At 45.1% G+C, this 284,171-nt stretch overlaps 4 protein-coding genes across 8 annotated transcripts; 1 reads left to right on the top strand and 3 right to left on the bottom strand.

The window, feature by feature from the left end:
• Positions 1 to 1,769: 1,769 nt before the first annotated feature.
• KCTD7 (potassium channel tetramerization domain containing 7) lies at positions 1,770 to 15,496 on the bottom strand. The gene is made up of 4 exons (XM_036767117.1): positions 14,942 to 15,496; positions 10,138 to 10,307; positions 7,595 to 7,773; positions 1,770 to 6,325 (listed from the first exon to the last, which is right to left on the bottom strand). Exons 1-4 carry the CDS (start codon positions 15,083 to 15,085, stop codon positions 5,949 to 5,951), a joined length of 870 nt encoding a protein of 289 aa, XP_036623012.1. The 5' UTR covers positions 15,086 to 15,496; the 3' UTR covers positions 1,770 to 5,948.
• Positions 15,497 to 54,834: 39,338 nt separating this feature from the next.
• TPST1 (tyrosylprotein sulfotransferase 1) lies at positions 54,835 to 172,876 on the bottom strand. 2 transcript variants are annotated; one of them, XM_036765860.1, is made up of 7 exons: positions 172,801 to 172,876; positions 168,327 to 168,369; positions 123,337 to 124,282; positions 98,785 to 98,983; positions 68,972 to 69,022; positions 58,271 to 58,320; positions 54,835 to 55,492 (listed from the first exon to the last, which is right to left on the bottom strand). In XM_036765860.1, the coding sequence occupies exons 3-6, from the start codon at positions 124,179 to 124,181 to the stop codon at positions 58,303 to 58,305; spliced, it is 1,113 nt and encodes a 370-aa protein (XP_036621755.1). In that variant the 5' UTR covers positions 124,182 to 124,282; positions 168,327 to 168,369; positions 172,801 to 172,876; the 3' UTR covers positions 54,835 to 55,492; positions 58,271 to 58,302. The 2 variants fall into 2 exon arrangements, with proteins under 2 accessions (XP_036621755.1, XP_036621756.1); XM_036765861.1 differs by lacking the exon at positions 168,327 to 168,369 and having other exon boundaries at positions 172,801 to 172,874.
• Positions 172,877 to 207,624: 34,748 nt separating this feature from the next.
• LOC118855743 (CGRP receptor component) lies at positions 207,625 to 259,690 on the bottom strand. Of its 3 annotated transcripts, none has more exons than XM_036765759.1 (7): positions 259,543 to 259,665; positions 250,033 to 250,196; positions 246,017 to 246,053; positions 242,196 to 242,294; positions 237,691 to 237,785; positions 216,988 to 217,045; positions 207,625 to 209,773 (listed from the first exon to the last, which is right to left on the bottom strand). In XM_036765759.1, the coding sequence occupies exons 4-7, from the start codon at positions 242,202 to 242,204 to the stop codon at positions 209,633 to 209,635; spliced, it is 303 nt and encodes a 100-aa protein (XP_036621654.1). In that variant the 5' UTR covers positions 242,205 to 242,294; positions 246,017 to 246,053; positions 250,033 to 250,196; positions 259,543 to 259,665; the 3' UTR covers positions 207,625 to 209,632. The 3 variants fall into 3 exon arrangements, with proteins under 3 accessions (XP_036621654.1, XP_036621652.1, XP_036621653.1); XM_036765757.1 differs by having other exon boundaries at positions 250,025 to 250,196; positions 259,543 to 259,663; XM_036765758.1 differs by lacking the exon at positions 250,033 to 250,196 and having other exon boundaries at positions 259,543 to 259,690.
• A 4,776-nt stretch (positions 259,691 to 264,466) lies between these two features.
• Positions 264,467 to 283,325, top strand: ASL (argininosuccinate lyase). Of its 2 annotated transcripts, none has more exons than XM_036766954.1 (17): positions 264,467 to 264,528; positions 264,850 to 264,908; positions 270,845 to 271,039; positions 272,532 to 272,615; positions 273,198 to 273,254; positions 273,400 to 273,497; positions 275,003 to 275,080; positions 275,238 to 275,315; positions 276,049 to 276,101; positions 277,061 to 277,123; positions 277,406 to 277,520; positions 278,049 to 278,133; positions 278,317 to 278,376; positions 280,048 to 280,131; positions 280,801 to 280,881; positions 281,069 to 281,175; positions 282,577 to 283,325. In XM_036766954.1, the coding sequence occupies exons 2-17, from the start codon at positions 264,897 to 264,899 to the stop codon at positions 282,719 to 282,721; spliced, it is 1,395 nt and encodes a 464-aa protein (XP_036622849.1). In that variant the 5' UTR covers positions 264,467 to 264,528; positions 264,850 to 264,896; the 3' UTR covers positions 282,722 to 283,325. The 2 variants fall into 2 exon arrangements, with proteins under 2 accessions (XP_036622849.1, XP_036622850.1); XM_036766955.1 differs by lacking the exon at positions 264,467 to 264,528 and adding an exon at positions 264,622 to 264,709.
• The last annotated feature ends 846 nt before the right edge of the window (positions 283,326 to 284,171 follow it).

Genomic DNA, 284,171 nt, shown 5'->3' with positions numbered 1-284,171 from the left:
CTGAGGTCGAATTTGAACTCAGATCCTCCTGACTCCAAGGCTAGTGCTCTACTCACTGTGGCACCTAGCTGCCCCGAGACACATGAATCTTAAAAATAGGCTTGCTCATGCCACCTGATCTAACCCTCTCTCCTAAGACTGGCTTAAGGATCATTATCCTTACTTTACCAATGGGGCAACTGAGGAGCCAAGAGTTTGTAACTTTAGTCTCCTCTTCTCAGCCCTCGCACACTCTGGGATTCAGACAAATTAGCCTGCTCTCTGTTCCTCATGCACAGCCTTCCATCTCCAGTCTTGGGGCTTTGCACCGGCTGTCCCCCATGCCTGGAATACATTCCCTTCTCACGTCCCTCGTAGACTCCTCTTCTTTCATTTAAGATCCTGTGTCACCTTCACAAAACCTTTCCTCATCCCCTTACTTGCTAACACACTCTCTCGCCTTGTCATCAGCTACTTTGTGTCTCTCCTCTTTATATGTATTCTGTATATACATTTATATATGTACTCACTGTATAAATCTTCCTCGGTAGAACGCAACATTGCACATGGGGATTGTTTTGTTTGTTGTATTTCTATACTCAGCACCTAACCCAGAGCCTGACAATCCGAGGTGCTGTGAGGTCCTCAAGGGCAGGAACAGTCTTCTGCTTTTCTTTGCATACCCAGGATTAGCACTGTACCTGGCGCACAGCAGGCCCTTAATAAATGCTTGCTGAAACACAGACTATACATCTGTTGACTGGTTGATACTGTTTTCTCCACAGGACCCATTTCTATCTGATTCCCAAGACACTGGCCATTTGTTACTTACATGGGTGCATCTCTTTGGAGATGTGGGTGATGAGTGAAATTGTGCCCTGATAGGCCCATCTAGAGCAGGGGTTCTTAACTTGCAAGTCCCTGAACTGGAATTTTTTAAAAATTCTGATACCTTCATTTTCATATGATCAGTTTAACTGGTAATCTTAAGTATTCTATTTTATGCATTTAAAAGCATTATTCTGATAAGGGAGGGGTCCTTAGACTTCCCCTGACTGCCTGAGAGGTCCAGGACACACAAAAAAGGTTAAGAACCCCTGTTCTGGAGCTCCTCATCTCTATCCTTCAATGTTCCCTTCAATAAAGCCTATTATGCAAGCCATCCAACTGTGATCAGTATGCTCATGTCTCAGACTCTGGGAATCCTTTGAACCCCGAAGCAAAGGCTAAGACACCTTGGTTGCCTGCACCATAGGGGAGTATTCAAGAAGGGACCAGGCATGACACCTGGAGATCCTCAGCCAAAGAGCCATTGGCCCCATGGTTTTTACCTGTGGAGACGATGCTCTGTGAAAATCTCCCTAAATATCCATGTTACTCAGTGAAGCTGAGGGTTTTCAAGCCCATGTTACATAAAACAAAATGGAAACCTTTACTCAGGGCCCCAGCGCTGGGAGGTTGGTCTGAGGATATGTAAGGAAGCCCAGTCTGTAGAGCCCTTTGGGGTTATTCAGGGCATGGGCTCCTGGCTTTGGAGGCAAAGAGCATTAGGGCCCAGCTCCAGAAGTCTTCTTATGAGGCCATAGGCCAGGCAGGAAGAGTGTTGGCAGTCCCAATGGTGTCCCAATGGAATGGGCCTTTCTTGGCCTTGGAGTCTTCATCTGTAAAATGAAGAGGTTGGGCCAGATGGGCACAGGGGTCCCTTCTAGCTCTGGACCTTCTGATTCTTTGAAGTTGGGGGTAGGGGAGAGAAGGAAACTAGCTTCAGAGAAGACAAACCACACACCACCTACCTCCTGATACTTCACTTTAATGCCATGATACAGCACAAAGGCTCGTACGGCCATACTGTCACAGACATTGGAATGAATAAAAGCCAACGACACAGGACCCTTTACACATTGACACAGAGCCCTAGATCTAAGGGAAGGAAGACACTGAAGCCCAGGTCAGCACCTGCACTCCACCTGGGGTCTCCGGCCCTTCTTCCTCCTCCCCCATTCCTTTACCCATGCACATTTTCCCAGAATTGCAGAAATGTCTTGCCCCCTTCAGCCTCCTTCCACCAAAGGCAGGGAAGCGGCGTGGAAAGAGCCCTGGCTCTGGAGTCAGAGAACCTGAGTTCAAATCCTATTTCAAATGCTTATTGTCCATGTAACTTTGGGCAAGTCACATGATCTCCTGGGGCCTCAGTTTCCTCATCTGTAAAATGAGGGGGTTGGACTAGCTGGCTTCTGAGGACCCTTCTGGCTCTGGAGTTATGTACGGCCCTAAGAGTTGTACAGAGATCTGTCTTTGGTGAGAACTCTGGTAAATGGGGCCATGAAAAGCAGTTTTATTAAGGACTAAGTCTGGACAGAAGGGGTATGTGTGTGTGTGTGTGTGTGTGTGTGTGTGTGTGTGTGTGTGTGTGTGTGTGTAAGAGCGGTCCTTTCTGGAAACCGAGTGCTTACAGGATGGGAAGATATTTTTAACTCTTTCAAGACGGGTCAGCCCTGTGTACTCTGAGCCCAAGGTCGCATAAGGAATGATGCATGTGCCCAGTGAACTTGACACTTTCTATAGCACTACCACCACCATTACCGGGGGCTTGAGCAGAGCAACAAATCACCCAGGAAGACAAAGAATCACCTGACCCAACCTGAGAAGCATTCCTCAGAAAACCCCTAGCAGAAGTGAAACTGGCTGCCACCCACACGGCTGGCCAATGAGCCAACCCAGAGGGAGCATCTGGATGAACTGCGTGGGAAGAGGATGGCTGCGTGCCTCTCTCTGTGTCAGCTAACAACAATCAGCTCAGCTGGGGAGGGATCCAGCCAACAGCCCAGCCCTCCAACCTTACATTCTTAACCTGCCATGCCAGTGACCCATAGGGAGCCAACCATGGGGGAAGCTCCTGCTCTAGCCAGCCACTTTTCTCCCAATGGTTCTACCTTTGGGCTGATGGGAGTAAAACCCCTTATTGGGGAAATTATTCTTTCCAATTAATTTAAATTAATCTTTGAATTCTATCCTCCAATAACATAGTACAGTGGAGAGAGCAACAGGTTTGGAGATGGAGGACTTGTGCTCAAATCACACCTTTGACAGTTTTATGACTTGGACAAATCCAACTCTGAGCCTGAGGTTTCTCATTTGCAAAATGAGGACACTAGACGAGATGGCCTCTATAAGGCCTCTTCCAGCTCATAATGTCTGATCCAGAAACCAGCCCAATGAGTCTTTTCTCTTGGTCTGTCCTTGAAGAGAACACATCTAGCTTCACTTTTAAAGGGGTGGGGGGAGAACAGTGGGTTTCACGAAGCCACAAGAATTCAAGTAAACTACATTGTTAGCGTCTGGGGAGGAGGTGTTTCTAAGGCTCTCTTGGGACCTTGCCCCCTCTCGGCTTAGATGATTGTAGTTCCAGAAGAGCTGAGGGTTAGGAAAGGTCTTAGCCCCAACAATAATTAGAGGTTCTCCCCGGGGACCAGAATAATTTCCCCCAAGAAGGGGTTTTATTCCCATCAGCCCAAGGGTAGAACCAGAGGCTGATTAACAACACCCACCTTTCTTTCCCTCCTCCCATTTGGTGTGATGGCTATAGACTACAGAATTTTCTACCTGCCTTCCAACTCAACTTCATGTCCTAGACAGAGGGCAGGTCTGTTGCTAGCTCTAGGAAAAGCTCTCTAAATGTAGCCAAGGATGACCCTTCCTGGCAGCCCTAGTCTCCCCAGAAGGACACACAGCGAAACACAGTCATTGAAAGCACGGCACAACAGAGTTAACAGAGTGACCTTCCAGAGAGATGGGGGACACTGTCCTCACCCAGCATCCAGGTTAACCCCCAAGCAGGGCTGCAGTCACTCTGGGTTTCACCCATGTGGATTCTAAATAAACATACTGCGACTGATGCTCTGTGGCAGGAGCAGGAGGGGACAGGGGGAGAGAGGCCAATGTGGGTTACTGCCAGCAATGGTGTTAGTAATCTGCGCTCAACTCACACTGACATCCTCCTCAATAGCTTGGCTCAGTGTCTGTCAAAAAACGAACAGGGATTAGGCAGTAACACCACTCAGAAACGTAAACAAAAGACTTTTCTGCTAAGCTCAAAGCGACTGAACACATGGTTAGCAACACCTGGCACCATGCAGGAACATCAACCCCCAAACAAACATTTCTAGCTGCCTTTTGGATGAAAAAGGGCATCTAAAAAGCCAGAAAAGCAACTGTCCTGCCAACTTAGATGGAAAGCCTCTCTCTGGTCTTGGGTAATGTCTACCACGCATAAGCTCCTCCACTGGACTGCCCTTCACTTCTTGCCCAGTGCTGGTATTCACTCATTCCGCATTTATTACACCTCTCCTATGTGGCAGGCACTCTGCTAGGTGCTGGGCATCCTGTTACTCATTGTCTCAGGGCCACTTCTCCTACAGGGGAGACAGCTTTGCACAGGGACATGTCAAGGACAATGCTCACAGGTTGGGTGCAGGGCGCTAGCTGAGGTTCCTGGTCTCAGATTATGCCATAGTATCAAGATTCAGGCATCTTTAAGATTCCCTAGGCTAAGTCAACCAGTCCTTATATGCATGAGGCCAATAGGGCTGGGCCAACCAGAGGTGACCACATAAGATACCCTCTACAGCCCTTGGATATTGGTTTGAGTACAGATGCGACCACAGGACTGGGACTCTCTCTAAGCAGCCCTGGTTTGTCACACTGAAGAATGAGAGAGAGGTGGAGATGTTGTTGGGGGATCACTGAATGCCACCACTTAGCTGTCTAAGCCTCCAGGAAGGGCATGTCCATAACCCAAACAACTTCCTTAGGGAGAAGGGATCAGCCCAGAGGTATTCTGGTTCTTTTAAAACCTTCAAAATATAGGGACCCAAGTATCCTTGGGAATTATTGCTGGCTTACCTATGAGCCCTTGGGGAGACATTCAGGCCCTCCTTTTATCCTTCAGAACCCAGGGCCTCCCTGAGGGAGAGACTTGAGTAGGTTATGATAACAAGGTCTCATGGTGGTGGACTCTAAGCTGGGTTTGTTCTACAAGTATGAGCTGCATACTTGATACAACAGCCAGGAACATGGAGAGGGATGCTGTGTGACTCAGTGTGGATGGAGGCTCCATATCTATCCCTGCCTCCCATCAGCTTCAGCTGTCTGCATCTCAGCACAGGAAACAACCCCGTGCAGAGTTGGGGAAATGACAGGGAAGGGGCTGAGGAATGAAAGGAGGGATAGCAGGAACCGATGCCCAAATCAGGGCTGTAAACACTGGTTTTTCTAAGGCGAACCGGGCACAGGCCTTTGGCAACTCTGGTCACAGATCCCAAAGGGGATGAGAAACGTGCTTGGTGAGGAAGAAGGGTCTCTCTGGGTCCCAAAAGGAGAATGTGATCAGGGATATTTGGGGGAGGTAACTTGATAAAAGCAGATCCCTCTTCTTCACCAGTGTGGGAAGTTTAGGGAGCTCATTCTGGTAAATCTCCCATATTCTATTCTTTTTTTCCCAGCTGGGCCCTGGGGACATAGGGTTTTATAAGGAATGAAACCAGAATAGGGCTAGGGAGGTTGGGGGAGAGGAAAAGGACGAATGCCCACCAGAGTATGAAACATGGGCTCAGGACCCAGCCCTGACCTCCAAGAAGGGTCACAGCTCTCCCTCAAGGTCAGGGAGACAGTCAGATAACTCTGGGTTTCAATGATGGGCCCCAGCTAGATTCCCTGAGCCACAGGCAAGAAGGTGCTGCTCCCAGAAGAGGGCCCGATGGGGCCACTGTTCCAGCTGGCTAAGGCCTTGGGCCTGGCCCCAGGTGCATCCCTGGAGCTGGGCAGCTATGCCACGGGGCCCCCTGGGCTGGGCTGCTCAGGACTCAGTCCCCATCACAGCATGTCCCTTGGACAGGTGGTCAGCAGCCTCCAGGGGATGTCAAGCAGAGCTGACAGGGCCCCCTCCCACTGGGGCTTCTTGCCAGGGCTACTCACCACCACGTGATCTTGAACTCATAGATGGGCCTCTTGCAGTAATAGTGGTTGACCAGGTGCTTGTCGCAGACCCCAATACACTGGTGATCCACTGTGAGGCCCTGGGCAGAGAGATCTGTGACCAGGCAGTGCAGCAGGTCGTAGACATCGGCCACAGCCTCCCACGGCCCGAAGGACACGTCCACTTCACAGTGGTGTTCGAAGAAGGGGCTGTCGCTCTCGCTGCGCTCAAAGCGTAAGGAGTTGAAGAGGGGACACTCGTAGGGCGTGATGGGCATCTCCTCCTTGAAGACGCAGACCTTCAGCTTGGCAAAACGGGCCTTGCGCTGGACGGCCCGCAGCTGCGCAATCTCCACAATCCGCTCCAAGTGGTCTTGGGGGAACAGAAAACAGCAGTTGTCACAGGGAGGGGGCACAGAGGATGAGGAGTGGGAGGGACAGGACCCAAAGGGAAAAGATGGCCCTGAACGGGCCTGAAATAAGCCAGGAACATCATAGAAGTGTGAATCTAGAACAAGAAGGGACCTTAGAGGCTGCTGAGTTCAGCCCCTTCACTTTACAGAAGAAGAAACTGAGGCTGAGTTAAGTGACTTGCCCAGGGTCATGTTGCTAGGAGATATCTGAGATAGGATTTGAAACCAGGTCATCCTGACACCAGGATGCTTCCTGGAGAAGGAGAGAAATCAGTAATACTCCTGTTTCTAAAAAGGAATGGGCCTCTTGTATTTCAATAGGAATTTCAGTTTAAAATTAAAGGAAGGGGAAAACAACATTTTTTATTTGATCAGTTTGAATGGAAAATTACTTATTTATCAATTTAAAATAAAAAGAAGGGGAAGGCAAAGGGGGAAAATAAACAGGAGGTGGGGGTGGAGGAAGGATGGACTTCCCAAATCAAAGTGACTGAACTCCCTTTCTTGGAAGGTCTGGTTAAGAAATGGCCAGAATTTTCATCTATCTAATCCAGAAAAGTCACAAAGGTACAGTAGAGGCAGGGAAATGGAATGGCGATCCTCCATGCCTTTCTTGGTCTATTTCTCATAATGTTAAACATAGTGAGCCGGCCATGGGGTCAAGGAGACCTGGGTTCTCTAATACACACTGACTGTAGGCAAATCACTTAACTTCTAAGTGAACGACAAAACAAAACAAAACGAAACAAAACAAAACCCAGAAATCAAGGGAAGCAGTAAGTGAGAAAAACCAACATTAGTAAAATAAGTGGGCTGAGGTATGGTAGGGTTTCCTAACTTTTTTTGTGTCCTGGACCTCTTGGGCAGTCTGAAGAAGCCTGCAGAGCCCTTATGTCTTCAAATGCAGAAAATAAAATACATAGGACCAAAAAAAGAAAACAGCTATATTGAAATAAAGATGTCAGTTTTTCCCCATCAAAATTCACTAGCCCCACCCCCACCCCCTCTGAAATCTACCCACAAACCCTTAAGGCACATTCAAATAATAACAGACATTTTCACAATACTTTCAGGCTCATAAGGAATACTGCTTGAAATAACCCTGTGAGGTAGCAAGGATTAAGATCTCCATTTTACAGATGAAAAACTGAGTCTGAGAGCGGGTCAGGGACTTGCTCGCAGTCACACAGCAAGTGAGACTCCACTCAGCTTGGCCCTGCCCTCCTCACCTTTGTAATAGGGCATGAGCCCCAGGAACGCCTGGCGCACCTTCTCCCCTTTCAGGGGCTGCACATCTTCTAGCTGCTCCAGCAGGGGTCCAATGGCATAATATTGGGCCTCCTTGTACACGGCCCGCACGCGGTCCCTTGGGGGCAGGTCACCGGAGCGAAGGAAGTTAAGCACATCTCTAAGTGAGAGGGAAGCAAAGGAGAAATTAAGGGCAGGGCTATGCTGGGGGGATGTGGGGATGTGGGAGGACAGGGAAGGGAAGGAGAAAGCAGGCAGGAATGGATGGAAAGATGGAGGCAGGAAGGGAGAGAAGGCTGTGTGACCCTGGGCAAGTCTCAGAGCCTCTCTGGGCCTCAGTTTCTTCATCTGTAAAATGAGAGGTTGGACATGATGACCTTCTAGCTCTAAGTCTATGGTCCTATGTCTATCCACTCCTCCCCACCCCGGTCCTCTCCTCTCTCCCTTTCCCAGAACATCCTCCCACCTCACCTCTGCCTCAGAGAACCCCTCTCTTCCTTCAAGATATAGCCAAAGTGCCATGGTCTACATGAAGCCCTCTCCTTATCTACCCAACCACCTTCCCCACCCCACCTTGTATTTTATTCAGTATATGCCTATAGTCATCCACCCCATCAATGTAGTCTTGGGGAGGGGAAGGACTGGCTGTCTCATTTTTGTCTTGGTAGGCCCAACACCTGGCATACATAAGGCACTTATTAAATGCTTGTTATTAGACTGGTTGATTCTCCTGACTCAACATACCCACTCTTCCCGCCAGTCTTCATAGGGCACAACATCTCAAGGCCCTTTGCCATCCCTGACACCCTTCATCTTGTTTGTGGCCACTTCTCACTGACCACAACTGAGGAACCTTCCCTACCTGGGGATGGGAGGAAAACTTACCACCTATCTCCCCCGGGTATGTGTTCCAAGCTGGAGCAACATCACAGGCCTCAAACCCTTCCTGTTCTTCCCACGCCTTTGCCAAGCTGTGGCAGCAAGAGGTTAGAGCCAGATAGGGCTGCCATGTTTATTCTCCTACCACCTGGTTCCCATCAGTCTTTGGCAGAGTCCTCAAGGACAGGAAAGGACAGGACACAAGCCAGAGTCCAGCAGCCCTCTCAGGAAAAAAAAAAAACAACCCAAACCTCAATGCCTCACTGGAACCTCAGAGCCCCTCCTTTGGTCAGCCCAGCCCCAGCCCAGGATCCAAGGTCTGTGTGGGACGCCAGCTGCGGTCCAGCGCCTTCCTCCCCCAAAGAGCCCACAAACAAATCTTTTTATAGCTCCAACGAGTGATGTGACACGTTGTTTTCTCAGAGCCAGAGGCAGCTGACAGCCCACTGGGGAGACTAAGATGCTACAGAGTAAATGAATTGGCCACATGTCCCCTCTGTGAAGGTGGAAACCAGCCCTTCATCTGGCCTGGGAATGAGGAAGTCCTGCTTGGAGGTGGAGGGGGTGGGGGACCTGCAATTGATGACTTGCTGAGTTTCCAATGACATGGATTCAGGAGTGGCCTGATTTGGTCATGCCACAGGAGTAGGATGGCATTCCAGCCCTCTTCCTCCCTCCAGAACCAGGATAGAGGAGTCCTTCTCACACTCTCTTTCACCCTGCTATGGTCCTGGACAAAGAAGCCAGTCCAGGAACAAAGGGAATCAGTGTTAATGGAATCACAAATCTTTCAGATCTAGTTAAAAAAGCTTGGAAGTTTGGTGTTTTTTTTTTTTTCTTAAGAAGGGAGGACATAAGTTAAGATCACATCTGGTCAATTCCACACAGATGAGTACTTCTGATTTTTCAAAAGTCTCTGGAGGAGAATCTGCTCCACGATGCCTCTATCACTCAGGAGTATAGCTTTCGAATGTACCTCCCTCTCTTCTTTGCAGAGGAGGGGGGCTTATGGTGTGGCCTTTTGTATATAAAGCCACATATGACTGATGTGTTAGTTGATTTTACTAAACTGCTTTTCCTTCCTCTTCTTTAATCTTTGTCACAGGGTTGGATCATTGAGTAGGCATGGGGAGAAGAAATATGTTCAAAAATGAAGGTGCTATAAACATAAAAGATACCAATAAATGTTAGACTCTTTTAAAGGTGTCCAGAATTTTTTTTAACGTGAATCTTCTGGGAGTTGATGTTGCTTCAGCTTGAGACATGCCCAGTATAGTTAGGCTTAGGACTGGAAAGGAGCTCTGGGGTCATTTTGTCCAATCTTTTCATTTTACAAATGAAGAAACTGAGGCCCAAAAAGGATAAATGACTTGCTGAAAGTTCCAAAGCTAGGATGTGTCAGAGGCAGGTCCAGGTCTTCCTAAGTCCCTGGCCAGCTCCCTCCATCATAACATCTTTCTACTTAGTCAAGCATTTCCTGGGTACCTACAAGACACCACATACTGTGCTAAAGCACTATAAGAGATCTAGGTTCTGTGTCCTCGGAAACATGTTTGACCAACCTGAGCATCAGGAAGTGTTTCCTTGTGTCTAACCAAAGACGCAGCGGTGGAACAAGCCCAGAGAAGCAGCAGACAACACCTACCCAAAGTGAGTCCCATCGCGGTCGATGAAATACCGTCCCTCAGCATCAGTGGGAATGTAGTGGCGCCCGCTGAACATGGCTGCCAGCATGGTGTCCTCATAACGCCGCAAGGTCGACAGACGTGTGGTGAAGTACATTCCTCCAATGTTGAGTGGGACAACCTCAGGGAACTGGAAGAACAATCGTTGGGGTGTTGAAATAGATCGGAAAGCAAGACTAGGAACCTTAACGTCAAAGAGGAATCATGGTGTGACCCTGGGTGTAGTGTCTGACCTCACTAGGTTTCCCTTTTCTTCCCTTCCCTTCCCCACTTAACATACCCTAACCAAACAGGGTGAAGAGTCAGACGTGGCCGAAATGACTAAACAACAACAACCTATAAAATGAAGAGGGGCAGCTAGGTGGTGCAGTGGATAGAGCACCAGCCCTGAAGTCAGGAAGAGCTGAGTTCAAATCCAGCCTCAGACACTTACTAAGCTGTGTGACCCTGGGCAAGTCACTTCACCCTGTTTGCCTCAGTTTTCTCATCTGTAAAATAAGCTGGAGAAGGAAATGGTGAACCGCTCCAGTAACTTTGCCAAGAAGACCCCAAATGGGGTCAAGAAGAGTCAAACATGACTGAAAATGACTGAGCAAGAAAACGAGGAGAGGAAACTCCTAGGTAAATCTACCTGTGACAGGTAACTGAAGACACATAACCCTTGAATTTTCTGGATGTGTATCACTGGGTCAGAGTGCTACCAAAATAAACGTGAAAAAAACGGGGCTAGTTCCCTAGGATGGGAAGTGATTCATAGGCCCTAAGGGCCTTAGAGAAACCTTAGTGACCATTTAGTCATAGGATCAAAGATCGTAGTCTAGGGCTGGAAAGGACCTCAGAGGTTACTTAGTCCAACCCCTCTGTTTGACAGAACAGGAAACTTGTCCAAGTCACTCAGTAAAATGTGAGCTCCTTGATGGCAAGAATTGTCCCACAAGGGTATTTGAGTAGGTGTTTAATAAATGCGCACCCATTGATAGCCCTACTCTAAGCTACATCCCTTCTTTTTTTTCTTTACTTTTTTTTAATTTTTGGGGCCAGACATGATTTCATCAGTGAAGAAATTTTCTCCATGAAGGTAGATCATCACCTGTTCTGCAAACTCTGGTCATTCTTAGACTGTTACCTGAGAGGGTTCAGGGGTTAACCGTCTTGCCCAAGGTTACACGGCTTGTGTCAGAGTTGGGTCTTCCTGACCCCAGGGCTGGCACTGTATCCACGATGCCAAGTCACCTCTCATCCCCTTAATGTCTCCAGCGAAGAATCATTCCCCTTTCAACTCCTCATTAGGACCTGGAGATGCCCCTGGGTTCTCAAAGGCCACGCCGGCTGCAGTGCATAAGCCGCGGCAGGTGCTTCTATTCTGCAAAAGCTTCAAGCATGGGCCAGTGACCAGCATATGTGTCTGTCCTCTTAGGAACGGCCTGGCTCAGCTCAGAGGGGCTAGGCTGGCTACAACATTTTTGCTGCAGTGGGAACTCTAGAAGACCATCCTTTAAATCACAGAGGAGCCAAGATGTGAGGGAGATGGGAGTGCATGTGTGGTGGTGGGGGAGAGTAGCCACCTTAGATGATGTAATAATGTTCAACATGTGCTGGGTTCAGAATATCCCAGTTCTAGACCTGGAAGGAACCTTAGAGGTCATCAGTCCGGCCCCCACATTTGACAGAAGAGGAAACTGAGGCAGGACTTTAGCCCAGGTCCTCTGACTCTGGAGCCAGGGCTCTTTCCACTGTCCTACATCATCTCCCTATTTCCTGTCTTTCTACTTTCAAGCATTGACACTGACATTCTCTTTGGAATAGCAACCCTGAGGGTCTTCCCCTCCAGCTTGATTTTTTTTCTTTTTTTTTTCTAATTAAAGGGGCCATCCCTTGACTTACTTCTTAAAGAGGCCTATTCACTAAATGGGTGTTACCTCCCTCTAAGTGAGTACATGAAAAGGCCTTAGCCTAAAAGGGCCAGGATCTCCCATGGCCCATCCTGGGCCATCTCCAGTCATCCTGATGAATATCAGGCCACTGGACCCAGATGACTCTGGAGGAGAAAGTGAGGCTGGTGACCTTGCACAGCCCTCCCTCACTGAAATCAAAGTCAACTGCAAGTCATCGATTGCCTGATGCCATGGTCCTCTTCAAAAAGGACAAACACAACAACTTTCAATCAATAGACATTAAGCACCTACTGTGAAGCGGCAGCTGGGTATTTCACTAGATAGAACACTGGGACTCAAGTCAGGAAGACCTGAGTGCAAATCCAGTTTCAGACACTTACCAGCTGTGTGACCTTGGGCAAGTCACTTAACCAATTTGCCTCAGTTTCCTCATCTGTAAAACGGGGATGATAATAATAGCATCTACCTCCCAGGGTTGTTGCGAGGATAAAATAGTCTATGTAAAGTGCTTAGCACAGTGCCTAGAACATATTAGGCACTGTATAAATTTTGTCATGGTTGTTATTATTATGTGCTAGGCACTTTCATTCACATAACATCACCTGATCCTCCCCTAAAACCTGTGAGGCAGATGGATTTCGCATCCTCCTCCTCCTCTACTTTTTTATACCCAGAGAAAGGCAATGTGGCATAGACTCTGGAGAGGGGTCTCAGCACTGAGGAAGACTATCCACTTCGCAGCCTGCCTTCTCTCAGGTCCCAGCTAAGATCCTCCTTCCATAAGTTTGTTAGTATCTTCCCTCTGAGATTGTTGCTGTCTCATCCTATCTCTATCTCTTTGCATAGCTCTTTGCATCTTGTCTTCCCCATTAGACCATGAACACTCCTTGAGGTAGGGACCGTTTTTGGTCTTTCTATGGCTCCCTAGTGCCTGGTGCACAGTAGGTCCTTGACAAATGTTTGCTGACTTGACACATACTGGTTGTGTGACCCTGGGCAAGTAATTTCCCCTCTTAGTGTTCTAAACCAGAAGTGTCAAACAGCCTACTGCAATAACACTCTCCATTGCAGCCCAAATCAGATTAAGAGGTAATTGGAAAAAAATATTTAACAAAATAAAATTTAAAATATATTAATACATGTAGTAGACAGAGTGCCAAGCCTAGAGTCAGGAAGACCCATCTTTCTGAGTTCCAATCTGGACTCAGACACGTACTAGCTGTGACCTTGGATAACTCACTTCACCCTGTTTGCCTCAGTTTCCTTATCTGTAAAATGAGCTGGAGAAGGAAATGGCAAGCCTCTCCTGTAGCTTTGCCAAGAAAACCACAAATGGAGTCACAAAGAGTTAGACACAATTGAAACGACTGAACAACAAAATTCATATTAATATGTAAGTTTATTTTAACTAATTGTTATGTGCATTCACATGAATAACTAAAATATAATATTAATATTAAGTCAGTATGAGGTTCGCATCTGAGGGATCTGTATGTATGGGTTAGTGGCTCCCATTCCTATTGGAGCTTGACACCTCTGCTCTAGGCAGCTCTAAGGTTGGACGGTGCTGACCTGCATTGGTGGGGGGAGTTTCCGCATTTGGAAGTTCCCTATACTAATGACTCTAGTCTTTTTCTTGATATGCTTTACACATGAAGAAACTAAGGCACAGAATGTAAGTGTGAGCTTGAAGGAAGCTCAGAGATGAGTTCCAAGTCAGGTAATTTATCAGCGATAAACAAGTATTCTGACTAGGTCCATTACACCTTATAGCCCCAGGCTCAGGGGAAGGTCTCCTGGAAGCCTTTCTTCCAATTCTCCTTTGGTCTCACCAAGAATAAACACCACCTGAGGTTTTCACTAGCCCCTTTTTTCCAACAGCTCAAGGGACTTAGCACCTGCCCTTTTGTTCAGACTCAAAAGTCTCAAACTTCCAGTGACAATCATTCTCTCCATTGTTAAGAACTGGGGGGCCTGTAGAGAACAGACACAAAGTGGATTTGTCCAAGGTCATTCAGGCAGGTCAGTGACTAAACAGGAGAAAGAACCCAAGTGTTCTGCTCCCCAGTCTAGATGACGCTGACTGCGTGACTTCATAGCCAGCCCCTCTCCATCTTGGACTCCCTGGGTGTTGCATCCTTTTCCCTAGGTCACATGCTAGACCAGTGGCTGTCCCCAGTACTTCACCCTCAGGGGCCACCCTAGGAGCTTCCCTCCCTGTCTTTTCCCAGCCTTCTCAGTTCATCTCAGGTAGAGACAGTAAAAAGATGGAGTCGCCCATTCATGAACAACACACAAGCCCCATTACATCAGAGGACAGCAGCTGGGGTGGAGGGGGGGGGAGTGGAAAATGGGAGAGGAAGGCAGCCACAGCTTGGTCTTGTGGATTGAGAGACACACCCCCTAGCTGGTCAGCTTTGGACCAGCGGTTCCCTCTAGGGGATGTCCTCCCCCTGGACATCTGGGCAATGGAGATAAGTTGGGGGAAAATTTGGAAAAGCTTGTGATTCGATTCTCGTGACCTCTAAGATTACCGGGGTCCCAAAGACCTGGCCTTCACACCCCCTCCAGCCAGGGAAAGGGTGGAAATGAGTCTTTGGGGGCTCCCCCAGCTAATATAGGACTCAAGGAAAGGACGCTGGCATCCTGGACAGCTAGGGCTTAAGGGAAGAAAAATAAGATGCACTCCACCCCTTTCGGGGGAAATAGGACGGGGAACGCTCCTCTTCCAGGCCAAAGACACGCAAAGTCGGCTTCTCCCCCACCTCCTGGCTCTGTCCATACTTTCCCCACGCCTCTAGGTGTCTGCCACGGACAGAGAGTTGGGAGTTCCAGGCCCACTCCCCAGCCCCATCCTTTTCCCCGTTACCTCCTGGGGCAGCAGGGGCAGGGCATGCCCAGCCTGGGTGGCTGTGGGGGTGGCAGGCTCCTGAAAGTCGTCTTCAGCGTCCGAGCTGGACATGGCATCATCCGGGCGACGGCTGGCTGGCTCCCGCCCTGTGACTACCACCATCCCTCTGGCTCTGGGCAGCAGGGGGGAGGTGAGGCTGGGGAGGGGGAAGGGCTGGCTAAGGTGGGGTGAGGGTGGGGGGGTGAGTGGGGAGGGTTGGGGTTAGGGGAGAGAACTAGAGCAGGGAGCAGCCCGGCATGATGGGGGAGGGAGGGGCGTGCCTAGGCAGCCTAAGATGGGAGATGAAGGGGCAGCCAGATGTGTGGCGGGGGGGGCAGCCAGATGTGGCTGAGGATAAAGGGGGTGGGGACCCGGGATCCTGCCCTCGCGCCCTCCCTCTCGGGCTCTCCCTCCCAGAGGCAGCGCCAGGACCGAGGCAGGACCACACTGCTTCTCCTCCCTCCCTGCCTGCCAGGGCCAGCCGAGCCTCCGCTTCCCATTGGCCCAGCGCCCCAGCTGGCCCTCTCTCTGATTGGCAGAGACGTTGCCCAGTCCCGGGCCGGACGGAGAGTCCAGCCAGGGCCTGAGTGGCTGCCAGGCTGCTGGGCCGCCTCCCCTGCCAGCCTCTGATTGGCTCTCTGGCTGGCACGCGCCTTCTCCCGACCCTCTGCGTCTCTCCTGGAGCGAGGACATCAGCCCACTGGGCTGGAGCGGGGAGTGCCCCCTCCGCTGGGGGACCTGCAGCCTCCACTGGGCCGACGGGGCCCTTCCTGGCTGGCCCGAGGCTGCCCCTCCCTCCTAGCTAGGAGAGGAAAGCAGGCGGGGCTTCCCGTAACCACGGCAACGGGATCCGTGTCGCATCTGTCCTCCAATTCTCTCCCTTCCCCTAAGAACAGGGAGGGCGCATCTCTCCAATGACGGTGGCCTTGGCCTTGACCTCTGCATCCGCCGGGAGGGAGGAGGGCTGCTGGGCGGATGTCTGAGCAGTCAGGAGGCCTGGGATGGGATCCTAGCTCGACCACTCACTATGTGCGTGACATTGAGGGAGTCACCACCCCTCCCCCCACCCGGGTCTCAGTATCCCAGAGGACTTTGGACCAGAGCGGGTCGGACCACCAAGCTCCACCACGCGTAGCTCTGTGAAGGTCTCCATCATTCCAGGACTTTGTGGTGCAAACAAAGAGGCCGTGACATGTCGTGGCTCTGGAGTCAGGGCACCTGAGTTCAAATCCCACCGTATTACCCACCTCCCGGTACTTTCTATCTGTGTGACTTGGCAAAGTCACTCAACCTCTTTGCGAATGTAAAATGAAGGACTGAGCTTTGATGTCTTTTCCAAGGCCCCTTCCAGTTCTAAAGCTACTGTCTAAGACCTACAGAAGGACAGGGAATTACACCTTGTACATCTCTAGTTATACACCTCCCAAGGCCATATAGAAGGAGCTTAATAAGTATGTCCCTCAATCCTGACAATGATTTTTACATTTTATCGCCATCCTTTGTTTTTCTATCACCATATTTCCCAATATATCCCTCCTTTCAGAAAACCGTTCCGTATAACAAAAGATAAAAAAAATGGGGAAAAAACCAGTTCAGTAAAATTAATCAACACATCAAACACATGCAAATTTATATTCCTGTTCTACACCTCAGTAAATGAAGTAGGGAGGTCCCCTTCCCCTTTCTCTTCTTTGGGAGAGCTTACTCGTAATTTCATGACTTTCAGTTTTGTTTCTTTTCTCATTGTTCTTTGCATTTATATTATTATAGTCATCGTGACTGGCTGGGCAACACTGTGTATTTTGTTTTCCTGTTTCTGCTACTTTCATTCTTCATCTGTTCCTATAAACCTCATGCTTCTCTGAATCTATCATATTTGTTATTTCTTATAGCACAGTAATATTTCTATTTATTCTGCATTCCATTATGTCATAAGGGAGTTTGGCCATCCATCTTTGATGGGCTCCTACTTTATTTCCAGTTTCTTTGTTATCTTAAAAAATGCTGTTATAAATATGTTGATTTATATGGTGGGTTTTTTTTTCTGAAACCATCTGCTTCATCATTTCTTATAGCATCACAGTATTCCAGAACGTTAGAGATTTAAGGTATATCCACAATGTCCCTGTGAATGGCTGAGGGAGAGTAGAGATGAAGGCTATCTATGGACAGGATGTGAGAAAGATGAAGATCTTTGTAGGCCATATACACTTGTATCGAGGGCCCCTCAGTTGCAAGTTCCATATGTCCCATGATATTCAAAGAGTAATGTGGCACCTTAATCCTCAAGGCATGAGCCTTACTGATATTTCTATTTTTTCTTCTTTGATTAAGTCAAAGGACACATTAGTTGAAATCAAAAGGCATTGGATAATAGCAGGAGAAAATAAGAAGGAAAATCACTGCTTGAGCCATACATAAAGCAGCACACTGTCCCACTTTTCTACTGGTGAGAGTGAAAACATGCATAATAAGGAAATTTGTGGCCAGAAACACATATGGAAGAGAGAACAAACATAATAAACATTCATAGCTAGGACAACAAATGATCATCAGATGCATCCCAGCAGGAACCTCTTTCTGCCTCTGAAACTGATTTTTGCTGCTTCCCCAAAGAGTTGCTGATGTCAACTGCTGGGCTGCTTTTTCTATTGAGCTACTAGGGTTATTTGCTAGGCTATTTTTAAAAAAAATTATTTTCATTTATATCTTTTGTTTCTTCCTCACCTTAATTTCTAAAAAATCCCCCACCTCCTTGCCTGTGAGCTCTGTCCTTAATAAAGATTTTAAAAAGATGGGGAAAGCTCTTCCTGCTGAGTGAGTTTTCTCTGCTAGGTTACCACCTTCTGCTTCAGCTGGATTACAGCTACTATGTAATGTCTTCCCTACAGGAGAATAGTCACCACCTTTTTTGTGCATCCGGTCCATGGCATCAAGGTTATTTAAGTTCTTTGGTGAGTCAGACCCAAAGCTAACACCCAGTCATTCAACACAATGCCCTTAGGCCAAGTCTATCTTTTGAGCAACATAATATCCTTCTAGATGTGACTACATCAAGTATGCTCACTATTTGGGTTGAGGTGAGAAAATTCCTTTCAACTCCTCCATTTCTTTCAAACTAGCTAGCACTGGAAACATCCAGATTATCTTAGAACTTAATTTAGTAGACTAATGGGGCATGGTGGATGAAGTGAATTTTGTCCTATATTCCTAATGGAACCAAAATGTGTATGCATACCCAATATAATACAGAGAGGGAGACAGAGAGAAAGAGAGAGAGAGAGAGAGAGAGAGAGAGAGAGAGAGAAATATACAGGGTATCCCAAAAGTCTTAGGCAGTTTTAAACTATTAAAGATCAAAACTGCACTAAGAATTTGGGGACATCCTATATTTTCATATAAGAATTTTTTTTAAAAGTAGTTAAAAACTTCTTTACAGGCCTAGACACAGTGCCAGTTGAAATAAATGGGCTCTGGTTTTGGGATTTAAGAAGGTTGTAGAATTCAGTGTCCAGACTGTTAGAAAGATCACCAATGAGCATAATGATTTCCCTAAGGGTAATGTAGGGAATAGAGTGGAGAGGAAATTGTAAGCTAAGTTTATTGGCTTATCGAATTATTGAAGATGGTAGGAGTATATTCAAGATGTCAGTAGATCATGGTGGCAAGGATTGGGAGAGGGTAGAATAATTGAGTAGTATGAACCGCCTAAGGAGAAAAGGTCGTTGTGTGATGGTGGCCTAACTGGAGTCTGAAAGCAGCTGTGAGGAGGAGTCCTGTCAGGCCGGTGATATAAGAGAAGAGGTCTAGCCCTTAGTGGGGCTGTTGATGGATTCACCATTCTCAGAAGAAAGCCAGATTTCAGTCATTTCCAGAAGGCAGAATGAGTATAAAAGATCAAGGATGAAGGACATTTTATTTACAAAAGAGCAAGGAAAGGAACAGAAGTTTTATAAATTTTTTTATGTCATGAACCCCTCTGCAGTCTGGTGAAACCAATGGCTCCGTTCTTAGAATATTTATGAGTGCATAAAATGATATCAGATTATGAAGGAAATAAGTAATATTGGAATAGTTATAAAAATTTTAAAAAAAAATGTTTCTAGACCCCAGGTTAAGAATCTTTGGTGTGGTGAGAAGAGCTAGACTGAGAATCAAGCGAGATCTAGACTCAAATTCTGCCACTGACATTTACTTGCAGTGGGACCACAGGGAAGTCGTTTTAACTTCTGAGTCTCAGTTTCTGCATCTACAAAATGTGGGTAATAGTACTGATAGCAGCTATTTCACAGGATGGCTGCCAGGCTCAAATGGGGTGACGTGGAAAGGACTTTGGAACCTTAAAATGCCAAGAAAAAGTCAGAAGTCTAAGCCAATAGAGCAGAGATTCAGGAGGACACAGTAGAAGTGGCCTGAGGAAGAGGGGCCGATTGATTTATCATCCTCTGCTTTCCTCTACTCCTTACCTAGGTCTCAAGGAGAACAACGAGGCTACCCCAGCTGAAGTACCTGGACCAGCCCACTCAGGGTCATAGGTGGTACAGTGAAAAGAAGCTCTGAACTTGGGGTCATTGAACCTCAAATCAGCTTCTACCGCTTCCTACCAAGATTACCCTGGGAAGGCCACTTCCACTTCCCTGGGCCCCATTTTCCTCATCTGTAAAATGAAGGGGTGGGCAGTTAGACCACATGATCCCTGAGGTCTCTTCCAGCTCTAGCTCTGCCCCAGGGAGCATGGGAGAATGCCAGGAAGGGAGCAGGGGACCAGGCTGGAGAAGAGCAAAGTTGGAGTCATTCAGCAGAAGCCTGTGCCAGGAAGAAGAAACTAGAGGCAAGACTCCCGGAGGGGTGAGGGGCAGGAAAGGGTCTCAGAGTGGGTCAGATCCAGTGTCAACCCAGATTCAGGGCAGGATGCAGTGGATGGATCACCTTTGCCTATGGGAACTAGGGGCCCCACTATGGTCCATCCCTTAAAGTAGGGGCTCTTCATCTGGGGTCTGTGAGCCTATGCGTGTGTGTGTGTGTGTACATGTATATGTACATGTGAATGTACACATGTTTGTATATGTATATATGTATGTGTGTATGTATATTTATATGTACTTAAATATAAATTTACAAATGTATACATATGTAAATATATGATGTAATACAAATAAAATATAATATGCAATTACTTTATTAGTATATATTAATGCATAATTATATATATAATTTGATAACTATATTTCAATAGAATTGGCTTTCTCTGTAATCCTGTATTTTATTTGATGTGTTTAAAAATATTCTTCTGAGAAGGGGTCTGTTAGCCTTCACCAGACTGCCAAAAAGGCCCATAATACAAAAAGAGGTTAAGAAGCCCTGGCTTAAATGACTATGTGTGAACAAAAGAATTCATCTTTCCTTCCCCTACAAGATGTACTACAGCTCACACATCTAGGATTCTCTCTTGCCCATGTCCCTAGGCTTAGAGCACAACTAGATCCAGGAATAAGAAAACAAATACAGAACAAATCAATTGAAACTAGCACGTATTTAACAAGTGCCCAACTGTGTTAGGTGCCAGGGAATGCAGAGACAAAGATAAAATTGTCCCTGTCCTCAAGGGGCTTACAAGCTACTCAGAAAAGGGGAGGGGCTGATTTCCCGGTGGTCTGCTTTTGGGACACAGGAAAGGGGGTGGTGCTAAGCAGATTGCTGAGCATAGCTAAAGATAGATAAACAATCCGGGGGTGGAATATGACTGCCTAGGTAATGATGTATAGTTGGAAGGAAACTCACAGGGCATGTGGTCCAACAGATTCATTTTACAAATGAGAAAACAGAGACTCAGAGAATTTAAGTGTTTCACACAGGGTCACACATCTAGTAAGTGTCAAAGGAAAGATTTGAACCCAAGGCCAGCACTCTATCCACCAAGCCAGGCTGTCTCTCAACCAATTCAACAGATAGGGAGGGGGAAGGAGGCTCTCTGGGCCTGGGTTTGTTCTAAGATGAGTCTAGGGATAACACCAACAATAAGAATTATTCTTATGATAATAGTATGTCTTCCAGACTTCTAAGACTCTTGATTTCATCAGTGTAGATCTCTTTGCAGAGATTCCAATCATAACCTCAATTTGACAAAGATGGGTTACTGTAACTGAACCAATTCATCAGCTTGATCAACTTCCCAATGAACAGCCCCTTTGAATTCAGCTAGGTTTGAACAAAATCAGGCCAGTCAGTTGCCATCCTCTGCCACCCTCCTCCTGCCCTCCACACACATACACTCAAAGCCTTCCCAGCTTGGTGTAGGACTTGCCAAGGCTCGTGCTCTGAGCACTTTCAAGGGCCCAGTCATCTCTACACAACACCATCTCAAGTGCCCTATGATCCTAGGTTCCCAGGAACTCTGGGGTGGGTGCCACGAAACTTGAAGTGAGGTGTAATGGGAAAAGGTCAGTGGCTCTGGAGCCAGAGGACTCAGGCTTACAACTCACCTGGGTGACCTTGGGCATCCTTTCCTGAGCTCTCAGTTCTCTTCTCTGTAAAAGGAGGAGGCTGCACCAGGTGGCATCTGAGGCCCTTGAAGTTCTATGATCCTAGAAATATGGGGTCATGATGATAATAACTGTCATTTATCTCTCACTTGAAGGTTTGTGTTGGCAGCTAGGTGGCACCATAATGCGTATAGCCCCAGATCTGGAATCAGGAGGACCTGAGTTTGAATCTGACCTCAAACTTATTAGCTGTTTGCCTCAGTTTCCTCATCTGTAAAATGAGCCGGAGAAGGAAATGGCAAACCACCCCAGTATCTCTGCCAAGAAAACCCCAGATGGGGTCATGAAGAGTTGGACACAACTGAAAAATGACTCAACCTCGACAATAATTAAGGTTTGCAAAGCACTTTACAAAGGTTAACTCATTTGGCCCTCATAATGATCCTGGGAAGTAGGAGCTGCTATTACCCCCATTTGAGGCATCCTGGAGGATGCATGATAACAACAAAAATATTATAAATAACAATAATAAAAGGGAATGATAACCATAATTAAATCACGACTTTAGAAATGGGAGGGATCTTAGATGTCATCTCATCCAACACTTTTATTTTGCTGATGAGGGAACTGAGGACCAGAAAAGAGAAGTGACTGGCCCAAGGTCACACGGGTGGGATCAAAGCATGAGCCCTCTGACTCCGGGGCCATCGAACCGTCTCTGTTACACCACACTTCCTGTCTTGTGACACTCAGCCCAGGGCTGCTTAGAACACAAGATCGTGGATCAAATGACCTGATTGTAAAACGCTCAGCACAGTGCTGGGCACACAGCTGACGGTATATAAATGCTAGTTATCATCATCATCTTTATTGTCATTGTTATTGTTGTATTTAGAGCCGGGATAGAACTTGAGACCATCTAGTCCAACCCTCTTGATTTACGTCTATGATGACACTAAAGCTCCAGGAAAGGAAGTGACCTGTCCAAGGTCACACAGGTACTGAGTATCAGAGTAGGGTTTTGGACCCAGGCCCCCTGACTCCACAGTTGGTGGATGAGGAGACATTAGTTAAATACATGGTATAGGAGAAAAAGAGGAGGCAGATGAATGAAGGAGTAAGTGAATGAATGAACGGATTAAAAGGCATTTACTAAACATTGACTATGTGCAGAGGGCCCAAAGGGGGCAAATGACTTTTCCAAGATCATTCAGGTAGTTTTTGTAGCAGAGCTGCAATTTGAACCCAGGTCCTTGGACCTGATCCAGGGTTCTTTTCACTATAGCACAGAGTCAAGGAGAACAGTATAAGTGAAGCTGTCAAAAAGGGGTGAGAAAATGCAACGCATGTTTGGGCAGCGAGAGAGAAATCTGGAAAGGTAGGCTGGGGACAGATTGTAGAAAGTCTTGAATGCCATGCCAGGAAGCTTGGACTTTAGTTTGTGGGCAATGGGAAGCCTACACCTTTTGAACAAGGGAGTCATATAGTTGGAGTTGAATTTTAGTAAAATTAAGTTAGCAGTCAGGGCAGCAGGGTGGCGTAGCGGATTGATTGCTGGCCCTGAAATCAGGAGGACCCAAGTTCAAACCTAACCGCAGACAAGCACAAGCTGCGTGATCCTGGGCAAGTCACTTCCCCCTGTTTGCCTCAGTTTCCTCATCTGTCAAATGAGCTGGAGAAGGAAATGGCAAAACCACTCCAGTATCTCTGCCAAGAAAACCCCAAATGGGGTCACAGAGAATTGGACATGACTGGAACAACTCAACAACAACAACAAAATTAGCAGTGGTGTGAAGGATAGATGGGGTGGGGGGAGAAATTGCAGGTGTAGAGACCAGGTGAAGCCACTACTATAATCTAGGCATGACAGGACAAGGGCCTGGAGTGTGATGCTGTTAGTGGGGATGGCTTTGAGAAGTCACAGAATGTCTCTTTGTGTCTCCAATATTAGCACTATGTCTGGCACATAGTAGGCACTTAACAAATGTTTATTGGATGAATTAATAAATGAGTTAGAAGGAATCTCTAGTCCAACCTGGGTTCATGTAAAGTAGATTGGAAGGTTTTATATAAGCAAGGATTCCTCCCCTACTTGATCAGTATCCTGAAGACAGCGTCAGATATGCACAGCAAGTTATCCAAATAAAGCGCATGATGGGAATTAGCATCCTGGGCATTCAGGGGAAGTCCCACTATTCTCTCAGGCACATCATTTTCCAGGAAGGAAAACTCTTGAGTGGTGTCTTTCAACAGTGAGGATGCCAGCAGCCTCCTAAAACTGCTTCCTTTGGCTATAATAAATCACATTTACGTGGCATTTTGGAGTTTACAAAATGTTTTACATACATTATCTCATTCTACCCTTTTAGTTTGGTCGGATTAGGCCCCTTCCCCTCAGGAGGCAGGCTTGTAGGCAGAAGCAGCTGGATTGATTCATGAGTTCATACATAATTAGTTTAACAGTCAAGGTTCTGTAAATAGTTGGGGCCCTGGAGGGATAATAGAGCTGTCAATCACCCATGACTCCACACTATTACTGTGTTTTGGGTTCTTATCTAGGAGTGTGTACACACACACACACACACACACACACACACACACACATATCACTGCACCAGAAAGTAGCAGAAGAACATAAAAGCACAGAAGCTCAGGTCAGATGTCCTACCTCTCCTCAAAAGTGAGAATAACCGAACACTAACAAGAAAAAAAAAAGGAGCCAACCGTAAAGAGCTACTATCATGACAGGGAAGCTTAAGATGCAAACACAGAAGAAAATGACTCGAAAACATTTATGAACAAAGCCTCAAAGAAAAAAAAATGCAGATTGGACTCAAACTCAATGAGAATTTCTAGAAGATTTAAAGAAAGCCTTAAAAAGGAAACTTTAAAATTATTTTAAAAACCAATTAAGAGCAGTAAAGAATGGGAAAACAGGCAAGAGCTGGGGAAGAAAGATAAAAAAAAGAACTGAAAAAAGAGATACAAAACCTTACTAAAGAAAATAACTCCGGGAATATTAAAATTGGCCTAATGGAAGCTAGTAACTCCATGAGACATCAAGAAATAAAACAAAATAAAAAGACTGGAAAAAGTAGAGGAAAAATGTAAAATACCTCAGAGAAAATAGGTTGAGAGATAACTTAAGAATCACTCAACTACCTGAAACTCATGAAAAAGAAAATTACCTAGATATCATATTTTTAGAAATTATAAAGAAAAACCTGCCCAGATATCTTAGAAAAAGAGGCAAAAATAGAAATTATGAAAGAATGTACTGGTCACCTCCTGAGTGAAGCCCAAGAAAATTTCCAGGAATTTTATAGCCAAAATCCAGAGCTCCTGTCAAGAAGAAAATACTGAAGGCAGCCAGAAAAAAGAATTAGAAAGAAACCACAGTAGAGATCACACAAGCTTTCGCAGCTACCGCTAGCTTGGACTGTGAGGACTTGGAATATGATATTCCAGAAGGCAAAGGATCTAGGATTACAACAAAGAATAACCTGCCCAGTGAATCTGAATATAATCCTAGAAGGGAAAAATGGATATTTAATAAAATAGAGGAATTGCAAAAGACAGAGCTGAACGGAAAACTTGACATTTAAATACAGAACTCAAGAGAAGCATAAAAAGGTAAACATGAGTGAAAACTCAGAAGGAATTAAATAAGGTTAAATTGTTTACATTCTTACATGGGGAGATTATACATGTTAACCTCTCAGAATTGTATTATCATGAAGAGTCTTAGAGGGAGTCTATTCAGAGAGACTTAGGCATGAGACAAAAACGTAAGTTTTAAATAATTTGTCCCTGGGTGTCAGGATTGGGGATTAATAAGTCAAAGAAGGTGAGAAAAGAAAGCCTACCCTACCCCTTGTTAGAGACCAGGTTCCCCACCCCCAAACTAAAACTGGTCAGAATCACATGCCTAGCAAAGCAGAGGGACCCTCAGGGAGAGAAAATGGAGGCAGTGCTCCAGTCCCATGGGACCAGAAGCCGTTCCTTTAATGTTACACCAACAATAAATAACAGTAGTTTGACCACTAAACTGTGGGGCTGTCTATTCCTCAAAGTTCTTCACTGGACCAGAGGAAATAAGCCATATACCTTGGGATATACCATGTGTACTATGGTTAGTATTATCCTTATTTTAGAGATGGAGAAAGTGACTTTTCTGAAGTCACACACAGCTAATGAGGGCCCGAGCCAGGATTTCAAAACAGGTCTCTCCCAGTCTGTTCAGCACTCTCTTTCCACTCTACCACATGACCCCAAATGAGAGCCACATGTCATTTTGGGAGGCCATCTGGGAAAATGATAAAGCCGACAAGAGAGGAAGGTAGTGGCCTCCTTCCTCCCTATCCTCCAACCCCCAAAGTCAGGCTCTTCAAGAATGTGGGGAAAGGATTCCAGAGGTATATGGAGAGGGTGGAGCAAGGTCACCAACAACATGTTTCCAATCATAGTTTGATTTTCCAGCTTTTCCTTTATGTCGTTCATTTCCTTTAGGTATGGAATTTCCCACTTGGTTCTGTTTATATGTTGGCCAGAAATCTGGAGTCTGGCAGCTGGGACATGAGGGCCTATTGAGTGATTGGGAGGAAGAGTTTGAGGAAAAGGATCTGGCAGGCAGCCTTCCCCAGGGACTAAAGGGGGAAGAGCAGAGTGACCCCTTACTGTCCAGCCCACAGTGAGACATTGTGATTTTAGGGGGTGGGGTTGAAGATAGGATGGTATCCAGGCCAGGGTGATTGTGGGCTGTTTAAAGGCTATTCTAAGAGTCCAGACCAAGTACAACAGCAGAACTCTACTGAAATGTCCTGCTTCTAAGAGTAGGCTAACAAATTGTCCTTCTGAAGCTTAAGCCAGTGATCTCCTGGATTAGTGATCTCCAAAGAAGGTGCTGGAACTGAACCCCAAAGGAGTGGTGGTCTGCCCTGAAGGGATGTGTGATCAACCAATCCAAGGGTGGGAGAGTGGGTTGCATCCTTCCCTATGGTAGACAACGGCGGGATTTATCTCTTCATTTTTGTTGTTCAGTCACTTTAGTCAAGTGTGGCCTTTGAAACCTGAAGTATGGATTCAGTCAAAGGGCTGCACTTGAGGACCTAGAGGGCCACATGTGACCTGGAGGCCACAGGTTCTCTCCCCTACCCCTGCCGGGATAGGGGATGGGAGAGTGTAACTGTCACCAATGGGCCACTGAGGCACATCTTCAGATGGAGAATGGGATCTCCAAGGCTTTGGGAACATTCAATGTGACATATGGGAAGAAAAGAAAACCTTGGGTCTTGAAGTTGAGAGAAATGGACTTGAATCCCATGTCTAACACTGACTCACTGAGTGACCTGTACTAGGTGCCCAACCTTCCTGGGACTCGGTCTCTTTAAATGCAGGGTGGGAATGGTAACACTCAAATAACTGTCAAAGAAACAAGCCCTGAGCTATATTTAGGATCAGATCTACCAAAGTCACATTATTAATTTACTTATAAGCTGTCTTCAAGGAGAGTTCTCAAGCTTGACATTCTTGTTTTTTTATAGTATTTCTCTTTTTTTCCCCCAGTTACATGTCAAGAAAAATTTTAGCACTCATTTTTACAAGATTTTGAGTTCCAGATTTTTCTCCCTCCCTCCTCTCCCCTCTTCTAAAAATGGTAGGCAGTTTGGTATAGTTTATACATGTGCTACCATGTAAAAATATTTCCATATTAGTCACAGTTGTGAAAGAGGAAACAGATCAAAAGGGAAGAAAAAAACCATGAGAAAGAATAAAGTAAGTGAAAAAAAATCTGCTTTGACCTGCATTCAGAGTCCATCCATTCTTCATCTGGATGTGGAGGGCTTTTCCTTCTGGAGTCCTTTGTACTTGTCTTGGATCGTTGTGTTGTGGAAAGGAGCCAAGTCATTCACAGTCAATCATTACATGATGTTGTCAAGCTTGGCATTCTTAAGGACTGATCAGTTCAATGACCAACCATAATTCCTGAGGACCAGTAACGTAGCATGCCATGCGGGAGCCAGCTCAAACCCAGTCGCAAGCTGATTGTTAAATGTTTGGCATGGATATTTAGACCTTGAAAGTCAATCAGCAAGTGCTGCAAATCGGGGCTTGACTTATTGTTTTGTTGATTGTCTAGGCTTAAGAAAGCAATGGAAAAAATGTTAAAAATGTGGAGTAAGGTTAAAATGGTGGCATTTGTACATTTTTTCAGAGAGATTGTTATTAAGCATTTACTAGCAGATCCTGGTATATTACCTACTTCTTGATGGAAAGATGGCAGATTCAGCGGGAGAATGAGACATACACTTTCTTATACAGCCGCAATGGAAACTTGTTTTCTTGACTGTGTATATTTGTGACAATGGTTTTATTTTGTTATTCTTTTTTATTAAATGCTATTTTATTTTTCCCCAGTTACATGTAAAGACAATTTTAAACACTTACTTTTGTAAAATTTGAGTTCCAAATTTTATTATTCTTTTTCAACAGGGGGAGGGGTGAACTCTCAACTTGGAGAGAGAGAGAGAGAGAGAGAGAGAGAGAGAGAGAGAGAGAGAGAGAGGAAGAAGAGAGTATCACTGAACATTTTTCTTTTTAACACTAGAAGGACCAGAATTTTAGGAATACCTCCAAGGACCAAGCTACATAAATTGCTGTATTTTTAAAAAATCCATAAGGCAAAAAAAAAAATAGCGATAGTAGGACAAACATTTTTATTTCAAAGTAAAATTATAACATTTTGCAACAATTGACATATATGGACCTTCTAATGTTAGTAATGCACAGAAGAGAAAAGTAGGAAACACAGACAAGCAGGGTGGCTTTGAAAGTTACACAGCGAACTTATTATATACTCAAAAGGAAAAGCAAGATGAACAAAACAGCGATTCGTAGTTTCAGGTACAACTCACTTTTCCCATTCTATCTTGTGTATGGAAATGTTCGTTTTGTTTTGTGATCATTACATTCAGAATTTTAAAAATACAATTAAATCATTTTTTAAAAAGAACTCTGAGAGATGAACAGAATCCAGTAGCTTGTAAAAAATGAATGTTACTCTTGGGAGTTACTTTAGGTTAAAAGCCTGGGAGTGATACCGAACAGAAGACAATACATTTTCCCAGGGCTACTTTGGATATTGACAGAGCTAGATGGAGCACAAGGTCCCCCAGCTATACAAAGTCTAACTAAAGTTACTTTGAGAACAGCTTTTGATTCTTGGATTTGATTCCCTCCTGTTTCTGCTTCAGGTGCACCCTTAGGCTGGCATCATGGAGGCCTGCCTCGTGTTTCTTCTATACTACCTACCTCACAGGCCTGTGGTGAGGAAAGTGTTTTTATAAATCTTAAAGCGTAATTGAAATGTGAAGCTTTTATTGAGGGAAAGGAAGTAAAGTTTCCCATGAGATGGGGGTGGGGGATGTCCCTGGAGGAAAATAGGAATTGCTCACCACGTTGAATGAATGTTTGTTGAATGAAGGCTTGAATTAGGTAAGACGTGGATATTGTCTGTACAGTATAAATGTAATGAGGGCTGTCTTTATTTGTTTCTCAGGGAAGCCAGAAGAGATTTATCTCTAGCGTCTCCTTCTCCCACCCTTTTTCAAGGGCAACTTTTATTCTTGCCAGGAGGAGAAGCAGGAGGTTGGGGACCAAAGAGAAGTGGTAACAGGCTAGGATTGTTTGTATCTGCTCCCTTAAATGTTATTAGTCTAAGGGATGTAATTTTAAGCTTCAAGCTAAACTCCTGATCATTGTTCACTAATGGGGAAAGGAGGACCCCAAGCTCTATAGACAAGGTTTGCCTTCCTTCCTACTAAATATATACCAGGAAATACAGAATGAAAGAGCTCTCCCACTAGAACCAAGGTAACTCAGCTCAACTCAGGTGCATGGAAGGAAAGAAAGAAGGAAGGAAGGAAGGAAGGGAGGAAGGAAGGAAGGAAGGAAGGAAAGAAAGAAGGAAGGAAGGAAGGGAGGGAGGGAGGAGAGACAGAGAGAGAGACAGAGAGAGAGACAGAGAGACAGAGACAGACACAGAGACAGACACAGAGAGAGACAGAGAGAGACAGAGACAGACACAGAGACAGACACAGAGAGAGACAGAGAGAGACAGACACAGAGAGACAGAGAGAGAGAGAGAGAGAGGGAGATTGCAGGAGAGAGAGAGTCACATCTCACCCAAAAGGGGAAATTTCCATGAAGTCTCTAGTGTAGCAATTTGGGGATAGGAACATGATGGAGGCTGCCAGCTCCTCTCACGTTGGCTTCTTCCCTGAGTCTTTTTCTCCCTCAAGCAACCTGAAGAGGGGTTGGCATTGTCCCTCTTCTCTGTGGAAGCTGGAGCCAGAAGAGGCCTGAAGTGATTGAAGAAACCAGATCTCTCTTTTCCCTTCTCAAACACTCTTCCCTTTACCTCACACCAGCATGGGGCATTGATCTCCACCAACGAGGAGAGAGTTCCATACCAATTGGCTTTGGGACTCAGGTTATATATACATAGGATATTCTGAGTCCCAATTCAATGAGCAGGTTTTCATTAAGTATCTACTTAATGTGCGCCTACTATATGTATGAGTTATATATACGAGGTGAAGCAGTGTGCCAGAGTGGTTAGAGTACCAGACTTGAAGTCAGGAAGACCTGTATTCAAAACCTGCCCCCCACATTTATTGGCTATGTAACTATGGGCAAATCCTCTTTGAGCCTCAGGTAATGCTCCAAGACTCTCCTTTCTAGAGAGTCTTCCTTATATTCAAAATCATAGATTCCCTGAAGAATGCAGAAGGCACTGTCCTAGGTGCTAAGAATACAAAGACAGAAGGAAAACTAGATCCTGCCCTGGAGAAGCTTTCATTCTTTCAGTTATGCAGCTAAGTAAATACAAGATAATTTTAGGAAGGAGCAAGCCCTACCAACTAAGGGGATCAGGCTCTTCAGCCAGCTCAACCTTTCTAGCTGAATCCTTCCCAATCTTCAAGGCCAGTCTCAAATCCCAACTCCTCCATGGAGCCTTCCCAGATCCCCTCAGACCACAGAGATCATGGAATTGTGGATTGAGAGCTGGAAAAGACCTTGAAGGCCATTTAATTCCATCTCCTCATTTAATAGATGAAGAAACTGAGGTTCAGGGAGGTTAGTTATTTCACACAGGCGGAAAGTATCGTAGGCAGGATTTGATTCTAGGTCCTCAGCTTCCTAAGCCACCGCTCTTTTAGACAATCAACTGAACAATCAATCAAAAAGATTTATTAAGTATTTACTCTGTGCCAGGCACTGGGGTGCGTCCTTGGGATAGAATTACAGTAAGTGAAATGATGTGTATTTTCAAGGAGCTTTTATTCTAATATGGAAAACATCAAGGACATATATACAGACTAAATATAAAGAGAATAAATGCAAATAAATATGCAGTAGCCAAGGATAAGGTAGTTTGGGAGGCAGAGAAAGGCTTCATGTACTAAATAGAACTAGAGCTGCATCTTGAAGGAATAGAGGAGTTCTATGAAGTGAAAGTGGAGAAGGAATGTTTTCTACATCCGGGAGTTGGTCAGTATGAAGGCATGAAGATAGGAGATGAACAGAGAGAACATCAGTATGGCTGGATTGTAGTGTGCAGTGAGTCAGTAAGCATTTATTAAGAACTTACTGCATTGCAGGCCTTGTTCTAAGGGCTGGGGATCCAAAGAAAGGTTAAAGAAAATAATCTCTGCTCTTAAGGAATGCATGGGAAGTAATGTCTAATGAGAATGGACATATAGGATGGGTTTGGGTTGTGTTGGGCTTTAAAGACCAAACAGGGGCATTACATGTGATTCTAGAAGCAGTAGGAGGTCCCTGAAGTCCTGCCTGGTTGGTGGCTGTTGTCCTTCATCCTCAAAGAGGACCAAAATGACACCACTATGGTAGGGTCAAGGTACATTGTGGTCAGACCTATGTGTTAGAGAAATTACTGTGGCTGCTAAGTAGAGGATGGGGCCGGAGGAGGGATAAACCCCAGATTGGGAGACCCCAGGTAGGCCACTGCAATCACCTAGAGATGAGAAGTGGCTGTGTGAGTGAAGAGAAGGAGTTGGTTACAATAGATGACATGGAGGTAGAAATGGCAAGATGTGGGGTGAGGATGATGAGAAGTTGAGGATGACCCCAAGGTTAGAAAATCAAGAGACTAGAAAGATGATGGTGCCTTCAACAGACACAAGGAAGTTTGGAGCCATGCTGCCTCCTGAGATCACTGGCTTCTCTGTACAGTACCACTGGCCTGCACTGGAAATGCATTGTAGAGGGCAGCTTGGTGGAACAGTGGATAGGGCACTAGACTTGGAATCAGGAAGACTCATCATCCTGAGTTCAAATCCAGCCTCAGACACTTACCACTGTGTGGCCCTGGGCAAGTCACTTTACCCTGTTTGTCTCAGTTCTTTATCTATAAAAATGAGCTGGAGAGGGAAATAGCAAACCACTCCAGTATCTTTGCCAAAAAAAAAAAAACAACAACCCAAAATGGGGTCATGAAGAGTCAGATAGAAGTGAACAACAATAACAACAAACACATTGTAATCCCCTTGTAGAATGTACTTTGCGGGCTGGGACTGTTTCCCTTTTGTCTTCATGTGCCCAGTGCCTGGTGGTTGTTGTCCTTTGTTCTCAGAGGACCTAAATGACATCACTTGGTGCTGTCTTTTGATTCACAAATAAATCGGATTTGAATGATGCAGAGCTGCATGAAGTCGTTGGTCTCACTCTCTCTCCCAGAGTCCATCGGAGTCGTCAAAGTCCAGTGGCAAGACAGAAGTCAGGATGACTGGCAACGGCCTGGGATGCAGTGGATGACCTCGGCGTCTTTGATGTCTGACCAAGCTCCAAGCTCGCTACAGCACCTGCTTCAGCCTCCTTCATGGCCTCATCCACCCATTCCGCTAAGAAAAGTCTTCACGTGCTTGGGGTGGACAGCCTCCAACTCACTAATGGCTTTGAGACCCCCTCGGTTACCCTTAACCTGGTTTAGCCCATCTGCCAAGATCTTGTTACCAGTATGTGGCCACTGCACATGCTCCAGCTTCTTAAAGCCCCAGGTGAGAGCTGCGTGAATCAGGCAGACACCAAAGGTAAACGACCAGCCCTTCACACCAGAGGTACTAGTCTTCCCTGAACACCCACACCCCAGGCCCACGGCTTGGCACATAGCAGGTGCACAGTAAATGTTGATTGATTGATTGATTACTGGCATTATTTATCAGCTCTATCACAGCACTGCCAAGGCATCCATCCAGCAGCAGAGGTTGCCTTTGAGCTTGCTCCTCATCCCCTCCCCCAGTTCTGATGGGAGGTACCACAGCTAAGGAAGTTTCCCAGGGGTCCCTTCCCCATCATATCTGAAATGCTTTCCCTGGTCAGGGATCCCCAGGAGACTCCCGGGGAAGGCAGTTATCCCTGACCCACTTGGCTGCTGCCAGGCTTCTAGGCTGAGGAGGAGGAGAAGGAGGGGGAGGGGAGGGTATGTGTCTCCCTGCAAAGGCTTCAGTATGTTATATGGGGAAGTCGATTTTCCAAAGGAAGAATTTTCCAACTCAGGGCTCTGACCTCTGTACTTTGAGTTTCGGGGCTGAAGAGTGTGGAGGGGGGCTGCTCTTGGCTGGACTGTAACTAGGAAAGGGCCGCTGGGACTTTGGCCCATGATGCCAAATTTAGAGGGTCTTCACAGTTAGCTCTAAGGAACATGATAAGTCATTTTAGCCGAACACCCTCATTTGACAGATGAGAAAACCAAGGCCCAAGGAGCTAAGTGACTTTCCTGAATTCACACATATCGTGAGAGCTGGATTTGGGAATCTGAGCCCAGCTTCACTGATTCTAAAGCCAGCCTGCGCCCTTCTGACTGCTGTCTTCAGCAACCTGGAGACAGCGGAGCTTAGAATCTCATTATCAAGAGCAGTTTCTTAAAATGGGAAGCCACTCCTCACTCTTAGTAGGGAGGTGATAGTCTCAAGCTGCAGAGTGAGACATGGATTTTCACATGTGGCCGCTGAGGGGAGTGTTTGCTTGACCATGAGTATTTGTCAGGGCAGGGTTGGGGTTTGGGGGTGGGGGGAGGGAGAGAGATGAAAGGACTGGAAGGCTGGTGAGAGAGGAAAGTAAGGAACATGAACAAGACCTTTTTTTAAAAAAAATGCTCAGAAGAGTGCAAAAGGGAATCCAGAGAGAGGCAGGCCAGCTTTGAAGTTGATGTGTTGAACTTGCTACATACTTAAAGGAAAAAACAAACTAAACTATAGGTTACAGAGATTTGGGATTTCCCAAAACTCTTTTTCTGCTCTTTATATATGGAAATAATTGTGTTTGTTGATACTTATCACGCTCAGATTAACAAAAAAAGTTGATTAAAATTTTAGGGAAATAAAAGGAAGCTCCCAGATGTTGGGCTGGGCTGGCTACCTCTCACCATCTGTTTCCCCTAGCAGTGGCCATGATGGAGGCCTCAGTTTCCTCATCTGTCAAAGGAAAGAGTTGGATTTGATGGCCTCTGACGTCCTTGTCAACTCTAGATCAAGGATCTTGGGATCATCCCCCTCTACCTTCAGGGAGGAGGAGCTTCATGCCAGTTGCCCTGAGGAAAATCTGGTATTTGACCCTGGCTCAACAATTCCTAGTGCCTGCTCTGTCTCTTTGATCAGTCTGAAACAGCCAATGGGAATCCTTGGGGACCTACCTGGCCCAGATGTGCCAGCAGGCTCTCTTCCTGGATGAGCTGGGGAGCGGAGGAGAGGAGTCAACCCAGGTTTTAGGAAAGGCGGAAAATAAAGGAGGCCCAGGAACAAGAGAAAAAGCAAGGTCAGACAGACAAAGTCTGGACTTTCCAGGCCAGAATCCAGCAGAACAGAGAGTGCCCCACCCCCGCCTCTCCTCCTCTGTGAGCCTAAGTCCTTGAACAGGATCTGGCCACTGTCACTGCTGTGTGCTGACTTGCCTTTTTAGGAGATGGCAACCAATTCCCACAAGGTCAAGGGAACATCGAGAGCAGAGAGAAATGATGAAGCTGCAGAAACACAAAGGACACCAACGCCTCCCCGCAGGGAAGCCTGGGCTGCCTCAAGCTGTCCTTGGCCCGAATTCCTGGGGGATGTTGTTGATTTCACGGAATGCTGATGGCATCGAGTCCCAGCCTTGGGGATGCAGGAGGCCCTAGGTTGTGACATGATGACCAGAGGCTCATCAAGGTGCTTGACCCTGGGCTCTCCAAGGCTGTGCCAGCTGGGCATGGGCTCTAGAGGGTCCTTCAGAGATGCCAAACAGGCTTTGGATGTGGGAGGTAGTGTGAAGTGAGGAGAAGAGCCTTGGGCTTGGAAACAGAGCTGTGCAGGACCAAAGAAGGCATCTAGTGTACCCCACTCCCTTTACTAGTGCCCTCACCCCCACCCTAATTACCTTATTAGTACCTAGTTATTTTTTGGTACATATTGTTTCCTCCAAAAGAATGTAAGCTCCTTGAAGGCAGGAACTCTTCAGTTTTTGCTGTGTGTCCCCAGAGCTTCCCATGTGACTGGAACATAATTAATCAAAGATTAATTATTAATTAATGCCCCTCCCCAGAGTATGTATTATGAATGTATTATGAAGGCAGAATTTATGATTTCAAAGAGAATCATATATATGTCTGAAAGGTTCAGAACCGCAGGATATAAGGAATTCTCTAAGTAGAAGGCAGAAGAATTAAAGCATGTATTTAAGCTCCAAAGTAACAGACCCACGAACCAGCATCCCCATTTTGATATTTTGATCAAAAGCTTCCAGGCCCAATAAGTCCACCTCACAAGAGTAACCAGGAGGCTACAAAGAAGCATGAAGGTATAAAGCAAAATCATGTACATGCTTCCCCTCTATGGTAAGAAGATTACCCACTGGCCTCAAGTCCTTGCTCAGCACTCCTCAGTCCACACGTGGGTCAGCTCTGCTACCGGCAGCTCCTGCTTCAGCTTCGGCCGTAGCTGTCTCTGGCTCCAACGGAAAAGCTCCCTGAGGGCAGGGACGACTTCGTGAGTCGGTTTTGTTTTTGTTTTTTGTCTCCCTATGCGCAGTGCCCGGGCACCTAGTCTGTGCTTAGGACATATTTGGTATTGATTGAGTGCTTTATAAATGAGGAAACTGAAGCCCATGGAGATAAAGTGACAAGATCATAGATTGAGAGCTAGAAGAATGTTAGATATCACCTCGTTCAACCTCCCCTTCTACGACAGATGTGGAAACTGAGGCCCAGAGACTTGCCCAAGGCCACCCAGGTAGAGCCTGGATTCAGAGCCAGGCCCTTTGACTCCAGATCCAGCATTCTTTCCACTGTACCAGGCTGCCTCCCACGGGACCCGAGGTGAATCCTGGCTCTGCTCCATGTTAGTGTGACTCGGGAAGTCATTATCCTTCTCAGGCACTTAGCTTCCTCTCCTGAGGAGGAGGCTGCCTTGGACGATGTCTGAGGTTTCTTCAGAGTCTAACATTCTCTGATTCTGTGAGACCGTGAAATATCCCGTTTCATGCTCACAACGGGGGCTGGGGTGGGGGTGGGGGCGAACTACAGGTCTTTTATTCCCATCTGACAGATGAGGAAACTGAGCGTCAGAGCAGTTAACTGACTTGCCCATGGCCACACAGAGAGTGCGGGAGGAAGGATTTGAGCCCAGATCTTCCCACTAGGCCAAAACTGAATCCACAAAGATAGTGGGAGGACAGGGGAGGGTAGGGAGGTGCAGGCTGCAAAGGTGCAACAGTGTATTTGCACTGCCTGTGCGGGGCTTGGAGCACAGTGTCCCACACATGCCCCTCTATCTAGAGCGAAAGGCCAGGCCCTTGAAGGTCTAATTTGATAAAAACATTGTCACTGCCCAGCTGATCGGGGAGGTCAAGGATGAGCAGGAGACGTCAGCCCTGCAGCAAGAGCGAGCATTTATGCGTCACTCTGTGAGTTATGAAGCACTTCTCAGATGTGATCACAGCCTTTCAGAGTTGGAAGAGACCCCAGCCATAGTCTAGTCCACCATTTACCTGACCACAAATCCCTCGGACAAGATACTCCACAAGTGGCCATCCTGCCTTGGCTTGAAGACCTCCAGTGAGGGAGGGCTTTCTACCTCCCAAGGCAGCCCACTCCCCCTAGGTGAACTCTAAATGTTAGAAAGCTTTTCTTTGCCTCCAGCCTAAATCTGCTACCTCTCTTGGCACCTCTTGGCACCTCTCTCTTTGTTTCTAGTGTTGCCCTGTAGAGCCAAGGAAAATAAGTCTAACTCTTCTTGTATCTGAGTTAGTCCTTCCTATACTCAAAGACATCTGTGGACATGGGATAGAAATTTTTTTCTTCTAGCCTAAACACCCCCAGTTCCTTCACTGGACCTTCACACAGTGTGAACTGATGCCCTTCATCGTCCCTCCACCAACCTCTTTTGGACCCTCTCCAGTTTATCAATATCCTTCTTAAAATGGGATACCTAGAACAGAGTGCAATATTCCAAATAGTGTCTCCCAAAGACAGAGTAGGAAAGGCTTATCGCTTCTGTCATCCTGGAAATGATGACTCTCTTTCATAATCCTTCCTAATCCTTTCATGAGCTGCCATGTCAAAATGGTGACCCTTGTCAAACTTGCAGTCCACTAAGCCCCCCAGATCTTCCTCATTTAAGCTCTCTCTAGACATACTTCCCTCATCAGGTTCTTGTGAAGTTGATTTTTCAAACACAAGTATAAAACTCGACATTTATGCCGACTCCATTTCTTCCTATTCATTTTGGCCCAATGTTCTAACCTGTGGAGACCTTTTTTGGATCCTGACTCTAACCTCCAGCATATTTCCTTTCCCTCTCAGCTTAAGTATGTGACAGGCATGCTCTCTATGCCTCATTCCAAGTCTCCAATTAAAGATGCAATTCTCTTTGTGTGAGGCAGGTGATGTAAATATTGCTGCTCCTATTTTACACATGAAGAAACTGAGGCTGAAAGCAATTCAATAAATAGTCTAAGGTCACACAGCTAGTAAATAATGGAACGGAGGTTTGAACTGCCCCAGCCCAATATTGAGATTGTACTTAATGCTCTCAGTTTGATTATCTGTAAAATGAAAGTCCAGGACTAGATGACCTCTGAAATCCCTTCCAGCTCAAGATCTATGACCCTTTGGCCATAGAACTCCACCCAAGAGGAAGCAACTGCTTCTTTTTCTCTTAAAATAATTCATGAGCTTTTTTGTGGTGGCTCAGAATTAGAAATAAGGGATGCCCATCCATTGGGGAATGACTAAACAAGCTGTGGTACATGATAGTGATGGAATACTACTGCGCTGGAAGAAATGACGAGCAGGATGATTTCAGAAAAACCTGGAAAGACTTACGTGAACTGATGCAAAGCGAAGTGAGCAGAACTGGGAGAACTTTGTACACAGCAACAGCAATAGTGTTTGATGAAGAACTGTGAATGACTTAGCTCTTCTCAGCAAAGCAATGATCCAAGACAATCCCAAAGGACTAGTGATGAAGCATACTGGCCGCCTCCAGAGAAAGAACTGATTCTCTCTGAATACAGACTGAAGCGGGCTGTTTTTCTCTTTCTTTCTTTTTCTTTTTCTTACATTTTTAATATTTATTTTTAGTTTTCAACATTCACTTTCATAAGATTTTTAGTTCTAAATTTTCTCCCCTTCCATGCCTTCCCCCACCCAAGATGGCATGCAATCTGATATAGGCTCTAAATATACATTTATATTAAACATATTTTCACATCAATCATGTTGTAAAGAAGAATTAGAACCAATGGGAGAAACCACATCTTTCTTTTTTTTCCTTCCTCCCTCCCTCCCTTCCTTCCTTCCTTCCTTCCTTCCTTCCTTCCTCCCCCTCCTTTCTTTCTTTCTTTCCTTCTTTCTTTCTTCCTTTCTTTCTCTTTCTTTCTTTCTTTTTCTTTCTTTCTTCCTTTCTTCCTTTCTTTCTCTCTTTCATTTGAGTCTCCTTGTACAAAATGACTAATATGGAAACATTTCACATGATTGCACTGTATAAGAATAAAATAAAATAATGCATGATCCTTGTAGGATAGAGTTGGAATTTTGAGGAGATACGGCTGGGAGAACAATTTTTTTTTCATAGTAGAAAGAAAAAAACCACTTTTCACCCCTATCTCCTCTTTGGCCATGGAGAGGCATTTCCACCAGGAATGTCAAAGCCCTTCTTTTGCATATACTGGTATTCTCTATAAACTTGAGGTCATTTGGCATTTTGCTTGGAATTGGAAGACTTGAGTTCAGGTCTTAGTCTGACCCTCTTGTGTGACCCTAAGCAGTCTGTTTACCTCTCTGGGCCTCAGTTTCCTCATCCATGAAATTGACATGTTAATACCTGCTCATCTCTCTCATGTGCCCATAGGGGATGATGCTGTAGGTATGTGCAGCTCTTTGTAATCTGTGAAGCCCTGTGTGGATATGAGTCACCCTCTCCTGGACCAGAGAGGCTGACATTGGACACGGCAGCACTCTGGTTTGCCAAGTTCTTTTCATCTGTCTCCTTTGATCTTCTTCCTCACCATGATGATTCTGTTCCTGTTCTGCCTGGAGAAAGAGTAAAGTGAAGGTTTCCTCTGAAGGGGCCACTGGCTGCTTTCTGGATCCCATCTACAAGTTCCGGGGGACACTAGGTTGGAATTCCAGCAGTTTTAATGTTTTCCATTAAGACAACATCCTGTCTTCCCAGCTGTGGCTCCTCTGGCTGTAGATCTCATCTCGATTTGTGGTCAGAGGATCTAGGAGGGACATGGGCAACCTCTTGTCCAGTGCCCTCACTTTTCAATAAAGGAAAACGAGGCCCCAGGTGGGGAAGCCACATGCTCAGGTTCACAGAGGTAGCAGTGCTGTCGGTGGCCTTGATCATTTGGAGAGCTCCAAGTTCTTACTTCAGGCCTGTGGTAGGAGTATTAGCCCAACCCTTAACCCAGGCAAATTAAACCAGTTATTTTTCCTTAAAAGATATTGAAACCATCCCTGAGACTTAAGTGACTTGGGGGCCTAAAGTCTTGGGCACTGGACATCCCTCCTTGGTTGCCTGCGTACAGAATAGCCCTGAGAACCTGCTCCAGGTGCGATCGGATGCTTGGCTGGCAAACCTCCACAGGTAACTCAGATTCAGGGAAGCTTTGCTTAGCTATGTCAACTTCCATTGTTCTCAATGCAGATCCTTATTTTTTTTTTACCAGAATTCTTTTTTTAAATTCTATTTTTAATTTTTAATATTCTTTTTCTTAAATTTTGAGGTCCCTCCAGCCCCTCCCCTACCCATTGAGAATAGGACACCCATTGATGTATGTATCCTCACTGAATAGCCTTCCCCTGACATGGTGAAGTAAATCTCTTTTTTTTAACTATAGAATTACCTACAAGTGTCTCATTTCATTCTAATATTGGACTTCAGCTATCAGAGAACTGGCCCAAGTAAGGCCCAGCCCCCAAAGAACAAAGCCTTAGGTCAGAGAACCAAGGGAATGATTACACCCCATGGAGCGACCCATATCAGTTCTCCCCAGCATGCTTGCCCGGTGGAATTGGCTCACTTGCTGGGTCAGTGAACACGTAATGTTGTTATAGCTCCATTGGACTCCTGCATGGGGTCCAAGCAGGACCCTTATTTCATAGCATTCTCTTTCACAAGCTTATATAGTAAGAACAACACCTACCAGTCATGAGTATGGGAGTCATGGTGGCAGTGTGGTCAGAAACTCAAAGCCTTTCTGGTATGAGGAAGGACCTACCAAAGCTGGTGCTCTGAAGGGTCCACCTGTGAGGCCCCAGGGTCACACACCACCAGTCTATCACAAGGCCTTACAGACCTTTAGCTGAGCTTAGTGCGACTCTGGATCTGGACAAAACCTGAGCCAAGTTCAACCACTCATGAACATCAATGAAATGCTAAACCTCGATGTTGACATTTCTGAGTTTTGTTTTGGTCAAGAGGGACTAAACAATGGGGCCTTATAAAACAGGCAGCATGGCACAATGCATAAGCCATTGCCTTGGGCAAGTCTTGGGACCTCAGTTTCCTCATCTGTAAAATGAAGAAGGTGGACTAGATCAGGGGTTTTTAGCTTGTTATTAAAAGATAGATTGATAGGCAGAAAGATACATAGACAGATAGACAGAAAGACAGGCAGATAGACAGACAGACAGACAGATAGATAGAAAGACAGGCAGAAAGATAGACAGATAGATAGATTGGAAGATAGGCAGATAGACAGACAGATAGACAGATAGATAGACAGGCAGAAAGATAGGCAGATACATAGATAGACAGACAGACATATAGATAGACAGATAGATAGATAGACAGAAAGATAGGCAGATAGACAGACAGACAGACAGATAGATAGATAGACAGAAAGACAGGCAGAAAGATAGGCAGATAGATAGACAGACAGATAGACAGACAGACAGATAGATAGATAGACAGACAGAAAGACAGGCAGATAGACAGACAGGCAGACAGACAGACAGATAGATAGATAGATAGATAGATAGACAGGCAGAAAGATAGGCAGATACATAGATAGACAGACAGACATATAGATAGACAGACAGAAAGACAGGCAGACAGACAGACAGATAGATAGATAGATAGATAGACAGGCAGAAAGATAGGCAGATACATAGATAGACAGAAAGACATATAGATAGACAGATAGATAGATAGACAGATATATAGATAGACAGAAAGATAGGCAGATAGCCAGACAGACAGACAGATAGATAGATAGATAGATAGATAGACAGAAAGACAGGCAGAAAGATAGGCAGATAGATAGACAGACAGACAGACAGACAGATAGACAGAAAGACAGGCAGATAGACAGACAGACAGACAGATAGATAGACAGAAAGACAGGCAGACAGACAGACAGATAGATAGATAGACAGAAAGACAGGCAGAAAGATAGGCAGATACATAGACAGACAGTCAGACAGATAGATAGATAGAAAGATAGGCAGATAGACAGACAGACAGATAGATAGACAGGCAGAAAGATAGGCAGATACACAGATAGACAGACAGACATATAGATAGACAGATAGATAGATAGACAGAAAGATAGGCAGATAGACAGACAGACAGATAGATAGATAGATAGATAGATAGATAGATAGACAGAAAGACAGGCAGAAAGATAGGCAGATAGATAGATAGATACATAGACAGAAAGACAAGCAGAAAGATAGGCAGATAGATAGACAGACAGATAGACAGACAGACAGACAGATAGATAGACAGAAAGACAGGCAGAAAGATAGGCAGATAGATAGACAGACAGATAGACAGACAGACAGATAGACAGAAAGACAGGCAGAAAGATAGACAGATACATAGACAGACAGACAGATAGACAGACAGACAGACAGATAGATAGATAGATAGAAAGACAGGCAGATAGACAGACAGATAGACAGAAAGACAGGCAGATAGATAGATAGACAGAAAGACAGGCAGATAGACAGACAGATAGACAGAAAGACAGGCAGAAAGATAGGCAGATAGACAGACAGACAGACAGATAGACAGAAAGACAGGCAGAAAGATAGGCAGATACATAGACAGACAGATAGACAGATAGATAGACAGAAAGATAGGCAGATAGACAGACAGACAGTTAGACAGATAGACAGAAAGATAGGCAGATAGAGAGAGAGAGAGAGAGAGAGAGAGAGAGAGAGGTAGATAACTATTTCAATGCATTATAATCCTGAATATTTTATTTAATGCTTTTAAAAACATTCCTCTCTGAGAAGGTCCAGAGGTTCCACCACTCTGCCAAAGGTGTCCCGGACATGCAGAAAAAGCTAGAGAGGCCCTGAATCAGAAGGACTCTAAGCTCCTTTCTAGAGGAATCCTATGATCTCAATGTAATTCAGTCGCTTCCTGATCAAACATGATTCTTGGGCACTGGGCAGCTATTCCATTGATTGCCCATAGAGGGAGCCCCAGGATCTCTTTTTATAGACAAACCCATGAAGCCTTTTCTACAGGAGCCCAGCGGGAAGGCAGGGTACCACCCTGTGAAAATGGCTCACTTGAAATTGCCCCCAGGCTAAAGGAAAATTTGAGATGGCAAGATATGTCAGCGTTGAAGCTAACAACCAATTACTGACCAGGACTACAACCCCCAGGGATCCAATTTGCTTCCTTTACCCACATTCCCGTAAGAATGAAAACGTGGCTTTCCCTATTTTCATTCAGAAATGTCCAGCCTCATTGGGAGGAAGATTTAGAGCTGGAAGGGTCATCAGAGGCCAGCTAGTCCAACCCTCCCATTTTAGAGACAAGGAAACCGAGGCCCAGAAAGGCGTGTCCCAGGGAGTCATTTCGCAATCCTTAGAAGGTTCACGTTGTGATACTTGGAATTAAGATTGCAGTTTAGATCTATAATAAAGAACCCTGTTTTAGGACAATTGTTGACCCCTCCCTGCATTACAGCACACATCCGTGTACCAAGAAGAAACTGCCGTGCCATACATTCCTGTAATCCCCCAAGGGACCCCCATCTTCTTGCTTCAACCTGAATTAACACAAGACCCTGTCTCAAGACTCAGGCTTTAGGAACAAGGAACTGACCCACACCCGAAGTGAGCAAACAAGTCCTGTTATGGATATGTCCCTCAAGGCCCCTGCCCCCAAACAGCAAAATAATAAGGCAACATGAATGCAGTTAGGCCTCGACGGGCCCCTCGAGGCCTGCTCCTGTCAGCTAAAAGGATAAGGTTATGCAAAGACAGACATTTGCTAACATCTCTGTTCCTTGTATCCAACCCTTGAGCAACAACCCATACAGTTAAGAAAATATCTAACTGCTGAACCTCTGCTTCTGTATAAAAGCTTCCCCTTGAGCTCTGTTCAGGGCCATCTAATTCGGGTTGCTTGTGCTCCAGACGGCCGCCGGCTAATAAATTCTCCATTTAAAACTTACACTCTGTGATGTGTCTTGCCTGCTGCCGGTATAACAACATCTCCCAGTGACATATGGCCATGGAAGCAGGTCCAGTTAGGAGGCAGAATCGAGGAGCCTTGACTGGGGCAAACAGAATGGTCTCCACGTTCGGGGCTTCTTAGAAATGCAGAGCCGAGGAGTGACCAGAGCTGAGGTTTTCAGAATCTATTTTATCGTAGGATCACAGGCTTAGAATCTGAAGGGACTACAGAGGTTACTCTTCATTTTACAGATAAGGAGACCGAGGCTCAGAGAGGGGGGCAAGTGACTCGGTGACGAGTACTAAGTGGCAGAGTCAGGACTCAAACTCAGGACTCTTTATTTCAAACGCTTACTTTTCACTGTACCGTACTTCCTCAAAGATTGTCACCTGAGATCACCTTAAGCTTACTAAAGTGATAATTTGTTGTTCATTCATTTCGGTCATGTCTGACTCTTCATGACCCCATTTGGGATTTTCTTGGCAGAGATATTGGAAGGGTTTTGCCATTTCCTTCTCCAACTCATTTGGCAGATGAGGAAACTGGAGCAAACAGGGTAAAGTGACTTGCCCAGGGTCACACAGCTAGTAACTGAGGCTGGATTTGAACTCATAAAGATGAGTCTTCCTGACTCCAGGCCTGGCACTCTATTCACTATGGCACCACCCAGCTGCCCTAATACAGAACTCTGATTCATTCATTCCTTCTTTCAACAAACACTGATCAAATGATTCATCATAGCAGGCTAAGCATAAGGCATCGAGGGAGAGAAAAAAGAATCCCCTTGGTACAAGAAGTTTCATTAAATGGCACTTGAAATGTCATTTGTTGGAGTGTAGGAGTGGACAGTTTTTAGATTAGAACTTAATGAAATTTGGAGCCTTTATTATTGTCAAACTCAGTTTTCCATCAGTAAAACCAGCGGGATTGGAACCTTTTCCTTAAAAATGGTCTGATTTCATTCAGTTTCTGATAAATAGCCTGAGTCTCTGCTTTGCTGCCCTCCCAACATGAGTGACCACTTACTGTGCATTAGTAGCAGAAGAAACTGGTGGCTTTTCAGCTGATGGTGCTTTTTATCAGGCTTTTGTGGTCCCTGATCCTCTATGGCTCTTTTAAGAAATGTTTGAAGCATTTTTAATTTCATTTTTTAGTTCCCTACAAAGTCATTTATTTAGGTGTATAGTAAGAACAGTTGCTATAAAACATTCACCCTGTGAACCTGGAGTCCACTTTCCTTCAGCAACAGATGGCAGCCATAACAGGAAAGTGAGCTCACACCTAGAGTATGAAGGTAATGAGGCTTAAGTGTGAGAGAGAGGTGGTAAACATGAGGCCACCGTCTGGCCTGAACCAAGTGAAAATGGAGTTGGGAAACATGCTCCCCTTGGGTGCCGCAGCATCTCTGCTGGGAGCCGTAGCTCAGCTGGGCTCCCAAGGTCTGCTCCTCTTCTCACTGCTCAGTGGCCCAACCCTCTTCTCAGATGCCAAAGCTCTTGAAGAACAGGGACTGTCTTTTACCTTCCTAGCACTTAATACAATGGCTGGCACCTTGTGGGAACTTAATAAACGTGTGTTCCCTGGCTATCTCTTCAAATGGCCTGGTTCTGTCCATAGTTCTATTTCGTAGTGGTATTTTTGGTAAGTACTCTTCTGTCCTCAAGTCTATGTGACCAAAGGAAGACCCTTGCTCTATTTCTACGGCCCATATACAAGGAAGTATCTCATGAAGTTGGATTTTCTTGAGTATGACACTCTTTGCACACTCAGGCCATCTCTCAAACAGTTTTGCTCTTTTTGGGGGGCATATGCTCATAATTCTGCTGTTTCCTTTCTCCTTTGGTAGCCATTGGTCCCATGAACAGGTCCCTGTAAATTTTGGTGGCCTCTACTTCTCTTAGGCTGACCCTGTCCCCTTCTCAGTTCACCCTCTGTCATAGATTGTCCATCTGTATCACAGTCAGGGGGCTTTTCACTTTTGCACTGACTTGGCATTCCTAGACTTAACATTCTGATCTTGCTCACTCCAGTTTCAGGAATTTGCTGATCTTAAAACCGGCATGAATAAGAAAGCTTGGCCCCTTTGATGCTTTCCATCAGATTGCCGATTTGTTTCCAGCTCAGGTGCCCACCAGTACTGTAGTAATTCACTTGCATGATTGAATCAAACTTTTACTGGTTGTTCCCCTGGGGGAGATGGGTTCTTTCCAGAGAAGAATCTTAACTTGGGCCCATGATTTTCCCATAAAGTGGGAGATCTGGGACCCAGCACTAACTGTGTAGGGATAAAGCATCTTTCCCAGGTTTAAGCAAACATTTCAGTTTGCCTACTGGCAAACCTTCTCTGCCCATTAAGGTCTGCAATCTTTCAATCAGTTTCTCTTCTTCAGAAGGAAGGCATGATGATCAGTCTCCAAGCACTGTCTCACTATCCCAGCATCAGGAATTTTTGAATGATCAATCGCATCTGGCAATTCACACACAAATATGGGTTGGGTGGTACTTCCTGGTTTGGATGATCGATGTTCTATGATTGCTGCACACCGCTCTTTTCAATGGTTTTTAGCATCCTTACTTTTACATTCTCAGGGGCTACCCTTAGGATTAAAGACCTCTGTGTTTCTATAACCGTTGCTTCATATTGGCACCCCTTTTCTAGAGTTCTAACGTTCTAGTTAAAATTGTATTCTACAAAGAAGCAATTATGCAAATAGCGGACACATAAGCAGGCGGTGCCATTCAACCATTTTGTTAAACATATGCAAATGCAGTCATAGCTGAAGAGCCATCAGTTAGAAGTGAAAAGGCAAGCCATATCAAATAGGTGGATTTAAAGACCCAGGGGAATAGGCAACACTGTTATCAATAACACAGGACTTCCAGCTGGGTTGATCAGCAGTAGGGTGATTCTTCTGTAAGGAAGAAGCACAAGGTATTAATTATCTAGAACAGACACAAGTACAATGCATTGGGAGTCCTATGAGATACAACTATTCTGACTGTTGAGTCAATCATGAGAGAGGAAAATCCCGCTGGTTGAATTTAAATCTTAAAAATGTAAAAATCTAGACCTCTTCCTAATTTTCTTCAAAGTTTAGTTCAAGTATCACCTTATATATGAGGCCTTTCTTGACTCAATTAAAATTACCGGGTATTTACATGTTTTATTTCTATAATATAGAGTCCCCATACACACATGCTAACTCCACCTCCGTACACTTGAAAATCAAATGCCATAAAGGATTTAAATTTTTATTTTTAGAGGTTTTTCCCAAATTTTTTTCTGATTCTAATTTTGAAACATTTTCTTTTTTTTTTTTAGTAGAATTATTTCTTTCCAGTTCCACCAATCAATTAATTAAGTAGCATTTATTAAGCCCTTACTATGTTCCAGACCCTGTCCCAGGTCCTGAGTCTACAAAAAACAAAAATGAAATAGTTCCTGCCTTCAGTAAGTTTACATTCTATCAGGAGAAAACAAAGCCTACACAGATAAGTGTAGTGAGGGAGGCAGGATAGCCTGGGGCAGAGGCTGGGCTCATGAGTTTAACAGAAGGCAATCTACTTGAAGAAATTATAAAATGTTGAAAGCAGGTAGCAGAGAGATTGAGACATAAGGGAGTTTCCCTTTCAGATCTAGGCCTGTTTGTACTTTGTAAAAGATGCAGCGTTTAGTAGGGTAGTTTGCTGATGGGAAACTTCCTCCTTCCCCCACTCTACCGATTGTAGGGGTTCATCCGTAGGCAGCCACGAGCTTGCAATTTCTTCCATTCTCCCAAATTTGAGCTGCTGAAATGCTTAACTATTTAAAGGCCCCCAGTCAATCACACTGTTCCCTTCCTAAACCAACTGGAGAGGTATTTACAACTCATAAAGGGATCAGAACAGAGATGCATTTTTAAAAGTTAGTCTGACACCTCATTAATACCTTGTGATTACAGTCTGGGTCTTCTGGGCCTGGACCCACTGAGGTGGGAAAAGGAACCCCCTCCCTTCTGCCTTACTCTATAAAACTTCTGGGGCCCAAGGTCCCCATAGAGATGAAAAGGCAACATAGAAACACCAATTACATAAGGGGAATTCTTTGAACTTCACAAAGCAGCTGGCTCCTGGGAAAGGGGCATAGGGAGGACATGGAAACTAGAAAATAGACCTATTTTGTTTCTTCTTGGCTGAAGTCTCTCAGGCAACATCTACAGACTTCCGCTGTGTCCTTGAGGGGAACATGTGTTTTTCCATCAAAGGCAGAATTACAGGACCCTAGAATGTCAGGGCTGGTCTGATCTCATTTTCTAGAGTGAAAAAAAAACCAGCATAGAGGGAGATGGAGTGAACTGCCCCCTAAGATCACACTCACTAGGGTGAGACTGGTCACAGCCTCATCAAAGACTACCGTGAGAAACTGCTTTCACCAAATACACGGTAAAAGGTGACTCTTAGGTTAAGCTGTCTCCACTGATGACCATGCTGATAGGCTAAGAATGTGTCACGAAACACACCCCCCATCGGCCTTGCTTTAGACAGAGTATTGGAAGCTGCACGATTGAATTTTTGCCAATCAGCCCAATCTGAATGTGCAGGGAGAGCTGGCCATTTGGAGCAAATTCATGGTAAAATTTTTTATTAGGCAAAGAATTGTTCTATAAAATGTGGAGGGTGTGACCACAAGAGCCCATGGGAGCCTGATTAAATGATAGAGGGGAAGGACTTTGGGACTCGGATTGTCTTCTTTGATTGGGCATGAGACCTGTCTTCCAACAGGTGGGGGTGGCATGATAGGTGGAGGCAGATTTCGCCTTGCTGCTTGTCAGGAACACTTCCTAACAACTGGAGTTGTGCCACAGCGGAATGGGATGCCTTGGGAAGGAGAGGCCACATACCCACCTGTCTGGTGTGTTTTTGCAAGGATTCCTTGTGTGTGTGTGTGTGTGTGTGTGTGTTGGGGGAGGGGAGTTGGACCCTTATAGCACTCAAATTCTTTATCAGGAGAGGCTAGTCAACTAGATGGGAAGGGGATAACTTCTCTAGAAACCCCAAGTATGCAATTCATTTTGGGGGAGCCTCTTAGGGTAGTGCTATATGCTTGGAAGACTGTGTAATTCCCTAAGGGCTGTGGGATGCTCACTGGAAGATGCAGCACTGACTTTATAACAAACCAAAATGTGTCTTAACCATAGAGTATTCTGAGTCTAGAGGACTGTCTAGGTTTGGGATGGTGGTGGAGGAAATTGTGACTTATGACAGGGTGAGATTGTTTGTCTTCATTGATAGGATTCATTCAATGAGTCCTTTGTCTTTAGCATTGTCTGGGTGGATCAAATAAGAACTGTCCTTGTGGGGGGCCTGAGGTTTCTCTTACTCACATCAGAGTGATGATATCTCTTATTCACATCCTCTACAAGCATGAGTCAGTCAGTTAACAAGAATTTATTAAGTACTTACCCCAACTAATTTATTTGGTTTCTAAGTTAAGATCTTTACATGTATCATCTTGTGGGCTGTTGTTTCATGGTTTCCAATTCCCTAACTAGACTGTAATTTCCTAGAGGGTATATCTATTACTTGTCTATAACATACATAGCTTAAACACACAGGAGGTCCTCAAAACCTTGTTGATTGATATGAAGAAGGAATACTATATATATGTATGTATATATATGTGTGTGTGTGCATGTATATACACACATACATATACACACACATATATACATATACATATATGCCAGACAGGTAAGACTATCATGGAATACTGAGAAATGACAAATGTGAAGAATCTGAAGACATGTGAACTGATGAAGAGTGAAGACAACAGAATCAGGAAAACAACTGACACAGTGATTTATGACAATGAAAGTAGAAACAACAACCACAAAAGAAACAGAAAAATGTGTACTTATAATGATCAAACTTGGCTTTGGAGATGAGTTGAGAAAATTCATTTCTCTGGGCCTGTGGGAGGATGGGCACACAGATACACTGCTCATGGAGCTCTGAATTGATTCAATTGTTCTGGAAAACAGTGTGGAACTATGCTCCTGAATACACTGAACTGGGAATACACCGCAAAGAGATCCAAGACAGAGGGAAAGGACTCAGAAATAAGGCATGAAAATATCTATAGCAATAGCTTTTTGATGTAGCAAAGAACTGGGGGAAAAGAGTGGACACATCAGCTGGAGAACAGCTGAGCAAATTATCACAGAGGCAGCTAGGTGACAGGGCTTGGACTCAGGAAGAAAGCCCCAAGTTTAAATTCGGCCTCAGACGCTTATTAGATGTGGGACCCTGGGCAAATCATCTAACTTCTTTTTGCCTCAGTTTCCTCTTCTGTAATACAGGGATAATAATAGCACCTACCTCCCAGGGTGAATGTGAAGTGCAAATGAGATAACTATAAAGTGCTTACCACAGTGCCCGGCACATAGTAAATGCCGCAGAAATGTTAGCTGTTACTATTAGTAACATGGGACATTTTTGCTCTGTAAGACAGGATGAAATGGAGAGATTCAGAGAAGCCTGAGCAGATCTGTGTCGATGCAAAGTAAATCGAGGAGAACCAGGAGAATAATCTATACAGTAACTACAATAGCCTAAGTAAAACAACTTGGAAAGACTCCAGAATTCTGACCACAACAAAGATCACTCATGATTTCTAAAGACTGAGGAGGAACCATGTTTCCCACTTCTTGGCAGAGAGCTAATAGACTTCACCTTGTTTGTGTCGTGGACCTTTTGGGCAGTCCGGGGAAACCTACGGTCCCCTTTCCAGAATCATGTTTTTAAATAAAATAAAACAGATTACAAAGGAAACCAATGAGATTGAATTGTTGCTTTCAAAATTTAAAAAAAGTTCACAGGCCTCAGGTTAAGAGCTCCTGGACTAGAGGTACAGAAAATTGATCGACTGAAAAACATTAGTTGCTCACTGTGTGCAAAACCCTGGGTATACGAAAACGTGCTGGTTTGTTTTGCTTGACTCTGCTATTGGTTTCAAGGGGTGGCTTCTATCTGGGGATAGAGAGCTGGTAAGGAGTGATGGTCTTACAAAGAAGAAAGGACAGAAAAGAGCCTCGATTAAAAATACCCAGAAGAGATCAGAGGGAAGGTCAGAACGGGACACAGACAAGGACAATTTTGTTACTCGTGTTAAACTTAATACACACTTTTTTAAAAATTCCCAACCTCTATGTAATAGATGTTCACAGTTTCATATGCAGCCCCTTTTTCTGTTCTTCAGTTTGGTTTTTAATAGTGTTTCATTTAACCACTCTTTCCTGCTTAAAATAACTAGTTGTCAATCTCACTAGTTGTTGGATTTGGTGCTGGGCTCATCCAACATTTCCCAATTCTTCCATGGGGAAGAAACATCTGTGACCTGGAAGTCACTGAAAGTTGTGTATACATTGGCCTGGTTTGAAGGATCTTGTAACTTACTGGTAAAATTTAACCACCTCTTCTTCATTCTCTCTTTTTTTCCTCCTTGAAATGAATGAGCACACAAGTCCATGCACATGTATTTGTATTCGCTTTGTATATTGAAATGTCCATGATTGCTGATGTTAAGTTCATATTAAAAGACAAATTTTAACTAAACAAGTACACCTCCCTCTGTAGAAAAAGGACTACGGGAGTGAAATATTATTATGCTATTAGAATGCTATTAGAATATTATTATACTATGAGAAACAGCCAATGGGTTGGTGTGCCAGAGTTGCTTTTTTCTCTCTCTCTTTTTTATTCTTTATTATAAGGGATGGTGCATTGGGCAGAGGAAAAAAGAAGAGGTATATTTGGAAATTAATGTGATGTAAAAAAACAAGCAGCACCAATAAAAAGTAAAGATAACTCTTCCAAAAAAAAAGACTATCTCTAATCTCTCTTTCCTAGTGTGTGTGTGTATATTTGTATTTGAATTACCATTAAATTATATGAGCCTGGTATAGAGCTAGACTCATTCTTTCTGCATCATTTCTTATAGGGAAATCATGCTGACTTTAATTCTTTAAACATCTTCTCCAGGCATCTTATCTCACCCACTAGGAAAGGAATGGCTAACTCGATTGGCTCTGTAAGATGTGGTCCGTGTATGGCTTCCTGACTTTACCATCACTCCCTCTGCCATTATGCAATGATTTGGGGCCCTCATTAGGGTCCATAGATTGGAGAGCAGAGACCTTACCCCGCCTTTTCCACAAGGTTCCACCAGTGGGAAGGCACGGTCAAAAAGATGTTCTCGTCTTGTTACCCTGACCTCACAGGGTAGGGTCTATCTCCTCTAGAAGCCCCCAAGTCCAGTCCCTTCCTGGCCCATGAACTCCGTTGTTTATCAGGAACAGCAGAATAAGAATATTTGACTAGAAACCAGGAGACTTGGGTCCTCATTCTGGCTCTGTCACTAATTGTGTGATCTTGGTCAAGTCACTGCCTTTCCCTGATCCTTATGTTCTCCCTTTATAAAAATACAGGATTAGACTATATCAGGAGTTCTTAACCTAGATTTGACAAACTTTAAAAAAATAATAATTTTTAAAAAATACAATCTAAAAATACAATTTTTTCTACATAATGTGTTTCTATGTATTTTGTCTTATGCATTTAAAACATGATTGTGAGATGGGGCCTGGAGGCTTCACCAGACCAAATGCCCAAGGGGTCCAGGACCCCAAAAAGGTGAAGAGCCCCTGGATCAAATGGCCTCTGTGCTCCCTCCTGGCTCTGACATCACATGATCCTGTCACTCTCACCTCTCAGGAGCTGGTTTTCTCCTTTCTAAGATGGAAGGAGATAGGCTGCATCCTTATTTTTCTTAGTGAACCATGGGAACATGGAATGTTAGAGCTGGAAGAGACTACTAGGCAAGGCCCGAGCTCTTTTGGGAGGTGGTATGACATGGGGGGGGGGCAGCGTGGAGAATGCCAGCAGGCCTGGGTTTGAATACAGATGTAGCTGGGTAATAGAAGGGATAGGGCATTGGGCCTGGAGTCAGGAAGACCTGAGTTCAAATCCTGCCTGGTTGAGTCACTTAACCTTCTGTGCCTCTGTTTCCTTATCCTGTATCCTTATCTACCTACCTCCCTCCCAGGGTAGTTATAAGGATCAAATGAGATAACATTTGTAAAGTATTTTACAAACCTTAATCTACTCTAGAAATGCTGGTTATTACACACATATAAATAAATATATTAATATCAGCATTCTATTCATAAGGATAGGCTAAAGGCCAGACCTGGTAGTCGTCGCCGGCACAGGAAATTGCCAGGTGAGGAAGATCCTTCTCCCCATCCAAGCCATCATCATCTCTGCCACCTGTACTTGAGGGGTGCTGCCTGGAGCATTGAGGGATGAAGCAGCCTCCTCAGGGTTTCCTAGCCAGTAAGGGTTAGAGGTGAGGCTTCAACCCTGGTTTCCCTGGCTCTGAGGCTAGCTCTCTAACCATTATGGCAACCAGCCTCTCATTATATCCATGTGACATATTGACATGGCACCAATATTACATTGATATGATATAAAATAAGGTTTACAAAGTGTTTTATATGGTTTATCTTAATTGACCTTCACAACAACCCTGGAGGATATGAATACTCTGGGCAAGGATTACTATTTCCATTTAGAGCTGTGGAAACTGAGCTCACAGAGGTTGGGACTTGTCCATGGTGGTTACACAGCTGGTACACGGCAGAGCTGGGACTCCCTCACAAATTTTCTGACCGATCCAGCTCACTGACCCATCCCAGGGCCATTCTGCCCTGTCATGCTGCCTCTTAATGAGCCAGTATTTATAGGCAGGTTTGGCTCCATAGATGGGAAAACTTCCTGAAAATTAGTGTGGCCGAGGATGGGATGAGCTGCCTTGGAGCTGAGGCTGACCTGAGACAACTCGTTGGGGATTTTCCAGAAAACATCTTGGTCAGGGACAGGTTGGCCCAGAAGGCTCGAGGCATCCCCTCCATTTCTCAGAATCTTTGTGTGGTGGAAAGCACTTGGGGCCTAGAGTCACAAGGCCTGGGTTTGCCACTTCCTGGTCATATGGCCTTGGGCAAGGCCCTTCATTCACTTGCGCCATCGCTCATCTTTTAAATGAGAATCCCCCTTGTACTACTCGCCCCACAGAAGCTGGTGTGGATGGGAACCCAAGTTCTGGACATTTATACCAGAGAAGCATGAGCTCCGGCAGGTCCTGCCAGAGAGGAATGGACTAGGTCTGTTATTGGCGGCCAGCCTCGCCCAGTGTGGAGAAGCTCACTAGGAGAGAGCTGACCACCAACCTTGAATTTCTTTGGTCATACAAAGCTGTTGGTCTACTAAGGTGTGAGAAGCTGAGATCTGCTTCCATGAGAGGAAATAGCAACACAGGTGAAATCCTGGATGTTTAAAAGTTCAAAGTCCTGCCTATCTCCCAGGGTCGCTGGGAGGGTTATAGGATTATAGATTGAGAGCTAGAAAGGATCTCAGGGGCCACAGTCCAACTCATCATTTTACAAAGGAGAAACTGAGGCGCAGGGTGGTCAATGTGACATAGGGTCATAGATTTAGAGTAGCCATCTAATTGAGCCCCCTCAGTTTATAGCTGAGTAAATTAAATGAGAACATTCATAGGAAAGTTCTCTTAATCGGTTAAGCACGGTGTAAATGGAAGCTTCTCATCATTAGGGGGTTCCATGATATATGGGCTATCAGAATTCAGAAAAGCAGCAAGAGATAGTTAGATCAAGAGAACAAATGCTTAATGGAAGAAGTGGAACCAGAGAAGGGCCTGGAGGGATGGATTGAATTTTGATGGATAGATGGATAGTTGGATGGATGGATGGATGGATGGAGGAGAGGTCATTTCAAGTGAAGAACAACATAGGCACAGGCAACGAGGCAGGAATGTGCAGGATGATGGGTAGGGGGGAGATGATTTGGGGACTGGTGGGAAATAAGTTTGGGTGGATAGGGTGGGGCAAGTTGTGAAGGACCTTTAATGCCAAGCAGAGTTTAGACACGGCATGTTCATGGTAGGCATGAACATCGAGCCCTTGAAGTAGAGCGCTAGTATGGTGAAGACAGTGTTCTAGGAAGATTAGCTGGATGCAGTGAAGGGAACAGTCCAGGCTCATGTGGAGTGACCAAAAAAATGAAATAAAATAAAATAAAATGCTGGTCAAAATTAAGTCTTTAAATTTATTTGCCAGACCATGATCTGGCTGATCAAGACTGTTCCTTGATAGCAGCTGGTAAAGGGAAACTTCTCTGGCTGAGAAGAGAGTCGTAGGAAATCGAAGAATAGGAAAAAAGTACACATTGAACCAAGCTATTTGTTTAACAGATGAATACTTGTTGAGGTCAAGATGACAGACTCCTGTGGAACCATCCCAAAGAAACAGAGAGCCACGAAAGGACAGAGACAGAGCTCATGGCCCTGCTCGGCTCAGCACGAAGCAGCTCTGGCATCATACTACGCACCACTGGGAAGCCTCACATTTAAAGCTTTTATTTTGAAAAATAAAATACAAAAGTCATTGAATTGTAAATGTACATGATTCCCCACCCTCTCAGAAATAACACATAATTCTTTAAATAATTAAGCTATTTAACATCATCCACATTAATAAGATTTCAACAGGAACAACTGTTCTACAAAACATTTGGGACGAGCACAGACCACCCATTCCAAAAGCTCCCCAGCCCCCCCGCTTAGATCCTTCAGTCTTCTTTAGAGAAATCCATGTTACAGGTCGAAGGTTTAGAATCAGATTAAGGAAAGATGTGGATCAGAGCAGCTGCAGCAGAGATCTGGCCCAGGTGGGCATCTTTTTCCTCCTGACCTTTTACCCCTGCTAATGTCCTCACTCCACGTAATATCTTACTCTGTTACCACTGAAGTACGTGAGTGTCCTGGCAGAGAAATAATTCATTTGTGACAGCTGCAGCGCACGTGATGGAACCACACACGGGAAGGTGACGGACGAGAGAGAACAGAGAGAAAGAGGCCCGAGACGCAGGTCGGGAAGTCCCAGTCACTGGACGGACAGACGGATGGACGGATGTTGCTAGAGATCACCCATCCCTTGAAAAGGCAGAATTCCTTCCTAGGGTGAGAGGAGAGAGAACATCATTACAGGTATGCCCTCAAGTCACAGCAACCCAGCCAGCCTCAAATTCCCACTCTGAGGCAGGGAAATGGAGGGGAGCCAGAAAGATAATAAAGCAAAATGTACACAGTGCTTTAAGATTTGCAAAGCCCATTGTACATAAATATACATGTATGTATGTATGTGTGTGTATACAAATACATGCACATATATGTACATTCAGAACCTAGCCTAATGCCTGGCATGCAGTAGGCACTTAGGAAATGTTTACTGCATTGGATTCAGACCTCGACATAAAATCTCACTTCAGCCTGTATGTCGCACGCCTGTAGGATGGCTCTGACCCTGAGAGCTGGTAGGGACTGCAGGGCCGCTCTGGAGGCTGTCCATTCTGCTTTGAGACGCTTGGCCTGCGGGGGCAGTGGTGATACTGACAGCTGACGTTTATTTAACGTTCTAAGTGGGTTACAAAGCACTTCATATGACATGTTATCCCATTTGACCCTTACCACAACCCTAGGAGGCAGGCACCATTTTACAGACTAGGGAACATTGCTGCACAAGGTCGTGCAGCTTGAGCGCATTTGAGGCAAGGTTTGAGTCCGAGTCTCGCAGAGTGTTCACCGCCACACAGTTACAAGGTTTGGAGGTGAGACTGGAACCCAAGTGTTTCTTACTGAGAATCCGAGTCCTGCACAGTCTCAGCCCATTTCATGGTCTCTAAGAGTGCTAAGCTCTGAGTTAGCAGAGAGCTGGGTTCGAATTCCACCGCTGACTTCAGCAGTGTGATCTGGGCTGAAACGTGGCGGTGCTGGAAGGGCTGTTGTAAAGAAAGCATCGCTATAACCTTTAGTCGCTAAGTCCACGTGTCATTATCGCCATGTACTGGATGAACTCCCGGGGCGGGGAAGGCAGCTAGAAGGCAGTTCTCCAGGTGATTGGTGGAAACCCTGACAGCCCCCACAAGAACACCCGAAGCCCATCTCCTCTGTCCTTCTGCAGGGCTGGCTATTTAAAGGTCCGGCCTTCAGTGAGGGTGCAACAACCTCCTGAGGATCTCCAAATGAACAGATTATAATCAGAAAATGAAAATGTTCCAGGAGGAGCTGGCAGTACCTCCTGGGGCTCTGTCAGGGCTCTGGCCCTGTGGGCAGGACAGATAAGGCCTATGAAAGGACAGCTTGTGATCTGCCAAAGCTAGCCCATGCCCCTCCAGCTGCTTCACCTAAGGGACCGTTTCCCTGACTGTACTCTTGGATCACGCTAGTTTTTGCATGAGAACGAGCTTCCCAGAGAAGCACCATGGTGGAGTGGGCAGAGGGCTGGCCTTGGATCTAAGAAGTCCTGGGTTCAAGTCTCATCTCTGCCACATACTGATTGGGGGGGCCTTCAGGAGCCATGAGCCCTCTCAGTGGCCTAGGCAACTTTCTAAGATGCTACATTGCAGAGAGGGTGCTGAGCTTCCCTGGTGGAGGGGTCTCCTCACTGGGCATTCCCCTTCAACTCTTCCCAACTCCTTGTGGGATGTCCAGAGAGCCAAGAAGGAAGTCTTGGGCAGAGCACTGCTCTGGGCCCTGTCCACCTCCCTCTCAGTGGGCACGGCTGGGCACCCCAGGGCACTCAGGAAAACAAGAACCAGATGGCTTCAAGCCACAAGTGGGTTTGGGGATCACCTTGTCCAAGCTTCCCATTCTACAGAAAGAAGGTCACTCATTCCAGGTCACCCAGGGATTCAGACGCAGGTCCTCGTATCCCATGCCCAGGGCCCACCTCTCACACCACCATTTTGGACAAAAACATCCCTACTCAATGTGTGGCCCCAAAACTATAAAAAGCCAGCCCTCCAGCCCCTTGGCCCCACTTGGGGATAGACCTAGTACTTGGACAATAAGGGTGAGCACGGACTCCACGGCACAATAACAAGAACCAGCCTGGTGCCTAAAAACACTGCTGCACATACTGACTGCACATGCTCCCTTACAGAAAGTGATGTGTGGACACTGGGTCATCACGTGAGATTCATCAGGACAGCGCAATTCACAAGCCAAAGCTGGGGGAGAAATGATGATTCTGAAAAGCTGAGGCCGAAGCGCGCTGGCCGGCACTCCAGGACAGAGACTGCGGGGCTGAGGCCTTGGGAGCTCCCTTGGAGCTTCAGTCCTGCTCAGAAGTGACAGCACCAATAGGGTATCTCTGCAGGACTCCGGGGGTCTGGCCTTTTCCCGACCTCATCTCACTTGACCCTCACCAGCAGGATGGTCATGATGAAGGAGGAAAGGATGCTGCCCCTGGAGCCAGAGCACCTGGTTCTGATCCCCGGCCCTGGGGTCTGACACCTGTGCAATCTTGGGCCATTACTTAAGCTCCAGAAGCCTCAGCTTCCTGACTAGGTAATCTTATCCAATGATCACCTTAGGAAGCAGGTCTTACAGGTGTTACCCAATACCCATTTTACAGAGGGGTTAACTGAGGCTCTACAGAAATTAAGTGACTTGCCCAGCGTCACACAGCTACCACTGGAGGTGAGATTTGAACCCCAGTATCTTTTGAGTTCAAGTCAGGAGTTGTCTTGCTGTGCCTTGGGCTAGATGTTGTCTAGGTCCCTTCCAGATCTAACATTCTTCAGTGTCTAACCTGGACCTGTCACAAAGGTGGAGGCCCAGCTAGCCCCCAAGTCTGTGAGAGCAGCTCCTGTTGGGTCTCTGCTAACAATTCTCATGTTAAAATAACCCGAATTAGAGAAATACAAGCAACCTTGGGGCCTCTGACCATCACCTTGGGTGTGACGGAGATGTCTCCACTCTTCTCTACTCGCCGGGTTCATTCTGTTAAGGGAAGCAAAGAATAATTTAAACACCTTTCAGTCAATCAGAGCAAGACCCTGGTGTTACTGGCTGAGAGACCCCAGAGAAGCAGCAGCAGCAGAAGCAGCAGCAGCAGCCAAGAAAGCCAGGTACCACGTCTGCCATCTGGCCCTAGGCAAGCTCAAAGGCTCAGAGATTTAGAGCTGGAAGGGACCCTAGAGTTCATCTACTTACTTTAACAAATGGGAAAACTGAGGCCTAGAAGGCTCAAGTGACTTACCCAAGGCCACACAGCTAGTAAGTGGCAGAGCCAGGATTCAAACCCAGGGAAGGCTCCAAGAGGAAGCATCAAACCCCGGTTGGCTAAGCCTAAATAGTCCAAACTTGTAAATGGAGACAGTGGAATTTGCGGGCATTCCAGCCAATTTAGCAAGCATTTACTAAGCCCCTATAACGAAGTCTGAAACAGTCCCTCATCCTCAAAAAGCTGACATCCTACTGGGAGAGACAAAGCAGTAAATAGCCAAGGGGACAAGGGACAGTTTGAAGAGGAAGGTCACAGTAAGAACAAGGAAGCTGGGGACTGTGAGACGTGGAGGGAGGAGGAAATGTTTACTAGACACAGAGACCGGCCAGGCACAGGGGCCAGAGAACCCACAGGCCAGGTGACGGCCACGTTTGGCCGGAGTGTACAGTGTGTGCAGCAGAGATGAATGGGAATTAAGTCTGAAATGACAGGCTGGGATCAGACTGATGGCTTGAGATGCCACGCTGAGGCATGTGGCCTTGGTTAGGCTGACCTTCACTGTGCTGAGTGATGAAGGGTTGGCAGAGCAAATCAACCCCAGAAATACGATTAGATTTGATTGCCAGGAGATGAAGGACCTGTTGTTTACCTAGGGCGGACGCTGCTGCCGTTCCCCCTTCAAGCCCATCCTGAAGGCTCTCTTTGGTGATAGAGCCCAGGTACTGCCCCCAAGTGAGGTAACACACCTCCATTTCCCGGGTATCTCCTCCAGTTCAGACTTTTGGTGTCATTCAAACCGCTCTTTCTCTTTTTGTATCAATAGGAGAAAGGACAGGGGTTAAGTCTGTCAGTTCCTTAGTTTGGTGCATTGGTTCTCCAAGTATGGTCCAAGGAATTCTAGGGGGCCCCAAGGCTCTTTCAGGGGGTCTATGAAGTTAAAGCTATTTTCATAATAATACTAAGATGTTATTTGCTTCTTAAAACACTCCTCCCTCTTCCAACCACATCTCTTTGTGATGCCAGCTTTTCTTAATAGGCTTCAACCAATAAAACACTTTGCAGCAACACATCGATTGCAGGAGCAGATATGAGAATACAGATATTTACTACTGAGCCAGACATTAAAGAGATCTGCAAAAAGTATGTAAAATAATTTGTTTTTTTTAGAAAATGCATATTTTATAAAATAAGTAATTTGTTACCCTATGATAGGTTTATTATTATTATTTTAAAATAAACATTTTAAACATTTATCAGTTCTAATATGGTAAATGTCAAGAGATATTACCCACATCTTTGGGTCCTAAATACTTTTGAAGGCGTAAAAGGGTCCCAAGACCAAAAAGCTTGAGAGCCCCTGAACTCCCAGCTGAGGAAATTCCCTTCACCCATGCAGGTAAACACTTTCTATTCAACTTTCAATCTCTGGGAGTTGCCTGGGGCACTAACGTGACTTGCCCAGGGTCCTATACTCAGGTGTTGCAGGCTCAGAAGCTGCTCTCTCCTATGCCAGGTTTGCTAACATTTCCTCCCAAGGGAAGATGGGCAACTGCACAAACTCTATCCTAACATCTCCTCTAGATCCCTCAAAGATTTGTAAGATGATGTTCAGACTTCAGGATCATCTCAATTAGGGCCACATACGAATACCTGTGTGAACACCTCACCTGGAGCTCACCACCAAAGATGTATTTGATAAGCCAGACCTCCTTAACCCAAATTTCAACTACTTCGTGATAAGCTAAAGATCTTTAGGCAATAAAATTCCATTTCAGCCAGTATTTACTAAGCACTCACAGAGCAGAAAGCACAATTTAGGAGCTGGCAGAGACATAAAATTAAGATGAGACAGTCCCTGCCCTCACAGGGCTTAGTGACTAATGGGGGACAAGATCTATATACAGATAACTGAGACAGATAATTGAGAAGTCCTGAGGGAAGGGGAATTATAAGCAGCTGAGATCAGAGAAGTGGGAGGAGGCGGCTTTAAGGGCTGGGCAGAATTCAACAGGCAGAGTGAGGGCATTCTAGACATGAGCAGAGGGATGGAGGGGGGCAAACTCAGGGCGTGGCATGAATATAACAAGTAGTTCAGTTTGACCAGAATGCAGAGTATGTGGAGGGGAAGAGTGTGAGATTAGTCTGGAAAGACAGGATGCCAGATTATGGACAGTCTTCTATGATGGCTGAAGGAGACTTGATATGATTTGGAAGGGAAGAGGGAACCATTCCAAGAGTGCTGAGCAGAAGAATGGTATGACCAGGTCTACTGCATAGAGTGGATAAGAGAGGGGCAGAGAATGAAGGTGGAATGGCCTGTAAGAAAGCTAACGCAAGATTCCAGATGGGCATAATGAAGGCCTGTAGTAGAATGATAGCCGTGGAAATGGAGAGGTAGGGGAGATGTTGGAGAAATTTTGTAGGTACATTCAACAATATTGGTAATTGATTGACAGGAGATACAAGAGAGACGGAAGAGTCAAGGTCCCAAACATGGGAGACTGGGGAATGGTGGTGCCATTGACACAAAAAATGGAGTCAGAAGAACAGGTTTGAGGCATTTTGGACACAGCGAGTCTGTACTGTTGGCAAGGCCCTGGGGCGGCTATATACTGTAGGTAGCTGGAAATGTCGCTGTGATTTGAGAGTTAGTGGAGCAGAGGTGGTAGCTGAAGAGGTAGGAATGAATGAGATTGCCAAAGAAATATAGAAAGAGAAGGGGGCTGTGGCCTTGGGGGACGCCCTCACTAAAGGGTCAGGAACAGACAGAGTAGGTAATAAAGACGGACCAACTAAGGTTAGAGAGGTAGGAAGAGAACCAAGAGAATGTGGCATTCCCAAAGCCAAGGGAGGCTTTAAGGGCTGGGTAGAATTCAATAGGCAGGGAGAAGACATTCCAGACGTGAACAGAGGGATGGACGTGGGAGGAGGTGGTCCAGAAGATTCTGGAAAGGCAACTAGATCTGGCGATTCGAACACCACTGATGCCTTTGGGAGGGCAATTTCAGCAGAGTGGTACAGATGAAATCAGGATTGCAAAAAAAAAAAAGCATCAGTGGTGAGCCAGTGAAAGCATTAGGGGTAGACAACGTATTCTAGAAATAGGGTACCTTAGAGGAGGAGGGATAGAGCAGTAGAACTAACCCCCCATAAAAATGTCAGCTGCTGTGTCTTATCTGTCTAGCCAGAGTCCCTCTGGCTTTTCTAGACTATTGAAAATTGAGCACAGAACACAGAATTTCCACTGGAATGCAGGCCCTGCTCCCAAGGAGCACTCACGAAATCGGGTTTGTCGTATTCTATTAGCAGAAGCTGGTCTTACTCTTGGGTCCCTGAAGCAATAGCCACCTGGTAGCTGAGTCTGTTTCCTTAAGGAGTCCCTCCAACACCAGATGTTGGCAACACCAGTCGGCAACCAGCCAACTGACTGACAGCAGCTTCTGTAGAGGGGAATGTGGCTGGCTGCTACAGGGAGGGGCTGGAGAGCCAAGTGACATTCCTCCCATCACCCGGGAAGCCCAGGTGTAGCATCATGGGAGCACATAAAAATGAAGGTTCTTAGTGGGAAGACAGATAGGACAGATGGCACCACTACCTCCAGCTTCACCACGTGTGCCTCCTAAGCAATGGGCAGCACCTTTGTTTCCAGGTCTCTACTTTCATAATAAGTGCTGCTATAAATGCGCAGGACTGTCAGGCCCTCTCTTTCCAACCACAACAAGCATTTAACATTGACCCCTTGGGGTAGGGGCCAAGTAGCAGGATCTCGGGGTTACTGTGTATGGGGCATTCTAGTCACCTGCTTAGCACAAATCCAAATGGCTTTACATAAAGGTCAGGCCAATTCATAGCTCCACTGGCTTATCTTTCCATAACCGCCCCCCACCTCCCGTCCCCCACCTCCCACCCCGAAAAACCTATCTTTCATTATCTTTGCCAACTTGTTGGCTGGGAGGTGAAGCCTGAGGGTTGTTCTGATGTGCGTTTCTCTCACTATTAGTGATCTGAAGCCATGTTTGTTGAATGACGATTCATATTAATGACTGATTTTACCCTTTCCTGGGCCTGTTAACATTTTGTGTCGTTTGTTGTCTTAGTGTTTTACAGACACTTTTTAAAAAAGGATGCTTCATTTTCCAATTATGCCTGCCTTATGACAAAGAGGTACAGGTAAGCAGTCCAGTTACTAAATCTAAGGGGACACAGAGACCCTTCTGACAGCACAGGCCTCCTGCCCACCTGAAGTCCCCCCTTCCCTAACAAGAAGAGGAAGTGGGCTTTGCCTTCAGTCATCTAGAGACTCTCAAATTTCCAGAGCTATGTCCTTGCTAAAGGTCAAATGGGTTTTAATGGAAACATAGTGAAAGAGAAAGGAGGGCACCAGGCCTGTGGGGAGAGGACGCATGAAGCCCCCATATGAATGTTAATGTTAAGGTCAAATACCCAGAGATTTCAGGATTCCTCTGAATAGCCCAATCCCTCCCAGGAATAGGGAGGACCAGAGAGCAGGACCTTCAGGCACCCGGGCTCTTGACGGCTCTGAAATCAACTCTGTCTGAAAGAAGTGATAGAAACAAACCATTCTGTAGAAGAATGTAAAGGCGATATGGTATAGTAGTAATGAATGGGGACTCAAAGGGCTGGGCTCAAATCCTTATTCTGTTGCTAAGGAGCTCCCCGTGTGAGTCGCTTTTCTGTGTTGGGCCACAGTCTTCTTATCTGTAAAACGCGAAGGTCAGACCAAATGACCTTTAAGGTCCTTTCCAGCGCTATAATCTTATGAATTAGGCAAGTGACAGTCACCCAAACCGCAGGGAGTATTTCCCTGGGAGAATAGAGGTTTTCAGTGCAACAAGGTCAAAACCCATCCAGGCTTCCCTGTTTAGAAAGGTAAGTTCTGCTCTGAGGGACTCCACTACCTCCAGTGAGGGTCAGCTCAAGGACCTGCATGTCTATATCCTTCTGTGTAAGACCCTGTGATCCGTGCTGGAGATAAAAGGTGAAAAAGGACTCAGTCTCCTGTCCTCAAGAAGCTTACATTCTAATGGAATACTATTGTGCTATAAGAAATGATGAGCAGGCAGACTTCAGAAAAACCTGGAAAGATGTATAAGAACTGAGGCTGAGTGAAGTGAGCAGAACCAGGAGAACATTGTACGCAGTAACAGCCACAGTGTGCGATGACTGACTTTGATAGACTTAGCTCTTCTCAGCAATGCAAGGATCTAAAACAATTCCAAAGGACTCATGATGGAAAATGCCATCCATATCCAGAGAAAGAACTGTGGAGTCTGAATGCAGAGAGAAGCACACTATTTTCTTTTTTTTTTCCTTTCTCATGGTTCTTCCCATTTGTTCTAATTCTGCTATACAACAATGGGAAAACATGTTTAATAGGAATGTATATGTAGAGCCTACATCAGATTGCATGCTGTCTTGGGAAGCGGGGAGGGGAGAGAGGGGGAGAAAATTTAAAACTTATGGAAGTGAATGTTGAAAACTAAAAATAAATAACTTATATAAAAAAAGAAGCAGCTTACATTCTTTTGGGGTTGGGGCATCCAACACACCCACAGCCAAGCCTAGGGTGGACAGAAGGAGGGGAAGAGTCAAAGCCCTTTAGGAAAAGCCGAGGAGGAAGAAAACATTCTCAGTCAGGAGGAAAAGGGAGAGGCTCCATGGAAGGGGCACCTGAGCTGAGCTTTGAAGAAAAATGACAGTTTTAACAGGTGGGGAAGAGGCCCTGGGAAGCAGCTCGTCGTCTGACTCGCCTGGGAGAGTGTATGAAGGGGACCTAAGGTGAAATAAGACTGAAATCCGTTTGTGGGTTCTATCCCAAAGGCACTGGAAAGCTATTGAAGGTTCCTGAGCAATGGAGCGACAAGGTCAAACCAGAGTGTTAGGAAAGTTACTTTGGCCACCATTAATGCCTGATTATTTTAGATGTGGTTGGGGTGTAATACAAAGAAGGAAATACTGCCTCTGAGACTTACTCTTGTCCAGTCACTGAAGCTGGAAGCAGAACTTTCTTGAACGGCTGGCACCTTCCTCTGTCCACATCACCTGGTGAGTCTACACGTCCTACTCAGATCATGTGATGATGAGGTCAAACAGTTGTCCAAAAGATCTCTTGGACATCAAGCATCCTAACTAATGGCAAGGTCTTGGTTCTCAGAAGACAATGGAAGACGAAAATGCTATGTGAACTTTCAACAAGCAGGTACTTCTCAAGAAATTGGAGAGTACCTGCTCTGGGGGGAAACTGAAGGAAGCTCTCTGCCTCTCCCCACCTTCTACGGCCGTTTTTCACCCCTGAGTTTGGAGGGTTTAGAATCCATATACTTTCCTCTTTTGAAGTCCACCATCTTGGATAGAAGCACCCTTCTCCACAGTCAGGAAAAGAAGGAGGAAGAATGCATGTGAAGGCTGGGACCAAACAATGGGCACGGGACTGTTCTCTCTCATTGGCTCTCTTCAAATAACAGCCCCATGAGAGTGATTATATACACTGTCAAGAACAAGTCACAGTACCCAATAACTCCAGTTATTAAGTTATTAAGTTAAGTTATTAAGACTGAACCTTAAGAGTTTCATCAAGAAAAAAAAGAAAAAAATGTTCCTAAATTCATAGTGGGCACGTCCAAGGGAGTAGGGTAAGTCTCTTTCCCTTCCACCACCTGTCTCAGGTACGACTCTCGCCATCCTAGGTTCTCATTGCCCTACACAAGGCCTTTGTTCACAGCTTCAGGTTCACTGCACATGGACGACAAAGTGGATACCCTTGAGCTGGGCCTTTGGTTTGGCTTCTTAAAGGAGAAAGGGCACCCTCCCCCAAAAGAAGAGGTGCAACAGGTGAAGACAGATCAGACCATGAGAAAGAAAAGAGCCTCTGAAGGAGAGGGGATGCTCCAGAGAGCCCTTCCTAAGAGAGATGAGATGTTCAAACCAAGGCTACACCACAGTGGCCAGGCCAAAAGCCTTTGCATTCACGTGGCCTTGAGAAAGAGACAAGTTCACCATCCCCAGGAGCCAGAGACAGATGTGAAAGGGGAGAGAAAAGAAAGAGACTCTTGATAGAAGAAATTAATTTATGGCTTCTATGAGAAAGGGTGGGAGAAGAGAAGGAGAGGTCCGGTCTCACTTGGACTTGAAGAGAGATCACAATACTGCCCAAACAAGGAAGAAGTTATCCCATGTCCAATGTCTTGTTGGCCCAAATGCTTGCAGAAGAACTAAGGGTCCTTAAAGAGAAAGGAGATCAATTCTGCTATTCCAGGGAGAAATATTAAATGGGAACCAGTCATAGAAATTATTGAAAGAAAAGCCCCCAGTGAGAGCCTGGTCCATAATGCTGTGCTAGCGCCCAGATAACAGATGGATTACAGAAAGAAATGGAAATAACCCAGATACCCAGCAGCTGGTGAACAGGTGAACAAACACTAGCATAATGATGTAATAGAAGACTATGATGCCATTAAAATATTACATAGGAAGAAATAAATTATGAAAAGCTTAGATGAAGTTATGTAAAGCAACAAAAACAGCCTCAGAACAGTCCATGCACTGACTGCCACCATATGAAAGGAAGTTCATCATTGCTAGATACAAATACAAAGCTAAATGAACAAAGAGAAAACAGCAGAAACAGAAGGGATAACTCAAGAGTTGTTATAGACATATTAGACAGATTCCTTTTAAGTGTAAAATAGTATTAAATAGATCCACATGTGTTATATAGTTTACAGTTAATTGCATAATTAAAAAAAATTTAAAACAAGACACAGCCAAATCCACCCTTTGCCTCCCAACCAAAAGATTCTAAGGCAAAACTGCAATGGAGCACGATCCCTGGCCCTCTGGCATTCATTAGTCAATCGTGTGGTTGGTGGAGATTTATGTCAAATGTCTTTTTAAAAATCCTCCCAAGAGCTGAAGTGTGAGGCCTTGCACTGCCATGTGGGCTTTGTGAGAAAAGGTGAGTAAAAGTGTTCTGTCCGTGCTAACAAGGGTTGTGTTCACATGGCACCATCATTCTAAGGCCGCCCTGCTCATGGTCCAAAAACATTTCATTAGGGAAGTCTCGAAGCCATTTAGGGCCTTGCCTGTCCATCCTCTGGGAAATAATTTGGATATTGGATCTTGACTCTGCATTTTAAAATTTTTTTAACAGCCTCCAAGATAGGCAGCATTCATTTTTTTTTTTTAGTAGTACCATCCAACCTGGGGGCTGATTAAATTCCAAATTGGCCTGAAGGCACTTTTTTAGGTATAGTCCTGAACAGATAGCCAGCGTACTTCTTTTATCTGGCTTCAGGATGCTTGAAATTCCTTTAATATACCGTTCTTAGTTACTGCAGAAAGTGTAAGGTGAGGCAGCACTAGATTCATTTCATACTAAAGTGTATCAGTGCAATCAGAGCCTTTCCTGAGAAAAGGTTTCTATAAGGGAGGTTAAGAAGAAAGCAGAAAAAAAAAAGAAGAAGAAAGCAGGAGGATTCTGGGTGATTGAAAGATTTGGAGGTAGGGAAGGAAGGGATACAATATATGGGAAAGGAGAGGCAAGGGAATAGGAAGAAATCCTTGGATTTTGGAAAATATGAGCAACGCACAAAATATGGGATGTAGTAGAAATAATGGCTCACATTGACAGGCTACTTTAAGATTTATAAAGTGCTTTATATCCATGATGTTATTTTGTCCTCACAAGAGCCCTGGGAAGTGGGTGCTATATTCTCTCCATTTTACAGATGAGGAAACTGAGGCAAACAGAGGTTCAGCCCACGGCCACATAGCTAGTAAGTGTCTGAGGCTGAATTTGAACTCAGGTCTTCTAGACTCCAGGCCTGGGGCTCTATCCAGGCCTCTATCCAGGTCTAGTGGTGCGCCACTGAGCTGCCCCTGGTGTTGTTATTACTAGAAGTATTTGAAAGAAGTAGGGCAGAAACACAGCCTTTTTCTGCTCAGTGACTAAATCTCAGAAGTTTTTCCTCTTATATCCGTTTAACATTTCAAATGATCCCACAACACAGTGTCCTCATTCAGACCTAAAGAGATTGGGTAAAGTCAAAAATACCTAAAGAGATTAGGTAAAAATACTCCAGACATTTTCTGTGGAAAGGACAGAAGGGGTTGGTAAATGACTGTGTGCCCCTCAGAAAGTACCTGTGGGGGTCACTAGAACGCTGAGACTGGGGTGTTCTTCTTCCTGGCTAAGGAAAAATGGCAAACCTCCTCCTGGGGAACTCTCCTTCCTTGGTGAAGCTGGCTCCTTTGGAAGAGGGCATGGGGTATGCCAGCAAAGAGTGCTGGTGTCAAGCTTCTGCTGTCACTACCTGTGTGACCTTGGGCCAGTCACTTGCCTCCTTTGGCCTCAGTCTCCCCATTGGTAAGATGGGGAAAGAAGGGGCCAGCCCATTTGGCCTGAGTTTCTCTCTGGCTCTCAATCTATGGACCTCTCAATCCTCGCTTTATGTAGGTTGGTTCTCCATGGGGTCCCTGAGGCATAGCCCCTCACTCTACCGATGCCAGCCAGTCTCATGGCCCCCAGGGCCTGTGCATAGAAGCCCAGCTCGATCAACATGGAGCACTGGTTTCCCCCTTCATGGTACCCATTCATGGGGCTGGCCCACCCCAGAGAGGAGAGATGTAACCACACTCCTGAGTTCTGGTTCTGCGGCTAGCGCAGGAGTCAGGACTATGATTTGCAGTGGGTCTGCAGTGACTCATGACAGGAGACAAGCTCTGGCCTCTCTAGCAATGTGGGGTGTGGGGGACAGTGGCTGGGGAAGGAGCAGTAGGAGCAGCAGCTCTCAAGCCTAGGGAGCTGCAATTGTCCCACAGCCACTGTGGGAGGGGAGCAGGGGATATATTGTTCCCCTCTTACAGGCAGGGAAATTGAGTCTTAGAGAAGATTTGTTCAGGGTCACACAGGTAAGAGGTGTCAGAACTCCAAATCCCGAGCTCTTTCCTCTTTTCTACTGCACCAGACCACCCTTCCCAGGGGTGTGTGTGTGTGGAGGGGCGGTGGGGTTTGAACACAGACACTCCCTGCTCAGCACACACAGAGAAGCATCAGAGGGGTGTGGTGTCGATGAAGTCACAGCTCCACTGAAGCACTGACAGTTGGGCCAGGAAGTTTATATAACATGGCTCATCCCAGCTTCCATCTCTCTCCCATCTCAGGGAGGATGGACGTGGGTTTACTCACAGCAGAATCATGCTTCCATAAATCAAATCAAAAATAAGCTCAAACTTCCATTACATCGAGCTCTAGGATAAACCCAAATGATGCTGCTGGCTAGGTCGTGCTACTGCAGTGCTTCCATGCAGATGGCCAGTGTGCACCACCACCATCCAGCATCACCTCTGGTGGGCAATCACAGCGCCCATCTGTCATACATCAAAGAGGGAAAGTGGATACTGTACCTGTGGTTTGTCTTTAAGGAAATCGGGTAGCTGAAATTCTCCTTTATAGACCTGAAAAAAACAAAGTGTGCAACACTTTAAACAATGGCAGGAGGACCATGGGCTGATATTGGGCAGCAGCAGCCCCCTCTGCTTCCCAAGGCCTGCCAAGGTCCATGCTTGGTGCCTAAGGGCCTGAGGGGAACTTGCCAGCCCTAGAGCAGCAGATGGAAAAGGTTGGGCTAGCTTCCCATCAGCTCTAATTCCCTCCCACGCCATCTTTGGCTCCACTTCTGGCTGGGAGAGTTTCCAGTGTCCGAACACCCCACGCTCCCAAACCCAAGTTCCGATCAGGCCAGCCAAGGAAGAAAGTCGGCCTTGGATAATCTTTGCCGTGTAACAAGAACAAATCTTCTATGGCTGAAGGACAGATTTCTAGCAGCTTCTTTCTCTACACTAAGGAACAATGAGACTTAGTTTAAATTCAACTTTACCTTTCTGACAAGGAGGTTTTTTTCCTTCAAAGTCGATTTACCCGACACTTCTATGTCTGCTGAAATCATGGGTGACATGTGTCAGTACTTTAAGGATCTATGACTTCATTTCTGTGGGCATTCTCTGCCTTGACACGGTTCACAACCCTTGAACATCTTAGTACAATGATGCCCCGCCTTTCCATAAAAAAGTTATGCTTTGCTACTTTTCATAAAACCTAGACAAATAATTCTTATCTTGTATTTTCTCCAAATAAAATTAGAAATTTCTTACAATTTTTAAACCACCCAAACAAATTCTAAAGACAATAAAAAATATAAACAAATGTCTATGGATAAAAATCCTTTACAATAAAAATAAAATACCATTTAATTTTAATTACTGTATATTTCTCATAATTATAACCATTCTCATGTTACCTTAATTTTTAAAAAGGTGTAGTTTTTTGAAAATCAGTTTTGGAGAAACAATATAATTATATTTACTTAACCAAAATGAATGATGTCAAGAAACGCAATAGATTGTAAAAGATGATGCTTTTCACCTCCACATAAAAGCTGCTGAACCTAGAGTTTACAAACTTCACATAGCTGAAACAGTTGCCAAGTCATGTGTCTCAAGTCTTCCCAACACCAGTCAGATGTAACCTTCTGCCCATACTGTGTTAAATAATCCCTGAACTGCATTCACTGTCACAGGATCAAACACTTGGGGCTGAAAGGGATCTTAGAGGCCATCTAGTCCAAAAGCCTTTTTTTAACACATGGGGACACTGAGGCACAGAGAGTGACTTGCCCAAGATCACACAGAAAATTAGCAAGAAAGAAAGGATTTGAACCCAGGTCCTCTGATTCCAAGGTCAGTGCTTTTTCCTTTGTACCACTTTACTCAGTTGGACCCCATTTGCTTTGTCAGTTTCATTTTTATTGATTCTAATTTTTTTCCACTGAAAAAGGTAGATTTATTGATGAGGGAGTTAGCAGTACTTGAAAATATCCAGTAATTTTGGCCATTAGAGGGCCTCATGTTGCCAAGGAGGGGGTGTGCTTCACCAGGTGGAAAACTCCACCTTAGGAGACAGCCTTTATGAGTTGCTGTGGCTGATCAAATTTACCACCTGCTGAAGCCTCCTTAAACTTAGCAAGGTGGGTTCCCCAACATCAGCCTAAACCTGCAATCCTTCCTGCTACGGCTTGTGTTTCACTGACCCAAACTTGAAGACCCAGGCTCAACTTCAAATCACGTGTGGTGGGAAAGGGGGACTGTGGAGGATGAAGGAAAGCAATTAAATATGTAACTTACATGATGGTTATTTCCTCAAATTAAACAGTTTTCCCTCATCTGGCAATTAGAAGCCCTCTCCTTCAACATTTACTGGAATATATCATAAATAATTCACAAGACAATGTTCCAAATCTCTGAGGGATTAATTACAGTTTAAAATCAAATACGGCTTTCCAGCCCAATAAAACTTGGAGGCCTTGCTATTTTCATCGGAGCTCAGAAAGCTGGACATGGGCCAGCACAGAAAAGTGGAATACACCAGCTCCAGGCTTCCTGCAGTTTCAGACTCAAACCCTGAGGCCCAGGCCACATTCCCGCTCTGACCAGCCCTTCCCTGATCACTTGTCCTTTAGCACAGACTGCTTTGGGACACTGGTGACCAAACAGTGAGTGTCTGCTGTGTGCAAAGCATTGATAAAAGAGAGGGGATGCATGGAATGTATATGCCAGGGTCCCTGCTACTGATGGGCTTTTTATATCATTCATCTTGTATATAGTTAGTTAACTTTTCGCTTGTGGATGTATTCTCTGGTGCCTTTTTGAGTATACTGGAGCCTCAAGGCAATGTCTAGAGACTTAGACAGTCCCAGTGGAAGATGTGAAGGGAATATACCAGTTTCACCCCAAATCAGGAAATAGGAAAATAGAATTGTCACCTTAACTCAGCTAGATATACAGATGAGGACCCTTTATTGAGTAAGGCAAGTCTGCAGGTCCTGACCACTATCTGTTTGGGCCTTTTTGTGTTGATGTTAACAGAGCTGGAGATGTGTTGACTAGCCCTGAGGTATATTGACCCAGCCAGTCTTATTCTAAGAGTAGAGACACTTCTCCAAGGAAGTGATGAAGGCATTAGCAGCAATCTCACAAGAAGGGGCTTTGGTCAGAGCAGCTGAGAAGTGAGAGAGTTCCTGGACGGTGATCAAGGGTTGTGATAAGTGGAAATGAGGAGCCACCAGGCACAGAACCACAATGTTCAGAGGAGTGAAGCCAGGCTTTTTCCTTCACTGCTATTATGAGTCATGGGCCCTGGTAGGTTCTAAAGGAAGGAGGTCATGAAGGAGGTGAGGGGTCCCAGACGCTCTACCAGCCTTGTTCTTTTCCCTTGGGGAAAGGGCCTCAACCCCTGGGGGACACCTTGAGTCTGGAGGGATGCGACAGGTCTCTGAGGAAGGCGGAGCTCACAAGATGACCACGCTTTCTTGACCTTTCTTAAAGACTCTGGCATGAATTCTTTTTGAATCCTTTGCTATATGTAACTTTGATAGTGTGAAGCCACCTAAATGAGCACAAGAAACGAGCCAAAGCCTAGTGTTCCCAGGTGAAACCCAGGTGGGGGGCCCAAGTTAGAAGAGTGTGATGTCATGATTGATGTCTCCCAAATGGAACTCTGTCTGTCCTCAACTGGCCTACGCTTCGAGGACACTCGGGTGCAGGGATGATCTACCTAGTATGGTGCTTTGAATGCAATAAGCTCCTGCTAAATACCTGCTGACTGAATGCATGATGTGCCTCTTCCCAGAGTGGCCCCGCATCTCACTGAATGTTGATTGGAAGGAACCTTTGAGGTCATGAAGGCCAACTCCTCATTCCATGAAGCAGAGGGAAATGAAATGACTTGTCCCAAATCCCACTGGCAGTCAGTAGCAGAACCAAAAGTCAAGCACGGTCCTCATGTTCAAAGCCGGTACTCTTGTCTCTAGACCAGACTGCCTCCACATATAATAAGAAAACAACAGCAGCCTTGTCCGAAAACCCAGGAAGGAATTCCTGTTCTCAAGAATGAGAATCGAAATACTTTTTCCATATGGTAGATCATAAGATTATAGCTCTGGGGCTGGAAGGGCCCTCAGAGGCCATCTGGGCCAACCCCACAATTTTACAAATAGAGAAACTGAGGCAGAGGAAGGCAAAAAACTTGCTCAAGGTCCCAGGTACAAGGATCTGGACCCAGAGGCAATACTCTTTCCTGCCATCAAACATAGGAGCGCCACCTTCTTTCTGCCTTTTGGTTTCTACCTTTCCTTCTTTTATATCCTTAGCTCAGCCATCCGTTCTAACTGGAACATCTTTCTCGTGCCCATCTCTTGATTTTTTTTTTTAGCTCAAGGAACAGAAGTACTACTTCTAAATGTCATAAAACGCTGTCTAGATTACATTTCGTTATTTCTGTTGTTAATGAATTTAAAAAGAAAAGGCTTTCAAAAATGAAAGACCTAGGAGAATGAAAATGGGTGGATTTGTGATAAAACATCCTGGAAGTAAAGCCTGCTTCTAATCCGTATGTAATCAAGAGCCTTTGAAAGGCAACAGTGTTGATTTAAGAAACAGTTAATGTGTATAATTCTATTCAAAAGAATAGTCCTGGTAGAGGGGAGGGAAAATGCCTAAGTAATTATATCTGGAGACATGGCACTCTGGATAAACTCTGAGATTCCCACATCTGCCTTCCTTAAATGCTGGTCATAGCTTAAGCATGTTATCAAGCGTGGGGCAGGCTACTTGTCTGGAAAGGGACAGAGGAAAGCCCTAAGACAAGAAGTACACATCTTGACAGTCAGAAAAGCTTCTTCCGCATCTCTTGGGCTAGGTTCATTATTCCTCTCACTATGATTTCTGAGGAATAAATTAAATGATTTATCTTGTAGCAGCATATTTTAGTAGTCACTTGACCTTTACCAGCTTAAAACTGCCCTAAGATTTTGGGGATACCCTGTAGAGCCTCCTAAAGAAGAGAAGACTTGAGCGGGGGCAGCACTGCTATCTTGGAAGTATTTAAAAGGTAATGGAGAAGAGAGATTAAATTACTTCTGCTCAGCCCCAGGTCAGAGCTAGAAACAATGAATGAGAAGCTGAGAAATCTGCTGAGGAGCAGATTTCATTGGAAGGGAAGACTTCCTAATGATTGTAACTGTCTAAAAATGGAACAGGCAGCCTCAGGAGGTACTGGACTCCCAACCAAGGGAGGCAAGAGCACCGCAAAAGAGGACACCATTGGCAACATCAAATAGCATAAGCCCCTTTGTGATACTATCGAGAGCTCCCCGTCAGCTCCAACAGGGCAGAGATCCTGGGAGAACAAGACAAATATTTGGTGTCCGACGCATAAGCAAAACAGGCCAAAAGGCTTAGCGAGCTAAGATGCAGGGCCACTCCAGCCTCAAAAGCCAGGGACTGCTCTTCCCACCAAACAAGGATGCATTCCAGTGACAAAGCTGGTGGCTACCACAAGAAACCAGATCCCAGGCTTAAACAAACAGGAAGGCCATGAATGGCATTTCCTCTGGTTAAAAGAATAGCTTGGCTGGACACAGTTTTTTGTGTAGTTGGGCTCTACGTCTGTGGGGTCGGCACCCTAAATCCAGGTGTCTCACAGCAGAAACCCTGCTAACTCCAGTTCCAGGGAAGATAGTGTGGCTCAAATAACATAACATTTAACAGGCTTTCATGTGGGGAGTGAAAAGAAGGCCGGGTTTAGAGTCAGAAGCTAGAGGTCTGAATTCTGGCTTCACCACTTACAACCCTGTGTGACCACAGACAGGGGCCTCTTTGTACCTTACTTACCCAATGGGAGTTGACCGGATGATCTCTAAGGTCCTTTCCAGCTCTAAATCCTAAAGAACTGGACAAAGGCCCTGCCTCCCTCATCTTCCATTTTCCTCATTTCTGAAAGGGGAGAAGCCAAAACCACTTTCTCGAGGTGGGGGAAGGGAGGGAGGAAACAAAACAAAAAACATACTCTAGGCAAGATGGAAAGAGATCTCCTGGTACCACATCCTGGAGTTGAGCCAAGCTAGGAGCATCACGTTCCACATTCCCTCTGCCCCAAGAGTAACCTCTTACAGTAGGCCACAGTGCCCAGAATCTTCAAGATGCTCCTAAATCTCTTGTTTCAACTGATCCTCGCTCCATAGCCATGGGGGAGGCAGAGAAGGGACTGTCATCCTCATCTGAGAGATTCATGTGAATAAGCATGGCTCCACAGAGAGTAAGTCCTGGAGATGGGATTCAGACCCAGATCTTCCTGACCTCACTCTATCCATCGGCACACTGGCTCAAAGGAAGGGAGAGATGAGGGAATGATGTTGATGGACTAACAAGCATCTTTCAGGAATCCTGGAATTCCTTCTTGAGGCTGGAGTGCACCTTCTGCCACATCCACAGGCTTCCAGGGTCCCCTGGGCCACAGCTTGTGGCTAGAGGCCAGCTAAGATCCCTGGAGCAGAATGCATGACCAGGGGCACCAAGGCACTGCTTCTAAAAGGGTTGGTCTAGGCTTTCCATAAAGCACAATAAAACCCAGTAAAGGCCGGCGTTCCATCAATTGGCTTCACTATGAAACGCTGGCAAGAGTCAGATGGAGGGAGAATCTCAGTGCCTGAGCATCAGGAGGGGCACTTTCTTCAGGTCACCCCTCCCTCCTCTCACAGGCTTGCTGGGCTTTTGTCTAAGGAGGTCAGAGAGAGGTTATAGGGTTGCTCTGAATTCTCCCAGGGAGCAGGAGGCCACACTGAATGGCACCATAAAAGAAAAGGCCATAGGAAAAGGAACGCTCCCTCCGGAAGCTTTTGTATGTGGCACTGACCACATGTTTCCATCTGAGAAGCTCTGGCTGGCAACAGATAATATTTGCAAAGAAAGGCCTGATAGAAAAAGCAAATCTGGCTGTTCCCCGGCCTTAAGCTTGGCAGCAGAAACAGCTTGGAGTTCCTGGAGTACAGGGTCATTAACTCCAGCCTTGACCACAGCCCTAAAGCCCAGCTCTGCCCAGGCAACCAGGTCAAGGACTATTCTAATGTTTGTCTAAGGGGCCTCTCTAATTGAGGAGGGGCCTCTAGAAGCGAGCCTGTCAAAGTCCCCCAAATAATGACTTTGGCATTTTCAGTCTCCTTACCGGACTGATTACAAACTCATCAAACACCTCACTCACACAGCACTCAGTTATCTGGTAAGCGATCGTATTTATACAGAGTTTTCCTGTATGTTAGCTCATGTTTGATCCACAACAACTTCATCTTGTGAAGCAGGTCAGCCTCATCATTCCTACTTTATGAATGAGAACAATTTAAGTATTTTCAAACCAAATGCAAGATCTCCTCATCCTGAAGAGGTAGGTTAGACAGCTTCAGTGTCTAGCTCTCAGATCCTTCCCATGAGCTGGTCCAAAATTTTCTCTGATGGCTTCTCTCATAACTTACAACTACAGGAAAATCATGGCTATTGATAGGTGTGTACCACACATGTCCCTAGGGTGTGTAGCCAGGAGACTTTATTTTTTAATGAAAGGCAAATAGTCAATTACGAAGGACATTATTTTTATTCATTAAACTAATGAAACTAAAATGTAACTAAACTGAATTTTTTAAAATTTACAACTAACTTTACTTTAAAAGTACAAACTTTGCAAAAGGCTTCCTCTAAAATACGTAATTTTTCAGCCTTATATTCTTGGCTAAAAAAGCTTCCTTCCAACTGGGCCTTATGCTCCCCCAGCTTGTACTTTGCCATGAAGGGCATGCAGGGAAGTTTAAGGGCTAGTGACCTGAAGAACATCCTTTTTAAATGTAAGTTTTAACTTTTTTGTCTTCTGTACCTGTACCTTACCTGGAACAGCTGGGTGGCACAGTGGATACAGCACTGGACCTGAAGTCAGAAAGAACTGAGTTCAAATACTGCCTGAGGCACTTGCTATCTGTGTGATCCTCTGTAAGTCCCAGCCTCTGCCTGCCTCAGTTTCCTTGTCTAGAAGATATCCCTATCTTAGGGATCATAACGACATCAACTTCACAAGGTTGTTGTCAAGACTGAATGAGCTAGTATATGTAAAGTGCTTAGCCAACCTTAAATACCACATACATGGCCATTGTGTTACTAGTATGATATTACCAACGAGAGTCAGGTACTGCTGGCTAAGCTGTCAGGGGTGGGGGGTGGAGAAGGGGTATGGAGAGATATCCAGTTGATTTTCTTTGATCAGACTGTAGTGCCTGGGTAGGAGAGAGTAGGGAGAGGATTCATAGTAGCAGAAAGGAAGGCAGACTTCCTACCTAACCCCTACCCCTACAGGAAATGGGCTCTGCTGAGAAGCACAACCAGACAGGGCAAGGTGTGCTGCAGAGAGACTATGGAAGTGTGGGAGAAGGGCCCCCCATATGGGCACATTAGGGAGTTCTACACCTGCCCAGGAGAAGGTTAGTGATTTGTCCAAGATCACAAGGCTTATAAGTATAAGTGAAATACAAGTCTTCATGGTCAAAAACCAAGAATAAAGCGCCACCCCACCCCCCCGCCAAAAAAAAAACCCCATTCAACAAACCCAAATCAAAACCCAAAACCCCTCAATATTACTTAATTAGATGTCACGACATGCATGCCTGTACGTTGATCATAGGGGAGGTCCTCCATAGACTCAATCTGTATTTGTTTGTGTAATTCTAACAAACTTGGTTCTCTGCTTTCTGGAAGAGGGAAATTGCTGCTAAGGCTCACATGATGACAGCAGTGAGAGGTGTTGGTCACCAATAAAGGAAGGACATCAGGACGAAGCCATTGAGTGCAGGGGCAAAGGCCTTCATTACACACTCCAGTTAAGGCCCTACACCATGTACTGATGGACTAACGATGACCCTAAATCATCACAAAGTGTTTATACCTTAGGTTCACAGGATCATAGAGCTGGACATAGAAGAGATCTCAGAAATCGTTTAATCCAAACCCATCATTTACTCTAACTCTCCCTGTGGGCTCACTCTAACTTGTACCAGAGGGAAGAACTCTCAGGGTTCTGGGGGTAATCAGCTAACATTTATTCCCTGCAGTTTACGAGCCCTCATCAGTGTGCTTCCCCTTAACAAAAAGCCCATATACTTAGTGTACGCATAAGAGCATTTCCTCAAATTTCACAGTACCAAAAATGGTTATAAAGCATCTCCTTCCTTCTAAACCTGCGGTGCAGTCTCCCACAAAAGCACAGAATGGACAACTCATAATTCCTGCGTGATGTGATGATGTCCTGTCTTTTCCTAGAGGGGCCCCACAAAGTTCCCTCGGGGGTATGGCACCTGTGGTGGTGAGGTCCGAAATTACTCTACTGCTTGGTTGGGTTGGTTGCCCACTGCTGCTGGGCTGGACCAGGAAGGTTGCTAGATTGGTGGCCTCTTTACCTCTTCACAGACCAGTCCACTAGACTCCCTGGGCTCAGGAGAGCAAACCGAAGCCTTCACTGTCTTCCCTACCTGCTCTTTTCAACAAGGCAGACAACTTTTAGCCTAGGATTGGCTAAGGCCCTGAGGTTCATCACATCCAGGCAGGATGTCAGAGAGGTCTGGCTCTTCCAGTGCAATGACACTTCCTAGCTCAGAGGCAGCCTCTCTCCGCGGTTACTTCACTTTTACTTATGGCACTCAGGTCAGTTATACTGCCCTTGGGTTTTGTGCAGATGAGTGGCTGGGCGCAGAGGCCTAGAGCAAGTTCATGGTCCCCCATGCCTTCTTCATATTCGATTGAACTATGGGAGTCTGTGATCCTTTCTTAGGTCCGTAATATTTTCTTTTCAGCCCTCTTACATTTCAACAACTCTGCTCCTTCTGACTGGTATTAGTGTGAACAAGGGCAGCTAGGTGGTTCAGCGCATAGAATATTGGGGCCTGGATCAGAAAGACTTGAGTTCAAATCCAGCATCAGACACTTACTAGCTGCATGATCCTGGGCAAGTCACTTATTCTCTGTTTGCCTCAGTTTCCTGAGCTGTTAAATGGGGATCATAACAGCACCTCCCTCCCAAGGCTGCTGTGAGGATCCAACGAGAGAACAATCGTAATGCGCTTAGCACCGAGCCTGGCGCCGTAATCACTATGTAAATGTCAGTTATTATTATTATTGAACAGAACACACCTTTACATCACTGACGAGACCCAGGAAGGCCCAGTGACTGGCCTGACATCACGAAGATGCCAGAGCTGGCATTCAAACCCAGGTCCTCCAACTTTTTTCATTCCGCCACAGTATGCATGCCTTGTTTAAGTAGCCAAGGAACTGTACAATGGATTTTATAAAGATTCCTACCCAGGACGGTTACATTTTTTTAAAAGTCTTGAAGCATAAAGCAATTTGGAAAATGAGCCTCTCCAGAATGGCTCATTCCCTGGAGATGACAGACAGCCAAGCTCTTACTGTAGTTACCAGTTACATGAGCAACGGACGGAGACATTAGTGGATCCAACCACAGGACCCTAAAACTTCAGAGCTAGGCGGGACCTGGGAGCTCACCTGCTCTAATCTCCTCACTTTGCAGACGAGGATATTGCATTTAGGCCCTTTTGGTCTAGAAGGGTGAAGTCATATAAATTATTCTGATCTTTAAAGGGCGATGTCACCAACCTCTGAGGACTGGCATGTACAACGTAACCCACAAAATCTCTGAGCCTTGTAAACGAAATAGGGATTAAATGCAGTCATACTGCTCATATTTTTAAAAATAAAAACCAAAAAAACCTATCTATCTTCAACATGATAAATGCACCAACACTTCCCAAAGCTTAGTGCAGGAGATTAGCCACACACACACACACACACACACACAATCATGTCATCTGTGAATGGATTGAAACTGGAGCCTTAACTAAAAACCATCCTTCAAAATTATATAAAATTTAAAAGGTTCCAACATGGCCCAATACCCTCAGTTTCCCAAAAACACATATAAAGTTACAGGGGGTAAAAACACTGGGATTTTAACCTGGTGGTCTTGAGTTTGATTGACAATGGGGCCTAGCAGTCATCTGCGACTGGATTAGAAACAGGGCAGGGGCCGTCATAATGCTTTGTTACATTTATATTGTACTTTATGGTTACAAATATTTTATCATTATTATTTCACTTGAGGTTTGCAACAGCCCTGTGACAATTATTTAATATCAATTAAGTAACATAAGGGCCAGAGCCTGAACTGAGTGACCAGAAGAAGAGTGTGAACCTAACAACCTCTTTGTTCTCTGAGTAAACTCAGAGAATACCTCTTCCTATGTCAACAAGCCCAGATCAGGCTGACTTAAGGGCATTCTTTCCTCTGTCTATTAGCCATTAAGGATGAGACCTTTAACCTGAGACACTATCTTTAATAATGTGACTTCTTCTTCTTTTATGGGCATACACTATGTTACGGCAATGTTAACGGTAAATTAAACAGAGTGTAATTTCAATTGATACTTTGTCAACTCTCTTATCTTACTGTATTTACAACCTATTCAACTTAGAAAAGTCCTTTTCTTGTATCATGGCTAAACATACATGCAGATCATAAAATTGAGTAACACAGACATGTTGAGTGGCGACTGTTCTAAAAATGTATTTAAACCTTCTCATTCTTCTGCTCAGGCAGTCAGATTTTGTCTGGCTTCATACATGTATGTATCCGCTAGCTTTAAGGGAACAAACAATACGAATTTACATATCACCTACTTGTTTGCCTCCTTTAACCAAACTTTCAGGTTGACACCTGTGATAGAACTACTTCAAATGCAGGTTGGAATGCCACAAATTACAGGTGAGGAAACGGGCTTTGTGGGATCCAGTGGCTTGCCCAAGGGTCACTGGCCAGTAGGTAAAAGACCTGGGATTTGAACACAAGTCTTGGGAGCTATCCCGTCATCGACGTCAAGCTGGAAGGAACCTTAGAAGCCTCGCATCCAACCCTCTCCTTTACACTGAGGAACCAAGAGGCAGCCACACAGGTAGGAAGCAACTGAGCTGGAGTCTGAACCCAGGACTTTCTGTTTTCTTTCTATCCTCCACTGCTTTTCACTAAGTATCTGCTAAATAAGTGGATGAATCTAGAATCCAGTGTCCAAACTGAGGTCCACTTATCCTGTATACCACCTAATTTGAAACCTGGGCATGTCAGCATCTTTCCTAGGGTTTCTTGTCAAGGTTTAGATGACTTGGTAGTTTCACTGCAGAGAAAACAAGTAAGTCCAACTAGGCTTCATGATGCAGGACGGGATCCAGATTTTGAAACTTTCAGTCCCTTATGGGCCCCAAGAGGCCTGCAGTGACTCACCATCTCCGAGATATAAACATGACTACATCCACTGATAATATGTACCCTTACATAATCTCTCTGGCCTTAACAATGTTTTGGTTGCTTTGCCAGCTTCACTCAGGAGATTTGCATTTACTATGCTGTTTGAGCAAAGACAGGGCAATGAAGACACAAAAAGATACAATTTCACATTTATATGGGGTTATAAAGTCTCCTGATCAATTTGATGAGGCTTCAGGAGGGGTATCTTCAGAAGGGGAGGCGTGGACATACTCTCAGACACTTCACTGAGAGTATTTAAAACTGGCCCTGAGAACTTGTCCGCTCATTCACACCTCATTGAGGAAGTACAACTGAGGATTAGCAGTTGAGGATACATTGTTTGGCTCCAGCTGTTAAGGATGGGGGGTGTAGGGTGGGGATCAGCCTCTGAGCCTGTCCTTTCAGGAGAGATCCAGAGAGAGCCCTGAGTGCAGACCAGAAACCAGAATGCCTGGGTTTGAATGGGGAGGAGGAGGGGCGAGGAGGAAGGGGGCAGGCCTGTGGAGCTGCACGGCCTCTGCTGGGGGCTGATGGTGGCTTGGGGCAGACGGTCATTGCAGTACAGCCACACAGCCCCAGGAAAAGGGAAACGTGGCAGGGAGCTGGGAGTTCCTGAATCTCAGCTTTTTGGAGGAATTACAAAAATTTCTGGACTGAGGATCTAGCATGTGGGCCCCTAGAACTGGAGAAGAAAGGGACCACACCACCACATGGAAGAAACAAATGCTGGATTCTGCCCTCCGCTACTCCTGGGAGTGATTTGGACTGGGCAGGTTTAATGGGCAAGGGGTTGCCAGATTCATTTCTTTCAGAGGACCTGTCGGGGAGCCCTTGGGAGTATCATAAGGCTGGGGGCCTGGAAGGGTCCCTAGGGTGAAGAAGTGATGCCCCAGAATGTCAAGGCCTTGCCTAACAACCCAGGTCTGTTGCCCTTCCAAGGCTGGTTCAAGCCCTTGGGGTAGTGCTCTAAGTCTAGAGACCTCTAGAGGTCCCTGGGGTGAAGGTAGGACACCCTATGGGCTACTATGAGTCCTCTGGGATGTTTTTCATTTTCTGTGGGGTGAAATACAGGCTGGGCCAGACCTGACTATGCACTGTTGCTGTAAGTACCAGGACCCTTTTACTCACATTAGTGCTGAGCCCAGAGCCTGGTGCTGGGTCATGAGTTACAGGAATGACGTTTTCCATTTCTACAGCACTTTAAGGTTCACCACTTCCCTTCACCAACCTTGTGAAGTACAAAGAGTATTCCCATTTTAGGAAACTAAGTAAATTGCCTTTAGGACCACAGTCAGTGTCAGAGCTGGGACACATCTTCTCAAATTCCAAATGCAGCCTCTTTTCTCACTACAGCCTTGCCCCACTATTAATCATATTCCCCAAAGGAAAGCTAGAGATAACATCTAATGCCAGAATAAGCAGCCCAGAAACAGAATGGCCTATTTCAGCAGTGTTTTCTAAGAAAAAAAATTAGAAATCTTTCATGTCCTGGCCCTTGGATGAGGTTTAGACAATGGTATGTTGGAATGTGAATTCCCAATCCAAACTTAGGAATTCTTTAGTTCCTAAAAAGGAAAACCCGCCAACTTGTGGGTCACAGTATAGTTACTGAAGGTAAACATTAAAAACAAAGAGGTCAGGAAGGCTTTCCTTTAAAAATGCCTCATGAGGGGTATGACAAAGAAATCTTTTCCTGTGACCACAGAGCACATAGCTTCTAAAAAGAATGCTGAGTCATCCATTCTTACGAGTATTCAAAGAAAAATCATCTTAGACCAAGCTTTCTTTTCCAAAATACATTTTTTGTTTTGTTTATTTATCGTATGTGGATTTATAATACCCTCCTAAATGAACAACAGCAACAAAAAAAAAAAACCAACCCAAAAACCTCATCTACCTAAAACCCTCATCACTGGCATGAATCCATAGTCCAGCCAAACAAATTCCCACGTTGGTCATTCTCAGCTCACTGCATTTTGAGCTCATCATGTCCTGGCCAGAGGTGAGTGGGTGTCTTAACTGCACTCCTGGTTAATCATTGTACTGACCAGAACTCTGACATCTCACAAAGAGGTTTTTCTTTACAATGTTGTTGTCACTGTATAAATCATTCTCCTAGTTCTGCTCACTTCACCCTGCATCAGTTCACAGAGATCTTCCCAGATTCCCATGAAGCTGTCCGTTTCATTTCTTTTGGAACAATAATATTTCATTATATTTGTGAGAAATGGTGGAAGCAGTTTTGTTTCCACGGAGTTGAAAGAATCTCTCCTCCCTCCCCCAGCTTTAGAGCAGAGACCAGGTTTCTGATCAGGTTAAAGGTTAGAGGCTTGTACACACGCTTAAGGAGATGTTTGAAGAAGGCATGGTGGGCAGTTCAGGGGGTTGCATCTGGCCAATGAAGAGCTAGGCGGGAGATTCGAATTAGGAACCAATAAAAGGTCTGGCATTTGTCTGAGTCCCTTGTACTTTCTCTTGTACTCTGTTCAGAAGATGTAACCATTTATTCAGGAGGAATAAATGTAGGATATAATTAAAACCTTCTTGGTCTTCCAACGATTATTGTTTATTCCTAGACAATGTAAGCATGTTTCTAACCATATTCATATAACCATCCCCAGTAGGAGGTCAGTTCTCTTACTTTACAACTTGGGGCTACTGCCAAAAGGGTTGCTATAAATATTGTTGTATATATAGATCCCTTCTTTCTCTTTTTTTTAAAAAAAAATCTCTTTGGGGTTATGTATAAGCTTGGTGGTGTAGCTACATAAGAGGGTATGTGTGCACAGCCTAGTACCTTTTTGGGAAGTTTCAAGTTTTTTCCCAGAAGGGTTGTACCAGTTCACAGCTCCACGATGCCCGTTTTCTAACAACCCTCCTCATGTTTGTGGTTGGCTTTGCCAGTCTGATGGGCAGGAGGTAAAACCTCAAGACTGCTTTGATTCGCATTTCTCTAATTATTACTGACTTAGTGCACTTTCATACGATTGTTGACAGTTTTGACTTCTTTTGAAAACTGTCGATTCATATCCTTTGACAATTTAATGTAATTTTAAATTCACTGTTATTAGAGCAGTGAATTGGTCCAACCCTAATAGAGAGCATTTTGCTAAGAAAGTAACTAAAATGTCTATACCCTTTGAACCAGAGATGCCTCTGCTAGGCACATACTTCAAGGCAGTTAAAGATAGAAAGGCCTTATACACACCAAAATATTTACAGCAGTATTTCCTATGGTACCAAAGACCTGGAAACTAAGTTCATGTATATCAGTTGCAGAATGGCTAAACAAATTGTGACTGTAATGAAATATTACTATTCTCTAAACTATGAAAATGAGGAATGCAGAGAAGCATGGAAAGACTTCCCTGAATTGATGCAAGGTGAAGTGGGAAAAATCAAGAAAACAGCATACACATTAGTAACAATGTAAACTGAAAGAACAAAAGTAGGACTGAATGCTGGGAAATTATAATGATTAAGCATGGCCTCAGAGAGGACATGGTAAGATACCCTCTTGGCTCAGATTCTGACTTTCCAGGCTTTGCCACCAAACATCAGCCACGGTTTTGCCTTGGAACTTCTCTGACCTCCTCATCCCTCCAGGCTCTCCCCATGCTGACCCCCTTATCCCTCTGGTGAGTTGGGAGGGAGGAAGCCTACATTTGGTGGAGGGCTCAGGCTGACCAACCTGCATTGGCTCCTGGCTCTGGTTCTGGTTCTGACTTTCCAGAGCTTAACACCATGCCCCCTGGGGACTACCTTGCCCCTCTTATTTTTATATTCTAACATGTAAGCTCCTTGAGAGCAGGGCCACCACTTTTGCTATAATATTAGTGTAACTGCATTTTCCCCTGCCTACAATCCTTCTCTGACAACTGAAATCCAAGATCTCTTTATTATTTCTATAAGGAAACCACTGTATTACCCTAAAAACATATACTCTGTCTTGTTCAGTTGTGTTTTTAAATTGCAGAAATAAAAAAGAGCTTGCCCCATTTAAGAAGAACTAATATTTCACCAATTATCTGGAGCAGGTTATAAAAACCTGATGGAAAGCCTGCTTTACAATGGTAACACAGCATGAATCAGGATGGCGGGGGTGGTGAGGAGTGATAATAACTATGGATACTGCAGAGAAAGGAAACCGTCATACAATATTATAGCATCACAGATGGAAAAGATCTGGGAAGCCATCTCATCCAAACAAGGGAACAAGCATTCATGAAAGGATGGGCACAAACAAAAGCAGCTGGAATATGTGAATGTGTGCTTACCATGGACATCAATGGGAGTATGTGAAATGAATTTAAAACTGGCAGATAAGCAACATACCAATGCATATTTATTAAATTAATTGAATCCTCCCATCTTCTCCTGCCCTTCCCTCTAAGGTCACACTTTCCATCGACTCTGTGTCTTGTATGTACCTATTTATGTACATGTTGTCTTCCCCCGTTAGAATGTAAGCTCCCTGAGGACAGGCACTATTTGCACCCCTTTTTGTGTGTGTATATCCCGAACAATCAGCAGCCTGCCTAGCACAAAGCAAGCACATAATAAATACTTGTTGATCGATTGATCCATTTACAGATGAGTCATGCTAAAGACATAAGCCTCCAATTTCTTTCTGTTCTTCCTGAAAGAGCAAATAGAACTGAGGGCTGGAGCTTTGCTTAGCTTGATGATCTCTGGAGGGGTCAGGGGTCACTTCACACCATCATTCTGACAAGTGTCCAAGTGTCTGCAAAACCTTTTATTATGAAATGTCTTTACTTTTATAAACCCATAAATAAAGTGAGTAGAATGATTCTGGGAATTAATTTAGATATCTACTGGACCAGAGAATAGGTTGGGTTGCCAAACACTGGCATAAAACAAGTATGAAGTAGCCTGGAGAAGTAAATAAGTCTTAAGATAGTAACGCTTTTTTGGGGTTTGTGATTTCGTGAGCATTGAGAGCTTCCACTGAGGATATTTCCTCTACCAGTGCGGACTGCACTTTGTGGCCTCAGAGAGTTGGGGCCCTGATGGCTATGTAACTTGTCCATGGTTACACCGCTAGCTAGTATACATCTGGCTCTTCTTGACCCCAAGTCCAGCTCTCTATCTATTAGGCTATGTGGTCTATAATCACGTAAGTAAAAGAAAAAAATAAGTTTCTTTAAAATAGAAAAAAATTAAATAGTGATTGATAGAATTTTAATGAAAAAGTTACCAGTCTGTGTCTAGGAATTTGCATGTCTTTACATTTTGTTCTAATCTCTATACCCCTTCTTTCTCTTTAGCTGTTAGAGATTAATGTTGTCCATGTTTTCCCTCAAGCATGAGTCACTGAAAGCTACACTCAAAATGACAGCTCACAAGCTTTCACCAATATTTCTCTTTTACCAGACAAAAACAGAGAGCAAATCAACTCAAAGCTAGATATTTAATTAAAATAGAATAGCAGGGTAAGTAACAAAGAAAATTCCTCTCAGACACACAGAAGCACGCGAAAGCCCAAGTGTGTTGCCACTCACCTGTTCAGTCAGCTCCACTGATTGCCTACAAGATCAAATCTCAAATCTTCTGCTTGGTTTTTAATGCCCTCTGTCCAATGGCCCTTTCCTACTTTTCAGGTCTTCTTAGACCTTACACCCTGCCCCTCCCCAATGACACTGGCCTCATTGCTGGTCTTGAATCAGAGCCTCCATCTCCTGAGTCCAGGCATTTACACTGCTTTCTCCCATACCCGTAACTCTCTGCCCTCCTTCCTTTCTCGGCTGAAGTCCCAACTTCAGTATGAAGCAATGCTGATGCCTTCCCGCTGCTGATTCTCTCCAACTGATCCCAGATCTTGTTTGTGTGTAGTTGTTTCCCTGTTATCTCCCCCATGAAACTGGGGGCTCCTTGAGAGCCTTTCACCCTTCTTTGTATTCCCAGTGTTCAGCACAGTGTCTGACACACAGCAGGTCCTTAATAAAGGCTTTCTGACTGACAGATTCTGCCACAAATTCCTTGGAGAGAACATATGTAGCCTGGAGGATTCATAGTCCTAGATCTGCATTCCAGCTTGAACACTTCTTTGCCTCGGAAGCAAGGATGTTGAATGCTGGTCTGGCCATATCTGAACAGAGCTGTAAGTGACTGGTGGTCATCTGCCTGGCTGTTTTCCCTGCCCTAGTCACCTGCTGGTTCTTTGCTGAACCAACCACAGCTGCTACGTAGTCTCTTCCCTTTGAAGAGAGGGGTCAGAGCTCTTTTATGAGACAATCCATGGCCTGAGGCTATTTTAGTTCTTTTGTGAATCACATTCACAGTCTCACTCTGCCAGCTAGCCAGTAAAAATCCTTAGGTCAAGTTTGTCTTTTGAGACATTTTAATTCTATGCCAGCAAGTGCTTCCCCAGGAATGGCTGTCTGGTTTAAGGTGAGAAAATTCCTTCCAATACTCATCACGCCTTTAGCACCAGCCATGCATATTACTGGAGAGTTTCAAGTATGTCTGCAGCTGCACCCAAACATAAATAATCTGTGTTGTCATATTAATAAAGAACTATTTTTACAGAAGAAGAACCAGGTTAATTATCTGCTAATTTGTGTACTCTCAGTTATCTATGCCTAAAGAAAAGTTAACTTACACAACCAGACTCAAAAGAACAATACAACAATAACAATCGGGTGCTATGGAATCGAATAACCACAGTAGACTGTCAGAGCTGGAAAGGTCTTAAGAGACCCTTCTAGTGTCACTCTTCTTAAGGAGAAGAATACCAAGGCTGAGAGACCACAGGTGACTAAATGCCACAGCAATGGTCAGTGGCAGAGCCTGGGCTAGAACCCAAATTTCCTGACTCAGTGTCTGGCCCTTTTTCCATTATACCCCAGCCTCTAGACTCCCATTGTAAGGCACTTTTGATGAGGTTTGGGGTTAAGAGGTGCTTGAGACCCCAAAACACTGACATGCTGAGTCCTGCCAAATGAATTCGACTCCAGCCTTCTCAGCCAAGGAAAAACAAAGTTTACTAAGGATTTGCCATATTGGGTTCGATGGGGTTTAGACTGTGGGAACCTCCTTGAATCCCACCCTGAATCTTCCCACTTGATCTGGCTTTTCATGCCCAAATAGCCTAGCCTAGCCTAGCCTTCCATCGTCTGGCCGTATAAGTTTCATCTTGCCTCCATGGATGCGCTCAGACACAATCTAGCTCAACTCAGATTAATCTGGCCCGTTGGCATTAGCATCACAAATGTTCGGGCTCCCTAAGAGTCTACCCAATGTGGTGAATCTTTAATGAATTTTGTTTTTCCTTGGCTGAGAAGGCTTGAGTCAAATTCATTTGACAGGACCCGGCATGTCGGCATTTTGGGGTCTTCAGCACCCCTCAACCCCAAACCTTATCAGGTTGACTCTTAAGGAGCCTGATCATTTGTGCCGCTAATGCCAACGGGCCAGAGTGAATCTGAGCTGAGCTAAATTGAATCTGAGCTTAGCTAGCTAGATTGAATCTGAGTGCCTTCATGGAGGCAAGATGAGACATATGCGGAAAGATTGTGGGAGGGATTGAGGGGTGGTCCAGTAGTCTGGGGTGACTAGAGGAGGGTGGCCTGGGGTGACTGAGGTGAGGTTAGATTCTAGGGTGGGAAATAGCTGAAGGCTACTGCTACCAGTGATGGGGTGCTGGGGTGCTTGTTCTTGGACCCTAATTCTAACATCACGTTTTTCCTCAGCCTCTGCTTGGGTGCCTGTGCCTGGAGCCCAGTTCTAAAATCACATCTCTCCCTAGCTTGAAAGCATTGGCGCTAGCAGATTCTCTCCAGTTCAAGGGCAGCATGCCTTAGCAGAACACTTATCTCTCCTCCTGATACTGTGGCCAGCTGCATCTACAGAATTTATTAGTTTGGACTCCCTGTGTATTGCTAATTGGCTGTGCACTAGGACATAACAATATTTACTACTTACTGACCTTCCTGATATGTATCCTAAACATAGTCATATGTATACTCCCTTACATTCATCTTGTCTAACAAGACATTTGATGGAAGCAACCTGGATATCTTCAGCCAGCCCTGACCGATGGTTGACTAAGTGATGTTTCATGGTCAAAACCACACCCCCAGGTAGCTCCCACCTTGGGCAATTTCCCAGTGAACTCTGGGTAAGATACCTGCGCAGTAGATACAAAAAGTGCATGTTCCTTTAAGAACTATTTTGGTAGGTAAGGAAACTAAGGGTCAGTAAAGTTAAGAAGTATTCCCACTGTCACCCGGCCCTCAACAGCAGAGCTGAGCCCTTCCTCTTCAGATCACCCCTTGAAGAGAGGGGCAGGACAACAGTAGAAATAACACTGGCTCTGGAGTTAACACTTGGCCTCTCTCTGGGCCTTAGTTTCCTCCTCTATAAAATGAAGAGTTGGACTAGATTGGGGTTCTTAACCTGGGGCGCATGAACTTGTTTTTAAAAAATATACATTTTGACAACTCTATTTCAACATAATTTGGTTTTCTTAGTAACCCTATGTATTTTATTTTCTGCATTTAAAAACATTCTTCTGAGAAAGAATCCATAGGCTTTGCCAGTCTGCCCACAAAAAAGGTGAAGACCTTTTGGGACTCAATGGTCTCTGGGATCCCTTCCAGTTCTAGAGCTCTGGGGCCATGATGGCCAATGTTACAAGCAGCCAACTTCCTTTCTGACCCCCTACTAGGAGCAGGGTTCTCTTGTGGAAACTCATCCAGAATGTTCTCCAAAGGGCTGGCTTTTATCATAGAGTAAACAAAGGAGGCCCCCAGATGGAAGAAAAAGACAAACTTACTCACTGGAGACATAAATTAACTATTGTATGCACCCCATGATTGCTCAGTAATTGTTGACTTTTCTCCTAGGAAAACTGCAGTTATCCTTTGCCTGGAAACATCTCTAGAGAAGAAAATGTAGCTACTAACTTAGAAACAGGCATCTGCTGCTGATGTAGCCTAGACTTCTTCTATAATCTATGTGATGATAAAGACATCAGTGGTAGAATTACTGACTAGACCCCTGACTACAATAGTGGCAGATTATCACATTTCTTTTTCATGTCAACTAATGGACCATTTTCCAGACACTAAAGTAACTCTTGGGTGTGTTAAGAGATGGGGGGAAGGGTTTTGTTTCCACAGAGCTGAAGGTATAGGTGTCCTTGACCTGTAGGAATCCGAAACTTGGAGCAGCCTGACCCGCCTTAGCACGAGCCTCACCAAATAAGGATAAAAGTGTTTTTAAGAGTTGGTATTGGCTAAATTAGTGTTTCCTCATTCCTCTTACCTGGGGTAGTAGATTTCTGTTTAGATTGTGAGCCTGAACTCCACCAATGAGAGTTAAAAGGTCAGTGGTGGGGCGGGGGTTGTTTGTGTTAGGAGTATATAGCTGGGTTCTGCCCTCTGGGTGCTGCTTCTCCCTACCCATTGTCTGTGGGTTGGGAGACTGCCCTTTCCCTCGGGATTGTAATAAAATTTATTTCTACTTTCTACTCGAGAAGTCTCTGAGTTTTAAATTTTGGTTGAAGTTGCTGTCCCATACAGGTGGATAACATACAGCACGGAGTTACAGCTGCAGGTCTGTCCTCTTCTCTCTACTCAGAAGTGTTTTCAAATGAAACGGAGAGTTAAAAGAAATGTAAACATATGGAAACTGGAGTCTGTTGTGGGGGGCAAGATCTGGACAGGGAACCTGAAGTCAAAACATGCCTTAAACTGTCTACAGCAAGCACTGGTAATTACATGATTGTGCAAATGGGAAAATCTAATTAGAGGTAATTGACAGACTAGGAGACCATTTAGCCACTAGTTCAAGTTAATGAGGATTATAGCTCATTATGGCAGGAATGACATTGTACAGAATGTGTACATTATTTTACATCATAAAAGGGGGTAGTTTAATTGACATTGTCAGCATTCATGGAATGGTGGTTACTAATTTAAGAGAAATCTTAGATTATAAGGATTTTTCTTCATTCATCCAGCTATTCAACAAAAAACATGCATAGTCTAGACCAGAGGTATCCAGCATGAAGTGAGCAGGCCACATGTGGCCCACAACACCCCGAATGTGGCTCCAAACCAGATGAAAATGTTGTTCCTATCAGATTTTAATGTGTTGATGTATTAATATACAAAAACAAATGTGTAAACATGTGTGGTTTTCTAAGTCAATATGTGGCCCCCAGGAATCTTTATGTACAGTTTTATTTTGAGTTGAGTTTGACACCACTAGTCCAGACTGTAGAGAGAGGGGGCACGTTCAAACAAAGATCAAGAGATTATCAGAGCCTAGAAAAAAGATCGTCTAATCCAACCTCTTCATTTTGCAGATTAGCAACCTGAAGGCCAAAGAGGTTCTCTAGACTTGCCTGAGCTAATACAGCTGACAGAGTCAGCCGAGTGGAATGCACCTTCCCAAGGTCATCTGTGAAGTGGGAAGGCTGGACAGGATTCTCTCTAAGGTCCACCCCAGTTAGCTTTACAAAGGGGCATGGAAGGCCTGGCTGAGTCGATCAGCGAGCTGTCCAATCAAGAGGCATTCGACTGCCGTCCCACTGAGAGGAGGAATGCAGGCTTGACTGAGGCTCCCAACTACTGTTGGGAGTTCTCTTGAGATGTTGAACAGATTGTCTGCTTTTTGACAATTGAAACCTACAGAAATGACATGGGCAGAACACAGAGTGTTTTCTTCAGGCTGTGATGTGTCAGTTGGACCTCTTCTTGGTCTCTTCTAAAGCTTTTATGAATTCACAAGCACAATTATTATTAATTTATGCAAACCCCAAATAGCCACCAAATTCCAGGCACCGGATAACCAAGTTTAAAGCAGCGGCTTTCCTCTCTATCTTACAGTTTCCTGGAAAATACTCTTAAATTCTGACATCCGAAATTGTGGATTCTAAGGTGTTTCATGTTTGCTTTTTGTGTTTTTCTTCTGGGGATGAAGGTGAGAAGGTAATTAAAACTAAACAAATAACATACCTTCCTGAGGTAATTCAGCATCTGGAAAGCAAAGCACTCTCAAGAGCGGGGAGGTAGAGGCCTTGCAAAGCAGCTGGTGTCATGTCTGATCCAGGCTGGCTTTACTATGAGGCACAAATTGTAGCTTGTTTTTAGGGAAAATCACTGAGCAGGCAGACAGCTGGCCTGAGTTCTAGTCTCTTTTCTGCCACTAACTATCTGAGCAACCATGAAGAACAAGTCATTTCTTGCTCTGCACCTCAGTTTTCTCATCTGAGAAATGGCAGCGTGAGGACTACGTGACTTCTAAGAGTTTCGGTAGAGGATCAAAGTCATTTTCTATAATGAGAGATCAGATTTAAGATGCAAATTCCACCAAAAGAACACAACAACATACTCTGTCTCATCAAGTTATAAATGGCTCATGCCAGATACTTTGCTGAGAACAGAGAGAGTCAGGAGCTCTAGGGCACTGGCCGTGCAAAGAGGGATGGTGTGGGTAAGTGAAGGTAATGAGAGATGGCTTGGGACACACCAGTGATAACCCACCTTCTTCACAACTTTGCTTAGGGTTGGGACCAATTCATGTGTGAGAAGATGGAATGGAGAAGTTAAGACGATGTATTCAAAGTTACCCAGGCTGAACAGTCCTGAGTGACTGATCCCAGCCCCATCCCTCATTCCAGATCCAGGACTCTCTTTCACTGCAAGAATAAAAGAATTCAATAAGGAACAAGGAAGCAGGCACATTGACCTGTTTGCTTTTAAGGGAAGAAAAAAACCAATTCTCAGCTGAAGAATGGCTCCTAGTCAAAGGGCAGGCAAGAGGTTCACCATCATGTCTGCTGGATCCAGAATGGAAGACATCCGCACAACTCCTCACTGAGACAGGATGGCACACGCCAAGGGTCTGCCACAAAAAAAGCCAAACTGGAGTGGAGTTGGCCAACATAGGACTTCTTTTTCTGGCTTTTGGAAAACATCTATTTTTTTAAAGCTCTATTAGGAAAAAAAAGTAATCTCCATCAAAACTTTGTTCTGAAAAGCAAAGTAAAGGAATGTGCTTCCTACTTGAAAGCACCACTGTTTGATCCTTGGTCTGCAGAGCAGAGGCTCCCAACTGCTTTTGGAAAGGGGATGAGTTGCCCTGATGAGATTAATGACCGGGCTAAGTACAGTCAGGGCCCAGACAGCCGAGGGAAGCTGGCTGGCCTAGGACCCCTGTGTCATGCCCTGGTCTCAGTGACATCATCTCCTAAGCCTAGTGAAGAGGATGCTTGAGCCTAATGTACAAAGATGGTGAAGCCTCCTCAGGAGTCTTTGCTGCTCCCAAGCATTCACAGTGGGCAAGAGGTTTGTAGCCCACACTGACCTCTGGAGGAGAGTGAATTGGGCCCAGCTGGGACTACTGCTGAAGGGCCCACCAGAGCTGAAATCACACCTCTTTCTTTTTGTCAAAGGTAAACATTGACAGTTAGCGTGTTTAAAATCATTCAACTGAAGTTCCTATTTATGCTGAAAGGCCATGGCCTGAGATAATCCACACAGGGCCCAAGGAGCTCTTTTTAAAGAAGTAGCCCCACCAGGTCCTCACAACTCCAACAAGGATCCCAAAGACCAGGATGTTGACTGAAAGAGTAAAATCCTTCTTTAAAGTGCTACGAATATAAAAATACTCAGATCCCATGAGGAAGATAAGGAAGTATTCCTTCTCTAATCACCTGGTGGTAAATTTAGGCCTGGAGGCATGAACACAGGACACTTCCATCATTTTCTCCCTTGATTCTGCCAATAAAAATTAGGCCCCTCAAAGGAAGGAGTCGCTGGCCAAGTTCACCATGCAAGATCCACCAGTAAAAAGTCGGGGGGACCTTCCAATTTCAGTATTTTTCCACATCCCTCCCGTTCCAAAACCTCCAGTCAAAGTCTCCGCAGAGAATGTTCTTCCTTCAATAAAAGGAAGCCAAAAGAAGCAAAATGAGAAAAATAAGACCTGGTCTGTTAATTCATTCCATCCTGAGCAGGTACCAAAGAAAATCCTGGGGATACATTTATAGATGGGACACCATACTGCAGCTAGCCCACACACTGCTGACATAGGGTAAGCAGCAGAGAACCAGGTTACCAAGGGACCTTCCTTTCTTGCAGTAAAGATGAAGGGGGACTGGGGCATTTGGATAAATTCATCCCATCCATCTCCCAATATCGCATCAAAATTAATCATTCAGAAAACCTTATACACAGGTCTGTTTGCTGCTCCAGCACATATTTCTGCAAAAAATCCCAGTCAAATGGATTTCTACTGAATTTGTAAACCAACAGTGGGCCCTGTTCAGACTGGACCTTAAAATGCCACTGGCCCACTATGAAGGGACTTCACCACAGTGATAGATTCTATTCTATAATCATTGACCAATTTTCAGTTTTCTTCCACCAGAGCCCAAATGACCTACAGCAACAGAGAAGCCAAGCACTGACTAATGGTGTTTGCTAAGGCTAAATGAAAGCAAAGACTGTCTAGGATTAAATCAGAGCCTCCATGCAGGGCTTTAAACTAAATAAACGTAGACATCGTCTTCTCCCTTTCAGTCTCATCACAAGGGCTACACTGATGCCTCCATGGTATCCTGAATCCTGTAATAAATAAACTTGTCCTGGCTGGGATTTGGCAGTCACTTTATTTACACAATAGAGGTGTTCTTGGAAAAGTTGTATGCTCAGTTGTCTTTTAACTCTATTAGAGGAAGATTATGTAAAGGGACCTGAGATCAGTTGTTCTCTTTATAGCAGCCTCTTTGAGTAATGTGAAGAACCACACTGGGCTGAATTAGCTTGGTGTGTTGTGATGCTCACATATCAGGGTTTCTGGGATGCTGTTTCAATGATGTTCTCCTCTTTTAAAATTCCAAAGGAAAATAGAGTGAATTAGAACTCAGTCCCATCCACCACTTGCTTGCCCTCCAAAGGCATCCACGATTAGAAAAGCTCTAAGGAGAATGATGGGGGATGAACAGCTGCTGCAACTGGTCTCTCTCTCTCTGCTTCTAGAAGGGCCTGAATCAGGAAGGGGAGAGGACCTTGGGGCCTACCAAGGGACAACAGCAGGTGTGTTTGTTGAATTTAATGTAGGCTAAGGGGAGGAAATGATCAAAATCTATTAAAAATGAGCATGCCAGAAATCCGAGGACAAAGGGCCCCTTGGAAACCTAGACCAAATAAAAGGAAGCTGTCAGGCACACAGTGAGCTCCTTATCACTGAGGCAGGCCCAGTGAGTTACAGAAGCTGGTCTTCAATTTGTCTATGTGGTCTTGGCCAAGTCACTAACCTCCTGCAGCCTCCATTTCCTTCTCTGCAAAATGAAGGGACTGCATTGGAAGGTTTCTAAGGTTCTCTCTAAAGCTCTACAATCTTATTAGCTAGGCATTAATGGTAGGAAATACAACTACCTTTGAGCATCTGGACAAACTTAGGAATGACAAAGCCTCAGTGGTTCTAGAGAGAAGCTGGGATGTACAGGGAGCCCCAAAAAGCCTTGATGCAGTTTGATGCACTAAAGTTATTAAAGCTTGAAACTGTGGTAAGACTTTTAGGATACCCTATAAGTGGTCTGTAAGAGCCAGCTGACTGACACTGTGGATAGTGGGCTGGCTGGCCTGGGTTCAAGTTCAGCCTTTAACACATAACTAGCTGTATAACTTATTTCTAATTCGATGAGTCCTACACAAGTAGAGGGAGTTTCCACTCTGGCAGTTTCCCAGACCTTCACACTCATGGGCTGAGACCAAAGACAAAGAAAGCTTATTGCTAGAGAGGCTAACCCTACAGCAAACACTTCCCTTGGGGCCTCCGTTGGTAAGAGGGTCTTGGCTTGTATGTAGATCATGGGTCTGACCTGATATGACTACGTCTGTGCTTAAACTTCATTGATCTTACAAAAGGAGAATCAGGCCCAATAATTCAATTATATGCTTGCCTTGTGTGGTTTGCTAACTTCTCATGTGTGTGTTTTATGTTCTCAACTAAGCTGAATTCCCTGAAGTCACCACTGCAGCATCCACAGCACCAGGATGGTGCTAGCCACACAGCAAGCTCTCAGCACATTTGTCACTAAAGATTCAAGGGGCTGATGCTAAAGAGAGGAAGGTGAGATATGTCGAGAAATAGCCAATTTTTCAACTCCAGCATTTCCCAAAGATTCCTTCTCTGTAAATGTGTTAGAGAAACAAACACACACCTCTTATTCAGGATTCTTACAAGTAGTACATGCTTCCAAGCCCGAACATCCTGGACAGAGAGAGTGTCAAAGTCAAAACCCTCAGGTTACTGTAACTAGGATAGGGCTAACACTCTTTCTGACACAACCACTGTTTGTTCCTTGTAAACTATTCTTTGCCCTTGTTTAGCACACCTGGGAAAGATTTCACAATCCAGAGAAGAGCTCAAGTCCTCTTCTCAGACTGGGTGAATTTGAAAGCTCTTCAAAAATGAAAACCAAAAAGCCCAGAGAAAATGAGGGGTTAGCCCAAGACTCACCACATTTTCAGTACATCCAACAAAGAGATGAGTCATATTTAATGGAAGTAACCACTTCTGTCACGATCTTCTGTCAGGGCGTAATGATTAAGCAATAAGGAGGACGTGGGGACATTTCCCAGTTGCTGGATCTAAGGGCTGTTTATTTCTAATGTACCACAATTGTAAGATTCTAAAGTCCTCAGGAGAAAACATGGATTTCAATTCCAATATGCCATGGGAAGATGGGCAGCCATGAAGCACATGGTGGTGTATTCAAAACTCTGGTCCAAGACAGCTGAGGTTTCCAAAAACAATGCGCTGACTCAGACAGCTCCACTTCCAGGCTCACTGTTCAAAGAGTGGGTCTCAAGGCCTGCTGCCCCTGATGCACCAGGAGTGAGCAGAACTGTTCCTCCTGCCCCTTCTGAAGGCAGCACTCCTCGGGCGCCTTGCTTTCACATGTGGCCGCATGAATCCCTGCAGTACTTTCTGAGGCATGCCTGCCAGTGTCTCAATATGGGGGGAGCTCAGAATCAGGAGAGCCAAGGAGGCCCCACCAAGGACAAGAAAGAGCTGGCCAGCACACAGCCCCTTGTTTCTTTCCCTGGAACATTTTATGACATATCTGTCATGGCCAGCCACAGTGCGAGAGAGAAAACCTCTTTGTCTGCACTATGCTTCTGCATTCTGAAACCCTTTCCAAAGCCACGAGGCACGATTGAAGCGAATGCCACCGTCACATGGAGTCAAACCACAGGGTTGTTCCCAAGGAAGCCAAGAACACTGGGACTTGCTTTTCTCTGTTCAGGGGAATGTAGGAAAAATGCAATGTCGACTGCTTGGGGAACCTCAAAATACCATTTGCACACGAACCTAGGTTCACAAAATGCTAACTTGGTTATGGTGCAAAGGAGAAAACTACAAATTACCAATTTTCCTGACATTCACAAGGCTTGGGGGCTAGACAGTTGCAATAAATTATCATACTGTGTCTTTCACATATTAAAGAAAGCCCTTCCACATGCCACTCCTTCACTCTCTCCCACGAGTTTGAGCCATCTCTATTTCCAGAGATTGGCAGACAATGGCTGACTTGGGTACATGGAGGAGGGTGAATAGAAGATCTTTCTTTATTACAAAAGAGATGACATGAAAGAGGAAAATGGAATCAGAATGTCCCCTTCATCCTGAGGTTATAATGAGAAAGTGAAATCAGAGCAACAAGTCTGAGAAAGGCATTCCTGCCAAGCACCAGAGTTAACCTCTCAGAATGGAAATGCATTTGTTGGTTAAAAGGAAGCAATCGGAAGGAAGGGGAACAAAGAGAAACGACAGCATGAGGAAAGGCAAGATGCTGACATGCATATGGAAGAAAACAATATCAAAACCAAGGGTCTTGAATATTTTATTAAGCAGAACTTTGGCAGACCTAGACTGTCGTGGTTACTTTTGGTTTTTTTTTTTTCATTTGAAATTCCATTATGTAAAAAATGGATCTGAGCTAAAATCAACCTCTGGGGTATCCAGCTAAATCCCACTCACTGCTCTACCCCGGGAACTACTGTCTCCTTCCTAAAGTAGGAAATGGTAGCTAGCTAACCAATGGTAGCCAACATTTATATAGTCCCTATTATGTGCCAGGCACTGCGCTAAGTACCTGGTAAATGTCCTTTCTTTTGATCCTCACAACCGCCCTTGGGGAGGTAGGTGCTATTATTATCCCCATTTTACAGATAAGGAAACTGAGGCAAACAGAGGTTCAGTGACTTTCCCAAGGTTGCACAGAAACTAGTAAATGTCTGAGTCTGCATTTGAATTCAAGTCTTCTCAACTCCAAGCCCAGCGCTCTAACCACTGCACCACCTAACTACCTAGAAAAAAGCTGAGAGTATTTTTTTGGGAAGACATGAATATGAATCAGTAAAAGAAAGGGGAGTGGGATTGCAGTTTATAGACATCCCCCTCTCGCCAGGTGTTGATATGAGTGTCTTATACTCCTGCAACCACCAGTTCTTTGCCTGCTGGGAAATCTTGTTTCAGCTAAGTGGGTAGCTGAATTAAGGCAGCGGCCGCACTTGAGAAGGTTGCTCCACAACATGTCACTCACATCCCGGGTGTTTATGCGAACTGCCGATGCATCAGACAGGACACTAACCTCATTGCCTTCAGAGTGAGCCCCCCTGCCAGAAGCTGGACAAAGGTCACTGCAGGTTTTTTCTTTACCAAACTTCTTGGGGCATACAGCCTCTCCAGATGTCTGACAAGATGCAGCCATGGAGTGATGGAAGGCAGACTCTTGGGAAAGTTCTTAAGGGTTCAGAGACCCAGAAGAATTAGCCTCCAAACGAAATAAGAGGTCTCCTGTAAGATGTCATTCTACAAATGTAATATTCTGGTCAAGATAAACTTATGGTTTTACAAAATATAACAGGGAAGAATTCCAAGGCCCACATTAAGACAGAACCTCTCAGAAAACTCTTCAAGTCTCACTTACCCTTCTGGTGTTTTCAAGAATTTTGGGGTCCGGCTTTCCGTAACTGGGTGGATTGGCATGTGGGTCGTACCCGAGCTTGGCCAGCATGGGAGCAATCACTGCCATGTCCTGTAAGACATCAGGGGGTATCTTCCCAACCCACTTTGATAGTGCTGCCACATTGACTGGTTTGATGACTTGGTCTGTCGATCTCTCTACCCTGAAAACAACAGAACACGGACGAATGTTTGTTTGGAACATTCAAAACCAAAGACAAATGGCTGTTTACTGAGCTATGGAGAAAGAAGACACTGAACTAGTCATCTGTGGGCTGTTTTTTTTTGTTATGGGCTGATAGGCAAAGAGTGTAGTGGCTCTGAAAGCGTGGTTTGCGAACCCCTGATGGTCCCTGAGCCCTTTTCAGGGAGATCACTTGGTCAAAGCTGTTTTCATAATGATATTGCTATCTACCTGCTAAAATACTCCTCCCTTTTCCAACCACATAGCTGTATGAGGCCAGATTTTCTTCATATATTCAACCAAAACAGTATATCTCAACAGACCAAATGCAGAAACAGATGTGAGAATCCAGCTGCCTTCTGTTAAGCTATACGCTAAAGAGATTTGCAAAAATATGTAAAACGATGCAACTCAATTTTTTTTGCTTTGGAAAATATAGTTATTTTTCATAAACATTTTATGTTGCTATATAATGGGTTTATTATTAGTCTTTTAAAAATGTATAAATCCATATTTTCAAAATACATCCATTTTATTTTCTAATATCATAATTGTTGATAGAGCTAACCCACATAAACAAAAGCCCTTCGGGGTCCTGAGACCAATAAATTGGAGAACCCTTGGCCTGGTGGAAAGAGAACTCTCTGTGTCAGAACTTCTGGGTTGAAGTCCCATCTCTGACACACACTGACCGTGTGACTCTGCTAACCTCTCAATGCTCCAGGCACCTCCATTAAGATTACCAGTTGCAGAGAAAGGGCCTTTCTCCCCAGAAGCTCCCTACACTGATGAAATCACAGGGCCTGTCAAAAAGTGAAATGAGTGACTCAAACTTCTAGAAACAGGAAAAATGTAACAAGTAAAAACATCTGCACATAATGTGTTGACATTTTACTTTCACCTAGAGAATCAAAACACAATAGGTAAGGTTGCTAATGAAAACCCCAGGTTATCCTGCTGCAAATATAAAACTGCAGGTTCCCTTCCTCCTGCTAGATTTCTGTAGATACATTTCTTTGGGCAATCATTACCTAATGCAGAAAAGTCAGAGCCAATTGGAAGATCCAGAGATGGCTGGTTTCTGCTAATTGGATGTTTCCGTCCTGCCCCGGCCCAACACAATGACTTCCCTTCGCACCCACAGCAGGGCCAGGACTATGGAATTTTATCAAGTAGCTTAGTAACCTAATGACAGAACACTGCCGAGTGTGAAGGAAGGTGGGGGGGGGGGTGTCATGGGCCCCCTACCTGTACCCCCTTGCTTTGGCACACAGTCTGGTCTATGAGCTCATTGACCCCTTCTCAGAATAGGTTTTAAATGCATTAAATAAAATACATAGGATTATAAAAGGAATGCAATTATTTTGAAATATAGTAACCAGATATATTTAATAATAATGAACTAAATTGAATACTTAATTGATATTAATACCAATTTAACAATAATAAAATGCTTAGTAATATATATTTTAAGTTCATGACCCCCAGTCAAAGAACCCTTGATATAGAGGATGTGGCCTATGCCTTCAAAGTACTAAATCTAAATGGGAAGATTAACAGACACAAAAATGCCGGAGAACAAATTGTATTGAACCAGTTGCTTCTGCCAACTGACTCTCTGATTTTATGTATCTTTATGTGTATACAACATTACATTATCACACAGATGTGAATTGTCGTGCAAAGAGCCTCGAGGAGGCTGGTGTAGCTGGATTTCAAAGTACCCAAAGGGAGTAAATGACCAGACTAGAAAAGACTAGAAAGACTAGAAGGAATAGGGAGATAGAAGGGTTTACTGACATGGTCAGTAAACCATGGAATGTCATGGTCAGACCAAATCAATTTCGCAGCCTCTAGACCAGAGTGGAGACAGCCTTGAGAGGCAGGGAGCCCGATTTCAGAAGGCGGAGGCCCTAAATGAGGGTGGTAGCTATGTGAATGAGAAGAAGGGGACAAGATGTGACAACAGACTGGACGTGTGGGCTAAGGGTGAGGAGTCAAGGATGGCACCAGGCCTGCAAACCTGTATTACGAAGAGGCTGGTCATGTCCTCTGTAGGAAGAGCGAAGTTCAGAAGAAGGGAACATTTGGGGGAAAGGTAACGAGTTCTACTTTGGACAGTCCCGATGACTGTGATGAATCCAGAAAAGCACGGGAAAGGAAGATACATGAATTTATGCAGTCGAGTAATCAAAACCAGGAAAATAATCTACACAGCTACAACAAGTCAGACGGAAAGACAACTACAATAAAACAAAGAAAACTAAATGCTGCAAAATTGGAATGACCTCGGCTGGCCCTAAAGAAGAAATCAAATGTTCCTCCCTCCTTTCTTGGCAGAGGGAGGGAACCAAGGGTGTGGAACATGCATGTAACGTCAGACTTTTCTGATATGCTGGTTACTTTTCCTGAACTTTTTTCTTACTTGTTAAAAACCAATACTTCTTATAAAGGATAGTTCTCTGGGAGAGGATAAGAGTATAAGATAATGGGAAATGTAGGTAAAGTGAAAACAAAAGATAGCGATAAAATTTGTGTTAAAATAGCCTGTAATGAATGGACAGGAAGGACAAGAAGAACAACAGTGGTTTAGAGACAAGAGAAATCAGATGGGATGTCATGTCAGTCAGGGACTGAACACTACCAAGAAAAATATCCTGCAGCAAAAATGAGGAAATATCCCCAAGGTGCTTCCTTGGAAGCCTCCGCCTTTGGATTGACAGAGGCCGCCCAGACAGCTCTTCTCAGAATCAGAGCAGGGAAGGACCCCAGAGGCCATCTAGTCCAGCACCTACATGCCTGAACCAAGAATACCCCCTACAATATCCCCAACTGTCATCCATCCCACCCTCTAGTGCCTCTAGTGAGAGGCCACCCAATATCTCCCGAGGCAATCTGGTCCAACTGGGGGAAGTTCTGCTTGTTAAGTGTTTCTTTCCTTGAAGGAAAAAATGCACTTAGATTCAATGAGCATTTACTAAGTATACTGTGTACAACTGCTGGGGATTGAGATCAGGTGAGAAGACTCCTTCCCTTTAAAGGCACATTTATTCCGGATGGTATTTTAAGGACGGCAGCATGCTTTACATGGGTCACTAAGTGTGGTAACAGTCTAGGCAACAAGGGATGAAGATCTAAAATTGGTGGGAGCTGTGGAAGTGAACAGAAAGTGTGGCAGTAGAAATGGCAAGATTTGGCAACTGTCTGGCTCAGTGAATTACACTGAGGCTCTGAACCTGGCAGGCTCATGAGATGCTGATAGCTTTGATAGACGTAAGCAACTGTGATTGAGTGGGAGGTTTGGGCAATGTGACAGATAGGATGAAAATGAGCTATGCTCTGCATGGAGCAAGTGGGAAATGTCTCCAGAACATCCTGAATGGAATGTCTAATAGGTAGTTAGTTGGTGATAGGACTGGATATATAGATGGGTGAGTCATCTGCATAGATATGACAATTAAATCCATGTCAGTTGATTAGATTGCAGAGAGGGAGAGGGAGAGGGAGAAGGAGAAAGGGGGGAAGAGAGAGAGGGAGAGAGAGACAGAGAGAGAGGGAGAGAGAGACAAAGAGAGAGAGAGAGAGAGAGAGAGAGAGAGAGAGAGAGAGAGAGAGAGAGAGAGAGAGAGAAGAGGGCTGATCCAGAATGGAGACTGAGGAGTGATCACACAGAAAGAAGGAGAACCAGGCAAAAAGCAGTGTCATGAAAACTCAGGGAGGAGAGAGCTCTAGGAAAAGAGGGTGATCAACGGTGCCAAGTACAGCAGAGAGGTCACGCAGGATGAGGACTGAGGAAAGACCACAGGATAGGGCAGTTCAGGGATCACTAATTTGGTGGCTCATTGAATGAGTGAAATCTCAATCACTCCTGCTGAAACAATCATGGAGACAACTCTCATTAACCAAGTAAACCCTTCCGGTCTGAGAAGCAGATCTGCGATTAGAGATGAAGACTGAAAAACCCATTTCTCTGGGTGCTCATCATTCTGCCCTATGATCACTGCTTCTCTCTTTTGCTGGATCTCCATCCTCCTTGAATTAAAAACAAGCACCCTATCCACCCTTAATGTTCTGTTCTTGGTCTTCCCTTTCTATACTTGTTCCTTTGAAGGGTCCCAACTACTCCCTTGAGTGAAATGATCGTCTTTATGCAGGTGACTCTCAAATTTTATTTCGACCCCTGACCTTCTCCAGCATTTCTGATTTTTTTTTCTATTTGTCCATTGGAGAGGCAGCATGTAACAGTGCATAGGGCCCAGACTTGGAGTAAGGAACACTTGGCTTCAAATCTTGCCACAGATGCTTTTCAGGTGAGTGATCCTAGACAAATCACTTAATCTTTCAGTGTCTCGTTTCTTCATCTGTAAAATGAGAGGGTTGGGTCCAAAGACCTCTGAAGTCTATTCCAGCTCCCTGAGATCTTATGACCATATTCTCTCTGTGTGGATGTCCTGCCAGCACCTTAAAGTCAATGTGTCCAAGACTAAATCATTTTAATTAAAATACCTGATCATTCCCCACTTCCTTTATTTCTGTTAAAGACCAAGAGTCCAGGGATCTATCATGGTACTGAGGGCATCACCATTCTATCAGTCATCCTGGCTCAAAAGCTCTGATCTAACTTTGACCCTTCCTTCTTCCTCATTCAACACATCCAATCAGCTGCCAAGGTCTGTTGAGTCTATCTCCATGACATATCTTACATTTACTCCAACTGTATCAGGCCCTTGTCTCTAGGTTATTGCAATGGTCTCCTGGCTGATCTTCCTGATTCAAGTTTATCCCTGTGCCAATCTGTCCTTCACTCTGTTGCTATAGTCCTTCCATGTTCTGATCATGCCACTCCCCTGTTCAAACTGCTTCATGGCTTCTTCTTATACAATTATACAATTCATCTTCAGGTGGGCCATGTCCTTGCCAAACTGGGTCACTCTCTCCAACAAGCATTTATTAAGCCCCTGCCATATGCAAGGCACCGTGCCATGTGCTGGGAGTACAAAGCAAAAAGAAAACCAGTCCCTGGCCTCAAGGAGCTTGCTCTTCCTTGTGCCCTGTACTCATTTTGCCGCTGCCCGTGCTTAGAATGGCCTCCTCCTAATCTCTGTCTCCAGAGAGTTGTCCTTTTCTTTTCTTCAAGGCTTCATTCTATCACCTCTTTCTCCATAACATTTTCCCTGAACCTTTGAAAGTGACCTTCCCCTTCTCAGATTTTCTCCAACATTGCCAGGGCCTCCTCTCCTCTGCTCTCACTTCCCTCTCCCTCGGATGATTTGTAGACACGCCTTTTCCTCTTTGACAGGAGGGTCTGCGCCATATCTATCTTTGCATCTGCAGTGTAATAAAGGATGCACTTCATAGCTGTTTGATTAGTTTGAAAAGAAAGACTAAAAGGGAGATGATCTCCTTTAAAGGCATCTATTGTCAAGGTTAATCGACATGGAGCTTATCATATTAGTCAAGAAGTAAATAATGAAATTCTTCTGATTCTATTTCCGCCAAGTCTCACACGGGGCCTTTTCCTCTTACTGCTACCCCTTGTACAGCCCCGCTTTATCTTCTTCTGGATCACTGCTCTTCTCCCCTCAATCCACCCCATACCAACATTCCTTATACAGAGGCCTAATCATGCTACTCCTTTGCTCAAAATCTTTCAGTAGCTTCTCACTGACTCCTCAATAAAATTTAATTTGCTTAACCTGGCTACAGCTTTGCAGCAGACTTCTAGTTAACTATATTTCTAGTCATCCTTAACATTAATCTCCTCTACATGGCCCACAATCCAACCACACTGGACTTGGGGCTGTTCTCTTTATGTAACATTATTCTCCTGTCTCTGTGTCTTTGGGCCCATTATTCATTCTGAAGCCTCCCTTGTCTCTGCCTGTTGGGACCCTGTGCATCTTGAGACACCCAGCTCAAATGAAGCTTTCCCTGATCCCCAGACTTCATGTGTCACTTGTGCTTCTTATGCTCTTATGATGATTTTTATTTTAGGGGTGTGTGTGTGTGTGTGTGTGTGCGCGTGCACATGCGCACACGAGACTCTCCCCTTATAGAAAATGAATTGCCAGGATCATGTCCCCAGCACTTAGCACTAAGCTTGTGGTTATGGTAGACATGGAAAAAAATGCCTACAGTCTCTGACCTCAAGGAGCTTACCATAGAGTTGGGAATCGATCTCTAATTGAGAAGGATAGAGAAGTAACAACCACACGACATCATTGCCTTACTAATAAGGGCGCCAATCCCTCAGTAGAACTCCCAGTCAACAAAATTTCTATCTCCTTTTTTTTCAGCCTTCATAGGCAGGTCAATCTCTTGAGGACTTGCCAGGGAAACAAAGTGTTTCAGTGAGTGGCCCAGAGGGGCAGTTCAGAGCAATCTACTCCCCTAAGTCATCCATTACTCTTACAGACCTCCGATGCATCTTTGCTAAATGCTAAAATCAGTCAGATTACCAAACCACAAGTCTGAGTTATGATAGGGAGAAACTGCCAGAAGAAACCAAAGCCTTCAGAGCTCAAACCAAAGAGCTAGAACATGTATTCAAAAGGGAGAGACTTAAAATTCACCCAACAGAGTAATGGAAGAATTAGCCAGATATGGAGTAGACATTAAACTGTCCAAACACACCAAAAAGGGTTTTGTAGGAACCATTTTAAAAAGTGTTTAAGAACATTTTCTTTAAGATCATGCAAAACATTGAGGAGGATGACAGAAGATTATGAGGTATAATTACTTTGAGAAACCATGAAAAGCAGTTGGAGGAAAAAATCCTGTGAAGGGTTTGATGTGACAGCCAGCTAAGGACGCGTGGATTAAGCTGGAAGGGAACAGATGAAAAAGAAAGGATCTATCCACATTTCTACTCTCGTTCTATTCTGATTATTGACGAGAATGGAGCTGCCATATTTGGACTCTGCCACACTATGGAAGGCGGAGCCGGTAGGAACTTCACAACATGAAGCCTGGAAGAGCAGACGTTTGGTCTTGACCATAGCGACCCAGAAGGAATCTGTGCTGCAGGTGACACAATTTTAAAAGCATTTGGGTATTAATTTTCAAGATATCTGAGACGGTGGAAATTTCCACAAGAACAGACAAGAAAATGAATAACGCTTTTACCAAAAACAGTTGAAAGTTCAGTTCAAGTAAAAGCCAATATCGACCCATTTGCCTGCTCTCTCCTCTCCATTGAATCTTTATAAGGACAGTTGGTGTACACATTAAAGGGATCCTGGATACAAACAGAGAAACTGGAAGGACTTTGCAGGTGATTCTTTTTACAGCAGGCCATGCCTTCACACAAGGGCCTGAGAAATACGAAAATATTTAATAATAATAATTTAATAACAAAAGCTAATATTTGTTAAGAGCTTGCTATGTTCCAGGAACGATGCTAAGTGCTTTACATACACTATCTCACCTGATCATCACAACAACCCTGGGAAGTAGGTGCTATTATTATCCCATTTTACAGTTGAGGAAACTAAGGTAAACAAGCTAAATGACTTGCCCAGGGTCACACAGCTAGTAACTGTCTGAGGCCAGGTTTAAACCCAGGTCTTCCAGACTCCAGGCCTGGTACTCTATCCCCTGTACCACCTCACTGCCCAAGGATATGAGCCAGGTCAAATCAAGCATTTATTAAGTGCCTACTATGTGCCAGGCATTGTGCCAAGTGCTGAGGATACAGCCCCTGCTCTCAAAGAGCTCACCCTCCAATGAGCATGCTGTGTCTCCTGCTGACAGACTGACAGTGAGTTGGGTCCAAAATGAAACAGGAGGAGGAGACAGGGCTAGATCTCTCTTGGAAAAGTGCCTAGTGTTTTTGGTGATCCCAAGCTGCTCCCTACTTCAGATGCCCATCTAATATTCTCCTGGTCAGATGATATGGCTATGAATCACAGCTCCCTACAATCCCAAAAGGCAAAGAGAAAATATGAGCTCTGCATCAGCAGAGGCAGCATGTTACCCGTGGTGATGTGCATTTGAGAAGTGTCAAAAAATATCAAGATCTATGCATGACTGGCAAAGTATACAGCTGGATCAGGCCCAGAGCAAAGGGAAGGATGACCAAAAGACAGCCTTTTAGGGCTAAAAGCACTGGAGGAAGGCTTCCGGAAGGTCAAGGAGAGGCTCAATGCACAGATGGGGGCAGGGAAGGAGGGTGCAGCAAGGTGGGGAGAGAAAAGGGGGTGGCGTTCACCCAAGGGTAAATGCCAACATACCATTACTGCTCTCAAAGAGATGACTATTTCAAACTTCATAATAAAAGTATGAACCAAAATCTATTCATGATCTAATTCATTCTTCTTCCGTGGTATACACATTAGCCTGCTGTACTTTTTAGCTATAACAAGACAGCAGCACGATATAGTTAACAAATCACGAATCTGGAAGTCCCTTGTCTGACAGTCTCAGTGATCTAGCACATAGCAGGGAGCTTGGAAACAAACACGAACGACCCTGGAGCAGTAAAAACACATCATGGAAAGTCCTTACACAAAAGCTCATGCATTCTCCCATTAGACTGTAGGCTCCTTGAGAGCAGAGAGTGATTTTTGCTTTTGTTTGTATCACTGGAACTTAGCACAGTGCCTGGCACACAGCTCGACTTGAATCCACTCAAAGGGGAGCCCCTCAGATCCTCAGAGACATCTTTTCTCCTCTTGCAATTCTAACAGACTTGGGATCTGGTTTCCAAACCCCACAAGATGCTTGAAGCAATAAATCAGAGGGTGAGGACATGCTACCAGAAGAGGGAACATTGACAGCAGCAGCGAGACATCACAGCAGCGTACCACTGTGGGAACCACAGGAAAACCCAAACCTGTCACAGCCAGACATTGTTTCTGGAAAACTTCCCAGGGTCCAAGACCTCATCTGGTGGTACCTTCTCCCCCAACAGGGATCACAACCTACCTGAGTGTACATCTTCACAGGGTGCTGTTAGTGGCAAAGGTGATAAGACTTTCTCCAAAGCTAAGGCCCCAGCTCTTTTGGGAAAACCTTTCTGGAAACATCCTTTCTGCTGACATGATCCTCAAGATCCCAGGGTCAGCTTTACAACACGGTAAGGCACTGGAGCACTTCAGCAGAGGGATATCTCTCTCTCTCTCTCTCTCTCTCTCTCTCTCTCTCTTTCTGTCTCTCTTTCTCTCTCTCTCTCTCTCTCTCTCTCTCTCTCTCTCTCTCTCTCTCTCTCACACACACACACACACACACACACACACACACACACACACCTACAATACTTCAACATAAATTCCAAACGACAGCTTGTGAAGGTGTCCCCTCAGGTGGGTTGTGATCTGCACTGGGGGAAAAGGTGATGAGATCTTGGCTCTTGGGAAGCTTGGTAAAGAGTCACCCAATCCCTTCATTTCCCTGGGACTCAGTTTTCTCTCTGGTAAGATGAAGGGGTTGAACTAGTTGGCCTCTGGTATCCCTTCCAGCTCTAGAGCTATGATTCTATGAGTAATGGTCCTAAAAATATTCTAAAGAGGTCAAAAATAGAGGGAAACGGCTCATATATATAAAAATATTTGGAGCAGCAGTTTTTGTTGAAGCAAAAAACAAAACAAAGGCTCATTTCCTGGGGGTTGGCTGAACAAATTTTAGAATTAGAACAAAATTTAGAATATGAAATGTCATGAATTTCACTGAACTGTAAAAAATGATGAATGGGATGGGATTTGGAAAAATCTCAGAAGACTTGTCTGCACTGATTCAGAGTAAAATTATCACAGCCAGAGGAACAATTTATACAGTGATGATGACGATGAGAATATAAAGGAACTCTGACCAGTTAGATGACAAACCACAGCAACATAAGAATTGATGATGATGCATGGTTCCCACCTCTTGACAGAGGTGATTAACTAGAGGTTAGGGATCAGGCAAACATTTTCAGACATGGTTAATTTGTGAATTTCTTTTGCTTGACTATATTTGTTACAACGGAGGACTTTTATTTGTGAGGGGAGTTGGAGGAGTGAATGGGTAGTGACAATGATGCAAAACTAAAAAAGAGAAGAAAGATAAAAGTGTCAACAAAACATTAAGAAAAATTACATTAGAGAGCAGAAAAAGCTCAGAAGGGGACACAGATAAGCAGGACAGACTGAATACAAGTATATTAGAAGTAATATATACTTTTCAAAATTGTATATAATAGAAGTTCCATTTCATATACTACTTTCCTTTTCCTGTCTTTGTAGAATGAAATGTTCATGTGTATGGATATTTATTGAGTTCATAATAAAAAAGAAATAATAACAATGATGGTCCTGAGTAACTAAGTAAAGATTAAATTGTATCTAGAATATTCTTTTTAAGAAGGGAGGAAGTGTGTAATCAATCCACCTTTGAAAGATTTCTACCAAAAAAAAAGAATAAATGAAAAGTTTTGGTATTTAAAGGGGTACGCTTCAGTTATCCAGAAAATTCACTGATATAAAATCCCCAATTTGCCCAGTATGAGAAAAAGGGAGTGTTACTGCATACCAAATTTAATCTAACTTTCCTTTAAAACAGATGTAGCCATGTGTGAAATTATTCATATGAGTACTGGATGGTCCTGATTTTCTTTCTGATTTGACAGTAGAACCAGAACCATTAGGTTTCTGCTCCTTCATAAGCAGGGAGAGTTAAGATGATGGATTCTTATTTCTTTTTAATTTTCCTTTTCTTCCAGAAGCAATATGAGCTCTAAAACTTTTGTTAAAAAAAAATAGCCAGGCATGATAGAAGGCAGAAAGAGATGTAAAAAAAATAACTGGGTAAAAAGAAAGATACAGAAAACCATCAGTCAGACTGGATAGTGGATGGCAAAAAGTGGGGTGGTGGTTAATACCTCACATCATATATTACCAAAAGCTCTAACTATATTTAGATAAATGATCTAAATATTTTAAATGACAACAAGAAACTAGAAAAAAAAGGAAGAGGCATTTCTCTCAACCGTGGAAGGGAAAAATATATTAACAAATAGAAAATAAATAGAAACAAAAACCAATGGACTTTATTCAACGAGGAAAGATTTTGTGTGATAAAAAGTAATAATATATCAGATAAAATTCTGACATCGAGAATTTATAAGGAATTAATATTGCTAAGAAGATCTATTCCTCAGGGGAGAAAAGGACATATATAGGGCACTACAGCTACATATATATGTATGTACGTACATGTGTATGACAAGTATGGAAAATGTAGGGAAATAGGAAATAACTTTCGTTATAAAGTGATACAAAACAGGTGAACAAAAACTAACACATATGTTGGCTACAACAATATAAAAACTAAACAAAACAAAAACCCAGAAGGCGAGGGAGCTTAATAAACATACAAAGAGCTTCAGATGGAGACGAAGAGCACATTGTTGTGAATTTTTAAATTCAGAATTAAATTTTGAAATTTTAAATGTTAGAATGTGCGCGATATTTGGTCTTTTCTGTATGATCAAGAGACTGCTCCTTGGTATTGGTTATGAATGCTGCCTGTCCTAAAAACAATCAGTTACTAACACCTGTCAATTCTGTCTCCAACACCACCCCCCCCCCACATCTTCGGCCCCCTCCCTGCCTTCTCCCAGGCCCGCACATCTATCACCTGGCCCACCAGTCTCTAGGCTCCTTTCTCTCGCAAGCCATCCTACATATAACTTGCTGTGACACTGACCTTCCTCTTCCTCTCATTGGCTGGTTCCCCCCAGATCCTCCACCAGGTGAGCCCCGTCTTCAGCCCTTTCTGGGCTCTCTCCATGACATCACAGTAGCCTCCTCACCCTGGAGGTTTACTTTGGCCCTAGGCTTCTCATGATGCACAGATGATCTTCCGCTCTAGCCCCTAGTGACTTCCTATGGTGGCTGCTTCTCCAGAACCTCCATGTTGAGGAAAGCACCGAGACCAGCCATGGCTTCAGTCCCTTCTGGACTTTTCCCTGTGCAGGTTCTTTCTCCCACCTGGGCCTTTTTTTTTTTTTTTTTTTTTTACTGATTCCAACCAGGGAATCCGAGGTTCATTCCTCACATTCCAAGGATTCCTGGCTTTCGCCCTTTCATTTCTCATGTTTGATGTCAGATATACTGTGAGCAGATGAAGGGGCACAAATCTCTGGGTACAAAGACCCTGGTAACCCTGTGTCACAAAGGATTTGAAGTGACCAGTTAAGAAACAAGGCCCTTTTCTGAGCAGTCTCTAGTTTGGACGGGGATGCCTCAATCCTAGCTTGAACATGCTTCCCCTGAAGGCCTCCAAACTCTCTCTCAGCACTGTGCCCATAGGAGATTTCTTAAATTTGCTTCTGTGCTGGCCACCGGGCACTCTGCTCAGCTGCCACCTCTTACCAACTTTTCCTCTTTTCCCTTCCTTGACTTGCCACCCAGGAAGCACTCTCTGTTCTCCTACTTCCTTCACACCTCGCCTGGTCTCCCTCAACCCAGTGTCCCTATCCTAGGCATCTACCTCTCCCCCACCCATCAGGAACCCCCATGCCCCATACACATCCCTCATTGAATCTTGGATATCTCAGAATTGTTCCCTTCTCCATAATGTTAACATTCAAAGCGCCCACATGTACTATATATCACTTCTGCTGCAGCCAGACAGAAATCCATGATCCACGTGTTTGGGAGAGATAATGATTTTGCCATAACACAGTTAGTGTCTTTTCTCCATGACAGATGAAGAAAGCATCAAAAATGTGCAGTGTTTCAAGTAGGAGAATGGATGGGGCCAGATATCACACCTGGTTCTAAATGAGGATATGGTGATGAATGAAATGCTAGCAGAGAAAAGGACTTAGGAACAACCAAGATGGCCTTTGAAAAGCTTCCATATCCTTGCCACAAAAGGCAGGCACTGGATAGTCCGTTTCTATGCTACACAGACTGAAGTACCCAAATAGTGGGTACAAAAGATTCAAGAACAGAATTAAAAAGGACAATGATTCCCTAAAGTACTGAGCCCAGGCAGAGGAAGATATAAGGGCAGCCCCTGAAAGAAGTAACTAGGTGAGTTTATATATTTAGTTTACAATAGACCAGGCACAGTCTCACTCAGTGGTAAGCAGAGCTCATTGCAATGGGGAATGCCCAACTAGGGCCCTCGGTGTTAGGTTATTACATTTTGCCCAGTGCCCACCTATGAATGCAGACTAAGAAGCGGGACATCTGGGGTGAGTCATTTAACCTCTCTGGGCCTCAGCTGCCTCATCTGTAAAAACGAGGGGGCTGGATTAGAGGAGTTCCAGGTCCTTATCAGACCTCAAAATCTATGAACTGTTCTCTATTTTAGCTTGTTGGGTTTGGGGATTTTTTGGGTCCTGCTTGTTTTCCGTGTGGCCCTCTGAATCTGCTTCAATCATTTTGGGGGGTTGGGGGGACTCGAGACTTTAATTTTTTTTTCCATTCCAAATCCAGACCTGTGATCATTTTGTCAGTGTGGAAACTCACATTATAGAAACTCTCTACACCAGCGGTGAGTAACCTGCAGCCTCAAGGCCACATGTGGCCCTCTAGGTCCTCAAGTGTGGCCCTTTGACTGAATCCAAACTTCACAGAACAAATCACCGTAATAAAAGGGCTTGTTCTGTGAAACCTGGACTCAGAGAGCCACAGCCGAGGACCTAGAAGGCCACATGTGGTCTCAAGGCTGCAGGTTCCCCACCCCTGCTCTACACCAATGCAGACTGGCAACTCTAGTGACTTGCCCATGGTTGTATACCAAGGATGTGTCAGGGACAGGACTCAAAGCCAGGCCTTCCTGACTGCAAGGCCCACCCTCTATCAAATGAGAGCAAACGAGATAATATGTGTAAAGTGCTTCAAAACCTGCACGTGTTGTTCAAACCTTAGCTGTTATCATTATCACATCCGCCAAACTACGCTGTTGTTGTTGTTCAGTCACGTCCAGCTCTTTGTGACCCTGCGGACCACACCGTCCATAGAGCTTTCTTGGCAAAGACACTGGAGTGGTTTGCCATTTCCGTCTCCACTGGATTAAGGCAAACTGGGTAAAATGATTTGCCCCGGTCACACAGCTAGGAAATGTCTGAGGCTGGATTTGAATTCAGGTCTTCCTGACTCCAAGCCCACTGCTTGTGCACTATGGGCCACCTAGGTGCCCAAACCAAACTATAGTGCCTTCACTCTAATTCCATGCACTAGAATGTATAGCTATCTGATATTTTATATGAATATAAGCATTACTGCCAAACTTGTAAAGTTGAATTCTTTAGTATCGTTGGATTACCACAGGTTAGAGCGCTGTTTGGCTACTAGTGCATGGTGCCTTTTAGGGAAATTTTCATGACAGCTGAAGTCATAAGAAGAAATTCTAGCTTGGAACAGAAAGTCAGGGAAAATAAAAGCTGAAACCAAACACTTGCTGGGTAGAAATGTCCACCTGGATTCCTATTCTTCATCAAAACACCATTAGAATTAGTAAACCAGTAAGAGATAATCTTGTATAAAAGGCTTACCACACTTGACAAATGGCAGGTCAAGTTTATTTTCTAAGGCCTAACCATAAACGTCATTGGAGTGGCAACGAATTGCATGTCTTAGAAATGCAGCTCTTTCCAAAACAGTATCATTTTACAATCTTTCTAGTTATTATTATATTTTCAGGTCAATCTGACATGTTGGATATGAAATAGGATTTAAAACCAAAGGAAATTCATATAAAAATCACAAGTACTAGACAGGAATTTAACTGTATATTTTTAAAAGGAATATTTAGCAATAACGGGCCAGACAAGGACAACACCATGCTCGTAGAAGATGTACAATAAATACTCTTGGAATGAATGAATAAGTAGATGTGAGTAAATCCATACACTAAATTTAACCGGTTGGGACTTGCCTCTGGGAGGCTTCCCACCCTGGATTCGATCTGCAGAATCTTAGCATGGGAGGGGTCTTGGAGGTTCCCCAGGCTGCTCTCTTCCCCGATGCAGGAGTACCCTTGACAGCCCTTCTGCCAAAAGTCCAGGCTTTCCTAGAGCATCTCCGGTCACTGGGAGTTGACTAGTTCATGAGGCAGCTCACGCCACTACTGGACAGCTCCAGCTGCCCAAAGGTTGTTAGAAAGCTCCTTCTATGGAGCCAGAATGGACTTATCTGCAGCTTCTAGACACTGCTTCTAATTCTGCCCTCCAGAACAAGGAAGAGGAAGTGGAATCCACCGCCAGGTGAAAGTCCTGCAAACATCAGTCTCATTCTAACTCAACTACCGATTTTACATAATATCTAATTTGCATCCAAGCCTGCCTCAGATACTTACTAGCCATGTAGTCTTGGGCAAGTCACTAACTTGTGTTTGCCTCAGTTTTCTCTATAGTAAAATAGGGGTGATAATAACAGCACCTGCCTCTCAGGATTGTTGTGAGGACCAAATGAGATAGTATGTGTAAGGTGTTTAACACACAGCACCCGGTGCCTAGGAGGGGCTACATAAAGAGACAGTGATGAGGATGATGACAATGATCACAACTATCATAGTAGGGTACTACCGGAAGTAGTGGGGTAAGGGAGGAAATGGGTTGCACCTACTCCCGTACATTTACTGCTGAAATTCATGGGATTATCTTCAGATTTAACAGAGCAAAACCAAACGGGGGAACATTTTGGAGCAAGCCTCTGAGCTCCATCTCATCGGACAGGTTCTAAAAGAAACCGCACTGCCCTAGATGAATCACCCAGACAGAACATGGACTTTCAGGTTTAGTGGAGACCTCCAGCAGCGAGCCAGTCATAAGGTCACAGATGAGAGCCGGAAGGACCTTCAGATATGGTACAGACCAGAGCTTCTCAACCATTCTGTGTCCTGGAGCCCTTGGACAACCTGCTAAAGCCCGTGGATCCCTGCTTAGAGCCATGCTTTTAAACAATGGAAGGAAATGCAGAAACTTCAGTGGGAGGATGGTGAAAATCAAGATGTCATTTTCTTCCCCATCCAAGTTCACGGACTCCCTGAAATCTGTCCATCAACCCCCAAGTCAAGAACCCTTGATCTAGCACAATTCCTTCACTTCAGAGAAGAAAGAACCAAGGTCCAGAGAAGTTCAACTGTTTGTCACAAAGCCAAACAAACAAACAAACAAGAAGCCCCAAGAATGAGGACTAGGGGCCGAGGCCTCCAGGCCTCCTGGTAGGGCCTAGCGTTCTTTCCACTCCAGCCACTCTTCGCTTCTAAAGGGACTGAAATTTAAGATGCCGAGTCATCTTGAAATGCGATTCAGCATCTCGGCATCATGGGGATAGGACTATGTATAACACAAACAGAAATGTTTCATTTGAAAAGTAACTGATAGAAAGCGTTAATAACAAAATCAACGGAGATTTCATAGAGACTTCAAAATGTGCCCGATTTGCTGGAATGAAAAGGTTTAACATGACAAAGCAATTTGGAATAATGTGCATGAAGCAAGAGAGTGAACTTATTGGTAACCAGCAGCTTAATCAGAGGCCACACCACCCTAGTTTGGTGATTTTTATACCACCCGATAACTAATTGTGACTGGATTGTGAGAACATTTACTAGGGATTTATCCGCTGCTAATGGTCACCGTATCGTTGTTGTTCAGTCATTTCAGTCAGTATCTGACTCTTCGTGAACCCACTTGGGGTTTTCTTGGCAAAGATACTTGGAGGGGTTTGCCATTTCCTTCTCCAGCTCATTTTACAGATGAGGAAACTGAGGCAAACAGGGTGAAGTGACTTGCCCAGGATCACACAGCTAGTAAGTGTCCAAGGCCACATTTGAAATCAGGGCTTCCTTGACTCCAGGCCCGGTGCTCTATCCACTGTGCTACCTAGCTGCCCCACTGGACACTGTAACAAAGTTCGAATTAGAAGACTCTACTCATCCCACAAAATGGCACCATGGGGACAGAGCCAGGGGGTTGAATGTAAAAGTGACTAATCTCTTACTAGGCATTCTCTGACCCAGGTGATTTGGTTCCATCTTAATACTTGGGAATATGGATTTGGGTCTGATTTATTCCAACTCAACCTGGATCACCCCTGGTTTGAGAGATCCCTGGGAAGTCAAAGTAGTTTCAAGGTCATCCCAGAAGTTCAGATCTGACTTGGTATAAACTAGGAGTTCATGACTCAGCTGGATCCCAACCTCTCCCCACTGCTAGTGGAGTTGCCACAGAACCCCCTCTGACTGAGGGATGACCTCAGCCAAGGAGGTATCGGGCCTCATAGGGCAAAATAGAGCCACTGTGGTTTCTACCCATATCTCCAAGGCTAGGCTGACAGGATTAGGGGGTGAGATGCTATTCACCGCAGCACTAGCCTCCCTGCATTCATTACAAAGTCAGCTCTAGAAGAAAAATCAATTCTCGGAGCACAAATCCAGCCTTGGTGCAAAGGGACACTCTGAAAACCAATTACCCAGATAAGAAAGGAAGTGCCTGCATGTGCTTAACTCATTTCTTATCAAGCTAGGAAGATACTGGTTATGATTCATGATGGCTACAGCCGTTAAAATGGAAACAGTTTAGGGAAGGCTCAAAAATGATAACAGGATACAAAAACCCCAGTGATCTAACAATCAAAATAAGATCTGCACAGCTCTACAGATGCCTGGGTTCTTAAAACCCATCGAATCACCTAGGTCTGCTGAATCACCTCAGTCCAAGAAAGTCACAGGAACACTTCCAAAGCCAAGGCTAATGGTTTTTTCATGAGGTATGACTGCTTGCTTTAACAAGCAGAAAGGCAGTCTGGGGTGGTCAGCCCTGGAAATGTCAGCACTGGGGTAGTGTGACATTGATCACAGGATGAAACACGGGCAGCACACAATAAATCCGCCTGGCAGCAGATATACAGTAACAAACAGGAAGTGCCAGTTAACATGTATTTGACGGTACAGTTGGCACATATGGATGATGGCAAGAAAGGACTGCCCTTTAGCATGGACTCGACAAGTGAGAGATCTCCTCCTGTCCCTACAAAAAGGACCACGTTGAGAACATATATTAGACTCTCAAAGAAAATGGAGCAAAGGCATTTGTCGTCAGCACTAGATACGGAATCAAAAGATCTGAGTTCAAATCTTGTTTCTGCTGCCTCCTAATTGCCCTAGCCTTGTGAAAGCCACTTCTGCTTCCAGGGCTCAGTTTCCTGATCTAGAAGATGAGGGCGATTAGATTAGATGGAGGGGAGGGGGACCTGGGGCCCTCTAAGTCCTCAGGTGCAGCCTTCTCCTTCTGACCTGCCTTCGGACTGAGTCCAAGTTTGACAGAACAAATCCTTTTGTTAAGGGGATTTGTTCTGTGAAGCTTGGATTCAGTCAAAGGGCCGCACCCAAGGACCTAGAGGGCCACATGTGGCTTTGAGGCTGCCGGCTCCCCACCCCTGGACTAGATGACCTCAATTTCCCTTCCCACCATAAATCCTATGATGCTATGACAACAACTTTGCAGAAGGCAATCTGGTACCCTAAGCGTCCAAAATTACTGCTCCCTTCTTTCAATGTTACATAATCAGTTACTACATTTTCTTTCTACTTCTAATCCATAATTTTGTTCATTTGGCCTAAGAAGAGAAGAGATTTCTCCAGCTGTGTGCACATAATAGAGTTGTACATCCTGCCAGTCTTTTGGACAGTGTGAAATAGTGAAAGAACTCTGGATTTGGCATCAGATGACCTGGACTCAAAACCTGCCTCTGCTAACTTCCTCCCTGGGAGACCCTGGGCAAGTCCCTTCATCTCTGTGGGACTCAGTTTCCACCTCTGTAAGTTTAAGGAGATTGAGCAAGCTTATTTCCTTAACCTCTAAACCATATGATCCTGTGACCTGTCAAATGAGGGAACTGAATTAAATGAAAGCTCCAGCTCCTTCCTGCCCTATGACTCTGTTCTATTAATCTGTATTCAAATTACAGATAGGGGACCATTTATGGAGAAAAAGATTCATAGACACACATTCCACACTGCACATAACAGCTTTGACAATTCTTGAACATGGACTTTGTAGAATTCAGGGTGCTTCTAATTATTTCAAGAATATTGAAATTTTTTTAATTCTCAAAGTAAACTATTTTTTATATATTTAAAATACAACACAGTACCTTGGTGGGGGTGGGGGTGGGAGACAAAGATGACAGAATTAAACAATGAATCCAGTAAACAGTCAGAATTACTGCTCTAGGCAAGCAAACCTTAACTCAATTTTATAACCTTCCCTGAAGACTTTCTAGATAATAATAGATACTTACTGGCTAAGCAATGCTCTTGGGTTGGGTTAGTGCTTTGTAAACTCCATATTCCTGGCCACTCAACAGCCTTTTCAATAACCTTTTGATCCCTTCAATATTTTAATCAATTGAGTACAATGTGAGTTCAAGCTCACATCTACGCCATGAACAAATGGGTAGAAAATATGCTCTCCTTAATAAAATCAGAAGCAGCATCCTTTGGGAAGGAAAGGGGAGAGATGAGGCAGGAAGAAAAGCGGAATCAGATAGCTAATAGCTTTTGTCTGCACCAACCCTCTGGATTTAACATCACACTATTCAAAAAGTCAAATCATAGAATACTGTGATCTTTAAGGAATCAAAACCAAGAGTCACCCAAAGGACAATGGAGATGTCTGGTAGGCCGTGGCATACCAACGGTGGCAAGTTAGAGTCAACAGAGCAGTAACACAGCATTGGGGTATGGATGATTGGTCATGGAGCAAGAGCAAGGAATAAGGATGAGTATCCCATGTGCCATACTGGTAGCCAAGAAGTGACAAAAAGGCCAAAGGGAGGCCCCCAGAAGGCAAGGGGCGCCCTATGGAGCATTATGGGAGGACAAGGACACAAGTTACACACATACAATAAAAAGGTGTAGACAGGCTGCAACCTGTACCCCTGGAGGGAGAGCCCACATCAAGAAGATCCTGGATCCACTGATATGTTGGATTGGTATATCATGCTACCCTTAGGTGGGTAATTGACATTTTCTTTTCTATCTGGTGCTCGGCGGTATGACAGAGAAACCAAAGCCCCTGGAAACTCCCCTAGAAGAAAATTTTATTGGAAAGGGCAGGCAAGGAAACATTCTTAGTAATTTTACCTGTGAGTAAACAGGTCCTCTTAGAAGTGGTTCATCTACTTCACCAAGATGGCTCCCTTTACCAATATCCAATTAACTTTGTTGCCCTTTCTAAGCCTGTTTCCCATTTCCTCTTCTTTCTTTCCTACAAATTTCTCAAATACTTTATACCTACTACTTCTGATTTGTCACTACTCAACCTCCTCAAGACCCCCAGCATTCTATTAAAACAACTCTCTTAGAGATCACAAATCCAATAGGCTTTCTCAGTCCTCATCCTTCTGGACCTCTCTGTAGTATGTAGCATTGCTGATTCCTCTGCCTTGACTCCCATGATACTGTGTCAGCTGTCCTGGTTCTCCTCCTCCATCCCCAGCTGAGACTTCTCAATCTTTCTTGTCTTCTTTGCTTCTCCTTAACCCTAAAATATGAGTTCCCCAAGGTTCTGTCTTTGACCTCTTCTCCTCTCTCTCTATACTGTCTCCCTTGAGATGTCACTCACTCCCATAGGGCCAACTCTCAACTCCATGTGGATAACACCCCCAATCTTTATCTCTGTCTCTAACCTCTTTCCCAAGCCCCAGTCCCACAATCCCAAGCACTTGCTGGACGACTTTCAGATATATGTCACCTGTCACCTAAGGCTTCAGACATGATGAATTAGACTCATTGTCTTTACCTCACTCCCTCCTTAAGTTCTTCTCTCTGTATTCTCTCTGCTAATGTCTCCATCATTCTCTTCCTTCCCTGTTACCCCATATCTAGTCACCTATTAATTCTTCCTCTTCAATATTTCTGGAATTCATCTCTTTCAATACAATTCAACAAGCATTTATTTAATGCCTATTATATGCTACAAACTGTGTACTAGACAAAGACAAAAAAACAAACAGTTCCTGCCCTTGAGTACAAAGTGTAATCAGAGGAAAAATGTACACAGATTATATACAAAATCTATATGAATAAATAGAAAATAATCCTTGTGGGGAGAGAACCAACCATCAGGAAGACCAGAAGAGGCCGCTTGGAGGAGGTGCCTCTGAGGTGGACTCTGAAGGAAGCTGGGGAATCAACAAGGCAGAGGAGGAAGAGCATTCTAGGAAGGGAGAGCCTGTGCCAAGACATCGCAGAGAGAGCACAGGAGCCTGACTGTAACATATGGACAAGAGCAGGGGAGCCAGTTTGACAGAAATTCAGGATGGAGATAATGGGGACTTAAAAGCCAAATCTGTGGTTTAGGCCCATCCATGGGGCAGCCACATGGAGGATGGAGCAAGAAGGCAAAGACTGAAGACAGACAACCACCATAGCACTACCGTGGCCCCTGGACTAGAACAACAAGCCTCCTCACTAGACTCCATGATTCTCTGCCCCCTTCTTGTACAACCCACATATCCCTGCCAGAGTGATCTTCTCAAAGTACCACATTATCACCCAATTTTCTTCTCAGAACCCTTCTGACTCTGCATCACCTATGGGCTAAAGTCTAAACTCCTCAGCCTCAACCTCATGCTCCACTCCATGATCTGGTCCCTACCCTGCCTAAGGAGGAAATACTGACATAGAGGCAGTATGATGGAACCAAGGAAGAGTGGGACTTGGAGTCAGGAAGGCCTGGATTCCAATCCTACCTGACACAATGACTGGCTGTGCCTTTCTGGGCAAACCACTCAACCTCTGGCCTTCGGAGAATGAGAAGACTGGAGACCATATCAGTTTCCTGGACCTAGTTGACAGGACCAATAACAATGGGTGAAAATCACGGAAAATCTAATTATTACTGTCTGAGAGTGGAACGTAGAGTGGTCTTTAAGAGGAGGCTAAATGTGCACGTATTCTTTGATGGGAAGGGGCTCTCTGCTCAGGTACAGAAGAAATAGATAGTCTCTGTCTTCTCTAGCTCTGACACTGGGCAAGGCCATCTTCCCCTTGGTAGAGCTTCTGTCTTCCCAATCCGAAAAGGGAGGAATCAGGGACTCTACTTTATTATAGGTGCTCAATAAATACAATGACTCGACTGAAGGGTAAGGTGTTTTCCTTCTACTTTCTGCATTTGAACAGGAGCATGTTTCTTACTTCTGCAAGAGAAGTCTGGATTCTACATCTAGATTTTACATGAAGATGAGCAAGTGGGTCTAGGGCAACAATAATCTTTTCCTATTGAGAAAACTTGCCCTCTGAGTGCCCTGTGCTGAAAACCAGGCATGAAGAGTCTGAGTTCTACTTTGTTAGGAAAATACAAAATGCTCTGAATTGCCCTAAAGGCTATGCCTCTGGACAGGTAAATCTCCTTAGTCTGACAATTATGACCTAGATCCACTCAAGTGATGATGTCTAACCATTTCTAACAATCAATAACCCAAAGACAGACGTAAGCAGCCAGCTGTTCCTTTGAGATGATAAACATTAGCAATCAATACTCCCTCTAGGGTTTCTGGCCACTTAAAAACTGAAATTTTGCAACTGCCAACCTTCCTCCCCAAGGGCATTGAGAATGGTTAGAGACACTGTGTACATTTTTTAAATTGCTTCTATTCTTAGGGACTCAACCTAGGGAAGCATAAGTCACCATAACTGACTATCTGAGCAAGCCAAGGATTTTTTGATGGTCACTTCATTAAGAAGGGAGGCAAGATGTCATGACTCTAAGAGGATTTTGACTCTAGTATGTAAAAGACCTCTAAAATCTGGGGCTATCTTTTTAAAAAAGGAATCCTCAAGCATTTCAAAGAATCAATAGCAGAGGATGCTGGATCTTTGAAGGAATCCTTCCAGAAAGATTTTGCAGCACAGAGGAAAGCACCAAGACTGGCAAGACATGAGACCTGGGTTCTAGCCCCAACTTGGTCAAAGTGTGTGACTAGACTCCAGTTTCCTCCCCAGTGAGAGAAATGATTATTAATAACCAATGATTTGGGGAGACCTAGAGTTTCCCCCTTTTCTAAAGTCCTGATTTTTAAAAGTTCAGTCTCTTGAAGGACATCGCTGACAATGAGATTGGACTAACTTTCTTGTTCACACTCCACCATGGTAGAGGAGCCATTGTGTTTCAGGCTTGGGTGGGGCATAAATTTTGTGAATAGATTGCCCAAGGCTGGGGGAATTTAGAAATGGATGATGTAATCAAAGTTCAGTTCCAGCCCCTCAATGTAATATTCTTTCTCTCATTAACTGTTAACCAATCAGGGTTGATTCCCACCCTGGGGAACACCCATTCTTTCAAGGGCATATAAACTGTGGAGCATGTGTGTCAAGTGTCTGAGCCCAGATTTGAACTCAGGTCCTCCTGACTCCAGGGCCAGTGCTCTACTCAGTGCTCCACCTAACTGCCCCTGGTCTTATTAATAAAATGACTAAATTACCTAGAAATTATGTCTCTCAAACCTTTTTCATTGCCTCACCTACTAGTAAAAAAAATAAAGAATTGAACTAAATAATCTCTAAGGTTCTCTCCAGGTACAAAAATTCTCATGGTTCTAATATTAGTAGTATCATATTCTTAGCATTTTCTAGGTATCTTCTAATATGACAACACCAGACTAGGTATATTTCCTGATATTTTAATACTAAAGGACAATAGCTAACAGCTTTAATTCACAAAAATGTTCAGACATGAATGAGATGAACAGAGTCGCCAGTGAGTGCCTTCTTTGGAGTTTGGGAAGACCAGGGTTTAAATCCCCCTTCTGACTCTCACTAGCTACATCACACAGGCGAATCACTTGGTCTTTGATCTCTGGTGTCCTCATCTGTAAAATGGGGCCAGCACTGCCCCACGAGGTGGGACCCACCTCACTTTATTGCGAGGATCAAATGAGATAACGAATGTAAGGCACTCTGTAAACCTTAAAGTGCTATATGTCAGTCATTATTATTATTGTTATTTGAAAAATGACAATCCCTGCCACAAACGTAAGGGAACAATAAATGGCATCCACCATGGGCGGGGATAATAATAATAAGCAGCACCACAAATGGGATATCATTTTACACAAAGCCCTTTGCTATGTCATCTCATTGGATCCCCACTACGACCCTAAGAGGTAGATGTGTGCTACAGACAATATTTGCCCAATTACTAACAATGAGGAAACCAAGGCCCAAAGAGATTTGCCCAAGGTCACAAGTCTGTTAAGTGGGGAGGAGGGGGAGAGATTCATAGTCAGGTTCCAGTGGATGCTGCATTTTTTTTTTCCCAGCAGGTACTCTCAGATTCCCTTCCAATCACTGGTTCCCAGGCCAGGAGGGCCAGCATCACACTCTACTCACTTAGACAGAGACACGCCCCCTGCCTTCCCGATCATCTCTTCATGGTGCAATACTGAGTAGTTCCATGGGATGTGGAGAAACTTTAAGAGCGTTCTCATCCACCGCTCAGGATGCAGGACAAGCTGTTCATAATGGACTAACATGCACCTTTTATACCCAACTTCCATACACTGGTTATACATGGTCTCTATGGCACGGTTCCACTTTGTTAAACAGTCCCTGTAGCTGTTAAGATCAAATCCAGCTATGGTGACTTTTCGGGAAATCATGGAATGTACAGATGCACGCCCATCTCGAACCATAAGAAGAAATTTGGCATTGGGGAATAACCTGGCCAGGTAAGTCAGTGACTTCAGGGCAAAAGGATCTTTGTTACACAGATAAGGGGCTGGTTCCCCATGCTTCACAATAATCTCCAGTAAGAAAGCCTGCATGGCAGAATCCAGCACTTCGTCAGTGACGCCAGCCTCATCCAGCCGGATCTTCTCTTTGCTGGACCGGGACCACATCTGCTTGAGGGCTAGGATTCGAGGGATGACCCTGGTCTCCTCTCCACAACGGATGTCGGGGTGGGCATCCAGCATGGCCCGCATGAGCGTGGTCCCGCTCCGAGGCACTCCCCCGATAAAGATTAAAGGCATGTCCTTGTGGTAGGTGACAGTCTTGTTGGCTTGAAGGCTCAAACCGGTTCTGGGGGTGGCCTTGACGTTCTCCAGTCTGACTGGCTGACTGCGCTCCTCTATTCGGTGATGACACTCCATGGCATGCTGCCCCAAGTAAAACACAGTCACCGAGCTGATCACCAGACATGCCAATAATAAATTCTGCTTTAGTTTTCCCACCATCTTGATGCTGTGATCACGTTACTCAACGGATCTTTTACTCAAAATGATTTTTAGATAACGTCCGGGCCATGGAGACTCTAATTTGTGTAGATGATCAACATCTGGTAGGAAGAAACAGGAAAAAAAATTCAGTTTTACCACCTAGTTAAGAATCAACATGCATCAATTAATCACCAATAAACACTTATTAAATGCCAATTGTGTTCCAAGTACTGTGCTAAGCACTGGTCCATTTGTCACCAGCATTATTTCAGGCGGAGAACCGAAACAGTGTTGAATGCTGTGATATTCTTGGCTCCACATAAAATACACAAAGACAAACCTTTGTGTAAAAAAAAAAAAAACTTGCCATAATCAGAAGCTGTTTTCATGTGACAAATCAAAAACTGTGTGCCAGGCACATCCATACACATATACACGTAGGTATGTTATATGGCTATATGTATACATACTGTGTAGCCATAACTTATATATGGTTGGACACACACACACACATACCCTAATTGCCTTGGAGCAAGCTAAACTAATCACCAAAAGTTCCTGGGAAGATGAATTAAATACAAATGAGGGAACATAGGCCCTCCACAAAATGCTGTGAGGAAACAGGCCAGGATCACTGCGTGTTCGAGCTGGAACGGCTTTGAAGGGCTATCCAGTCTAGGACCATTATTTCTGAGATGAGAAAACTGAGAACCAGAGGTGAAAGTGACTTGCCCAGGGTCACACAGCCGGTAATTACTACATCTGGAGTTCTAATAAAGCTCTGCTGACTCCAAGTATATTTTTTTCCACTACACTAAGGAAAAATCACTTTTATTAATTTTGCTAAATGCAAAGAAAAAAATCTAAGCTTCTATATCTCCTAAACTCAGGGAGAAAACTCAGTTTTCTACCTAGTTTCTGGCCCTTGTCATGGAATTGCTTGTGGTCTACAATACAAAGAATAACAACTAACGTTTATATAGGTCCTACTATGTGCCTGGCTGGGTTCTAAGCACTTTACAAATATTATCTCATTTGGTCCTCACAACAGCCCTAGGGAGTAGGGGCCATTATTATCATCCCCATTTTACAGATGTGAGAACTGAGGCAAAGAAAGATTAAGTGACTTGCCTGGGGTTTGCAAAGCTAGTAAGTGTCTGAGGCCACACTGGAACTTGGGTCTTCCTGACTCCAGGTTCCTACAAAAGGTGGGATTTTATCTGGGACTTAAGGGAAGAAATGGTGAGTGTCCCACCTGATGGCCAATGAAAATGCCTAGAGTCAGGACATGAAGATTTTCTTTTCTTCTAAAAGGAACAGCAAGGCTCCCAGGGTCACTGGATCATACAGCAGGAGGAAGCAAGTGATGCTAAGAAGGTAGAAAAAGTCCTGTCGGGGAAGGGCTTTCAAAGCCTAACAGAATTTTCTATTTGAAACCATGGGTAATAGGAAGAACAAAGAAGTTAAGATTTCCTGCACAGAACATAATCTAAAAATATTACTTTAAAACAGTATCCATCCAACAATGCTCTAGTACTTAGAAAAATCATCCTGAAAATGTGAAACAGAGAATTATACCCCTCATACATACAAAGGATCTTAGAGATCTTCCCATTCAGTGGCTTTGTTTTACAGCTGAGAAGACCGATGTCTGGAGATGTTGGGAGATTTGCTCAAAAGTCACACAGGTAACCTTTACTCGATCATCAACAAGAATTTATTAGATCCTACTAGGTGACAGTCTAGGCACACTAAGACTATAGGAGATCCAGGTGGAGATGTCCAGCAGACAGCTGGAGATATAAATCAGGCGTTCAAGAGAGAGCTCACTCGAGGTCTGCATGCAGACATCTGGAAGTCATCCACATAGAGATCACAGCTAGGACCATGAGAACTGATGAGATCACCAAGAAAGAACAGAGAAAGGAAAAGGGAGGGACCACAAGTGATGAACCAGCAAAGAAGACTGAGATGGATGAGTCTGACAGGTAGGAAATTAAATACGACATAACAGAGATGAGAGATCATCCACAAGAAGGGGGTTCTCAACTGTGCCAAATGCTATGGTTGGTCAAAAAGGATGAGGACTAAGGAGAGACCATTGGATGGAGCTACAAAAAGGGCATTGATGATCTTGGAGAGAGAGCTCTTTCAGATGAGGGGAAGAGACAGAAGCCAGACGGAAATGAGTTGAAAAGTCAGTAGAAGGTGAAAAAGTGGAAGCAATGAGTGAAAAGGAGAAGAGACACAGGACGAGAACTTCAGGAGACAGTCATAGCCAACCCCCAGCTCTAGATGTGGGATCTATATGGCACTTCAAGGTTTTGCAAAGCTGCGTTTTTCTATAGATGAAGAAACTGAAGCTGAGGAAGGTCCTGTGACTTGCCCAGGATCACATGGGTAGTCTGAGGCTAGATTCAAATTTAGGTCTTCCTGTCTCCAAGGATAGAAGAGATCAGTGCATGTTTGACAGGAGTAGGAAAGGAGCCAGTGGAAAAGGAAGAGTTAAGAAATCGGGGAGGAGAGGAGATGATGGAAGGAGCAAACTCCTGGAGTAGAGAGGAAGGGTTGGAATCAGGGGCACAAGTAGAAGGGGTGACTTGTCAAGGAGAAAGAACTGCGTCATCCTCCAGCATTGAAGCCAAGAAGAGGAGTATGCTGGAGTGACTCCAAATGTGGAAACACAGAGGAGAGGGAGCTTTCATGGATGGCCTCTTTGTTTTCAGGGAAGTATGAGTCTAGGCCCTTTGGTGAAAGCGAGGGGAAGGGATGGCATATGTGGCATGAAGGGAGATGGTTTGGAATAGAACCTATGAGAGTTTCATGGAAAGTAAACCAGTGGAGAATAAAAGAATTGGTGTGCAACAGTGAAGGCTCAGTTGAGATTAAGTCACAAAGTCTCAGCGGGCCCAGTCAGAATGATTGTGGGATTTGACCTATCTGTGTTCCACAGTTCTAGAGCAAAAGCAGTGAGGGTAGATGGTGGGAATAATCTAGGGGTGGGCTTGTCTGACTGTTGATAGTGACACACATGCAGATCATATGGTGCACCACCCTGATTTCAAGTTACGATCAATGTCCAACTCACTTAGAAAGGGACAAACATCAACAGGCCAAGGAAGCAAGGGATTCCCAGGAAGAGGACAGTGTCAAGTTGAACTGGTGAACTAAAGGGAGTAAGCATGGCCTGGGGATGTGTGACTGGAGGTGTTGGTGAGGATGGAGAATCGGTTTAGGAGGAGTGAGCCCTAGGGAGAGAGGAAAGACCAGGAGATGATAATCAAATGAAGGAATTTCAGAATTACAAACTGATGGGGGGAGGTGGGGGGGGGGTGGGAAATGAGATAAAGTTGATGGACATCCCTGTGTTTGACCAAGGAGTTTGCTGAACTGAGAAACAAGAGTATTTGAGGCGACAGGTCTTGGCACACAGTAAGTGCTTAATAAATGCTTGCTAATGAACTGACATCAACAGATTTAAACCTACTCTTGTGGACAATGAGGCTATGTTACTACATTGAAACTTCTCTTCATTTCAACTAGCCTAGGCTGCCATTATTTAAAGGCATATTAACGGTAATAATAAACATGGCTTAGAAGTTGTTGTAGCAATCTACTCTTTGATAAACCCAAAGAGGCCAGCTTCTGGGCTAAGAATTCACTATTTCACAAAAACTGTTGGGAAAATTAGAAAATGGTAGGGCAGAAACTGGGCATAGACCAATATCTTACACCATATACCAGAATAAAGTCAAAATGGGTTCATGATCTAGGAGTAAAAGCTGATACTATAAGTAATTTGGGAGAGCAAGGAATAGTTTACTTATCAGATTTATGGAAAAGAAAAGAATTCATGACCCAACAAGAGATAGAGAGCATTACAAAATGCAAAATGGATCATTTTGATTATGTTAAATTGAAATGCTTTTGTACAAAAAAAGCCAATGCAACAAAAATTAGGAGGGAAGCAGAAAATTGGGAGAAAATCTTTGCAACTAGTACCTCTGATAAAGGCCTCATTTCTAAAATATACAGGGAACTGAGCCAAATATATAGGAATACAAGCCATTCCCCAATTGAGAAATGGTCAAAGGATATGAACAGGCAGTTTTCAGAGGAAGAAATTAAAGCTATCTACAGGCATATGAAAAAATGCTCTGGATCACAACTGATTAAAGAAATGAAAATCAAAACAACTCTTAGATACCACATCTCTCCTGTAAGATTGGCTAAAATAACAAAACAGGAGGATGATAAATGCTGGAGAGGATGTGGGAAAATTGGAACATTGTTACATTGATGGTGGAGTTGTGAGATGATCCAGCCATTTTGGAGAGTAATTTGGAACTATGCCCAAAGAGCCATAGGAATGTTCATACCCTTTGACCCAGCAATACCACTTCTAGGGTTGTATCCCAAAGAAATCACACAAGAGGGAAAGGGACCCATATGTACAAAGATATTTATAGCAGCTCTTTTTGTGGTAGCCAAGAATTGGAAATCAAAGGGATGCCCATCAATTGGGGAATGGCTGAACAAGCTGTGGTATATGAAGGTAATGGAATACTATTGTGCCATAAGAAATGAGGATGATATGGACTTCATAACAACCTGGAAAAACCTACACGACATAATGCTGAGTGAGCAGAGCAGAGCCAGGAGAACACTATACACAACCACAGATATATGGATTCCGTGAGGACCAACCCTGACATACTTCGCTCTTCTCAGCAACGCAAGGTGCAAGGACAACCCCAGGGGACTCACGATGGAGAATGCTATCTTCATCCAGAGAAAGAACTGTGAAGCTTGAATGCAGATTGAGGCACACTACACGCTTGCCTTTTTTCTTCTCTTTTGTTTTTGTTTTTGGGGTTTGTTTTTTTTTTTGGTTCCATTTCTTCTTTCTCATGATTCATTCCATTGGTCATAATTCTTCTCCACAACTTGACTAGTGTATAAATTCATTCAATGTGAAGTTATACATGGTAGTTATATGAGATTCCATGCCATCTTGGGGAGGGAGGGGGGGAGGGAGGGGAGAAAATTTGGATCTCAAAATTATGTAGAACCGTGTGTGGTAAACTAAAAATAAAAAAAAAATTTTTAAATGAAAAAAAAAAGTTGTTGTTCCCTTTAAAAAATGGACCACTTACACTATCAGACTACATCCTAACCTGGAAGGATCACCTTTACATTTCATTCAAAACACCTAAGGGAAAACAACTGCCTGACTAAGCACCATTCCAGCTCCCTTAAAAAAAAATGAACACATGAGTAATAAGACAACAGTTTTAGCTCCGCCACTAATCTCAATCAGATGGTGTGTGACGGAAGACATTTCTGTAACAGTGCACTCCACTACTGCTGAGCCTATTTGTACACTGATACAAAGGGCATTCAGAAATAGGGCTTGCCATTCACAGGTTGCAGGCCATCTCTCGCTCTTTAAAATGCTTTATTGATTTTTTCTCTATTGCTGTCACTTACCAATTAACTTTCCCTTTCACCGCCCTCCCCAAAGATCCCTCCCTTGTGGCCAGGTCCACAGAAGCTCATTTCTCATCTACCCGCCCTTTCTTTCTTTTAAGGAACAGTAGTCAAGTAAAAGAAAGTAGTGTGCATTAAGAGGAAGGAGTCTAAGAGCAGGCCTGGACTTATTTTTCTGTTCCTGGCTGTTAGGGTAAAGAAAGAGAATTAGAACTCTGTTGGCTGTTCATTGTTCTGAACAAGCCGGCAGCCCCACATCTTTAGCAGACCACAAAGATCATCATCAGGCTGGAAATGGGAACACTTAGCTTTACTCTGTGTACGAGAGGGCAGATTGCTTTCCTTTGGATTTCTACAGCCTATAGACTTTATAATTTAGCACTCTGTGATACACTATGCTTGCGTTGTGCAATCCCAGGTCAAACACAGTTCCATGTTTCTCTAACTAGATGCTAAGTACCTTGGGCAATGATCCTGTCTTATAATCCTATTCTGCAGCAGAAAGAGCCCTGAAATTGGAAAGAGAAGGCCAGATTTTGAGTTCTAGGCTTTGTGAGTCAATGCAACTCTGGAAAGGAAGTATGACAGAACTTAAATATTTATAGAATGATTTCATAAAACTCTGTTCTAAGATAATAATAGCCCATCAATGCATTAAGGATCTGTGAATTCATCTGTGTGGGTGCACACCACACCAAGGCACACTGTTAGTACAATGGCCTCTGAATTGGGGTCCTGGATTGCCTGGAGGACCATAGCATGATCCCAATGGGGGCGTGATGAATCAGAGGGTAGGAAGAAGGGTCACATGCCACCCTCTCCACTATAGTCAACCATGGGGCTTGTCTCCAACACAATGACACCTACTCTTCATCCGTTTCAAGTCAAAATTCGCCTATTCCAAAAGCTCCAGCAGCTGTGAAAATCCCCAACCTTCCTCCTTCTGATCCAGGCACTGGCCCCTCAGGGCAGTTGTAATCTAACTCCAACTGCATCAACCATGCAGTGCCATAGAAAAAATCACTTTCCCCAACACACACAAACACACACACACACCAGCATACCCACGAAGAAAAAAAGATACAGTTAGGGATGTATGATTTTAAAAGTTTGAAGCCCTCTGACTTAAAAGACTTTCCTCAAGGGTTACTATGACTGAAAATTTTCCACACAATGGACAACCTGGTGATATATGCCTCTTCAAACCTAACTACGCTGGCAGATTGATGGCAGGCATACAGGCAATTGCTGTATGCTTTTCCTACATGGCAGGACCTTGCCAATGTGCTTGCTCTGCTGGCACACCCTGGAGAAGCCAGGCTCACCTCCATGAGGTATCATAACGAGACTGAGTATAGGATGTTGGCTTTTTGCTTTTAAAATGAGCTGAACAGATGTGTACTTCCTAAAGATAACCTTAAATATCTTAAAACCTCAATTTTGACTGACAATTAGTGAGTAATTATTATAGAAGGATCCTGGCTTTAAAACAGAATTCAGCCTTGGGATTTTTAAACGGGAGCTCTGTTAGGAGTTTTATAGATCCTAAACTCCTTGGATGACCATCTTGTAGTCACAGAACCAAAAATAAACTGCTAGGGAGTTATGTCCCTAGAAGATCAATGCATTCTGAAGACTGGCCAGTCCTCATCTGGCGCTCAGAGAGATACCATGTCTGCACCTCAGAAGTGGCCATCTCCCTCAGGTATGGGTGGTCTCCAGAGGTAACTGACTCCCTCCCCACCTACCACCCACCCTTCTGGCATCAAGAGGAGTCTGAACAAACACTTTTCAGAGATGCTGCAGAGGGCACTCCCAGACCACCACAGGTTGGACTCCATGACTACTGAAGTCTCTTCTGATCTTGGGGTTCTGGGATTTCATAGAAAATACCTAGAACTAGCCTACTTCTGAAAAATAAATCCTGAAAATTAGTTCTATTTTTCTTCTTTGGTAAAGCTATAAGCTTTTCACATGAATCATATTCTTCCCCCAGCTAAGAAGGACTTAGAGACTTCTACCAGTGAGAACAGTCAGGCTTCCTTTCAACCACTGATCACAAACATGGAGTCTGGTAACTTCAAGGAAAATACAAAAACTATCAGGGTCTCACATGCTGTGTGCATCTGTGGACTAGAAAAAAAGTATCTGACTCAAGGGAAATCACAAGACTATTGAACTCCTTGCAGGATGGGGGACTGAAGCCAGCATATGTTTACACCACTGAATAGGCAAACACCAGATGCAGAAATGAAATCAAATTGTTAGTGAAGCCAGGGTAAATCAATACCCACAGGGGTGTTTGATAAGAAGATGCAATCTCCCCAAACAAGTCCAGGTTACCTTGGAGGCACTTACTGACACCTGGACACGAAAAACTGAGGGATGATGGCTGGCAAACATCCCTCATTTGGTCTCCAAACTTTTCTGATCTTTCCTCTATCACTAAAAATTAAATGGAGCAAGCACTCCCAATATGTGCATATTTACTTATTTATAAGCTAAAATCATATATACTACCATACAAATAAGGATATCCATTATAAAACATAAAAACAGACATTTTAAAAGGATCAGATAAAGACGAAATAGTATAGTCAATAGGAAGCCACTGGAATTTATTGCAGAGGGGAGGGATATGATCAGACCTACATTTTAAGGAGGGAAAAATCATTTTGGCAGCTGCATGGAGGCTGCAGTGGAGAAGGGAGACGCTTGAGATGGGGAGACCAATCAGAGGTTATTACCATAGTCCAGGACAGGGGTGGGGAACCAATGGCCTTCTAGGTCCTTAGGTACAGCCTTTTGACTGAGTCCAAGTTTTACAGAACAAATCCTTTTATTAAGGGGATTTGTTCTGTGAAGTTTGGATTCAGTCAAAGGGCCACACATGAGGACCTAGAGGGCCACAGTTTCCCCACCCCTGGTCCAGGCAAAAGGACTGATGAAGGACTAAAATAGGGTAAGGGTTGAGTGAGTGGAGAGAAGGGGCTGGATGTGGGAGAGGCAGAATGGACAAAACTTGGCAAGTGATTGGCTGGGGGCGGGGGGAGCAGTGAGGAAAAATGGTCCAAGAGGTTGTGAAAATCTGGGCAAGTGGAGGAGTGGTGGTGCCCTTGACAACACTAAGGAGGGAGTCATGAAAAATAGGGGTAGGGAAGAGTTGGAAGGAAAGATGATATAAGGATATCTTAGATCCACATCACAATCCAGCCATGCTGGGTCATCCTTTGTGATTTACTCTGTTCAACCCCCCCTCCCCAAAAGGGGGGAGGGGAGGGAGAGAGGCAGGACTCTTAACTCTTAGTCAACACCTTAGAGCAAAGAGGCTGTTCTTCTGAGGGGTGCTATAAGGTGATCTGGAGTTGGAAGGAAATTTTCCCAACAGCACAGGCACAGTTGTAGGTATAGATGGTGGTTAGTTTAGGTAGTAACTACCCTTAAAGAGTGAAGGACTGGCTCCATTTGGGAGAGGCTGGAAGATTACACGGCAGAGGGAGGAATTAGAAATGGTATAGTGCTGGAGGACAAGGGTGGGTATAGTTACAACTGGATATCTTTGCATGAGGAGATGTGACCTATCTTCCCATGCTCCAATAAGGTGGATCACATACCCTCTAGAGTAAACACATCCACCACTACCTCCTAAACTTCACCACTCTGCTTTGGAGACCACTGACCTAAGTGGCTTAGAGATGAACCCTGATCAAAGTGGACACAAGATGACCACATTTGATGCACACAATAAATGGTAAGGCAAGTTGGGGGTGACCAACTGAGAGATGGTCAAGAATAACCACCCAAAGGGCAGCTAGGTGGAGTCAGGAGGACCTGAGTTCAAATCTGGCCTCAGACACTTGACACACTTACTAGCTGTGTGACCTTGGGCAAGTCACTTAACTCCAATTGCCTTTCCTTTTCCCCTCAAAATAAAAAAAAAAGAAGGACCATCCAATTAACAAATTGGATCTCACGGGGCATTCAGTGCCAAAATGAGCAGGATGAGTGAGTGGTTCAGCTCAATGGATAGTGATAAATAAAGCAGCATGTTGATTTCACTCTTCAGTGGAATTCTTCACTCGGTGACAAGCAATGAAAGTCATGAGAAATATGATTTTATTTATTAAATTGCTTGAAATGATGTATTTACAAAGATGAGTGGCTAAGTCTAAGAAACCATTAAATAGATGGACGCAATTACAAACACTTTAAATAGAGAGAGAACATATCATTTCTACCCTTGTATTAGTTTACTATTATGATAAAGCTAGTCATAAAATTATACTCTGATAGCTTAGAATAAGAATGTGAATTCTATTTTCTTAACCTATAGGTCACCTAGTACTGTAAATGGATTTTGAAATTACCAGAGTATATCCACTTAAATTATATCCATATGTGGAAAATAAAATATAGTCTATCTGTCTTTTGGTTTTTAATATTTCTATTTTTAAGTGTTAGCCTCCTCATTGCTACTAGGAAAAGTGAGGAATTATGGCCCAGATCATAAGTGATAAGATACCCCAGATACAGTAAATTAGACGCCTCTCTCGCAACAACATAGAGTCATCAAGGGCTCACTGAGATTCCAGTTTTGTCTGTGATCTCTGCCCATAAAAGTTCTGATAGAACATGGTTACTCTGTCACCTCATGGATCCCAGAAGCAGAAAGATGGAGAAGATATGAATGAAAAAATCAGCCCTGCATTTAGAAGACAAATGTCCAACACTTGCTGGGAGACTCTGGAGTCAGGAAAACCTAGGTTTAAATTCTGCCTCTGAGACTTAAAAGTTGTGTCAACCTGGGCAGCTCACTTATTCTCACCGAGCCTCCCTCAGTCCCCACTTCTATAAAATGGGGATAACAAAGCCTTTAGCACCCACCCCCAAAGGTTCAAATGAGCCAATGGATGTTGGTGCTTTGCAAAACTTTAAAGCAACAGATCAGCGCTAGTTACCACCATTGTAATCTATTTCATGGGGTTGTTTGTTATGAGAAAAATATTTTATAAGGCATAAAGCAATACACAGACACATACATATACATGAGACCAGTATAATGAAGATAGGAAACAGTGATATTAACGAATGAGGGCAGCACCCAATCAAATCTACAAATACTGAGGGTCTAGGTGGTGCAGTGGATAGAGCACTGGGCCTGGAGTCAGGAAGACTCATCTTCCTGAGTTCAAATCGAGCTTCAGATACTTACTAGCTGTGTTACCCTGGGCAAGTCACTTTACCCTGTTTGCCTCAGTTTCCTCATCTGCCAAATGAGCTAGAGAAGGAATGGCAAACCAGTCCAGTATCTTTGTCAAGAAAACCCCAAATGGGGTCACAAAGAATCTAACACGACTGAAATGACTGAGCAATAATATACATGATGTACAAGGCATTGGGCTATAATGATTTCCACCCCCTCCCAAAAAAGCTACCAAAGATAAACACCTTAAGAGGTCTGTGTGCTTTTGGCTCTCCATTGGTATTTTTCAATTGTGGGTCCCAAAGTGACTCATATCACATCCTATGAAAAGAAATTCTGGAGGCTGTATATATAACCTGTTAATCCTGGGTGCAGATGTCTGTTGGCACCAGCTCTATACACATCGACTCTTCATTATGAGCACAGAATAAAGAAAAGAGCATGGGGCATATGAGCCTTCTGATCCTGTTTTTGGGATTTTTTTTCATGGTATTTACTATCAAAGTGGCATTCTCTTCTTTTTAAAAAAATTTATGAGAAAATGAAAACCAATGACATGGAAACCTACTATTTCTATCAAAATTATAACAGCCCATTTCTACCATTTGGAGAAGATAATCTTGTTTCTCTTTGGTCCCCTGCTGTGAAAGAGATGTCTTGTTAAATATACAAATGAGTGACTCAAGTCAAAAACTCAATGTTGAACACATCCAGGATATACTTCCAAAAAGTCCAAGATGTTGAGGTAAACTCATAGAATCACAGAATCTCAGGGCTAGGAAGGGCCTCAGGGAGGATCTAGTCAAACCTAAACACAAACAGACTACCCAGAAAAGGTCACTGAGCCTTTGTTTAAAGGCTCCCAGACAGGAGGGACTCTAGACCTGCTGAACCACCTGTCCCACCTTCGGACAGCTCTTTCACAACTCCCACCCACTGCTTCTATTTACAGTATCTGGGGCCAAACAAAACGAGTCTAATCCCTTTTCCATGAGATGTGGTCTAAGCAGGGAACTGTACAGGGGGGACTGCCATGTCCCTGGTACAGAATGCCAACCCTCTCAGTGTAGTTCAACATCACATAAGCTGGGAGTTTAACAATGCAGTTTAATGTCACACAAATGGCTGGGAGGGAGAAAAAAAGAAATGCTTGATAATTGGAAAAAATAAAATTTAATTAAAAAAGAAAGATAAAGTTGGTGGGAAGAGCAAAAACAGTACCAGTCCCTTTGGCCAGAGCCTATCTTTGTTCGTAGGTAAGACAGTTTTGTGTTTGACAGTGAAAATGACAACTAAGAAACAGCTTAGTGTGAAGCATTGCTCTCTCTTCGAGTCCAGGGGAGGGGTGTTGATTGTGGAGAACTATGAGCATCTAACAATCCATGCAAAGCAAAGAGAAGGTGAGGATGGACTTCTTTCTTAGGAGAACTATCTTAAGTGTCACTTTATGAGGAACTTAGTTGTATAGTGTGTTTTGGAAAAGATTGTTTCCTATGTTGATTGAAGAAAAGACTAAAAGAAAGAACTAATACTGTAGAGAAATAGGGAGAGACTTTAAGTGATTTTAATCATTATCTTGAGTGAGTCAGTCATCTACTGACATTTTGAGGGTGTGAGGTGACTCTGACAGTAACATTGGTCCTAGCCAAAATCCTATAAATATATTTATGTTTATTATCAATTATGTTTAGTAATTATATATCCAATAATTTTAATATTTAATTAGAGAAAATAATCACCAATGGGAAAAGAGGTTTCTCTAGTTCATCAGTTAATATTAAATGAACTAGAGTGTGGTACAGGCTCAAGTTAATTGATTAACTTTTCATCTGCTGCCCTGCCTGGTTTCAACTCCATGGAATAAAATGATGCCCTTTCCCAGGCAGAAACTCACCACCATGCTGCTAACTCAAGCCTTGATTGATAACTACCTCCCACAGGCCTCCTGATTGGAGAGCTGGAGGTTGGAGTACCAAACTCTTCCCAATACCTTCCTTTATAGCGGGTAGAAACTAAACTCATCTCACTCCACTTTGCATCTGCAGCCCAGCCTGGTTTTAATTCCACAGAACGAGAAGCTCCTGCTCTGGGTAGCCCCGACATCCCCTCTCACTGCCCCTTCCCACTTCCTTTTGTGTATTGTCTCCCCTTTTAGATTATAAGTTCCTTGAGGGCAAGGACTGCCTTTATATTACTTGTATCCCTAGTGCTTAGTACAGTGCCTGGCACATAGTAGATACTTAATACTGGATTGGACAATGGAAAGACATCATAACTGTGTTAATGAAAAAGTCCTTGCTTTCTTGGTCTATTCAGGTTTTTTGTTTGGTTGGTTTTTGAGTTCCCTGTGCATCCACATTGGTCTCCTTAGATAACATTCACTTTTCTCCCTCAAGAGAACGGTTTTCCTTTGTACCTTCAGAATCTCACTCTTAACAATGCCTCATTCCTCCTGGGCTCATTTCTCCAGCAGAGTTTTTGTCCAAGAGATCCCCCTTAGTCTTTCTAAAACCCATTTGAAATCAGAGCTAAACTGCGGGTTACACCTGCCTTCCTGTTCTCTATCACAAACCTTAAGAGGGAATAACGTTATCCTCACATTTCCTCTCCAGCAACCAGTTCTCGCTTGCTGGTGAAAATCAGCTACAGAAAGAAATTTCCTTTGCTATTTACTCCACCTCTTAAAGGATGAACTTATTAAGCTAATAAAGAAATGTTTTATTGCTCTGCTTGGGGCAGAAAAACAACTCTGGCAGACGTCTGGGCATTTGAAGTTCCCCATCACTGCCCTATCACGCCTCCATGCCAGGCATATGATGTTTTCAAATCCCATATTTCTTCTCTCTATCCAAGTAGCCTGGAGTAGATGCCAATGAAAATATTGCTTCTGTTTCTGCCTACATTCCTCTTCACCCAAATACTTTAAGCCATGTTTCTCTCCTCTGACTCTTGGATTTCCTCACAAGCCCATCTTCTTAAGAGACAGTGCTACCCTGTCCCCTTCCAACCCTACTGCCCCTCAGTACACACAATTCTCACCCGTCCTTCTCCTTCTTGAGACCGTATACGCTTTCTGAGTCACATTTTCATCACGAATCTTGTCACATCATGTCCCTATGAAACCTACGTGGTCAAGCTCGCTCTTTGCGTTAGGACATCTAGCTTCAAACCCATACCTTGTACCATCTGTAGTCTGATGTTTGAGGCCATGGATGGCACTGCGGGCTCCTTCCATGGATTCTGTTTCTCCTATGAATCTGTGGGTGTTTCTATGAGTCTTCTTCGCATGCTATAGCTTTTCTATCAAACATCTAGCTTGGTAAATATATGTAGACACCTTCCCCCCCTTTCCATCCTTTTCAGTTTAGAGCCGTTTTGATCAAATTTCAGACAAATCACATTCTCACCAGTCCCTGTTAGGCATACTCGGTCCCTAGACAAAAAGCCTGCCAGCTGACCGAGTAAAAGCCTACTTAGCCCACAGTGTTTAGCTAATCCCAGGCCATTCTTCACATTCACATACCTGCCAGCCAGCCACCCTATCCCTCACTACGTTTTCTACTTCTGGGCACAATACTCAAATCAATAAGAGGGAAGAAAAGAAAGAAAGAAACATCAATGAAGCGCCTACTGTGCTCCGGGCACTGAGCTAAGCACGTCACAAATGCCATCTCATTTGAGTTTCACAATAACCCTGAGAGAAAGGGGCTGTTACACCCATTTTACCCATGAGGAAACTGAAACAGAGGTTAAGTGACTCTCCCTGGGTCACACAGCTAGTCAGTTCTAGGGTCTGGATTTGATCTCAGGTCTTCCTGACTCTATCCACTGTACCCTCTATTGATTCTAGAGAAGGTATGTGAATTGACTGCCCTATGGATCAATTCAGAATCCCTGTAACTCCCCCAAACAAAACTCCCTTCCCTGGCTGCCCCTCCCCCGGATGTGCTGTCTTCCCCTGTTAAGATGGAAGTTCCTTGAGAGAGGTTGTCTCACTTTTTGTTTTCTTACTCCAAACTCTTAGCACAATTTCTAGTACACAGAAAGTGCTGAATAAATGATCTTTCACTCATTCGTTCCTTTGAAGCTCTGCTCCAGAAACCCAGACCTCATGCTCAAACATCATCTTCTAAACCAGCTGTTCAGTCTCTTCTGAAGCCCTGGCCTTGGTCACCAACTGTAATTGTGCCTTGAAGTTTCCTGCCCAAGACTTGATAATCTTAACAATGCTTTCTAGAGTCTTCCTGGCAGTGCCACTTGTGCCCACGAGAATAACCAGAAGTGGAGAGAATGGTCAGTTATCTGGCTTGATAACTTGAGAGGTCAAATACTGCATAAATATCCCAGGAAGCCTGCAGATCTCTCTGCTGTTGTTATCAGGTCAACAAAGAGCTGTCTCAGGGCCTCTCAGCAGGGACTCACCAAACACTGCTCTGAGTTGCTTTCAATCTCCAACCATTACTGGAGGATTGTTCACTTTGGAGCACTCTTAGATCCTCATCAGCATTCCTTGGAGAACAAACAGCAATTTTTTCCCTCCAAGGGCACAGCTATTCCCCACTGCCTTTCCCCCACCCCAATGGGAAAGAGCCTCCCATCTGTCTCTTCACTCCACGTTCAGTGGCTCTTGGTTGTGTTTTGCTATCTTCTCACTCCTAGTCAAGGTCTGGAATTTACCTTAGCTCTTTCAAGCCTTCTTTGTTTTAGCGCTAAACCCTTCTGGCTTGTTTGTGTGTGTGTGCATGAAGAACACTTCATGCTCCCTAGTAACCTGGAAAGTGGAGGGGGATTCCTTGGGTCTCTTTAATTTCCCTTCTCTGAGAGGGAGGTCAGCCCACATTTTAAACGGTCATTTGGCCATGGCACAAATACAAACATTACATACTCTATGCAGATTACAGAGAAATTCACCACTTTTGCTGTAAGGGAGGTCCTCAGTCCTTTATGGTTCCTGCTAGCAGATCCCCTGGACAACTTTTATGACAAACTTCCTATGGAAATTTTCTTTTTTTTCCTTTTTTAAAAGAATTTCATCTAAATTTCTTTTTAGTTCCAAATTCTCCCCTTCCTGTCTTCCTTTCCCTTCCCCACTGAGAAGGTAAAAAAAAACAAAATCCATTACAAAAATATATCTTCTGGAGATTTTCAACTATGGGAGTTCTATCGCTGTGCTCATTAGCAGCCTGACAACCATACCCAACTCCCTTTCCCTTGTTTAACTAACTCCTCACTTGCTTTGCATTACCAATGTACTCTGCCCTTCAGCGAGAACCCTCCTCCTCCTCCATCTCAAGCCATTCCCTTTCTCTAAACCAAACCTTGCCCTTTTCCTTCTTCTCCTCTACCTCTACCCCTTCTCTTTCTCCTCTTCCTTCAACTTCTCAAATGCTCCTGCATTTCCCTTCCCCGGTCACTTTCTGCCTTTCTTCACAAATCCCAAACCTGCCAGGCCTACCTTGCCAATTCCATTTCCTTCTGCAACTGAAGTTCTTCTGCTCATTCTCCTTTTCCAGACTCCATGATGTCCAAGGTCCCTGCCATCTCTAACTTTCCTTGACTGTTAACTGCTGTTTGTCGAGTTCAGAATAACAAACAGTAAAATTTACTTTAAATTTTTTTCTATGATTTAACAATTTATTGTACCATAGTTTGTTTCTTTTTTTTAAAATGAAGTGCTTTATTGCAAGAAAGACTTGAAAACCAAGACATCAATGACAGCATGCTTCTCTGGAGTACTTGCTGTCCATGTGGGAGAAGAGGGTCATAAATTAGCTTTGTCCTCATGTTTTGCTCCTTATCCCTCCACTTTTCCTTTAGTAAGAATCTCCATCTATAATTCCCTCCCCACCCCCGAGCCTATATGGGGACTTGAGAGAACACAGAAGACAGCAGGGAAGGGTGTTTTGGGAAGGAGGTATAGGAATTTTACATCTTCATTTCAGAATCTAGCCTTTGGAATTCTTTTTCTGAAGTTTTTCTCTTAGCCCTAAAGCAGCTCTGTTTTCTTTTTCTGAAGTTGCTCCAAGGATTTTATTGTTAAATACCATAACTAATTCAAGTCCCAAAGTGTCATTTCCTGAGGCTCTCCTCCCCAAAGAAACAATGTCTTATGTGCAGATAAAAAACAATCTGAAATATACAGGCCTCTATCAGCCACAAGCGCTGAGATCACTAGAGTTCACTTATTCATTCTAACACTAAGTGCTTACCTACTGTGTGCCAGATTCTGAGCCTCAAACTTAAAGCACAACAATTCTTCCTTGGAATGGGACTAAGGAGGCCAGGAAAGGTTTTAATTATGAACTAGCATGCTTTGTTCAACACTAAAACATCCTCAACATACCCATAGTCAAAGATACAAATCAATGCCAGAGGAAACAAGAATCATATCACCACAAGCACTTTTCTTCTAAAGAGATCAAAACAGATTCTACCAGAGTGGGGAACCTGTGGCTTCAGGGTCACATGTGGCCCTCTGGGTCCTCAAGTGCAGCCCTTTTCAGTCAAAGAGCCACATTTGAGGACCTAGAGGGCCACATGTGGCCCTGAAGCCACAGGTTCCCTACCCCTGTTTAACCATACAGAGAAACACGGGAAGTTTTCTAAGAACTGATGCAAAATAAAGTTAGAAAAATCAGTTAGAAAGTTAGAAAACAACATACAAAAGGACTACAACAATATAGATGGAAAGAACAACCAAAATGAAGCCAACTGCTATATTGTTATAATTACTGAGGTTGGCCTCAAAGAAGAGATATGAGAATACAGTTCCTTCTCTTCTTTGCAAAGGTGGGGGACAATGGGTATGGGATGCTGAATACATTATCAGATTTGGTGGGTTGGTTGGTTTTGCTAAACTGTTTTTTTCCCTTCCTTTTTTATTCTTTGTTGAAAGGAATGGTTCTCAAAATGAAGCACAATATTATTTTTAAATGTATGATAACTGAATGTTTTCTCATCACCTGTGCATTACAAAGGGATTTTTTAAAAATTGAGAAATGTCATGTCACATTTTACCTTTGTAAAAAGGAATTTTCTGTTTTTGCACTGAGTGGGTGGCATTTTTAAGGGTATCTTATTAAATTACTTTTCTTTTTTCCTAGAACAGTGGTTACTTGAGTTACATTGAGGTACAGTATTTTTTTAGTGCAAATCTAAGTAGAAAGAGTACGCTGCCACAAAAGAAATAAAATCTATTAATATAGCTAACAGTATTTTGTTTTACTAGTCTAATGTCCAGATCTTGAAAACCAGATATAAGTTTAAACAAATTACAAAAAAATCAAAAATACCATAAACTACCCAATGAAGAAGCCTCTTAGTGAAATGTAACGAATATAGGACCTTTATATTAAATAGCTTGGGCACTTATATCTGAAAAGTGGGAGCGGGTGTGTGGCTGTATTATGTATCATCTCCCCAGGCTTCCCCCATAATAGATGCTGTTAGATGTTCTGATATTACGTAGTCTAAGATCTGTAAGTGCATTGGTGTGACGCAGGAGATCACATGTGAAGGGACACAGTCACAAGATGGTCTGGAGAAATGGAAGAAGGCAGATGAGAAATGTGTAGAGTACTTGTTAAGCTCAGAGGGACTCAAGGTACAGTTTACGTTTGGAGTGCTGGGCACAGAATTGAGAGCAGGAGAGAGCAGGGGTAAAAATCTTATTGAGATTGACATTGAAGCATTTTATTTAAAACATAAAATATGCTAATGTGAGCAAGAAGATGAGCCCTGGAATTTTCACTCATGTAAATACATTGGGACACAGGAGGGCTAGTTTAACTTTTAAGGGAAAAAAATGAAATGCTAAGCCACTAATAAAGTTTTCTCAATGAGTAAAAAAAAAAAAAAAGGAATGGTTCTCTAGGTTTGGGGGAAAGGATACTTTGGGAAACGAAGGTGGATATAAAAAACAAAACACTAATTCTAGTCAAAATTCCTTAATAATGAACTCTACAGGATATGCTAATTATTTTGCTGGAAGTTTGTTTAAATGAATATATTGACAGAAATCACATTCTCAGCCTGTAATATGCGGCCAGACACAATGCTGCTAACTAGAATTCTGCTTCTCTTCCCTGGCCGCCATACTTCCTTAGGAACTCAGACTCACAGGTGGGAGGGACCTTAGAAATCACTGGTCCCTTCACTTCATGCTTAAGAAAAACAAGGCCCAGAGAGGTGAAGAGGTTTGCCCAGAGTCACATGGCTGGCAGAACCAGGGCATGAACCCATGTCTTACAAGGCCAATACTGCCTTTCTGTGCAGCCTGAGATTTCAGTGCCCAGGGTATTAAAGGAAGAAGAGAAAAGGGAAATTTAATGGTAATTGCCTCTTGGAGACATGACAGAAGGAGAATAAATAATTCAACTGGAGCACAGAGCAACTGCTAATCTCCCCTCTACCAAGCAAAGACACGTTGTCTCCCCTATTACATTGTGAGCTCCTTGAGAGAAGGAACCGAGTTTCATTTCTTTTCTTTTTGTTTTTTGGCCTTTCTTTGTAACCGCAGTGCTTAGCACAGTGCCTGGCACATAGTAAATGTTTAATAAATGCTAATTGGCGGACTTTAGAGCAAGAGAAAGTTTTTTTCATTGTATAGAGTTAACTATTAAGCAGCCAAAGGCCAGAGAAAGCATTACTGTGCAGGGTTATTCAATGCGTAAAATTTTATGATTAGAACAATGACAAAGAGTTCTTTCCACAGAGCATCTAGAGGCAGCAGAAGGGCTTTTAGCTCCGTCATACAGAAGGCCTCTCGGTAACGGCATCCACTGTAATAACAGTTGTTTTGAAGTTTACAGAGCGCTTTCTTTCTCCTAACGGTTCTGGGTGGTGGGTAATACAAGCCTGATTATTCTTATTTTACAGGTGAGCAAACAAGCACGGAACAGGGAGAGCAGATGCCCGAAGCATACAGTTAGTAAAGAGCAGAACTGAAGTCTGAGAAATCCTCTGCCTCCAAATCCAGGACTCTTCCTACTTCAAAACACGGAGTGCCCAAAACCAAGTGACCTGGCTGGAGAGCATCAAAACTAAACGTCTAGCCATTGGGGAAACTGACTTCTAGATAAATTAGGTCACCTACGGTGATGCACAAGGCCTAGGTTCAGGCTCTATGATGATGAGCATGTCTCTCAAGCTCTTTGAGCCTACACTTTGTAATGTATTAAAAAGGGATCATAGTATTTCTTTACCTAGTAAAGATCATAGAACCTATACAGGGGTGGGGAACCTGTGGCTTCCAGGCCATATGTGGCCCTCTAGATCCTCAAGTGGGGCCCTTTGACCAAATCCAAACAATTCAGGGCTGTACTTGAGGACCTAGAGGGCCACGTGTGGCCTGGAAGCTGCAAGTTCCCCACCTCTGAGTCCTAGAAGCTCCCTCTCTGAGGGAGATACAGGAAGCAGCCTGTGCCAGGTAAATCAAACCACTTCTACCACCACCTTGACTAACATCTCCCCTCTCATCCTGATGGAGACAATGCAAGACCTTTGAAGCCAAGAGCCTTGGGAATAGTCCTCTCTCCAGCTCAGTGTCCACAGCCATCATCCTGAGAAGCGGTCCCTGTAGAAATGCAGCCTGGCCACTGCTCCTGCAGGGGCTACAGCCACAGCTGTACCTAAAGACCCAGAAAGGAAAGTTCTTGTAGCCACAGTCCTTGACACTATCAAATGGTCCAATATTTCATTCAACATTGATAACATTTATCTTTACCACGTTAAAAAAAAAAAGAGCTATTAACATCTACTTTGCCACCATAGCCTAAGGACCTGGAGACCTTTCCGTTTGACTTGAAGCTGAAACCTTCCATGAATTTTGTCTCCTCCTTGGAATATACGCCCATAGTAATCTTAATAAAAGCTTCAATCATTCATTCATTTGGAGATGGAAAGACCCCTAGAGGTTACCTAGTCCAACCCCCTCATCAGGAAACTGAAGCCCAGAGAGGTGAAATGATTTGATCACATACAGACATTAGGTAGCAAAGGCAGAGGAGGGTTGTTGTTAAGAGAGCACTTTATAAACTAAAATGTACTATGAAAGTATAAATTATTTTTTTCATTCACTAAGGTCTGCCGATTTAAAAGAAAACTTTCCCTAACAAAACTGACAAAGCTGAGTGAATTTGCCACCTCCACAGGAATCATCCTGGTTCTTTCCAGTTGCTAGTTTGGTACTTTTCAAAATTGCTTTATATCTACTTTGCATACATTTTGTAATTTTCCTCCCAGATTTCGGGGAAGGCAGGAACTGTTTGGATTCTTTGTTTTTTTATCTGAAGCAGCTAACACATAGATACTTAATAAATGCTTATTGTTTCTGTTGTGGATGCATGTGGATGGACCAGGCCTCCTCACCCAGAAAAGGGAAGGGGAACATGCAGAGAGAGGTCACTAGAATGACTGATGAATATACATGAGGGCAGGCCCAAAAGAATTCTACTAACCCCTGGCTTTAGACTTATCTGACCTACTCATAGCTGGAGTGTTCTCAAAGGGATGAGGGTTTGCTCATTCGACACTGGAACATTCAGTTTTCTCAATACAAAACCTCCTAGCCCCCTGATATCTGTGGGCCAATGAAAACCTAAGCCAACCTGGCTGCGTGGGATTTAACCACTTCCCTGAATGAGGCCATGTAAGGCCCAGGAAGGACAGAGTATGAGGTATACAGGTCTTCTTCGATGTGTATAACTACACGGTCTGTATAATATTCAATAAACCCTCTTATTAGCTCAAGGCGGCTCTGGCTCTGTCTATTTTCCTTGAAATCCCACACCTAACATACCTGCCTAACACTGAGCGATTCTATTTGCCCTCACTAACCCTCAACATTATTACTAAGTGTGAAAACAATTGGGAATCAGGCCTCCTTTCAGTTCAGCGATTATGTTTTTAACTTCTACCAAAAACAACTTTTCCCTTTCCCAAAGTCACAGAGCAAACCATAGTAAATTAAGACTCTTTCTCTGGCAGCTCTCAAATCTAAATCTCATTTGTGCAAGTCAGGATATTAAATTGCAAGGTGGAAGACAAAGCCAGCACTGGAAAGGCTAAAGGGGACAGTGCTGAACGTTTATTCTGCAAAGGATGATATCTGAAATAATCCAGCAGCTGAAATCTTTATTCTACTTCTCTATACCTAAAGAACTGATCCCCAGACCATGCACACTAAATCTTGAGCAACAGTACTGGTGAATTCTTTTACTTTTTATTGTAACAAAGCCAAAGATTTAAGCTGATACCCCAAGTGCCTCTACCTCACCGCGCCTGCTCTTCTGTAGGTAGTAGCATGTGGGAGAACTAACAAATCACGCTGGGAAGTCGGAGAATTTAGGAATTCAAAATAAGATAGGAATTTTTTTTCTCCTTTCACAGCACTTGTTAAGACAACAAGCCAAATCTGGAATGCTAACTTTGGCTGCCCTTGCAAAGAGGAAAGAAGGTATAATACTTCTCACCCTTTACTGGCCATGTTTCCCTTATTAGAAAGGTAATCAAGTGCCTGAGCTTACATGTGAAGACACAAACACACACACACACACACACACACATTGATACGAGGCTTTTTTAGAGGGGGTAGGGGAATCTGAACCTGTGATTTCATTGGTGTGAGAATCAGCCAGTGTGGAAATTCCTTCCACTGCTGTAGATGAGCACCTTATTAACAACTTATGGTCTTAGAGCATTGCCCTATGGTCTTAGAGAGGCTGAATGCTCAACAAGTGCGTGTCAGAGGTAGGGCTACACCTCAGCTCTTCCCAGGCCCAATGCTGACTCCCTTTACCCACTAGCCATTCTGCTTCTCAAAAATAAATACTGTCCGATTAGGAGAATTAAAATGCTTTGCTCTGAGAGCTCCCTAAGCGTGGGAAGCAGTTTACAAACCCTTCAAAGTCCGACCGTAGCTTTCCTACAATGCTTACATTCTGCTTGTGGTCAGATGTTCTCAAGGGCAGCATTTCAAAGATGAGAACAATCAGAGATGTTTGTGATGAGACTGGGTTAGGAGGTTAACCAGAAGTTGTTTTGGGAGAGTCTTATGGGAGGGATGGGTAGTAGCTAGGTGGTGGAACAGGAAAACAGGAACTCGGTTTCTAATTTTAATGGAAGGGAGCAGAAAAAGTCATTCAAAGCTAAGAGAAAAAGAAATGCAGGCTTTCTAAGGCTCCTCTCACAGCTGATATTATGAGAACAGTAAGAAGGGGGAAGGTCACCGAGAGTATAAAAGGATCCAGGTGGCTTTGGGTCATTTTTCAACCAGGGAAAGGCTTCAAGATCTACAACTGGAGAGCCCTTCCTCAAAAAGACAAGCAACTCAATTTAATGACATCTTGAGAGGAGGACCATGGAAAGAAATGGAAACGTTAGGAGGGGCAGAATGAGTATTCAAAAAGCTGAACTTCCTAGAAAAGAGGAGATGGCCAATAATGAAAGAGATGTAGCTTTGCCATCTCAGAAATGCCACAATACCCAGTGGTGAGGGATTCTGGAATAGTGGAAGTATCTCATGGGTTTGCCTAAAGATCCATTTAGTAGAGGATGGCAAGGAAGTGAGGCTAGGAAACAGTGTATATCTGAAAAGTATTCTGGGCTTCCCTCCTACCCTCTCTTTTATAAAGAGATAAGAAAATCAAAAGCATTTAATATCTAAGCGAGCCAAGCAAAATACTTAAGCTGAGAAAAGAAAAATGTACTTGGAGTTCATCTGCTCCAAGTAAGATTTGATTTCATTTGAGATAATTACACAGTGATGATTCCGTCAGCATGTACCATTTGTGTTTGAGGTTGCGTAATACACGTTCTAGGAGGAATGGCAGTAATCACTAACATCCACACAGAGAGAAATCACCCTAAAATACAAAAGCTTTTTGCAGGAATTTGGTTCTCTCCATGTTCTGAATAAAGTTTTAACATCCTGCACAAATGAAAGACCTTCTGGTAAAATGTCAACGATTCATCTCCCAGATGACAAATTAACCCACTCCTAACAAAAAATAATAATAACCATCGGAACAAAATGTCATTTGAAGTGCCATGTCATAAAAATAAGGGAATTGCATTTTTGAAATCTTCCTCATGCACAGAACACTGAGGATAAAATGTTTGCTGAGCTAAAGACAAAGCGGGTAACGAGCGAGCATTTTGGATGCTGAAGATTAATGGTTCATCTGGAGTGACTAACAGATGGGAGACTGCAATTCCTCTCTTGTCACATTTTTGGCTGCAGCTGTAAAAGGCAATTTATACCTATCCGATCCTTCCTTTTGGTAGGTTTCCTGCAAAAGCATTGGGTGAAAATAGGCATTAAGAAAAGTCCTAATTCACCGACCGGCCCAGCTGTCGGGACTCAGTTGAGTCTGATGGTTACCTGTCATTTTCGCTTCCTATTGTGATCCAAACTGTTCACCCCAACTACTAGGTACAGCCAACTGCTAAGACTAAGCGGCAGGAATGTAGTCGAGAATTACAGAATGTCAGCACTGGAAAGGACATTTGGCATCATCCAGTACCAGTGTCTCATTTTGGGAAGGAGGGAATATAATGGCCAGAGAGAGAAGAGACGTGCCCAATGTTGCACAGCTAAGGAGAGGCAAGAACTGAACCAGAACCCTGATCTCCTAACTCCTCAGGCAACAGCTGTGAAAAGGAATGTGTACCATTGGTTTCTTTTGGTAAGTTTTCTGCAAAAGCCCTTGTTGTAAATAGGCATTAGGAGCAGATCTAACTCACTGGCCCAGTTATGAAGATTCAGGGATCCTGGCTTTTCTACTGTAACACACAGGAACTATCAGGTCAAGAAATCGCCATCTTGAGGTTTATTCAGTTGTTTCTGTGGTTTCCCTACAATGATGTTCCTTTAAATGGAACAGTTGCTAAATAGTCTAGGTAGGGCTTATGGCACCTACTTCTGTGGTATACAGTTACTCAGGTAGAAATGCTGCTGTCTCACAATATGTGTCCTTGAAAAGTAAACCATCGTCGAATTTTGAAGAAATCCATCAACAAGCATTCACTAAGTACTTACTATGTGCCAAGTTCTGGGCTAATCACTGGAGATACAAAAGTGAAAACCAAAGAGTCCCTACCCTCAGGGAGCTCCCATCCTAACAGCAGAGACAAGCGTGTAGAGAGATATACAAGATACATACAAGGTAACCTTAGAGGAGAAGGTTTGAGACATTAGAGAAGTTCTAGACTAGGCCCCTTGTTTCACAGATAAAGAAACTGAGGCCACGTATGTTCAGGGACTTGTTCAAGATCATATGAAACTGTATTCCAAGATGAATGTTCTTACTATGATACCACACTGCCTTTCACTTGCCCAAGAGGACAGAGCTAGTTAATGGTACCATGAGGGTACCATTACATTCAGGCCTTCAGACTGCCACGTCAACCGTCAGTTGTTCTTAATACTTTAGTTTACTGGACATATCCCCTTTTTTATTACAAACAACTTCCCTCTAGCTTAGCTGCTTGGTGAGCTGGGTTTCCATATACGTTCACAGAGTGGAACAGGGAGAAGGAGGTAAATTCTTGGGTTGGGTCTCAGAAGCCAAGTCAGGTGGAATGCAAGGACATTGGAAGGTACCCAGGATCACGGCATTTCAGGTCACACAATCCTGGGGGAAGCAGGCGGGGAACATTGGCAGAAAGAGATGTTACATACTTTGGATGCTTTGAGACCAGCAGGAGAGAAAGGAATGGCCTATCAGGGAAGAGCAGAAAGAAATCAGCAGGGAACTTGCACTCCTCCAGAATGTCTTATTCACCTTTGCTTCAACTTGTTGAGCCTACTTGTTAGTCTCTCTCTGAGGATGTTCTTAAAATTACTTCTAATTTCTTCCCCAGTCACTTGACTCTTCATTCTGTCCTCCCCAGCTCTTCTCCATCCATCCACATCCTGCAGGGATCAGCTTTGCTGGCCTCCTCCATAGAGACCCACTCAACGGTCCCTATGGCAACTTCGCCTTCCTTGGAACTCCTATGACGCTTCTTTGTCTGTAACTCTCATTTCATGTTTAATCATATATTGCCAGACGGGCATCTCTTTTACTGTTGTCTTGGATTATTTTTTGTTGTGATGGTTGTTTAGTCATTTCAATCATGTCCGACTCTCTGTGATCCCATTCAGGGTTTTCTTGGCAAAGACACAAGAGTGGTTTGCCATTTCCTTCTCCAGCTCATTTTACAGATGAAGAAACTGAGGCCAACAGGGTGAAGTGACTTCCCCAGGGTCACACAGCTAGTAAGCGTCTGAGGCTGGAATTGAATGCAGGGAGATGAGTCATCCTGGCTCTAGGGCTGGTATTCCCTGTGCTGACTGGAAGCTCCTGAAGGGCAGGGACCACATCTTACATCTTTGTGTTCCCAACATTTCCAAAGAGAGAAAGGCTGATTATAACTCTATCCCCAACATGAAGATTCCGACATAACAAAAACTGAATCAGTTTCTATTATTTGCAGCACAGTGGGGCTTTTCTTTCAGTCTTTTCATAGCAGGTGCTAATAAGGACTACCAGACCTTTTTGAGGCTGGGCATTTGCTGATCTGAGCCAGAGTAGAAGGAGTCCTAGGAAGTTCAAGTCAGCCACCATTTGTTTTTATCCTTGGAACAACAAAAAAAAAAGAGTGGGGGAAGGGAGGATTGGTACACTGTGATAAACATATCTACAAGAGATGCCAGAAATCTCACTATTAATAGGACTGCTCCTTTCCAGCCAACCAGACCAAACACACTGCCAGAAGGAGAAAAAGCACCGAAAAGTATGATTATATTACTCTATTAAATGCTACAACTATACCTTTAAGAATTCTTTAAAAAAGATTATTAAATAAAAACATCATTAGTCCAAAAGGTAGGGAGAAGTAAGCCACTTGTATTCAGGTATAACATTCTAAAAAGTGAGGCCCAGCTGTCACACCAATGGGCCCAGAGGGGCTTTCTTTAGTTCTTTTGCCTCTGGCTTGGCATCATCCAGAATTTGCTTCTTCAATCACCCACACAAAGGAGCCCCCAAAAGACCCCAAGTGGAGGCAGGAAGGCATGTGAGGAGGTGATTGTAACAACTGGGGCAGGTTGTAACGAATGTCTGTAATAGTATGGTCACGGTGGGAAAAAAGAAAAGAGGGCGATTGTGAAAGATGTTGGTCTTAAAAGATGGAAGCAACGAGATTTGGTAACTGATTGGATAAGAAGTGAGGAAGAGGAAATAGTCAGAGATGACCCCGGGTGTGAGCAAAGAAAGACTCACGTGTTGAAAACCTCAGGTTTGTCTTTGAGACTGTGTCGATGGAAGTGCCAAGTACAGAAGCAGTGAAGTCAAAATGAGCAGGTCCAGGGAGAAGTGACAATGACAACAACTACCATTTACACAGCACCACAAGGTTGGGGAAGCACTCTCTATGGATCATCTGACCTGATCTCCATGGTAACCATACAAATGGGACGCTATTATTGTCCCCATTTTACAGACGAGAAAACTGAGGCTGAGAGAGCTTAAGTGACTTGCCTACAGTCAGAAAGACAGTAAATGAATAAGGCAGCATTTGAACTCAGGTCTTTTTTGACTCCCAGCCCATAGGTAATAAACTAAGACTGGACAGATGCCACTGGGCCACCTAGGTAGAAACTGTTCTGAAGACAACTGAAAATGTAGGTCTGTAGCTAAGAAGAGAGGTCAGGACTAGGAATATAGACTCAGGAGCCATTTACATAGAAGTGGCATTTGAAGTTGCAGGTGTGAGTGACATTGTAGGTGTAAGGATAGGGAGAAAAAAAGAGTTAACAACAGACCCTTAGGGAACAGCGATGGTCCAGGGCAAGGAAGAAGAGAGAAGTCTGCACAGTGATGCAGAGGAGTTCTGGATTCTAGTAGCTAGTCCACCAGTGGGTCACCAGGTGATTTTGGAGAAGTCATTTCATACCTGAACCTCACGTCCTCTCCTCTGCTGAGATGAGTCTGGGGAGTGAGATGGGTACAAATCAAGGGTCGGGGCAAGAGGAGAGAAAAAAAGGTCTTGAGCAGTCACTGCAGGAAACGAGATAAGGAGTTGGGAAGAATAGAGCAGATAAATAAGCAGCCACAAAGGACTTGTGGAAGTTTGCCATGGGTGAACTAGGCTCACTCCATGAGCCACGCCTAGGAATCCTGGAACAAGAGTGGAGAAATCAGATGGTGGGGTGGAAAGGTCAACAGAGATCAGAGGGGGCTAACAAAACACTAAAGAAGCAGTTCATGGAAAAAAAAAAGGCAAATGGACAGGAGGATAGGGATGGGTCAAAGAGCTAGAGTTCACACTAAGGTCAAAGTGTGAGTGAGCCAATGAGAGAGAAGTCAGAAAGGAAATGGCTGTGGTCAGAGGGCAGCATTTCAAAGTTCTGAGATGGCCTCCGATGTCTATTCTCCCCCTATGAGACGCTGAGGCCTAAAATGCGTCCTAGGCCGTATGTGAATAATGTAGGACAGAAAAGGAGGTCATTCTGAATTGAGGAACTCAAAGATTTGTATGATCAGGTTGGTAGAGGTGTCATCAATATGAATATCAAAGCCCCTAAGTATTGGTGGCTGGGGACTGAACTGAGAGGAAGACCATAAGCCAGTTCTTGGGAAAGGCAGGTAGCTGAAGGCTGGAAGCTAAGTAATTCCAATATGGAGAGGGCTGCATAAATAGACTGCACGGACCTCAAAGAAAGGCATTGGAAAGTAGAAGTGGGGAGCAAGAAGTATGCCCACCTCTTCTCTTGGCCAAGAATATCAATGGTATCAATGAAAGTGACAAGGAATATTAGTCCAAAAGGTCAAGGACGGAGCGGAGTTTATGGATGGACAGACCTGCCAGCTAATGGTGAGAACCCAGACCTCTCACTCCCAGAAAGTGGTTTAACTACCTGGTTAAAGACTGTGATGCAACTCCCGTATATTTGTTAGGTTTTTGTAAAGCAAATATGCATTAATATCAAAGAAAAATACTTCTAATAAGTATGTAGAAGAATGAGCTTCTTAGCATAGGCCTAGAAATGGGCTGAAATGAACTAGACTTATGCAGCCAGCTGGCCTGCCTCGGTATCTCTAGATTGCTTTACCTAGTAAAAGATACAAGCAAATCTAAAAAGTAAAGCCAATACAAGGACTAACTTGAGGCAGAAGGCTTAAAACATCCTCTTTGTATTTTGTCTTTGTCTTTCCAATCTTTCTTAAGGAATTATCATTTTACTGTTCATGCAAATAACAAAAGTCTTTTCTATTCCTTATGTTCTTTTTTTTTTCAAAGACAAAATTTGAATTCAATCCCTCGAACACTCTTTATCAGGTCTGTCTCTTTAAGAGTGCATAGGTTAACTCCTGGGTTGGTTAAATAGCATAGAGTTTCCTTCCCAGCCCCACATTTTTTTAAAGGATAAAAGAAGTGGTTTCTTCAGGGTGTTCAGCATCTGTCTGCTGCTCTAAATTGTATTTCTGGGCACAGTACAACTGTTTAAATTGACATAACACTAGGATTTTCTGCCATCAGCCTTTAAAGAACTGTGGGATTTCTGTTTTTCTCCACTCTGAAATCCAGTGAAATGCCACAAGTTATAAGGGATGAAGTTCAAACCAGAAGGGCCTGACTCCATAAGAACGACCAGAAGCCCAAGACCCTCACTCACCCACTCACTCTTACCCTTGGAAGTCTTCCTCCTTCCAATGAAAAGCTGAAACAATTCCTATCAAAGCTCTTTTCAATCCAGGGATTAATAGAGGTAGGAAGCCTACAAGGCTGGACAGGGAGCTGGGCTGGAAGGGAAACTGAGTCAAGGAAACATGGCCCTAAAAGCTCCTCACCAAACTGTAATGAGGACTTATCGAATGGCTCCTAAGCACCAGGCCAGGGCAAACTGTTCCTGGTCCACAGAACTTTTATAACCAAAAAGGTCCTTTTTCCTTCACCTCCGTGGACCCTGCTTCTTCCACCTCAGCCTCTACCTCCCTCCTACTCTCAGTTTCCACCCAACCACAGAAAGCCGTCCCTCTGAGAATGATGGCTGAGGAAACCTGGGCAGAGAATTTTGATCTTTGATCTGGCCAGAGGAGAGCTGGGATTGGGAAATAACTCAACCAGGCAGTCCTCCCGACTCCCTGTGTGCTGCTATCAGTACTCCCACTATCACTCGCTTCTTCCTTCACCCCCAACACCACCCCTACCAAAAAAAAAATTGATAATGCAAGTAACCAAACCAACATGGCAAAAAACATTGTTGTGCTGTAGATTCAGTCATACTGTTCTCCCAAAACATGAAGATCGACAACAAACAGCTGTGAAAGAAGTCCCTGTACTGGGTGCTAAATGTATGAAATGTGAGACAAAGGCCTTGCCTTTAAAATGCTTGTCTAATTAAGAGAAAGGAGAGAAAAATACAGGACAAAGTTGAAGAGTTAAATAAAGACCTACAGCAAGGGGCATTACAAGTAGGGGAAGGGGGGAGAAGGGAAGGGAATAAGCATTTATAGAGCACCTACTATGTGCCAGACACTATACTTTTCAAACTGTCTCATTTGAGATTCATAACAATTCTGAGAGGTAAATAGCATTATCTCATTTTACAGTTGAGGAAACGAAAGTAAACAGAAGTTAAGTGACTTGCTCAGGGTCACAAAGTGACCCTCTAAGTGTCTGAGGCTAATTTTGAGCTCAGGGCTTCCTGACACCAGGTCTAGAACTCTATGCACTACAGCACCACCTAGATGCCTCCATCACAACCACCACCACCTCCTACTCCCATAATTCCTACCACCTCACCTCTCCTTGTCAAAATACTTCCCTTCCCTCTAGGTCTGAGCCAAGACCTCAACCCTGGATTACTCCCAGCCTCCACCTCCTTCGTTCCCACTCACGTGCTGCTGAACAGCAATGGAGGAAATCACAAACCTATGCTCACTAGGTCTGCTAGAAATTTCTATTAGCTAACTTCTTAAAAGAAGCAGCAGGAAAGCTGAGCCTTGAAGGGAGTGATACCCCAAGAGGCAGGAAAAAAGGAGAGCATTTGAGGCATGTACAGGAAAGGCAAAGAGATAGGAGACAGGATGGGAGGTGTGTGTGTGTGTGAGAGAGAGAGAGAGAGAGAGGGATAGAGAGGTGGAGGGAGGGAGGGAGAGAGAGGGGGTTAGAGGGAGAGAGAGAGAGAAAGGTGGGGGGCAGGGAGACAGAGAGAGAGAGGGGAAGAGAGAGAGAGAAACAGCATGAGGAGTATATGTCACCAGCTTGGAAAGACAGGGAGGAACCAGACTGAGAAAGGCTTTTAATGCTAAACAGACCAGTTTGTATTTTAGGCTAAGGGGTAATGGGGAGCCACTAAGGCTTCTTGAGTGGAGCAGTGACAGGGGCAGAACTAAAATTTGGGAATATCAGTTTGGTAGCTGTGTAGAGAACAGGCTAGAGGGGGAGAAACTGGATGCCAGGAGACTATTTAGGAGGGTAGTGTTAAGGGTTAGCACTAGGGTGCTAGTGGTGGAAGTGGAGAGGAGACATATTTGAGGGACGTTGGGGAAGTGAATCATCAACATATGGCAACTAACTGGCTATGATGGGAGGGAGAGTAAAGTCCGAGGCAAGGATGACAGTACAGGTCTAAAAGGGGATGACTAGAAGAATGGCAAGCACCCTTAGAAATATGAAAATCACCCAAACCAGCAAAGACCAAATGGAGAGCTTGAATAATCCAATCTAACAACCAAACCAAAAAAAACAATCCTTGGTTCTGATATTCACAGGAGAAGTCTATCAAATTGTTAAAGAACAATTAGTATCAATACTACACAAATTATTCTCAGAAATTGAAAAAGAAAGCACTCTAACACGTTCCTGATGCTTAAACTAAAGAAGGATTAAGCACAGGAGAACTATAGATCAATATTATTCATGAATATTGACTTAAAATCTTAAATAAAATTCTGTCAAACAGACTACAATAATTCATCTGAGAAATCTTTTATTATGGATAAGTTGGAACTATACCAAGGATATAGAGATAATCCAACATTAAGAAAACGATCAATATAATTAATCATATTAACTACAAAGGCATCCAAAATCACACAATTATCTCAATAGATGCAGAAAATTTTGAAAAAATATAACACACAGTTATGCTTTAAAAAAAAAACCCCTACAAAGTACAGACATAGAGACACCTTTTTTGGGGGGAGGGGCAGGGCAATTGGGGTTAAGTGACTCGCCCAACATCACACAGCTAGTAAATGTGTCAAGTGTCTGAGGACGAATTTGAACTCAGGTCCTCCTGACTCCAGGGCCGGTGCTCTACTGATTGTGCCACCTAGTTGCCCCGAGACACCTTTTTTAATATCATAAAAACTATCTTTGTTATTGTTCAGTCTTTTCAGTTATGTCTGACTCTTCATGACCCCATTTGGGGTTTTCTTGGCAAAGATACTGGAGTGGTTTATCATTTCCCTCTCCAGTTCATTTGACAGATGAGGAAACTGAGGCAAACAGGATTAAGTGACTTGCCCAGGGTCACACAGCTAGTAGGTATCTGAGGCCACATAGGACAAAAAAAGATCAAAAAAAATACTTGACTATAAAAAGATACTATGTGACTGGGAGGATTAAGGCATAAGCTTAGAAGAGGACAGTATCAAAATGGCTACATGTGAAAGCCTCAAAGAAAAATGTAATTTGGTCTCAGGCCCAAAAAGAATTCCTGGAAGAGCTTAAAAAGGATTTTTAAAAGCAAATTAGTGAAGTAGAAGAACAATTGGGAAAAGAAATGTCAGTAATGCAAGAGAATCATGAAAAAAGAGTCAATAGCATGGGAAAAGATAAATAAAAATTTACCAAAGAAAATAACTTCCTAAAAATAGAAGTGGCCAAATGGAAAAGGAAGTACAAAAGCTCACTGAAGAAAATAATTCCTTAAAAATTAGAATTGAGCCAGTGGAAGCTAATGAGTCTATGAGACATCAAAATATGATAAAAACAAAATTAAAAAACAGAAGAAAATGTGAAATTTCTCATTGGAAAAACAACCTACCTAGAAAACAGACCCAGGAAAGATAATATAAGAATTATTGGACCACCTGAAAGGCATGATTTAAAAATAAAAGCCTGGACAAAATCTTCCAAGAAATTATCAAAGAAAACTTCCCTGATGTATTAGAACCAGAGGTAAAATAGAAATTGAAAGAATCAACCAATCACCTCCTGAAAGAGATCCCAAAATAAAAATTACCACGAATATCACAACCAAATTCCAGAGCTCACCATTCAAGGAGAAAGTACTGCAAGCAACCAAAAAGAAACAATTCAAATATCATGGAGCCACAGTCAGGAATACACGGGACTTGGCAGCTACCAAATTAAAGAACCAGAGGGCTTGGAAAATGATATACTGCAAGGCAAAGGAGTTAGGACTACAACCAAGAATCACCCACCCACCAAAACTGAATATAATCTTTCAGGGGGAAAAAATGGACATTTAAGGAAATAGAGGACTTTCAAGCATTCCTAATTAAAAGACCAGGGCTGAAGAAAAGAATTTGACCTCCAAATACAAGACCCAAGGGAAACATAAAAAGGTAAAAAAGAAACAAGAGAGAAAAAACATAAGAAATTCAATAAGGTTAAACTGTTTATATTTCTACATGCTAGATAATATTTGTAACTCTTACGAACTTTATTACTATAAGAGCAATTAGAAGGAGTATATGTGGACAGAGAGTGTAGATTCTAAGGTGACTTAGATGGGATAATACCCTCCAAAAAAAACAAAATAAAGCGGTGAGAAAGAAAATTGCACTGAAAAAAGAAGGAGGGGGGAGATTGAATGGGGGTAAATTATTCCATATAAAAGAGGCATGAAAGAGCTATTGTAATGGAGGGGAAGATGGGGGAGGGGGGGTGGCAGTCAAAGCTTAAATCTTACTCTCATCAAAACTGGCTTAAAGAGGGAGTAACATATACACTCAGTTGGATACAGAAATCTATCTTACCCTATAAGGAAGTAAAAAGGGACAGAGATAATAGAAGGGGGAGGGGAGACCGATAAAAGGAGGGTAGATTGGGGAAGGCAGTGATCAGAAGTAAAACACTTGTGAGGAGGGAAAGAGTGAGGGGTAAGGGGGGGGAATAAACAAGGGAAAATAGCATGGAGGAAAATACAGTTAGTTATCATAACTATAAATATGAATGGGATAAACTTACCCATAAAACAGAAGCAGATAGCAGAATGGATTAAAGACCAGAATCCTATACTATGTTGTTTACAAGAGACACAGTTGAAACAGAGAGATACACACAGGGTAAAGGTAAAGGGCTGGAGCAGAATCTATTATGCTTCAGCTAAAGCAAAGAAAGCAGGGGTAGCAATCATGATCTCAGACAAACCAAAGCAAAAATAGATCTAATTAAAAGAGATAAGGAAGAAACTATATCTTGCTGAAAGGTACCATAAACAATGAAGTAATATCAATACTAAACATAGATACCCCAAATGTTATAGCATTTGAATTTATGAAGGATAGTTGAATGAATTACAGGAGGAAATAGATAATAAAACAATACTAGTGGGGGATCTCAACTTTCCCCTTTTACAACTAGATAAATTTAACGAAAAAATAAACAAGAAAGAAGTTAAGGAGATGAATACAACTCTGGAAAAGTTAGATATGATAGATCTCTGGAGAAAAATGAATGGGAATAGAAAGGAAAAAACCTTTTTCTCAGCAGTGCATGGCACTTAACACAAAAACTGACCATGTATTAGGACATAAAAATCTCACAACCAAATGCAGAAAAAGTAAACACATCCTTTTCAGATCATAATGCAATAAAAATTATATTCAATAATAGACAATGGAAAAAGAGATTAAAAATTAATTAGAAACTAAATAATCTAACCCTAAAAAAATAAGCAGGTCAAAGCATATACCCATTTTGACCTTATCTTGGTATGACTTTTTTGAAGCAGAGTATATACTTTTTACAGCTATGAGTAGGACATGTATGCTTAACCAAACAACAGACAGAGGCAATTATGAAAGATAATATGGATAACTTTGATTACATGAAACTAAAAAGCTTCTTGAAAAACAAAATTAATACACCTAGGAAGAGAAGAGAAGTAGTTGAATGATAAAAGAAAAAAAAGTGTTTTTATCAAATTTGTCTGATAAGGACTGTGGACATAGAAGATATATAAACAACTGACATCAGTGTGTATATATATTCATGTAGATATAGATTAGATATATGACTTTTGATGTATATGTATCTTTCCACATACATATATTTGTATATGTGCATATTTCTTTGTATGTATAGATATTTCTACATTTTATCTTCCCAAATTCAAATCTAGCCTTAGATTCTTTCTAGTTCTGTGGTCCTGGGCAAGTCACTTAACCCTGTCTGCCTCAGTTTCCTCATCTGTTAAATGAGCTGGAGAAGGAGATGGCAAATCATTCCAGTATTGTTGACAAGAAAACCCCAAATGGGGTCATGAAGAGTCAGACTAAATAACAACAAAACACCTACCTGTCTATATATTTCCAAAAGCCATTCCCCAATAGATAAGTGGTCACAGGATACAAATAAAGTTCTCAAAAGCAGAATTTCAAACCATTCATGACCAGATGAAAGAGGACTCCAAATCACTAATAGTATTAGAGAAAAGCAAATCAAAACAACTCTGAGGTGTCACCTCACACCCTGCCAATTTTCAAAAATGACAAAAGATAGGAAGAGCCAGTGTTGGAGGGGGTTGTGTAAAGATCAACACACTGATGCATTGTTGGTGGAGTTCTGATTTAATATAACCATTCTGGAAAGCAATTTAAAAGCATGCAAATAAAGGGTCTAAAATGTCCACACACTCTTTGACCCAGAGATTTCATTACTAGGCTTATATCTCAAGGAAGTCATTGATAAGAAGAAAGTTGCTACATACAACAAAATTTTTCTAGCATCACTTCTGTAGTAGCAAAGAACTAGAAACAAAATGGATGCCTAACAATTAGGCTATGGCTAACCAAACTGTGGTACATGAATATAATGGAATATCACTGCGCTCTAAGAAATGACAAATATAAATACAGAGAAGCATGAGAAGACCAATGTGATAAGTCACGATAAGCAAAACAGAATAAGCAGAGCCAAAAAAAATAGTATACACGATGACTACAATGATGTAGATAGAGACAACAAACACTAGATAATTAACTGTGAATGTTGAGAATTTAACAAAGAACAAGCAAAGAAGAAATAGGAGAAGACATCCCCCCCAGCCACTCCTTTGTAGAGGCTGGAAGCCCAATATGATACACTACATGTATTATTGGATGTTTTCAATGTGCTGATCGGCATTTTTTCTCTTTTAAAAAAATTATTAATTATCTGGGAAGGCTCTCTGGAAGGGAAAGGGAAAGGGATTCCAGGAGGAATTTTAGTGATGCAAAAAATATCTGCAAAAAACAATAAAGATGCATTTTTAAAAAGAAATATGGAAGTTAGGGAGAAAGAAAATGTGTTCTATTTTGGACCCTTTGAGTTTGATTTGCCTATGGGACCTCTGGGGTAGATGTTCAGCAGAAAGGTAGAAAAGTGGGGCTTAAGCTAAAGAGTCAAGGTTTATTTAAGTAGGTTCAGTTGTCGTCTACACCGAGATGACGGTTGAGTCCAGGGGGTCTGATGAGTTCCCCAAGAATGGAGAGGGTACAGGATTGAGGCCTAGGATACACCCATGGATAGGGAATAAGACATAGGAAGTGATCCTGCAGATAAGGAAACTGAGGCCCAGAGAGTTAAGTAATTTGTCCAAGGTGACACCGTTGCAGAACTCTCCTGTGAAACTCTCCCTAATTCCTCCAGATGAGTCTCCTTCCCTAAATTATCCTAGAGTTCTTCAAAGATCTCTCCTGGTACCCATAATACCCTACTTAGCCTATAGTTATCTGTCTAGAATGTAAGCTCCTTGAGGGCAGGGGCTGATTCATTTTAGCCTTTGTGACCTCAAAGGCTTGCAAAATGCTTTAAACTATAAATATGTGTTGACTTAAAAGTAGTTTTCGATTAACTGCTAGACAAGTGACAATAAGTGCTTTGATTTCACTACATCCACAAGTACCTAGGTTGTACCTTTTTTGAGGGTCCTCTTACATTTCTCTATTGCCCCCTACACACATCCTTGAAGTGCCTAACAATGTTAAGTGTCCAGCAGGTTTAGCTTATGCATTCTCTCTCTCTCTCTCTCTCTCTCACACACACACACACACACACACACACACACACACAGTCTAGAATTTCCTGTTATATGAATGCTGTCTTTGTCTCTAAATGTCAGAGTTATAACAAATGAGTTTGATTCTCAGGAATACCCAAAACACAAACCACATCCTCTTTGGTCCTTGTTCTTCCTCCACCATAGTGGATTGTCTCCTTCTTCAGGGTCAGTCACATTCCCAGGAAAGCAGACCCTAGCCCACTGCCCAGCTCCGAGTAGCTTTGGCCAAGCCACCAGATTCCCACAGCACCATGAGCCTGGCGCCAAAAGAGCTCCTCATTTCACTAAGACACTGAAATGCCCAAGTGACCACCTCTTTCCTTAGATTCCTTCTTAGCCGCTACTGAAACAGGAAGCAGATTGTGCTTCTCTCCAGTTCTCACAACTCTGCTCCTGATGCTAAGGAATCATGGGTAGGTTTGGATCTCAACAGAGCAGCTCTGCACCTGAATAATGGTTTTGGGAACCCGGGAACTCCCAGTTCTAGAAGAATATTGTCCTTCACTTGATCTTATTTTCCTAAGACCAGTTAATGGCTTGGAGGGTGGGGTGAAAAGCCAAAGGCACCCAAGGCAGACTCTTTCACTACATTGGTCCAAATAACATTTCCCTTCCAAATCTGGCTTGTACCAAATTAGAGTCCAATATCATGTTGTTAGCAAAAGAATGAAAAAGAAAGTAATAAAGCAATAAAGATGGAGAGAAAATGATAAAATGAATAAAACATCTATGTTTTAATTGAAATAATTTTTTTCAAAACTTTTGGCAGTGGGGAAAAAAGGCATATAATTGTGTTTAATTAGTTTCCCTGGGGCAGCTAGGTGGTATATTAGATAGAGCATCGGCACTGAGTTCTTCCTGAGTTCAAATCTGGCCCCAGACACATACTTAGCTGGGTGACCCTGGGCAAGTCACTTAACCGTGTTTGCCTCAGTTTCCTCATCTATAAAATGAGCTGGAAAAGGAAATAGCAAACCACTCCAGGATCTTTGCCACAAAAACCCCCCAAAAAGGGCCACAAAGAGTTGAACAGGATTGAGAATGACTAAACAACAATCTTCCCATGTATTCATATCTTTTTTCCCTTTCAAAAATACCCCATTTCAGCTGAATGGCCATGGCCAATTCACTTAGTCTCCATGTGCCTCAACGTCCTCATGCACAGATGGGAATTATAACACCAACAGCATCTACCTCCAAGGGTTACTCGGCTCAAATGAAACAACACGTGAGAAGTGCTTTGTAAACCTTGAAGCATTATACAAATGTCCGTTGTCATCACAACCACAAGTACTGGGGGTAACACACTTGGACTAATATTGTAAATATAAAGCAGATTTTGTGCCCTCCTAAACACTGCGACTAGAGAAGGAAATGGCAAACCACTCCAGTACCTTTGCCAAGAAAACCCCACATGGGGTCAGAAAGAGTTGGACACGACTGAAACAACTGAACGACAAAGCTAAGATGTCTCCATATAATGCCTTTGAAGACCAGTTCTACAGTTTCACTGGCAATTAATCCCATCAGGGCCAATTTTTCAGGGACTTACAAAAAGCATATAAATATCTGCACCGCTTCTTTGGGTGCAGGAAGTTCAAGGAATAAAGTGAGCAGAGTTGTCAAGGTTTTTTTCCCCACCTTTCCAATTAGGTTTGAAATGACTATAACTTCATAATTTAAACTCAAAATCCCTATCAGCTCAATTCAATATGCATGCATTGATATGTTGCTTATCTGCCACTTTTAAATTCGTTTCACATAATCCCAGTAGTATTCATAATTATTCAACATTAATATATCCCAGCTGCCTTTGTTTAGGCAATCCTTTCACCTGGAACATACATTCCATCCCCCTCCCATCCCTAACTCAACCCTGAACACCAGGTAACGTTCACCTTCCCCGGTGATCCCAATTCATGCCAGTACTTTTATCTGCATCCTCCATTATTTCTGTTCTTAAACTTATAATATACAATATATTTGACATATTTTGCTTTGTAATTATTCTCTGATGCCCTCGAATTTACAGAATACTTGAGAGTTAGTAGAAAGCTCTGAGTCACTATTTTTGTTTTGTTTTGGGTTTTGGTTGTTGTTTTTTTTTTTTGGAGGGGGGAAGGCAGGGCAATTGGGATTAAGTGACTTGCCCAAGGTCACACAACTAGTAAATGTGTTAAGTGTCAGGTCCTATTTGAACTCGGGTCCTCCTGACCCTAGGGCTGATGTTCTACTCACTTCGCCACCGAGCTGCCTCCAGTCACTTACTTTTAATGCCCATTATGCACCTAGTACAGTTCTCTGCAAGCATCTGCTGCTCAATCACGAAGCTTTCCTAATTTGCTGGAATGCCATGTTCCCTGTGAGGACTTATTCAAGCCTTACTTGACATTCAAGGCTTATTCCAAGTCTAGATCTCTCCCTCCTCCATCTCCCACAATTCTATGATCTGTACAATCTATTGGCACCCAATCTCACTCCCAAACTCCAGCCCCACATCCAACTGGATGTCCTTTACATATCCAAAATGGAACAGGTTTTTTCTGCCAAATCCATCCCTCTTCCATATTTCTGTCACATAGCACCACCAGCCTCCCAGTTATTTAGATTCATGTTGGTCAACCTTGACCATCCCTCTCACTCAACCTTAATATCCAATGAGTTTCCCAGCCCTGTCAAGCCTTCTCCCACAACATCTCCTATCCATCTATTTCTCTCTACTCACACAGCCTTACCCTACATCAGAACCTCATCGGCTATTGCCCAGATTACTGCAATAATCTATATAACTGCCTAATTTTTCCTCTCTTCAACCAATCCTCCACACAGCTGCCAAACAGGTTTTCTTAAAACACCGATCTGATCTTGTCATAGAAATCATCATCTAGGATGAAATGTAAAATCCTCTGTCTGACATAAAGCCCTCCACATCACAGTCCCCTCCTACCTCTAGACACACTTCATGTCTTCGTGCACACTCCATTCTGGCCAAACTGCTAGATGTTCCTTGCACAAGGATCCCAACTCCTGTAGCTCTGGGCCCTTGGAGAAATGCTCTCCCATGTCTATACTCTCTTCTCATCTCTACCCTCTACTATCCCCAGCTTCCTCCAGAACACTGCTCAGGGGTCCCCTCCTACGACGGGCCTAAGTTTCTCACCTAGGACCCTGAAGGCAATACCCCAAAGAAGACCAAGTTCCAAAACCGGATAGCCTCCTGTTGTAAAAACTTCAATGAGGATGACACTTCGATATATAATTTCCAATCTAGTTTCTTGCAGTTATTGTTCATTTTAATGTTTAGATCAGGTTTATTAAGTCAGCCTCTGTTTCCTCAACTATAAAATATGAATAAAAATAGCACCCGCCTCCTGGGGCTGCTGTGAAGACCAAATAAGATCACATTATGAAGTGCTTAGTGCAGTGCCTGGCACACAGTAGGTGCCTAATAGATTCCTGCCACCTTCCCTTCCCCTTCCCTTCATTATGCTCTCTTGCCCTAGATTCAATCCTTAAAAATAACAGATAGAAAGAGAAATCAGCCCCCTAGTGAGCAATGGTTTTTGTCCAGCATCAGAAATCGCTGCTTGGGATGTATGGCTGAGAAGGAGAGATGACGTCTCATCTGGTGGCTCTAGGATCAAAGCAGGCCCTCGATAAATCTTTGATGGTGATGATCGTAGTGACAAGATTCAGCCCCATGGGAGCTTCCAGGTCTGGCCCTGTCCAAACGAAAGTCTTCAGGCTTCTTAACTTGGTGAAACAACACGGGGGATCTCGGTGCAAATTACTACTGATTCAGGCACCTGATGAGGGAGGAGAAATACCTTGCAGAAGCCCAGAGCAAAAGTAAAGTTTCTGAGACAGCAATTCAAGAATTCAAATCGCAGGAAAACCAACAACTCGCATCTTAAGTGCCTGTGCTTACTTCAAGGAAAAAGAAAAGAAGACAAGTAGCCAGCAATCCTGGGATCTGCTTCTTAAAAAGCCAAAAATAATAATAGATAACACTCACTTATACAGCATTCTAAAGCACTTTACAAACGGTATCTCATTTGATTCTCACAACTCTGTGAGCTATGACTATGCCCATTTTACAGATGAGGAAACTGAGGCTGAGATGATGCTCAGGGCCACCCAGCTAGTAAATGTCTGAGGCAGGATTTGGATTAAGGCCTTCCTGACTCCAGATGCTTGTCAAAATCTCCTCAGAGAAACCTTTCTGAACTGAGGAAAGTGCTGATTCACCTTTTGTTGCTGTGATAACAATAAAAACAATACCCCTAAGGCAGAAATGACCAAAGGCCTTTGGCTAGTAGATACTGTAGCATATTAAGTACATTATAATGTAAATGGTTACTGCTTTGCCCTACTTAATCTAGATACACTATAGAAACTAGTATCTTGTAAAGTATGAAGACATATCTCTTAAGGCTGCTGAAATAGCTGATTGGTCACTCAGTAAACGTTTATGATAAACTTATAATGGGTCAAACTATTCCAGGGGTTGGGGAGACAAGTGAAAGTCTCACTCCTCAAGATGCTTACCTTCTAATGAGGGAAAACAACACATACCTGTAAGAATATGCAAAGTATGTACCCACTATAGGTAACTGGAGGATGGTACTACTTGCTGGCCATCAGGGGAGGGCAAGAAAGGCTTAACACAGAAGATGGCAGTTGAGTTGAATGTGGAAGAAAGCATGGGATACTGAGATGGAGAAGTGAGGTTGGAGTATATTCCAAGAACGGGAGAATCCAGTACAAACCCTTGGAGTCAGGAGATGGTGTATCTCATGGGAGAAGTGGCAAGGCCAGTCTGACTACTAGGGTGTAAGAAGAGGAATGTGTGTAACTAAGCAGGAAAAGCAAGCCAGCTTGTGAAGGGCTTTAAAAGCCAAACAGAGAAGGTTATATTTGATCCTGCCAAGGATCAGCTGACGCCACTGGGGGCCAGAGGTCTTCCTTCCCCTTACAAATCCTGCCAGCCCCATCTACCAACAGGTGCCCAATAAAGCAGCAGCAACAGGCCTTGGAGAACCCTCCCCTTCCCCATCCCAAATGGCACTGCCTACTTCCCCCCGGGGTATGCTCACTCTTGGCTGGATGCTGAACCACCCTTCTCTACCTCTGCCTGAAGTGACCCAGAGCCACACTTGTGCTCACTACCCCCTTCTCGACAATGGTTGATCAGGAACCATCTGCCCTGCTCATTGATCCCCAAGGCCCATGGAGCTTCACCATCCTCTCTGTGGCTTTTACCTTTGGACCTTAAGTATGACCTGGCCTCTCCATGTCACAAAGTTGAACTTTCTTATATGTGTATATATCTCCCTAATTAAATTGTGAGCACCTTAAGAGCAGGGACTGTCTTGCTTTTCTATTTTTATCCTCAACACTAAGCACGGTGCTTGGCACATAGTAAGGGCTTAATAAATGCTATTCTATTCCATCCTAAAGGTAATAGGGAGCCATCTAAATCTATTGAGTAGGGGAGTAAATAGTCAGAACTACATGGTCAGGAAAATCACTTTAGCCCCTGAGCAGAAGATGGATTGGAATGAAGAGACCCAAGGCTGCAACACCAATTAGGTAGCTACTACGATAATCCAGGTGAGAAGCAGTGAAGGGCTGACCTAGGATGATAGCTGGGGGACTGGAGAGGAGGTGAGTACCAGAGATGCCACGGAGGTAGAAAGGACAAGATCTGGTCATTGACTGGATACAAGGAGTAAGTGAGAATGAAGAATCAAAGGTAATGCTGAGGTCATGAACCTGGGATGCCAAAAGGATTATGCTGCCTTTGACTGAAATAGGAATGCGTGAAAGAGGGGAGGGTTTAGGGGTGGAGATAATGCATTCTCTTTTGGACACGTTGAGTTTACTGGTGTTTGCTGACAATCATTCCTATAAAAGTCAGGCACCAAATCCTTGGTAGGCAATATAACTCCCTACTATAAAACTTTTTCTATAGGAAAACCATATCTGATATAAATCACTTGGACTTGACTGAAACAAACTATCACACTTTCCATTTGTACAGACTTTATTGTTTGGAAAGCCTTTCTACATCCACTGTTTCATTTGATTCTGAGGACAGCCTTGGAGGTAGGGAGGGCAGTAGGCACCATTATACCTCATCCACAGGAAACTGAGGCTGACAGAGGTTGACACATTCAAGGTCATACAGACAATAAATGACACAACTGAGACTCAAGACTACGTCTTTTGACTCCAAGTCTAGTGCCTTTCCACTATGTCACCATAATTCATTTTAACAGAACTTTCCATATCAGATTTGCATACCCAAACTAGATTGTAAACTCCTTACAATATCCATCCTGATGTCTTAGGCTTTTCTCCATATGCTACAGTGCCTAGTGAAATGCCAAGCACCAAGCGGATACTCATAAATATTCACCAAATAAATCAAACATCCAATGGCAACACCAAATATCTGATGTTTCTCTCACACCCTTTACTCTTCTGGAACCCCAAAGACTGAAATGCTTATAGTTACCTTTTCTCCACTGAAGGGAAAAATAGCTTCCAAGATCATGCTGAGAAAGGCAAACAGGAAGAGAGAACCCCCCAAGAGATATCGTTTCTATCAAAGCCCTGGGAGATTAAGAAGTTTTTACATCAATGACAATACTGACAAGAGAAATTACAGATATTCTCTGAGATAAGAATAATAGAGTTTCAGAACCAGTGTCCCTGAATCACCACTACCCTGCTCTGGCAAGACCAGTGAAGTTCTGGTGCTTCGTTCACATTGCACGCACGACTTTTTCAACTTATCTCCCGGTTTAGAAGAAATAATTACATCATGCCTCTTAGTTCACAACGTCTGCCAAGTCATTTTTTACAATGAACTTTTCAACTGGTCACAAACACCATATTTAAATTCCTAACCCTAACAAACTAACATAAGAGCTAATTCTTTTAAAAGGCAAAAGGAAACAAGACCAAATCCCAAAGGTTTAAAATCAAAGAAGGACTTACTTTTAACAAGTAAAGGCCTAAATAAAGAGGACCCTAGTACTGTTACAACCTTAACCTTAAATCAATCAGCACTTAGACTGTGCCAAATAATCTTAATTTTTTTAAAGTCTTTGCCATTTCACAAAAAGTTTAAGCAGGTTTTAAAAACAAGAAAGACAGTGCAAGTAAGAATACTAACCTGCAAAGCAGCCCAGAAAGGAGCAGCTGGTCAGCCTTCAGAGCTGTGAATTCAAGAGATGTTTTACAATATTTACTAAATGATAACACACCCTCTATAAATCTTAAACTTCTAGAATGCTGGAACTGGAAAGCAACCTTACAAACCATCTAGTTTGGGTCTTTTCCAACTAACTTTAACTAATCCAATACCGGATCAATTTTCCACCTTCTAGGAAAAGGTGGGGGATGCCAGGGGCAGGGGGATGTGGGGGTGGCAAACACTATTCTGTTACTATGTCCACTCCACTGGCTTAGAGGAGGAAATGTTGGCCTAAACCATGCCCATTAAGCAGATCTAATCCTTCTGGCAACTATTCTAAGATGCCTCCAAACATAGCTGCTCTTGACTTCTGGGGGCCCAGTGGGGTGAGTGGGATTTTCAGCTCTCCTTTCTGTCTATCCAATAAGCCTGAAAAGTACTTTGTACACCTAGTGGTATCTTAACTCCACAGCTTGTTTGAGGTGTGAGGGAGCATTCATGGGAATTTTCTTCCCAAGGACTCAATGAAATATACATGGTGGTTACACCACCAACTTTCCTGAAAGCAGTAACAGTATACCATCATCCTTTCCAAAGTAGCAACCACTGGAAGAGTAACAAACATGAAAAGATACATATAGCAAGGCCAAAGACAACAGCACAGACTCAGATCTCAGTACAGAACAATGAACTGTGACATTAACCCTTTGGTCACCACCAAGGGCTCCCAAGTCCTCCTGTCTAGTTCAGAGTCATTCGTTTATTAAAACATTCAATGTTCAGTTGTAACCACCACCAATCTGGGCTGCAAACAGGAAGACTCGTGTCTCAAGTCAGACCAGGCCATGGAAGGAGTCTGGAGGCAAAATAATGTCTAGACATAAGGGGCAAATGTGATAGGACAGGACAATTAGAGGCATATCTAAGGTGAAGAACTAAGATTACTGGAAAGAAAAAGGAGCCCTAATACCAAAGAAAGAAAAGGGCTGGAAAAAGGATGGAAGACTAAAAGAGCAACAATAAAGCCAATGAGAGGCAGAAGAGGACAAGAGAGGGGCTCCTCTGGGCATAGAATAGTGGAGATCAGCACTGGAGATAAGAAAGCACTGTTTAGGGGAAAGCTGAAGGGATGGAGAGAAGAGGTAGCCGCAGAGAAATATGGGGCCATTATCAGAAAATGCTGCCTCTATCTGGGCTGGGGAGGGAGGGGGGAAGATTAGGGCAGAGCCAGAATGTATGGAGAAGGACAGAATTCAGGGGCAAGGAAAGACATCAGACAAGAGCCAAGGGTAACAGAGAGATGAGGTATCCTGCCCAGGAGTGAGGAGCAAAAATGGGAGTGGGAGGGATGCAGGCCAGAGCATAAAGTGGGAGGGGACAATGGAAGGATAACTCAGGAGAGAGAATTAGGAGCATATTCCTGGATGAAGGGGGTGGAATGCCCAACACAATAAGGAGGAAAAGGGGGGAAAGGCAAGCAGGACTAGGGGGTAGGGAGGATGAGAAGAAGAGTCATGACAGGGAAGGGGGGATACAGAGCAGAGGGGAGAAGAATAAGATTTGGGACACAGTCTACGATGGGAGAGGAACAATGTGCATGGGGGAGTGGGATTCTGGTTACAGGCTGGGATGGGGAAGATGCTAGACAGAACCTTGAAGCCAGGAGAATGTGGGTGGGATGGAGGGAGAAGAGGGGTTTCTAGACAGGGCCCAGAGAAATGGAAGGTGGGCACAGACTAGAATCATGGGGTAGAAATATGGAGCCAAGCCCAGGATAAGGTCAGGGACTAGAGGGACAGGGGAAGGGAGGCCAGCCTGGGAAAGGAAGGAAGGGGATGCTGGGGGGTGGGGGGAGGGCAGGGAATGTGGAGCAGAACCTGGGAAAGGGAAGAGACAGGGACCAGGATATGTGAAGGAAGAGGGATAACCATAACTCTAGGCCAGGATAGGAGAGATACAGGGCAAAGCCTAGGGGTGGAATGGGATGTGGAATAAAGCTAGGAATAGAGAGTGGGGAATAGGGAACAGTGACTAGGCTGGTTAGGATGGAAACGGAGCTAAAAAAACAAGTGGTGGGAAGATAAGGACAGCCCAGGGTATAAGGAAGTCAAGAGGCAGGACAGAAGGGAGGAGCAGATCATGATGGTTGGGATGAGAAAGGTGTCAAGGGGCAGAAATATATGGGAAAGAGAAGCCTAGGTTGGAGGAGAAGGACTACAGGCCATGGAGCAGGATGAGGTGGAGGAGGGGAGTGAGGGTATGAAGAGCCTAGGATGGTAGGTTAGAGGGGGAAGGAAATAGAAGGTATTGAAGTTATGAGGCAAGGGGAGTCCAGGGATGCTGAGCATAGTTGGGAGGTATAATTATGGTAGGGAGACTGGGGAAACAGGTTGGGGTCAGGACCTAGTGCCCGAAAAGAAACCTGAGGGTTGGGAAAGGGATCTGGGGACAGAGACTGAGGGGGAAGAAGGGATGCCAGACACAAACTGGGAAGAGCCTGCAATGTGCGACCAGCGGGACACAGGGCAGGGCAAAGGAATAGAGGGGGAGAGATACAAGGCACAGGCCAGGAAAGCGGGGTACAGGAAACAGAGAAGTTGGGGGAAGCTCCAGCCTCACAAGATGGAAATGAGGGCCAGAGATGGGAGATAAGGAACATGGGGATTGTGGACAGAGCTAAAGATGGGAGTGGAGTACGGATCGCAGAACAGGATAGGAGAGTCTTGGAGCAAAGAATGTGGCTGCCCTGAGGGGTATAGGACAGAGACTAGGATGAAATAGGACATACTTGGCATGTCCAGGGGTGGAAGGGGAAGGATGCAGGGCACAGACCAGGATGGAAAGAAGAAGGAAGGTGATAAGGAACCATATATAGAGGCAAGAAGGAGGGACAGGGGACAAAGACAAGGGGTAGAAACGGATAACAGGCAAATCCCTGGCATATACAAGAATGGGGGGGGGGGGTGGTAAGAGGAGCCTTCCAGACAGAGCTGGGTTTGGAGGATTCAGGGTACAGAGATGGGGGTGGGGGTAGATGCAGGGAACCTGCAAAGAACCAGGGAGGGTAACGTGGAGCACAGACGGTGAGGGAGGATGAAAGACAAAAGCCCTGGTGGAGTAAGACAGATCTACCCACGGAGAGGGAAAGAACCTGGGGGCTGCTCAGGAAGGAGTTAACTCAGAGAAGGCCAAAGAGCCAGCTAGGGGAGGGACAGCTATACCAGGGGTGCTAGTGAAGAAGGGACCTATCTCTACATCTGAATAAGGAACAAGTGGCTCCTGAGGTGGAGCCAGGGGAAAGGAGGACGAGAGGAGGGGAGGTTTAGATATTAGGCAGGTTTAGGGGCAGACATGGCTCAGATTTAATCCCACACAAACGAGACTTGAGGAGCATGAGTGACTTGACGACCTGAGCAGAGTCTGAAATAGGGGACAGCCCCACAGGCACAGATAGGGGAGGAAATAAGGGACAGGGCTAGGGATTGGGATGAGGGGCAGGGGGACTCCAGAGCACAGAGTGGGGGGCGGGGCAGAAGAGGAGATAGGGAGGACAACGCTGGAGGGGGGTGAAGGGAGGGAAGCAGAGACAGGAGTCGGAAAGAGAGCAGGGGAACCCCGGAGCACAGACGAATGTGGGGAGGAGACAGGAAGGACAGGGCTGAAAGTGGAAGTTCAGGGGCACAGGCAGAAGCAAGGAAGGGGATGAGGGGCAGGGGAACCCCGGAGCACAGACGGAGGGAAGGGAGAAGAGAGTGGACAAGGCTGGGGGCGGGGGTGCAGGGACAGAGACAGGGATGGTGATGAGCGGCAGGGGGACCCCAGAGCATAGATGGGAAGGTGAGGACAAGGCTGGGGGCGGGGGTGCAGGGACAGAGAAGGGGATGGTGATGAGGGGCAGGGAGACCTCGGAGCACAGAGAAGCGGGGAAGAAGAGGAGATGTGCAGGACAAGGCTGAAGGCTGGGGAGCAGGGACAGAGACAGGGATGGGGATGGAGGCAGGGGGACCCCGGAGCACAGATGAGGGAGGAAGATAAGGCTGAGAGCGGGGTACAGGGACAGAGACTGGGCTGGGGAGAGGGGGTAGGGGGACTGTGGCGCACCAATGAACCGGGAGGAGGACCAGGCTGGGGGCGGGGTGCACGGACGCAGAGACAGGGATGGGGACGGGGGCTGGGGACCCCGCAGCACAGAGGAGTCGGGAGGTGAGGACCAGGTTGAGGGTGGGGGGCAGGGGCACAGAAACAAGGATGAGGATGAGGAGCAGGGAGATCCCGGAGCACAGATGGGGGATGAAGACAAGGCTGGGGTGGGGGGGCAGTGCAGGGACACAAAGAGGCAGGGAGGGCGATGAGGGGCAGGGGGACCCCGGAACACAGATACGGGAGGAGGACCAGGCTGGGGGCTGGGGGCTGGGTGCTGGGACGCAGGCAGACCCGGGCTGCTGCCCCTCACCTGGGCTGGACGCGCAGCGGCCGCCCCCTGGCGCCGGCATCGGCATCGTTCGCTCGGCCCGCCGCCTCTCCGCCAGCCGCAGCCGCCGCCGTGCTCGGGGCCCCCGGCCCGTCGCCGCCGGCCCGGCGCAGCCCAGCCCAGCCCGGCCGACGCAGCGCGCACGACCCCTTCCGCGCTCGCCGCCGCCAGAGCAGCGACTCCGGCCCGCAGCTGGCGCCGCCGCCGCTACCGCCCGCCCTGGCTGCCATGGAAATCACAGGCACGCCCTGATTGGCTGCGCCCCCGTACCCCAGGGGATGTCTCGGCCGCGCTGATTCGCGGGCGCCGGTTGGCTGGCTCGCCGGAGGGGGCGGGGCCGCAGCCGGCCAGGCCTGGAGTCTAACTGGACCAAGTGGGCCGGGAACAGGGAGGGGGATGAGGAGATGCTGAGGGATGCGGCTGGGGGGGGGAGGGGCTGAACCCAGCGGCCCCGGGGATCAGGTCCTGCCCCCTTGGAATGCTCTACCCCGGGATCCTGGGGCAGATGGTCAAAGTTTAGAGATCTTAGGAGCATAGCTGTAGAGCATAAAGGGACCCTGAAATCCTTTGGTGACCAACCCTGGCCTTTTACAGAGAGGGAAACTGAGTCCCAAGGAAGAAAAGATTATTTAGAATCATAAGATCATAAATATAGAGATGAAAAGGACCTCAAAATCCATTTAGTCCAACCCCAGGTATTCCCTGGAGCCTCCATCCCTCCTATACTTTTCAGCTTCCTTTTGTGTGTTGTTGCCCATAAGATTGTAAGGTCCATGAGGGCAGGGACTTGTCTTTTTCTTACTTGTCTCTCCAGTGCTTAGCACAGTGCCCGACACATAGTAAGTGCTTAATAAATATTTATTGAATTGTATTCATTTTACAGATGAGGGAACTGAGGCCCAGGGAGGTTAAGTAACTGAAAATCATAGAATCATCGATTTCCTCAGCCAACAAATGCCATTAAGCTTTGTGCTAACCACCAAGATACAGAGAAAGGCAAAAGACAATCCCTGCTCTCAAGTAGCTCACAGTCTAATGGAAGAGACAACATGAGACAAGACAGATATAGAGGGGAGAAATCGGAGATTATCAACAGAGGGAAGGAGTTAGAATTAAGAGACAGAAAGGACCTCTGAATCCATTTAGTTCAACCAGGGGTGGGGAACCTGGAGCCTCGAGGCCACATGTGGTCCTCTAGGTCCTCAAGTGAAGCCCAATCCAAACTTCACAGAACAAATCCCTTTAATAAAAGGGTTTGTTCTGTAAACCTTTGTTGCGTTTTTGTTTCCTCATTTGTAAAATGAGTTTTACAGAACAAACCCTTTCATGATGGAGGGACCTCAGAATCCATCTACTACAAGGGTTCTCAGCCTGCAGCCCAGAGACCACACCCCCATTCTCCAAGGGATCCATGGTGGGGGTGGGGGTGGGGAAGGGCCATAAATATTTAACAACTGGGTCTCTAAAAAAAATTTGTATTCTCAACACTTTTTCGAGTTTAAAATATATTATCAGCATTTCACCCATCATTTTCTTAAGTCTAGACAGTCAACAAAGCAACAAATCAAGTTCTGACTGATGGCCTTTGCTGATTTCCAAGGTATCCATGCATTTTAAGCTGATTCCAGCATACCCCTAGGTCCACAAATAGGTTTCAGAGGGTCTGTCAATGTGAATGGGGGGAAAAAGTACATCTTTATTTTTACTCCCCTGTAACCGAAATTTAGCATTTCCTTCAATTATGTAAAATTAGTCATCTGAGAATAGTCCATATGCTTTGCCAGATGCCAAAGGGGTCCATGTTACAAAAATGTTAAGAATCCATGATCTAGTGAAACTTCTCATTTTACAGATGAGCAAATTGAGGCATAGGAATCTTGAGTGACTTGGGATCATCTGATCATAGATTTAGATATGGAAGGGACCCCAAAATACGTTTAATTCAATCTCATCCTTTAAGGAAATTGAAGCTCAGCAAGGCCAAGTGATTTGCCCAAGGCCACCCAAGTAATAAGTATCAGAGATAACCTAGACCAACCCACACCCATTTTACAAATGAGGAAACTGAGGCTTGAAGAGATAAAGTGACTTTCCCAAGATCACAAAGGCAGTAAATGTCAGAGCAGGAATTTGAATCCTCTGGGCCTTCAAAAAAAAACAGTATGGCATGGTAAAAAGAGAACTGGCTTTGTAGTCAGAGGACTTTGGTTTGAATCATGCCCAAGCTCTGTGACTTTGGACAAGTCATTGGCAGTCTCTAGTAGGCTTTGATTTCCTCTTTTGTAAAAAGGAGGACACTGGACTAAATGGATTCGGAGGTCCCTTCCCTATCTAAATCTATGATCCTAAGTCACTTAACATTCCTGGGCCTCAGTTTCTTCATCTGTAAAATGTGGGGCTTGGATTAATGTGTTCTGACGTCTGCTAGTAGGTTTTCCTTCACTTGCCATCTTCAAACATAGGCTGAATGACCACTTTTGGTACATTGCAATGACACATATTCTTCAAGGTATGGGTTGGACAACACTGAGGTTCTACGATGTTCTAGAATCTTACTAGGAATTGAAATCAAGTTTTTAGAATCATGGAACCTGAGACTTGGAAAGATAGTTAAGAGCCACGTAGTTGAAACTGTGCCCTAAAAGCCTTCACCTTTCCCCCAAAGAGATCTCCAAGCATTACTCCTGATCATACAGCTCCAATCAGCCTCCAGCAACTTGTGTCTTCCAAATGCAGAAGTGCCAGAATTTTGAAATGACCTCCAATCCCAAGAAAAAAAATCTTCACTTAACCTATTGAGGCCTGAAGGCACAGTTTGCTGACAATTTGAGGTGTTGGAAAATGGGGGAATTTAGAACTATGACTCTAGGAATTGTGAAACCAGCTTTAAAAAGATGGGTGTCTAGAGTCGGTCATTTCAGAAGAAGTCAAATTCTAGATCAGAGAGAATTTATAAAAGACTACCAGAATTACACCTTAACCAGATATATAGCAAACAGTTGGAGATGCAGAAGGCAGCTCAGAGGGGAGATCAGGGCTACAAGTTGGGACTGTTTCTTCTTCCTGAATATTCCTTCTTTCCTCTCTGGGTTTTCATGACAATGCTAATTTTTGGTTCTCCTCCTACTGTCTAACTGCTTCTTCTCATCCTCTGTGACCATGATCCATGTTTCCCTCTCCCTTAGTTGTGGATTTCCCCTTTAGTCCTTTTCTCTCTTCATTCTCACTGGCCTCATCAGCTCTCATGGGTCCAAGTATCATCTCTTGGCAGATGACTCCTAGAACTTAATATTCTGCCCTAGTCCCATTCCTGAGCTCAAGTGCCATACCACCAATTGCCTATTTGACATTTCCTGTTGGATGGCTTAAAAGCATCTCAAACTCAGCCCCTGAAAAGAACTCATGATCTTTCTCACCCCTCCTCTTAATTTCCCTATTGCTGTAAAGGGTACCCCCATTTTTCTAATTGCCGAGTTTCACAACCTCCATTCCTCTCTCATTCCCCCCTCAGATCCAATCAGTTACCAAGTTTCATTGATTCTAATCTCCTAGGCTGTCATCACCTCTCTTGCTTAGACTCGTAATTTGTTGCCCCACCTCAAATCTCTCCCTTTTCTAATCTATTCTCCTGTTATTCCTACAGTGCAGATCTGCCCATCTCATTCCTCAGCTCAAAAAGTTCCAAGTACAAACTCCTCTGTTTTGGCATTGAAAGCCCTTTATGATCCAGTACAAGTCTACCTTTTCTGGCCTATTAAACATTACTCCCCTTCCTATGCCAGCCAAACTAACATACTGACTGTTCCTTAGCACTATGTCTTGCATGTGCAAGACTCATATAGTGGACCCAGGCAGCTGCAGACCCACCCTGAACAGAACATTGCCTCTTCTGAACATATTCAGCCTTAAAACATGTTTTTCATTCATTCATTCATTCCTTACACAAGATTTTCCATCTGCTGAGTCCATGACCTGGCCTTGGCTGCATCCAATGCCTAGACTGCATTGTCTCCTTACCTCCACCTCACAAATATCACTGTATGCATGAAGCCTTAACTGATGCCCCTAAGGGCTAGTGCTTCTCCCATCTACTGCAAGAAATTACTTTGTATCTATTATGTATACACTTTGTATTTACCTCTTTGCATATGTTACATCCCTCCAGTAAAATGTAAGACCCTTGAAGCCAGAGACTGGTTAATTCTTTGTCTAGTATCCTCAGCATGTACTACAATGCTTGTTTCACAGCAAGAGCTTAACCAGTGCTGGTTGGTTGATTTAATACCATAAGCACCCACCACCCCAGAGCAGGGCATTTGGGGAATCAAGATGGCCTCTTAGGTGCCTGCTGAGCACTCTCAGGAAGAAGGAAATGTAGCAAAGGTGTTATAAGGGATATCTGTCAGCATCTCAGACAAATCCAAGGTACCCTGAACACAAGGCAAGTCTCTAGGTCACAATTGAAAAGAGCTGGGTCTCTCACACTCTTCCATTACCATCCTCCTCCCATTCCCCAGGCTCCAAATCTTCTGCCAGAAACCTCAGGAAAACAAAAGCTCAAGTCTGTTACGGTGTGCTGGGAGACCCAAATACTGGACCCAAGCGGCTGCAGAAATGCCCTGAACAGAACATTGCCTCTTCTGGACATCCTCAGCCTCCCCAGGGAAGAAGTTTTACAACGCACAGCTGGACGCCTTGTGTTGGGTCCCTGGAGTCTCCTCCAAGTAGGCCTAGGCTAAGGTCAGGGCCTAGACAAGGAAGGGAGTTCAGAAAGAACATTTTAATTACACTGGAGGCCTCTTCTGAATGGCTCTGGTTCTCAGAGTACAATTCCAGCTATAGGTTGTCCTCTGGCTGATAAGAGTTCCTTATGGTCCTTGAATAACTAATCCACAGATTCCTGCTCTAGGATCTTTAGATTCACTTAATATTAAACTTGCTAGCAAAACAGTTCCCTTCTTGGGACATCCATAATGAATTTACTTTTGGTGGGAGAGGTAGGATAGACACTGGGGGGCACGTATCCCTGGAGAAGAGGAGGAAGGAATCCAAGTTTGAGCCCACCTGGGGTTGGCCCCTCTCCTTTCCTTAAATGATCAGCCAGAGTAAGAATGGGGCCATGTTTCCCAATTAAACATTACATCATTCCCTGTACACAGAGGCTCCTGGCTCCAGCCTCCATGATCCAAAGACCAAACTAGCTCTGGGAGTCCAAGCAATAGGGAGATGTCACGAGTATGTGTGTGTCTCACTGTATCACTTGTACCCAAATTTGACATCTAGAAAGAACCCACAAAGGTTATCTGGTCCAGTTCAATGCCTCCAGGCAGGGATCATCCATCAACCAATGATTATTTAATAATTGAATGGGGGTTATAAGAAATCAACAAATGGAAAGAATCCCAAGGCATTTCAGTTTCCTCCTGTACAAAATGAGGGAAGTTATTGGACAGTTTTTAAGGCTCTTCCCAGTTTTAACATTCTAGGTACAAAGGCTTTTCTCAGCTCTGACTTTCTATGTTCAAAGGGTCCTACTATATCTGACATCCTATGTTCCAAGGTACCTTCCAGCTTTGACTTGCCTTGGCCTCACTTCCTTCATACATAAAATAAGAAGGTTAGAGATAGCCTCTGAGGTTTCTTCCAGTCCTCCAAGCTTCCCAAGGCCATTGTAGGGGAGAAGGGAGAAAGAAGTTTGGACACAAATTGTTGCCCATCTCTTCAAAGGATTGATGAGAAGGAAGGAGTGGTGGTAGAATTAAATGATAGCTATGGAGAATTTGGCTAGACATATGGAAGAACTGGATGGTAGAACACAGACTAAGTGAAGTTATGAATTATCCATAAATATCAGATGAGTAGTCTTCTTTCTTAGATAGTGGAGCAGCTTAATAAATATTTATTGAGTTGAATCCATTTTACAGATGAGGAAACTGAGGCCCAGGGAGGTTAAGTAGCTTAATTGCCTTATCCCTTAGAATGTAAGATCCTAGAGGGCAGGCATTATTTCATTCCTGTCTTTTGTATCCCCCATTGCCCAGCACAGTGCCTGACATGTGGTAGGTAATGAATAAAAGCTTGCCGAATGATTGATTGATGACTCTATCAAAAGCAAGCCTCACAGCAGTCATTCAACAAACATTTATTAAATGCCTACTATATGCCAAGCTCTGTGAAGGTCAAAGAGGGAAGAAAGATTAGTTGGTCCTAAGCAGAGGACCTATGCAGTGTAGTCCAGTGGGGATAGTATGGGATGTGGAGTCAGAGGACCTGTGTTCGAATTCCAGGTTTCCTTAATACCTACATGACTTTTATAGTCATTCAGCCTTTTGGAATCTCACTTGCCTCATCTGCAAAAGGAGGGGTTGACCTCTAGGGTTCCTTTGAACTCTAGATCTATGCTCCTGACAATAATTAGTCAAAGACTGATCGCAATCTGTGTTGGAAGACAGAGTCCCCCAACAAGGACCAAATCCTGGATTTTTTGCAAGGTCCTGTGTTCATGCCATATTCTCCTTTTTGTGTATCTGTTGAACAGGTCAATAAGTTAAAATAAAGGATTCCGTTGGGGGAAGGGGAGAGGAAAGGGTACTTTGAGCCCAGAGGGTAGGACCCAGAAACACTTGGCCAGGATACAGGCCTTGCCCAATTGCTCCCAGGGCACATCCTGGGGGTTTTCTCTGGAGTCAGAACAACACGTGAGTGAGGTCACCTGGCTACTATACCCTTCTCAGCTTCCTCCCAAGGAAGGAAAAGGGCAACAAGATCATCAGAAAAAGCACTGACTTTTCAAAGCACTTTATCTTCCTCCCTGTCACCTCATTATCTCACAACAACCCAGGGAAGTCAGTAATACAGAAATTAATATCCCCATTTATCTCCTAGGCACCTGTTGACTCCAAGCCTCAAGTCAGGAAGATCTGAGTTCAAATCCAGCCTCAGACCCTTACTGGCTGTGTGACTTTGGGCAAGTCAGTTAACCTCTGAATGCCTTGGTTTCCTCACCTGCAGAATGGGACTAATAATGATAATAGTACCTTGTCATGTTGTGAGGTTCAAATGAGATAATGTTTGCTTTTTTAAAAAGTGCTTAGCACAGTGTCTGGCACATAGTAGGCACTTCATAAATGCTTATTTCCTTCCACTTTTCAAGGGACTAGACCTGTGATTTCCCAATGAGGAAATTTGCTCAACTAATGCAGGTCAATCATTTAAGTGCCTACTACGTGCCAGGCACAATTCAAGGAACTAGGAATATGAATAGAAATAATGAATCAGTATCTGCTCTCAAGGAGAGAGTCTAACCAGGGAGATAAGTACATCTATGAGTCCACACAGAGTTAAAATAAAGAGAATGAATGCAAAAACACCTGCTTTCCAACTTCTAGTCTCAGAGGCTTGCCAGAAGCGTTGAGGGGTTAAGTGACTTATCCAGGGTCACACAGCCAGGATGGCCCAGAGGCAAAACTAGAACCTGGGTCTTCCTGACTCTAAGATTTCTCTAAGCATTGAGCCACATTGCCTTTTGCTTCTATATTACAGGTGAAGGAACAATTTCAGACAGGTGATGTGACTTGCCCAAGAACAGAACACACACACACACACACATGCATGCACGCACGCACGCACACACTCACGCACTCACACACATTCACTCACATATATACCCCATTAGTCAAGTGTCATCGATGGGATTTGAACCCAGGACCCTCTGACTCCTCACCTGGGTCATGAAATATACCAGGAGGACCTTTTTTTTTTTCCTGAGGGGACAAAAAATAAAATCCCTCTCTCTAGAGATGAGCTTTAGGGTCCTCCAAGGGCCACCTTTTCCCACCTTCTTTTATAGAGGAAGAAACTGAAATTCAACGGTTCAGTGACTTGCCTAAAGTCACACAGCTAGTAATTGCCAGAGGCAGAATTTGAATCCAGGACCTCTGCCTCTTGAGCCCTTACAATATCTCCTTTCTCAGATGCCTCTCACGTCTCTCCCTACATTTCCTTCTGCTTCTCTGTCCCTCCCCAGCTAAGGTCTGAATGAGTAGGCAGGGTGGAGAGAGGAAGGGGGCTCCCATTCCCATCCCTGAAGTCTTGGTGTAAGGAGCTCCATCTCCATCGAGCTACTTTCTCCAGTGCTTGGGAAACACTTGCAGGTGACTTTGAGGAGCCCGAGGGGCCTGACTCCCAGCAGGGCATCACAGAGCTGACTTACCTGCAAAGTCCAGGTGGAGCAGAGAAGGGAGGGGAGGCTGGAAGGAGACACCTTGCAGCCTTCTTGGAGCATGTTAGACTGAAGGAGCTTTTGAGGAAAGAAAACGGAGGAAAAAAATGACTCAATTTTAAGAAAAAAGAAAAAAATGAGCTTGCATCTCCACCCTCTCCACCCCTGAATCTCAAAACCTGGCGAGACTGAAACCCCTCAGCCACGTCATCGCTTAAATGAGAATCCAGCCCCGGCATGGAAGCAGGCATTTTCCAGTGGGGTTGCAGAATTCCTGCACCTTCTAAAAATACCTAGATAAGTGCTGCTCCTGCCAGGCAGGGCAGTGAGCCCAGGCCAGACCTGCCACGGAGCAGACTCCCTAAGACCTGGGCACTGACTGCCACCTGCCTGCTCTGCAGAGCCCCTACTGCTGGCAGCTCTAGACTGTTCCTGCTGCGACAAGGCCAGCCACTGCTGCCCCCCAGCGTGACCCCCCTCTCAGCTCCCTCATTCTAGGAGGCCCTTAGGAACACGGGCTTTTCTCTGGCTCAAGAGAAAAGAAGCTTGATCGGCAACAAAAACCATAATGATGCAGCTGCCAAAGTGACCAAGTCACTCCCCTGCTCAAGAAGTTCCAGGGGCTCCTTATTACTGATAGGGTGGAGTATAGGATCACTGCTTGGCATTTAGAGGTCTTCACAATCTGGTCCTAACCTCCCTCTCCAGCCTCACCACACATAAGTCCTCTTCACATACTCTATAGTCTTAGAAAGCATGCCTTTCTTACCTTCACCTCTTAGAATTCCTAGTTTCTTTGATGACTCTCCCACATGATAACACGCCCCCACCCCACCAACTTGTATCTATCCTGTGTGTAACTGTAGATGTAGATGTTCTCTCCCTCGATAGAATGTAAGTAACTTGAAGGCAGGGACTTTGTGTTTCTCTTTTGTCTCTAGCTCCGGCACCTTGCACAGTGCCTGACACATAGTAGGCATTTAATAAAATGACTGTTGAAAGATTTCTGAATAAGATGGTGATGGGGAAGGCCATAGAAAAGCTCGGCCCTCCCCCGTATACTCCAGCAAGAGTCTAAGAAAGGCAAGGCAGCAAGGTGGCACAGTGGATAGAGCACTGGCCCTGGTGTCAAGAGGACCTGAGTTCAAATGCAGCCTCAGACACTTACTAGCTGTGTGACTCTCAATATGCCACTTAACCCTGAGTGCCTCTTAAAAAAAATGACATAAATAAGGCATCAGATCAAATAATGATTAAAAGGAAACAGTAGTAGGCTCCTTCATCCAGGCCAGGCCTGCATGAAAATATTACCAAACGCTACAAATTCTGAATGTGGCATCCCTCCAGGAAAGCCAGCAGGAGCTCAGGTGAACAGACCAGAAACCCACAGCAGAACCTGTACAAGGGAGGCCCCCACGGGATGTGTGGGGGAAATAGGAGCCCAAAGAAAGACTCTTGCTGGGGAACACTGAAGCTCGCCAGCCCTCTAAACATAAAGACAGTGGCAGCTAAGTGGGGCAGTGAATAGAGTGCTAGGACTGGAGTCAGGAAGACCTGAGTTCAAATTTGGCTTCAGATACTAATTAGCTGTGTGACCCTGGGCAAGTCACTTAACTTTGTCTCAATTTCCTCATCTGTAAAATGAACCAGAGAAGGCAATAGCAAACCACTCCAGTAGCTTTGCCAAGAAAACCCCAAATGGGGTCACCAAGAGTCAGACATGACTGAAAAATAACTGAACGACAAAAAAGCATAAACACATCAGAAGCCAGAGGCAGAAACCCAGAAAATCCAGGTCAAGACCAAATAGGCCCCGATCATTATCATCATACCAGAGTGTGGGAGAGAGAAGAACCTGGCCATGTCACAACTCAAATCCGGAACTGAGATTGGGGATATGAGTAAATGGGAGATAATGAACAGCATGAAGAAATAGCATAGGTCAAGATTAGCTAAAGTCCAAACCAGAACAACTTAGAGGGGAAAAAATGGCTTGACCATGTCAAGACAACAAGAGTAACTGGAAGATATAAATCAAGAGGTTTTTTTTTAATGGAATTATAAGAGTTCTAAAAGAAGGAACTAGAAAGTAAATAATTTAGAACAGAAGCTAGAAAACCTTCGCCAAATAACAGACTCTGAAAATTAGGATATACCAAAGAGCCTTCAATGGCTCCTTGAGACACCAAGAAATATTAGGACAAAAGTAAAAGATTAAAAAGTAGAAGAAAATATAAATTACCTATTATCAAAAATAACTGACCTGAAAAACAGGTCAAGGAAAGACAATTTAAGAATCATCAGACTCCATAAAAATCATTTCCAAATAAAAAAACCTGGATGCTATTTTTGAAGGAATAGCAAATGAAAACTGTCCAGTTTTACCAGAACTAGAGGGCAGGATGAATATAAAAAGAATCCACCAGTTACCTCCCGAAAAAAAAAAAACACCCAGCTGAAAATTCCCAGGAGAGAAAAATCTAGAGCTTCCAGGTCAAACAAAGAAGACTGCTAGCAGCCAGAAAGAAAGAATTCAACTACCAAGGAACTCCAATATCACACAAGTGTTGGCATGGTACAATAGAAAGTATGATGGATTTGGAGTCAGAGGACCTGGGTGCAAATTCCACCTCTGCTGTTTACTACCTGTGTGACTTTAGGCAAGTTGTTTAATCTACCTGATCCTCATGTGGTTCCTTCTTCCAGTTCCTCATCTATAAAATGAGTGGGTTGGACTAGATTCCTTTCAGTCTCTCCATCTATGATCTCATGAACTAAAATGATAGAAAATCTTGGAATATGATCTTCCAAAAAAAGCAAACGACAAAGGATTACAACCAAGAATAACCCTGCAAGACTGAGCATAATCCTACAAGGTTAAGAATGGACCTTTAATGGAAAAGAAGACTTTGAAATACTCCCAGTGAAAAGACCAAAGCTAAAGGGAAACTTGGAATTGCAAAAGCAGGAGTCAAGAGAAATCTAGAAAGGTAAATATATTTGAGCAATTAAAAGGAGCTCAACAGTGATGGAGTGTTTACCTTCTAATAGAGGGGGAAGAGATAAATATCACTTCAAATTCTTAATGTTTTCAAGGGTCATAGAGGGAATTAAATAAGACAAACAGAAAAAAGGCTGGGGGTGGCTTTGTTCTGTTTTGATGATCTTAAGAAAGGTGGGGAAAGGAATACACTGGTGAAGAAATGAGGAAGAAGGGATATAAGTTACAATGTCTCATACAGATATGAAAGAAGGTAGTGGGCATCACGTGAGTTTCACTCTCATCTGAACTAGACAAAAAAAGTGTTGAACACATACTTATACATACATACATATATGCATACATAAACACACACAAAGAGTTTGCTGTAGTAACACATTAAACTCAACAGGAAAGCAAGTAGGGATGAGGGAAAAGAGCGAAGGATTTTATAGAGGGGATAGAGTCTGGGAAGGAATATTCTTAAACAAAATAAACTCAAATTTCAGAGGATAAATTATAAAGGAAGTGATAACAGGAAAGAAAGTGTAAGTGCTAGTATCAGGTATAGGTGAGAGGAAGAATGGAAGAACAATGGAGTGGAAGCGAATCACTTTACATGTCATGAGTATTGAATGCATTTCTCCTCTTTCAACCTCCTCTCCTTCTTTGTAAAGTAAAGGGGGGAAAGTATAAGAGGGTATGATGGAGGGAAATATATAACTGGCAATCATAACTGTGAAGTGAATGGGATGAATTCACATATAAAATGGGAAAGAGTAGCAGAATAGATTAGAAAGCAAAGTTCAACGATACCCAAGAAAAACACCTGAACAATACAATGCAAAATGCTCTCTACCTCCAAAAAAATATCTGATGGAGTCTGAATGCAGATTGAAGCATAATTTTTTCATTTCCTTTATTTTTTTGCTTTTTTGCAATGTGTCTAATATGGAAATATGTTTTGCAAGATTTCATACATATACTTGCCTTCACAATGGGTGGGGGAAGATGGGAGGGAGAGAGAAAATTAAGAACTCAATTTTTTAAAATTAATGTCAAAAATAAATAAACAAAATAAGATCCTCAAATAAAAAGATGGACATAAAGTAAAAGACCTGAAACATAAAGATTCATATAGTGTTAATAAGCCACAGGTAAACTCAAAAAAGCAGGGGTCATAATCATGACCTCAGACAAGGTAACAATAAAAATAGACATGGATAAAAGAGACAAAGAGAGAAACTATGTTATGCTTCAAAGTATCACAGATAATTAACTCATACCAGTGTATTAGGAGGGCAGAGTTTATAATCTCAAAGAGGATCATAAACATGTCTGAAACGTTCGGAACCGCCGGATATAAGAAATTCTCAAAGTAGAAGGCAGAAGAATCAAAACATTTATTTAGGCTCCACAGTAACCAACCCATGAACCAGCAACCCCATTTTGATATATTGATCAAAAGCTTCCAGGCCCAATAAGTACGCCTTGAAAGAGTAACCAGGAGGCTACAGAGAAACATGATTGCGTAAAGCAAAATCATGTTTCCCCCTCTATGGTAATAAGATTACCCACTGGACTGAAGTCTTTGTTCAGCTTCCTCCCGTAGGTCAGCTCTGCTACTGGCAGCTCCTGCTTCAGCTGTGGCTGTGGCTGTAACTGTAGCTGTAACTGTCGCTGTAACTGTCGCTGTAACTGTCTCTGGCTCCAACCGGAAAAGGAAAGGAGGATCTTCAAGCTGTCCTCTCCCCTCTTATAGAGTTTTTGACATCATCAAGCACCGCCTGAACGACCAGGGCCGATTGGTTCTTGACTTGGCCCCTCCCCCTAGTGTAGCCGTTAACACCTCCCCTCAGCCAGCCCCATGACTCATCACACAGGAAGTTGTCTGGTCCTGCCCCGGAAGAGCAAGCCACAGTGTCCAGAGGCTCAATGAGGTAAGCTGAGTCATTCAAAGAAAACAAAGGCCATTCTGGCTACAACCAGTTCATAATATATATGTACAAATGGTACAGCATCTAAGTACTTAAAGGAAAAGTTAATAGAATTACATGAAGAAAGAGAGAGTAAAACAATAATAGTTGGAGATATCAGTGTATCCCTCTCATATGGAGAGAAAGCTAACAAAAAGATGACAAACAAGAAAGAAATTAAGTACCTGAATAAAACTGAAGAAAAGTTAGATATAATCGAGTTCTGGAAATTAAAGAATGAGCATAGAAAGGAGGATACGATTATAGACATAGAGAGATCTTTTCAATATCACTAAAATATCTATCTAAAATGAAAAGCAAGCAACATATATGAGGGGGATAATCTAGAAACTTTCTCAATAAGTACGGAAATAAAGCAAGGATGCCCACTCTTCCTGTCATTGTTGATATAGTTCTAGAAATTATAGCAATAAGGTAAGAGAAATTAAATATGTAAAGATAGGCAAAGGAGAGATAAAACTATCCATAGGTACTGATAACATGATGGTTTATTTAGAAAATCCTAGAGAATCAGGATGGATAGTAATTGAGGCAATTAATAGTTTAGCAAAGTTGCAGGACACAAAACAAGCCCATAACAATCAAAAGCATTTTTATATAATAATAACAAAATCTGAGAGAAAATAATAGAAAGAGAATTCCAATTCAAAATAACTCCAAAATGTACTAGGTGTTGGTGTTAGCATCTGTCTCCTCTCCCCTGCCCACACCCCTGGACTCAGTCTGAGGTGAACCTTGTGAACTTTGGAAAACTTCCTCTATTCCCACTGTGATCCTAGTAGTATCCCTTGATCAGCTGACAGTGGTGTTTGCACTGAAAGCCAAGGACTGACTAGATGAAGGTACAAGGTTCTACAAGGTTCTACAAGGAACATTGTAGGGAAAAAAAACTGCACCATATACCAAGAGAACATTTTGAGGATGCTAGCAAAAAGACTTCTAAGAGGTGTGTGATACCCTTGGCAACATAGCCCTCCAAGCCCATTTTTCCTTGGACTTATATACTTGTGGGAAAATGTGTCACAGACTCTTGGGGGGTATGTTTGTACCAACTATTTTACTATACCACCTTACCAAATACTCTTTTCTAAAAACTAATTGAGTCTGGCAGACTAACTGATACCAATCTATAAGCATAGTGGGAAGTACTCTGTGGGGACTCACAAGCTATAGGAGTAGAAAGACAACCCCTAACCTCTCAGAGCTACCCCTAGAACCCTACGGGGTGTAGTAGCCACTCTGGAGACCCGACTCATCAGTGAGAACGAGAGTTGGGATAATTGCCTCAGGTCATTTACTGCAATAGTTAATTGACAAAAGTCCCAGGATCAAATGATTTTACAAGTGAATTCTATCAAAGTTTCAAAATATTAATTCTAATATTATGTAAACTGCAAAAATAAAAAAGGAGGGATCCTACCAAGTTCTAAGATACAATGTGGTCTTGATAATTAAGTCAGGGAGAGATAAAGCATAGAAAGAAAAATTTAGGCCAATATCCTTAATGAATATTGATACAAAAACATTAGCATGGTGACTACAACATATTAAAAAAAGATAATATACTATGAGAAGATTGGATTTATATACTATGAATGTAGAGTTCGTTCAATATAAGAGAAACCATAATCATAATAGATCATATTAATACAAAAACAATAAAAATCACATATTATATTGATAAGTACAGAAAAGGCATTTCCTTGATATGATAAATAGTATCTATCTAAAACCAAAAGCTAGCATCCTCTGTGTTAGAGAAATACCAAAGGCCTTTCCATTAAGATCAGCAGTTAAGCAACGATATTTGTTACCACCACTGCTATTTTCTATAGCGTTACTATATGTACATTAGACTTACCTAGAAGGCAAGAAAAAAGTCAGCGAAATAAGTATAGACCAATTATTTCTTTTTGTAGATGATATGATGGTCCACCTAGAGAACCCTAGAAATTCAACTAAAAAAGAGTTGAAATGAAAACTTCAGCAAAGTAGCAGGATTTAAGACAAGCCCACACAAATTCCTAGGCTTTCTGTACATTATCAATGAAACTCAAGAGAAACTCCATTAAAAATAATCAAAGAATGTGCAAAATATTTGGGATGATAGAGAATTATTGGACTAGAGGCAAGAATCCAAACACAGGTTCTCAGACACGGCCAATGTGTTCTTCTTGACTATGGTAACTTGTTTCAAAGGAAGGTTTTGGGGTGGGGTGGGGGGAGGTCCACAGTTGAGAGAATTCTTAGGGAAAAAAGGACAAGGAAAAAAGGAGATAAGAATAAAGCATCATTGAAGCATTTAAAGAAAATTCACCAAAGCTGTTGGAAGGAGGGTTAGAAGGCAACAATACAGCTTTGGAGCTAAGGTGCTGAATTAAATACATGCTTTAAAAAAAAGCTGTGGGTGCACTGTGAGATTTGCATTTCATATGCCACCTTTTTTTCTTTGTAGGAGGAAACCTTCCTGTGTGTTGGTGTTCATCAAGGTCAGAATGACACAAAAAAATTTTTTAAAAGAAGTGCTTCCAGTATTGATTGACTGCTCAATGTCCCTCCTAAAATGCATCACCCAGACCCCAAGATAGCGCTCCAGGTGTGAGCTGGCCAAGGCAGAGCCCACCTTCTTCCTCACATACATGGCCCATTTGTAGAGTCCAAGCCACTTCCTTAGGCTATGGGGAGGGAGCAGAGAGCCTAAGAAAGTATGGGTTCATTTAGAGAGGCAAGAAAACCTGAGCCAAGTCACTTAACCTCTGTCTGTTTTACTTTACTCAATAGTAAAATTTGGATCGTAACGGCCGTATTGGTACAGTGCTTAGCACATAGTGCCTGGCATATAGTAAGTGTTTGATAAATGCTTAATAATAAAGTGACTGCCAGACACAGTGCTAGGTGTTGGAGATACAAAGTGAAACAGACCCTGTCCTCAGGGAGCTTATATTCTATTGGGACAAATATGAGTTAACAGTGTGCTCTGACGGCCAAGGAACGAATGCCATCTTCGGCTGCATTCTGAGCCTCTAGAGGGGTCATGGTTCTGTTGTGTTCTGCCTTAGTCAGATCACACTTGAAGGATTGCGTCCACTCCTGGTGCCACAGTCTAGGAAGGACATCAATGGATAAACTTGAAAACAACCAGGAGAGCCCCAGTGACCTAGAGATGACTTTGCTTCATTATATCTCTTGTTAAGCTTTATTTGAACTGGTCTTCCCTTCTCTCTGCTTTGTAAAACGATACTAGACAATTGTATAACACCCATCCTCCTTCCCAGGAAGAAGGGCCTTGAGGTTAGACCCAATGAGGACTGGTGGTGGGAAGTGGGGATGTTTAGCCTGGATAGCAGAAGCCTCAGGGGGAGCTTGGTAGGTGGGTTCAAGTATTTAAATGACTACCAAGAGGAATCTGCCTTGTTGGGCTCAGCCCCAGAGGGAGGATCAGGAATGGTGGCTGGAAGTTACAGAGGCAGATTTCAGCTTCATGTCGGGAGCATCTTCCTACCCTTTAGAGGAATCCCAAAGTGGAGGGGGCTGCTTTGGGAGGTACTGGATTCCCCCTGCTAGCTGGGGGTGTCCAGGCAGAAGCCAAACCACCACCTCTCAGACAAACCGTCTGGATCCCTGGTCAGATGCAAGTTGAGCTAGGTCTCCTCTGGGATCACTTTTGACTCTGCTTTTCCGTGGTTCTATGAAAGTCCTCTGGCATGATTTCATTTGGTGATGGGTGAGTCGCCATGAGCCACGTAGCTTTTAAGGGCTTTCTGTGGCAGGCCCAGTACCAGACCTGGGGCTAAGTCAGGGAAAGGCACAGCTTGGCTCCATCGACAGCTGCTTTCTATCCCAGCCCTGTCCCGCCGCCCCCACCCCTTCCCCTCCAAGGCTACTCATCCTGAGCGATGCCCATTCTCAGAAATTCCTGTAGTTCCTTATGAGGCTGTTGAGTAAGGGGAAAAATGGATCATGTGAATTCCTCTGGTGGCTGCCAAGAGACGAACGTGGCAGACGCACACACCCACACGGGTGCACATATGCAAACACACACACACCACACAGACCTGCTTAGAACATACCTGAAGCACTCCCTGTCCCTCCCCCCAAACCCCCTCAAAAAAAATTACACAAATCACACAAAATACACAAAGGAAGACACCACATATACAGAAAACACCAAACATACAAAACTCCATTGCACACAACACATATATTAACACAAATCTACATAGATATGCAGAAATCTAAATGCATACAGACAAATGCCATCATTATAATATACATGCACAAATGTAACTCAAGGACACACATGCAAAAATATACGTGCATATAGAAATACTCCATCCATTTAACACATACTCAGAAACACAATTCAGGCAGACACAAGTATGTAGGAATGCATGTGCTTATAGAAACACACCATCCAGGTGAGTCCTATAGACACAGATCCACAGACACACTCAGAGACAGGACCTGGGTTCAAGCCCCAGTTCTGCCACTTACTCATGGGACCCTCCATAAAGCATTTACCTTACTAGAGCCTCTGCTTCCCCATCTGTGGCCATGCACCTGCTATTTTCCTCCTCTGGGTTTTCTCTCATTCTCCCTTCTATGCTTGGAATGCCCTTCTCTGCCTGTAAAGCACCACCTATCCTTTACTGACTAATTCAAGGCTGTGTTCTCCAGCAAGCCTTCCAGAGCCCATGGAGTAGTAACGACCTTCCGCTGCAATGTCCACAAAGTGCTTATGTAGGATCAGATAGAGACCTAGGGCTGGAAGGGACCTCAGAAGCCATCCCGCTCATTTTACAGATGGAGAAACTGAGGCACAGGGAAGTCACGGGATTGCATAACTGTTAGAGTTGAGATTTAAACCTGAATCCTCGGGTCCCCACTTCTCTAATGAACTTTCCAAGTGCTACTTGGTAATGGCATCTGTGCTAATAACTTTTCTTTTACTAGATGTTAAACTGCATGAGAGCAAGAACTCTGTCTTCTCTAAACTTGGTACACAGCACTCTACATATTTGCTGTTGTTGAGTCATTTCAGTCATGGCCAACTCTTCATGACCCCATTTGGGGTTTTCTTGGCAGAGATACTGGAGTGGTTTGCCGTTTCCTTCCCCAGCTCATTTTACAGATGAGGAAACTGAGGCAAACAGGGTGAAGTGACTTGCCCGGGGTCTACACATAGTAGGCGTTTAATTAGCATTTGGGCCTGATCCTGTGCCCTAAATGCCCAGTCTTTACAAAACTAACACATTTATACCCCTATAGTTTTAGTCTTTTTTTCTCCAATCCAAAAAAAAAATCCAGATATCTCACAGCCACCCAGGGTTCAAACATTGGGTTCCACTCTCTTGAAATTATAGCCTGTCATGCTGATGTCCTGACCTCAGTTAACTTCCCCTTTAATCTTCAAGGCACTCATCCCCAACCTTGATCTATCCACCCAGCACCTAAATTCTACAGCTCCTCCTGCTGAACAAAGCCCAAACTCCCAGTCCTGGCATTCAAGGCTCTTTACAACTTGGAACTCGACCTGTCCTTCCAACTTGATCACTTCTCCCCTTTCTGTACCCTGCCTTCCATACACCTGAACTCCTCATTTCCTAAACATGCCCTGTGATGCTTACCCCTGCATCTTTGTCCATGTTGTTCCTCCCATCTGGAATGTTCCTTCTCCCAGACTTCCCATCCAATTTTAGCCATCCTTCTAGCTCTGACTTAACTACCAGCTCCTCCTTCAACTTTCTCAGATCCCCAGAGTTCACAGGAATAGAACCATCCTCTGAACTGGGGATTTCTCAGATTCTACTTTCCCCTGGTGCCCCACGCCCTCCTGGAAATCACCATGGACGTGTTTTGCATTTACTTTGTGTTTACTCAAGATTGACCATTGCATTGATCTTAATTTTAAAGACTTTTAGCATTGTTTTTCCTTTCATTCTTGTTTCTGTTTTTCTCTTGGTTCTGTCTATAGAGTTCTGTGTCAGTTCATGACGACCTTTCCCTGCTCAGAACAGAAAAGCATTCTCTAGCCTGCCATTCTGAGAGTTACTGTGATGGGTTGTCTCTCCTGATAGAAAGGAAGCTTCTTAGGGTTCCCTTAGTCCTTGTAGCCCCAGCACCCCACATAGTGTCTGGCATATAAGAATGGGAATAGGGACAGGGAATGGAGACTGAACTTGGGATTTCTTTTGTTCAGGGAATACACAGGTGAGAAGAGTCTCTCCACAAATACAAGTCGGCCCTCGATCTATAAAATGAAGGGGTTGAACTAGGTGGCTTTTAAGGATCCTTCCAGATTTATATCTATGATCCTATGATCTTATGAAGTGTTTGTGAACCTTAGGGCAGGACACTAAGTCCAGTGCCCCACCCACTGTACAACACTGGCTTTCCTTTTGAAACAGATGAGGAAGGAGGAAACCTTTCCCATTCAAGCATGTGGGGAAAAGAGCCCTCAAGGAGAAACAGAAGGTTCAGCTGTGTGCATCATGCAGAACATCCCCAGCTGGGTGGTCACTCCAACATACCCAGCACTCATGCCTTATAGCTCCCTACAGCTGGAGTTAGTTACAGCCATGCCTACAGGTTTCTGTTGCACATTTCATGCCTATCCCAATCAGTGGATTCTATTTCCATCAGACTAGGAAATTCCCGAAAGCAGGGACAACCTTCCCCTTCTCTGTGTCTTGTCTCATTGTCTCATCCAGTAAAATCTTAACTTTCTGGAAGGGGACTATCTCCAGTCATCCTGATCTATATCTTGCCACTGGACCAAGATGGCTCAGGAAGAGAGAGGCTGATGACTTTTCACAGCCCTGCCTCACTTAAATCTAAGTGAGTCAAGTCTCGCAAGTCATGACATCCCCTTCCTGATGTCATGATCCTCTTCGACAACAAAGGACAAACAACAACCTGTGAGTAGTAACAGCTGCCCTACTGGGGACCCAACTGGCCAGTTCCAGTTAGGCAACACAGCTCCTTCCTTTCTTCCCTCCTCTTCCTCCTCTCCCTCTAACCATATAAGGAATAATACCCTTATGGGTGGGTGTTCTGCCCAAAGAAATATAAATTTTGATGGCTGAAACCTAGCAAGATATCTTGGGGTTTACGGGCTATACTTCTTTTTAATGGACCATGCCTTAAACCCAAATCACTCATTGATTGGCCAACAATAGGTCCCAACCCAAACCTCGCTTGGTCATTGTTTGGATTCTGATAGTTCAGAATGAGTGTAAATAGCAATTATTTCTGTTATAGCAGAAACCCTGAGCGGCTTCCCCTCCCAGATTGATTTTCTTTTTTGGACTAGGTAAAGAGGCCATTCTTTGCCTCATTTTTACCTAGCCTTAATCGTTGAATGCATGTTGCCTCAGTCAAACTGAGACCTGGGAAAAACCTTAGGTTAAAAAGGCCAAGGTCTCCCACTGCATCAGGGAGATCATACATCAGGATACATCATCCTGATCTATATCTCTCCACTGGACCCAGATGACTCTAGAGGAGAAAATTAGGCTAGTGACTTCGCACAGACCTCCCTCACTTAAATCCAACTAATTCGCAAGTCATGACACCACCTTCCTGATGTCATGGTCCTTTCTGAGAACAAAAGATAACAAAATCAACTTTCCAGAAAAAAAAAAAGTTATGGGGAGGGGATGGGGCTTAGAATTCCGGGTAGCTGAGTTGCCATCAAATTTTTTTTTTAATTTTAACCCTTTTGAATGAAAGGATAAGCTCTTCCCTGCCTTCTTAAGCAAAGTAAACTGAGCATAATTTAATCTTTTCTTGATGACTCAGGACTATCCTTATGAACTTTAGTTTCTATGCTGGGCTGCAATAGCGGGATGGACTTGAGGTTATTTAGCCCTATGTTAAATGATTCTAGAGCACCCTACTTTAAAATTTTTTAGTTCATTTAAAATGTTTTCTTACTTCCCCCTTTGCTGTCAGCTGTCTTTTCTCCTCCCCTCCTCTCTACCCTGGCTTGTGTCTGCATACAGCAACTCCTTTCCTCTCTTTTAATTTGCTGCTTCAGCAAAGATCAGAAGCTGTAACAACTTGATTCAATTCAACAAGCATTTATTAAACACCTACTGTGTGCAAGGCACTGTGTTTGGTACTGAGTCTACAAAAACATAATGAAAACAAACAAAAATGGTCCCTGACTTGGAGGAGCTTGCATCCTGCTGAGGGTTACAACATCTAAACAGTTATATATCTGTGAAATTGTGTTAGAGGAGCCAAAGAACATTAACTACTAGATCACCTACTAACAGTGTGACTTAGTCACTCATGTGTGTCATGGACCCCCTTGGCAGTCTGATGAAACCTATGGACCCCTTTTCAGAATCATATTTTTAAATGCATAAAATAAAATATTCAGGATTACAAAGGAAACCAATTATATTGAAACGCAGTTATCAAAAAAAATTTTTAAGTTGATGGACCCCGGGTTAAAAACCACTGCTAGGGGAATCGTGAGGCAGCTAGGTGCTGCAGTGGATAGAGTGCTGGGCCTGGAATCAGGAAGACTAGTACCTGAGTTCAAATGCACCTCAGATACTTACTAGCTGGGTGACCCTGGTCAAGTCACTTAACACTGTTTACCTTAATTTCCTCATCTGTAGAATAACTGGAGAGAGAAATGGCAGATCATTGTAGTATCTTTGCCAAGAAAACCCCAAATGGGGTCACAAAGAGTCTGAAACGACTGAAACAACTCAAAAACAACCAGGGGGAATCATGAAAGGCTTCCCATAAAAGGTGACACGAGCTGAGTCTTGATGGGAGGCAGAGAGGGGAGCAGGTGGAAGAGGACTCTAGTCATGAGGGACAGCCTGGGCAAAGGGGTGGAAGTGTCATGTTTGGGGAACGGCACAAGGCCAGTCTGGCTTATTGTCAACAAAATTAGAGGAAACGTGCTCCGGGTGAAGACATGAGGGACTCTGCTAGGCTGTATGATGTTACCTTTGGCTTCCTCCCCAGGTCCTTCCTGCCCCCCCCCCCCCCCCCCCGCCTTCAGCTATGTCCTGGATACGGGAAATCCTTGGATTACGGACCTCAGGATGAGCAAGTCTGAGGTCACCCACTGTTATTAACTAACTGATCCAGGTAGCAATCCACGTAGAAAAACTTGCCCACAAAGGACCTGCCTTAGACCCTCCTCTATGCCATCAACTAGTGGTGTGATCCTAAGTGAATCACTGAACCTCATTCTCCTTATCTATCAAAGGAAGGAGAGTGTAGAATAGGGGACCTGTGAGGGAGTGTGTGGGGCAGATCCCACCTCTGACACCGCACAACTCTCTAAAGCCTCAGTCTCTCCATGTGTAAAATGAGGGGGCTGGATAGGACAGGATGATCTGTAAAGTCCCTTGCAATTTTAAATCTATGATCCTAGGACTTCTAAGAGGTCCAAACCTACAAGTCTCACGATTCTAACCCAGCCTGACCAGGGTCTTCTGAGTTCCTGGCCATTCTCCTAGAGAGGGCCCTGGGAGGAAAAGAGGGGGCTCAGCAATGAAAGCTGAGGACAGTGACTTGAAGCAGGCTGAATGGATGAGTTTAAATATCCTCGGAGTTTGCTGCCCTTTGGAGGATTAGCCACATGTGGATATATTTTAATCATTAACTCTCCAGCTCACCAAAAATGCAGGCTGAGATGCTTTCCAAGAAGCAGTTCTGGCTTCACTCTTTCCACTCCTTCTTGCCCATAGACAGTCCTGGGCACTCCAAGGGGGGCAGAGTCTGCCCTGACCAGGGTAGCTATCCTGGGGGGCCATGGGACACCCCCGGGGGAACCCTCTTGGAGATCTTCTGTAGGGGGAGATGATGGAGGAGAGAAAAGTGGCCAAGTGTTTGTTGGCCATCTCTCTCTCCTCTCCCACCCCCATCCCTCCCTGTTTGGAGGCCAGTGAACCCAGCTGCAGAGTCTCAGAGGCAGGATGTGATCCGGATCTGAACACACCCCATAACACCGAAAATGTAGCAGGGACCACCTTTGTATCCGGTTTCTCTCAAGAGAGTAAGAGATCTGAAAAACTCATTTATCACCCAGTGACCAAGTCCCCAACTAGGTTAGAGGCCGATGATAAATGACTCCACGTTCACCAGGGCCAGCTGGCTTTGTTCTTCCTATCCAGGGTCACTGGCTGCAGCCCTAACTGGGATTGTTTGAGTCATCATGAGCAACAAAGATTTCCTGAGCACTTACACGTGGCATAGCACTGTGCTAGGCACTGAGGGGGCGGGGAAAGGGACAGGTGTCAAGAATTAAATTCAAGACGGATTTATTAAGCATTTGCTACATGCTCAGCATTGTGTTAGGTACTAAGGAAAACAAACAAAAATGAAACAGTCCCTGCCCTTGATGACTTTCCATTTTACAACGTATACACAGAACGGTCAATCGAAACAATTTCCTCTTTCATAAAAGAAAAATCCTATTTTTGTTAATATCTTGTGTTTTGATGTCACTTTCGTTTCTGAATACGTGCTTCCCTACTAGATGAGCCACTGTCCCAAGGAACAAATTTTTTTAAAAGAAAGAAAAATAATAGTTCAGCAAAAACCACCCAACGCATTACTGATTTCCGACGGTATGTGCAACATTCCACACCCGTAGCTGCCCACTTTTGCAAAGGTCCCGTTCAGCTACGGTCATTCTATCATCTTGCCGAAGGGCCCACGTGAGTGGTTGCTCCACTCGGCCCCATCTCTCTGCTCCAGGCCAGGCCTGCTTTCCCCATTAATAATAATAACAGATATTTACTTAGTGTTTTCAGGTTTGTAAAACTCTTTACAAATGTTGTATCACTTGATTTTCACAACGACCCTGGGAGACAGATGCCGTTATCTCCATTTTACCAGTGAGGAAACTGAGTCAGGCATAGGCTAAAGTGACTCGCCCAGGGTCATATATACAGTACAAGTCTGAGGCAGGATTCAAACTCGGGTTTCTTGACTCAAGGACCAGAGTTCTATCCTCAGTGGCAGTTAGTCACCTATTTTGGCTCTTCTCCAGGCACACTGTGACTGCCTCTCCCCTGTTCCCTCTCTATCCGTCCCCCTCCAACATCACCGTTATCACCCACTCCAGCTCCCCAGGAAGGTCTCCTCATCCTTGGCTCTTGGCTTCCTTCTCTACGGACCTACCTCTCTCCTGGGTGACCAGACTCACTACCTTCCAGAGGACCTTAGCTCTCCACCAAAACTCAGAAGTTTCCTCCCTTTCCTGTTAACAATCTCATCTTTCACTCGTCTATCATAGAGTCCATGTGCCCGCCGAGTCTCTCTGCTTCCTCTTGCCAGTTCTTGCTCCATCTTCCTTCATCAGCTATAGTCCAACTGGCCTAGTCTCATCTTAGACAACTGAGTCTTGTGGGAAGTTCTGTCTTGGGACTCAGAAAGGTCCAGTGGAGAGAGCACTAGCTTTGGAGTCAAAGGACCTGGGTTTGAATCCTGCTTCTAACCCTCACTCCAGCTTACCTGGAGTGACCTTAATCCACTTCTCCACCCTATGTCTCAGTTTCTTCATCTGTAAAAGGAGAAGGCTGAGAACAATTTATTCAGTAACAACCTGTAAAGACAAACAACTTTACAGACTTGAGAACTCTGATCAATATGATGACCGACCAAGTTTCCTAAGGACTCATGCTGCAACCCAGTAACTGACAGACGGTGCAGACTGAGACATACACTTTTTTAGACCAGGGCCAATATATGAATTAGTTTTGCTTGACCATACATATTTCTTATAAGGGGTTTCCTTTTCCTTTTTTAAAACAAGGGTGGGCAGGAGAGAAGACAGACTTTTGTTCATTAAAAAAAACAACTTTAATGATGGGAATAAGGGTGTTTGACTATATGGCCTCTGAGGTCCCTTCCAGCAACTTGGGGAGCACTAGTGAATTCTTACTAGTAAAAAGTTCTACCACCAACTAGCTGGGCCAAATCCCTTTGTTTGTCCCAACTGCCCCCTTCTACCACCATCAAAGGAAGATCATAAAATCCTATACTTAAAGCTGAAAGAGGCCTTAGAGGTCATGGAGACCAGCCTCCCCATTTTATAGATGAGAAAACTGAGTCCTGGAGAGATTAAGCAACTTGCCCAAAGGCACACAGCTCACAAGCTCTAAGAGGCAAAAGAAGTCTCTGTAACTTCAAGCCCAAGACCCATGGTTTCTAGTGTTAGAGTCAGGTCCAGGCCCAGGTCTTCCTGACTCACGTCCAACATTCTAGGCACTACACTCAGGATCTTTGAGCCCCTTCAGCTCTGACACCCTAGAGACGATCTCTGCCGATTTTCTCATTTCCCAGACTTCTGGAACCCAATTCTTGCTCTTCCTGATTCTTCAGCGACCCGCCCAGCCTCTTTTCCTGCTGACTCAGTTGCCCTCCTGCAGTGGTGGGCCTGGCCCCAAGGGCTGGGCCTTGCAAGGGAAGCCAGTCTGTTTAGCTTGGCTGACTCCAGACTCTCAACCCCTGGCTGCATCTCCCTTCTGGATGAGATTCTGCAGTTGCTACAGATGGGAGGGAGAGCAGCTCAGCCAGGGGACTGACAGCCACAGGAGAAGCCCAGACCCACAGGGATAGGGAGGGGAAGGGGCCCTGAATTTAGAACTTGCCTCTTTTTCCACTGACAGATGATCATCAATCCAGGCTGTGTCTGTGAGCTGAACTAACATGTCCAAAGGCTCAAACTATAGACGTACAGATATGTACGTATGTGTAGATGTATTCATAGATGGATGGATGGATGGACAGACGGAAGGACGGATAGATGGACAGATACCTATTTATTACAAGGAACTTAGCCTTGGAAATGTCGAAGGTTCTCTCCAACTCAAAATTCTGTGATTTTCACACACACTCTCACAGAGTTTCTCAGACCTGACAAACCTTTTCAAGTTTAGCCTTTTCTTAGAAATTGTCAGTGCCTAGAAAGCAGCCAGCGCCCCAGCTGCCGATGAGCTTCATGGGTTTTCTGAGAGGATTCCTTGCATCTTCTCCTCTCAGACCCCCCTCCCCAGCCCCTAGGGCCCCTCAGCCCTTCTGCCCCCAGGCCCTCTGCTCCATGGGAAGGGACTTCAGAAGGCAACCTCAAAGATCTCAGTAGCCGGCTTGGGAAGGGAGATGAGTCACTGACCCTCCCTTCCAACTCTTTCAAGGGGTGTGTAGGGAAATGGAGATGGGAGTGATGGAGGGGAGACTGAAGGGTAATAATAGATGGCTCTGGGCAAAACTCCCCCGGGGGGAGCCCCATCTGGCCCCTCCCCACACACCTCAGGAGCCCAGGGTCTGCATGTTCTCTGCTTCTGCTCCCTTGGAAGAGTGGGAAGATCCCAGAGTTGAATCCAGAGGACCTGGGTTCAAATCCTGCCTCTCCCACTTACTGTAGGTGTGACCTCCTCCCTCAGTTCCCCCATCTCTAAAATGAAAGTGTTATGTATAACCTATGACAAATTGCTTACCTTCTAAATGGGGGTGGGGGGAGGAGAGGGAAGGTAGGACAGAACTGGGAATGCAAAATTTGGGAAAAAAAAGAATGTTAAAATTATTCTTACATGCAATTGAGAAAAAATAAAACATTAAATATTAAAAACTTGAAAATGTAATTAGAAAATGTTTAACAAAATGAATAAAAATACAATGCAACATAAAAAAATAAAACAAAATGCTTTCATTGGACCAGATCAAGGATTCTAAACAAGGAGTCAAAAAGGATAGACTTCAAACAGTCTGTGAACTTGGACAAAAAAATATGACATCTTTATTTCAATGTAATAGATTTCCTTTGTGATCTTATGGGTTTTCTTTTATGCACTTGTGCTTACATGCACTTACTACTCTGAGAAGGGCCCACAGGCTTCTCTAGAGGGGCCCTGGACACAAAAAGTCTAAGAACTCTGGACCCGTAGCACCTACCCCTCCCATCTATCAGACTGGCCCAGTGGGAGAAGGAATCAAGAGCTCTTATGAACACGGGAAATAATATTTATTTGGGAATTTTTTATTTCCAGGCAGCATGGGGTAGCCGATGGAGCATGTGAGGAAGAACTGGGTTCCAGTTCCAATCAGAAACTTACTAGCTGTGTGACCCTGGGCAAGTCACTTAATCCTCTGAGCCTCAGTTTCCTCGTCTGTAAAATGAGGGTAAGGCTAGTACCTAGGTCGAAGGGTTGTCATGAGCACCCATGAGATAACATATAGAAAGTGCACAGCAAATCTTAAAGGGTTCCATTAATGTTAGTGATCATCCTTCATGTAAGGAGCTTCCAGTGTGGAAACACCCCCTACCAATTGCAAATAGGAAACTTCTCTCCAATTTATGGTCAGGAACATGAAGAGGATAAGTGACTTGTCCAAGGTCACAGAGGCAGGACGAGAGGCCAGAGCTTCCTGACCCCAAGGCCAGCCCTCCAACCCCTGTGACAGGTCAGACAACACTATAAAGTCTAAAGAGCTTTCCTCACAACAGCCTCGTGAGGCAGGTCCTGTCAGATCCCACCTCAGACACCTACGTGTTATCCTGGACAAGGCACTTGCTTGGTTCCTCAGTTTCCCTGTCTGCAAAATGGAGGAAAGAGAACTCACACCTAGTAACGACAACAATATTACTGTCCCCACTTTGTAGATGGGGAAACAGAATCTGAGAAGCCAGCCAGTAAGAGTCAGAGCCCACCTCTGAACCTCGGCTTCCTTGACCACTAATCCCAGGCTTTCTCCACTCCTGCACAGCTGGTAAGCAGAGTGCCGGAGGACTCCTCCTAGTCCTCTTCGCCAAAAAGGTGCTCCAGCCATCGCCCTCCTCTCCAGGGAGGAGTCAGAAATGCTCCTCAGGGGACAGCATGGAGGCTTAGCGTCATAGGGGTAAATTACAAAAACCCAACATGCAGACCAAAGGATTTCACTAACGAGGGAAAAGAAAGACTCGTGTCATCTTTCATTAACTATGGGCAAGGTCCAGAGGGAGATACAAGGAGAAGGGAGACGTGGTCCCTGCCTTCCAGGAGCTTCCCAGCCAGGCTTCTCTTGGGATTGCCTCAGGGTCAAATGCTCTGTAGTATTCACTCCCACACTAATGAAGGTTCCTAAAAGGAAAGGATTGGTAGGCCCTAATGAGCTCGCGTGTACACACGCACGCACGCACGCACACGCAAAACCTTCCCAGGCTCCCTGGGCAGAGCCCCAGCCTCTCTCAGCTCCGACGGTCCTGTGGTTCTCCCTTCCCTCCTTCCCACTGGCCTCCTAAAGCCTGGATGACGTGGCTTTCTTTTCTCCCAACTGGACAGGGTCAGCAGTTTGGGGGACAGCAGCCAGCCAGTCAGAAAACACAGATGAGCGTGAAAAGAAGAGACTCCTACAGAAACACCTCACTTCAGTCTCCCCAGAGGACGCCTCCACTTTCCTAGGCGGTTAACGGCGACCTTCCCTGCCTGTGATCACTACTACTACGACTACCGCTAATATCACTATTACCAAGAATGCAGATACGGCATCACCGGCGGTGACTACTACTGGCAATCACAGCATGAGATATGGCTAATATAATTACCGGTGTTGGTAACTATTGGCAATAACATTGTTATCATACTGTATACTGTACTGTTAAACTCATAGTCTATCATGCTAATCATTATGTACCGTATGTACACACTGTATGCTACACTATAGATAGCACATGTACTATATGCACCGTACGTAGTATACAATATATACTGTATACATACTATGCGTAGTGTCTATGTTCTGTACCACACTGTACATAGTATATATACTGTATATGCCACGCTATCCATAGCATTCACGTGGCCCGCCTACACAGAAATCTCCCCAAACGCTTCAGTAAACCCAGCCGAGCTGCCGCGGAGCTCTCACTAAAATGGCAAGTCGTAACGTGCTGCCTGTTGTTCTGATACAAGCCTGAGGCTGGCCAGCCCCGCTGTACTCCACACCCTATACTACGCTACAGTACAGTACATATAGTACACTATCACCCCGGTATTGATTGTTACGTTATCATCACCAGTATTGACCGGTGATTATTATTATCAGTATTTAGCGGTAATTATGATCACCAACATTACTGATGACGATAACACCGACAATGTAAATAGCACTTTGAGGGTCACAAAGTGGCTCCCGAAGGTGCGCTGAGAGACCCCGTGCCACCCAGCCTGAGGCATTGCCGGGTGAGCAGCGGTGCTTTCTGGCTCCTTCTCCTGGCCTCCCAAAGTCAGGAGGTTCTGGCTGGTCTGTGGCCCATTTCACTAGTAAAGCAAAGTGACTTTCCAAGAAGTCAGATGACATCCCTAAGTGAACAGTTTCAGAAGGTGGAAACAACCGGTGCCGAGTTTCGTAGGATTCAGAGATGGGCAGGCTTTTAAGAGATTTCCTAATCGAATCTTCCCTCTAGTTGACAGACGAAGCTCATGAGGGCGACGGGACTTTCCAAAGGTCACACGGCTAATAAATGCCAGCTGGAGCCACCGGCACCAGGCTTTCTGCTGCAAATCCTGCTTCTTTCCATTCTATCCAAATCTCCAAATACCATTCTATTCCTCCCTCTCAATCCGGTTATAAAACACCCAAACAGCGGACTTGATTTAGTTTGTTGGGGTTTTTTTAAGATCACATTAATGACTTTTGTTTTCAAGTCAGCAATTGTTTCTGGATATAGCCCTTCTGGGTAGCCTTTGTTTGTAATAAAGGGGGAAAAGCAGCTAAGCAGCCACAGACTAGTGTGTGAGTGTATGCAGCATCGTCCTCCACCTCTTCAAGGAAAGCCAGAGTATTTCCTCATCTCTTCTCCAGGTTAACTTGGTTTCTATCATACCCATTACCACTTTCCTTTAAGTCATGCTGAATATTCAGAGGGAATAAGGACTAGGCTCTTTATTCCTTAAAGGTGCTGCGGTCCTGAAGGAAAGATGAGAAACTCCAGCTCCTTTCAGACGTCCCAGAGAGCCTGTCATGCCACTTCTGAGTTTCTAATTCCCTGTGTCCAGAGCACTAGCATACTACAGCAAAGGGATATTCAAGGAGTGGCCCAGACCTAGCCCAGAGACTGGTCTCAGGGGTTCGCAGATGACAACCCACATCAAAGAAGGCAGCTGGCACTCAAACAGACTGACTCGACCCACAACTATCCAAACACAGCCTCAGCCACAAGGAGACAGGGGGAGTATTGAAGAAGAGTTGGCCCATGGCAGGGGAATGAGACATCAGCCGCCTGGAGGATTCTGGGGGCACAAAGTCCTTCTTTCCAAGATCTCTAAGAGGCTCAGGCCCAGCTGAGGCCGTGGGAGAGGATGCCAAGGCCCTCCTCATCCAACAAGGGTCTTACTTAAGTGGCCCAATCGATTGTCCCAATTTCCCTTCCCATCACCGCTTGTCAGCAAACATTTTTTTCCAAACACTCACTTGGATCACGCCCATTGGCATATGCTTTTTATGACGGGCCCACTGCTTCAACAAGGAAGAAAGGCCTGATGGGGCTGAGTTAGGCAACCATGTCATGGTCTCATCCATGTTTTGGTGACTCAAAGAGGGTGTAAGTATCTCCTCTCTCTCCCATCTTTTTGTTTTGGTACTCCAGAGGAGCAAAATCAGAGTAGCCAGGACATTTAACTAGCTAACTTCTCATGCCTTCAGGTTTTTCATCTGTAAAATGGACATAATCCCCAAACCCTGCCTACCTTATAGGACATGGATAAGTGCAACAGAGACATGAAGAAAAAAACAAAAAAATTCCCTGCCCTCAAGGAGCTTACAGTCTAATGGGGGATACCGCATCCAAGTAATTGGGTACATACAAGACATATGCAAAGCAGGAGGAGGTAATCTCAGACAGAAGGCATTAACAGTGGAAGGGCCTTTTGTAGAAGGTGGGATTTGAGATGAATCTTGAAGGAGACCAAGAAGGCAGAGGGGATGGGGGGAGGGCCTTCCAAGCATCGGACTAGTCATGCAAAGACACATCAGGTGATGGAGTGTACAGTGTGAGCAAAAGCAAAAACGTAGGTGTTGGATGGTAAAGTCTATGGATGGGAGAGAAGTATAAGGTGGGAAGGGGCTCAATGAAGGGCTTTGAATGCCAGTGTTTTATATTTGATCTAAAGGTAAAATGGGGGTGAAGAGTTTGTTGAGTACTGAGGGGGGTGTGTGTGGGGAGGGGAGAGGAAGGGAGGGAGAGAGGGGGAGAGGGAGAGAGAGAGAGAGAGAGAGAGAGAGAGAGAGAGAGAGAGGATCATTTCTGTGCTTTAGAAAACCTATTTTTTTTTAATGGAATTCTGATAGACACCATCTAAGGACCAACCACTATCCTGATTTGCAATTGAGTTGTTAGGGTTTTCTTGGCAAAGATACTGGAGAGGTTGCCATTTCCTTCTCCAGTTCATTTTACATCTGAGGAAACTGAGGCAAACAGGGTGAAGTGACTTGCCCAGGGTCACACAGCTAATAAGCATCTGAGGCTGGATTTGTACACAGGTCTTTCTTACTCTAGGCCCTGCGTTCTATCCACTGCCCCACCTAGCTGCCCCACTTTCCTGATAAAATTTAGTATTTTATAGTTGGTTGGTTGAATTCTCTAAGATATTTTGATATCTATTTGTACTATAGGGACTTGTTGCCTGTTAGATCATGAAAGATAATAAGCTTCTAATGTGTTATGCTAGCCACCAGGTCACATAATTACAGGTATTCAGTAGATGCTTAATTTTTGTAACCTACAGAGAAGTGCTGCATTGTCTCCACCATCTCCTTGCATAATCTGCATTGGTCACCAGGTCTGGGCTCTTTACAGAAAACTCTTTGGTAATTTCTGGTGTCACTGACTTGGTCCTGAATTGGTATCAAAATCATCTTGGCTTCCACAGCCCGGTTGGCTGACTCGTCTATATGTCTGAAGCATCTTTGTTCCCATACCATTGGATGGGTTCACGTGAACATCCCCCATGAACGGCTCTTGGTTTCCCCTCTCCTATCTCAGAGGTTTCATGGGCTCCATCTAGAAGGAAAGCACTTCGGTTACATTTGACAGAGCCCACGGATGGATAACCTGTTACTGGTCTTACTACTGCCGGCAAAGTGACGTCTGCTTTCTCCAAAAGTGTTTCAGCAGGTGTCTGACCTCTTCGTCACGTGTTCTAATAATGTCTATTAATCCTCTTCCTCCTCTTTGGCGTGGAACCGGGAAAGCAACATATACACACAATGACTAAAACAAGGTAATTTTTCCAAGAACCATAAAACAATAAAAATCTAGTGCTGTGAAATTATAAAGACTAAGCTTAGGTCCAAAGAACAGATACGAGACGTCTACTGCCCCCAACTTCTTTGCAGGGGATGATGCACACAGAATATCGAATATCAGAGCAGACTTTTTTGATATGTTAGTTTTGCTATTTCTTTCTCTTTCTTCTTTATTGTAAGGGATGGTTCCCTGGGAGAGGATGAGGATGGAGACACCATGGAAAAAGTAGGTGGTGCTACCTCCACAGAAAGAACTGATAGAAGTCTGCACAGTGTAAGTCTTACATACACTTATAAATCTGCATCATATGGTGGCCTTCTCTAGTGCAGGGCAGGGAGGGAGGGAGACAGATAGTTTGGGATTTAAAATGTAACAAAAAATAAATTTAATTTTTTAAAAAAGATGGTGACAGAGAGGTCTTAGTCACATACAGGTCGTCCTAGACCATCATCCTTTTAGCCATGCCACTTCTGAAGCTCTGTGACTGTTAAACCAAAAAGGGATGGCAGTGACAATCCGTGCCTTCTTACACGGTCAGTTTCTCTGCTGATCCATTCCCTTCTCCAATGGACTTAATTCCACCCTTGGACAAAAGAAGAGACTGACCCCCAGAAGGCAGAGATGATCTGCCATAACTTCAGCAAGTAGGTAACAGAAGCTGGAGGAATCCTAACCCCTAACCACTGTGCAGCACTCCCTTTTCCACCCTACCTTGGGGGAAGGGAGAACAGGAAGAAACAGCCAGACTTACAAAAGCTAAAGGTATCAAAGAACATAGGTAGGCAGGCTGCAGGCCTTAGCGTCTGAACCCAAGGATACAATCAACTCTCAAACTCTCTTCCTTATTCATTGTAGTGACCAAGTACGTTATCTAAAAGACCCTTGATGGCTCATGGCCAGGATCTGAGGCCTTGGTCAATTCTCTTCCTTTCTCTGTGCCCGTTTCCTTAGCTGTAAAAGGAAGTTGATTTCTAAAGTCTCTCCCGCCCTCAAATGTACATTCCTATGACTGGATCTTTGTAAATGAATTCAGTATAGACCCCAGGTCACAGTTGGGACCTCACTGATGACAATATTCCTGATAATGGCTCCCAGACATCCTGGCTGCTGCCCTAATGCTGCATTTCTATCTTTTTTTTCTCTCCATCCACAAAGAGCCAGCTCAAGAATTACAGGGCTTCCATGGAGCTTGGCAGACCCCTGGAAATGATCTTGGGCGGTAAAGAGGGCTGCCATCCGGTAAATCACCTCGCATACCTTAATGCAAAATGAAGTATCACCAGGGACACATGAACAGCCTGACGGCCAATGCTCACGCACCAGACAAACCGACAGACGAATCCCTCGCTCACTTCTGAGGTGGCCGTAACCTGGCTCAGCTTCATCCTGGGAGGGGACGACACGGCTGGGCCCAGCCAACAGAGATCAAAGTGGGTTACTGCAGCCACATCAATGTTCCAGATGGTGGTACTGAAGGAAGAGAATCTTCCAGAAAAACACACCAGACAAACTGACAGACGAATCCCTCGCTCACTGCCGAGGTGGTCGTAACCTGGCTCAGCTTCATCTTGGGAGGGGACGATACAGCTGAACCCAGCCAACAGAGATCAAAATGGGTTACTGCCGTGACATCAGTGTTCCAGATGGTAGCATTAAAGGAAGAGAACCTTCCAGAAAAATGAAAGCACAGATCTGGAAAGATAACAATTCCTTTAAGGAAAGCACCCTAGCCCTGATATTTGTGGCTGAGCAGAAGTCAACCCAGAATTCTCACTCAGTCTGAATACCTGTGGCTAAGGCTGAACAGGAATGAGTTTTTCACATGATAATGACACTAATTTATTTGGTGGTTTACATTCAAACTCAGGAAAAAGAGTTCTGGACTAAGCCAAAGGACCTGGGCTCAAATCCTAGCTCTTCATCTGTAAAGGGCAGCTGGGTGGTGCAGTAGATAGAGCAGTGGTCCTGGAGTTGGGAAGACCTGAGTTCAAATCCAGCCTCAGTCACTAGCTGTGTGACCCTGGGTGAGTCATTTCACCCTGTTTGCCTCAGTTTCCTCATCTGTAAAATGAGCTGGAGAAGGAAATGGCAAAACCACTCCAGTATCTTTGGCAAGAAAATCCCATATGGGGCCATGAAGAAACACAACTAATCGACAAAAAAAAAAAAAAGCAAAGTGGTATAAGCTGTCCTATGTAATGCGGCCTACATAATGTAGGGTGACTGTATTTCTTTGTGGAGCCAGGCTGGGGGTGTCAGGATCCTATGACTATAGTAGAAAAGCAAAACGTCAATTAAACTTAAGTTAAATAAAATTAAAATGAGGTTAGACCAGATGATGTTTTTTAAAAAACTTTTACTTATCTTTTTCTTTTACATAATCTTCCTTTCTAAATTTCTCACCTTCCTCCCCACCCCAGCAAGCCATTACTCACACACAAAAAAAAAAAATTAAAAAAGCAAAAAAAAGCAGTTCCCAAAACTAACCAACACTTCAACCAAGTCTGACAATGTATGCAGTGATCCACACCCACAGCCCCCCACCTCTGCCAAGGATGGCAAGAGACGCATTTTTTCTCTTCTTTGGGGCCAAGCTTAAACCAGAGGAGCTTTATGGCCCTACCCAGCTCTAATTTCTACAACCCCTATGACTGGCTCTTAAGCTGAAAACTATCTTTTCACCTTTAATTTACCTACTGGAGAAGCAGAGGAAAGAAATGGATCTGAGTTAGAGGCCCTGGGTTCAAATTCCAGCTCTGCCTCTTCATACTTTTCTCTAGCCTGGGGCCGGTAATTTCGCTTTTCTAGGCCTTAGTAAAACGAAGACCTCTGTCAAATGAAGGGGCCAGAGTGGATGGCCTCTGTGGACCTTATGACTCCAAATCTATGATCCATTTGTGGTGAATGGAGGGAACCATTAGCTGGGGTTGTAAACTCCCTGAGCCTGGGGTAGGACAGGAAAGGTACAGATTTTAAATCAGGCCCAGGAACAGGAGGGAGGGTCCTTTAGACCCCAAGGGCCATTTGGTGGGGTCCTCCCCTCCCTGTTCCTCTCTAGATAAAGGTTTCCTGCAGTTAAGTCACATTCAGGACGGGATGTAACAGGATTCACTGCCAGATATAGTCACAAGATCCAGCTGTTTCTATTTAATTGGGGTTTTGGGGGGGTTTTTTGAGGGGGGAAGGCAGGGCAATTGGGGTTAAGTGACTTGCCCAAGGTCACACAGCTAGTGTGTCAAGCGTCTGAGGCCACATTTGAACTCAGGTCCTCCGGACTCCAGGGCCAGTGCTCTGCTCACTGCACCACCTAGCTGCCCCTATTTAATTGGGTTTTGTTGTTAAAAGAGAAGGTTCAGACTAATGCTGAGGAACACTGCCCACCTGACGGAGAGGTGATGTCCTCAATATGCAGAATGAGGCACATTTTTGGTCATGTGGCCAGTGTAGGAATCTGTTCTGCATATATGTTACAAAGATTTTGTCTTGCGTTTTTGAGAGGTGAGGGGCAGAGAAAATGTATGCTTGTTAACTGAATAAAATTTAACCAGAAAAAACCCCAAAAACCGAAAAGAAAAGGCTCCACCTTGGATTGCAGAGCTCTAAAAAATAAGGAGAGAAATGAGATTGGAGATTTCACTGATAGAAGGAATCCTCCCATGCTAATGCAATTTACAGTCTGAGAGAATGGCCTAAGGCAGTGGGAGGTTAAATACTTGCCTAGGGTCAGATGGCCAGCATGTGTCAGAGACCGGACTGGAACCCAGGCCACTAAGCCATAGCTGCCTCCACTGAAGGACCCCTGATCTTGAGACAAGGGGCATTATTAATAAAATGAATTTAAGAAAAAGGCTCGCTAAATTCATTCAACTGGCAAACTGGGAAAAACGTTTTTTAAAAAAATTATTCGCTTCTTTTCTTTCTTTATGGTTTTCTAACAGAACAATGATATAACCCACCCGAATAGCCCAGAGAGAAATACAGCTCCCCTATTCAGTGCTTGGAAGTGGAGCTGGACAGAAGGCCCCTTTGGGGGAGAGAGACATATGAAAGCACTTAGGATGGCAGGACCCCACCAGCTGGGAGAGGGAGATGCTCACAGCTGGGGCTAGAACGAGAGAAAAAGAACTTTCGACCCAAAAGGGTTGACGGGTTGGTTCCCACCCTTCCCCCACCCCAGCTGTCCCCCACCTTCCTCATCCTCCCCTTCTCAGCTGGCTGCCCTCACCACCATGGTCCTCCACAGGGGAGGGCTTCCTGATAGACGGGGAAGGAGCTTCTATAGTGGACAGATTAAGCCGATGTCCTTTAGATGCTTAGCCCGCTCTCTGTCTGGAGCCCAGTCCTGGGGCTCGTGGTTACTCGGGGTCCCCTTCCTCCACTGCCATGTCCTCGGGTTTCTGCTCCACTTCAGGGTCCCCGGGGAGGATGCTGGTGACAGTCTGCAGGAGGTCCTCGATCTGCTCCTCTGTCAGCCTTTCTTCACTTTCCTCCACCATCTACAGAGGAGAAGGGAGAGGCACAAAGACATAGAGATTTAGGACCTTGGAGGTCACTCGGTCCGGCCCTCTTGTTTTATGGATGAGGAAGCCGAAGCTCAGAAGGGTTTAAATGGCCTGTCCAAGTAGCTGGGGCAGGATCTGTACCCTGGTCCTCCTGAATCCAAGCACATTAAGTCATCCTGCCTCTCAAAGGGCACCAAACTTGGGAGTCAGAAAGATCTGGGTTCAAATCTAGCCTCAGCCACTTACTAAGCTGTGTGGCTCTGCACGGGTCACTTACTCTCTGCGGGTCTCAGTGACTTGTAAAATGAAGATGTCTCTGAAGTCCCTTCCAGCTCTAAAGCCAAGCTGCCAGAATCAGTACAACCACAGCAGACATGACACACAAAGTGGATGACCAGACACACAGAGTGGATGGATTAGTTAGTTCTGCTAAGATTCTTCTCCCCCCCCCTTTTTTTTTAAAGTTTTTGTTACAGAGCACAGAGGAGGGAGAGAGAATATTGTATCTGGGAATAATATACAGGCTGGTTTGAAATGGAATGGAGGCACAGTAGGCAGGATGTAGGCTTCAAATGCCCAGCCAAGGAATCTGTATTTTATCTTAGAACAGCGATCCCCAAAGCTTGTTAGATTGTGCATCCCCATCAATTAAAAGATTCTGAGCCCACTTCCACCCCCTAATATGTGCAAGCTTGCTTATTTATAGATTATTCAGGAGGTCTCAAAAGTCTTAGTGCAACCTATAAAACTGGTACACATAAAAATAAAAAATTAAATAGGATATTAGCAATATGAAATAAAAAGTTGATCTCAGAGACAACAGGGAGCCTCTGGAGTTCAATGTGGAGGGTGGATCAGAGGCAGGGAGGCCCATGGGGAGGCCACTGCAATAGTCTGGGAGAGAGGTGAGATGGGCCTGGCTGGGGAGTGGAGAGAAGGGGGCAGATGGAGGGATGGCACAGAGTTGGAAACCACGGGATGGGGCACTGGGCATGTGGGGAGCAGAGGAGGATGCCAACGTCGGCTATCCAGGTGCCCCTGCCAGAAGCAGGAATGTTCAGAAGAGGAGAGGGTTCATAGGGGGAAAGAGAATGTGCTCAGACCCACAAATGTAAACTGAAATCTTGGCAGATAGCAATCAGACAAGGGTGAAAATACACTGGGCTTAACAGCCCCGAGCTGGAAAGGCCTCTGGAAGCTGCCCGGTCTGACCCTTCTATTTCACAGGTTAGGAAAGCAGAGGCTCAGAAGGGAAAGCCCTTTACCCAAGATCGCACAGAGAGCCCACGGCAGAGCTGGGACTCCAGTAGAGCACAGCTCCCACACTATCTGAGAACCATCCTGGGCTTTCCTGGGCAGGGTGGGGGAGAAGAGAGTGGCCTACTCTCATCACGCTCTGGGGGAAAAAAATCCCACCAAGGATCCCTTTCAAAAGCTCAAACGGCCCAAAGAATGTGATCTCTTTGCCAAATGCTCCGAGAGGAATCTCCATTTCATCGACCAGATACCCAGGCAAAGCCATGCTCTGCAAAAGACGTTAAAGCCACATGTGCCGTGTGCCACCCACCCCCAGGCCACCCAGCCCCTAGGCCAGCAGGAGCAGAGCAAGGGGAAGGCCAGGTTTGGGCCATTTAACCTGGGGAAAGGAAAGCCTAACAGCTGTCTTCAAGTCTTAGGAAAGGCTTAGGATGCTGGTGATGGGGACCAGCTGGTTCCCATTTCCATGAGATTTTATGAAGAAGAGAAAAGAGATGTGAGACCGGGGCAAAGTGTTACATGAGGACAGGGGGCCGGGGAAGAGGGAGAACGCCGCCTAACTGTGCATTCAGAAAAGATAGTAAAGAAGACGTTTTAATGTTTTAAGATTTGCTTAAATAAAGCAAGCTGCAGAATGCCCTCCATGAAGATGCTTCTAATGAAGACGGATGCCCAATTGTCTCAAAGTTTGGTGAATCCTTCCCAGAATGGGGTGGACTAACAACGATGCTCTGAAGTCAGAAGACTTGGGTTCAAATCCCACCTCTGACACTGACTACCTGTGTGACCCTCAATAAGTTGCTTTAACCGCTCTGGGCCTCAGTTTCCCTATCTGTAAAACAAGGGGACCCCGCCCAGCTCTAAACCTATGATCCGATGACCCTGAGTTCAGAGGCCCCTTCTTGCCCAACTATACGGTACCAGAGACAGAGTCAGGAATTCCTTTCATTTTAATTCAATTCACAAGCATTTATTAAGCCTTTTCTCCGTGCCAAGCCTTACCTTAGGTGCTGTTAACAGTCCCTGCCCTCAAGGAGCAGGCACTCCACTGCACACTCTCTTAGGCAGCCTTAATATTAATGTAATGGGATTAACTAATTAATGCATTAATTAATATTAATATAATGGGATTAATATATTAATGTAATGTTAATTCCATTCCATTCCGAGGCCCGGACAGATGGGAGAGGTCAGGCTTCTCGGGCCTTGTCCTAAGAGCTAAGACACAAAGGGGACCTCTCTGCTGACCCCACAGAGGCCCCCAAAGCATAAGGCTTCTCTTATCACGCCCCCACACAGCTGGTTAGACGTGTTTTCTTTATTCTCTCCACACTCGTCCCCCCATCTTAAATAAATAACAATACATCCTGCTCTCCAGCCACAAAAAGGGGGCCGAGCTGTTCCGGACTAATGGAAACCAGGTCCATCTTTCAATACAGGACACACACACAACACACTCTCTCTCTCTCTCCACAAATTATATTTTGTTCTAAAAAAATCTCCTGTCTGGAGTGACCTCACAGTATCAATTCACACATCCTAGAAACTGTAATTGAAATATCTCAGAAAAAGGGCATAGGATCCAGTGTGGGGAAGAGATGGCTAAAAGGAAAAAAAAAAAAAAACCATTCATTTGAAAAAGATCTGGGGGTTCTAGCAGACCACAAGCTCAACATGAGTCAACAGGGAAGTGTGGCAGCCAAAGAAATCAAATGTTCTCCTGGGCTGCAGGAGAAGGGAAGGCACTGGGGAAAGGGGAGGAGACTTCCAGCAAAAATGAGCTGGGGGGAGGTGTCGGCCAAGGCTGTCTTCCTTCAGAACCACTTAAAGAATAATGGAAACCGAGGCTCCATAAACAGGAGGGGCGGTAACCCTGAAGACAAGAAAGGACACCCCAAAGAGGGGCCAGCTATGGGTGCCAGGTCCAAGCCAGTGCCCAAAGGCTCCCCTCCACCCAGAGTAGAATCCTCCCACCCAGGAGATTAGAGTCTCAGTCTTGGCAACAGGGGGCAGGGCAGGGCACAGGTGGAAGAAGGGAATGAACATCTATTAAGCACCTACTGTATGCCAAGCACTGTGCTAAGCGCTTCACTAACACTGTCTCATTTGATTCTCACAACAACCCGGGGGGTTGTATATCTATTATTATCCCCATTTTACAGTTAAGAAAACTGAGGCAAACACAGAGAGAAGGATCTGGTCCTCGCTCAGCTTCCTGGGCCATGACTGCAGAAGGGGGGACATCCTGATTCCAAATCCACCGCCCCTTCCTCAGGCCAAAGCACCCTCCCCCCCCCAAGCTCCCCGAAGGTAAACGAATGGCAGAAGACATGAACGGGGGACAGAAAAGATACCAAAAACAACCACGAGGGAGTCTACAGAAACGGGCCCTCTGCCCCAAGAGCTCACTGAGCACCGATCAGTCAGGACGCCCCCGCACTGAGGCAGCTCAAAGCTTGGAGGGGCCATTTCTGGGATCGCCTGGGCTCCAGCAGACCACCAGAGCCAGCCGCCAGGCCCTGACCACGGATCAGGCTAAGAGAGGGGGGAAAAAAATCCTTCATCTGAAAACGATCTGAGGGTCCCGGCGGCCACAGCGATCTATGATCAGACAGCCCACTACCATACTTAATGAACGCTGTGCTCCTCGTAAGGGAAAAAGAAACGTCTCACTGAGGGCCAGCGGGCTTAAGCCCAAGATCACAGAGATGATAAAGGACAGGAGCCTGGGTGCCCAACTCCAAAGGCCGTGCTCTTCCTACTGGGCGATGCTGCCCGTGTGCCAGGAATGCGGGGGAGGAGGGTCCATGGGGACATGTGACGAGCAACAGAGAGGAGGAGGGGGGGAGGGAGAAAGGGAGGAGGGGAGAAGAGGGAAAGGAGAAGGAGGAGGAGGGGAGGGATACAGCCACTGTCTTCTCCAGCTCATTTTACAGATGAGGAAACCGAGGCAAACAGGGTGAAGTGACTTGCCCAAGGTCACACAGCTAGTTAAGTGTCAGAGGCTACATTTGAACTCAGGTCTTCTTTGACTCCAGGCCCACTGCTCTATGCACTATGGTGCCACCTGGCTGCCCAGGATGAAATTAATTAACCTCGTTTCTAAGGGGCGAGGGGCGATCCTCAAGCACTTGTACTGCTGCCCCAGAAAGAGAAAAGCCTGGAGATGTCACTGCCCCAGGGCAAGGGAGAGGATTTCCAAAAGAAGGAGAGGAGAAAAGAGAAAGAACCTCTCAGGGGGGAGGGGGAAAGGAAGGGAGGGAAGGAGAGAATGAGAGAACTAGGGAGAGACACGAAAGGATCTTGGATGGAGAGAACCTTAGAGGAAAAAAGGAGGGAAGAGAAAATCTCTTAAAAGAAGAAAGGGAAAGAAAGAAAGGAAGAAATCCATCCTTCCGTCCTTCCGTCCTTCCCTCCCTCCTTTCTTTCTTTCTTCCTTTCTTTCTCTTTCCCTCTTCTTCCTCCTTCTCTTCCTCTTCCTTCCCTCCCCCTCCTCTTTTTCCTCTTCTTCCTCCTTCTCTTCCTCTTCTTCCCCCTCCTCCTCCTCCTCCTTCCCCTCTTCTTCCTCCTCTTCCTCTTCTCCCCCTCCTCTCTGCCGCTCACCACACGTCCCTGAGCCAGAAGCAGCACATGGTGCTGGTTAACGTTGGCGGAAGAGACAGAGGCACAGCCTGTGACCTGTAACCCAGTGGGATGGGAGTCACCGTCTCGTGGTGTTTTGTTTTCGGGGGCTGGCTTTTTCAAGCTTAAGCCCTTTTAAGCTCATGGTCAAACAGGTAAAAAAAACAGCAGCTGCTTCCTGGGAAAAGCAGGTGGGGGAAAATCCCTGCCGACCCCCCCCCCAACAACGGATGTCCAGCTCCCTTGGAGAACAGTATCCTAATTTAACTTTTCTGTCTGTTTAAAAAGGGCCTAGATAGTTTCAGAAAATAACAAAAGCTTTTCTGTTATTACAGAAACAAAACTTAAATAGTCAGGGGTTTTTCCAGGCCAGGCCTGGGACAGAAAGGTGGTGGTGGACTAGGCAGCGTGTGAGACCTGGAGTCGGGAAGACCCTGATTCAAATCCTACCTCAGAAGATCACTAGTCGGGCAACCTCAGGAAAGTCAGCCGACCTCCATGGACTTTTGTTTCTTCATCTCAATGACTCTTAAGGTCCCTTCTAGCTTAGCCCAAGGTACAGCAGGGGTAGGATTTGAACCCAAGACCTCGGGCCTCAGAGCCAGTGCTCTTTCCACTACTAACTTACCCAAGTTCCCACAACTAGTTAATGCCAGCGGCAGCACCTGAACCCAGGTCTTTCTGACTCTTCATACAGCTGCTGAGCTCTCTTAGCAACATTTAAAAACTGTATCCTACATGGTCCTTTAAGAAAAGTATTGCCTCTCCCCCTCCCCCACTAAAAAAGAAGCAGAGTGGAGTGGTGTGGTGTGGTGTGGTGTGGTGTGGTGGATAGAGAGCCAGCCTTGAGGCCAGGAAGTCTGGCCTCTTACTGTCTGACCCTAGGCAAAGAGGGTGCTGACCGGCATCGGCATCGGTAGAGGGCGTTTCCTCATCTGGGAGTTCCTTGTACCCATGAAATAACAGGTCCAGTATCTATCCTCATTCCCCTCTTCTAACACCCAATTCTAAAGGACTTTTGGCCTCTGTGTCCTTTTTTCTTGAACACTTTTCTCAATTTCAGTGAAGACAAATTTATCATCTCAAGGCAATCTGGAACAGAAAGCACCCAGAGAGAAGAGCTGATTACTGCACATCTGTCTCCAAAATCTGCTGGCTTTTTTCCTTCTTTATTGTCTTCCCAAACAAAGTGTCTGACGGCCAATGCGGGGGACCGCTGACCTGAAAACAGCCCGTCATTTTGACTTAATTTAGGCCTTCCATCCGGCATAGCCCAAGGAGATCATTATGGTTTCTTGATACAAATGTCATTAGGGCTTACATCTCCGGACCTCATCAGCAGACACCGGGGGACGATGCCACCTACAGCGACGTGGTTTATTGGCGACCACGGTGGGACCCCCTTCTGTCCTTGCATGGAAATGAGCCACCGGGTTTGTTGGTCCCCAAGGCCCATCGGCATGCCAAGTCAACGTGGCTTTCTGAGGAGCCAACTGCTTCTTAAAAAATGACCCCACCAGGACAAATCTAGGTTAGGTTGGTACAGTGGAAAAAAACTGGATTTAAAATAAGAACACCTGAGTTCGAATCCCAGTTATCTTCAAGTACATAGAACACTGGCCTTGGGGCCAGGAAGACCTCAATTCAAATCTTACTTGAGATGCTTACTAGCTATATGATCTTCAGCAAGCTCCTACCCTCAGACTCAGTTTTGTCATCTGTAAACTGAGGATAATAACAGATCCTACCTTACTGGATTGTTGGGATCAAATGAGAAAATACTGTAAAGTATCTTGCCAACCTTGAAGTGCCATGTAAGCGCTAACCGTTAGCTATTTTCATTACTACCTGTGTGATTTACTTTATTCTCTCTGGGCTTCAGTCTCCCTCGGTAAAATGAGGGGGCTCCTCCACGTCTCATTAGGTGACCCTATGATCCCAGCTCCTGCCCTCTCTGGCTCATTCTCAGCTTCTGGCGGATTTGAACGACCCCAAGCTCAGATAGAGTCAAAGAATCTCTGGGTTGGAGCAACCTGTATCTGAACATCTAGGAGGTAAGTGACAAGAAGCGGTCACCCAGCCTTTGCCCGAAAACTTCCAGGGAGAAGCTCCCACGGTTGGCTTCAATCTGCCCCTAAACAACAGTCCACTCCCCAATCCCTGCTCTGGGGCCGAGCAGGATCAAGGCTCGTCCCCTCTCGGCACGATGGCCCTTTAAGGAAAGATGCCCCGGGAGACAATGGGCGGCCTGTGACCTCTCTAGGAAGCGGCTCTGGCCTCCGCTCCTCCCCGCTCGTCCCCTGAAGCCCCGGCGGCTCGGGCTCACTCACCAGCTGGATCTCCACGGCAGTCATGGGCCTGTGATTCAGCAGCTGCAGCTTCTCTGCCCTGTCAAAAGCAAAGGACACGTCTCACACCCCTGGAGGTACAGCGGACTGAGCGCTGCCTCGAGAGTCGGGAAGCTACGAGTTCAAGCCTGGCCTCAGACACTTGCTGCCTACGTCCTCCCTCTGACTTAACCTCAGCTTTTTTCATCTGTAAAACGACGATGATGATAATCTCACCCACTACCTCCCGGGGTATAAAATGAAATAATATTGGTAAAGGGCTTTGCAGGCGCTTAAAAGCCTTCATAAAAGGCTGTAGAAATGCTGTTGTTGCTGAGTCATTTTAATCATATCCAACGCTCCATGACCCCATTTGGGATTTTCTTGGCAAAGATGCTGGAGCAGTTTGCCATTTCCTTCTCCAGCTCATTTTACAGATGAGGAAACTGAGGCAGTCAGGGCAAAGTGACTTACCCAGGGTCACTCAGCTAGAATGTCTCTGAGTCTGGATGTGAACTCAGGTCTTCCTGACTCCAAGCCCAGCACTCTGTGCGCTATGGCATCACCTAGCAGCCCAGCTGCTAGCTATTACTTTCTAGTCCTTTCCAAGTAATCTGGAGCTGAACAAAGAAACCTAGACCTAGACTGACCTAGACATCCCTCCTGACTCTAAGATACTAAGTTTCTAATTAGCCATTTGATGACTCCCTCTCAACAGCGTCCTGTTAAATTGGGGCAGGTCATGGCACATCTTATCTTAATGCTGTGAGAAATGACGAGCAGAGAACACAGAGAAGCATGGGAAGACTTCTGTGAACTGATACAAAGTGAAGTGAACAGAACCAGGAAAACAAGATGCTACACGATGGCTACGCCTATGTAAACAGGAAGAATTACAACAGCAGAGATAGTAAACATAGAAACACTAGAATGCCCAGGCCGGGCACCAAAGAAAAGTTACCGGAATGCACATCCCTTCCTTAGCAGGTAAGGCAGCGAAAAATACCCGGACAAGGTCCAGAGTGAGAGGACCTGGATTCAAATCCCACCTTTGCTGCTGAACATCTGTATGACCTCAGAGAAAGTCATATCTCTGTGCCCCCTGTGTAACATCAATGGGGTTGGGCCAGATGGCCTCCAAGATCACTTCTAGTTCTACAGGGAGGGGCTCATGACTAAGGATACAGAAAACTGCACACCTTGTCAGACTGAAGGGATGTGTTGGTTAGGTTTGCTGAGCTGTGCTTTTGTCTCTTTTTTCTTCCGCATTATAGGAATGGCTCTCAGAATGGGGGAGAAGAGAGGAGGTAATGAAAAGGATGTAAAAAATTAAAGGTATTAACAAACTTTTAAAAATTGGTCTGTTATTTACTCTATAGGGCAGTTAGGTGACACAGTGGATGGAGGACCAGGTCTGGAGTCAGGAGGACCTGAGTTCAAATCCAGCTTCAAGACACTAGCAGTGTGACCCTGGACAAGTCACTTCACCCTCTTTGCCTCAGTTTCCTCATCTGTCAAATGAGCTGGAGAAGGAAATGGCAAACCAGTCCAGTATCTTTGCCAAGAAACCCCAAGTGGAGTCACGGACAGTCGGATGTGATTAAAACGACTGAATAACAAGAATGACAGATGTATGTGATAGGTATCGTACTGCCTGCCTTCTCAACAAGTGAGGGAGAGGCTGGAGGGAGGGAGAGAACTTGGAAGTCAAAATTTAAAAATGAGTGTTAGGGACAGTTAGGTGGCACAGTGGATTAGCACACCAGCCCTGGAGTCAGGAGGACCTGGGTTCAAAATCTAGCCTCAGACATTTACCAGCTGTGTGACCCTGGGCAAGGCACTTAACTCCAACGACCTCCAAAAGAAAAAAAAAATATTGTTTAAAAACTTAAATAAAAAAATGCTTTTTCATTAATTTATTCATAATGTTTCAAAACAGAGAGTTGGTAAAGAGTCATGCATTATTACAGCATGATGTCCAGGGGACCCACTTAGCTTGTAACCCTAACCCTAACTCTACATTCCCTTAACCTCTCTGGGCCCCCGGTTTACTCATCCATAAATGAAGGAGCTGGACTTGACCGCCTCTAAGTTTCCTTTGATCTGTGGCCTAGGATGCTCTATCCATAGCTATGACCGGCCTGGCCACTGCCTCCAGCTGAGACGGTCAAGGGGGTGCTTTAGAGGTATGAGGGGCCTGAGTCCGGCCTTGCAGATGGGAGGCAGAGAGACTCATCGAGGACATCCCAAGGCCAAGGGGACGGCCTGAGGGAAAGCTCTGGGTGCATTCCATGGGTACAACCAAATGAAACTAGTTGGCTGGAAGAGGAGTCTTATGGAAAAGCACTGAAGAATAAGCCTTGAGAAGGAAAGCGAGGAGAGCCTCGAATGCCAGGGTAAGGATTTTGGACTTTGTCCGATAGACAAAAAAGAAGCCACTAAAAGCTGCTGAGCAGAGCAAGGACCTAATCAGTGGAGGAGTGGTAATTAACATTTATTAATTAATAATATTTATATAGTTAATTAATAATTTATTAAATTTTAGGAATATAAATCTAGAGATTCGATGATTCACCCTGGCAGAAGGGAGGCAAGTACAGGTGCCCAGGTGTTAGGGGGATGGAGGTGATGACGGAAACAGCAATAAAACAAAGGGAGGGAGGGAAGGTGGGAAGAGACGCTGTGAAGGAAGGAAGAATCCACAAAACCACGATGCATCAAACCCTGATTGGGGCCCGAGATGGGTGAAGCACTCGGAATCCGAAGGTGAAAATGACACGGTAGCTAGATCTCCATCGATCACTTAACACACACACATTAGGCACCTACTATGTTCTGGGAATGGCACTAAGTCCAGGCATAGAAGGAGCAAAATGAAACCATCCCTGCCCTCATGGAGCTTACACTCTATCAATGAAGACAGTATGTACCCATACGGGAATATCCAAAACGTATGCAAGGTAACTTGGGGTCATGATGGAGGCCATCAGGAGGGCCCGGGAGGGGCAGAATGAAGCAGATCCCTCCTCCTAATTCAGTGGGATCTAGCAAGTGACTGAAAAGGATGGGACAAACAGGAGGACCTCCCTCCCTAACTGCTCTGATCTAATTAACTTGTATTTATTTTTAATTTGTTCTGTATACATGTATGTGTGTATATATACATATATACACATATGTGTATATATATACATACACACATAAATAAGGAGAGAGAGAGTGAGAGAGAGAGAGAGATAGAGAGAGAGAGAGACAGACAGACAGACAGACAGACAGATAATATGTTCAGCACCTAACAGTAACTGGCACATGGGAGGCACTTAACCATGTTTGCTGGCTGGCTGCTGTCTCCCTCCTCCCCCATGCCCCTCACCCCATGGAATGTCGTGTTCCATTTAGGGAGGGCATTTATGCCCGAGCTGCCCATCCAGAGGAGATCAGCAGGGCTAGCCAAGCACCAGTAGCTATAGCATAAAAGCATCATGGAAAGAACCTGCAGTGACGGAAGGGACAGACAGAAGATGCAGAATAAGAGTATATTTTTAGTAGCCAATGTGGGAGTTCGTCTGGCCTGACCATGCGTAACTGTCACAAAAGTTTGCATGTTTTCTTGTTTTTTTTTTCTAATGGGAAAAAGAGGGTATGAGGGAGAGAAAAAATATTTCTAGTAACTGGAAAAAACTAGATTTAACTTAAGAAAAGGGAAGACAGAAGGGAGAAAGGGCAGGAGAGAGGGAAGAAAGGAAGGAGGGAGAGAGGAAGGAAGGAAGGAAGGAAGGAAGGAAGGAAGGAAGGAAGGAAGGAAGGAAGGAAGGAAGGAAGGAAGGAAGGAAGGAAGGAAGGAAGAAGGGAGGGAGGAAGGGATGGAAGGAGGAAGGAAGGGAAGGAGGGGTTTGGCTTAGAGCACAAAATGAAGGACATGATCACTCTCTTCAAGCCTATGAAGGGCCCTGCTGCGGAAGAGTAAGGATTAGACTCAGTCTGACTGGCCCATGAGGGCAGAACCAGGAAGGAGGGATGGCACACATGAGGAGACAAATTTGGGCTTGATGAAAGGAAAAAGTATCTTAATGATTAGACCCCAAAACTTATAATCTAATGGAAGAGACAAAAGCAAATAGATCCACAATGACCCAGAGTTGGAAGGAACCTGAGAGACAATAAATGCTCAATATCAAATAAGTTAATTTTTCTAAAGCATTTTGCAAACCTTAAAGCATCATATAAAAAGTTGTTGCTGCTGTCACTGGCTTTCTACCCCAAAGCCTCATTTTACAGATGAGGAAACTGAGGCACAGACAGCTGATGAGACCTGCCCAAGGTCCCCCACACAGAAAGAGGCAGGTCTAGGGCTGGAACCATAAATCTAGAGCTCTGAAAGCTGGAGAGAATGGGCTTTCTCAGGAGTCAGGGGCTGAACTTCCTGGGGGTAGCCTTTTCACCATCCTAATTCTTTCTGAGCTCTCTACAGCCGCTGACACTGTTAGTCACTCTCTCAGTGTTCTCTTCTCTCTAGGGATACCTCCCCTCCTCCTTTCTCTCCCTCCCTCATTCTCTCTTTCTCTCCTTCTCTCTCTCCCTCTTTTTCTCTGTCTCTCTCCCCTTCTCTCTGTCTCTGTCTCTCTTTGTCTCCCTGCCACCCCCGACCAGGTTTTCCTCCTTCCTTTCTGACCTTCTCTCTCAATCCTTTGCTGGATTGTCTCTACACCCTCTAACCATAGGTGTCCTTCAGGGGTCTGATCTGGGCCCTCTTGTCTTCTCCCTCATTCAGAGAGTGAGCACATCAGCTCCCATGGGTTTAATCACTACCTCTATGCTGAAGGTTCTCAAATCGACCTTTCCTGCCCCGGACTCTCTGCTGACCTCCAATCTCATCTCTCCAACTGCCTTTCAGACATCTCGGACTCAGACGTCCAGTAGACATCTGGAACTCAGTATGTCCAAAACTGAACTCATCGTCTTTCCCTCGACACACACACCCCCTCCCTATTATTGTAGATGGTGACCCAGGCCTGGGTCATCCGGGATGCCTCTCTCTCCCCCTTCCCCTCCAATGTCCAAGCCATTGCCAGGCCTGCTCACATCCCCTTTGCAGCCTCTCCTCTGACACTGCCCCCACTCTGGTGCAGACCCTCATCATCTCACACCTTCATCACTGCAGTAGCTGCTAGTAGGCTCCTCACCTCGAGCCCCCGCCCACTCCCACCCATCCTTCATTTGGCCACTGAAGTGATTTTCCTGAAGCACACATCTGACTTGTCACCCCCTACTCAATAAACTCCACTGGCTCCCTATCACCTCCAGGAGCAAATACCAACTGCTCTATTTGGCATTCGAAGCCTTTCATTACTCGGTCCTCTCCAACCTTTCTGGTCTTCTCACACCTTACTCCCCAGCACATACTCTCCAATCCAGTGACACTGGTCACCAACAAGACCCTCCATCTCTGCCCCCTGGCTCTCTCTCTAGCGGTCCCCCCTGCCTAGAACACTCTCCCTCCTCTGCTCCAACTACTGCCCTCTCTAGCTTCCTTTAAGTGCCAACTAAAATCCCACCTCCTCCAGGAAGCCTTCCCCACACCTCCTCATCCCAGTGCCTCGCCTCTGTTATTCCCTCTTTCTCCTATGAAGAGTTTGCTTTGTATGTGTGCGTTTGTATGTTGTTTCTCTCATTCAATCATAAGCTCCTTGAGGGCAGCGACTGTCTTTTGCCTCATTTTGTATCCCCAGCCCTTAGCACAGTGCCTAGCACATAGTAGGCACTTATGTTTACTGAACTGAATATCATAGAACATGTTTTTTCCCAGGGTGGGTGACAGCCCCCCACTCAGGCATCAGCCCAAGGCTCTGCCCCCAGGAAGGAAAAGGGACATTCTCTCCCCTCTCGCTTCTCCCCGGTCAGAATTCCCCACCTGAAGAGCCCGAGGAACAAGGGTCAGACCCTGGGCTATGGTTCAGAACGACCAAGCCAGCCTGGCCTGGAGGAAGAGCTGAGAAAGTGCGCCTCTCTCCCCTCTTCGTAGAGGCAGGGGAATATGGGAGTGGAATGTCGCTTCCCCCATCAGACACAGTGCGCGCGTGCTGGCTGGCTTTGCTGAACTGTTTTTTTCTTTTTTTTTCCATCTTTCTCTTTTTGTGGTTGTTACTCAGGATGGCCCTCTAGGTAGGAGAGGGGGAAGGGATACATTCAGAAATGAAGATGATGTTTAAAAAAAAGTTATTGATAGAAATGAGGGGTTTTTGGTTTTTTAAAGGCTGCTTGGGTCTAAGAAGCTGGAGGTTGTGTTCAGCCCCGGATTAAGCTGGAGCTGGTGCCACATTCAGAATATCCAAAGAATGTCTTTCCCCCTAAGAATAAAAACTTTTAACAACCAGTCTGGGGCAGCAGTGTCACCGCCTGCGAACACAGCATCGCTGAAAGGCCTGTTTGTCTTCTCTCGTTTCTGGGCAAGAACTTGATGGGTCAGTTCTGTGATAACAAAGGCAGCACACACCCAGAGCCTTGCCCCCAAAGGATGTCTGTGGGATGAACCAAAGAGGACTGAAGTTTCCCACCAGCCTCCGGCTCTGGGGTCAAAGGACCTAGGTACAAATCTCGCCTCTGACGCTATTAGACGTAAGCCTCGACAACAATCGATGAGCATTTATTCAGAATTCAACACGTGCCAAGTGCTGTTACAAGTGCTGGGGGTGTGAACACACAAAAAAAGCCTTTGGACCAACATCCCCGGGCCTCAGTCTCCCCATCTGTAAAGCGAAGGGGCTGGTCCAAATGGCCTCCAAAGTCTCTCCTGGCTCTAGGGCTGATCCTGACTTGAATTCTCTCTCTCCATCACTGAAATGTTTATACTGGAGGACCAGAGAAGGTACCAACCTGCTCAAGAGAGGTGATTTCCTCATGCAGAGAGTTTGGAAACCATCTCCCCCACTTACCCTGGAGTCACTTCCTCTCTCTGGCACTCAGTTTCTGTAAAATTCACAGGGGACTACACTGGATGCCCTTTAAAGACCCCTCAACATGAGCTCCTCGAGAGCCAACACCGGGGTTTTGCCTTTCTCTGTGTCCATGGTACTTAGCGCCGCTCGTGGGACCCAGTAAGTGCTTAATAAATGCTTGTTGACTGACTAAATACATCTATGATGTTATTGTGATAACTGCTGATTTGAGTTAAACATTCCCATGGCAGCCAAGAAAGTCCTAATTTCTTGGAAATGAGGGTTTTTAACCATAAATGTCACCAAAAAACTGAAACAAATAAACAAACCCTAAGTTCCACTACATGGTTGGCATCGTGTGACATGTTGCTGGTACAAAAGCGACGAATGAGGCCGACCCTGTCCTCAAAGAGCTAACACACCCATCCATCAAGAAGCACAGGAGTGGGGCAGGGCTGAGGCTGCAAAGGCAGACATTAAACAGCCCCCGCCCTCAGGCAGCTTCCGTTCCACCTGGGAGAAAACCGGACTGGCATCAGCAACAAAAACCAATCGGGGACGAGAAGCCGGTCAAGAACTAGCAATAAGGCTTTCTCGATGGCACGAGGTTAAGAGGGCTACAAACTAAAAATTAAAACATAATTAATACTGATTATAGTAACAACTAGCATTTATAGGGCACATTGAGGTTTGCAAACTACTTTATAAATGTCTCATTTTATCCTTGTAACAACCCTGGGATGAAAGGGCTATTACCCTCATTTTATAGGTGAGGAACCCGAGGGAGATAGAGGTTAAGTGACTTGGCCAGGGTCACACAGCTAGGCTGTGTCTGAGGACGGATTTGAATTCAGGTCTCCTTGACCCTGGGCCCAGCTCTCCATCCACAGGGCCACCCTTTAAACACAAACTCACACTCTCTCTCTCTCTCTCTCTCTCCCCCCTCCATCTCTCTGTCTCTCCTTCCTTCTCTGTCTCCCTGTCTCTTTGCTGAAAGCAGTGAGCTTAATTCTAAGGAAGAGAAGTCCCCGTGCTGGACAAACCCTCCATTTAAGTCTTCCCTTGGTGCCTACTCAGAAAGGAATCTCATTTTCTTTCAAGAAACCAGGACAACGTGATGGCCTCAAGGTGCAGAAGGAGACAAACATTTCTGGATGTGGCCAATGTGGGAATGTTTTGCTGAACTGTGCATATTGGTTATGAAAGGGGTTGTTTTCTTCCCTCCCAGTGGAGGGGGGTAGAAGAAGAGAGAAAATAAACGCTTGTTAATTTTTTAGAAAATTAATCTAATGTTTCAAGGAGAAAAAAAAAAGGTGGGTTCCAAGGCAACCACTGCTTTCTCTGGGAGGATGGAAACCATCAGGGGATCATGGGCGTGGGGTTTGTTCCCATTAGCAAATGGTTTCTTGCCTCGGTTTCTGTAAACTAAATTGCCAGCCACTGTTGTCTTGGTCTTGTTGGTGACACTGGTTTTCTGATGTAGGAAAAGTGATCTCATCTGATGAGAAGAAAAGCTGCTTCCTCCGTGTCATCTAAAAGCTTATTTCTAAAAGACGGGCCCGTTTGTGCAAAAGGCCACAAGAACTAAGAATGAAGGGCATACGGCCGAGGTCACTGGAGAACAAGACATAAAAATTGCCAAAACACCAGTGCAAAATCTTAGGCTTTGATCGACCGGCTTTCTGACTTACCTGATGTGAGTATAGCAAGCAAAGCAGTCCTCTTAAAGCCCTGGTCTGACCATTTCACTTCTTCCCGCTCTAGAGAAACTCCAATGGCTCCCTACTGCTCCAGGATGAAATACAAACTCTTTGTCTTAGCATTTAAAGCCTTCCACAACACAGTCCTAAAGTACTTTGCCAATCTCATGTCATATGCCTCCCTTTCATGTGACCAACATTTCAGCCAAATTGCTCTGCCGATCAGATTCCCCAAACTCAACCCTCATCTCCCATCTCTGTGCTTTTGTGCAGGCTGCCCCCCCCCCCACCCTGCTCTCCACCCTCCCTTCCACCTCTGTGTCATATCCTGGTAAGGCTCCCCTCACGGGCCACTTCCCCCATAAAGTCTTTCAAGATCCCTGGAGGATTAGTGAGCAATCCTTCCTCAAATAATTATAAATGCATATATCTGTTTACAGACCATGGCCTCCAGCAGAATGTAATCTCCTTGAAAGAAAAGGCTGTTTTTCCTTTTATCTCCTTTTGCCCCAGTACCTGGAATTAGCATTAAAGGACCTGAGTTCAATCCCATCTCTGTCATTCATCCATTCATCCATCCATCCATCTCCAATCCCTTTGTTATATATATGTACAGACAGACAGATATAGATAGTCATCTATTCCTGCGGCTCCACACAGCCCCGCCCCCTCGGCAGCTCTTCAGCCCTGGCCGCTGGAGCAGCTTTAGTTGACTGGAGGGCAGGACCCTTGGCAAGGTGCTGCCCCAGCCCTGGTGATGCTGCCCCCTGCCTAGAGCCAGAGCTTGGGCTGGCCAGCTACTGGAGAGCTGAATTTGTGTGCTGCAAATGTTTGTAAAGCAAAAACTTTTTGTATATTAACTTCCATCTGTGTCTATCTACAAACATATCTAGTCCTTTGACAGATACAGACGGACACCTATAGATAAACCTATCTAGATAAGATTGTTTGTTGTGCTTGTCCTTTGTTTAAGAAGACCATGACATCAGGAAAATGATAACATGACCTGCATTGACTTTGATTTGAGTGAGGGAGGCCTGTGCAAGGTCAGCAGACTCGCTTTCTCCTCCAGAACCGTCTGGGTCCAGTGGCCTGATATTCATCAGGATGACTAGAGATGGCCCGGGATGCAATGGGGGACCCTTTTAGACTAAGGCCTTTTTAGGTTCTCACTTTGAATGATGTAATCATTCACTGAGTGAGAGACCCACTCAGTGAATAGGCCTCTTTAAGAAGTGAGTTAAGGGACAGCCCCTTTAATTAGAAAAAAAAGGCAGGTAGGTAGGTATATAGACCGGAAGACAGCAGTGTCTAGATAGATTAGACAGATGATAGGCATATAGATAAGACAGCTCTATCTAGGCAGATAGATTAGATGGTACATGGACAGGTATCCAGATAAACAGGTAGGTAGATAAGACAGACAGACAGACAGAGATACAAATAACAGAAGATCTCCAATTCTGTGGGAGTGCTGAGCTCCCTAGAAGTGACCAGGACTTCTGGGCCACCTCTAACGAACAATGGAGAAGGAAGGGTGCACAGGCATCTTTCTTTTTACAGAATCATAAACCAAGAGTTCTGAGGGAGCTCAGAGGCTGCGTTCTTTTGGCCACTCCCCCAACCCCAAGCTGGCTTGTGGGAGCAGCTCCCAGAACTTCCCCGATCTCACCGCCTTGGACTGCTGGGCAGCGGGAGGAAGCTGCTGACTTTTTCTCTCTGGTAAGTTTTTGTAAATGCCTTCCCCTCCGTATCAGCCCATCTGTTCTTACTTAACGAGTCATCACCAGTTTGGGAAGGAAATATCTAAATGGAAGTCAGGCCAAAGGAAAGCTTTTTAGGCAGAGGTTTAAATTCAGCCAATCACACCAGAGGTCTCCTTGTCATAATAAGAAATGATCTACAATTATGCAGGGCTTTAAACATGCTGGGCAAACTACACAGGGGGATTTCCCTTAATCCTCAGAACCCCCCTGTAAGGGCCACTGTTACTTTTCCAGAGGCAGGTTGGCACTGTGAATAGAGCACTGGCCTGGGAGTCAGGAGGACCCGACTTCAAATCTCACCAGTGCCAGTGACTGGCTGTGTGACCACAGCTGTGTGACCAGTCACTGAACCTGAAGCTCAACCAATCACTCAATAAAAAGGGCATTTATGTATGTGCCAGACACTAGGCTAGGCGCTGAAATCACAAACACAAAAAAGTCTCAGCCTAGTCCTCAAGGAGTTTAGAATCCATCACTTAGACACAGCCTCAGGAGACCTGGATTGGAATCCTGCCCTTGACATCAGGCAAGTCACTTAACCAGGCTGGGCCTCAGTTTCCTCATCTGTCAAATGGGGAGATTGGACTAGATGGCCTCTGGGACCCCTTCCAGCTCTAGACCAATGAGCCCATCAGTGCAAATGTTTAAGCTGAAGGACAGAGCATCAAAAAATGCAGCAGCAAGGTCAGACCTGGGTCTGCCGTGCCTGGGAGGATGCACAGCAGCATGGCTCCCCCTGGTGGTAGAGAAGTCTGCAACAGTTCTCTCCACCCAAACCAAAGGTCTTGCCGTCTGCCCTGATGCACAGCTCCCTCTGGACCAGGCCCGGCTGCCGCCCTCCCTGCATCTCCACCTTAGGACTGAGCTCTAAACTCACCGGGGAGCGAGTTAGTGCAAACTCATCTCCTGTGAGGGCAGGGAGGGAAGAAGCCTTTAAGGAGGACCTACTGTGTGCCAGGCACTGGGCTAAGCACTTTGAGCCTCACAGCAACCCATTTTACAGTTGAGGAAACTGAGGCAAAAAGAGGTTAGGTGACTTACCCAGGGTCACACAGCTATTAAGTACCCGAGGGTAGATTTGAACTCAGGTCTTCCTGACGCCATACCCAGGGTTCTATCCAGTTTATATTACAAAAATCGAATTAAGAAATGATGGTGCATGCCAAAAATACTCTTCCTACTATACAAGGTCTGACCAGGTCACTCCATGTCTCCGATTCCTCAGTGGCCTCTGGGATAGAACATAAACTTTGAGGCCCCCAACAATGTGGCTTCAGACTTCTTTCACTTTCTCCCTCTTCAGATTCTATGTTCCAACCAAAATGAAATGGCCATCCCCTCATCTTGTCCTGTCCCCTCTTGCCTCTCCTATTCCTGGAACACACTTCTTCCTTACCTGCTGAAACCCCTTTCTTCTAAGGCCCAGGTGGGTCTACATCCTCCAGGAAGTCTCCCCTGATTCCTCACCCAAATGAGATCACATCTGTCAAGCACTTAGCACACTGCTTGGCATACAGTAGGCACTTCATACTTATTCCATCTCCTGGGTGAATGTGATCTCCTTAGGCTCACAAGCTCACAGATCAGAGCCGGAAAGGACCTTTACAGGTAAGGGAATGGAGGCCCAAAGTGGCAAAAGTCACCCAGATACCACAAGTGTCGGGGCCAGGGTTCAAGCCAGGATTCAGCGCCTCTAATTCCAAATCTGGCCATCTTTCCACCCCTTATAATACCTTCTCCTTTACCTATATCCCATTATAACTAATATATCCTGGCTTAAGTGTGTGTGCATACATAATACATACATATTACACATGTGTATATAGATATAGATACATCTCTTATCCTCCCATTAGACCGCAAGCTCTCTATCGACATCTACGTATGGGGCAGCTAGGTGGCACAGTAGCCTGGAGTCAGGAAGACCTGAGTTCAAATCTGTCCTCGGACACTTCCTAGCTGTGTGACCTTGGGCAAGTCACTTAACCCTATTTGCCTCAGTTTCCTCATCTGTAAAATGAGTTGGAGAAGGAAATGGGAAACCACTCTAGGATCTCTGCTGAGAAAAACCCGAATGGGGTCACAGAGAGTCAGACACAACTGAAAACCCCTGAACAACAACAACAACAGACCTACATCTATCTATCTGTCTCTTGCCCTTCCATCAGTCTGCAAGATCCTACAGGGACCCCTATAATTCTTCCTAATCTACTTGCTCTCCACCTCCCATGCCACCCCACCCCCTTCCCACTAGTGCTATTTTGCAAATAGTAAACGTTTAGAAATTTTAGCTAATAGGGGATTGGGGGGCGGAGTGCCTTGGCCCTCCTTCCACACCCAGGTTCTCTGGAATCTCTGGTTTCCCTTTTCAACTGAATTTAAGCTTCATCTTCTACAACAGGCCCTTCCTAGTCCCCAGCCCCACCCCAAAACGTGAAAACCCTCCCCCGAAGGTTCTCTGACATCAGTTTTGCAGGAGTTTGCATATACCCAAATATGTGCAAGCTGGGTCTCCCCTTAAGAATGTAAGTGTAAGCTCCTGGAGGGGAGAACTGGGTTTTCTTTTGCTGTTTTTAATTCACAGTGGTGGATAAATGTTTGTTGATTGACTGATGCTACTCCTGCACTAACAATTTCCTTCCCAAAATACCTTAAGTAGAAAGACTGAGCCAAAATTGGACCTTACCCCCCCCCACCCCACTGTATTAGGGATCAAGATGGGCTCTTAGCACTTATTCAACCAAGTGCCCTTGAAGAGTTTGGCCTTTGTTTCCTTTGATTAATTCAGTGTCTTTGAGTCTTATTAGGTGCTAAGCCCCAGGCCCAAACCACTATCTATTAGGTGCTAAGCCTATGTGGGTGTGAAGTAGCAACTAAGGTGGGGCCAATGAAGGGAGGTGCTAAGACCAGGGCTAATAGTAAGAGTTCTGGTCCCTCAGATGACAGCTGAAGAGTGCATAAAAAGGAAAGACAGAGCTATTTGCTTAGGGTGTTGTGCCCTGTCCCCCGATTTACCCTCCATCTTGCCCCAGCTCACCCCACTGTTTGTACCCCCATCTCCATGGAAATAATCCTGCCCCAGCTTGCCCCACTGTTTGTGTTCCCATCTCCACAGAAATCAGTTTGTGTTTTTTCCCTTTAAATAACCTGACCCTACCCCTGTTCGATTTGAGTCTTTACTCTGAACAGTCACATGCGTGAATAAATCCACATCAAAATTTATATGGGGCTCTTGCACGCTTTTTTCGGCACATTTCTGGAGGCCCCAGAGAGATTTGGGGGTGGCCTGTAGCACCCCCCAAGACCCGGACCAGGAGGGGTCTCGTCCTCAGGTGGTGGGTGTCTCCTCATCCCGACCTCCAGGGAAGCCGGCCTCTGAGACATTCTAGAGCCTCGGAGCTCAAGACTCTGTTAAGCTGCTATTGGTTAAGGATCTCCATTACTGATTTGCAAATTCCAGTCACCTGATTCTTGGGATGGATCCCCTAAGAATGTGTCAAGGGATTGACACACTTTGAAAAAGAATTGGGGAATGTTGTGCCCTGTCCCCTGATTTACCCTCCATCCTGCCCCAGCTTGCCCCACTGTTTGTGCCCCCATCTCCACAGAAATCAGCTTGTGTTTTTTCCCTTTAAATAATCTGACCCTACCCCTGCTCGGGGCTGTTCAATTTGAGTCTTTACTCCAAACAGTTGTGCGCTTGAATAAATCCACATCAAAATTTATATCCGGGTCTCGCTCACTTTTTTTGGCACCACAAGGGCTCTCACTCTTAGTGGCATGCTGATGTGGAGACTCCACTCTGGGCAGCTGTAGTTAAGAGCCCTCCAGCTTGTAAACTGGGATGTTCAGACTTTGTTAAACTCAGTAACTATGCACTGAGATTTGAATCAGACAAGGTCTGTCTGTTGATGTTTGTAATTTGTTTGTATTTGCTCTGAAGTTCAGGGTGCTGGCTTTTTCCCCTGAACTAAGTGAATGATATTTGTATGTTGGATTCAAGTAAGCTTGTTAACCCTTTAATGTTGCTTTCCTTAGTAAAGCAGATCAAAAGAACCTGGGCTTGCCGCATTCTGTGAGCTCATGGTTGTTGGTTTTATACCCCCAACAGCAGCTGCTAGCCGGATGGTTACAACACCCACCTCCCAAAAAAGTTTGTTGTTTGTCCTTTTTTAAAAAGGGAAAAAGAGTGAAAAATAAAAGAGGGAAGAAAAAAAGTGAATAGTTTTATCTGGCTGAAAGTGACAGAGAAACAGAGGCCCAGTTCCAGACTGTGCTGAGCGCCTGGGTTTGGAGGAAAAGTCTGGGGATCAGAGAGCTCATTCTTTTAGAAAGCAATCCCAGTAGCTGCCTGTCTGGTCATCTCCGCTCACCACCTTTCTCCAAAAGGAAGGAGATTCTCTCTGGCCACAGAATCATAAAATTTTATGGGGAGGAAATAGCACAAAAGAAAGAGTCCTCAGATGACACAGAATAAGGCTCCCTCCTTATCTGTAGGGGTGGTGAGGGTGCTTTCGAGGGGGTTCCCAGATCTGGATTTCTCTGCTTAGGATCTTGGTCCTCCTCTCTACGGAACAGCTTAAAAACAAGATTCCACTGGGGACATTAAGTATTGCCCCACACAGCAGAAGCTTGTTAAGTACATCACTGAGTCATTATATTATTTTATTCTATCGCCTTCATTCCCCCAAAATATATCCTTTCCTCTTTCCCTACTCAAGGGGCCATCCCTTGTAACAAAAGATAAAAAAGAAAAAAGAAAAAAAAACTATCCCCCAAACCAACCAATAAATTGGGAGGCCATAATGCCATGTACTGGAGCCTGAGGTCCTGGGTTCAAATCTCAGCTCAACCCTTTACGACCTGTGTATGCAAGTCATTTAAATTCCCTAGACCTCAGTTCCCTCATCCGTAAAACAAGGGGGTGGGCCTAGAGTCCTAAGGCCCCTTCCAGCTCCAGATCTAGGATGTACTAGTCATGTCTGAAATCCTAAGCAATACTCTGCCCCTACAGTCCCCCACCTCTTCAAAGAGATGTGGGTTTTTCTCAACTCTTCTTCAAGATCCAGCTTGGTGATTACAATTACACGATATTAAGTTTCATTTGTATTTCTTTCTACTTAACCTTGCCATCACCGTGTAAACAATAATTCCCTTACAAATGCCTAATCTCTCCAGAGTAGTGGTCTCCAAATTTTTTTTTACTAATTCCTATCATAAAAAAATCATGAGTACCCAGAGGTAATATACATATTCATAAATTACATGTATTCATAATATCTTCAGGTCCTACCACATTCATAATTATTTTCAGAGAAAATAAGAAATTTGAAAAGGATGAGATGAATGCCTTTTGATCCCAGAGTCCACAAGAAGCTATATATATTTACGGAGTAAAGGAGTGACCGACCCCTGCTTTAGGAGGATCACTCTGACAGCCAATAGAGGATGGTTTGGAGAAAAGGAGGCAGAGAACCAGCAAGGCCAATGAGGAGGCCAAAGTAAATAGTCTCGTCAAAAGATGATGAATGCCTGGCACACAGCAAGCGCCTAATAAATGTTTGACTGAACAACTGACTAAAGGAGGGGAATGCTGGGTCAACAGAAAGAAGGGGGCAAATGAGAAAGACTAACATGAATGTAAGGCTGCAACAGGACAGGTGGCAAACCTCAATGACAGGAAGGATGGCAACGTCCCGGACAGTAGTGAGAAGGTTAGGAAGTGTGGTGGGGAGGGAGGGTGTGGATATCATAAGGTCTGTGGTCAACCCACTCACACCTGCTCATTCTGCCCTCCCCAAAATGAAAAGGGAGGAGGGGGGATCTCACTCACTTTGCCAGTCACTGCCCTGGAGCACACAGGCCGCCCTCCATTAAGATGATCTGGAGGACAAGGGATGGGCCGGTGGGAAGAATAGAATTTTCCCAAGGGCATTTGTATGGCAGCTGCTCTGGGCACCCAGCTGGTGCCCAGATTTTTGCTGCCCTGAAAGCAGGTTCTCAAAAGGCTGGAACTGTAGGGAAAAAACACTCCAGCTGACTAATAAAAAGAGAAATGCAGATTCATACAGCACTGAGGTTCTGTCTCACACCCGTGGGATTAGCAAAAATGGCAAGCGACAGCTGTTGGAGGTGGTGGAGAGGCTCCAGGCCCTGTTAGTGCAGCTGGGAATTGGTCCAGAGCGATTTGGAACAAGGCCTCAAAAGCCACTTAACCTCTAGCCCAGCAAATATTACTACGAGGCATAATCCTCAATGGGTCAAAAGGACCCATATGTACAAAAATATTTATAGCGGGTCTTTCTGTGGTGGCAAAGAATTAAAAACTGAGGGAAGCAGATCAACTGGAGACCGGCTGGACAAGTTATGGTCTATGAACGTGATGGAATACTGTTGTGCCATGGGAAATGAGGAAGGGGGTGGTTTTGGAGAAACTTGGGAAGACTTATATGAACTGATGCAGAGTGTAGGGGACAATTTATACATTATCAGTAACACTATAAAAGACAGCCACTGGAAAAGCCTACAGAACTCTGATCAATGCAATGACCCATGAGGACTCTAGAAGACTTGATGGTGAAAAGCACTTCCCTCCTCTCAGTGATGATACATGTGCATTTTCAGATGTGCTCAAGAAGCCACAAGACTGTTTCTGCTTAACTGCAGTCACTGGTGACAAGGGTGGGCTTGTTCTGGGGTTGGGGGAATGAGGAAGTGATAGTGATACAAAAAAAGGAGAATCGGGGGGGAAAAGGAGCATCAATGAAATATATGTTTTTTAAAAAAGACACAAGAAGTCCAGAAGGAGGAAGAGACAAGCAGGGCATGTTTAGCACTATCACGTTAAGACAGATGTATAATTTTTAAAAACCAAGCTGTAAACATGCTAGATTTACAGTTCCACAGGCAACCCTCTTTTTCCATCCTTTTTATATAGAAATGTTTCTATTTTGATGACTGCCAAGCCCATAATTTTTAAATAAATAAAATAATTAATTAGGGAGGAGATAAAATGTCAGTACAAGAAAAAAAATTTTAATATAAAAAAATTATTTTTTTAAAGCAGGCTAAACATACTCCAAAGAGGTCAGAGACATCAAAGATAAAGAAATAGGATTCATATGTTTAAAAATAATTGCAGGAGCACTTTTGGTTGTAACAAAGAACTGGAAACAAACCACGTGCTCTCTGGGGGATGGAATTCCACTGCAACAGGGTCCTGTGAAAGGACTAGCTCTGAATCCACACCTTGTGTGACCTTGGGCGAGTCATCTGCCCTCCTTATTTTAGTAAGAGGATTGGTCTAAATGATCTCTAGGGGCCTTTCCAGTCCTAAACCTATAATGTTATGATCTTAATTATGCTTTACATTTTTCCAAGATGAACTCACAAAAGAAAGTCACAGGGAAAGAGAAATACTGGCAAACTGAAGAGGAGATGCTGGCAAGCCGCTCTGGGCTGCAAGGAACAGCAGTGGGGAGGGGACGTTTACATGTCAATTATTTATATGAAGTCCTTGGTAGCTGAACTTTCTTTCTCAACCATTTTATTGTGAATTCTGGTCTTAAAAGAAAGGGATATGAACCGAAAAACCAAGAAAAAAAATTCCCAGATTAAGAAGATTCAGGAACCCAAGTGCTCAACTTGTCACTCGGAGAGACTTCACAGGCAGTGGTGACCCCTGAAAATAATATTCCAGCATCCCACCTCCTGACCAAAGAGGACTCAGGGTACAGACTGAGATAGTTTTTTTTTGGATATGGCCAATGTAGGAATTGGTAATAAAATACTACGGGGCCATAAGAAATTTGGTTTGTTTTTTTTTTTTTTTGCAGGGGGGAAGGCAGGCCAATTGGAGTTAAGTGACTTGCCCAAGGCCACACGGCTAGTAAGTGTGTCAAGTGTCTGAGGCTGGATTTGAACTCAGGTCCTCCTGACTCCAGGGCCGGTGCTCTATTCACTTCTCCACCTAGCTGCCCCACCATAAGAGATGTTTAAAAAAAAAAAAGAGGAATTCAGACTGTTAAAAGGGTTTTCTTTTTCATTTTCCATTGAGACAGAGAAAATAGATTTTTACTCATTGAAAAAAATTTTTAATTTTAAAAATGTTTTAAGATAATGATTTAGCAGTACTTTTGTGGTAGTAAAGAACTGGCTCCTATTGGCTAAGAAATGGATGAACACAGGCTAAACAAACTGCAGGTAGGGGTCTGGGGGGGGCACGCATGAGGTGGTTGTGTAGGGGTGTGTGGTGGGAAATTACTGCACAGCACAAAATAAGTATGAAGCATCTAGAGAGGCTGGGAAGACTTAAGTAGGAAGAGCTAGGAAAAGACTATACAATGATAACCCTGTAAATAAAACATAATCTGGTAGTGACCTGAGAAGAGAGCTGAGAAAATGGACACCCCTGCCTTTACTGCACAGGTAGGGGACTAAGGGTGTGAAATACTACATATACTGTCAGATTTGGTCATTGTGCTGTTTAATTGTAGGGAAATGACTTTTTTTTGCTCTTTAAAAAAATTTTTTCTTATAAGAAATGACATATAGTTGAGGGAGAAATAGAAAATAAATGTTAAAAACATAAAGGATCAAAAGAGAAGAGAGGGCTGATAGAAGGGAGGGTGGAGTGGGGGAGGTGGTGGTCAAAAGAAAAACACCTGAGGATGGACAGGGAGAAAGGAGAGAGTAGGATGGGGCGGGGAAACAGGAGGAAGGAAATACACAACAAAAATAACTAACAAAAGTTTTACAGTAAATTTCTCTGATAAAGGCCTCACTTCTCAAATATGTATCTCTGTGTGTGTGTGAGTGTGTGTGTGTGTGTGTGTGTGTGTGTGTGTGTGTGTGTAAATTTAGGAAAATAAGGGCCATTTTCCAATTGATAAATGGTCAAAGGATACAAACACAGTTTTCAGACGAAGTAATCAAAGCTATCTATAGTCATAAGAAAAAATGCTCCAAATCACTATTAATTAGAGAAATGCAAATTAAAACAACTCTGAGGTACCACTTCACACCTATCAGACTGGCTAATACGACAGAAAAGGAAAATGACAAATGTCGGAGGGGATCTGGGAAAATTGTGACACTAATGCACTATAGGTGGAATTTTAAACTGATCCAACCATTCTGGAGAGCAATTTGGAACTATGCCCCAAGGGCTATCTAAATCTGTGAATATCCTTTGTCCTAGCAGTAGCACTACTAGGTCTGTATCCCAAAGAGATCACACGAAAGGAAAAGGAATCTATATGTACAAAAGTATTTATAGCAGCTCTTTTTGTGGTGGCAAAGAGTTAATTGGAAATTGAGGGGATGAATGTTTGAACAAGCTGTGGTATATGATTGTAATGGAATACGACTGTGCTGTAAGAAATGATGAGCAGGACGCCCTCATCAAAAACCTGGAAGACTTTCATGAACTGATGCAAAGTGAAGGGAGCAGAACCAGGAAAATAACATAGACAGGAACAGCAACATTGTAACGATGATCGACTGTGAACGACTTAACTCTTCTCAGCTATACAATGATCCAAGACAATTCCAAGGGGCTCATGATGAGAAATGATATTTACCTCCAGATAAAGAACTAATATAGCCTGAATACAGACTGAAGCATACTTTTTTTTACTGGATTTTTTCTTGGGTTTATGTATGTTTTCTTTCACAACATGCCTAATATGGAAATATGTTTTGCATGACCACACATGTATAACCTCTATAAAACTGCTTGTCTTCTCAATGGGGGAGAGGGGGGGAGGAAGGAGGGAGAGAATTTGGAACTCAAAATTTTAAAAAACAAATGTTAAAAGCTGTTTTTACATGTAATTGGGAAAAATAATTTTTTTTTTAAAAAACCAGAAAGGAGCAATAAAAATAATTTTTAAATGGGAGGAAGAAGATTGCTTCTATTTCTACAGCATTTTCACTGAAGCCCTGTGAAAAAGAGATCATTATCCCCTTTTTAGAAAGAAGGAAACAAAAAAAAAAAACTGAAGCTCAGAAAACTCAAGGGACTTGGTCCAGGGTCTCACAGCCTGCGAGAACTTTGAACTCCAAGTTCAGTGTTGACCCCACTGAGCCACATGGTCACTCATGAGTAGAAGGGAGGCCTCCATTGCCTCATCTGGATAATGGGTACCTATATGTATATGTATATAGTGCTGATGCTCATAAAGGATAACAAAAATATTTTCAGGACAAGAGTTGCTGAGTGGCCTTCCTCGAGGTATAATTACCCTCATGAGGCCTCTCCATGTCCTTCTTCCTGCTTGTAAGACAGTAAGATGTAAGACTTACTTGGTTAAGTTGTGGCTTTTCATGGCTATGAGGAATTCCCTGAGGATCTCCGGGCTCTGGTGCCTGCAGGGCGTTTTGGACAGGTACTTCATCGTCTGGAAGGCAGGAAGGAAAAAAAGAAAGAAGGGAGAGGCATGAAACAAGGGGCAGGGGTGGGGAGCATGGGAGGGACTCCAAACTGGCCGGGCTGGGCTGCTTTCTCAAGAGTGTCTGAATCAGCAGCTCCCACACCCTGGCCCAGCACACTCACTGCCCCAATACTGGCTGGGCTGAGGACATGAGATGCAGTGAATGAAAAGAGCCTCACTGATGGAAATGGAAGGACATGGCCAGAACATCTTAGACCTGGAAAGGGCTGCAGGGGTCATCTGGTCCAACCCCCTCATTTTATAAGGGCCAAAGTCACACAGAAAGCATCCCAGGCAGGACCTGAACTCAGATCTTCAGACTTCAGAATCAATTCTCTTTCCATGGTGCACATGAGCTATGGAATCCTTAGTTTGGGGGCGGAAAGAACCAAAGAGAGCACAGGGCTCAACCTGCCTCATGGTAAACACAACCAGACTGAAGCCCAGAGCAGGGAAGGGTTTGGCCCAAAGTAACACAGGTGGAAAGGAGCAGAGACAGATTCGAACCCAGGTCCTCTGGCACCAAAGGTAGATAACTATCTCTCCTACATCCATTATATTCCTCTCCAGGGTTAGCATGGTTTTAAATGGCCTCCAATTTTATCTATTTACTTTATCCATGGAGGAAATAAATACCCAATTTACAGCCTTTTAAAGCTGCCCCAGAGCCAAGGGGGTTCAGCGACTGGCCCAAGGTCACACAGCCAATATGGGTCAGAGGCAGGATTTGAACCTGAGTCTTCCTGACTCTGAGGCTAGTAGCTCTCTATCCACACAGAGACTCAAATATTGGACCCTTCCAAAACTGGGATCTCAGGGAGGGGAGAAGATGCCTATTTAGGCCAATAAGGGGCAATGATATCAGAGCAGGAGGGGCTCTCTGCTCACTATTCATCGATCCACACAACTCGGGGCCTCCACAGACTGCCTGCTCCTTACTATCTATGAGACCCTGGATTCGTTTCTAGACCTCTCTGGGCCCCAAAGATCCCTCCCAGACTGTAATTCCTTCTCCTTTCTAGGAGGAGGCAAAAGTTCCTTTAAACCTGTCCAGAGGAAAACCTGGGGGGAAGCAGGTCCCCTTACTCCCTCTCCCAGGGCCCCTGAGAAGTTCCTAAAAAGCAAGACTCTCTCCCTGGGGGCATCAAGCTGAGCACTTCCCCACCCGTCAGTCCCAGGGAAGCACCCAAGCCTTGGCCACATTGCAGGGAGGATGACCCCAGCTGAGGCTCCGGGGGCAGCCCCGCTCCCTTTCCTCATCGCCAGACCTTGAACATCTCCCTTTGGTTCCAACTCTCATGAAAGCTCATCCCCTTTCGTGACCCAGAGCCTCAGTCAGTCTGCACTCTTGGCCCTGTTCCCTAGAAGTCTGGGGGGAACAGAGGGACTGAGGCAGAGGAGGACGGATGAAGGCTGTTTTACAAACAAACCCCCACTCCTCCCCTACTCCAGCCCAGCTGCCCCGTCTCCCCTGCCTGCCTCTTCTGTCCTTGAGGCAACATTTCCCAATCCAGCTACCCCGCTTGAGAACCAGAGGTGAGTAAAGATAAAACTTTTAACCTCGTCTGCTGCCAAAGTGAGGGACCAGACCAGGGAGGGAAATTCATTCCTTGGACTAGGGCCCACACAGATAAGTGTGTACAGATGGACGGCTTCAAACAGGAACTCCCCACTGCACAGGGCGCCACGTGGGGTCAGGAGGAAATCCCTTTACTGATACCCTCTCAACGAAACTCAAAATGGTCCAGAGCGACGGAGAAGTCAGGAACAAGATGGCACCCCCAGACCTGCTCCCCCCAACCCCTGCCCTACTTGTTCTAGTCTCCTAGATCACCTGAACTGAACTGGAAAGAGTAGAAACAACGGGATGCTTGAAAACGCAGTCAAAGAATCCAGACACATCTTACTGAGATTAATTGACAAAACACAAGTAATCTAAAGGATGGCACGTCTACTTCCACCATCTGGAAGACTGGGATCAGGAGAACCAAATGTCGGACCACATGTTCACATCGTATAAACTGCCTCTCTGTTCACCCACCGCTCTGTGCCTTGGTTTTTCTACTTTTAATATTGGGGGGATGGAGGGGAGGGGAGGAATACTTTCTACCTTAAGCATCTTTGGTTCTAAAGTACCCCAACAACTCAGCATAAAAAGTGCTTCCAAGCCAGAGTGCTGCAGGAACCAGCTGTACCAACTGAGCTGATTGTTAAACTTTTAAAGTGAGCGTTTATACCTCAGAAATTGGCAAATGCTACGAATTAGGATTTAATTTATTGTTCTGACGGCCTAGACTTTAAAAACTGATGGATTTATTATTTATCACGTAGATTAAACTTAAAAGTGTGTTGTGGGTACAAATTTTTCCCCCAGAGAGCTGGTTGTTAAATATCTGGATGCCCACAGTTACCCCAAGCCGTCCTACAGAGGCTCTAACAGTAACAGTGATGATCATACCACAGTTAAAGCACAGCCAGGAAGAGTGGGGAGAGCTGAATTCTCACCCAGGCTCTGCCCCAGTTTGCTATGTAACCTTAGGCAACTTGCCATGCCTCACCAGGCCTCAGTTTCCCACTCTGAAATACAAGGGGGTTGGATGGAATGAGCTCTAGGGCCCCGATGAGTGCTGAAATCCTATGGATTATTCCAGAAAGAGCAAACCCCGGGTCACTAACGGTGTCTTCCAACAAGCTCTGGCAGAATAATAAAGACAATGTTATTTTAATAGACGTCATCATAGCCAACATCCATAATCTGCAAACTACACAGAATGGAAGTCTTCATAGCGACGTAGCAGAAGAAATCTCCAGTGCTGGAGGAGTCCGTGGTACCCTCATCCCCCTTCCTGTCACCGGCTTTGTCCCCAAACGCTTCCCGTCGGCCAATGGAGGAAGAGGGGGTGTCCCAACTTTCTTATTCACTTATGAAAAGCAGTCAATCAAATCAGGAAAATGTATGGATCGGGAAACTTGCTAGCTGGGTGGTCTTAAGCCAAGTCGCCACAGGTTACCAATTTGTTAACTGTGTGAAAGTAGCGCCTAACACAGATGTGATGATTCACTGTAACAGAACTATGGGTTAGAAAAGTGCACTCTCTGAATCTTTTGAGTTATAGATTTAATTGTTAAAAGAGTCATGTATATATGTTTAAAATTTAAAAAAAAACTCTAGGAAAAAAAACAGTCATTTATCCAACTGCACGCTAGCCCTCAAAACAGGAATACAAAGGACAGTCAGATGCTGACTTGTCCTCAGTTTCTGTCTCAAAAACACGAGAAGGAAGGAAACAAGCATTTATTAAGCACCCAACGTGTGCTCGGCACTGTACTAACTAAACGCTTTACAGACTTGTCCTCTAACAGTTTCTGTCTCAAAAACACGAGGAGGAAGGAAACAAGCACTTATTAAGCACCCAATGTGTGCTCGGCACTGTACTAACTAAACACTTTACAGACTTGTCCTCTAACGGTTTCTGTCTGAAAAACACGAGAAGGAAGGAAACAAGCACTTATTAAGCACCCAATGTGTGCTCAGCACTGTACTAACTAAACGCTTTAGATATTATCTCATTGATTCCTGGGAGGTGGGCGCTGTTTTTATCCTCATTTAACATCTGCAGAAACTGAGGCAGACAATGGTTAATAATAGTAGGTAACATTTACGTAGTGCTTCCTATGTGCCAGGCACTGTGCTAACTAAATGCTTTACAGGGCTTTACTCGTTTGATCGCCACAACTCTAGAAGAGGTGCTCTTATTACATACCTATATATATCTGTATCTGTATCTATGTATAATATGTCTATATATATGTGTGTGTACGTATATGTGTACACGTGTGTGTGTACATATACATATACATGTACATATATATACATACACGCATCGTACAGACAAGGAAACTAAGACCCAGAGAAGTTAAGCGATCTGCCCCTGGGTCCGAGGGGGGATTTGAACTCATGCCTCCCTGACCCCAAGTCTAGCATCCTATCCAAAATGCCGAGAGACTCCAGCCCTCACAAACGCCGACTCAGCCAATTCCAGCTGCCTCACATTTCTGACTTTCGCCTTCCCCAGAAAGTCCGTCCCTGGCGCAACGGTTACCTATGCCCTGTGCCTCACTGGAACGGCCCCACTCATGGCTGGGGGGGATATCAAGGAGCAGGGGCAGGGGCCGCCCCCCCAGAGGACAGCAGAGACACCTCCAGCTGCAGCCTGTCCAATCCAGGTGGTCACTAGGATCTTGGCCAGGAAGCAGCTGGCCAGGGCTGGGGAAGCGGGGAGAGGAAAGGGAGGAGGGGGGGAAGGGAAGGAAAGGGGGGAGACACAGAAAGGGAAGGGGAGGGGGGCAGAGACAGGGAGCCCCTCACAGCCTCACCTCGTACATGATGGTGTTCAGGTTCTGCTGACCAGAGCTGTGTTTGTTCTTCCCACTCTCTTTCCGCTGCTCTTTGAGATCAGTGAGTAACTGGAATACCTGGGTCGGGGAAGGGGAGAATAAAAAAAATTTGATGAGGAAATCTGAGCTTTAAACTGACATGACCTCCCCCTCCGCCCCCCCAAAAAAGAGGCATTGGGATTCAGTGGTTGGCCCGCCCAGAGAACCTCACCTTGATTCAGTCTTACTCTATGTGTGACCTTGGGCAAAACAATCTCTCTGGGCCTCCATTGATAAAACAGGTGGGATGGACCTCTGGGGTCCTTTTGAGGAGGACTGAGTGCCAGAGCTGGAGTCAGGATGATGTGAGTTCAAATCCAGCCTCAGTTACTTACTAGCTGTGTGATCCTGGGCAAGTCACTTTACCCTGTTTGCCTCAGTTTCCTCATCTGTCAAGGAATGGCAAACCGCTCCAGCATCTTTACCAAGAAAACCCCAAATGGGGTCATGGAGAGTCAGACACAACTGAACAACAAAAATTACTGTCACCATCATTATATCTATGACTAAGAATCACGTCTGCCCCATCCTCCTTCCGCTTCCTGATGTCTCATCTGTAGGGCCTGCACTGATCCTTTACCAATGAAATCCCAGGCTGGGGTCTAAATCCAAAGCCAAGCTGAGTGATTCCTGCCCAAAGGGGGAAGCCAGATTCTCTTGTTTGGAAAGGAAAGGCTGCTACGGAGAGTGTGGAGAAAAAAACACCCAAAGAGCATGTGGGCAGATTGGCAAAAATGCTACAGAAACCCCTCTGCCCCGCCCCCGCCCCCTGCCCCAGGGGGGATGTCCTCAGTTCTCCGTCAGGCAAAGTCAGTGCCATCAAAAGGGGACATCTCGCACCCAAAGAAAACAAAACTCTTTCCTGTTTTTGAAAAGCAAAACGGCCACAGAGAACAGAGGACAGGACAAGGGTCAAGGTCTCTAGCCGGTGGGGATGTGACCCCTGTCCACGCTGGACCTCAGCAGAACTCACAGGAAGTGGAGCTGTGTGGGCAGTGACCTGCCCAAGGCTGCGGTCACACTGTCCCAATCACAGAGATACAGTGCAGGGGTGCCAGCTGCAGGACAAGCTGGCCGGTGGGTGGACCACAAGGGCAGCCTCACCCACCTTCCCACAGATCCCAAAGAAATCACAGTCAAGTCCAAACACACTTGGACGTGGCTTCTTTATTTCACTAGCTAAACATGCCCTCTCCCTCCCCACCCCCAACCTAATAAATCTCAATACCTCTCATTCCCATATCTAATTTGAGGCTTGCAAAGTGTTTTTTAAAATTATTTACTATTTTATTCTTCCCCACTTACATGTAAAAACAATTTTTAACATTCTTCTTAAAACAAGTGTTTTTGGGGGCAGCTAGGTGGTGCAGTGAGTAGAGCACCAGCCCTGGAGTCAGGAGGACCTGAGTTCAAATCCGGCCTCAGACACTTGACATACTTACTAGCTTTGTGACCTTGGGCAAGTCACTTAACCCCAATTACCTTGCCTTGCCCCCTTCAAAAAACAAAACAAAACAAGGGTTTTTTTTAATCTTTAACAGGAAAAATATTTATTATGTTAACTCTGACTTTATGGATACAGCTTTCTTTTTTTGGGTAAATTTTTAAAATTTATTTCAAACTTAAATACAAAAAGAAAAGAAAAGAAAAAAAGAACATCGCCATGTCCACGACAGAACATGAGAGGGTTCAACAGAGAACAATAAATTGCCATTTCAAGAACACCTATATAATAAATAGCATACATTGTTTTGAAAGCTGCCCAGTCTTTCTTTGCTTCTTTGTGGGTTTTCGTTTGCTGTCTGTTGTGCAGAGAACTTTTTACTTTATTTTTTCCCCTCCCAAACCCTGAGCCCCACCCCAAAGAAGACTCCAATTAAGTGTGGATACATATATGCATACATAGATATCTATAAACACACGCATATATACACTTATGCGCATACGTGTGAGACCGTACTATGTATATTTCAGCTTGTCCTGTCCTTGTCCATCTTCCCTCCTAAGTCCAAGTCTTCCCGTGTTTTTTTAAAATCAACCAGCTCCTCATCTCCTATACAACAACATTCCAACCCAATCCCATCCTATTTGAGAGATTGCCTACCAAAGCTTTTTCCCAATTTTCTGTACTTTTTTTTTTCTTGGCTACATAGGTTTTATTCACACAAGAAATTTTTAATTTAAAATAATCAAAATTATCCATTTTACACTTCAACAATGCTCTCACCTTATAATATAGTTTAAGGACTGATACTGCTGAATCTACTTCCTTTGTATTTTTTCCCCTGATTTCTATGAAGTTCCTTTTGTTCTTCCAAAGGAACTCTGTTATTATTTTTTCTAACTCAGAAAGATAATTTTTTAGTCATTTAATTGGGATGACACTGAATAAATGCATTAGTTGGGTAAAATTGTCATTTTTTAAATGATATTGGCTTTACCTACCCATGAACAATAAATATTAACTATTATTTAGATCTGACTTTATTTGTATAAAAAAATGTTTTATGCTTATGTTCATACAGTTCCTGCATGTGTTTTGGCAGGTATAGGTATTTTATACTGTCTAGTTATTTTAAGTGCTCCAAAACAACACTGAATAATATTGCTGACAGTCTAGTGTCTCTATTTTTCTCTTTTGATTAAATCTATTTTAGCTTTAACTTCGTCTGAGATCATGATTACTAACCCTGCTTTTTTTACCTACTAAATTCCACTCCTGCCCTTCATTTTATGTTTGTGTGTATCTCTCATTTTTCTAATGTTTCCTGAAAGTAACATATTGTTGAATTCAAATGTTTAATCTGTTACTCATTTCCATTTTATGGGTAAATTCATCCCATTCACATTCTAAGCTACGATTCCGTGTTGTGTATTTCTCTCCTTCTGACTTTTCCTCACTATCCTTCTCACCCTATTGGATGTGGCTTTCGATATTTTAATCCCAGCACACCTTTGAGCCAAGTCGTTGCAAGGATTACTATCTCCATTTTACAGAGATGGAAACTAAGTCTAATTCAAGTGCCTTGTCTATGGTCACAGTGTCCAAGGCAGGATCTGGACTCTGGGCCAAGCACAGAGGACATTGTTCCAGGATAGGGCTGATCTCATCCCTTCCTGCTCCTGTTGCTCCCTCGGCTGCTCCCTCCCATCTCTAGGACTGACTACAAAGATCTCCATAATAGGGTGCCCCTTCCTATGTCACGCTGCAATCTGGCCACCCTGGGGCTCATCACCCAGGACTCCCCAGCTCCCAATTCCAGACACCAGCTGTCCCTTGTCTGTGAGCCCTCCCACCCGCCCCTTTCCTTCCAAGCTCAGTTCAAACCACACCTTCTTCTGCAGAAACCTTTCCTGATTAGATTAGGAATCAAGAGGCTCTGGAATTGAGTCCAGGGTCCACTGTCCACTCCTTATGAGACCTTGGGCAAGTTTATCATAATCTCCCTGATCCTCAGTTTCTCCATCTGTAAAATGAGTCTGAGGTTTCTTCCAGCTCTAAATCACACATATTAACGACCTTGGTGAGCCTGTCCCCTTCACCTATATCTCAACCAAGGTGGCCGTTAGGCCACCTTGACCTTTGACCTCTAAATCCTCTGACCCCAATTGCTGTTGTCTGAAGGGTTAGGGATTGGGCTGAATGATCTTCCGGGTCACGTCCATCTCTGAGGTTCTGGGATGCAGACCCTGTCTATACCCTCATGGGGTTCACCAAGGGCCCGGACACTTGTCAGATAATCCAACCCAGAGCCAATTACCTCATAATTGCTGAGCAGAGCAGCGTTGGCATCCTTCCTGCAAAGGAAACAGAAATAAAAAAGACAGTTATAATCCCATCAAGAAAAATAAATGGTCCAACCTCCAGAGCAGGAGGCGGGGCTACCAAATGGCCTCTAAGGACCCTTCCAACACTGAAGCTCAAGGATCCATCTGACTGAATTCCCTTGCATCAAAGTGGAGGTCAGTGGGCAGAAATGAGTGTCCCCTGCTGTCTGGAGGGGCCCAGGCACAGGAGAAGAATCGAACTGAAACCAAACCAAAGTATAGAGCAAAAAGCCTTAAGGACACAAGTGCAGAGTGTGCTGGGCACAGCTCTGAATGGTCAACTGGATCCAATAAACAACGGCTAACCACCTACTCCCTCTACTACACATCAGGCACTGTGTCAGATGTGGGGGGATTTTACACACACACACACACACACACACACACACACACACACACACACACAAATATAACAGTCCCTGTCTTCAAGGAATTTTCATTCTGCTGGGGGGTGGGGGGGGGGTGTGTGGAAGGGTGGAAGGAAGGAAGGTGGTTCCAAGGAAATATGGAGTCTACATGGTGAATAAAAACAAGGAAGCTTGATGACGGACGAAACACTTTCTATTAGAATGGCTCAGGAAAGCCGCCAAGTGAGCCTGAAAGGAAGCTAGGGATTCTAAGAGGCAGAGGTGAAAAAGGAGTACCTTCCAGGAAGAGAATATACAGCCTATGCAAAGGTGCAGAGGCTGGAGATGAAATACCTTCTTACTGTATAGATCAACCAAAATGCATTTAATGCCAGTGACAGAGGCACCAGGAATACTGCGTCATAATCTCCAATCCTCTCATGGGTGTTTACCCTGCAATAATTCACCCGTGGTTCAGCAGCTCAGGGGGTCAAGAAAAGGCCTCAGCCTCTTCTCTCCCCTCTTTAATTGGGACACACCAATTTAACAGATATAGTAAGAAGCCACTAGGTGGATAGTGCACAAAAAGTGCTGGGCCTGGACTCCTGAAGATTTGTCTTCCTGAGTTCAAATCTGACCCCAGACACTTAACTGGCTGTATGACCCTGGGCAAGTCACTTAACCCTGTTTGCCTCAGTTTCCTCATCTGTCAAATGAGCTGGAGAAGGAAATGGCAAACCACCCCAGTATCTTTGCCAAGAAAATCCCAAATGGGGTCACAAAGAGTCAGACATGACTGAACAACTAAGCAACAACAAAAAAAGATACAAAAAGAAGCAAAAGCCAGTCCTTACCCTCAAGCAGCTTACAATCTAATGGGGGAGACACCATGTAAACAAATATAGACAAAGTGAACTATATTCTGGAGTAAGATGTAAGAAGACTGGAAAGTGAGGAGGGGGTCAGGTGAAGAAGCAAAGAGCACTGAGTTTGATGTGAGCTATGGGACCAGAGTGTAAACCCTGACTCTGTCTCCTACTAGCTATACTTCCAGAGTATGAACTCTAACTCTGTCTCTTGCTAGCTATACTTCCACAGCATGAACCCTGTCTTTTACTAGCTATACTTCCAGAGCATAGACCCTAAGTCTGTCTCCTACTAGCTATACTTCCAGAGTGTGAACCCTCTGTCTCCTACCAGCTATACTTCCAGAGTGTGAACTCTAACTCTGTCTCTTACTAGCTATACTTCCAGCGCATAGACCCTAACTCTGTCTCCTACTAGCTATACTTCCAGAGTGTGAACCCTGACTCTGTCTCTTACTAGTTATACTTCCTTGGGCAAGTCATTGGGGTTTCAGTTTCCTTGCCTCTAATCTGAGGGGAGGCAGATGAGCTGTGCTCTGAGGCTGCCTCCAGCTCTGTGCTCCAGAGCATAAAGCAGGGACAGAGTAGTATGTTCTGCAGAGAGGATGGGAAGCAGAGGGCAGGGTCTGAGCAGAGCGTTCAAAGGAGAGTGTGTGGAAAGTCCAATATGGTCAAAGGAGAGAATGACCTCAGCATGTAGCTGGAAGAGCTGGGAAGAGACCAAGCAGATCATTAAGAGTCAGGGTAAAGAAAAGAGGCAGGAAAGATGGGGCCATATGGAAGAAGGCATATAGTGGCCATAGAGCTGGCCTCGGGACCAGGAAGACCACATTTGAGCCCTGCCTCTGGCATATACCTGCTGTGCCACTCTGGGCACAGTGCTTAATCTTTAGTTGCTCTGCACAAATCTCTGACTCCCTAAGCTTCAGCAAAGGTGCCAACCTGTACTGGTGGAGGGAGTTTCTTCACCTGGAGGTTCTCTAAACCAATGAAAACAGAAGTCTAGTCTCTATTCTATATTTCATACGTATATACATATATGTACATACTGTAGGATCACAGATTTGCATCTAGAAGGAACCAAAGAGACTGGGCCAAGTTCCTTCTCATTCTACAGATGAGAAAAATGAGGCTCAGAAAGTTTAAATGGTTTGTGGGAAGAAGCTGCCGGTGTCACAGATTCAGAGCTGAAAGGGACCTAAGGGGCCACCCAATCTGACCCCTTCACTTTACAGATGAGGAAACTGAGGCCCACGAAGCTCAAATGACTTGTCTAAGGCCATGCAGTTAGTTCACTTCAGAGCAGTAAGAGGCAGGGACTGCCAGAAGGCAAATTTCGGCTTCACGCCAGGAAAAATTTCCCCTACATTTAGAGCTCAATTAATTAGCTCATCACCTTTTGGGTGTCCCTTTGGCAGGCTAGGGGAGCCTACGGACCCTGTCTCAGAACAATGTTTTTTAAAGCATTCACAGTGGAAGGAAATGCTAACTACCAATTAGAGGTTAGTGAAAATAAAGATTTATTTTTTCCCATTCAGAAATCTATTCATACACTCCTCAGCAACAGCTATTTAAAAAGTGGAATGAAACTGCTTGTCTTCTCAATGAGGGGGGAGGAGAGGGACGGAGAAAGTTTGGAACTCAAAAATTTTTTTTAAAAAAGAATGTTAAAATTGTTTTTACGTGTAATTAGGGGAAAATAAAATATTAAAAAATAAATTAAAAGTAAAATAAGTTGCCTCGGAGGCTGGACCCGTTCCACGCTACAGGAGAAATTTGTTTTCAGGAGAATGTTGGATGAGATGGCTACTTGCTTCCTTCCAACTCAGAAACTGTGCGGTTCTATTCAAGTGTTGGGATTTCCTGAAGTCCAAAATAGGAAAATGTACGAGGCTGTCACACATCGGGGGAGCACGTGGGCAACGAGCGGATGGTCTGTGTGTTCCATTCATCAATAACCCTGTCATGTCAAGAGGAAGCAAGGAAGGTCCCTGGCACATTGGGAGGATCTTCTGAAGTAGAATATAAGCTCCTTGAGGGCAGTGTGTGTGTGTGTGTGTGTGTGTGTGTGTGTGTGTTACCAGAGCCCAACATAATTTCAGATACACAGAAGATGTCTGACAAAACTTATGGATTGAACGACTCCAGGATAATATTTGTTCTGACCAATAAGCTACAAACTAGACCACACACGGGTCCAGCGCTCGGCCTTGGGATTCATCCCAGCTGCAGTATGATCCCACATCTATCTATACCAGACCCCTCGGGTGCCCGGTGGCCTCTGGACCCTAGGGACCGATCGTTCTGGTAACGCATCGCTGCTTCAGCAAATCAAAGGAAGACACGCAAAGAGCTACCCTTCCCCCCACTGGCCTCATCTCTGATTCATTCCATGAGATAGATGAATTTCAAAAAAAAAAAAAAAAACCACCAAAGGAAGAAAAAGATCTAATTAGTGTCCGGAGCGTCCATCCGTCCCAACCAGAAAACTGCTAACCGGATCCCTCGGCGTCTTTGCTCGTTAAGTAGTGTAATTCAATCTAATGAAAAGGCGGGGAGTCTTGTGGACCGAGGCCAGTCTGTGGGCCCTCAAATACTCCTGAATGGACGGCTCTGTTCTAAGCTGGCCTCGGCTGGGCCCTCTTCTCCTAGAACTCTCCAAGGGAGCGCCCCCCCCCAAAAAAATATATGTGTGTGCGTGCGTCTAAATATACACATATGTACGTACATACATACACGCATGTTGCTCTTCATGGAAGAAACCACCAGCCAGCACGGCGCAGCCAAAGGAGCAAAGTACACGGTACTGGAGGAGCCGGCTCCGAATACCGCCTCAGACGTTTACTAGCTGTGTGATCTCGGGCGGGTCACTTGACCTCCGTCTCCCTCAGTTTCCTCACCTGTAAAATGGGAGGATTAGACTAGATGGCCTTGAAGGTCTTTCTAGCTCTAAATCTGTAATGATAATTACAATAAGAAGTATTCAGATGGTATTTTAAGTTGAAATGTGATCTCATTTGAGCCCCACAACAATCCTAAGAGGGAGACACTACCACTATCCCCACTTTACAGATGAAGGAAGAAACTGAGGCAGACACAGGTTCAGTGACTCGCCCAGGGTCACACAGCTAATAAATGTCAGGGACAGGATTTGAACTCAGGGCTTTCTTACTCCAACACTTAAAGTCCAACACTTTATCCACTCAGCTGTGATCTTAAGAATGACTTTTTTGCAGGCTAATGCTTTTGAGACTTTGAAAAGTAAACTGACCAGCACTCCAGCATTAGCTCCACCCCATCTAGAAAATCCTTTCACTCTGTATGTTGATGAAAGGAGAGGACAGGCTTTGGGAGTCCTGACCCAGGCCTTCGGACCTGACCCTAGGCCGGCTGCCTGTTTTCAAAACAATTAGACTCCCTGGCTGCTACAGCCACTCTAACTGAGGAAGCTTCTAAACCTCTAGCTGACCAGCCCCCATAGCAGATGGCCGCCAGTGGTATGAAACAGTCGTCTTTAATTCCCTCCAGGGAAACTGTCCTTCCTCCATACTCTTATACTGCCTGGTCCTTGTCTGCTTAACCTCCTTGCCGGGTTTGTCTCCTCCAGGCTCCAAGCCATCAACTTCCAGATGACTGCTCAGACTATGCACCCCTTGAACTGGACCCATCGAGGCAGGGACGGTCCTACACCCCTTGCCAGCGGGAAGCAGTTTCAGAAGCTGAGACCTTCGCCCCTTATCCCAAAAGAATTTGGGTCCCATTTGTTTGAGGCGGGAATGATGGGGTACAGTCTCTGGGAACCCCCTTGAACTCTCCTTGAATCTTCCCACTTGATCCGGCCTTTGCCTGAAGCCATGAGCCTTCCCTTACTGCTAGGCCCAAATCTCTATTTCCCTTCAACTAGCCTAGCCAGGTATTGTCTGTCATCTCCAGGTGGCCCTCAGCTATTTCCCACCCTTAACCTCATTCCTGGAGTTGGACCTCTAGTCACCCCAGTCCTATCAAGATCCTCCTTAGACCCCTCCTCGAGACCCTCCCTAAATCCTTCCTCTAGTCACCCCAGACTACTCGACCACCCCTCGATCCCTCCCACAATCTTTCTGCATATAGCGCCATCTTGCCTCCGTGAAGGGCTCAGATTCAATCTAGCTCGGCTCAGATTAACCTGGCCTGATGGCACTGGCGGCACAAACGCTCAGACTCCTTAAGAGTCCACCCAATATGGCGAATCTTTAATGAACTTTGTCTTTTTCTTTGGCTGTGGAAAAAAAAAAGAATGATTTTTTTTCCATCTCCCCTCTGATGACGTGCAGCTCACAGCACTCTCTAGGGAACGGAGGAACTTCATGTACATTAGGTCATTTGATTCTAGATGTTACCGTTACCCCTATTTTTCAGAAGAATAAACTGAGTCTTATAAAGGTTTGCCCAGAGCCACGGACTGAGGCTGGATTCGAACCCAAATCTTCCCGACTGCAAGTCTGGTACTTCCCCCACGTGTCATCTTCTCGCGGTCCACATCCAGATCAATCCTGCTGGCCTTTTCTGGATCTAATTAACAAGGAGCCAAAATAACCTTTGCATCCCTGTTTTGCCAAAGCAAGGGTCGGGGTGGGGGCAAGGAGGCAAAAGCCCTTGATGGTGGGGTGGGCCCTGGGTGTTTCTGGGTGACAAATGATAGGTGTTTGGCTGTGTGTGTGTATATGTATGTGTATGTATATATATACATGTCTATGTCTGTGTGTCTATGCGTATGTCTATGTCTGTGTGAGACACAGGTTTGGCTGGACCATCACGTACAGAAAGAGAAATAACATACAATGAGGATGAAAAAAATAGGGAGGTTCCCAAAGTCCTGAAAAGTCAAATGGAAGTGTTTCTCTTTGATCCTGGAGGTAAGAGGGAGCCATGGGGGCTTACTGAGTACAAGAGAGAGACACAAGTCTGGGAGAGGGGGAATCACGGGCCGGAGTGAGGAGAGCCAAGAGAGAGGTGAGGAAGGTCTGAGTGAAGATGCCATGGAAGTGGAAAGCCAAGATGTGACAACTGACTGGATATATGGGACATCCAGGACAACGCTGAGCTTGTGAACCCAGGATACCAGAAGAACAGCGCTACCCTCCGCGGAAATAGGGAGATTTAGTAGAGAATGAGGTTTGTAGGGAAAAATGAAGCCAAAGGCTTCTGGGTTTAGACATGTTGGGTTTGCAATGTTGCGTGGACATCCAGTTTGAAATGTGCAGGATTAGGCTTAGAGAGCGATGTGGAAGGAGAGAGATTTAGAGAGATAGAGAGATGGACGGAAAGAAAGGAAGGAAGGAAGGAAGGAAGGAAAGAAAGAAAGAAAAAGAAAGAAGAAGGAAGGACAGAGAGAGAGAGAGAAAGAAAGGGAGGGAGGAAGGGAGAGAAGGAAGAAGGAAGGAAAAAAAAGGTAGAGAGATAGATCAATCTGAGAATCATTGGCGTAAAGATAATTAAACCCATGGAAGCTAATGAGGTCACCAAGCAGGAGAGTACAGAAAGAGAAGAAGACCAAGAAAGAGCCTTCATCTACACCCACCATTACGGGCCACAACATACAGGATGAACCCAAATAGGAGACTGAAAACAGAGCCAAATGCTGAAAAGAGCCGAAGGTTACACTGGTATAAATGTGTCAGAGGCAAGATTTGAACCCAGGTCCTCAGATTCCAGCTAGGTGGTGCAGTGCATAGAATACCCTTAGAGTCAGGAAGGCCTGAGTTCAAATCCAGCCTCAGACACTTACTAGCTGTGACCCTGGACAAGTCACTTCACCCTGTTTGCCTCAGTTTCCTCATCTGTAAAATGAGCTGGAGAAGAAAATGGCAAATCATTCCAGTATCTTTGCCAAGAAAACCCCAAAAGCGGTCCGGAGAAATCCACTAAATAGCACCAAAGTATTGGGATTCAGGAAGCGAGAGTATTTCCTCCTGAATCACCGGCTCCCCAGAGGTCCGGGTCCCCAGAGTTCCAGCCGAGACACAATGAACAACAAAGCATACTCTATTCAAATGAGTGTTTATTAAGAGGCTGCTTTAAACAAGCCCTGGACCAGAAGACACAGAAGACAAAGTAAATTCTGAGGGTGATTGATCAATCAGTCGATAAACATTTATGAAGTGTCTACCACACACGGCGCTCACACTCTAATGGGAGTCAATCAGGGTGAGCACGAACACTGAAGGCCAGGTTAGCTCAGTGAGTGTCCATCAACAAAGGAAAGACCGAACACACCGAGATACGGACAGAATGGAATGGAGAAACGTGGGAAGGTATGCATGAACTGATCCAAAGGAAAAGAGGAACCAGGAAAAGAGCATCCACTGTGCCCTGAAGGCTGAGCAACCAGTGGGTGAGAACCTGGTGAGAGAAAGAGCTGAAGCATCTGCTCCCTTCAGGTAGGGAGGTGGGGGGTTACAGGTATGCAACGTTGCATACACTGTCCCACACGGTCACTGTGCTGGTGGGTCTTTGCTTGACTGTTTCTCCTTAGTTTCGAGGGCTAATATGGTGGGGGCTGGGGAGACATCTGTAAAGGAAGAAGACACCAAAACCAAGTAGGGCGGGTGCGCTGGGCTTAATGTGTTCCTAATGGTGATGCATGATGGCCATTAATAAAACTTATTTAAAAATAAAATAAAGCCTTCATTTAGGAAGACTTCCTGGAAGAGGTGAACTTGTAAACTCTGGAGCACATCAGACATTTGCATCCTCTTCCTCCTCCCTATGTGTTTCCTCATCAAGGCAGGCCTCCCTGGAGACAGTTCAGGAGAAGGTGTGTTACGACCAACAGTCTCAGTCACTCTGAGCCTCAGTTTCTCCTCCTGTAAAGCACCAAGAAGCTCAGCCCACAGCTACCTCAAAGGGGTGTTGCCTACCATGAGATTACAGGGTTAATTCAGTTTAAAAGCACTTTACATATATCAGTTCAGTTGCCCTGTGCAAACTCTACTAAGATAGATAAATTATCCCCATTTTACAGATAAGAAAAATAACACAGAGGCCAAATGGCCTGCCGGTGGCCACAAAGTGATAGGGGAAGATGGGGGAAATGTAGGGCTCTTCCCTAGTCTGGTGTTCCATGCCAATCATCTACCAACAAAATATACTGTTGAACCTGGAGTCAGGAAGACCTGAGTTCAAATCCCAACTCTAACACTGACTAGATGCGTAACCCTAGGCAGCCTTTTAACAAACTCCTAGGGACTCACCTTCTGCCAACGTAGAATGAGGGGAGTGGTGAGCTGGAAGGTCCCTGTGGGGTCTAAAGCTGTGCCCCATCCAGCCTGATCCATCCTCAAACAGAAGTCTCCACTGCCACATCCCTGACTAGGGGCGATCCGGCCCCTGCTGGTCTAAAGACATCCAAATCGAGAACCCCTTGGATGGAAAAACTCCTTGGCATCCTTGTTCTTCTGCCCCCGCTGGGCTCAACAGTCACTGAAGGCGGCCTGGCTGCTTACTTCACTGATTTCACAATCATCTCACAGAGTTGTCTATTAAGTCAGAACAAGAATGCTTTTACTCACCTGGAAAAATAAACCAGTGACCACGGCCTCTAAACCTGACCACCACCTGGTGCCAAAGGCTAATGATGGTAACCAGGGAGGCCCAACCACATGGTTTGGTCAAAGGTCTGTTTTTTTTAAGGAGACTTGATTATCATCCCAAAAATGGGAGAGGGGAGACCCAAACACCTCCTAGCCTAGCTCAGCCCAGGGTCTGCTTTCCAGTCCTTAATTCCTAGTTTTGACTGCCTACTCTGGGAACCTCCTTAAAACCATATCTACCAACAGGAGAGGCTTCTGTTTCCTCCCTGGTACCCGGGTTAGGGTGTTAAGAAAATAAGGAAGCAGTAAAAACAGAAACAAAGTTCCCCTAGGCAGACACCCTAGTTTCCCCAGACATGACACTTCATTTTCTAAACTAGGCAGGGCTTTGGGGTTTTTCCAGAGTGCCAGCAGGCAAGAACCTGCCTATGTGGCCAGATTTCCAAAAAGCCACTGGCGGGGCAAGGAGGAGACACCGGAATCAAAGGTTCAGAGATGGAAGAAACTTTATAGGACATCAAATCTATCTCCCTCATTTCAGAGAAAGGAAACTGAGGCCTTCGAGGTTAGCTGACTGGCTCCTCCCAGCTGGTAAGCATTTGAGACATCATTCAAACCAAGACTGGACCCACTCTACCAAAGAGATCCTTCCCCCAATGACACTCACCCTAGAGAACAGCGATAAACTAGAACCCCCGACTCTAAGAAACTGCAAGACTTTGACACCACTTTCTCTTTCTTGCAAAATGAGATAATAATCGATCTATTCAAGGAGCTTACTTATTAATATGCCCCACAGCCTTGAAAAAAAAAAGGTTACAACCCATTCAGATCAAGGTATGTTTTCATACAGGCAAGGATCTGTGGTCTCACTGATGTAGGCACTGGATCCCAAAGGTACCCGAGCCTCGTCATTCCCAGTATCTCCTGTAAGTGATGCCCAAGGGTCCACCCAACACTCAGCCTGGGGTCTCCTTGTGTCTCATGGGCATCCATCCTGCACCACCTGCCGCCTACTGGACGTCCGGCAGACACCTCAAACTTCACACGAACAAAACCGAGCTCATCGCCTTGCCCCCAAACCTTCCCCTCTCCCACAATCCTCCATTCAAAGGCCTCTCCGTCACCTTGGTGACCAAATGGCCTCCTCACTCTCCCTCACCCCTCACTGCTAATCAGTTGCCAAACAACTTTGAAAGATGTAGGAATTCTGGTCAAAGCAACAACTACCTGTGATTCCAGATGCTGAAACACGCTACCCACCTCCTGACAAAGAGGGGATGGACGAAAGCTGCAGATGGAGATACACGGTTTTTGGACAGCACCAATGCGGGGATTTGTTTTGCATGACTATGCCTATTTGTTACATGGGGCTTATTTTTATTTTTCTTTTTTTTCCAACAGAAGGGAGCAATGGGAAGGAGAAAAAATTTTGTCATTTTTAATATTAAATTTTTAAAATATACCTTCTACATTGTACACAGTAACAGCAATGTTGTACAACACAATGATCAACTGTGAATGACTTCGCTTATTTTCAGCGATACAATGACCCAAGACAATTCCAAAGGACTCCTGATGAAAAATACTATCCATTCCCAGAGAAAGAAGCAATGGAGTCTGAATGCAGATCAAAGCAGACTTTTAACATTTTTTTCATGGGTTTTTTGGTCTATGTTTTTCTTTTTGCAACATGGCTAATATGGAAATGTTTCACATGACTGCCCACATACAGCTTATATCAAATTGTTTACCTTCTCTGGGAGAGAGGAGAGGACGTAGGAAGAGAGGGAGAGAATTTGGAATTCAAATTTTTTAAAAATGTTAAAAAGTGTTTGCATGTGTAATTGGAAAAAATAAAATATTTAAACACACACACACAAACACACACACACACACACACATCTATCAATGGATACAGCACCAGCCCTGGAGTTAAGAGGACCTGAGTTCAAATATGACCTCAGACACTTACAAGACACTCAACCCCCAATTGTGTATATATAATACATATATATAATATGCACACACACGTATATATGTATGTGTGTATGTATGTACACGTATATGTGTACACATGTGTATACATTAGGATCAGAGATTTGGAGGTCAAAAGAAATTTAAAGGTGAAGTCAATTTGATCATTTTAGAAGCTAAACAGCAAACTTAAGTAATGTGCCTTAAGACAACAGAGATGAGTGGGGAAGTGGAGATCTCACCCCAACGTCCTGAATCCAAATCCACCGTTGTCATCGTACCCGTGACACTGTATCCGTCATCCCTTATTCTCACCTACAGATATTCCGTAACTATACATATACACACAGAGAATATTCATAGTGGCACTAACAGCTCCTTGATTTCATGGGTTATGGAGAATTCCCAGTACGGAAAACTCCCTCCACTGATGTATAGGGCTACACTGTCTATACCTTTCTCTTTTTTTTTTTGGTTGGGCCTGTGATTTCACTCCTGTGGGGGGAGGGGGTGCTCTACACTCTTAGAGAGTGGCTTGGGGTTCAGAGGTTAGTGTGATGTGACGGGGGTCACAGAGACAGCATGTGTGTGACTTGGACCAAAGCGGCTACTCTGAGGCCAGCAGCCTTCTATCCGATACAATGAGCTTCCTCATCTATAAAATGCAGAAAATCCTTGCGTTTATCTTAAAAGCTGAGATGACAAAAGTCCTTACATCACCACATAAATGTAAGTTGTTAAAAAGACAGTATCACCTGGTGGATTGAGCGCTGGCCTTATACAGCAGAAGGGACTGTCTAGTCCAATCTCCTTATTAGAATGGAAGCTCCTGAGAGTTCATGACCAAGCAAAAGGCAGAGAGGAACGCTGAACGTAAAATGGGCAATTTTTATCATAGGTCATTTTAAGGTCTTTGCACAAGCAAAAGCAATGCAGCTAAAATTAGAAAAGAAGCAGGTAAATGGAGGAAAAAAAATCTTTGCAGTAAGTTTCTCTGATAAAGGCCTCATTTCTAAGGTATACAGACAACCAATTCAAAGTTATAAGAAGATGAGCCATTCCTGAATTGATAAACAGAAATACAAGGAAATGAACTGGAAGTTTTCAGAAGAAATCCAAGGCATGGGGGAGGGGGGGGCGCACCAGGGAGCCTAAATCACCAGTAATTAGAGAAATGCAAACTAAAACAACCAGTTTGCCTTAATCCACTGGAGAAGGAAATGGCAAAACGCCAGTATCGATATGGACAATACGGTCCATGGGGTCATGAAGAGTCAGACACGACAACAAATGGTTGTTTTAACAAACTCACAGTCATCTGATTGGCAAAGTTGTCCAAAAAAGGGAAATAAGAAATGCCAAACAGTCCGTGAGAGAAGAGGTACGTTAATGCACTGTGGGTACAACAGGGAACTGCCCGGCCTTTCTGGAAAGCAGTTTGGAGTTATGCCCCAAAAGTGATTAAACGAGGCAAACCTTTAACCCAAAGAAATTACTACCGGTTCTGTCCAAAGAGATCAAAGAAGAGGGTGAAAGAAGGCCCATATGTACAAAAATATTTACAGCAGCTAATTCTGTGGTGGCAAAGAACAGGAGCCTGCAGCGGTGAACCAGTCATACGGTATGTGAACCCGTGCATGAGAAATGAAGCAGGCACTTCCAAGAAAACCGAGATTTGCTGTAACTAACACACAGTGAAATTAACAGAACCGAGAGCTCCATGTTGACAATAACAAACATACCGTAAAAACAGCTGACTTTGAAAGAGGGAGCTCCTTGACCAAAGGCCGGGCCTCTATTCCACAGGACTCTCCTGGACATGCTCCCCACGCCCTAGTCACTGGCCAGAGCCCACGTATTTTAGGGGCATGTCCGCTTCCTCGACTGTAAGTGTTGGTTACAAAGACTTTGTTTTTCTTTCCTTTTTCAAGGGGTGGGAGGGGAGGAAAGAAGCCAGATTCTGGCTAATTAAAAAAAAAACAAACCCTTAATTTTGAGAACTATCACAAGGCCCCTCCCAGTAAGGCTGGCTTCAGTCTTTGTACTCCTATCACGGGCACCTGGCCTGGTCCCTCAACAAATGTTCGTTGATTGGTGGGTTTTAGGATGAGGAACCGAAGACTCCAGGGGGAAGTGACTCATCCAAGGACCTCACGCCTGGTCCAGGTCGCCCAGCAGACAAGCTCAGCACATGCAGACGGCATGACCCTGGGCAGGTCACCAGCCTCCCCCAGGTAAAGTTACATAAAAATGCTGATAAATGAACAGTTAACCAAGCACCCCAAAGGCCGGAGTTGGCCAAGGTGGAGGAGGGGGTCACGAAGGGCTCCGGGTTTGGGGGTAAGAGAGGGGGGATGGGAGGGGTGGGGACAGAAAGGAAAAAAGCCGAGGGGAGAGAAGTGCGATGCCCAGTCCCAAGCACGCCTGGACCGTCCGCAGATGTTCCCACGCCCTGCCCCCACCCCAGCACCGCGGCCCATGCGGGGACACGCACACGCCACGGACCGTCCGCTGCCTTCCTCGGTCTCCCCAGCCACCACTTAAAAGCTGATCCACACGCGTGCAAGCCCAGAAATGCACGCGCACGCACAAATGCACGTGTGCATCCACACGCATGCACATATGCGGACACACGCCGCCCTCCTCCCCCAGCCCGGGCCTCCCTCCCTCTCTGCCACGCGCGAGGCTGCGCACTCACACTTCCATCGTGGCCCTTCCTCTTCTTCCCCGCTCTCCGGCGGCTCCGTGATCCGAGTTCCAAGCCGAGCTGCAGGCCGCGGGCCGGCCGAGGGTAGAGCTCTGGTTCACCGCGCGCGCGCACGCACGCACGCACGACGGGGCCGACTCCGGGTGCTCGCGAAGCGTTCACTTAGCTACGAGCCCGAGCTTGCAGCGCCCAGCCCCCTTGCGGTGGCCCGGGGATGGGCGGTCCGGGAGGAAGCACCTGAAGAGCATCCTAGACCCTCTTGCCTTTGCTGCGGGTCTACAGACTTGGCTACGTTTTAGAGTACAAGTTCCCCGGGGCCGGACTGACCCTCTGTTGCATTCCAGTCCCCCAGTTTGAGTTGAATTAATCCTTGATTGATGGAAGCCCGAGACACTGGGTGGAACCTGGCACCCAGTATCAACCAATAAACAATTAATTTATAAACAATAAGCACAGTATCTAGCAATAAACATATATGAAGTTCTTCCCTGGGCCAGGCTCTGTGCTAAACTGCTGGGGATGGTTGTTGTTTGTCCTTTGTTCTTAAAGGTGACATCAGGAAGGTGATGCAGTGACTGTGCAAGTGAATTGGATTTAAGAGAGGGAGGGCTGTGCAGAGTCACCAGCCTCCCTTTCTCCTCCAGAGCCATCTAGGTACAGTGGCCAGATATAGATCAGGAGGACAGCAGATGGCCCAGGATGCATTGGGAGGCCTTGGTCTTTTTAAGCTAAGGTCTTTAACAGGGCTTTAACAGGTCTCAGGGGGCAGCTAGGTGGTACAGTGAGCAAAGCACTGGCTCTGGAGTAAGAGGACGTGAGTTCAAATATGACCTTAGACACACTTACTAGCTGTGTGACCTTGGGCAAGTTATTGTGGATCATTTAATACCATTTTATATCATTTTTGTAATTTCAATAAGACCCAGAGCCTGAGTTAATAATCAACTGGAAGAAGAACCTGGACCTGGGCTTCTTCGTTCTCCGAAGTTTGCTCAGAGAATACCTTTTTCCTCTGTCAACAAGGCCAGATAGGGCTGACCTAAGAACATTCTTTCTGCCGTTAACCATTAAAGGATGAGACCCTAATTCCGAGAAACTACCTTGCTTAATGTTTTATGGGCATATACTATGTTATAGAATGTTAATGGTAAATTAAACACAGAAACTCTGGGTTGTAGTTTTAACTGACACTTGTCAACACTCTTATCTTATTATATCTACAACCTATTCCATTAAGGAAAATCCTTGTCTTGTATCACGGTTAAACGTACATGGGGATCATAAAATCGCATAACACAAAAACATGCTGAATTGTGACTGTTCTAAAAATATAAAAACCTGTTCATTCTTCTGTACAAGTACTCCCTGCATGCACGTCCAAACTATGCTTAAGGGAATAAATAAATAATATGAATTTTTCTATCACCTAGCTGTGTTTGCCTCCTTTAACCAAACTTTCAGGTTAACATTACTTAACCCCAATTGCCCTGCCTTTCCCCCCTCCCCCCCTCAAAAAAAGTGTCAGTCAGAAAATGGCCTCTTTTACCTAGTCAAAAAAAAAAATCAATCTGGGAGGGGAAGACCCTCGGAGTTTCTGGCCAAAACAGAAACAACTGATATTTATATTGGCTCTGAGCAATCAGAATCCAAACTATGACCAAGTGGGGCTTGGGATTCCAGAAGAGGCAAAAGACAGCCCCAGCCCCAAGGGAGCTTAAGTAGACACTTAATAAGTGATTATTGGTGGACTGAGCCTTCCACTCCAGTACTTGGCACTAGTGGGGGGAGGGGGGAAAATGGGGATAGTAGGTACTTAATGTTTGTCAATCAATCAAGTATTTATTAAGTACCTAGTTTTAGATACCAAGAAGGAAAGCCTCCCTACTCTTAACGACTTGAATGATTAACACTAATTAGAAGGTAGAAAAGAATTTGGAAGGGAAAGGAAAAATATGGACTTCAGTGGGGTGGGATGGGCTCAGAAACTTGGATTTTAAACTCAGTCTTCCTGTGTTTTGAGTCAGAAAGTCTTCCTAGTGAAGCAACCAAGCAAACAAATATGACCCGTGTCTACCTCGATTGTCTCTCCCTTCTGGACTTTCTTGGAGTTTTTGCCAGTGCAAAGGGCACTGAGCTAGAAGTCAGTGTACATTTCTCTTCTCCCTCCTAGCTCTATGAATGCAAGGACCATATCTTATCCTCCATCTTACCAAGCGTTGGATGCATGAATGGAAGGCCTTACCTACGTTTATCTTTGTCTTCCCAGGACAGTTCTGGGTTTATTCCCATAAGCACAAAAACTCTGTTAGAGGAACAACTTTCTGCACACTTGTTTGCCTTCTTACATGAAGAATCTATGATTCAATCAGTGCGCAGAAACAACTCAAAAATGATTTAAAAGCTGGTTGAAGGGAAATGGTTGAAACATAGAGAAATCAGGTGACTTACCCAGGGTCACCCAGCTTAGCTTCATAGATTTCGAGTGGGAAGTGATGGCAGGGTTGTCTGGCCCAACCCAATTCCTCACTTCAAAAGTATCAGGGTTTTCCACCATATTGATCCAGCTGGTAAGGCGCCATTGGAACCCAGGTCTTTCCTTTTCTAATCCCAGCACTCGATCCGTTATGCAGCAGCAACTTCTTCCTGCCTGCTTAAGCAGAATTTAGGGAAGAATATTAATTGCTAATCAATCCTTAATGTTTTAAGGTTAGCTTATATTACTATACACACACACACACACACACATATATATACTTTACATATATTATTTCATTCGATGGGTGAGGGGCAATGCTGTTACTGCCTTCATTTACAGAAGAGTAAAACCGATCCTGAACATAATGAGTCTTTTTATTAATGGCTCAGGGCCATCACCAAATCGCTTGAACTGGAGTCTTTTCTACCATCGGAATTAGAATCTGGACAAGCCACAAGGCCCTGATTCACAATCTGGCCTCAGATACTAACGAGCTGAGTGACTCTGGGCAAGTTACTTAACCTCTGTTTGCCTCAGTTTCTTCAGTTGTAAAATAGGGATAATAAAATTTCTTGCCTTCTCAATGAGGGGGATAGGAAGGGAGGGAGAGAATTTGAAACTCGAAATTTTTTTTAAATGTTGAAAATTGTTTTTAAATGTCATTGGGGGAAAATAAAATATTAAATACATAATACTTAAAAATAAAATACAATAATATAGGCACGATCCTGAACAGTTTTAGCACAGTTCCTGGCACATAATGGGCACTATATAAATACTTCTTTCTTTCCCTGCCCCTCCTTTAAATTATTAATAGCTCTCATTAAATAGAGCTTTTTTGGTTTGCAGAGCTGATTGAAAATATCATCTCACTGATCCTCACAACAACCCAAGGGGGGCTGACAAGACAGAGAAAAATGAACTGTTGCCTGCCCTCAGGGAGTTTGCTTTCTGTGGGTGTTAAAGCTGGTACCCAGGTGAGTAAATATAAGGCAATTGGCGAGAGGAAATGAAGAAAAGCTTCCTTTAGGAAGTGGCTCCTGGGTTCCCTCTGAAAGAGAGCTTGGGATTCCCCAGAAGGGAGGAGTGAGAAGGGAGTTTTTCCAGTCTGAGGAGAGCCTCTATGCAAAGAAATGATGGAAAGTCAAGTGTAGGAGGAAGCCGTATAATTTGGCTACAAATTCAAGTGTGTGGTGGAGGAGCAAAGTGAAATCAGTCTAGAAGCGTCCACCCGGAGCAGATTGGGGTCTTTGGCAGTGGGATTGGAAAGGACCTTGAATGCTAAATTTCAAAGTTTGGATTTTTCCCTAGAAACAAGAGGGAGTGGCTGGAACTCCTTGAGCGTCATGGTCCTATCAAGAACATCAATTTGGCATCGATGCAAAGGACAAATTGGAGAGAAGAGGCAGACCAATTAGGAGGCTTATTGTAACATCATATCCAGCTGAGTCAGGTCCATGACAACTCAGAAAAAACAAGTCCCCAGGAAGGGACAAGCTGAAACTGACCCACTGACCTCCAGTGACATTTTGTAGATGGTGTAATAACCTAAAGGCGTTTCACGCACCCATCACCATAGTGTGCGCACAGGGAGTTCAAAGACATGACCCCTGCCCTCTCTGCTTACGGCTTAAGTGTACCAGGCTGGCTCTGAGGTCAATGGTTCTGGCACAGGAGAGGGACCAAAGCCAAAGCCCAGGCCAGGCAGATGAATGGATCTGGTATCGTCAGTGGCTACACCTGTTGGTGGTTTTGCATGTGATCCTGGCCGATGGCAACTTCCAGAAGTCTTACAGAAAAAAATATATATATATATCGAATGGGTTTGGAACCTTGGACTGTGTCAAGACCAAGGCTGAAGCTGGGCAAAGAGTACAGCATGGAAGGACAACATGGCCTGGGAGAAAGAACCCTGGATTTTGAGGCAGAGGACCTGGGTTCAAATCCTTGGTCTTCCCCTTCTTGTAGGAAATGGTCTATAACTTTGAGAAAGCCCCGAAAGCGCTCTATGCCTCAGTTTACCCATCTGTAAAATGAGGGGGTGGAGCTCTGAGGTCCCTCGCAGCTCTGGATCTGGGGCCTGAGAGGGTGGATGGGGTTGGGTCCAGCTCCATCTAAGTGGGGAGGGTAGGAGAGCGTGGAGCCAACAGGGTGGAGCCGGTGGAGGGATGACAAGGACCCAGGAAACATTTTCCAAGCCAGCCTAGTTCTCCTGATGGGGAAGTCACACACCCAAGCGGGCAGTCAGATTGCATCACCGTCCAGGTTCAACAGATGGCCATATAAATATGGAAAGCCCCGGGAGACGCCTGGGGACCAGAGGCGACCCACTGGAAGGGCAGGTAAAGCCGCTGGCCCCACCTCCACGAAGTGAAGGCCTTGATTGGTGCAGCGCCCAGAGGAGGCGGGGCCTGGCAGCGGGGACCCGGTGACGTCGTCCTCCCGGGGAAGGAAAAGCCTTGGCTGAGGGTCTGGACTCTAGGCAGAAGCTGTTGCATCAGGTGAGTCCACACTCCTGTCGGCGCCCTCCTGGAAAGGGGTGTGAGCGGGGCAGCAGCGTGATCCCCTACCCTGTGCTGGCTCGCCTGGCTGGAGCTCGGGGCTCCCGAGTGGCCAGGGGACAAGAGCCCGGAGGGCAGCCACGTCCTGCCCTGGGCACAGGGTGGACAGTGGAATTCCAGGGTGGGGACAGCGGCCATGTCCCTGTTGTGGGCACGGGGTGGATGATCGATTGCAAAGCGAGTGGCTGGGATCCTCCTTTGGGCATGGGGGGCGGCGCTGCCGGGACAACTAACCCACGCCATCCCTGTCATACTTTCCAGATTATCCAAGGTCTGAGATCAGCCAAGGGGAAAAGGACTTGTCCAAAATGGCCTCGGAGGTGAGCCCTCTCTCTACTTCATCTAAGATACCTCTAGCTCCTCCCGGCGCTCCATCCCCTCCACCCCCGAAGAGGGTTGGGGCAAAGGCTCCCCTTGTCCCTAAACTTCTAGGAAAATGCCGATGATCACTTTAGAATCAGTTGGGGAGGGGGGGAGGGGGAAGGGCACCGATAGCAAGAGAGGCGAGTGAGAGGAGATGGCCCTTTCTTCTCGCCTCCTGTCCCTAGCCCCATCCTCACCCACCTTCCCTCCCCTTCCAGATCACAATGCGATGCCTTTATTCCTGAGGTCTGGCAAAGCAGCGGCCACCTTACTCCTTCCCTCCTTCCTTCTCTCCTGTTGATTCCCTACCCTATATTCTTCCTTGCTAAAAGATGACCAACTCTTATGTGGAAACTCTCACAATATCCCTCTTGGGGAATGGAGCGAGCCCTGGCGTTGCTAACACTGTCCCTCTCTACATCATGCTTTGCTCTTGTACCATATTGCCCAGATCTTGTGGCCCTGATTCCTAATGGAGCCTGGAGATCCCACATTTCAAAAATTGTCTTCAGAATGGCTCTCTGGGGGATGGGGAGGGACAGAGGGAGTAGGAGGAAATAGCACAAAGCATTAAAGATTAACCATGCCTGCCCTCCGCCTCTCCCCATAGTAGCTGAAAGAGCCCTGGCTTCGTTTCCGTTACTTACTTACCTGTGTGACCTTGGACAAGTCACTTCTCCCTAAGCCCTCTGCAAAATGAGAGGGTGGACTAGCTGGCCTTTGAGGTCACTTGTAGCTCTAAATCTGTCATCTGATCACCTGGGTTCAAACACTGGCTCACCGGTCACATTGGACAAACCCCCTATCCTGCCCCAGCCTCAGTCAGATGAGGGGCTTCTCCTTGCGTGATTTCTCAATCCCATGATGCTTTTCCGCCTCCTCTTTTCATGCCACATTGGATACACAGGCCCTTCAATGCCTTTTCAGGGTTGCTTATTCAAGGACTGAGACTTTCTTTGGCCCCAGACCCCTAAAGTTTTTCTGACCTTCTAAATCCACCTAGCCTTGCTAAGTTTTAAGGAAAGCCAATGAGGAGGGAGGGTGGGGAGGGAGTTGTTCCAAAGCATCCACTAGGAGCAAAGTGCAAAGTGGGGTGAGGAAAGAGGGGGAGGGTTGGGGTGGGGGCAGTCAGTAGATGAAGCAGAAACAACACAGACCAGATCGTTGTCTTAATTCATTCTGCAGCCTGACGGCCAGGGACTGGGAGGTGAGGCTCCTGTGTCCTATTCCTGGACATCAGGGGCATGAGTCTAAGGCAGATGACCTGACCTCCTTTGCCTTATCTGTCAAATAGCTGGCTGCTTCTGTTGGGTCTGTTGGGACCACCGAGGTCCTGATCCCTCTGGACTTTGAACCCTTGGGATGAAAGGTGCCATTTGCTATTTATGTGCTGTGTATCCCAGGGTGGTACAACCCACAGTGCCTGGGAGTCAAACGACCCAGCTCTGCTCTTTTGGACAAGTCAGCTAATATCTTCAAACCTCAGTTTCCTCACCTCTAAAATGGGGATGATGATGATGATGATGACCCTTGCCCTGCCAACCACCCTGGGTTATTGTGAAGACCAAACAAACTAATCAAAACACTTTGGGAAGTTAATGAAATGATGCAAATGATTCTTATCCCACCCACATGGTAGCTCAGAATCTTCCTTGGGCTGTTATTTCAGTACTGGGAGGGGACAGAAAGCAAACCACCTTCCTGGTTCCTCTTTGGCACATGCCTGGCACAGCCTGGAAAGAGCCCTACGCTGGAGTCAGTGAACCTGGGTTCAAATCCAGCTGTGACTCTTCTTAGCGCTGTGACCTTAAACAAGTCACTTGGCCTCCATTTTAAATGAAGAAGGGAAAGGGGCTGGATCAGGGTTTTTAAGCTTGGGATCCAGGGATGGATAGATGTGGATGGCTAAAAATAATACATCTTTATTTTCACTAGCTTTTGTTTCCTTTGTAATCTTAGGCGTTTTATGTTGTGTATTTATAAACGTGATTCTGAGAAGGGGCCCTAGGCTTCCCCAGCCTGACTGCCCAAGGGGCCCAGACATAAAAATGTGAAGAATCTGGGGACTCAGTGATTTCTAAGGCTCCGCCCACTTCTAGCATCCATGATGCTCTTTTCATGCCCTGAATGAAAGCCATAGGATCATAGAGACAAAGGAGGAAGGGACCTTAGGAGCTCAACCTCCTCATTTGGTCGATGAGGAGGCTATGGGCCCAGTGAGGCAGTAGCCAGGCCAAGGTTTCCAAGGCAGGACCCAGAGTCTTCCTGTAGGTTGTCCAAATGCAGGGCTCAGGGTAATACAAGTAGTGTCCGAGTTCAGATTTGAACTCACTTCTTCCTGACTCCAGGGCCAGTTCGCTATCCATGGTACCACCTAGCTGCCCCTAGGGCCCTTTCTTCTGAACCATACTGTCATGGCACCTTCCCCTGGCAGGATTGCCACTTGGCTACCCGGTCTTTAAGAACGCGCTGTTCCTTCCCCCATCTCTGGCACACCACCAGCCTCACCAGCCTGGAAATAGTGGGATTGTCCCACCGAGAGATGCCAAAGGTTTCTGAGAGGTTTGCAGTCTTGCCTTCAGCCTGACTTGGACACCCAGGGCTGACTGGGAGCCCAGAGCTAATTGACTTGCTTTTGAACTCAGAGACACTTAAATTGTTGTTAGTACCAGCAGCAGCCCTGGGCTAGGGTTGGGGTGAGTCATTTGGGAGGAAGTGGTGCCAATGGCACTAGCCAGATTTCAGTCCCCGATAACAATCCTGGTACTACTACTAATTATTATGATTAATTATTATCGTTACGCATTTCTATGATGCTTTAAGGTTTTAGATTCAAAACAGCAAGCACAAAAGAGACCCTGCCTTCAAAGAACTTATATTCCAGTGGGGGAAGGAAGGTACAGAGTAAGGTTAAGACTGAAAGGAGAGAGATGGGTGAGGACAACTAAAGATCTGGAGAAACGGAGGCAGGGATTCATAGCCGATCACGTCAGTCTTCTTAACAAGCTCAGGTTCTGGCTGGGTTCAAATCCCATTTGTGCCAAAGTCAGATAGAAATGGGGGCCACTAAATGATACATAAATAACCCTGAAGGGGCGTGTTGAAACCACAGAAAACCACATATGAACATTATCCACGTTTCACTATATTTTTATTTATTTCATCAAATATTTCCCAATTATATTTTAATCTGATTCAGCTCCAGGTGTGTTTGAGGTAATTCTCTAAGCCTCTCAGTTACTGAAAAGCTGCTGATCTGCATTGGCGGAGGGAGTTTCCTCACCTAGGACTTCCCTATTCCAATAAAATCACAGGGCCAGTTCTTATCCTTAAGGTAGAGGAAGAGGCTCTTTCTTTAAAATAGGAGGCAGTTATGGTACAGTGGAAGGAGTGCTGTCTGTGGAGTCAGGACCTGGGTTCAAATTCTGCCTCTGATGCTTATTACATGCCCCACAAGTCACTTGAATGCTCTCCTGCTCAGTCTTCTCACCTGTGAAAAGGGATGGTTAGATGAGATGGCTTATAAGGTCCCTTCTAGCTCTAGGGTTATGAACTTGGGACAGGAAGTCTGGTCTCTGGTCCCTTTTGAATCTCCTGTGAAGTAGGTAACATAAAAGGTTGTCATGCCCATTTTACAGGTGGGTAACCTGCATCGTGTTATCTACCGAAGGTACACAGCTAGGATGGTTGAGAAAGAACCAGACTTGAACCCAGCTCTCTTCCCACAGTTCCATCTCAGGCAGAAGGGCTGGTCCCGCTCCCTGGTCCTCAGACTTTCACTGAGCGTAGCTGTGCCCCTCCAAGGGCACTGGGTTTGGAAAATGAGCAAGGTCTGGGACAAACACAGAACCCAGGGGCCTGGCTGCCTCCCTGTATCTTGATTGGCTATGTGGTCACTCAGAACTTTGACCCCAGAAGGTCAGGGCTGGGGTGCCCTGCAGTATTTGCCTTTGCACATCCACAAATGGAGAAATAAGGAGTGGTGTGGGGCCTGAGGGAGAGAGGATAGGACGAGCTGGCCTCCCTCCCCGGGCCTCAGATCCTCTGTAAAATAAGGGGGCTGCACTGGGTGGTCTCTGAGGTCCCTTTCAGCTCTGAAGCCTGTGTTCCCAGAAGCCGGAGGCCACCTGTCAGGGGCCTGAAGCATGGGGTCCTACATTTAGAACTGGGAAGGATATCAGAAACCAGCTAGTCTGGCTCCTGTATTTTAGAGATGAGGGAACTGAGTCATGGAGAAGTTGTTAAAGGACTTACTCAGGGTCATACAGCTGGTGCTGAAGCCTGGGGGAGGAGATGGAGGGGCTGGTGTCAGCTCGGAAGCCCGGGGGCAGCGTCCTCTGGATCACCCAACAGTCCTGTTTATATCAGAACCGTTGGCCAGCTAGGAGGCTAAGCTCAGTCCTGGAGGAAAGAGAATTTCTAGATAGGCCCCTTCTGCCAAAACAAGTCCCAAGCAGATTCAAACTTGGGCCTTCCTGACCCTATCCATCTTGATTGTCATAGGCTGCCTGGGTGATCTCAAGCACTTGACCTATCTTCTCTAGGCCTCTGTTTTTGCATCTGGAAAATGGGGACAACCATACATCCTCTGCCTATCTCTGGGAATTGTGAGGACCAGAGAGAGAAATGATGTGAAAGCTCTTTGGAAGAGAGGGCCCAAGTGCTCTGCAAATAGCAAATGAACAAGTCAAGTCAACCAGCATTTATTAGCCTCTTACTGTGTGCAGAGCATTGTGCTAGGCCATGGGGAAGCAAAGAAAGACAAAAATCATCCCTGTCCTCCAGGAGCTTATGGTCTATCGGGGAGACAACATGCATATAGTAGGGATCTGTGTCTGACTCTTCCTGATCCAGTGGACCATAACACACTAATACTGGCCATAGGGTTTTCTGGGCAAAGATACTGGATTGGTTTGCCATTTCCTCCTTCGGTAGATTAAGACAAACAGGGTAAAGTGACTTGCCCAGGGTCACACAGCTAGCAAGTGTCTGAGGCTGGATTTGAACCCAGGTCTTTGCAACTCCAGGCCCAGTACTCTATCCACTGAGGCACCCAGCTGCCTCAGCAGCTGTCTGTCTGTCTGTCTATCCATCTCTCTCTCTATCCATCTATCTATCTGCACAAGGTCAATTGGAGGCAATTGCATCAGGAAGAATGAAGATGGAATAATTAAGATGCATAATTAAGATAGAATTAAGGAGGAATGAGTAAAGGCTTCTTCTAGAAGGTGCAGTTTGAGCTGGGTGTTGAAGGAAGCCTGGAAAGCCAGGCGGGGATGAGAGATATTTCCAAGGCCTGGGGTCAGGAACAGGGAAGGCTGGAAAGGTAGGAGGGGCTTTAAAAGTCAGCGGATTTTATGTGTGATCCCAGAGGTAATAGGGAGCCATTGGGGTTTATTGAGTAGATTTGGATTCCAGTGCTGGCTTTTGAAGACCTCGTGTTCCCCAGCACTTCCCCATAGTGTCTGCTGACACATAGTAAGGGCTAAATAAATGACTGTTGGCAAATTAATTGGTGTCCCCTGATAGGGCAGCTGATCAGAGACAAATCTAGGAGGTATGTCTGAGCTCTCTCTCACACCTAGGTGTCAGGGACTCCCATCAGAAATCTTTTCCGGCCCACCCTGTCCGGGCAACACGCCACGGACCGGCGCTAAGCCTTCCTTTCAAACTTAGCTGCCCAGCATTCTGGGCACTGCTGTCTGCTAGGGGGCAGCTAGCCTCTGTAATTGGTGGGGAAATGGCGCATGAGAACCTGGAGCTGCCGCCCCACCCACAAGGGTGCCTTTCCACCCCTCGCTGGGAGAGTCGTGAGCCCTGCGGCTGGGCTTTCTCCCGGGCCACTGCCAGGATCCTCCACATGCTAACTGCGCCCCCTTCTCTTCCGGTCCAGAGTGGGAAGCTGTGGGGCGGCCGGTTCGTGGGCTCCATCGACCCCATCATGGAGAAATTCAACTCGTCCCTCGCCTATGACCAGCGCATGTGGGAGGCCGATATCCAGGGCAGCAGGGCCTACAGCAAAGGGCTGGAGAAAGCCGGGCTCCTCACCAAAGAGGAGCTGGACAAGATCCTCCGCGGCCTGGACGAGGTACCCGTTGGCTGCGCCTTCCCTGTACACCTCAATGGCTCCCATCACTTCCATTCCTCTCCCTAGAGGGACAGTGACCACCCCGTGGATAGGTATTCTCCAGTTACCTAAATTCGGCAGTATTCAACCATGATTGGTGTAATGCCAGCCTTAGGGATGGGCTGTCCAAGGTTCAAGTCTCCCCACTGACCCCACTGGCTGCGTGACTCTAAATAACCCCCAGCCTCTCAATGCCCCCCAAGCTCTCTTAAGACTAGAAAGTGTACTCAAGGGGGTATCTTAGCCTACAGGAAAGTAGGGGGGAAGAGGAAGGGGTGGGGATGATAGAAGGGAGGACAGACTGGGGGAGGGGGTAGTCAGAAGCAAACACTTTTGAAAAGGGACAGGGTCGAAGGAGAAAATTGAATAAATGGGGGATGGGATAGGATGGAGGGAAATAGTTAGTCTTTCACAACATGACTGTTATGGAAGGGTTTTGCATAACAAATACACGTATAATCTATATTAAATTGCTTGCCTTTTCAAGGGGTGGTGGGTGGGGAGGGAAGAAGGGAGAGAATTTGGAACTCAAAGTTCTAAAAACAAAATGTTAAAAACTGTTTTTAAAGGCAACTGGCAAATAAGATATGCAGGCAATGGGGTATAGAAATCTATGTAGCCCTATAAGAAAGTAAGGGGAAAGGGGATGGGGTGGGGGGTGGGGAGAGTGAGGTGACAGAAGGGAGGGCAGAATGGGGAAAGGGGCAATCAGAATACACGCCATCTTGCGGGGGGAGAGATGGGGAGAAAATTTGTAACTCAACATCTTGTGGAAATCAATGTTGAAAACTAAAAATAAATTTAAAAAAAATTTTTAAAAAGACTAGAAAGTGTAGAGTAGGTGCTGATCTGCATTGGGGGATGGGGTTTCCTCACCAGGGACCTCCTTAGCTGGTGAAATCACAGGTCCATCCAGACCAGAAATGACTATATATATATATATATATATATATATATATATATATATATATATATGTGATATGCTTATGAGACAGTGTGATGTGATGTGGCGGAAAAAATGCTGAACGTGTTACAGAAATGTCAGTTATCTTCACATGGTTAATACCATTAACACCCGTGGCGTAAGCCTGTGCTAAAGATGCTCTGGATTTTGAGGGGTTACCCCAAGGATGGGAGTTGCCCAGTGGGAGCTCCCCTTCAGGTACAGCCAGTGTCTCTGGGGGGATCTGAGGGAGGATCCAATTCGATCCAATCCAAGGAGCATTTATTAAATGCCTACTGCGTGCTGTTTGTGAAGATGCCAAGACACCCCCCTCTCTCGCTTACAGGGAGTATGTCCAGTAAACAGATGGTAATGGGAGGACAGAGGGAGCTCTCCCCGGGAAAGGCTGAGGGTGGGATCTGGGCATCACCTCCAGGCTTTCCCGTCCCACTGAGGTATCAGCCGTCTGGGGCACCCCCTTGACTCCAGGGCTGGCTGTTGTGGATGCAGGTAGCTGAGGAATGGGCCAAAGGCACCTTTGTACAGAACCCCAATGATGAGGACATCCACACGGCCAATGAACGCAGGCTGAAGGTACGGGCCAAACCCACTCCCCCCTTCCTTTGCTCCCTCCTTCCCTTTACCAATCAAGCATTTATTAAGCACTTGCTAAACCAAGCCCCATGCCAGGGGCTGAGGCTACAGAGACAGAAAGGAAGCATTCCCTGGCCTCAGGGAACTTATGTTCTATTAGGGGAGACTACAGGTGTATAAATCAGTATATACCAAGGCAGATGGGGAGGCCAGTAGCCTCTGGGGGAAGCCTGACTCCCTTTCATTCCCTCATGTCCAAGGCCTCCCTGGGCACAAGAGGCCGTCCTCCTGTTCCAACTTGGGATGGAGCTGGGAGGGACCCGAGACTGCATTGGAAGGGGCCCCTGCTAGAAAGAGTGGGACAATGCGGGGTGGGGGGGAGGTCTGCTCACCCACCAAGAAGAAGTAGAACAGAGCCTGGCTGGGCAGTGGGGACTCAGGGGACTCAGGCATGACCCTGGGTGAAAGGGGTCCTTGGGGGCCCAAATGCTGGGGAGAAAGCCCGTTCTGGGCCTGGCAGGCTCAGGTGGGAATCAGTGACTGTTCACACAACCTCGGGGCCTGTCCCCCATCCCTTCACAGGAGCTTATCGGGGAGACAGCAGGGAAGTTGCACACTGGACGCAGCCGGAATGACCAGGTACGACCCCAGTGCTGCCAAGCATGATGGCCTGGCTCTCACCCAACCTCCGATCCATCCCTCGCCATCTGGGGGTCCCTGGCTCTCCAGCTGCACAGGGCCTGGACCCCCATGTTTCTGAGAGCCTGCCCCTCCCCTCTGGCAGGTGGTCACTGACTTGAGGCTCTGGATGCGAAGGTCATGCTCCACGCTGTCATCCCACCTCCGGACGCTCCTCACAACCATGGTGGAGCGGGCTGAAGCGTGAGTCCCCCCCCATACGATCCCAGAACCACACAGAGGCTGAGCCCCAAGGGGCTGTTGACATCAACCCTGGCTTTTGACCGCAGAGAGGACTGATGTCCAGAGAGGGAAGATCTTGAGATTGCTGAGACCGGGAGGGTGGGAGGGAATCTTGGGCTATCCTTGAGGTCAATCAAACAATCAACCAAAATTTATTAAGCTCCTATTACTAGAGACAGGTGGTATTGTGGAAAAACGATTTCCTTGGGAGATAGAGGATCTGAGTGTGAATCCTGCCTTGTCCGTCACCACCTGTGTGACCTTACCCTCTGGGCCTCAGTTCCCCAATCTCTAAAGTGAGGAGGTTGGACTCAATACCTCGATCTAGGTCAATATTGGACTCAATACCTAGGTCTAATTCTGTGAGCCTATGACACGGGTATTTGCTTGAAGGCATCCCCCAACTCCTTTCCTTTGAGGCAAACTTTTGTAGGTTACTTTTGGTAGGGGGCAGGAAAGAGGGGTGCCCTGTGACAGGAGGCCTGGGCGAGTAACTCCCCGCACATTAGGACTGAGGCCTGGCTGGGAATCGGGAGGCCCTGGAGATGCTGGCTCCCTCGGAACTGCTCCCCCTACCCTGGAGGAGTCAGGGGTTCAGGGCCACCTGCAAGGTGGCAAGGGAGGGGAGCAGTGGAGCTTCATCTCCTTCCAGTCTCACAGGACCGGATTGGTGGCAGGGTGAGCGGAAAGGAGTACATAGAGAAGAAATGCTAGACATGGATCCACTTTTAGCAAACTGAGACCCAGAGTCCACTGGGCTGAGGACAGAGAGGGCAAAGGTCCATTGCCTGGCCAGCAGTGGGGGCCTCCTGTTTAATGTTTAAGTATCTCCCCCTCCCCCCGCTGTCCTGGGAACACAAGCCAGGGGGAGGGCTAGGTCAGGGATGCTAGTCCTAGCTTTGGGCATAACCCCAAGGGGATCAAGGGGGCCAGCTTTCCTGGTCAGTCAACAGTCAACAAGCGAAGCATTGATCAAGCACCTACTATGTGCCACTGTGTCAGACACTGAGGATATTTAAAAAAAAAGGCAAAAACATGGTCCCTAGGCAATGTGCAAAATATTCTGCACATAAAGGAAATACAGAGTAAATGTCATGTCATCTCAGAGAGAAGAGACTAGCAGGGGGACAGGAAAGGCCTCCTGCAGAAGGTGTGACTGGAGCTCAGTCCTGAAGCCAGGGGGTACAAGGGAGAGATCTGTAGGTATGGGGGACGGCCATTGCAAAGGTGTGGAGGTGGGAGATGAAGGGTTGGGTTAACAAGTAGACCAGTGTGCATTCAAAAAGACAGGATGGAGACAGGCTGTGAGGGCCAGAAGCACCCCCAGGACACAGCCACATTCTCGTTTGGTCCCAGGCAGCCCCACTGAACAGCCCTTGTTCCCATATTGGCACAACCCAGTGGGGTAGAGAGTATGATTAGTACACTAAGGCTGTATTAGTGGCCCCTCTTTGGTCCTGCCCTAGGGAGAAAGACGTGCTCTTCCCAGGCTACACCCACCTACAGAGGGCTCAGCCCATCCGCTGGAGCCACTGGATCTTGAGGTAAGGGCCGGCGCCCCTGGAGGGAGCCTCTGGCCTGTGGGGAGGGTGCCCCAAATCCTCTTCTCCGCTTCAAGCCTGGCCTTCGGGAGGTTGGGGCCAGGCTGCCGGAGGAGCCCCAAATCTTCTCCTACATCGACTTTTCTTCTGTCCCCGACAGTCACACCGTTGCCTTGTCCCGAGACCTAGAGCGTCTGCTGGAGGTGAGGAAAAGGATTGACGTGCTACCCCTGGGGAGGTAAGTGAAGGACGGGGCAGAAGGGAAGAAGGGACAGCTCTTGACACAATGTTCTCATCCCGAGACACTCACCATGAGACTTGTCCAAGATGACCCAGTTCTAGGGGCAAAGCCAGGACTAGAACCGGGTTGTCCTGCCTGCAGGGGGGGCCAGGTTGTCGGCCTTTATTGGCTTATGGGCTGGTCTGGAAGTTTCCTGGGAAAGATGCTTTGGAGCCAAGAGTAAAAAAATGACAGGGAGGTGGGAGTGGGAACAGCTGGTGACCAGGGCTTTCCAAAGAAAAAAGCCCGACCGTCTCCTTCCTGGGGCGAGGAAGGAATTTCCCCAATTTCTCTTCACGTCTGATGGGGCAGGGAATGGCCTCCCCTTTGCTGAGCTGAGTTCTGGGGGCCTGTGAGGGGATGAAGCATACAGGATTGTTAGGGGGTGAGTACAAGTAGTGGAGAGAGAGAATGGTTTCACAGGCCCCTGGGCCATCAGAAAGGGCCTTGGACTTAGTCAGGAGGCCTCAGGTTCAAATCCTACCCAAGGCCCTTGCTTGTTGTGTGCATTTGGGCCAGTCACTCCTCTGCACCTCTGCTAACTCGTCTATAAAATGGGCGCACATATTACTTACCTGATAGGCTTGAGAAGAACCGCTCTGGAAATCTTAAAGGCTCTAGGGATGTATTGTTAACTAGCGTTTTCCCATGTTTTACTTCCTTCTTCCCCTCTCCCTGCCATATCCTCCAGTGGGGCCATTGCTGGCAACCCCTTGGGAGTGGATAGGGAGCTGCTCCGAAAAGGTAAGCCCTGCCTCAGGGGAGGAGGCATCCCCTCCTCTCTCCAAGCCCTTCAGGCCCCCATCTCCTCTTCCTAGACCCACAGCTCTGGATCCAGAAGGAACCCCAGAGGGCCTTGGGACAGAGGGGTCCCCTAGAGGGGACCCCTACACTTTGGGTCACAAGAGTCTTCCAAGGCCATCTACCCAAGCTGTCCAGAGGCCAAAGGCCACGAGGCAGGATTCCAACCTCAGCCCTGGGCTTCCAGCTCCAGGGCTCCTCCAGTGAGGCCAATGTGGGAAGGGGAAGGCCCAGGGCCATCCCCCAAGGTCACAAGGCAGGAATCCAACCTCAGTCCTGGGCTTCCAGCTCCAGGGCTCCTCCCATGGGGCCATGCTGTCTCCTGGAACGTTGGAGTCAGCCCTCAGAGTGGTTCTTAGCCTTTTAGGGTCATCACTCCCTTTAGTAGTCCAGGTGAAGCCTATGGATCTCTTTTTTAAATGCATAAAATAAAATACGTAATATTACAAAGAAAACCAAAGATTAACAGAAAATAAAAATCAATTTTTAATATAACTTATATAAACATAAGATTACAAGGGAAACCAGGAGTTAGTGAAAATAAAGATGTCGATTTGTTTCCCATTCAAGTTCATCTGTCCATAAGGTCCATGGACCCCTTAGGTTAAGAATCACAGATCTAGTTCAACCCCTCCATTTGACAAAGGAGGAAGCTGCAGCCCAGAGAGGAGAATTCACTTGCATGAGGTCACACAGTCTGGGGCCAGGATCCCGCCTAGGCCCCAGACCAATCTGTCCTTCTGAGCTGAATGGCAGATTCTCTGTCTCCCATCCCCCACCCTACCCTGCCCCATGAAAGCTGCCTTGGGGATTTTGTTAACTACCACACTGGGGATGCTGCACGCCCTCCCCAGGACTAGGGAAGCCCCTCATTCCCCTGTGGATTTGTTCCTGCCCCTCAGAGTTGAATTTCAGCGCGATCACCCTCAATAGCATGGATGCCACAAGCGAGAGAGACTTTGTGGGTGAGTTTAGCTCCCCTGGTCCCTTTTCCTTGGGCCTGGAACTCCCTCCCCCCAGCTTCTCTTCCTTCTCGTTTCTCCACCAATTCCTGTTTCACCAGTGGTTCCCCCCCCACCACTCCCCCTCCCCTCGACCTTTCCCTAAATCCCAGGGATTCCTCCATGTGTTCCAGGGGTCCTGGGTATGTCCCACCATGGGTAGGCAGGTGTCTGGTAGGCTGGGGTGGGCAACACCTCAGGATGACCCAACCCAAGACATTCTTCTTTTTACCTGTACCCCAAAAGCTGAGTTCCTCTTCTGGGGCTCTCTGTGCATGACGCACCTCAGCAAGATGGCGGAAGACCTGATCATTTATGGCACCAAGGAATTTAGCTTCGTACAGCTATCCGATGCCTACAGGTATGGGTGAGGGCTGCCCCCTGATGCCCTGCTGTCCCCTACCTGTTCTCTGACCTTCTCCCATGATGGCCAACTAGGCCATGCTGACCTGGACAGCAGAGCCTCTGGATTCTCCCCACGTGGGCTCCCTCAGCTTCCTCCCCATGATAACCAGGCTTTGGCCTGACTGGGATCACAGAACCCAGATCGAGAGCTGGGAGAGGCCTCAGAGGCCAAACCCCTTACATAACTGGGGATCAAGAGGGTTAAATAACTAACCCAAAGTCACACCAATTAGGCCATAGATAGAGAACTGGAAAGGATCTCAGAGGCCTTCTAGACCAAGACCTTCCTTTTAAAGAGAAGGAAACTGAGTCCTAAGGAAATTAAGTGGCATGCCCAAAGTAGTAAATAACAGAGAGAGAATTTGAACCCAGGTCCCATGAATCCAAAGCAAGCTTTCTCTCCACTTTGATCTTACTGCTTCCCTCATTTGGGAGTCCTGTGGGATGGGGATCCTTGCCCCCTTTAAACATGTGGTTTCTGTAGCACCGGGAGCAGCTTGATGCCCCAAAAGAAGAACCCTGACAGCCTCGAGCTGATCCGGAGCAAAGCGGGGCGCGTGTTTGGCCGGGTGAGGAGCACTGGTGAAGAGGAGACTGGGGAGCGTGGATGGGCAGGGTGCTAGAGGGAGGGGGGGATCACCAAGGACATGGGGCAGGGTCCCCTAGCTCCCCCTCCCCTTCCACACCCAAGGCCTTGGCCCTGCCCTGGGGTCTAGGCCTCAAGTCTCACTCCCAGGTCTCCCATCATTCAGTGTGCTGGGCTCCTGATGACGCTGAAAGGGCTTCCAAGTACCTACAACAAAGACTTACAGGTATGGCTCCTCCTAGGACTGCTGACTAGTGATGGCAGGAGACTCTGACCTCCCTGAGGGCAGGGCTTGTGTTGGTGATGCAGTCAGCAGATAAACACTTATTAAATGCCTACTGTGAGCAGGGGATAAAAAGAAAGGAAAAGACAATCCCTGCCCTCAAGAAGCTCAGGGTAGGTGGAGACAACATCCAAACAACTACATACAAACAATCCACATGCAGGAGAGACTGGAAATCATCAGAAAAGAACTAAGGGGGATCTGGAAAGGGGTCGTGTAGAAGGGGGGATTTTAGCTGAGACTTGTAGGAAGCCTGGCACATAGTAGGTGCTTCATAAATGCTTGGTGATGGATTGACTGATAATGGCAGAGCCAGAATGGCCACCCCTGGGCTCTGAAGCCAAATTTATCTGCCTTTCCCATATACCAAGGTACCTCTATTGAGGGAGAAAACCCAGGGATTCAGGAATCCCGAAAGTAAAGTGCCCAGGGCAAGGTCGCCTGGAATGAATTTGTGGACCCAAGCTGTCTTTAAGTCAAGTTGCCAAAAGTTGATTGTTACGCTTTACAGCATACAAGAGTTGTTAGGGAAACTGCAAACTAAAAGGGGATATAAGTATATCTTATATAGGACATTTTGGGGTGAAACATGTGCCAAGTGTGTCAATTACTTGTTTTGGGGTGGGATTAGGGAGTGGTTAAGGAATGGTTCTTAAAGGAACATGCACAATTAGTATCTACTGCGCAGGCGTTTTACCCAGAATTCACTGGGAAATAGCCCAAAGCAGGGCTACAGGGAGGTGTGATTTTGTCCCTGAAATGTCAGTCACTAAGTCAAGTGACAGTCAGGGCTGACTGGAAATATCCAGGTTGCTTCCATCAAATGTCTGGTTAGACAAGATGAATATAAGGGAGTATACATTTGACTATGTCTAGGATACATATCAGGAAGGTCAGGAAGTAGTAAATATCGTTATGGCTCAGTGCACAGTCTCTTTGGGTGCTCCCTGACCCACACAGCTCAGACTCTCAGGTATTCAGGGCAGCACACCCAGTGCTTGCTCACGTGTGAATGGAAACATGTTTGCACAAATACCTCCCTGCTCACCTCTGTGTATAAGTTCCCTCCAGGAGCTAGGTGGCTCAGTGGTTAGAGCACCTGACCTGGAGTCAGGAAGACCTGAGTTCAAATCTAGACACAGATACTTCCTAGCTGTGTGACCCTGAGCTTAACCGCTGTTTGCCTCAGTTCCCTCAACTGTAAAATGGAGATGACATGGTCCCTACCCACAGAATTGTTCTGATGATCAAATGGGACAATATTTGAAAAGCATTTAGCATAATAGTACGTGTTGTATACATGCCTAATGCCTTTTCCCCTTACCCCGGGTTCACAGACTAGGAAAGCAGAGCTCTTCCTCTATAGCCAATAAAACCTCCCCTGCTTCCCCCAGGCTCTCCTGACTGGGTCTGGGGGTAAGGGACAGGGTGCTTCCCAGGCCCCTGGGGCCAATGTCATCTGTGGCTAGAGCCCCCGGGGAAGGGCTCCTACCACTAAGGGAGTATAACATTGAGAGATTGTGGGCAGGGGAAGGGAGAAGATTCAGAGAGAAACCCAGCTTGGGTGGGGGGCCTGCCTCCCTGCTAACATCTCTTCCCACCTCGGCCCCCCAGGAGGACAAAGAGGCCGTCTTTGAAGTCTTCGACACCATGAATTCTGTGCTGCAGGTGGCCACTGGCATCATCTCCACCATGAAGGCAAGAATCCCTCCTACACCATCACCCTTTCCATCGTCCAACCCTCCAACATCCTCTCTCCCCAAAGTTTCCCCCACTGCCTCCAAATCTGCCAGACACTTGGAGAGCCTGGGCAGGGCTAAGAGAATAAGGGGTCAGCAGAGAGGCCGGGGAAGATGGGTCCAGGCCAGAGGCCCAGAGGCTCAGGAGGAGCCCCAATGGGTTTGGAGTCCAAGGAATCCCCAGTTTGGAAGCAGGCTCAGCAGCTCATAACCTGTATGGCTTTGGACCAGTCACTTACCCTCTGGGGCCTCTGTTCCTCATCTGTAACATGAGGGGGTTGGTCAAGATGCCCTCTAAGGCCCCTTCCTCTCTAAGCCTATAAAAAGGTAGATTTTAAATTTAACAAGATTGACTTTTTAAAAAATATTTTTTATTTATTTCATTAAATATTTCCCAATTTCATTTTTTTTTAATTTTGAGTTCCAAATTCTCTCCCTCCCTCCTTCCTTGAGAAGGCAAGCAATTATTTTTGATATATTTGATATGTATGATCAAATTTGATAAATTTGAAGTCATGCAAAACACATTAAGATGACTTTTGTAAAACTGCTGTGTTTGCATGCATGCTCTTATAAATGTATTAATTGTTTGGTATTTTCAAAATGTGCTTCTCATATATTATTGCAGATCAACAAGGTGTGCATGGAGGAAGCCCTCAGCCCAGACATGCTCGCCACCGATCTTGCCTACTACCTTGTCAGAAAGGGGGTAAGAGGCCACGGACCCCAACGACATGGGGTGCAGAGGGTTGGACCTATGCCTGGCCCAGGAGCCTGGGGAGCCTCGGAGCCCAGGCTCCAGGCCGGGGGATTGAGGAAGCATCAGGGGTAGGAGGGAGATGTGGGAGGGAGGAGGGAAAGATGGCATCACACCCCTCCCTTTCCCTCTGGCCCAGATGCCATTCAGGCAGGCCCATGAGGCATCCGGAAAAGCTGTCTTCATGGCAGAGACCAAGAAGCTGGCCCTCAGCCAACTCTCTTTGACGGAACTGCAGACCATCAGGTAGGAAGCCCTTTCCCAAGGTCGCCCCAGCTGTGGCAAGCTCTCTACTCCTCTCTCCACTGAATTCAATAAGCATCCATTAGGCACCTACTATATGCGCATCCACACTGCTAAAGTCCTCCCCTAGTGCTCACCCTGGCAGGGAGGGCAGTGTGGGTTCTCACTGACTATGCCAGCAGAACCCAGGTCTGGCCAGCTCCAGAAAATCTACCTTTCTTGACAGAGAAGCAATGTTGCCAAGTTAAGAAAACAACACCAGCTCAGCTGACACCGGCAGGTTGTTTGTTTGTTTAACCCCATCAACTGTCAGAGGCCAAATGTAACACTTGTAGGGGCGGCAGTCGGCCACATGGAGACATTGCTCATGCCCGTGCCATACCAGATTCCTCTAATACTGAATCAATCGACAAATCTCTATTAAATGCCTACTCTGTGCCAACCACTGGGAAAAAAGAATTAATCCCTGGCCTCCAGGAGCTCACATTCTAGTAGGGAAAGGGGTACTATGGAGTCAGAGGACCTGAATTCAAATCTTACCGCCCCCTTACCCTCTGTGTAATCTTGGGCAAACCCTCTGCCTCACGGGGCTTCAGTTTACATGCGTGAAGCATTGTCTCAGGTGCCAGGGATCCGGGCACAAAAGTCAACCTAGATCCTGTCCTCAGGGACAATCTGGGAGAGGAGGAGAATGAAACACACAGGAATAATTAGCACCCAAGTCCGCAGATCCAGGCTAGAGAGGGCCTTCGAGGCTGCCCTCCCTCCACCTTTGCAGATGACAAGGCTGAGGCCCTGAAGGTTTTAGTGACTTGTTCCCTTCCATGGGGGAAAGGGAAAGAAAAAGCATTTCTCTGGCTTCTGCTACATGCCAGCCCTGTGCTAAGCAGGGAGGTGGGTGCTATTATGATCCCATTTCACAGGTGAGGAAACTGAGACAGAGAGGTAAGGGACCTGCCCATGGTCACACAGCTAGTGAGTGTCTGGGGTTGGAACTTAGGTCTTCCTGTGCCCAAGCCCAGTGCTCTATCCGCTGCACCACCAGCTGCCTCTGGGTGGCAAGTGTCAGAGACAGGATTCAAACCCAGGTCTTCAGACTCCAAGTCGAGGCCTCTTTCCATTGTTTCATGTCGCCTCCCTTGGAAATGGCCGGCTGCATCACAGAGGTCAAATAGAGTCAGGAAGGAAGCAACACCTTCTAGCCCGGGGCCATGTACAATCAGGGAAAATTTCCTGGAGGAGGAAGCATCTGAGCTTGGCCATGGGCAGAGTTTGAGTGGAGAATGAATGAGATGATTTCAGGGAGGCCGAGAATGGGAACCTTGCCTGGAATCTTCTGTGGGACAGGAGGGGAAGAGGGGCATCCCCTGTCCTCACACCTTCCGCTTCCTTCTTCCCTCGCAGCCCCCTGTTCTCCGGCGACGTGAGCCAAGTGTGGAACTATGCCAACAGCGTGGAGCAGTACAACGCCTTGGGTGGGACGGCCAAAAGCAGTGTGGACTGGCAGATTCAGCAGCTGAGAGACTTGCTGCGGACCCTGCCGCAATAGAGACCCCCCTACTCAGCCCCCTGCCCCTACCCACAGACTCCTGGGGGAATAAACCCCAGTGGGAAGATTGGGTGTTCATGTTCTGACTTAGCCATCATCCTGGTGAAGGCAGGAGACGTGGTGCGGCGGAGACAGCGTGGGCCTGGAGGCAAAGGAAACCCAAGTTCAAATCCTCCTTCAGATAGCTGGGACGTCCTGGCCAAGTGACTTAACCTCTCTGGGCCTCAGTTTCTTCATCTGTAAAAAGGAGGGGGGATTGGATCTCTCTTCTAGCTCTGAATCTACAGATATATTATAAAGCATTCCATGGGGCTGGGGCGCAGGGGTCCAGACCGGAAGGGGACAAAGGAAAAGAGAGATGGGAGGGGGAAGAGAGGGAAGGGACTCGGGTCCTAGTCTCTAGAGCATCACTGCCCTTGGCCCCTCTTCCCTGGGATTCTCAGTGACTCTCCTGGCTTCCTTTACTGCACTAGTCTAACTTTAGAAGGCCTGCATAGACCTCAGCCCCAAATCAGGCTGATCGAAAGCCCAGTGGGATCTGTAATCCCTGTGATTTTGTGGCGAGGCTCCCAGTGGATTCGTCAACAAGCTTCTGTCAAATGTCTCCTATTTGTTGGGGGCTGGGGATGGACAGAGTGGAACATTCCCTGCCCTGAGGTCGCTTACATTCTGTAGGGGGAGGGGAAGGGAACAACATTTATACATATGAGTATATACGAATATATATATATATACATATATATATATATACATTTAGATAGCTACATACATAGATATCAATATCTATATTATCTGTATGTATATAGGTGAATATCAATATTATATCTATGCCATATGTTATACATCGTATATACCATATATGATGCATAATTTATATTTGTCTACATACAGATGCACAGACATAATTGTATATATTTATACACATATATGCATATACCTTGTTGGTGTAATGGATAGACCATGGAGCCTGGAATCAGTCAGACCTGAGTTCAAATGTAGCCTCCAGCTCTTACTAGCTGTGTGACCCTGAAGAAGTCCCTTAAACTCTATTTGCCTCAGTTTCCTCACCAGTAAAATGGGGGTGATAATAGCTCTTAATCCCCTGGGTTGTTGGAAGGACCAAATGAGATAACATTAGTTTAGCACAGGACCTGGCACATGGTAAACATTATATTAATGTTAGCTATTGTTATGGGAATGCACAAAATAGATACAAGGTGATTGGGGGAGTAGGGAGAGGGTTGAAACAACCACGATCCAAAGGGCCTAGGTCAGCTTCGGGCAATTTCTCATGTCTTGCTTGCAGCCCCCACCCCACCCCCCAAAAAGAGGGGGGAAAGCTAGGGACACCTGTCCCCCACTCACAAAGTGAACAAAATTAGCAAAGTTTTTTTCAGAAGACCCAAGAAAACTCATAACATGATGGAGCTCTGTGCAAACAGAAGGCCCT

The sequence above is a fragment of the Trichosurus vulpecula genome, chromosome 7 (genome assembly GCF_011100635.1).
Source record: "Trichosurus vulpecula isolate mTriVul1 chromosome 7, mTriVul1.pri, whole genome shotgun sequence".
Lineage (NCBI taxonomy): Eukaryota > Metazoa > Chordata > Mammalia > Diprotodontia > Phalangeridae > Trichosurus > Trichosurus vulpecula.
The sequence above is the reverse complement of the archived record's forward strand: the minus strand, read 5'-3'. Positions and strand labels throughout refer to the sequence as shown.

Coding starts and splice junctions, on each gene's coding strand:
- KCTD7 (XM_036767117.1), bottom strand. CDS start 15,085: ATGGTGGTAGTCACAGGGCGGGAGCCAGCCAGCCGTCGCCCGGATGAT. Junction 10,308..14,941: donor TGCCCCTGCTGCCCCAGGAG/GTAACGGGGAAA, acceptor TTGTTCTTCCAG/TTCCCTGAGGTTGTCCCACT. Junction 7,774..10,137: donor CGCGATGGGACTCACTTTGG/GTAGGTGTTGTC, acceptor CCTCTCACTTAG/AGATGTGCTTAACTTCCTTC.
- TPST1 (XM_036765860.1), bottom strand. CDS start 124,181: ATGGTGGGAAAACTAAAGCAGAATTTATTATTGGCATGTCTGGTGATC. Junction 98,984..123,336: donor GGGGGCGTGTCTCTGTCTAA/GTGAGTAGAGTG, acceptor TGTTGTTTTCAG/GGTAGAGAGATCGACAGACC. Junction 69,023..98,784: donor TTCTTGAAAACACCAGAAGG/GTAAGTGAGACT, acceptor TGTTTTTTTCAG/GTCTATAAAGGAGAATTTCA.
- LOC118855743 (XM_036765757.1), bottom strand. CDS start 250,050: ATGAAGAGCAACATGCGTGTATGTAT. Junction 242,295..246,016: donor CTCTGCTCAGCAATTATGAG/GTAATTGGCTCT, acceptor TCCCCGACCCAG/GTATTCCAGTTACTCACTGA. Junction 217,046..237,690: donor AAAAGCCACAACTTAACCAA/GTAAGTCTTACA, acceptor TGCTTTTGACAG/GGCAGAGAAGCTGCAGCTGC.
- ASL (XM_036766954.1), top strand. Junction 273,255..273,399: donor GACGCAGCCGGAATGACCAG/GTACGACCCCAG, acceptor CCCCTCTGGCAG/GTGGTCACTGACTTGAGGCT. Junction 276,102..277,060: donor TAGGGAGCTGCTCCGAAAAG/GTAAGCCCTGCC, acceptor CCTGCCCCTCAG/AGTTGAATTTCAGCGCGATC.